Raw genomic sequence first — 287,732 nt, 5'->3', positions numbered from 1 at the left:
GCCCTGGGCTAGATGTGACCATGCCCCCAGGCCTGGGGAAGGACTAGTGTAGAGGATGAGACTCAGAGTAGGGAAAAGGGAGTAACAAAGTGTAAAACAAAGGGGCAATTGCCCTCCCAGCAGCCAGGAGTCTCGTCTCAGTAACATCACACCAGCAGAGCAGAAAAGCTGATTTGAAAAAACAAACCTGACAGAAATCTCATCTCCTCGGGTGAGCTAGTTGAGAGAGCAAATTTTTTGCAATTATATATCAAGGCATCCGTCAAAGGGGACTTGATTAACCATTTCATTGGCTGCATAATTGGAAACCAACTGTTGTATAATTAATAGACTTACTAGGAGGCAGGCAAAGTCCATCAGGAGCCCTACAGGTAACTTCTTAATGGGGAATCAGCTCCCTTTGATTAAGAGCTGCTGCAGCGCCGGCGAGTTGTTGAGAGGCAGGCAGAGCATGCTGAGGAGCATCCACCACTCTGCCACAACCAGCCTCTGGCCACCAGGAGACTGGATCTCCCCCAGGCTATTTTGGGGCAGAACCAGGCTGGCCTCTGTCTCCTGGGGCAGTAAGAGATGCCTGATGGGGAATCTCTCCCCAAAAGAGAAAGAAAAGCTACATCTGGGCACTGGTGTCAGCTCCCAATGAGGGGGAATATCACCAGCATCAGCTGGACACATCTGATTTACCTCCTCTGGCAGCAACATCTCAGGGAAGCAGCTGGACTGGGAAGAACTCATAGATTCTGCCACAAACCTGCTACTGGGAACACTCCCCCCCATCCATCTCCACAGATGCTCTCAGCCCTCATTATACACACAGAGTAAAATACCTGTAGTGACACACAGAAATCAAAACCCCACATGCCTGAAAGGTGCCTGGGCTGGAACCAAATGAGATTGGTCAGAGAAGTGAAGGGAAGCCTATTCCCCCTACCTGCCTCCTCTGCCTCTCCCAACCAGACAGAGGTATATCCTGGAATGCTGAGGTGCCAAATGATTCCCAAACTGCCCATGCACTTATTTACTCTTATCTCAGCCTTATGGAAACAATGCAGTCAAAGGAAACCTGTGCTGAGTGTAGAGACACCCAGGTTTGTCACCTGCTGTAAGGAGCCAGGACCACTGATTACCAAGATGCAAGTACCCAAATGAAAATTAATTATGATTTTCATTCACAGCCAATGACAGCATATTATTGCACTGAACAACAGGAAAAATTATTCTCTCCCATTTTGCATCAAAGAGGGTGCAATCGGGCTGCATATAATTGTGCTTAATGATGAAAACAAACAAAGGGAACAGCTGCGATTTATTAATCCCATTACAAATAATAAAAGAAGTTCCTGAGAGCTGTGAACACACTTGTGATGCTCAGAGAGCAGGCAACAGCAAGACACTCAACAGATGTCAGGCTGCTGTTGGCAGGCAAGAAGAGGACCTGTGCCCCTAAAGAGCAGCTCATTGGTGCCATGGGTTCATCTCACATGGTCCCCTCCATGATCTTGCCCAGGACTTGGAGGATTTATTTAAGGATTGTGGGACTTTTAGCCTGGAGGAAGTGAGCAATGGATGATGGCTCAGGGATGATAGCTGGACCACAGCAAATCTGGATTGCTCCACTTTCACTCTCATGGTAGCCACAGAACTGTGTGCAAGCTGTAAAACCCCAAAAGCCCTTCATGGCCAGCCCACTTCCCAGAGCAATAGGGGCCTCTGGAATGTGTCATCCAAAATCATCCTAAGGGCTGGCATAGAGGTCCCACCAGCACAGTCATCAGTACATGGCCATCAGCTGCATGATGACCACAGCATCTTCACAAAAACCAGGATCTCCTCTTCCCTCCTGTAAAGCACTGAGTTCCATAGGATATTGGCCACCATGATTCCAGAGCTGACCTTAAACCCAGGAGCCAGGTCTGCTGCAACTTGACCATGGATTCTTTAAATTCCCACCTCAAAGAGGCAGTGGGAGAAGCCTCTTTGGATTGCTGCGTGGTACAACAGGCACCCCATTTCCTCTCCTGGCTCTGAGTGGGAAGATGTTCTGGCACTCTGTCACTTGAATTAGCCACCATTCAGATATAGTCATCAACTCCTTTATTGAGACAATAAAATCTGTACTATCCTGCTATGTGTATAGACCTATATTTTACTGTAGTTACATATTTTATTGCTTTAATAAGATGTAGGCTGTGGATTTGAGCAGAGTTTTGAGAAATTAATTTGTACAAATTACAACAGAGGAGTTCTTAACCATCCTTACTGACAACCATAAAACAAGCACTGGAGAGACCACCACATCCTCTAAGATCCCTGGGGAGAGGAGCCAAACACCACGTGTACAGTTCCACAGCACTGGTACCACCATGGTGCAGGGTTGGTGGCAGTGAATAGGGGAAGCACGCTGAGATAATGCTGGGAACTCTGCAGCCTCATGGAGCTCATGTGCCAAATGTGTAGAAAAATAGGTGTTTCCCACATTACTCACTACAGAAAATATGAGGAATGAGCACTGCCCACTCCAGCTCCTGGCTTCATGCCTCCCAAACCTTTCCTTCTCCAGCAGCCCAAGCACAGACATGGAACATGTTACTATTCCACATTTCACGGTTTGTTTTTCTATAGGAAAAAGCAGGGGACTGCAGAAACAAGGACAAAAGGACTCAAGTGGCAGCTCAGGCCTGCCTGTGCCTCACCACATCTTACCTCATCCTTGTACTTGGTGATGTAGGAGTAGATCTCGTGCAGGGCACTCATGCTGTTGAACTGGCTGAGGTGTAACCGTGACTGCTCCGCCAGGTACGCGCTCATGTCCTGGTCACTGATCGCTGGCATTTTAGCTATATCTGCATAATATCTGCAGGGAGGAACACAGGGGTGGCTCAGAAACAGGGACAGGCACGAAGGGACGGGTCCCCACCACCATGGTCACAGAGAACTTGCCTGGAAAGGCAAGTGAAGAGCATCTTTCCTCCAAGCAGGGACATACAATCACCCATTTTAACACTGCTCATTAAGAGGTCTCTGAGCATTCCACAGAGCAGTCTGCACAGTTAAAAATGTGCTCCTGATGAAGCAGCACCCAGCTGAGTCCAATTCTGCTCACCATGCTGGGAAGCCAAGCAATCTTGCTCTAAGGGATTTTCCACCCTCTCCTAAACTACACATTTTTTGTCCTTCCCATCCCATTGGCATGCTACATGCAACAGGACCCTCCACACCTGCAGTAGCACACAAGGTTTTGCTACTGCTCTCCTAAGGTCACCATGTGCCTAAAGCCATCAATGCCCCTTTGCATTCAATTAAATACTTGGGTTGTGAACACATGACAAGGTGACATCCTGCCCCTGCAGCAATACACGTGCTGTGGCAGTGGAAAAACAGAATACCCAACAGGATGTTGATCACAACCTTGAGAGAACAAAGCTGCAGCATTCCCTTACAGCAGGAGTTACTCCAAGCAGACACACCAGTGGGCTGGCTGCTGAGGACTTTTTGGAAGCCAGGGTTGTGTCCATAGGCCTTGTTTTAAAAGCAACCCCACCCCCAGCAAATAAGCTCTTCCAGCATTTCCACCTGGAAATGCAGAGTGCCAGCCTCTCTCAGGTATGCTCTGCTCCTCATGACTCCCCTCTTGGTAAAGTTTCTGGTACAGTGATTAGCACCACTCAGCTGAACGCTGAGATGGAACACTGCTGAAGCACTTGGATAGGAGCAGATGGCAGCAAGACCACTTGAGAAGATGAATATGAGGATCCACTCCATCCCACTGCACTGAACTCATCTAGTGATAAACCACTTGGGTAGTTTTAACAAAGAGGCTCATTCATACCCAGAAAAAGATGCAAGGATGCTGCCAGGAGAGCAGCGGTCTGAGGTGAGGACCTCTGACTAAACCAGGCATCTCCTACACCCCCAGAGAGATCTCACATCCCAGGAGGACATCCCCTAAAGCAGCAGTTTCACACTCTAGGTGTTATCATGACGTATAGGGTGGGAAGAAACCATCCTTTTTCAATACAAGTGTGCATGGCCCACATGGACCAAGACTCCAGTCACACCATCCATTTCCAGAGGACACCTGTGACCCCAGCAGTAGTCCCTTTGGGTTTCCCCAGGTTTCCCTCTTCCTAAGCCTTTCCCTGTGCTATTCCTGCCTCAGATTGGCAGGATGCCCTTCTTTCAGCTGGTGCCTGAGCCACAGCAGCAGACAGACCTGCTGTTGGGACCGGCAGTCCCACTCAGCCACCCCCACACCACCCCCATCCCTCCTCTGCAAAGCTCTGTGACTATAACTGTGCCAAAAGCAGAAGTGCTGATTATGCCACAAATCCCTGCAGCAGAGGAACAGTAGTAGACACAGTCACCCCCTGCACAGGACATCTCTGCCCCCTGCTCATCTGCCTCTGGGACCATACTGGAGGTAAGCAATGGCAGGAACATCTGTCACCACTGAGATCTCCCACCTCCTCCCCGGGGACGCAGAATGTCTAGACCAATGTTTAACTCAGAAATGGTTTGATACCTTTTTTCTTCCAGGCACATACACAGAGCTGAATATTTTTGTCATAGAGATGGCAAGGTCAGAGAAATTCACCTTATGAAGCTTGTGATGTTCCTGTGGGACCCCACTCCAAAGCCCCATCCAGCCCCATGCAAAGAACTTCCCCCTATTACAATGCAGCTCATCTCTCAGCTCAGGCATCATATTTCAGGGGCACCTTTCCTTCTGATCCAAGCCCTGCCTTCCTCAAGGGAAGACACTTTTCTTTGTACTTGCCTGTGAAACAGCAAGCATGCTGATGGTGCAACAAAAATATCTGTGTACAAACAGTACCCAACGATGCTTTAGGCTACAAAGTTCCACCCTTACAAACAAGAGAATATGACATTTACTGTTGTCTGGACATCCTTCATTTAGTTCATTCTGTATTTGGTCAAGATGCTGAAAAAGGGCTCTCAGTTACGAAAAAAGCAGAATCTTTAGCCCAGTACATCATCACCAAGGAAAAGTTGCAACAGCAACCTGAAATCTGGCATTTTTTAAGTTTCACGAAGTTTAATTTCACAAGATGGCAACATTTTAACTGTAGCTCTACTTGGAGGGCTTTGGAGGACATCTCCTAGGTTTCTCTCCCAAAAGGATAAAGCTAAACACAGCATTATGCCTGAGTGCATCAATTTGCAATCAGTCTCATTCAAAACCTGAACCTTTAACACTACATTAATTCAGCAGGACAGAGGGACATCTCAGCTAACAGGGAAGGTGGAAGCTGTTGGAAGGTGTCAGGGGACCTGCTCCCCTCCCTGCTCCTCAGCACAGAGACTGCAGCCTGAGCACTGGGAAATGATAATTTTCAAGCATTTCAGCAAAAACTGCATGTATTGTTGTGATACAAAAAAAGCACTTCTCTAGTCCAAGGCTGAGTTCTCACTGCTCTTCAAAAGCAATCAAGCGAGGTGTTAGTAATTCCCTAGTACAGACCAAGTTTTTACAACAGAAAACATCAGGCAACCTAATAGTGGAGGTTGCTTTTAGCACCCCTTAAGCAAGTCATAAAAGGCTCTTTAAAACAATCATTGCAAACTCATTCCAGGAGACAATCAGGAGAAGGCATCATCCCCAAACAAGAGGACCACCTTGTGTGAGCATTAGGACAGTCCTGCTGCAGCCAGCTACCAAGAGGAGCCCTCCCAAAAACCCACATCCTCACATTAATGAATAAGTCCCCCAGGAGAAGCAAGGAGCTTTGCCAAGTCTACTCACCTTTCTACCCAGCTCTTGTAGTTGGGGATGTCCTTGGCATACAGTAGTTTGTTGGAGGGAGAGTCCTTTCCTAGCTTGTGCTCAGAAGTTGAGCAGGAGTCCATGAATGTCTGAGCCACCACGGATAGGCAGGCATCAGTAATACTGTTCTTGTGAATGTCGAACACAAACTGGGGGTTCTTAATCACATTCACCCAAAAACGTAGAGGTAGACTGAGGGATGAAGGAAACAGGAGTCAGCACCTGAACCACACCCTGCAGGGCAGCTGGCACTTGGATGCACCTCCAGCTGTGGAGAAAGAGCCTCCCATGACCCAGAATTGGGCAGGTTGATTTTCCCAGCATTCCAGGGATGCAAACACCCTGGGTAAAAGGCCATTCCCCCTGCCCACCCCAACAAGGCTGCATTTCTCCATGAAGAAATTCCTCAGCACTGCCACCATCCCCAAAGGCAAAGTAGGGCAGTGCAGATCTGTGGTTCCTCAAAGGATCCACTCTCCCAGGAGAGACCTTGCTGAGCCCGTGGGTCAAACCAGGCACGGTCCCTTTCTCCTACATTAATAATCCATTTGAAGGCACTGTGTGGCATTTCACACATCTCCCGTGGCAGAGGAGGGAGTTAGCTGGACTCCTCAAGGGACTCATTAGCACATTTAACACCAGAGGAAAATTTAGGTGGCCTCAGATGCTGGAAATAAAGCTCTCAGCTGTAGAGACAGCAGGTCTCCTGGCGAGCCATCGACTGGTTGTTTGCTGCTTACTGACACCACATGCCACCCTCCATGGCTCCCCTTCCCAATCCTGCTGGTCCTCTCCTCTCCTAGGAGCACCTCAGAGCCTCCCCCACCAGAAATCCTCCTCACTCTGTCATACTCCAGCACCTACACTCAGTGAATGCTTTTATCTTAAAGAAAACACACTTTGTTCCCCAGGACTTTCCTAATGAGGGTACTGGGTGCATGTACATATTTCATTTGTGAAGGGAATGGCCTGGAGAAATTAGCTCCACATGTTGAATTAGCGCCCAGAGATAAGCACAGGCATTAGTATGCAAGAGCCTGTGTGCCCAGCCCCTGAAGAGTGGGGCTTTTTTCCTTCCTTGCCTTTCACTCCTTCTTTTAATATAGGAAGCTGAGTTATAAATCAGTTCCAAGCACTTCCACGCTCTCACATCTCCATTTAAAAATGTTTCTTTTCCTGCCCTGCTAATTGCAAACAGTTACTGAACTACACAAAAGCGATTTGGCTGCCATTTAACAAATGCCAGACACGGGGAACATACGTACCCGTCTCCAGTCACAGTAAAATCAGAGATGAAATCAGTGAGGCAGCAGAAATGAAAAATGCCAGAGGGGGCTGAGGAGCCAGCACCTGCCTGAGCCCCAGCACAGCACCCAGGAGTGTCACAGGAGCGTCACAGACTGCCCTGCCCCAGCGTTCAGTGATCAGCAGAGCAGGGGCTGGCTCTGCAGGCAAGGGCAGGGAGGATGTGCACACACAGAGCTCTGCTGGCTTTGTTTGGGCACGGCTGAGTGACAGCCAGAGTGTGGAAACACCTTCAGGACAGCAGAGATGAGAATCGGGGCTGGCATCCCTGGAGGAGCCCGGAGGACGACGGAGAGGCCAAGGTGAGATGGGAACACAGCCCTGAGCACTGCAGCCATCAGGGGGAGCGTGGTGCTTGGGATCTGGGGAAGGGCTGAGGGAGCACTGCATTCCTGGGATTTTTTCTGCCAAGGAAGGCATGAAAGGGATTTACCCACACCCGAAATACAGAGATGTGGGCCTCTCTTGTCCTGGATCATTTCCAGGTTCATATTTCTGCTCCCTGCGGGAGGGCTTGGAAGCTGTGATGTTCTTAGCCCACCCCCCAGCCCACTGTCCTTCTTCATTACCAGTTACTCTTCCAGGTGTGCCTGACATCATAATCATTGATCTGATGCTTATCAGCTTGTTCATCCAGGAAATCAAACATGTATTTGATGGCGAGGGGCAGTGCACTCCCACGGTGAGCTGTGCTGAAGATGGTCTCAAACAGGTCATCCACAAACTTCTGCAGGGTGCCCTGGGGAGGAGAAAGAGAAAAGGGCTGCTCAGCAACACCCTGGGCCAGCAGAGAGGTGGGTCTTTAACTAATGGTCAGCCTCTAACCAATTTCACTTCTATTCCTACACCTGAAAGAGCAAGTGTAGGAATAGAAGACAGTACAATCTGTGTAACCCTGCTGGTTCTCAGTGGTTTATACTGGGAAACAGACACTGCAGTGATGAGGTATCTCCTTCACTGTATGATCTGGCATGCTAAAAGTATACAAAGAGAAACACCATACAAAACAAAAAAAAGTGTTCTATGTGCTGAGGGAAGTGGAACATGCTGCAGTGCCAAATGCCTGGGTTAATCACCCTTCCCACACCACCAGTTCTGCAGTTTTACCCCAAACACCAGAGGCACCTACCCCAGGGCATGTCTACTTTGCAGACCAGCAGTTGCTCAAGGATACAGGGAATAGTAAAAACACCAAAAGGGGCAAAGAGCAAACAGGAAAATCTACTCAGGGAATATTCACTGTAGTTTCAACACACAAACCCTTCACCTCCAGCTCAGAAAAGAGACCAGGTGAGGACGTCTTCCTGTGCTAGAGCAGGAGGCTAACAGAAGAACAGTGCTTACCACTTTTGGACAACCCAAATCACTACCCATCCCCAGGCACATTTCCAAAGCCAGGCACCAGCTCTGGCTCTCTGGGCCATACCTTGGTGGCCAGCAGACGGGTCAGGTAGATCTCAGAGACCATCTTGCTGCCGCGGTCGCCCTCCCGCTGGTCCATGTGGTCGTGGTTTTTCACCAGGTGCCAGAGCTTGGTGCCGCTCTCCAGGTCGGGGGTGATCATGGGGGTCCGTGAGCGCAGGCTGTCGGGGCTGCTGGCTGTCCTCAGCATGCTCTCTGCAAGCACAGGGGATGCTCCCACCCTGCCACCTCGGCCTCACCAGCAGCCCCAGCATCCCCCTTGCCTCCACAGGAGCTTTGGGACTCAGCCTCTGCAGCCAGCATGAACTGGGAGCTCTGCTGTGACCATCCTCACAGCCTGCTGGGCCACAGGCAGGCCTGGCTGATGCACAGGGGCGAGGACAACCATGGAGGGAATTCTGCAGAGCCTGTCCTGCTCCCAGCATGCAAGTGCCAGGATCACAGATGCTTCCTGATCACACTATTCCCTTCCAAACCAAGGCTAAAGTACACCTGCCAGTACATTCGTGGGAGTCTTCAACTCTGCTCTTTAAAGTGCTAAGTGCCTCTGTGCTTATTTTAATTAGATTTCAGGGGAATAAAAGGGAAAGGATCCCTCAGCAGCAGCCATCTAACATTTGCCTTTTTCCCCTGAGCCCAACACACTGCAAAGAAAGATGGCTCTGAGGGCACCTGCTCCCTCTCCAACACTAGAATAGGTAGCATTGTGCAGGAGGGCTGGGAGTTTGGAGGACTTTGTTCACATGAGTTACAGTTATAGTCACTTGCCCTGTGGCTTGGTCCACATGCCCAGCCCAGTGTCACCTCCCCAGCCAGCCCAGAGGAGGATGCCCATGTGCACTCACCATATCTGCTGAGGGATTTGGTGAAGGTGGAGGAGTTGGAGATGTTGTAGGCTGAGTTCTGCTTGGGCACCAGGGCTACCGAGGAGCCGTCTGTCACCTGTGAGCAGAAATGGGCTGAGCAGGCTGCCACAGCAGAGAGGCACAGGGGAACAGCCCCAGCACAGGGAGAAACCAGCCCCAGGGGGATGCAGTGACACTGCCACCATCCCAGGGACATCATCTCCAGCAAAGGAGCCTGACATAGCTCTGTGACAGCTGGGGGAAGGGGAAGAACAGGAACACATCAGGAAGCTCAGCATGAAAATGGCAGAGTAAGGTCAGAGTGGGAAACAGCCTCTATGAGCCACGGAAATACCCCATTTAACAGGACCACAAACATGAGGTGCAGGCAGGAAAGTGACTACAGACCTCCTGGAGAGCTGAGCCCAGGCCCTGACCAAGCTGAGGAGGGAGAAAAGATGCTCAAGCTCAAAGCAGCTGGTGACTGCTCCATGCTCTCCATCATGGACAGCCTTACCTGGTAGTGGGCCAGGGTGTTCAGCCTCTTCCAGTCATTGTCAATCTTTGTGGTGACATCCTCATCCTGCAGTATGATGCGGGCCATCCTGCCCTGCCGCCACTCTGCCCCCACGAGGGAGAAGGATTCAAGGATTCGTGGTTAGTGAATAATAGAAGCATAAAGATAAGGCAGGGTAGAGCACAGTCCCAAGGCATCAAATTAAGAGGGCTCCCAGCCCTCTCTGAGCCCCAGGGCTGATGGCTATCAATGTGTTGGACAAATCCAAGTACTCAGGGAAAGACAGCATCAGTTTGACCCTGGTGACTGCTACTTTTGCTACTCTCCACTCCCCTGTCCCACCTTTAAGAACAGGACTATTAACACTGCTCTCAAGTATTGCTGGCCTCCTTGGAAGTGTCTCAAGACACCTCAAGCCTGCAATTCAGGCCCCAGAAGACCAAAGGGGGCTGTCCTCCCCACCCCTTCCACTGGCAGGATCCACACCCTCATGTCAGGCTCCTCACACACAGTCAATGCCACCAGCATGGCAAAGTGAACTGAACAAGCACAAATGTGCTTCTGTAGGATCTGTTGATCCTGTCCTGCACAGATTTATTGGCACTTCTGCCCTTAGTCACATCCCTGTTCCCCACAGGGCAGTGCTTGGGCTCTCTCTTACCCAGGTCCATGTCTCCAGCTTTGGGTCTCTGGGAATAGGGCACGCCCTTGTAGACAGCATCCAGCAGCTTCTCCTTCACCTGAGTGATGGTGTCGCAGTTCAGCACCTTGACAGGGATCTCTGGGGCATTCTCATTCTCAGGGTTCACACAGTTGAGGGTCTACACAGGGTCAGAAAGGGTCGAGTGAGAGGCTGTGACACACTGGCTGCAAAGGCAGGTCCAAGAACACAAGGCTACAGCTGTCTACAGGCCGTGTCTGCTCACCTCCTGAGCTGCTGTGGAGTTGTAGCCTCATGGCACATCCCTGCTCCCCTTTCCCCACCTCTCCCTGCCACCCTCAAACCTCCAATTCCCAAAAGGGAAGCACAGCTTCAGTGAAGGAATCCATGCCCAGTGCACCAAAGCCTGTTGAGAACAAGAAATGCCCATGCACATTCCACTCCCCTCCCAAACCATCCCTGTGGAGACTGAGCTGCAGGTGAAGAACCAGCTGCAGGCTCAGCCAGGGGAAGGGTCTGGCTTGTCATTTAGCTGGACATAGGACATGGCTCAGAAGAAAGAGGAGAAGTATCTCTCCATCTCCTGCAGTAACCTCAAAGCTCTAACTTTGATCCCCACCAAACATGAGCTCCATATAGCACAAGCTCAACACATCTCCCACCCAAACCTGCCATTGCCAGGGGTTTGCTTGGAAAGATATGGAGCAGGATTTAGTTCATGTTTGGCTTCCTTGGGCCCATGGCAAGAGCAAACCTTACCAAGGAAAGGCCCTGCTTCTGACCTTGTCTGAGATGGGCCCCACTCAGACAGGGTGAGAGGCACCCCAGGAATGCTGGAGAGAACAACAGACAAAATTCTGTCTGAAAGTATTTTGTGTGCCTCCAAGATCTTGTTAAATAGGACCTGGCAGTCCTGGTAAGCACCAGTACCACTGAGGCCTCTGCTTGCACTAACCAGCATTTTGTAGTCAATCTGCTGCCTGATGAGCTTGTCCTCACTGAGGGAGTAGCGAGCCTCTCCTGTGATGGCATCAATGGGTCCCTTCTCCATCTGCTGCTTGATGGCACAGTAGAGCATGAAGAGTGGTTCCCCAGCACATTCCTGTGGGACAGGGGGATGGAGGAGAGGAGAGAGAGGAGTTAGAAGGTGCAGGCACCGGCTTTGCCTTTCAAGAACCACCACCATGTCAGAAGTCTCCTGTGGCCCTGCAGCATCAATCCCTACTCGTGGCATTACAAAAAGTCTTTATCCCTTGCTCAAGACTTCAAGGAGCGAGGTCCATGGTAAAATTCATCCTGTGAAGGAACTCACTGTCTCCTTCCAAACCCACTGGAAGTTGTTTTTCTATCAACCTCAGATAACCAGGGCTTCCAGACACTTCTGGGTGAATTCTGCTCATTCTGCAAGCCTAAAGTCAGCTAAAAGTGGTCAGTTCAAGTCTACTGAAGAGTAGATTGAATCTGGGGACCTTGAGTAAGGAATATAGCCTGTCTTTTGAGCTGCTCCAGACCTGAGGACTGGAAAAGACACACTGCAGTGGGACAGCCTGGGGGCTCTTGCCCAGATACCACAATGCAGTTCTGACACCTGCAAGGAGCCAAGTCCCACATGAGAGAAGGTCAAAGGAGGTTTCTCCAAATGACAGCTGGGCACAGCCAGCCAGACCCACTGGAAAGGAAAAGCAAGGGAGCAACCCACAGACAACCCTACTCTGAGTCTCTAGGTGATGGAGGGGACCAGGCAATGAGATTTCCTCCATTTGCCACCTACACATGTCCACTGCCAAGGCCCTGTAGTCAGAGCCAGCTTTAGCTACCAGACAGAGCCACAGCAGCATCTATCTCATACATGTGAGGAAGGGAAAGGGAAACTGGACCAGACACTTCCCCCTAAAACATGCTGGATGCTGGATTCAGAAACACTAAGGGACCTGCCAAAGTTGGAATCACCAACCAGCCTGGGGCCAGGATTTGGCATAGCAGGACTGGGAGTGGACACCCGTTCATAACCCGGAGCCCAAACACGTCCCCTGAGCTGCATCCCAATGAGCCCTTGCAGATACAGGCACTCGTCCCAAGGCAGAAAAAAGGGAACAGAGAGGATGGAGAGAAGTCCCAGCAGATTTTACCCCCCTAGCCCTCATCCCTCCCTCCCGGCCGCCTCACAAATAAATTGTACTTTGGTGCAAAGTGCGGCTGCTCTCCCTGTCACCATATGCTGTTAGCATCTCGTTAGCATCTGCGGTAATTAAAGAGACAGCTGCTAACGAGCAGGAACGGGCATACATCATCCCCAGACCTTCCGACAACATGCCTGTCTTTGAAATTATGTTTCATTTGCAAACTTGGCTTCATTAAGTCAGCTTGGAAAAGTGAGAGACCCAAGTGGGTGCTAGGCTGCACATCACCGGCTGCCTGCAAGGCGAGGTTGGCTGCAGAGTGGTGAGAGCCCAGGGGTCCCAGGGCACCCCAAGCCTACCCCTCTGGCTCTGGTGGAAGGACTTAAATTCCCTTTTTTGGTTCCTTGCAAAAACTCCTTGTAAAATTCCCAAGTCTGTGGAAGTGGTATGGATGGAGGATGGCTTGGAGCAGGACTCCTGCTCCCATCTGCCATGGTTGCTACAGTCTCAGCCCACAGATTTCACCTCTCCAATAAGGCACAGCTGCTGCCCCCACATCTGCAGCTTTGCATCCACCTCCAGGGATTCATGCCAAGAGAGGTGGGCTCAGTCTTTCCTACACTGGCTTCTCTGTCTGTTCCCAGTGTGGATCCTACCCTTAAAATGCAGCACCTCACTCCCAGCCACACTGTCCCCACTGGCTCTTGAACACCAGGGCCAAGGTGCAGCTGTGGGTCACAGCTCACTGGGACAATCCAGATGAGGATGGTTTAGGGATCATCTTTGACAGAGACCAACAAAATGAACAGGAACCAAAGAAACCAGTGCTGGGCAGTTCACCTGAGATGAAATCCATCAGGTGAAATACAGAAGGAGACCACTGAGATGTGGCCAGGTGGTCGCTCAGGTTGATGAAGGCAGCCTGTTCCCCAAATGTGACCGTGCCCACCCTGCCAGCCCTTATGCAGTTTGGTCACTGCTGGGGACCTGACTGAGGGGAGCTCTGGGGGCTCTCCATGTGAGCTGAGCTGGAGGAGGGCAGCTGCAGACACCCTGTGCATGCCCACATTGATATGTTGGGAGCAGGCTGAGACAAGCCAGCTGATTCCCAAACTGTCTCACTGACTAGATCTAGCTCATCAGGCACCTAATATTGTGCATTTTTCAGCTCTTGTCTCGATTTATCCATCTCCCTTTCCCTGAGGTGTCTCATTAAGAGTCTGATAAATGCTACCACAGGGTCCTCCCGAAAGCGCCAGCCCTCGCTGGCTCCCCACGCTGCTGGCCCTGGGCATGAGGGGCTGTCCTGTGCCTGTCCCCATCCCTCAACCTGTGTATCTTGCTCTGCTCAGGGCAGGTTTGCTGAGAGCTGACCCAGTAGCTGGGCAATGGCTGCCTGCCTCATTTACATGCACAATCACTGCAGTTTGGGGCACTTTCCCTGCTGGCACGCTGTCTGTTGTAATACTCTCCATCTACTCCACAGTCCTCTCCTGCTGTTGCTGCCACCTGCCATCCTCACTGTCCAGAGACAGATGAGAACAGCCCCGTGGGTCTCCTCTGGTGGGACCAACCCAGAAGAGGGCATGAGCACATCCTCAAGTCTCTTCCAGTTTAACTCAAGTGACTCAAGGAGTGGAGTTTCAACCACTTCCCAAGGAGATGAATCCCAGTGTAACAAATTTCACAGCCAGCAAGTCCATCCAGGCACTCTGTGTATGCTTCTCCTGTAATGGTACCCCTAGATCAGGTGCTGCTGCTGCTACCACCCAGAGACTGGAGGTGTTTTCCCATGTCTAAATCATGGTGTAGCCAAGGATTTTTTATAAAGAGGCATTGCCCTGGTTCCACCATCCCCACACCTCTCACCTGCTGCTCCTTATCCTCAGACCTGCTCCACAACTGGTAATGAGTCCAGAAGCCTCTCTGAAGGGGGTCAAGGACAGATGCAGGACAATGGTGGTGCATGAGCTAATCCAAAGTGGCTTCTGAACATGGCCCAGTCCAGCCAGGGACAGGTCAAGGATGTCAGGTCACACACAAAAATACAAAGTCCCCAAACTCTGCTGTGGGTGCTCATAGGCTGTGCACTGCACTTTGCTCAGCCAAAGCATAACCCTGTTCACTTCAAGGAGCCTTGGAGGAGTTTATCCACAAGGAGAGCTACTCCTGCCTGTCCCACCAAGTTCACAGAGCCCAAAGAGCCTTCTGCCAGTGCTCTACTCAATCCCACTGGGCACTGCTGATGCCAAAGGGCCCTACTGGACAAAGCCTTGGCACAAAGGGGTAGTGGGAGGTTTGACATCTCCCTATGACCAGCACAGCTCTTCTCCTCTCCCACCCCTGGCAAGCAAGCTCCAGCATGCTAGATAGATTGTTATAGATACAGGCTATTCCTCGACAGAGGCAAACAGCCAAGAGCATGTAAGTGATATTATAAATCACCTCTCGTTGACGATCACTTGAGTTCTGCTGAGACTCCTGCTCACTCTCATCTCTTGGCTGGAAATAGTTCAAACTCTCTTTATCTTAATGAGGGATGAAATCCCACAAAAACAGCAGTGTGCCACCCAGTCTCACTGCACCAACACCAGGCAGCATCCCAAGAAACAGCCCTGGTGCCTGACAAACCAGCAGCAGGATCGCAGGCATCGTTCACCCATCGGAGTCATCCCAAAGCTGCAGCAGGACTGAGCCTGGGGTCCATGCACTGGAGCTGCTGCTGTGTTATCTGCATGGAAAGTGGTGCAGCTGTAGCAGGTGGAAGCACTGGTGCTGATGGAATAAATGTTCTCAATATGGGTAGATGCACCAGTGGTAAAAAACCAGCTTACACTGTGGTGTCCTCTTCTCCTACCTCGATGAAATTGGAAACAGGTGAATAAAAGCTAAAAGGCTTTGCAGCCTCATGCATGTGCAGTTCAGAGCTCTGTCCCTGACTGTCAACAAGCTCCTCAAGGCATCCATCCCCACCAGGGCACCTTTGTCAGGGGAAGCAGCAGTAGAAGTGGAGATGCCTGCAGGAAACAATTCCCCTACCACAGAACCTCAGTGTTGGAGAGATGAAGGAAAAGCAGCAGCATTACATGAAGAGTGCAACTCATCAAATACAACTCAAAGAGGCAGAAACAGCCCTGATCACAGCCATGCCTGCAGAAGGATCAGCTCTCAGGGCTTTTTCCTCCTGAGTTACACAAGCAAAGGCAAGAAGAAAGGAATGGGGACCACTCCAAAACTCAGCTGAGTTGCTTCAGATTTATCTTTCCTCAGGGCACCATTGTTAAAATCTCAAACCCACTATGCATTAAGCAATCCCAATCTGGATTTCATTTCCCAATCTCAGCTATTTCCCAAAAAGGAGACCAGAATCACATCTTAGAAAACATGAATGGAAACAGAGATCTGGGAAGCAATCTCTGCTCTGGGAGGGAGCAGCAATGCTCAGGACCACGTCAGCCTGGGCTTTGGGTAGCATGCTGCCTGGCCCAGTGAGGCAGGAACCACCTCCCTGTCCACATGGGGCTGCCATCCCTTCCCAAACTCACCTTCAGAAACTTGTACAGCAGAAAGGTGAACCAATTTGTCAGCATCTTCTCTGCCACTGACTCCGTTCTGTAGGGAAGGTAGAGAGCAAAGCCATCAGCACAGAATATTAAAGGTCTCTGATCTCACCCATTGCCTCCTCACCCTCAGACTGTAGCTAAATTATTTTTGGCTTGAAAAGACTTCATCTGGGAAGGAGGCTCAAAGCAAGGGGCACAAGCAGGCAGCACAAGCTCTGCCGGAAAGCCTGCCCATCAGCAGCCCCCAGGAGAGAAAAGCAAATTGGTCTCCAGTGTATTTGGAGAACTGCAACAAGCTCAACCTTGTCCCACTGGGAGTCTCACCAGGGGATGGATGAGAAGCTCTCTGCTTCTCCCTGGTACCTTCTACTGCAATGAACTTTGTTTCTTCTATGATGTCCCATTGGAAGCAGGCAGCTCTCTCCACAGGAGGATTGTATGAGGCACCAAAGCCAAGTACAATATCCCCAAACATACCTCAAGCTCCCCAGACAACCCGAAAGAAGGGCTGAGGTTGTAAGGCAAAGACAGATGTAGCTGGAAGCCCTTTCCCCACCTGGGAGCTGCTGTTGCCTTCTGTCCTGCAGTGCACTCAGCACTGCCAGTGTCCTATGCAGGCCACCAGTACTGGTGACATGGGACTCCCCTGCAACCCCTGAGGCAGCCCTTGATCTCTAAAGCATCAAAGTCCAGGAGCCATAGTAGAGCAAGAGGACAATGACCACCACCAATCCAGTGGTACATGGCCTTGGTTAAAGCCACAACCAGATTTAGGTCTGGAAACTTTGACCCAAATATGGTTTGGATCAAACTTATCCTCACTACTAATTCAGCTGAAAACAAGGGGATTAAAGAAGGAGGGAGTAAGAGCAGTGGTTGGAAACTTAACCTGTTTTCCATGTACTTTTGGAACACAGACACTGTGCCAGGCATGGAATTTAACCCTTCCATGCCTGCATGGTGAGTTTAGGGTTGCTGTGTGTCTCCTTGGAGTGGAGTGGTGATGTAGGAGTTTGCATGTTTGCACTCACTTGCTCCAAAAGAAATTTAAAAATGGAGCTGTGCCTCTCAGCTTTTGGATATACAGCTAAAGGAGGCAGGCAAAGCTGCCTTGAGAAAACCTATATATTACCCCTAGTTTCCTACAGCACAGTTCAAATCCAGATGGCAAAGCAGCATAACAGGGAAGGCCCAGGGAGTTGCCTGTGTCTGCTGGGGACCATGCACAAAAGGGAGAGCAGGATCCCTCAGGATGGGTGTGAAATGTGTTAATAGAATGAGGGACCTCGTGGTGCTGGTTCTGCAGCCAGGATGTGCCATACCAGCAGAGAGAGGGACATGGAGGCACGGAGGGAGCTGAGGGTGACACCAGACCCTGTGAACCCTGCAGCCCTACAGGTGCAGCTAACATGCCTGGCTCTTCACCACACCTTAGCTCTCTGCCATAAGATAAAAACTCCTTTAACATGTCCATTATTTTTAACATGGCCTTCACTCCTAAAATCTCCAGCTTAGCCACCCATTAATCATCAGATCAGCCACTTGCAAATGCAGATGGCCCTGAAAGCACAGGCAATACTAATAACCTCAGGGACATTGCTGCATTCCTCTTGCCCCAGGGAAACAAATACAAATGGTTGACTCAAGAAACAAAATCCAGAAGGAACCAAAATGTTAGAGCCACCAGAAGGAGTCCCACTGCCCAATTCCATGCACTGCCATGCCCAGCAGATGGGCCAGGAGCAGTTCCCAAAGACCAGATGGCTGGGGCAGAAAATCCACTTTCCCAGAGTTTATTCAAGCTGACTCAGTGTCATATGGTCCCTTCCAAGGTTTTCTCTTGTGCTAATGGGGTTTAGCCCTTTTTGTCCTCCCTGGAATAGCACAGATCTCCTTAAACCATTTGAGAACAGCATTACTTGAGCCTTCAGGGAAGGGAAGGCTTCATGCCCCCACCAGGCAAGAATAATCCACCACATGGAACAAAAAAAAGGGAGAAGGGACATGGAGAGAAAGCCAAGGGAGAAGTGGACTGCAGCTATTCAGCAGACATCCTCCCTGGCCCTAGAAAGGACCTGACAAGCCCATAATGCTTATCTGAAGTGCCACCACTCAGGCTCTGGAGGATGTTTGTCTTTATCCATGATAGAGCCAGATGCCACAGCAATGAGGGGATTATCCAACAACCAAATAAATAAGTAACAGCTCTCCCCAGTTAGATCAATGCTAATCCAGTTGCCCTGGGCAGTAAGCACACTCTCACACCCAAGGCTAATCAAACAGATAGAGAAGCACAGCTCTCTGCACCATGGCTTCAAGAACAGTCTCTTTGTTAAATATCACTCAGGAAAGCACAAGCAAGGTGCTGGCCAGGGGACTTATCCCTGTCCTTACTGCAAAGGCCTTTGAGCCCTGAGGCTGGGGACTGGCAGTCTTCGGGCACTGGTGCAGGCTGGGCTCTCCCCCTGTGCTGCTGCCATGGCTCAGTCACTGCTGCTGCCAGCCTCCTCATGATGCCTTTTATTTATATTTTATTGATTTACTTCAGGAGCTGGAAATGCATTCTACATATTTCAGTGAAACCTGGTGATCTGGAGGAACGATTGGAAGAGAAGGGCCTAAGAATGCAGTCAGGGGACAGGGATGGGGAACCTCCAAGACGCACCCCACTCCCAGACAGCCATCATCAGCACAACACACCCTCTCTGACACATGCTAATGAGCTGCTTTGAGACATTAAGGGCACCCTTGTAATGTAAATGAAGCAGAGAGAGTAAGAAAGCAACGAGATAGGCAACACAGATGTAACTGGGACCAGTCACATCTGGGTCTTCTCCAGGTGTTTCCCCAGGGCCAAGCCTACAAAACCTGACAGGTTTTGTCCAGTCTGGCCATGACACGAACATCAGTTTATCTTTGAAGGATGCCCTGGGTTTCTAGAGCCTTTCTGGTGACATGCCAGCCCTGTGCCTCTCAGCCATCCCTGCATCTCTGCCAAAGGCAGGTGGCACCAGGCTGCTGGGTGTCAGCATGGGGAGGCACCACATGGCGTGCAAAGGGAGAAGATGGCACCAAGGGCCTCGAGCTGAACCAGTGGAGCTTATTAATAGTTTTTGTTCAGGACTTGGTGTATCTTTCAATATTCATCAGCCCGTGATGAAGGAGAGCTCAGAGCTATCGTTAAATATTGATGGGGCAGGCAGACTCACGGCAGGGCTTGGCAGGCTGCCTCCTGCTTGCACTTCCCCCGGCCCAGAGAGACTCCCAGCTTGCAGAGATCTGAGTGACTTTCCCAGGAAAGCCCCCATGTGACTGGCAAGGCAGGTAAGCCCTGAGGAGACAGCAGGGAAGGGAGGACTCCTGCCTGCTGCCAGCCCATGGAGGCAGCCACACAGCCACCAGGCAAGGTAAGAGCTGCCCCACATGCCAAGTGATGTGGGGGACTACCTGGTCACCTTCCCTTCTCCAGGTGACCTACAGCAACCTGCCACAGTGCCTGGCACCAGCATGCACCCTACCTGCACCAGCCTGGCAAGCACCTTGCTGTCTCCTTCCCAGACAGCATGAGCCCACACAGGCCAAACTGGAGTGAGAACATCCCCCGGGTGCTCCTGAGCTGGCTGGGGCCAGGTAGTCCCACATCCCTCTCATATTTGCACACAGACAAGCAAGGAAATGTTTGACCACAGACTCAGTGCTCTCACTGCCACAGCCAACACCAAAGCCATCACTGGTGGCATCCCCAAAGGACACCAGCTCATGGCACGGTCCCACAGCTCCAGCCTCTCAGGGCGACACTCACCTCCGCAAAAGCAGCTTGGGGTGGTTCTTGCTCTCCAAGTTCTTCTCAATGAGGTCGGACAGGAGCTGTTTCAGCACCCCTGTGGCATACTCCATCTCGCCCTGCAGCGCTGTCATGATGAGCGAGGCCACGTTGCCGCGGTCCCGCATGGAGAAGCTCCGCTGCGCCTCCAGAGTACGGATGAAGGTCAGCAAGAAGTGCTTCTTGTTCAGGAGCTGACCAAAGAGGGTCAAGGACTTCTCCACATTAGCCTGGACCTGCAAGGATAGAGCAAAGCTGAGAGACAGGAATGATAGGGATGATAGTGATGAGAAGGTGGCTGGACTGAACCACACCCTGAATTCACTCTCAATCCCACAAAATGAAATTATGAAAAAGGGTCAAGAAGCAGCTGGGCTAGGTCTATCCCTACTACCAAGCTTCCCCTTTGGTGATCAGTCTCAGTTCCTCCACAAGAGTTATCTAGTTTGTAAAATCCCAGCATCAGGTTAACACAGTCTCAGGGCATCAATGTTTATATATGTCTGTATAGACACACCCTACCACACAAAGACTCTCTCCTACTTGTGTGCAGACACGTAAACACATTTCCCTGCCATAAACAAACACTCCTTCTCTCCCAAGCACACACACAGATTATCATTTTCAATTTCAGCTAACAAGCAGCTCAATTCCCACCCAAGTCACTGCAACATGTGCTTTGGGTATTACACAGAAAGCAAATAAAGCCACAACCCTGAGTTCCACCGACAGCAAACCCGCCTGGTTTGTGGGGATGGATTTCAGATAGGGAAATAATAGCAGAGATCTGTCTCTGTCCCACTGCAGACACACCCTAAAGAGTCCCTGTACTCATGAGACATTTGAAATTGTGTTTCTGGCCATATTTGGCCATGTAGGACCCAGCAGGGATTGGGCTTGGATGCTTTCACACCTGCATTGCCATCAGCAGCCCAGCTCTGGCCAGCCCTGACCACATTTGTTATCAGAAACAAACATTTTTACAAGACTCCATTTTCCCATTAGAAAAGATGGTTTCCTCTGAATAAAAGCCTTCCTGTGATAAAACATCAGTTTTTTTCTTTAATTCCCCCCCTCCCGTCTTCCTGATTGGGAGAATAAGCATTAAATTTCACTTCATGTCGGTATTTGGAGACAAAACAACACTTTTCATTTCAAAACACCAACTCAAAATGAAGAACAGAGTTTTGACACATCAAATCATTTCACTTCAATCAAAACTTTGGATTGGTGCTCTTCAGTTCAGTGAAATTCCTCACAATTGTAACTTCCCTCTCCAAAATACTATTTCCCGCTTCCTGCTTCCCACCAAGTCCTTGTCGATTCCCAGTCCCCGTGTTCAACTTGCTGATCATTAGCAGAAATAAATGAACAATACTGAGTTAAATATTTAATCAGGCTTAAATTCTCATAAAGCAGGCAGCCTGCCCCACAAGCCTGCAGAGGAAGGGAGCTGGTACCGGTGCTCGCTGTGGATTAGCATGTGCGTGAGCAAGCTTCCTTCCGTCACTTGCAATAGCTAATGTTACACTCTGAGTAAAGAGACAAATAAAAGCAAACCTGATTAAATTATATGAAGCTTACACAACTCTAGTTGCTTTATTTAATCTCTTTTGGGGATATTTTTTTTTCCCCTTTGCAAATTTAACCCCCTGCTTCCCAGGCCAGGCTGAACTGGTGTGCTCTCTCAGGCAGGATGTTTTGGGTTAGGAGCTGGAAATGGACAAAGTCCACCCAGCCTGCCACAGTAAATGCAAAATTCCTCCTCTGATACCCTTTTTGATACCCTTTCCACTTTCCCTCTTTAGGGAAATTCTTTAAGAGCAAAAGTAGAGGTGAGAGGAGAGCCAGGCATCTGCACAGACAGGAAGGGCTGTGCCCCAGGGAGACCTACACGCCTGCTTTGGCTCTGAGCATCCTGAAACCTGAGCTGCAAGGGGAAATCCATGGAAACAGGGTCCCCACCACCCTCCAGAGCTGGGATTAGGGGCTGGGGAAACAGAGCAGGCAGAGGGCCAGGGTCCACACCGTAGCCATGCTGGCATACAACACCAGCACGTGCACTTGCAGTTGGTAAGAGCTTGTTGTGTTGTAATTAGTGACCATGCATCTTGCACCAGGGCCAATTACTTCTCCTAAATACATTGTGAAGCCCACGTCGACATTAATTACTGCGCTGGGTCAGCAGTGAGGGGAAGCGAAGGTCACCCCCCTCCTTCCTCTTGTAATCAAGAGTGGCCTCAGCAGCCCAGCACACGAGAGGCAATTGCTATGCAATTGCATGCACTAAATTATACAGAGGTGGGGAGGACAGGAGAAGAGAAGGAGCTGGTTTGGGGAGCAGAGGAAGGATGCCAAGGATGGGTTCTGCATGGGGAAATGGAGCCAAGCAAGCAGGCGATGTCAGACAACCCTGCTAAAAACAAGCGACCAGTCAGGCATCAAACAAACCCAATTGAATAAAGCAAGTGCTGTAGAAAATGACAGCAGCAATGATATTAATATAAATATTGATATTAATGTCAGAGAACGCAGTAACCATTTGGCAGCCCGTCCACATCCGCGCCGGCTGCCACGTGGAGAGATGCACCACGCCGGGCCAGCATCCAACCAAAGCATCTCCCCAGCCCGGGGGCACAGGGGCTCATGCAGGGGACTCTGCAGGGGCACATCCCCAGTGTGAAACACTGCAGAGACAGACAGACAGACCCACACCTCCATCTCTTTCAGCACAGGGTGGTCCTCTATCCCCGGGAAGAGAACCCGCATGGCGTAGGTGCGGTAATCCAGAAAGGGGATGCCAGCCCCATCCAGGTCGTTGGTCAGCTCGTTGATGTCTGTCTGCAGCTCAGCAAAGGCTAGGGAGGGAAAAGCAGAATTAAACAACACATCCTGGAGTCTCAGCACACAGCGTTGGCACTCAGCCCCTCATCACACCCCCAGCACCCCACGGGTGGACCCTCCCCAAGGCATGAATATTCTCAGCATTCCTCTTCCTGGCAGGCTGTGATTGCTGTCCCCATCTCACAGATGGAGAAACTGAGCTGCAGAGTGTGGGGATGACATCTCCGGAATAAATGAAGTGGCAGATTTGGGAACAGAACTGCCAGGTCCCAGGGGGGTCAAATCCCCCCTGCCCAGCACTTGCAGCCTCCCAGGAATGCTGGGGGCAGGGAGGAACAGCAAGGTTTGAACAAAAACAGAGCTTCTTGGGGCAAATGTTAGCCTAAATCACAAGATTGCCCTAATTTCTTTTTGACCTAAATACTACTTGAGAGAAGAGCTTGAACACACCCACCCCAGAACCTCCTGATCCCAGCAGAGGCAGCTGTGACTCCCAGGGGAACATGATCCAGGGGGGTCCTGAACCTTTAATTGCACCTACAGGGAAAAGCTGATGGGAGAAGAGTGCTGGAAATGCACCAGGGAAGGAGGTTGGGGTGGGGGGAGAAAACCCTCAGAAAAATCAAATTAACAGCACTTTAAAGGGAGCTGAAAGCCAGGCAGAGGACTGCAGGCTCGTCAGCCTGATGAGAAAAAACAAACCGTCAGCTTGAAAGGCGTGCTATCTTATCTGTAACTAGTGGGACTAGAAAAGAGAAAAGGCAGGGAAGAGATTGTGCCTTTTAATTAAAAGCAGATCCTTTTATCTGCCAGCTGTGGAAGACAAGACACCATCCCCTCCACCAGCTCCCTCCCCTCTCCCTGTCACCAGTGCCATCCACAGGCATGTGGAGGGATGGGGACTTAGGGGAGCAAAGGTTTGTCTTTCTTTCCCCTTTTTATTATCTTGTTTTCAGTGCCTGCTTCATTCACAGTGTCCGGGCTGCTTGTGGCTGTGGCTGGCAGGGTCGGGGCCTCTGGAGCCAGCTCGGGGGGATAATGGGCAATTAGCTTTTATCAGCAGTATCATACAAGGAATTCTGTCCAATTTCACAGCTTCTGTCTGTCACATAATGAGAGATCCACTGCCCACTCACAGGAAGCCTTCGCTACCCTGCTTGCTCTCTTTTCTCCCACTTGGAGAAACAGAGAAGAAATTCTTAACTGGAAAAATCCCCAAATCCCACCTAAAATGAGTTCACTTCCACTGACAAAGCAGCTCTGCCCATTCCCATTCCCTCTCTGAAAGGCAGTAAGGAAAGGGTATGAGCACACTGAGCCTCGGAGCAGTAAGGAACACCCAAAGAGCCCCATGCTGATGGCAAAGGCATCCCTCACCCTCCTTGCACTCCAGGGCCACCCGGGACTCCAGGTTGTCCATCTGCAGCTGGAGCCGTTTCAGGGTGCGGTCGGCATCCCGGGACTTGCGCTTGTAGGCGATGAGGACGATGATGATGATGAGGAGGAGCAGGCCGCCGCCGCCGCCGATGCCGATGATGGCGGGCAGGGTGAGCAGGCTGTCCGAGTAGATCTGCAGCGTCCCCGGCGAGAACTCGAACCCTCCAGCCTTGATCTGCACCACAGAAGGGCAAAAAATGGAGCTGCTGTCAGGGAATGTGTGCCACAGGGAGCCCTCCCTGCTGTGCCCACCGTGCTGGGAACTGGGGCACGATTCCCAGCCCAGGGCTAACGCAGGCATGGCAGGAGCAGAGCAAGACGCTTCAATGGCACGCAGCACACACGCTGCCAGTGCACGTGGAGCAGGCACCGAGTTTGATGTCTCATTCAGACAACATTACAGTAACAGATGGGATGTAAAGCGAGTTTCCCCACGGATGGGGAGCCTGGGGAGGACTGTGCTGGGTCCCTTTTAACATGGCAGAGTCCTGGAGTGTGATACAACCCCACAAACAAAGGAGCCTGCCTTGCAGCATGTGCCAGCACTGAGGGGGAGAGGTGGGAATCCCCCCTGCCTTGCATCCAGCGCCAGCCAGGGCACAGTAACACCCAGCTGAGTGTGGGGGAGGGTGACAAAGTATTTGCCCTTACCAAACATGTGATTAGGAAGAGGGATGCCTAGGGAGCAGGAAGATGACTCCTGTGGAACGCTCTTGCACATACACCTATTATCTGGTCCTCATTCAAGGACGAGCACACAGCAGGGCTGGTGCTGGCATAAAGACTGACATTCTGAGACACACGAGGCACAGGGAGCAAAGGCACCAGTGTCAGCACTTACTGTGACTTTGTGCTGGCCAGTGAGGTTGGGAGACTCGCAGAGGAGCTGTGTCTCAGACACCGTGAGGGTGCAGGGAGTGTCTCCGATCAGCACCGTGTAGTTGAGGCGGGAGTTCCCAGCAGCTGGTGGGAGCAGGTTCCTGCCCTTTGAGGGGACAAGGAATGAGACTGTCAGTTCTCATGCAATGGGCAATGTTTAAAGAAGCCCAACACAAGGCAAAATCTTTTCTCCAGAAGAGACAAAATGCCACCTCCACAGAGGGACATGTCCCTACCTCTGCCCCCAGGTGCAGACTCTTTACCTTGAGGATGAGGGGAGAGCTGGGCTTCAACTCCAGCATCCCTGTGGGGCTGAGTGGCTCAAAGACAGGGTCTGGGTAGTAGACGAAATTGGTGGTGTTGATGATCAGCAGGGCCTGGACGTTATCCATGACAAAGCCGATCTCATCCGGGCGGTCGCCGAGCTCGGGAGGGCTCCGCACAGGGTTGTCAATGGAGGGAGCGTAGCACACCATGGTGGTGTCATTGTAGACAGTGCAGTTCTGCAGGAGGCACAGAACCAGGTCAGACACACTCCCAACAAGGTGGGCAGGATCAGACCCCACAAGGATCTCCTGAAAGCAGTGGCTCTGGACACAGGGTTCAGATTTGGAATCTCTTGCTCTGTTCTATCAACAGGCATCACATCCCACCCCAGGGCAGAGACAGACTCCTGTCTGCAATGGATGTGCAAGGAATGGCAAGCGGCAGATGGGCTCTTTCTGTCAATATCCTATAGGTGTCCCACAAACCTCCCACCAGTTTTGAATGCTGAGATCTCAACCCTCTCCTGAAAGCACCTGGCTGGAGGCTCTGCAGAGAGATTGGTCCCTCTCTTTGGGGCAGGAGCCTCTGCACCTCAGCCTCTCCAGACCATCACACCTGAAGGGCAAAGGTGCCTTTGCCCTTTCTGCCCTGCATTTCACACAGACAATATCCCTCCTCTTTGTGCTCTGCCCCCAGCCCCAGCCAGCACCACTTACATTCTCCCTTTCAGAGCTGCAGTACTTGGCCCGGATCCTGGGCTCTTTGATGGTGGCCAGGTTGGTGCCAGTCACAGTCAGCAATGTCCCACCACTAGAGACACGGAGACAGTGGGTTATGAAAGGCAGCTTGGCACTGGATCCCCAGTTCTAGGAAGGAAGCAGCCATCATCTCCAGCCAGATGCCCATCTGCCCCAGCCCAGGTGAGCCACCATGCCCCAGGTATCTCTTATCCCACCCATATGTTGCATCGCTGGCAGAACCTGGCATGCATCAATGTAAAATCATTTCAGCTGACCCAAGGGCCAAATAGAGATATAAAACCTGGTGATTAACACTGACTTCCCACCCTGTGTGCAGGCTGAGGGTCTGAAGATGGCTCCCAAGCTAAAGTTAATTAAGCATTCACAACAGGAAAGCTTCCCAAGTACAAGCTCCTCTCTGCCACCCTTTCTCCACCACAGAGGCAGTGGGTGACAGGAGAGGCTGAACTCTGCCAGGTTTTTTCCATGATTTGGTGTTAAAAGCCCAGTGCTCCCAGAAACCTTGGCCATGCCTCTGGGGAGCTTGCTCCTCATCAACAGCCTGGGGAAGGTTTCCCTTGGCACTAGCTCTTAATGGATTCCTTCGTCTCCTCTCCAGCCAATTCAAGCCTTTTAGGAAAATATGTAAACATTTCAAAAAATCCCCCGATGGGAAATATTTTAATTTTATTTGCCGCCACCAAATGTCAAGCTGAAATTAGGCAGATCCAAAGCACTCTCTGCTCTTGCCCCCTGCCAGGCTGAGCATTGTAGGCCAGGAGTTAGCAGGGCCCTGGTGCCAAGCCATTGCTCACACTCCTCTTGCCACATCTCTGGAGTGCAGCCTGGCAGTTATCACAGCACTGAGATGTGCCCATCAGGAGCAGGAAATCCATACGGGAAACAGTCTCCCATTCATCCCACAAGCTCCTTGCAATTCACCTGTTGATGCTCCATTCAGGATCAATCTTCTGGATGGTGGGGTCCTCTGTGTAGTTGTACTTCACCTCTGGGTTGCTCAGCTCTGCTCGGTTGATGCTGATGAGGATGGGGGAGCCACCAGGGGCGTGCCCTGGGGGGGTCCTGCAGCGAATCTCACGGGCACTTCTCCTGGGGCACAAACACACAACCTGTCAGTGCCAGGGCATCCAGGGAGCCCCCTGCCCCAGCCCCTCTCCCCTTCTGAAACAGCTGGGGGGTGAAGAGACAAAGGAGGGAATAAAAACGTCTCCTGGGGCACAAACACACAACCTGTCAGTGCCTGGGCAGGAGAGAGGCCAGGGCAGCCAGGGAGCTCCCTGCCCCAGCCCCTCTCCCCTTCTGAAACAGCTGGGGGGTGAAGAGAGAAAGGAGGGAAAAAAGAAAAAAAACCAAAAACCCAAGAAATGAAACAAAAGGCAGGCGGGAAAGACGGAGGAGCTCCTGAGCGTTCCCATCGTGCGGCGGCTGCAAACAGCAGCGATTAGGGCTGATAACCAGTAATTACCGCAGGAAAATATTTAAAGAGCCGCTCCATTATCATCCCTAATCTAAAAATTATCCACTTCATGCCTCAGGGCTTTGTGCTTTTAGAGAAAAATCTCTGTTCTTAGGGCTCTTCCTGCAGCCTCTGACACACAGAGGTTTCAAGAGGAGACACCTTTGGCCACCCAGGGGGTTTGGCTCCCATGGTCTCTCCTGCCTTCCTAGCCCAGGCCTCTGGCTGCTGCTCTGTCTGGGGGTCCCACTGCCTTTGAAGCTGCCTGTTGCCCCCCCCTCCCCACCACCCTGTGTGCCCCTCACCATGAAAAAGCACAGGGCCGTCCCCCGATGGTCACGGAGACGTTGCTGCCAGCGTTGAGGTGGGTGCCTTCAATGGCAATCCAGGTGCCACCAGAGAGAGGGCCCCGGGCTGGGACAACACGGGAGAAAGTGGGCATCTGTCAAAGGAAAAGGGCATCCCTGGAGTCAGACAGGCTGGAACAGAAATCCTTACCCCCAGGCAGCTTCAACCAGGTGACAGGACCACAGAGGAGAGGACCTGGGAGACACAGCAGTACTAAAGCCTAGCAGTGCCAGCAGGACAGTGGGGAGGCAGAGCAGTGGCAGCCTTGGAGAAATTCAATCATCATGACTCAATGCCTGACTAGAGAACCCTCCCCTCCCCCTCAGGAAAATGATGGTAAATTTTCCAACTCAGCCAGAAAACCACCTAAAACCACCCAGCATCACCTCCCTTTTGAGGTGACAGACCTGTCCCCAGCATTGGGCTTACCACAAAGGTGAAGGTCTTGGGGGATATGGCCCGGTAGCTGGGCGTGCAGTCCCGGATGCACACTTCTACCCGTGCCTCATGCACCTTGCTCTGGCTGGCATCTCCGATTTCACACACAATCCTAAGAGATGAGAGCAAGAAACTCTCAGTGTCCTGGCACCAAGACACTCCCTGTGCAAAGCAAAGGTCTCAGGTGCCAGCAGATCCATGAGAAACCAAGGTGGTGGCCCTCAGAGAAGCTTCCCCAAAGCCTTTGAGCCCTTCCCAGAGCAACCACAACCAGCAGGTATTTCTCTCCCAGTTCAGCTCTATGCCTTGTGCAGCCACAGGCAGCATTTTAACACCATCAGTGCTGTCCCAACCCTCCTGAGGTGACCTGGAGCACGCCCACCCCTCAGCAGCACTTACTGCTCGGCGCTGATGTACTCGCTCTCGATGGGGATGCACGCCACCTTGCCCACTCGCACACCCCAGCGAACATCCTCAAACTTCAGGCCCAGGTTCTCGCCAGTGATGGTCAGACGAGTCCCTCCTTGTCTGGGGCCAGTCTCAGGGAACAGCTAGGAGAGAGCAGGGTCTGTCAGCAGGATGCAGAGCCACAGGGACGCCTCACTGAGGCAGGCTGCAGCCCAGGCAGCTGCAGGATGTGTGTTACAAGCAGCAAGGAGCAGACAGGTGATGAGAAATGCCAGCACATGTGTGAGCTGCCCACAGAGCAGGAAAGACCTCCCCAGTGACAGCTGTATCCACAATATCCCCCCAGGAACAAGCCAGGAGACATGAGAGATGTCCAAGCAGAGGGCTGGGATAGGGACACCCTCCTGCAGGCACAGCCATCTCCTGGGACAAGGACACAGGAGTTGAAGGAGACAGGGTAGAGGGTAGCATCAGCTGAACCAGCAAGGAAGCCCCTGGATGTGCCTGGCTTTTGGCCAGGTTCCAGGTGCCCAGGGATGAGATTCCCATGTCCAAGATGTCCTCAAAGGAGAAAGCATCTCCAACAGGTCCCTGCAGAGGGGAAATGGCAGGCAGGGGGAAATGCTTTTCTCTTCCCCAGCAAACCCTTTGCTGAGGCCAGTTGGGAAGGGAGGGGAGCTCAGTGCAGCACCACGCCTCATTTCCCAGGATGATGCCCAATAAAGCAGACAGGTGTGGCCTGACAGACAGTGGCAGAATGAGGGATGAACAGAGGTGTGGGCCCTGTTCCAAGGTACGTGGGGACTCTGCCTCTAACCAGGCAATTACAGGCAGCTTTACATCAGTGATTGCTGGCCCCGAGGTCAGCGCCCACCTGCAGCACTGACTGGGATGAATGGCAGAGCTGCATGCCCTGAGTGGGCCTGGGGACACAGCTGGGTCCCAGTGACACAAAGACACAGCAGAGGAGAAGGCAGCTGCAGGCAGCAGCAGAGGGAAAGGGGAATGCAGGCTGGGTCAGTCCAGGAAGAAATCCCAGCCTGACCCAGGGGAAGGGATGGTTCTATTGCAGGTGATGGCTGAGAGCAGCCTCTCCTCCCCTCTGGCACTGCCAGGCGCCTTTGCCTGCACTAAGCCCAGCTCCTGGACAGGTTCAAGCCACGACCAAGCACGTGTAAGCTCTTTCCATCCTTGGCAAAGCTGGGCAGCTGTAGCCCTGGGGCCTGAGCCAGATGGATCCTCCTCCTCCTTGGGAAGGGCTCATTCTTGAACATCATCTCCACAGCAAGGAAAAGCAGAGGAGCTGAGGGTGGGAAATTTGCAGCAGTGGATATTGTCCACATCATCAACCCTGATGGACTGCATGGAGCCAGGGGCTGTTTCTGCACAGTCCCACTACAGCCATTGCCTCTGGGGTTAACTTCTGTCCCTGAGCTGGTGACCTTCAGCACACACAAATTCACACAGGAGCACCCAGTGCCCTTCCACACAGGTATCCTGCAGGACGCGTCCCAGGCCAGCAGCAGAGCTAGGATTGGTGCTGAACCCTGGGTCATGCCAAGGCAGTCACAGCTCACTATTTACACAGCAACAAAACCCTCTGGGGCTGTGGGGAACCACTGTTTGCCTAAACCTTGTTCAGCCCCTGCCCAAGTCTGGGATTGGAGCTCGTTCTAGCAGCTGCAGCCAGCAGCAGGTTGGGTCTTCCCCTCCAGAAAGCTCTGGTGGGAAGGCTGGCAGAAGAGGCTGTTTGTTTGGTGTTTCTAAATGAGTGTTAAAAGCTGCTCCTGCGTGTTCCAGCCTCCTCCTCCGCAGCAAAACTGACAAGGGCCACGTGTTTGGGGAGGAAGGAGCCCAGGAACGAAATGACACTGCTGGCCAGCCAGCACAGGGAGGTCACAGCCAAACAAGGTGTGTGGGAGGGGGGAGCTGCCAAGGAGAGCAATAGCTGCTCAACCCCCCTCTTCCCCCTCCACCTCCGGACCCCTGGCCCCAACAAACAATGCTGCTTCTCTCCTAATTGGTTTCATAGGGTCCTTTTACATCAACAAGCAACCAGCTCCAGCGGGTACAAGCAGTTGGCTTGCTCTCAGCTCTGGTGGCCACAGCACAGCCAGGAGGTGCAGAGGCCAAGGGGAACCTCCTTCCCAAGGGAAAGAATGTAACTCTGAGGGTCACAGTGAGCACTAGGCAAGACACCACAGAGGTTTGGAAGGGGCTTGTCCCCACCACTGAACAATGGGCAAATGATTCAAGGGTGAAGGTCATCTCCCAGCCCAGCCCCACCACCGTGAGGACACCTGCACTCTGCTGAGCTGGCCAGGAAGGAGCCTCCACCTCCTCATGAAACCACTGTAGGAGACTCTTCTCCCCCATTGCCCTGTGCTGCCCTCTCTGCACTAGGCTTTTCTCTGGACCACCTGCAAGCATGCCCACAGCCCAGGTGTGGGACTGGGGTAGTGGGAGGCAGCAGGCAGGCTACAGGAGCAGCATCACACCCACAACCACTGCACATCCACACTGCCTGCCACCTCCCAGGGCACTGACACAGAGCAGTGCCAAGGTCAAGCCCACCTGCTAACAGATGTGATCCTGCTACACCTGCAATTACTGTAAAATCTCATAATGATTAAGGGGGGGAGAGCTGTTACCATCAGCTCTGGACCAACTGCTGTGACCAATGCTGGGCACCATCAGCTGCTGGGAAGCTGCTGTGAGTGGTGTGTGCGTGTGTAAATGCCTGCAGCCCTGGTCACCTGAACACAAGAGGATCAGGGCACAGCCTACAGCAAGGCCTACAGCAAGACCTGCCCCACAGCATCCTCCACTCCCATCACCCCTAGGGGTCTGGATTTGGGGAGTTCAGCCTGAGCACAGTGGGAAGCTGACAGGGAGCCCTGCAGCTCTACACACAACTTCCATGTAGGGATGCAGGCTCTGAGGCTCAATCCCACTTTTTCAGGAATAGATCCCTTCTCCTGCCAGCACTCCACCAGCCCCAGGCAACTCTGCAGGCAGTACTGCTTGCAGGCAGGGATGTGCCCAGCAGGGCTGTTCCCCTCTCCACATGGCTGCCACCCAGCACACTGCAGGGCCCATCCGTGTGAGAGGCAGGCAGCACTCTCATTTCCAGCCTCCATCAGATAAGGCACTGAAACCCAAACAGATCAGATCCTGTGCTAAGACTCCAGTAATTAACACCTTCGAGGCCCGGCCAGGCCTGGGTTAGCAGAAGGTATCCAGCTGAAATACCCACCAGTCCCTCCTTGTGAACCTGGATCCCAGCCCAACAGGCATGTGAATATTAATATACACAATCCTAAAAGCAAAGGTCATAAAAGCTGTCAGGGAAATGGGATGGTGATGATGAACTACCGGCCCCAGTGCACATGGCAACACAAGAAGCAACCTAGAGCTTCCCTGGATCCCTCAGTCACGTGCAGGAAGGGTTGGAATTTTGGGAACGAGCCAGAAAGCCCAGTGCACAGGGGTGGTGGAGAGAGGATTTTAGCCTTGGAAATGGAACTGGTGACAAAAACCACTCAATTACTAAACACTGAATTGTGACGGTGTTCACAGAGGTCTTAGGATGAGGGAAGAGATGAGGATCTGACTCCATGTTTCAGAAGGCTTGATTTATTATTTTATGATATATATTATATTAAAACTATACTAAAATAATAGAAGAAAGGATTTCATCAGAAGGCTAGTCAAGAATAGAAAAAAAAAAAGAAAGAATAACAAAGGGTTGTGTCTTGAACAGAGAGTTCGAGCCAGCTGACTGTGATTGGCCATTAATTAGAAACAGCCCTATGAGACCAATCAAAGATCCACCAGTTGCATTCCCAGCAGCAGATAACCATTGTTTACATTTTGTTCCTGAGGCTTCTCAGCTTCTCAGGAGGAAAAATCCTAAGGAAAAGATTTTTCATAAAAGATGTTTGCAACACTGAGTAGATCTGGCTGCCGTGAGCTGCCCGGAGAGCCCCATCCCCATCCCATATCCCGTGAGGGTCCCTCGGCACAGGGCGTCCCACAAACCTTGGTGATTTTGGGGTGGGCACAGGGTGTGGCACATACCTTGGTGATTTTGGGGTCTGCACAGGGTGTGGCACATACCTTGGAGATTTTGGGGTGGGCACAGGGTGTGGCACGTACCTTGGTGATTTTGGGGTGGGCACAGGGTGTGGCACGTACCTGGGTGATTTTGGGGTGGGCACAGGGTGTGGCACATACCTTGGTGATTTTGGGGTGGGCACAAGGGTGTGGCACATACCTTGGTGATTTTGGGGTGGGCACAGGGTGTGGCACATACCTTGGTGATTTTGGGGTGGGCACAGGGTGTGGCACGTACCTGGGTGATTTTGGGGTGGGCACAGGGTGTGGCACGTACCTTGGTGATCTTGGGGTCGGTGCAGCGGCTGCTGCCGCTGCTGGCGTGCATCCAGCTGCTCTCGTAGGCCAGGCAGTGCTGGCGCAGCGAGCAGCGCCGCTCCGACACGCACCAGCCGCACTCGAAGCGCGGGTCGGCCTTGAGGCACAGCCCGCAGCTCTCCCGCAGCGCCGAGCACTTGTACAGGTGGGCTGCAAGGGACGGAGGAGGGCAGGGTCAGCACGGCCCCCCAGCCCATGGGAAAAGGTTTGGGGGGAAAAGGCTGCTGATCTTGGCTGTTCCCATCAGCTCCCAGTTGGACAAACCCCCACAGGAAGGAGCCAGCAACACACTGGACTCAACACCAAAGTGGAGTGCCTCCCAAAGCTCTTGGGGAAAGCCTCTTGTTTAAAAACCCACCAAACATCGTGCAAACTATGGTCCAGAGCCTGGAGGCTGAGGGGGCACTGGGCCAGATCCCATCCCATCCCATCCCTCACTCACTCACCCTGGATGTTCTGGGGGTTGTCAATGACAAAGTTCCCATTCCAGACCACAGACAAGTTGACGGGCAGGTCACTGATGTCATTCCCTTCGTAGAAATACTGCAGGAGGAAACAGAAGGAGGCAGAGCCTGTTAATTATTGAGACAAATGTCCTGGTGGTGAGGGGCATAGAGAGACATACAGTCCCATTACATGGATATCTCCCATCAGCCAGAGGAGAGGGATGGGGTCCTGGCTGAGACTTGCTGGCTAGGGACAAACAGGTCTGACAGCCACTCATCAAAGCACCAGTCACAGCACATGAAACCAGTGGGCTGGACTGACAAAAAAAGATAAAGCAGCAAAAAGAGGGTTTGTAAATAGACCCAAAGCTCATCAACTCAAAGGTCTAAAGCTGCTGCTGCTGGAAGAGGAAGAAACAGATGGTGCCTCTGCAGCACAGATGTACTTCTCCCCACAAGGCTCCCAAGCCCTTCCCCATGTCCTCCCCAGCCCAGGGATGCTCAGTTGGATATGTGGGATTATGGTCATCACTAGTGAAGCTTGGGGAGGACAGGCTGGGCACATCACAGGAGCGGATTCAGTAGAGTCACCCCCAACAGCCAGTGGGAGGATGTCCCTCACAGTCCTCTCCAGCCCCATCACCCCTAACAAAATGACAAAGCTGTGGCCACATGGCTGTGGGTGGGACAGAGCTGAGGACCACTCCAGTGCCACATCGGCCCTCAGAAAGAGGTCAAGAGAGAGCACACCACATCCCCAGATGCCCCAGCTCCACACTGTGCTTGGACATTGGCTGGTCTCCATTTCATGACTGGAACTACTACCCTGAGTTTCCAGGTAGGAAGGTGACACCAGGGAATTCTACCCCTCCAGCTTTAGGGGACCAAAACTCAGGCCCTTGGACCTGCTGCTGTCCAGACAAATCCACCTCCATTTCTCCTTCTGGCCTGGCCAGCACCTCCTCCCCACCCAGACCCCTCTGCCCTGCCTCAACAGCTGAGTCCCAGCCCCAGCAGCACCATCAGTATTCCCTGCAAAGCCCCTGCATGCAGCCAGAGAGGTTTAATCGATACAGAGGCAGGAAGGCATTTGGAACCATCCCTGACAGCTAATGACCTCCTTCGGCAAGAGATTCCCCGCTCCTCGCCTGAGAAAATGACAGGCGTGTCAGGAGAGATTAAATGAATGATTCATGGCTTGCTGGAGTTTGTTAGAGAGCAGTGGATGCACCAGCAGTGGTTCACCCACAGCCCTGCCACCACCTCCAGGCAGTGCCAGTGTCACCTTTCTCAGCCCCAGGCTGTACCAAGAGGAGGTGGCCTCAGCATCTCCCCCAGCTCTGCTGCCCCACACAGTGCCCCACCCTCTGCAGGGGCTCTGTTCCCCTCGACCCCTCCACAAGGGGTGGCCCATGAAGGAGGCCAGCTGGAAAACGGCACTTCAGTCTTCTCACCTGACCATCAAAGCTGTGCTGAGTCTCCCCCAGACAGGCAGCATCACCAGCCAGCATCAGACATGGCACCAAAATGGGGCACAAGCCCAGAGTGAGACCTGGCTACAGCAACACACCCCTCCCTCAGCACTACAGGGTGCCAATGAGAGCCAAGCCTGGTTCTCCATCACAGCTTTTTCTTGGTGATCCCTTGTCCATGAGCCATCCCAGCCAAACGCAGGGTGGAGGACCCCAAAATGCAGCCCTCCCCAGGGAGGAAGGCTGCTGCTGGTCAGCTGCACACAGCAGTTGTCAGCCATAACACAGCCAGCTGCAAACCCAAGAGCTCCACCACCATCTCCTGTCTACAGGCAGAGCCCCATCACCCTCAACAGAACCCCTTGGACATGGCAGCTCTTGTTGTGTTTGCTCAGATAACTTTCACCACATCCCCACCAGGCACCATCCACCACCAGAGCCTCTCAGCAACATCCCTGTTACCAGGCCTCAGAAAATGAAGCCAGAACTTGGCTAGGAGTCCAGATCTGTTCACCTTGCCCTGTCCTACTCCCACCCAAGGATATCCGCAACAGAACCACAACAAGGAGCTGGCCAGACCCACAGCAGTGAGCAGAGCCCATTCCCTGGCAGCAGGAGGGAGCACATGCTGGGGAGGGTGGTGGCAGTGCTGGAGCAGAATTTAGCTGTGACGAGCCACGTGGCAGCGTAAGTGAAATTGGCATTTTCAATTTGTACTCTGACATGTCTCATTTGGGGCCCTGGCATCTCGGGAAGGCATCCAGCCTGCAGCTGTCCAAAACATTTATTTGCATCTCTCTGCCCCGGCTGCTTTTGGAAATTAGTTCTTCTGGGAGGTGGGTTGGAGGAAGAAGAATAGGGGGAGAGGGAGGGAGAACATTAACTCTTCATGCACCAGTCCTGAGACAGCAAGAGGCCAACTGCAGGAGAGATTGTCTCCCTCTGGGAAAGGGCACAGGACTGAGGATGCTGACTTTGCTGTGGCAGGGAGCTGGAGCAGACAGAGGGGAACAGCAGGAGCACAGGACTGTGTGAAGGGAATGGCAGACCAGGAGCTGCTGCCTCAGCTGGTGTTCAAAGCGTGGGATCACTAAGGGAACAAGGATATCAATGAACAATGTGTCCTCTGCATCTGCATGTCTGTCAGAGCCTCTAACCTGCCCTGCAGAGACAGCAGTGGGTCTGTGGCTTGGATGCTGCTCCTGGTCTCTGTGGAACACTGGAGCTGGAGTCAGGACTTGGCTGTGCACAGGCAGGAGCTGCAGCTGCAGGGGCTCCAGGCTTGGCCTCCTGGGACCTGGAGATCCATCAGATCTAATTTCCAAAAGGTCTCATATTTTGAAAGGTGTTTCCAAAGGGCCTCCTCACACCAGCCCTTGCCATACTGTAAGCACAAAGGTGGCCTCTCCACCCACAGCCAGGGAGGCAGCAGCATCCAAGTGAAGCAGCAGCCACCTTCCAGCCCTGAAGGCCCCACAGCTGGTGGGGATCAGGCAGGGGGTGCTTACCAATCTGTCCATCCTATGGGAACCAAAAAGGAGCTCACAGACAGCCAACAGGTTCCATCACGCTGGCTCCTCCTCCTTGTTCAGAGCTAACATGGTGTAAAACACCCATTAAACACTTAACTGTTATTAACCTCCCAGTTAATCAATCCCAGTGGCTGGCAGCAGACTGGGATGAGCAGCAGCAGGGGAGAAGGTCAGGATGGGTGTGAGTGGGGGGATGCACCTACCCAGGCAGCCCTGCTGTCAGACCATCTTCCACTCCACAAAGGTGCCCAGGACACCCAGCTGTGCCCAAAGGATGATTTGGCTTGGAAACTGCTACGAGGACAAGCTATGGGAAAGAGATGTTTGCTCTGGGAGCAAAATGCAACGGGCACAGCCTGAGAGCAAACCAACAGTGCCCAAAAGTGATGTGCTCTGATGCAGCACAGCCCACAGAAGTGGATGGGAGAAAAGATGTCAAGTGAGTCAGCAACTGAGATGAGAACTGCCTGGCCCCTTACCTAACCCAGCCAGTCTCCCTGTCCCTCCCTGAAGAGCTTCCAAGGCAAATGTGGAAGAGAGGACAGAGGATGTTTCAGCCTCATCCACCCGGATACTGATCTTCCCAGCAAGGTCTCCTTCTGCAGAGATGCAGTTCAGGCAAGAGAACTCCTCACTAAGCCTTTCTCAAGGCTCTTTACCCAAAACTTAATTCAGGCATCTTCTCAAATAACAACCACCAACCTCACGTTCTTTTCACATCTCTGATTCTCACATCCACCCTGCCCCCATGCAGGGAATGCCACCAGCCCTGCCAACAACAAGGGCTGTGGCTGACACCTGCTGTGGAAGTCCCACTTTTGATTCTAGGAAGCCCACTGCTCACACACCCACCAGCTAGCAGCAACAGGCACTGAGAGCTCCCAGCTTCCCTTGGGATGAGAGATTCAGCACTGTGAGAAGGCACCTCCAGGGAGCCACACAGGAGACACAGCTGCAGCTAGCAGGAAACACCCCAAATCTGTGGGCAGATTGCACTGAGATGCACTTTGGGATGCTGCTGCAAATGCCATGCCAACTGGACGAGGCACCAGCCCTTGCCATGCCGGGGAGGCAGGGCAGCCCCAGAGCCATCACACCCTTCCCATAGGGCATCCATCCCACTGCAGCCACAGCCTGCCCAACCCATCCCCGGGGAAGGCAGCACAGGGGCTGCTCCTCTGCAGGCAAACCCACACATCCAAATTTCCTGTGCAGCCCCCCTCACTCCCACATGCACCATCCCCCTGGGCTGCATTTCTGGAGGAGAGCTCGGGCTGCAGCTGTGTCCTATTTTTCTGTAGTTGATGACCTCAACTCCTTCCCCGCACTACGGGGACGGCAGTAATGTACATCGCGTCTCGCCAGGGCTCAACTGCAATTCATCATTATTTTATCTGCTGGAATTTAATTGGATCCTATCAAACTCTCCTGATACTCCCTTTTCACTTTAAACACTGCTGCAGGAAAGATAAATGTAGGCACCGCTAGGATGGAGAGCGCGGCTTTGTTGGCGAACGGAGCTGGGGCTGTGGGCTCCAATCCTGCTTCCCTCTCCATGGCTGGTTAATTAGAGATACATATAGTGGAGGTGTGCAGTGCTCAGAACAGGGCATGTGTGTATGATTTATGTTCCTCTATAAATATACCCTGGGCCGAGTAAAACACCGCCATCCGCACAACGGCACAACTTGACAGGAACGCTCAGCCTCTGGTTCTGCATCTCCTTTTTCTCTTTTCGCATGGATCTCCTTCTTTCTACCCCTAACACACACAAGCTCCTTCACGTGGATTCCTCTTGCCTCAAATCCAGCATGGTGTGACAACCTGAGACCCTGGGAATACGCCAGAACAACGCCCAGGTTCTACAGCAACCAAAAAATACCCAGAAAACGTAAATCTGAGAGGTCTTACCTCACTCCCCAGCACCCACACTGGGGTACCACACATGTGCCCACCCTGCCAGCCCAGCTTGCTCTGCACCCACACCACTGTGTCCCAGCAATAATTCTCACTCCAGGGTGAATATCCCAACCTGAGCTGAGCCAGAGGGCAGGAACCTCCACAGCAGAAACTGTGGGCAAGGTGGGCTCTCCATGCCAGGGGCACTGGTGAGAAAGGAACCAAAAGGGAGCCAGGGAGGTGGCACAGCTGCTCCTCACCACGTGGGGCTTTGGTTAAACAGAAAGGGAAATAACTGAGGCATGATGCTTAATTTAAAGTGCTGAGACAACAAGCTCATGAAAAGGAGATCAGGGGTTCTTCCTATTTATATATTTAAAGGGAAACAGCAGCTCTGGGGCTATTTCAGCCTTAAGAGGAACATTTTAGAGAGAAAAGCCAAAGCCTTGACAGTAAGAAACACCTGTAGCCATTTTGCAAAGGCCAAGGCTAAATCAAATCAAGTCCAATGTTACAGGCATTAGTGCAGATTTGGGACTGTGGCACTTTTCAACTGCAAAACTATTCCATTTCTGCAGCAATCAGGAGGATGAACTTTGTTGAGGGATGTCAAATGGGAAAGAATAGGCAGAGGCAAGGATATTTGGAGAATGAGTCTCAGTGGCATCAACCTTATGCATTAAGACAGGTGACCATTTCTCCATTCTCTGCTGCAAAAAGAGACTGGAAAAGTCTGCCTCCAGAAGATTAAAAGCAATCAATTTGCAAAAATTAGTTTATTGGCAAAGATCTTCATTTTCTTAGTTAGGCTTGTCTTTCCTTTTTGCATCTTTACAATGTATGTGGAAAACCATTAGGGTTGCTTTCTTCTGGAAGAGCAGAAAGAGACCAAAGTGAGGAGGCAGAAAATGTTCTTTCAGCTTGGTTTATGGCCTGGGATGCTGGGGAATACCAGAGCTGGTCTCCCTTGAGTTTGCCAAAGATCTATTGGGTGTTTAAAACGATGTTTATAGTCAACACTCAGCCCTTAATGAATGGACTGCTGAATATTTAACCAAGATGTCCTTTCTTCAGAGTGCTAACAAGTCATTGGAGTTTGACAAGCACTAAAACAAAAGACAAAGAGTTTTAAGGGGCTTGACTTATTATGCCTTTCATTCACCAGTGATTCAGGAATGCATCCCTTATTCCACAGAGTATTTAACCTCTTGTTTAGATCCCACTGAACTCCTGGAAACACTGTGGGCTTAAATGCCTTTTGGCATCCATCCTTCACTAGTTGGCTGGGAAGATGTCATCCTTTTCCTATTTCTCCACTTGCCAGTGCTCTCCACACCAAAATCCTAACCCAAAGGATGAAGTGCAATGGAAGAAGCATTGGGCCATGGCTGGGAGAGCCTGAAGCACTATCAAGCAGCCAGATGGACTGCAAAAAGGCATGAAGGAGACAAACACCACACAAGTGTGAATCTGAATCCCCCACACCATAATGCAGCCTGGCTCACTGCCCTCAAACATTAAAGCAGGCGAGCAGACCCTGAAAGCAAAGCAGCTTCTTTCAAGTCAAAACTCTGTTTTTCTCTTTGTGAATATACCCTGCACCCAAAAGCCACATCTCCTGCCCCAGAGTGCAGCCCATGGAGCTGCTGCTACCTGTTCCCCATGCACCTCACAACACCACACACATGCCCTTCTGACAATTTGTCCTGTTTTCACAGCATCCCTGACAATTTCCAGGTCAAACATCCACCACTGTCAGCCCAGGAAAATGTGCTGGTTACAGCTGTCCCATCCCTCTGGAGAAGGGCTGCAGAGGCCATGCAACCCTGGCAGCCACAGCATCCCTTGGGAAACACAGGGAAGGCATTGTGCTTCACCCTCCCCCTGCTTGACAAGTTGAAGCATAGTGGGGAGAAATGAGTCCACACCGTTCGGAGCCTCTCTGCAAGCTCCACCTCTGTTATGTAAAGGCTCCCCTGTGGCTCGGGCACCTCTCCCCAGCACCCCCAGGAGCCATCAGGCTGCTGCTGTCAGCACTGTGCAGCCACAGCGCTTCCCCACAGGGAGCATCCTGCAGCACACGTGTCCCAGACTGCTCTGGAACAAACTCAGCCAAACCCCACACTACAGAGCTGGGCAGGAGGCAGCTCCAGGCAGGGGAGAGCTGGCAGGGGGCTGCACTGGCTGCACAGCATCCCCCAGAGCTGGACCAATGGCTCAGGATGCTCCTCCTGTCCAAAGGCTCTGCAGCCCTGGGATTGCTGGAGGAGGGAGGGAGCCAGTGCTCATCTTCAGTGGTTTCTAAATGTCACTTGTGCCACCAAAGAGAGCAGGGATCAGCACTGGTGTTAGGCTGCAAATGAGCTTTCACAGTAGGAGAGATGAAAAACAAATTTTAAAAGGATTAAACAGGCAAGCAAAGGGAGGGGCTGGCTGCATCTGGATGAGGGCAGGTCGGTGTAGAGCACAGCAGGCAGCTGAGGAGCTGAGCAATGGCAGCTCCCAGTGGGGCTATTAGCACCCAGAGTGGCTTTGTGCATGGGCTAGTGCTCAGTGAGAGGCACACACACAGCTCACCCAGGGCTGCTAAACCCACTTAGGGGATAAGGTGACTGGAGAGGGCAGAGATGCCTGCAGGAGAGAGCTGAAGTGACAGGGGGCAAGGACACAGAGGCAGGGAGCGATGCAGGGAGCATGGGATGGAGGGCAGGCAGGCAGGCAGGGGAAGGAGGCAGCTGCTGGTCAGATCAGGGATGGAGCCAGGGATGGACAGAGGCTGCAGAGGAGGAGGGGAAGCACTTGCAGGGCTGGCAGGCACAGCTGCATGTGGAGGGCTCCACGTGTGCAATGGGACACAGAGGTGTTACCTCTGTCCCGCCTGTAAAATGGGACAGCTTGGTGTCAGGGGAGCTCCAGCATATCCAGGCCCAGCTGGCTCCAGCCCAGGCAACTTTCTTCAGCTTTGCAAACCCAATTTCCTTGGAAGTGCTCCCTAAATCCTGGTGGCTTCAGCACCGATCCTATCTGAAACAACCCCAAGCAGCCTCCCTCACACCCCACAACAACACAAACCCTGTACCTGCCACGAGAGAGCAAAACTGCCCGTGCAACGAGCTGGGGTGGGCCTGGGGCAGCAGGAAGGAGCAGCCCGCAGGCAGGGCCCACAGCAGGGAGAGCTGCTGCCCACTCACCGAGGTGTTCTGGCACTGGATGCTGGTGCTGTTGAAGCGCAGGGCGGTGACGCGCGTGGTGCTGCCCGGGATGTGGAAGATGCACTCGTAGTTGCGCTGCCCCGACTGCGGCTGCGGCAGGTTCTTGGCCGTCAGCGTGATGGGCTTCACCACACCCACGGGGATGTAGATCTGCGTGGAAGGCAGGATCTGAGGGCAGTCCTGCAAGGGGAACAAGAAGCAGATGATGAGATGGGAACACTGTACAGCCTCCCCCAGCACTGCTGTGACCCTCTCCTGGCTGGCAGGCTTGGCAATGCACTGCAAAAACACCACCCTGAGCACATGCTTGAGAAAATCCTCATGTGCAGCAACCCCAAACCAGCATCCTACACCTGCTCTGCCCAAAACTCTGAAGACAGAAAAGAACAGCACAAAGGAACCTGGTGGCAGGGCAGTAGAGTGTTCTCTACAGCTCAGGTTGATTTAGGTGGGAGGTGGGGAGAGGATCCATCTCTGGAACCTGTAACCTGCCGCTGCAACAGCAACACGTGTTTGGGCCAACTGGTAACATCATGGACTTCAATGCCACCATTGCAGCCAGTAGGTTTCAGAGTCAATGCCCACTGGACTGTGCACTGTCAAGCTACCTGCTCAGTCCCCCTGCTTCCCTTACAGCCTCCATCCTCCTTCCCTCATTAGCAGACAGAAAAGCCTTTTCCCTCTTTGACACAGCAATGTGCTCCTGCAGTGTGGCAGAGAACCTGCTCTGCAGCAAATTTTGCTGCTGCTGCTTCTATTTGCACCAGCTCAAAGCAGTGTCACCCCACTCAGCCTGGCTGCAGGCTGCCCAGCACACAGTGACTCCAGCCAGGGGATGCTGCTGAGTCTGAGCTGGGGAGGAAAGCAAGGAAAGCACCTCCCTGCCAGCCTCTGGGGAAGGAGACATTGGGAGGGCAAAGCTCTCCACTTTTAATAGCCACGGGCTCCCAGCTGCTCCAGGGGAGCTGGTGACTCTGGTGTGCAAAGCACAGGGGAGCAGGAGGGAGCAAAAATAAATGAGCTCAGGCAGCAAAACATCTCTGCAGCCCTGGCGGGTAACACTTTGCAACAACAGCCTGACGCAATCCCACACCGACTTTGCTGAGCCGGGCACAGGTCTCACACCTACAGCAGCTACTCCTGGGAGTGCTGCCTTGAAATAACATCAGAGGGAATAACGTGTGAGCTGCCTTAGAAACAGAAATGCAGAGGACACAGCCACTTTGCTCTCACAAAGCTCCCCATGGCCACAGTGTGGCTGCAGGGGCAGCTCTGGCCCCAAGGCCACCAGCAGCCATGTGTGACCAAGGCTGCCCAGCTGCCTCCTGCCATCCTGCAGCCAGCCAGGCTGAGCCTTGCAAAGTGCCAGCCTTTATCTCTGCCAGTATGATTAATTAACTTTCAAACAATGCAGAGAAAAGAAAAAGAAATTGTTTCATTTAGCGAACCTTGACAGAAAAACCCAACCACTTTTACTCTTTGGGTTTTCTGTTCTTCACGAGTCTGTACTCCCCCAAAGCACAGTGTTCAAGGGGAGAAACTATTTATCTCCAAAACACACTAAACAAAATAAAAGCTGAGAGGATCAGTAGTGTTAGCCCAGCCAGAGATGGCAACATGGCTGGGGCAATCTGGGGACACCGGGCACTGCTCTGCCACCTCCCTGCTCTGTATCACAGCTGCCACTCTGCAAAATGGGGCTTCAGTTCATCCCCACTTCCAGAACCAGCTCAGCTCACAGTGGGGACACACCTCATGCCTGTTGCTATTTCCATGGAGTGTCCCCATGATTCCATGGTGGTTTTTCCCCACCAGTTCCCAGCTTGGAAGTGCTGTCAGAGGAAGCAGCCCCTGCCTGCTTGAACTCCCCCACACTGCAGGGGGACCCCACGGGTGGCACGAGCCTTCCCCACAGGGCACACTCATACTTGGCAAATATTAACTCCTGGCTCACTCTCCAACACTCCTATCTCCTCCTTTTTCAGCAATTATTGCTGCAGCCCAGCTGGGGTGGTGGGTAAGTCCCTGGCCCCAGGCTGGCTCACCATGGCTGCGTGCAGGCATGCCCAGGGAGCACAGCAGGCACGGGTGTCCCTCTCCCCACCCAGGCAGGGGGGGCTCATTCTGCTCATTCCCAGTTGGAGCCCAATCCCCCCATGATGTCACAGGCCCCACATCTGCCAGCAGAAGTGTCTCATCCAGCAAAAATGTCAGCCTGTGCCCAAACAGGAAGCACCTGGTGCTGGTGGGCGCCCAGGGTGCCCGGAGGGGTGGGGGTACAAGGACAACTCATTTCCCCTATGAGCGAGTCCAACTGCTGACACAACTCGGTCTGGCACTGCCCAGGGCTTGCATCCCTTGGGAGCACTCTGCACAGCCCACAGAGCTCTGTGTCCTGCCAAGAACAGCCCCTGCCAGCAGAGCCCCAGGCCCCAGGAGGGGGCAGCTATGAAGGTATGAGATAAGCAGAAAGGCAAGGCCCCAGCTCACACAAACTCCCAAACATCACACATCAGATTTTCTCCATTAAAACCATTTTTCTAGCTGGACGAGAACATGACTTGGATGTCCAGGTTTGTCTGTAGAGGTGAGAGCTTTAGGATCACACTGCAAATGCTGCCATTTGGGTTTTCTCTGGCAGCTCCCAGCTCCAGAGGAGCTGTGTATCAGCAGAGAGGGGATGAAGGCAGTCTGGGACTGGGCCTGACCTCAGCTTTGAGGCTCCTTCACAAAGTCCTCAGCCATTCCCAGTGATGGGGAGGGAAGAACAAACACTGAACCTACCTAATTGAACAAACACACCCGTTCCCCACAGCCCAGGAGCCTTTCACCCTCCACAGCAGCTCTGCATCAGCAGGGGCTGTCTCAGAGGAGCAGCTTTATGGGATGAGAAATGAACAGCAGCCTGTGCTGCTTCATCACCTCTTCCCAGCCCTGCATGCCCCCAGCAAAGCCACAGGGAGGGCAATCTCCAGAGTTCAGGCTTTAGAGCTACCACAGCCAGGGGACAGGGACATCCTGCCTGCTGTCACCATTTCCAGGCACATTTATGTGAGTGGTGGCTCCTACCCTTGCCCATTCCAGCCCTGCCACCCCCAGAAATCCAGACAAGCATTCCTGGCATGCCATGGACAGAGTGCCATGGATCACTCTGTTTTCCTACAAAACAACCACTTTCCTACCCAGGAAATTGTGGTGAACCACCCATGGGAAGGAGCAGAGACAGTTACCCTCTGTCCCTGCACTTCCTGACCAGTGCCCACCACACTCCAGCCAACACAGACAGACCAAATCCTGCTTAAAATAACCTTCCTGAGAGAGGATGGGGCTGGATGCCTACCATTAACTCATCTGGTGGTGCCATGGGGCTGGCACTGAGCCCCCCCACCCACCACACCACCCTGCTGGGGACCAGGATGGCCAGGGATGGGGACAGGATGTCTCATCCCAGCCTGGTCACAGAGCCCACAGCTGCAGCTGCTCTGAGGGTGCCTCACCATCCCTGCTGGGAACTGCTGAGGCCACACCAATGTGCAAACAGGCTGAGCCAGGCCGTCCAAACCTCAAAGCAGGCACTGGTCCATTTCCCAGGGTGGCCAAAAGGTCTGCTGGGGGACAGCCTGCTCACACTGGGCAGTGACACAAGCTCCTGAGCAGGCAGCCTGTGGAGAGCTGCACACATCCCAGGGGCACCCCCACTGCGGGGAACAGCCAGAGGCTCTGGGGTTCACCTGGCAGGAGGGGGGCAGATCCCATGGTGGGAATGGGCAGATGAGAACTGCTGTGTTCCAGAGCTCTGGACACCACGTGCTGCATTTGCAGAGGCAATGCCAGGGCTGGCTGGCTGGCTGGAGTGTGACCTCAGGGATACCTGAGACAGGCAGACTGCTCACTGGATTTCTTCACAGCACAAGCCAGGAGAAAACAGCTTTTTCCAGCTTTCTCAGGTTAGTAAATTCCCCTGGAGGCAACAGGACCCTTCCCACTGGGGCCATGTACAGTCAGTGGGAAACCCAGATAAGTTAATTGGAGCCCCCTTCCAGAACAGGGACAGAGTTTCCTTCCCACAACTCTCCCTTCAGGATCCAAATCAGCATTTACTGTAGAGCCAGCAGTGCCTTGCCAGACTCCATACCCAAGCCAAGGAGCCACCACAGGCTGGGGACAGCAGGATGTCCTGCAAACACCCTGCTGATGGCAGCTGTCCCCAGTGGGTGGCACGGATGCTGCACAGGATGAGCCCCCACAAAAGAACATGTTCCTTAGCAGAGCAGCTGAGATGAAGAAGGCATGAGGTGCAGCAAAACAGTTTGTTTTACAGATTTCAACCTTCCCCTCTCCAAAAACAAGTTGTTCTGCAATGACAGTTCGAGCTTGCTCCCTTCACAAACATCAAAGGAAAATGCTTTAGCATCTCTGCCTTTGTTTTTCCTTTCATTCAGCCTAAAGTGCTCCGGGCTTCAGCCGACTTCCCAAGCTGCATCTCCTCAGCCACACAGCCTCTCCCCACCAGCATTTCCCTTTCCTCCCTCATTGCTCTCAGGTAGCCCCAGCACCCCAGGAGAAGCAGTGGGAACGGTTTCTGAAGGAGTTTGCCTTCTTCTAACCCCTTCCCCAGAGGGCAGGGGACCCTGCCAGGACCAGAACAGGCGAGGGGAGCACTTTCACACTCTTACCTCAGAGAGCTTGACACGGCCCTCCAGGAAGGAGCAGTCAGCAGCGTTGTGGGTGCAGATGTGGCGGTACTTGCACCAGTGGCAGGGGAAGGAGCCGTTCACGCAGGACAGGCACCTGCAGAGGGACAGAAATGGGCACTGTTAGGGCAGCATCAAGGCAGAGTGCACAGGGACATCTCTTGGGATGCTTCAGCAGGACAGCATCCCCAGGTGATCTTGTACCTCGGGGTGGAAAGGATCCCTTATCCATGGGGCACTGGGCAAGCACTGGGAGGGAGAATCCTGCACAACCTGAGCCCCCAGGCTTTGCCCATGGCAGGCTGGGGGGATATGATCCTTCAGGCACTGCAGGATTTGTGTCCCAGCTGAAGAGGCCACGTTCCCTCTTCCTCTTGGCAGGCTGACCCTGACCACCCCAGTGCAGCAGGGGCTGAGCTCCAGACTTTGGGAGCTTTATTTGGGTTCACTGAAAGGCAATTTTAGCAAGAGGCAGCAGAACAAGGGCTCTGCACCACGGGGGAACAGGGGAGAAAGGGCCAGATTAATGCATGCTTATTGAGAGGAAAATTATAACTGGCGAAAGGTTGGGTCAGATTAACATTTCAGGACTGTAGGGCCTTTCAGGCACTCACAATAGGTTGTGTGTGACCCCCTCCCTCAGCCCCCTCAGCCCTCCCCAGCCACGCCTGCGCTGTGCCTGTGCCTTCCACCCCTCCTCAGCCTCAGACACTTCCATCTCCCCCCCAGCCTCCTCTCAGGGCTCTTTGTGCACAGGGATCACTCCTGTGCTCCTCTCTCCCAACAGCACCTCAACAACCTCTTAGCAATGAAACCAGCTCAAGATCTGATGGCTCTCCCCAAAGCAGGAGGGGACACACAGAGTCCCACAGCCATTCACAGGCGTGGCACCTCAACCCCCTCCCAGGCATCCCTGTTTGCATCCCACAGCTGGAGGGAGGCTTTTAGGGGTTCACCCCTGTGAGGAGGGAAGGGGCTGAGCCCTCCCTGCCATGCTGTTTTTGGGGGCAGAGCAGACAGGTCCCACATTTAGTACAGGAGCCTGCACAGGGTGGGTCTGCACCAGGCATGTCTGTGCAGCCCAAGCTGTTCTCTCAAAGGAGGAGATGGGAGAGCTGCTGAGGCATAGGCTAAAAGGCAGTAAAAATAATCAGTCTGGCTTTAAAAAAAAAAAAAAAAGGGAAGAAAAAAAAAAGAAGAAAAGAAAAAAGCAGCAGCACTAGTTTTCACCCTAGAAGGCTCATACCTGCTCCTCACTGATCCGAGCATCAAAAGGATCAGGCCCAAAGCAATTATATTTAAACAAAGACAGGCTCTTTCCCTGAACACAGCTCTGGCAGGAGGCAGGCAGCCCTGCCCAGCCCAATCCTCCTCCTGAACAGCTACCTCTCTGCCTCAGCCCCTGGGAAACGACAGGAAAACACAGCATCACCCTGTGAGGCAGCAGAAAGACAATCCTCCTGGAGAAGATATCCTTGGTGGCAGAGCCAGGCACGCCAGATCCCTCACCCTCCAGCAGAATTGTCACTCTGGAGGTGTGGGGACCCGAGGGGGCCACAGGGTGAGGGCAGCCCAGGGTGCAAAGACACACCCAAGGCTTTGCAGGAGCAGGTCCCCCTGCCTGCCCTGGGGTTTCACACACCATTACATATACAGCAAGAGCTTCCCAAATCCGTGCACACACACTAAGGAAATATTTAATTAAGCTGCTTGCAAAGGGGGCTGGAAGTCATTTCCATGTTTCGCTCACATTTTCACTTCCAAATGAACAGCCCTTTTAGCTTTACCCACAAATATGCTAATTGAGATGCTCCTTATGCAAATATATGCAATTTTATTTCAGCTGCAGAGATTCAACTTAAAAGCAGAGCCCCAGCCTCCTATCTCTGGCTGCTTTGATGGAGGGAGGTGCAGAGGGTGGGGGAAATGGGGAACACAAACAAAGGCAAAGGACAGTCCTGCCCTCCTGCTGAGGGCTCAGGCAGGACCAGTGGGCAGATAAATCCAGGATATGGAGGGGCAGGACAGGGAACACACAGATTAATCCTCATGGGAATAGCTCAGCCCCACAGAGGTCACATAAGAGACAAGCACAAGCAGCCACAAGCTAACCATCAAGCTGCAGCACAACCTCCCATCAATCGCCCCCACCATCCTCCAAAGAAGAGATTTTCCAGTCACCAGGTCCTGCAAAAAGACTCTCTAGTCCTTTCTACCACCTCACAAGGCATCTCAAAGCACCTGGGTGAGTTCCTGATGCAGCCCTGCCCTGGGCACCCCAGCCCCAACAGCTGCAGCTCCACTTGCAGTTCTTCAGGGCAAAAGCCAAATCTTGGCTATTTCAAGACCCTCCTCATCTTAGGGTCTCCTTTGCCATTTAATTATTGCAGGTCCCAGCTGGTCTCCCCTTGTGAAAGGATCTCAGGTTATCCCCCATGTACACACTGAGGTGCATGGCTCCCCCTTCCTAATTTGGCCCTCCCAGTTGCTTCTGACTTGACTGAGCCATTCCTAAAGCCCCATCCTCAGGGATGGCTTCCACACTCTCCCTTCTGCCATAAGGACACCAAATGCCACTGTGAGAGCACTCCCCACACACACACACCTTGCTCTGCAGCACTTCTGCTGCATTTAGAGCAGGTCCAGGGCAGAGTGGTGAGTAAGTCAGCACTGGGTGCCAGTAACATGGTGAACCCTGCTCACAGCCCTGCCTCGGCCCTGCTGACCACCACAGCACCCTGCAGGGCTGCCCAAAGGCCCAAAGGAGCTGAGGCAGGGCTCCCTGGCTGTGGGTCAGGCTGGGCAGCAGGGCTGGGCTGCCCAGGTGTCCCTGTGCCATGCTGTGCTCCTGGCACGGGCACAGGCTGCTGGCAGCATGGTGCCATCTGCGCCGTCTCTCTCCTTCCCACGGTCAGGCACTCTTCCCTCATCACTTCTTGCCTAAGAGGCTTTCATCACTCCTGGTAATTAGAGGGAGGCTCTCCTTCATGTGTTGAAGTGTTCCGCCTCCCCAGAGCGTGCCAGCAGAGCGAGGAGCCCAGCGAGGCTCTGGGTGGGGGTGCAGCACTGATGGGGACCCACAGCTTGTTCCCCATCTGCCTCCTCCCCAGCCCTGCCACGCCCCAGGGAGATGAAGCCCAGGAAAGGCAGGGAAAGGCGGCCAGACCCACTGGCAGTGCCCTCCTTGCCCCCTGATGACCTCGTGAGAGAGCATGGCACCAACCTCAGAGCAGCATTTCAGGGTTGCTCTGTGCCAAGGGCCCCATCCCAAAACAAGCCCAGGCTCACTGCTGGCCTGAAAGCCCTCCCAGCCTGGGCAGGCAGCAAAGCAGCTCTGCTCAACTTTGAGTGCCCCAGGGTCAAAGCCAGAGCCTCTCCACAGCCCCCACGCTTGCCCACATCTCACCCCACAGCTGGGCCAAAAACTCCCCTCCACTTCCACAACGATCCCAAACTTGGTAATGCCATGCTAGGGAAAGGGCTGCAGAGAAGCAGAGGTGCAGGCAGGGCAGAAGGACAGCAAAGAGCAGGGTGGGTACAGAGCCAAAAGCATCACTGCAGGATGAGCCCAGACCCAGGGGTAGCTTCAGGGACTGACTCCCCCCTGAGTGTGCAGGCACCTTCAGTAACCATGGAGAGTTCCAGCTGTCTCCACACATGACCCAAAGCAAAGCTGATGGGAAGTGTGCAGAGCCAGCAGTGCTGGATCCACACTCCTCACTCACTCACTCACTCACTCACTCACTCACTCACTCACTCACTCACTCACTCACTCACTCACTCACTCTCCTTGCTGCACTGCCAGCCACAGGCATGCCACCATACCATGTGCCCAGAGGAGCCCAGGGCTCTTCATCACACTGAACAGCAGGGGCACAAAACAAAAGCAGCATCCAGAGGAGTGAGATAAGGCTGAACAGCAAACAGGAGCAGGACAGGAGGTGTGAGCTCTGCAGGCACACACACCAAGGCTATTTCCATGGCACAGCATGTCCCTGAAGGAAGGAAGGACATGGAGTGAAGGGCGGGGAGGAGGAACAGGGGGAAGTTGAATGGCACCAAGAGCAGAGCAGGGGAGGTCCATTAAGAAGGGAAATGATAAACACAGTGTTGATGAAAACAGCATCTGTACAGGCACAGCACAGCCGCCTGCGAGCCCCCTGACTGTTCCTCAGATCTCCTCTTGGCAGGAGGATGCATCCTCAGTGAATACTCAGCTCCAGCACAGCCTGCATCTGGAGCAGCAGCTGTCAGGGCTCAGAGGCTGAACTCAGTGTTTTGGGCTTTATATCCATCTCTCCACCCTAGGGAGAAGGGGAAATCGTGAGGAGCAGTGGAAGCAGGGGCTCAGTGTCCCCCCAGCCCTACACAGACCCACAGGCAGATTCCTCCCTGGTGCCCAAGAAAGGTATGGGGGGCAGTCAGCTCTGGCCCCCCTCCATCCCTGCTCATCTCAATCCATTTCTACCCTTCCTTTCACACCAACCCAATTCTTTTCCACCCCTGCCAGCTTTTGCCAAGGTCCTTACTCACAGGGTGGTCCAGGGCATCCACCATCACACTGGAGGATGCAGAATCATGCCCTGGGTTTTAAGAGAATTCTCTTGAAAGACACTCAGCTGCCTCCCCTTACTGAAGCCTAAGACCAGGCTGTACCAGCCCTCCTCATTCACAACATAATTGATGTAAACCAGGTTATCCTGAGCTGTCTCTGGGGCCTTCCTACAGGATTTTCCACCTGCCCCAGCTCAGGAACACACAGGGATCTGTTACCACCACACCACTCAGCCACAAAAACTCAGATACACTCACTCAACTGCTTGCAGCCATCTGTCCATGCCTCTGAAAAGAAAGCATCTGTAAGCATCTGGGAACAAGCAGCAATGGGCCAACAGAGAAGCAGCCACTCCATGTGTGGGCAGAAAGAAAGGCTGCAGAGAGGAGCCCAAGGATGCCTTGGCCACCAGAACAGCCCAGCCCTGCCTTACCAGCACAACCCTGCTGCTCCCAGCCCTTGGGACATGCATTAAAATCCCATTTACTTAATGGAGGCTTACAGGGAAAGCCTGACCTGTGGGACAGAGACACAGCAGAGTCACATCTCTCCAGCCTGGAGGAGTTAGAGCCATTTGGCATGTCTGCCCTTGCCCTAGCACCAGAGAAATTCAGCACCCTGCAGCTGATGGGACATGGGTGTCACAGCTGTCACTACACTGAGGCACAACCACAAGGCACAACCACATGGCCACCTCCTGGACTGGAGACAAGTTTCCAGGATGCTTGGATTCCCTCTTGGAATCAGACTTGCTGATATGATTTTCCCCCTTTCCCTGTGCCACACCTGGATTTTTGCTTCCACGTTGCAGTGGCAGGACATGCTGGTGATGAGCTGAGCACGTTGGTACTTGAAAAACCAGCAGCTCTGCAAAACCTGCCCACAGAACTGAAGGAAGCACCAAAGGCTTCTTCCCCATCTTCTTCCCCATCCCACTCCACTTGCCAACTCCCTTCCCACAGCCACACACTCCAAAAAGCCAAACCACAACAGGATTTATGAAACAGAGTTTCCAGAGGAGAAATCCAGCAAGGAAACATGGAAACAGCGGGAAGAAATAAATACATCTTGCTATTCCCTGGAATTGCTCACCAGTTCTCTGTGAGGATTCCCTACTCCCCCAGCTCACCAGCAAGCTCTGCCAGAGGCAGGCAGGGAGCCTGGTGTTACATCTTTATCTTAAAAGGGGACTCATTTCCCCACAAACGCTTTGAAGAAGGCGTTTAACTCTGACAAAGACGGCCTCAACATCTGCCTGTGCACGCGCTGGACGCGGTGATTCACTGCAGGATCAAAGGTGCTGAGCGCCTTCAAATGCTGCACTTGATCAGGGTCCCATGGGAAACCCCACAGGAACCCACCCAGCCCTGCCACGGGGGTTTCCAGCTCATCCTCCAGTGCAGGAGGCAGAGCCTGTCCCCAGGAGCTGCACACAAGCTGGGGACAGCCCTGCTCTCTACTCCCCCAGCCACCCACATCCCCCTTTGCAAGGGCCCCATTTCCCTGCATCAAACCCTTGGTTCCCACTCCCCTGTTCAATCTCACAGCTCAGCCAGAAGCATCCCCTGCCCAATGCCCACACCTTTAGGAACAGGATGCCCAAAAGACACCACTGCCTGAAAATACATGCCAGAGCCCCTCAGGAGCCCTGAGTACATACAGCTGGGACCTCCAGAAGCTTCCCAGGTAACTCCTGGAAAGGAATGAAGCCCCAGAGAGGATGTAAATTCCTGATCAGGGCTCCCAGGGACCCTGCACAAAGTATGCCAGCAGCCAGTGATGCTGGTCTGTGATGGGAACAGTTCCATCACACAGGCACAGAGCCCTGCATCAACAGATGGGACAGCTTTGGAGCTCTACCTGGAAGGCACCCCCTCTGCTCAGAACATCACAGCCAACCAACCCCCTCTGTACTCTCCTGTAGAAGTGACCAGATGCACCTTCCCTTCTGCAACCCCTCCCTTGACCAGGCAGGCTCCAGCAGACCTTGAAAATGCACGGGAAGAAGACCTGCCAAGGTGGTGGGAAACAAGAGAGCCAGGATGCTCACACAGCAGCAGGACCAGCCCCACAGCCCACGTTTTGCTGATGCCTTTCCAGATGTCTGCTGAAAATAAGAAGGGTCAGACTCTCCCTGGTGCACATGGAGGAGCTGCATTGGCTGCCCCTGGAGCTACCCCAGCTGAATTCAGCAAAGAGCTGCCTCACTAGCCTCCCATCTCTCCACAACCATCTGAAAAATCTCACTCCAACACTTTGTCCTCACCTGAGAAATGATTTGACATGCAGAACTCTGCCTTCCAACCTAAGCAAAGCCATCCAAATATAAAAAGAAAACAACACACAGTGATCAGAGATCTCCACAGGAAAAACATCAGCCTCGTGGAAAAGCACATTGTTCCTAATACAGAATTTATCAGGCTGACGTATAGATTTTCCTGCACAAAATATGAAACCTGGATCTGAAAGGCTATTAACTCCAGAGAGATCCATTAAAGAAGCCTGTCTGCAAATGGTATTTAAAAGTATTGCATCATCCCAGGAGGTATTGTCATGCTCTTTGGCTACGATTCGACTGCAGGTCACATAGTTAAAACTACCTCCAAACCCTAAAACTCTTGATGTCAAAAAAATAATAATGTTCAGCAGCTTAGAACATGGACTTTTCTATCAGCTTCAACTGGAGCCATAAATATTAATGCATCCATAATTAGCCTTTTTAAATAATGCATCCAAAATTAAACATCAACGCAGTAATAAATCAGTCAGGCTCTTTGTTGTAGGTTTGTTTCGGGGGGGGGTAGGGGTTTTTTCCCTTCCTGTGTCAGGCACATAAAATAAAATGCCAATTCCCTCATCACCTCTTCCCACCGGACCACTGATTGGACCAAATCTGATGCCATTTGTACTTAAAAGTCATCTTTCTTTCATTTACAAAAATAAAAGTCATATCTGCTTTTTGATTTGCAAAATACTGACATGCAGCCAGCCCGAGCCAAAGCTGAGCTAATGTTATTGAAACCACAGGATGTGAAGGGAGACAAAGCTCATCTCAGAGTCAAGGTGAGACAGAAAGTCAAGTTTGCAAAGTCTCTCCTCCCTCACTGCACAGCACTCCCAGGAGGAGCCCTGCTCCCTGTGCAAAGAGCAAGAGGGAAGGGATCCCTGTGAGGGAAGGAATCCCTGTGATGCAGAAACTGTGCAGGGCTCTCCTCTGACACATCCCTCCTGGAGCTCACTGTGGGCGGGTCCCCAGCCAGGGCACCTGCAGCTCACCTGCTCCTCCCTGACCAAAGTGGAAACTCTGAACAGGATTTGGAGGTGTGAACCTCAGCAGAGCCCACAAGCCAGGCTCAACACTTTGCAAAAAGACATCCAAAAGAGATCACTTGGCATTTGCTTGTCTATAATTACTGATTAGCCAGAGCTCCACCATCCATGGCAAGCTTCTGGCAGGGAAATGAAATCTCTTGCATTCTTGAGCTCCAAATTCTTTGCCCAAACACACCCCAGCGTGAGCTCTGAGAGTCCTACAGCACAGCACAGCCATCCCCCACTGCTCAAGAGCACTGTCTGCAGCTCCTCAGCAGGAGCTGTGGTTTGAGACTTTAGACACCTTGCTTAGACAGCACATCAATAATCCACACCTCCTCTATTTTATCAAACGCATATCTCAAGCTGTCTAGAAACCCTTACAGGAGTAGATTTCACAGCAGCCTGACAAGAAAGCAAATTCACAATTACTTCCAGTTAGGAAATTCTTGGGTAAACGCCCCAGGACATGTGGCATGTTCCATCCCATGTTGCTGTAAGTTTCCAGCTCCCTCTCCAGCAGCCTGGGAAGCAGGTACCGTGGCAGGAAAGTACAGGCTTCTCCTCTTGCATTGCCAAGCCACTCCTATTAACTGTTTCCAGGAATAACAAGACACTTGGAGTTTTCAGTCACATGGATTGATTTCTACAGTCTGCAGTGCAGTAAACTCGTTTTTTTCTTCCAAAGTTTTGCCAAACCCAAGCCCTGTTTTTATGTGAGGTTCTGTCCTGACGCTACATGTTCCTACACACCCAAACCAACTGTGGGTGCTCTGGTCACTGTCCCAGTCTGCACAGGCAAAAGGAGGAGGTTTCCCACTGTAAACAACACTGTACTCAACTGCCCTTTCCTCTTGCAACATCAGCACCCACAAAGCTGAAAACTCTCCCAGTCTCACACCATCCCACCAGTCTGTTCCTGGAGCCCTCCCACAAAGTCCAGGCCACTTACGACTGATGGACGCTGCAGTTGTAGAAAACAAAATCCACAGAGGCAAATTTCTTCCCCGTCTCCTTGGATTTCAGGTAGAGCTTCACCACTCGCTTGTCCCCTGCAAGAGACCCAGGCAAAAAAAGACATCAGAAAGGACACAGTGCATGGCCCAGCATCCAGTGCAAGGCTTGTGATGGGCTGGAGGGAGCTGGGCATCACCACTCAGTCCAGTTAATTAACAAAATCCTCCAAGCGTGGCAATAAAAAGAGAGTGTTCATCCACCTCCATTCAGACATTTAAGGGGCCAAGTAGAGCTCTGAGCCCCTAGAGCTAAACACAACCTGCTGGCAGGGACACTGGGGCCTTAGGTTATACTGGGTGTGCTAAAGGAGTGTTTAATAGTTTTGGGGTCAGGAAAATGTCCTAGACCCCATAGCCACATCTACCCAGGAATGGCTCACAGATGGAAATAGGGCCAGGGTGACCAGGAGGGGTCAGCAAGTAAAATCACAAAGCGGATTGGGTTGGAAGGGACCTTAAGGGACCAGCCAAGCCCAGTGCCTTAGGCTGCATCCAAGCAGCTGTGCCCATGGCTTGGAGGAGACTAAGGAACCAGCCTCCCACGAGCAGCAATTCCTTCTCCTCCTATATCCTGAGAATCCAAGTGGGGCTCAGAGTCCAACACTGGGATGACTGTCATGGGAGGATTGTCCTCCTCCACCCCTGCCTGAGGGGTAACACATGGGACATCTGTCTCAGGCTTCCTTGCACGCTGGGGCAGAAGCTCACCGCGGCCCCTGGTGATGGGGATGACATCCTTGGCAGAGGGAGAGCTGCAGTAGATCTTCCCATCCTCAATGCGGCTCTCGGACTCGGTGAAGTCTTCAAAGGAGCAGTTCACTCCTGCTGACAGGTCTGGGACATTCCAGGCCTGCAGGACCAGCTAGGGAGGAGAGGCAAGAGCATCAACACAGAGAACTGGGAGAATGAGCTCCTCTGTGTCTGCTATGTGTAAGTCTAGCCAACAGAAAAGACCAGGGGGTGCAATTCCTCCTCTGCCACCCACACATGGTGAGGAGACCTGCTCTGGGCTTTTGAAAGGGAGCCCCATCCATGCCCCTCCCTGCTCAAGGAAGGAGCACAGGTTTAAATGGGTTAAGAGCTGGAATGACTCACAGCCTCTGTCCTCTGCCCTTGACACACCAGAAGCCACTATGCCTCAGCTCTTTAGAGAGAACAAGAACAGCATTGGGGCTGAAGTATGTTGCACAGAAAGGCAGAAAGGCACCCACTCCAGCAGAGGCGAGGGGAAGAATCCACCTCTTCCTTCACAAAGTCATCCCCAGGGTCAGCAGTTCTCACTTTACAAAACGCTTGCCTTATTTCTAATTTGAATTTTTCACAGCTTCCAGCCATTAGTTCTTGTTATGCTTTTCCTTGATAGATTAAAAAGCCCTTTAGTCCCTGATATTTGCTCCTTGTAAAGGCACTTATACTCTGTAATCAAGTCACCTCTTAATCTTCTTTTTGATAAGCTAAGCAGATTGAGCTGTGGAAGTCTCTCACTGCAAGGCATTTTCTCCAGCCTTCAACTCATTTACATGATGTTTACGGGAGTTTTTCAGTCCCTCCCTTTGAAAGCTGCACTCCAGCCCAAACAGAGTATCTCCATGTCATCCACCCCAGACCTCTGTGCAGCATCCTGCCATCAGCATGGAGATAATTGATAATTACCCCAGGAGTGAGAACACTGCCCAGCTCCTGGCTCCATCCCAGGAGCATCAAGAGTCCACAGCAAGCTCTCAGCCCCAGCACCACTTTCCAGGACACCAGGTGAACCTCCATCCATGGCTAACTTTGGACTGGGCAATACCAAACCCCAATTTCTCTGCTAAACAGCCCCACTCAAACCCAACTGCTCTGAAGGAACTTCACCCACACCACCCCCAGTGCCAGCACCCCAGCAGGTCCCATCTGCAGCCATATTGCATTTATCTCCACATTACCAAAGAATATTTACCCCTGCACAAGTGCTTTCCAAATTCTTTCCATCCAGTGACAATTCCCCTCTGATGAGAACTTTTTGAGATCTGTCACACAGCCAGTTCTTAATCCACTTAACACGTGCTTTATCAATATTGTATAATGCTAATTTTTAATAAGAACGTTGTGTTGTACCAAGTCAAAAGCCTTGTAGGAGCATAAAGACATCACATCCCCACAGTCCCTCTTCTAATTCAAGTCATAAATTCACCAAAGAGCAAAATGGGGTTTGTCAGACACAAACCCACGTTGACTGGCATAAATTATATTCCCATCCTTAAATCATTATCAGGTGTATTCTGAACCTGCTCTTTTTCTTCTTCTAATTCTGAAGTAAAACAAAACAGTCTCTGACTATTTGGTCCTGAGAGAAAAAATGAGCACCTTTTCTGTTCTGGGGCTTTTCTCAACATTCAGTTATTTATTACAAAGTGATATTATTACACATACATCCTCAGGCCACAGAACTCCTTGGCCAACTTCTTTAGGATTCCTGAGTGCCAGATATCTAGACCTTGCAGTTTATTACTAGTATATGCTGTTTCTTTTTCTCTTCACGGTGCTAATGGCCTGAAAAATACTTCAGGGAAGCGCCTCATCCTTTCTGCCTGCACAGAGAGAGAGCAGCAAGTTGAGCATCAAAGTCTCATCCCAAAATATCTACTGCAGGCTGGAGTCAGAGACAGGCTATTGAACTGGAGCTAGATCACTGGCCTATGAACAGCATTTCTGATAGTCATGCTTTATTATGGAGAAATATTTATTGCTCAGTTATGTCATTTCTGAGTAATCATCACCTGCTTTACTATCCCCATCAATATGGAGCCAACGGCCTGCCCTCATCAGTGCCTTGCACTTTGTTCTGCTTTGCCTCAGACCTCTCTTCCCCTTTTTTTCCCATTCACCGTACAGTCATCAGTTATTTTTAATTGCCTGCACAGGGCGAGGAGGTGGCAGGGAGGAGGCTGAGGGAGCAGAGGTGCCTTACCGGGACCTCGGACATGGTGACGGAGATGTTCCTGGGCTGCACGGTGAGCTGCACGCACTGCGGCAGCTCCGAGGCGAAGCGCTGCGGCTCGTCCGCCCGCTCGCACCGGTCCTTGCGGGAGCAGCTGCGGGGAGGAAAGCACTGTGGTCAGGAGGAGAATCCCCCGGGCTCCTGCAGGGCCTTGGGCTGGCAGCACGGCAAGCTCCTGCTACTAAAGTGATTTCAGCTTTTATTATAAGAAAAAGAAAGGCCTAAAGCAAGGGGGCCCGTGGGCCGAGCAGGAGCGTTCCTGTCAAGGGTGCTGCAGCGCCGGAGCTGGGGCTTCTTTTCAGCAGCGATGTCCCAGATGGAGAGGCACACATTCAGCAGGTCAGAAGCCCCTTTTTGTCCTGTTTTTTGTCCCTTTGGACTGGTTTCCTTTTTGATCCTTCATTTGCATGAAGGTTTAAGGTGCTTGATTGGCCCATTACAGTTCTGTCCAGGTTGGCTCGTTACACTTGGGGGGTGCTGCACTTTACTGAGGTGTGTTATGGTATATTGAGTACCATATTTCTTATAACTACACTTTTAAACCCTTTTACAATATAATAACGAGACTAACAGTACATGCTTAACGATCTCTCAACTATTTTACAACAGTTTTTAACCTATTTTTAACACTTTGGCATGGAAATGATGGCCAAGTAGGGACATCGGAGGACTGAGGCCCGTACCAGAGCTCTGCTCTCCCCAGAGACTTCAGGAGTATTTTATATTCAGTTCTTTTATTGGCACAAGAATGCTAAACCCAGGAGCCCATGGGCAGCAGCTTCACCATGCATAGCCTGGGCACCACAGGAGGGGATGACTGATCCCTTGGACCATTCCATCTCTCAGCATTTTGGGGCCAAAGTCCAGGAGGGATGCCCCCAAGGAGACCAGCAGTGGGGATGGACACATTTTGTCAGCTGTAGGTGACCAGCAGAGCTGCAGGGACAATCCTGCTGTACTCACATGTTGTGCAGGACACACCAGCCACAGTGGGGGTCCCGGGAGCCCAGGCACAGCTCACAGCTCTCGTACTGCTCACAGCTCTCCACCGGCACACGCGTCACCTGTGGGGAGCAGGCACGAGTGAAGGGGCTCAGGCTGCTCTGCCCACCTTGACACGGCATAGACAGCCAGCACAGGCTCACCCTGGCCTCTTAGTGGGAAGGCATCACCCACCACCCTCACCATCACCCTCTCCTCTCCCAGGCCGCACATCCCACCCCAGAGAGACTTCTACTCCAAAAAAGTTCCTTTCATTGCTGCCCCTTAACAGTATTTGAGAGGGGGCTGGGCCAACTCAGCTCCACATGGGCTCCCAGGGCCAACCAGGCACCCCATGGCTGCTGCAGCCCTGCTCTGAAAGGGTTACCAGTCCTTTATTAATTGCTCCTCCAGATTTGATTAAAATCCCCTCATTCTCCAAGCCCTTCGAGCTCTGTTACAACTGTTCATTTAATTACTTTCCACCAGCACTCTGATAACACCCAGCGTACCAGGGAAGAGAGTGGGCTTTATTAAGGAGAGGGGAGGAGAAGAGGGAGGACAGGGAGGGGGTGCAGGAAGGGGGCTCCTGCTTGCCAGCCAAAGGAATCTGCAGCACCAAGCAGCTGCCCATGCCTACTGTGCCTGTGCCTCAGTTTCCCCACCACTCCCATGGGGCAGCACTCGCTCATTAATTAAAATCTGCAAACTTCTCTACTGAAGGCTAAACCTGGGGTGCTCTCCCTCCAAACAGCACAGCAGAGCACAGGCCCAGCATGATGTCTGCAGGGCTGGCATTCATTGGCCAACCAGTCCCCCCTGAGTGTGAGGACACCTGTACTGTCCCCATTTGTTTGTCCCTGATATTGCTTTAGGCAGAGGGTGACAGAGGGTACCCCCCCTACACAGACAAGGTCAGGTCCCAGAAATTGTGGTGGTCCCTGGAGGAGATCCCCAGTACAGGTCAGTGCAACTGCCCCCTTGGCATCCACTTCTCCAGCAGAGGGGAAGCTCAGCTGAGCAAGCTCTGGGACAGAAACAGCCAGGGATGGAAATACAGCCCAGGACAGCTCCATGGAAGAGCCCAAATGCAGGTTCTGCCCCACCTAGAAAGCTGCATGTTTCCTGCAGCAGAGCAGAAACCAGAAACAGCCACTGGGAGGAGGGGGAGAAGAACTCTGCTGTCCCCTCAGGACTGTCTAGACAAACCTACATTCCTGCTCCATCTCCTTTCCCCTCCCAAGCCCTCGGGCTGGTGGCCAGGAGACTGAGAGGCTCCCAGCTCTGCTTGCAGTCCCAGTCACACACACACACAGCCCTGGCTGGACAGAGGAGCAGAGCTGCTGGGAGACACAGGCACAGCACAGCCCAGCAGGGCCACCCTGTGTCACCCACCAGACCCAGAGAGTGTCACCACCATGACAGGAACCCACTTCACTCCCTCCAATTCAGCCCAAGGGTGGGTGAACTCACAGCAGCAGCCCTCCCACAGGTCATGGGGACACTAAGACAAACAAACTTCCTATCAGGTACCCATCTGGTGCCAGGATGGCAGCACCAAATCCAGATTTGGTCTGTACCTGCAGTTGGCTCAGCACAAGCACAGCCAGGGACCAAGGGGTGAACACCAGCAGCCTGGGGGTGTACCAGCCTTATGTCCCCTCTGCTCTGTCATGCAAAAGCAGCTGCTCCAGAGGACATAAAGTTGTTTGGAGCAAGAAGCTCCCGCTGACCTGCAAAACCCTTGCTCGGGGGGGACGGCCAAAACAGGGAGGAGGTTTATGGCCAGCCACTCACAGCAAGGAAGGGTCAGGAAGCCCTTGGTCCCCAGGGACCATGGGAATTTCAAGCAGCTGCTGCTAACAATTAAAGCCTCAGGACAGTGTTTCTGCAGGGAGGAGCTGCCCCAGGGTCCCTAGGCAGCTCCAATCCCAGGAAGCAAAGGGCAGCACCCCCCAGAGATCTGCCCAAAGGCTTCCCAGCACTCAGGACTGCAGAGTAGGGCTGCAGGGTGGGCTGCCAAGCCAGGAGAGCAGAGGATGCTGACCCCTCCCCTTACCTGTTTCTCAGTCATGGCATAGATGTGCTGGCGGTCAGGGCTCAGCACCAGGTCCCGCAGGATGGAGCTGCCTTCGTGGGCCACCACGTTCTCATACTGCACAGCTTGGTGCTTCCTCTCGGCTGGCAAATCCACCAGGATCTGTGGGGAGAGCAAGGGGGGATGAGCATGATCCCTCACACACCTCAGCCCCCCCAGGACGGGGGATACAGAATGTGCCCCATTAGGGACACCAGCCCTCCATGCCACACCCATGGGGTGACTCCACAGCCCCTGCAGCACAGCAAAGTATCAGATGCTCTGCAAGCATTCCATCCCTTTCCAGAAAACCAAACTGCAATGCCTCCCTTGCCTTACTACATTTGTCTGGTGCATCTGCACCACATTCATGCTGATGGCATTCATCTCCCTCCGGGGTGGGGGGGGAGGACACATCCCTGAATCTCACATTTCACACCACTATGTGCTGCTGCTCAGCCCCAAAACCCCTCCAAGCTGCAGCATGGAGCAGATGAGTCCCCAGCTTGCAGCAAAGCATCAAACCCCACCTTGCCCCAGTGGTGCTGAGAGCAGCTGAGCTCACACAGCCTGAGCCCTGCCAGGCAGGGACACTGCACACAGGCTCTGCTCCCAGCCACCCATCCATCACAGGAAACACTTGGACTCGTCACCGGGAAAGTCAAGAGGGTCTCAAGGAAGTTGGAGGTCAACAGAGGTTCAGAGAGAGCCTTTGTTCCCTGAGCAGGAGCATGGTGAAGGCTTTAATCTCCTTGTGGCTCACAATTACATTAAAGCCCTTCCTAAGCACGCCGGTTCCTGCTGTCCCGGTGATCAGCTGCAGGCACACACCACACAGGGCTAAACTCAGCTCTGCCACTGGCACACCCTGACTGGCACCTCCACCAGCCAGAAGCACTTTGTGCTCATGCCATTACTTGTGATACCCCCAGATTTGGGCATGGGACAGCCCCAAGGGGGACAGAGGCAGAGAAATGCTCAGGGGATGGGATGGGATGGGATGGGATGGGATGGGATGGGGATGGGGATGGGGATGGGGATGGGGATGGGAGCCACATCAGCCGTACATTCTACAAAAATCCCAGCAGTAGACAGTGAAGCACCATGCCCAGCAAGATGGAGCAAACTCTACCTGTGATTATCTCCATGCTGCTGCTGGCACACACAGAGACCTGGTCCAGCATCCCCATCTGCAGGACTCAGGATCCCCCCCATAGGAGAGGGCAAACTGGCTGCTTGGAAGCACCCCCCCTCCCCAAATGCATCCCACAACCCTGCCCTGATTATCACACCCACTTCCACAGCCCAGCACATCCATGACCAGCCCTTGTGCCCCCATTTCAGCAGCCTGGCCACCTCGCCTGCTCCTGCAGTAAATTGCTGCCAGCATTTGCACAGCTCCCAATCAGGAGGACAGGGGCTGGGAAAGCAGGATCCCGGTGTGCAGCTGATTAGCATGGAAATGTATGCGGCTCACAAACAAACCGGGGCCCGTTTAATTAGAGCGGCGCCTTTGATTCACTGCCAGCCTCCTGCATGCACCAGCCCCGGATTATTTTTAGGCAGTTTTACAAAACAAATGTATTTAATTAAGAAAGAGACCCCTGAGCAACCAGAGAGAGATGAGTCCTGCATAGCAGTGAGCAAAGGGGCTGCCCTCTCCCCAGGGATGTGACAACTGGGCTAGCAGGGCCAGGCTAACTCTTGAGAGCCAAAAACTCCCTGTGCCTCCTTCCACAGGACTGAAGAGCCTTCACCAAAACCCAAAATTGTCCTGGTATTCCCCCTACCTTTTCAGCATCCTTTGCTAGACCCTGCACAGACTCTGCTCCCCATCAGCCTCACACTTGGTACCACTGCATGCTGGGGAACCCAGGGGTGCTAAAGCGTTTCTGGCAGGGGTATCTTTCTGCCCAGGTGCAGGACCATGTTTGTTCCTACCCCAAACAGACCAGAAGAGGCCAAGCCCCAGACATCCACAGCACAGGGCCATGTGGCAGCCCTGCCCAGCAGTGTCCCTTGCTCTGTGGTACCCAGCATCACCCCCAGAGCACAACCCTGCCTCCCCACATCTCCTCACAAGTTGCTCCCCTACCAGCAATCTGTTTCTCCCTACAAAGTCCTTCCCAAGCCAGCTCTCTGGAGGAGAGTTACCCCTTCCACTCCCCAGCAAGGCACCATGTCCCCACCCCACCATGGCAAGGTGACAAACACACCTTTCCAATCCTTTTATGGGCTGCAGTTGTGGCACACAATAATCGATACAGTTTCCCCCTGGTTCTAAAATAGATCTATGGCTGCATGTGGCGCTGGCAGTAATTTTTAACTAGCGGGGTAATTTCCCCATTACATTATTGCACTGTGCAGTGCTGGGAAAGAGAGAGAGATGTATTAAAAAAACAACAGACATGAAGCACTTCCAGTTAATTTGAGGCTCCAGGAAGAACCTAAAAATACTCTCGGTAGTCAAACGGGGCTGGAACCCAGCCTGACACACGTCAGGATGTTCTGGTGGGGCCATGCACACACAAGAGCCCTTCTCTCTAGCACCTCTCCCCCTATTAAGGATAACCTGTAGGTGTGCTTGGGAATCAGGAAAATGAAATTTGGAAGAGTTGGTAATCAAGATGTTTTCTGGTTGGCCAAAGTGCAGGGCACAGAGGGAGACTGTGACTTAGCTCATGGTAGGAAAATGCATCCTAACACTCCTCTCCAGCAGGAGGAGACCATAGAATCACAGAAAGGTTTGGGTGGAAGGAAGCTATAGTTCATCTAGCTCTAACACCTCTGTTCAACTCCCTGGTTCCATTACACCATATTGCTCAAAGCCCCATCCAACCTGGCTTGAACACTCCTGGGGATGGGGCACCCACAACTTCCATGAGCAACCTGTGTGAGCAGACAGACCCCAGACTCCCCCACTCCAAGCAGGACCCAACTGCCCAGAGCACCCACTCTGAGCAAAGGTGGAAACGCAGCATCAGGGCCCTTCCAGCAGGGTTAGCCCAACATGAACCTACCCATCATGGCCAGCAGGACAAGGATGGGCTCTTTGGACTACAAGCATGGTAGAGCAGCACAAGGAATGCACAAGGAATACAGAAGGAAAGCACAAAGAGCCTCCCATCTCTCACAGACACTGGAAGGGGCCCCTTTCCTCCCCTTCCCTGCATCCAGGGTAGCTGGGAGCAGGGAAAGGGGGAGAGGATGCAGTTAAATCAGAGCAGACCCCCTCAGAAACACTCTCCTTCCTGCCCACCCTGGCTGCCTTCCCACCCAGGGGAAAAGACATTTACCATAAATAAATAAATAAATAAACATATTAACCTTTCTCCTCATCCTGACGCTGATATAATTACCCAATACTAATAATTACTCACACTAATTTCTTGCTCAGGATTCCTGCCCTCACTCCTGCCTGCCTCAGGCTGGCTTCAGGCAGCAGCTCAGTGGTGATGCCTCCTCCCAGGAGCTGCAGGAGCCCCAAGGGGCAGCCAGCTCCCAGGGCTGTACTGAGGCACAGCAGCAGGAGCGAGGGTCTTGAGGGGCTGCTGCCTTTTTTAGCACATAGGGAGGGCCAGAGGCATGAAATTATAAACTGCCTGCTTGGGTGAATCATCTCAAAGCAAGCCCAGGGGCTGCTCTGCCAGAAACCCATGGGCACAGCCTCCCCACTCAAACAATGAGCCCATCCCCATGGGGCCAGCACCCAGAATAAATTCACTCTAAGAGGGGTTTAAGAGCTGCACCACCAGAAGTTGAGAATCCTGTCAAAGGAAGGATGAGGGAAAGGATGGGGGGCAATACCCCAACCCCTGGAGACCCTGGTGTAATGAGTGACTGCACACTGCACACCCCAGCTGGGCAAATCCTCTCCCAAGAGACCCAGAGATGGTTCCTGGGGTTGACTTTGTCTTGGCTGGAGAAAGGAGCTGTCATCCCATACAAGGCTTTGGGGGAGACAAGCCTGTTACCTTGCTAAGAAACAGCTCCTTCCATGGCAGCACACTTCTCCCCTAGGCGAGGTGCCCTTCAGGCTTGCCCAGGTGAGGAGGCACTTCCCCAGTGCCACAACCACTGCTGATCAGCCAGCTGCCAGGAGAAACATCTCCCAACATCCTCACAGCACCGGGCAGAGAGGAGCCAGCTTTGGGAAGACAGGCAACGAGAGGAACGTGGGGCAGCAACCATGACCTGGCACCCACCCAGCCCTGGCAGCAGGTCCAGAGGAGGACAGGGCTTTACAGCTCAGTCTGGGCCAGGGACACCAGGTGGAGAGGGAGGAAGCACAGCTGGAGAGGGAAGGCAGCTGCAGACATGCCAAGGCTGCTTTTGGATTTAACACATGCCAGCAGAGCTCTGTGCGGGGTCTGGGAGGTGTTTGGGTGGGCCACTGGCTCCTCACAGCACCAAACCCACATTTTTGGGGGCCCACAGAGAAGGTCCCCAAGAGACCCAACCTCACAGGGGACACCCCTAAGCCCAGCAGCAGGAGGAGGGGGCTCTGCACTGCCCCACAGCCAGTGTTCTCACACACCCTCCCAGCCCAGCCTCACATCTGCCCACCCCCAGGCTCTCCAGGCTCCATCCTGGGTCCCCAGCGTTCCCCCAGCCCCCTCCCCGGGCAGGAGAAGTGCTCAGTCAGGCTTTGTACTCTTATCAGCGCGGGGCTGTGATTAATTCGCAGCGGCTGGCAGCAGCTACAAGAGGAGGGCGCTTCTGCCCGCCTGCCACACTTCAAAGGCAGGGACTTATCAGCCTGAAACACACTCGGCAGCCTTTTCACGGGGACCCTTTCCCGTTCCACGGGGCTCGCACGGCACTGACAGGCAAGGCAAAGAAAGGCTTATTTATGGGAGTGCATTTCAAAGCCTCCCCTCTTCCCTCTCAACACACGCTGAGGGATGCACAGAGTTCCCCAGCCCCAGCGATCTCCACTGGGGACAGAGATTAAACAGGCAGGGATGAGACATGGCTGTGAGGAGAGGATGCTGGAAAGAGGGCCCTGCCCTACCTGTGCCCGTGTCCTGGTCACCTCCTGGCCTGTCACCTCACCAGTGAGCAGCTCTGCAGCACATGGCTGAGTTGGGAGGAGGAAGATGCTTTGTCATGGGTGGAGGGCAGAGTGCAGCCCCAGGAGTGAAACCTTCCCCTCCCAAGGCCACTGGGGCTCACAGCTCAGGCACCAAGGAAGCCCCAGACTTCCACACCCAAATCAGCAGGTGCCCATGTCCCCTCCCTGAGAGCAGGGCCCTGTGAACACCCCCAGCATTCTGCTTTGATTTTGGCACCATCCCCCCAAAAGGCAATAGGATAGGCCAAATATAACCAGGAGAGGAGTGGGTCCTGCAGAGCTGCCCCTGCAAGCCATGGGGCCACCTCCCAGAGGGAACAGAGGGCCTATGCAGCCTGGCCACACAGGGCAGAGGTGACAGCTGCTGCACAGTGTCACACAACACCACGCTGACAAGCCTGCAGCAGGAAAAGGCACATCTCATGTCCAGCCAGGGGGGCTCCTGGGGAAAGGGATGGCCTTGGGGGGGTCAGCCAACAAAGCCCCTCTTAGCACATGGCCTGGGTTCACCCCAAGGCAGTGAGAATGTGGGGACAGGCACACCAGCTGCCCCTCCACATGCCTTTCCCCAGGACAAGCAGCTGCCACACACACGCCCTTCTCCCGTTTCCAAAGGAAGGGAAAGGGTTTAAATTAAATTTCTGGATCAGCTGCTCCAAGGAGACACATTCTCTTTTTCCTTTCACCCAGAAAGGTGCAGCAAAAGGCAGGGACAGGAGCAGCTGCAGGGCCATGGCATCATCTATCCCATGGACACAGCCCTGGGACATGAGTAGGCTGGGGAAGGGGACCTATTTCAGGTCACCAAACTTTGATGTCCAGGGTAGTGAGGATTTGCCTCTGGCTTTGCTCAGACAACCAGGAAATGGCCATTAGGAGTGCCCCAACCTTGCTTTACCAGGGCTGACCCTTACAGTGCCCTGTAAGGCAGGGCTGTGGGGATGCATCTCACAGGGCTTGTCCCAGGGCTGATGACAGGATGGGCCCCACAGAAACATCCCAGCTATGCAGGGCAGGCTGGCAGCCGACACCCCGGCTCCCCCAGCCAGCCCCTTCCCTGCCATCCCAGCAGCTGCCTGCACAGGAATGCACCAGGATCAGACACACACCTCCTGCCAGACAGACAGGCAGCTGCTGGGATCTGGCAGAGCTGGGCTCTGTCCTCTCCACCTCCCCTGCAGGAGAAGGTTTCACTGATGGCTCACACAGGGCTGGGACGCTCCAGCCTCATCACTAACCTGCCTGATTCCATTCACTGAACCCACTCACTTGATGAAGAGGAGTACAAGCCAGGCTTTTGTCCTGGGCCCAACATCACCCTGAGTTGGAGAATGTTGGGACTTCAATCATATTGGTACAATAAAGCAAAAAACAAGGAGATACTTAATCTAAATCCATTCTCAAATGCTCAGCAACAAATCCAGCACCTCACCAGCACTGGCAGATGTGGCACAGGTTCACCAGCTGGTTTCAAAGCTCGTGTTACAGCCAGTGTGTCATCCCCAGGCAGGATCCTGAGCTCTGCCACGTGGGCTGGGGACAGACACACTCACTGCACCAGAATTGGGAACTGGTGAAGCTCTGGGGTTTGCCATAGGAAAGAGAAGAGAGAAGGAGGCAGGGCAGCAGCCCTGCCCAGCAGGCCCCCAAACACAGCAACACCTTCCCCAGAACTTCTCAACCGCCTTTTCCTTTCATTTAAACTCATTTCCATCTTTCCCTCTTGTTCAGCCACCCACACAAGTGGTGCTCCACCATGCTAAGTGGGCTCAGCAGAGCCAGCTACACCAGCAGCAGCCCACACAGCAGTGACCAGCCCCATGTACACCATCTGCAAACCCTCCCAAAACCTCTCCTGACCAGCTCTGCCAGCACTGCTCCATCAGCAGCATGTGAAGTGCAGCCCAACACACTGTCCCAGCAATTTTGACAGAATGAAGACAATGTCAAAAAAATCCTTCCCATCTCTCTGTACCAAAACTGAACTGCTGGAAAGAGGGAGCAAGTGCCAGGATAATGCACAGGAGAAGCACCTCTGGCAGAGCCAAACCCAGGTGGGGAGGGACTGATGGATGGTGAAGTCACAATGAAGTGGCAGGAGGAATTACAATGGGTGATGGGTTGGGGCAGTTGCCCACTTTCATCCCAAATAAAGCCCTGGGTCCCGTCCGCATCCCTGCCACCCCACAGCAGCTCCAGCAGCCTTGAGCCATTGATTTCTCAGCTTTGCCCTTCAAAGCCCTCTTGGCTCAGAGCCCAGTGCATATTGTCTAGTCACTCAGGAGCAAAATATCTCTATTATTATTGCAATTATTTCCCAATCAGCATGGCTCAGGGCTGAGGCAGTCAGAGGGGGCCCCCAACAAGCGAATCAATGGGCAGGCACTGCCCTGGGGCTCCCAGGGACCAGGCAGGAGGCACTGGCAGCTGTTGAGTGGCACAAGGGAAGGGGGATGGGGACCCCAGGGACCCCTCCATGTGATGCTGTGACCTGGCAGGGTGGCAATCTTTGTTGACCCTCGGCCAAGCAACAGTGATGCAACTTCACCTCTGCACAGAGCTGCAGCACCACCAGCCCTGCAGGATCTGCATGCTGGGCTCTGCCTCGAGGCTAAAGAGAACTGACAGCAATTCCAGGGTGTCCCTGGGGAAGCACAGCAGCTGCCAGGACATCAGTTCCCTGGGGAGGGAGCCTCAGAGGGTCCCAAAACTGTGCCTCCAGCAACACAGTGCATGTGCCCATTCCAGCAAAAATATCCTGTGAAACCCCAGCAGCACATCCCACTGAAGAAATGTCCCTTGCAAGGGAGAGGAGCACAGGCAGGTAAGACAATCCTGATTTTTCTCAAGCCCTGGGAAGAAAGAAGGGAGCTCTGGAGGGAGGAAAGCCCAGTAACAGATGGAGAAGAAATTTTAGCCTTGCAAAATGGAAGGTGAGGGCAGGAAGAGCACAAAGCAAAATGCAACAGGGATCTCCTCTCTGCGTCCCACTGTTCTTCTCCATGCAAAAATAAAGCCCTGGGTGACAGCAGTGAAGGGCAGAGCACATCACAGAAACACTGGATTATTTTTCCTCCTGTTCATTAATTACTGTAGGCATCCCAGGAGTCCCAGCAGGCCCCAGGCATGAGAGGCATGAATGAAGCCATGGCAATGTGTCACCTCCAGCTCCCACAGGACTCAGGCTGCATGTGACCAGCCTGGGGCTGGCTAATACCTAAACCTCACAGAGAAGGCCCTGGGGAGAAAGCTCTCACCTGAAGGGCTCAATACTGAGTTTTCAAAACAAAAACCATCTCTTCCACTGCCAAGGCACTGGCTCCTCCAGAGATCACATGGGGACCAGTCCAAACCCTGGGCTACTGGTGCTCCTTGACACACAGCCCATCGCAGGGAGCAGAGCAGACCCAGAGCCACCAGCCCCAGGCTTTCCATAGCTTAGAATTTCCTATTTATTCTGCAAATCCAAATTATTTACCTCTTAATGATGCTGCTCAGCTCAACAGGGCAGCATAAACCCCCTTTCCTGAGCCTCCCTCAGTTTCTGACCACATATGCAACCAGCCCAAGACAACCTCACCATGAATGCCAAAGGCTTGTCCCACCACCCTGACCATCCTGACCACTTGGGACATGGAGCAATGATCAGGCAAAGTCTCTGCCAGTGGCCAGAGGCTCAAAGCCTTGCTGCCTGACAGCAGGAATGTGGACCACCCCATTTCCAGGGAAAAAAGGCAGGGAGGGGGTAACAGGCCTTCACCAGGGACATGTCAGGGAGGAAGCACCAGCTCCCAGGGCTGCAGCACAGCTGGAGATCAGCTGGATCCCTCCTCCCCTCTCGGCTCCAGGAAAATAGCTGTTTCCTTCCTGGTCCCTGAACAGCACAGCAGCAGAGAGGAGCTGCCTGAGCGCTAGGCAGGGCTTTGGCCTTGCAAACAGAGGGGCCAGGGGCAGGAAAAGCCCACAGAGTGGGGGCTGCAGAGGGGCATAGCCCAAGGGGGGATCTGTTTCAGGGTACTCCCCTGGTCAGCTGCCCTCCCAGCAGCCCCACACACAGATCCAGCCCCAGTCAAGCCCTGTTTCAGTGAGGCTGGATGGCTCATGTCTGGATTTACCCTTCCATCAGACTGCAGCACCTTCTGCACGCCCACCTCAGCCTCCCACTCATTCAGCTCCAACCACATAAGTGCACCAGCCACTATTTCCACGGCATGAGAGCCAAAAGCCATTTCCTGCAGCAAGGGCACTATAATAGGAACAAAATCCACTGCACATTCACCTCCACACAGGGAGAAGGACAACACCGATGGCACAGCGGGTTCGGCTTCACCCATTTAACACCAGCTTTGATCCCTTCCTGCCCATCAGTCCTCTTTTTACTGCAGCTCTGGGCTGTCCTGGTGTTTTATCTCCATGGACAAATCACACCAGGCTGCCCGGGAGGAGCTGATAAGCAATAAACAATCAGGGTCTAAATATCGCAGGGCACAGTGACATTAAATATTAAGAGGCAGCACAGGCAGTAGCACTGGGCATGCAGAGTCTCTCAGAGATTCAATGACAAAATCATGCATTACCTGATGGATTCCATGAGAATGAAACCCATGCCATCAGGAGAAGACAAAGTTACAGCCACACTTTTTTTTTTTTTTTTTTTTTTTTCTGGTCAACAGCTCCACTATCAACATGCTATGATCAAAACTCCAGGTCCTGCCTTTCCTCATAGAACAGCCCCTGCTCCAAACACAAACACTTTCAAGATTAGAGAAGAAATCCTCCAACATTCCATGGCCAGTGATCCTGGTGATAACAGCCAGCTAAGCCTGGTTTCACACTGAGCACACCAGAGTGCCTGCAAATATTTTGCTTGAAATAGATTTAGACCCTCTCACTCACTCCAGCTTGAGCTCTCGATGCTAAATTCTGTGATCTTCCTTTTTGCTCACATTTTAAAATTTCATTCCCATACTCTAAACTTCTGGCCCTCCTACACCATTTCCAATGGCTACACTAGACCCTTCTATACATTTCCAAAAAGCCAAGGGAAAGCTATGGAAGTTATGGGGCCATGGCTCCCCAGCATACAGAACCCAGAGCAAAGAAAACCACTTGTCTGCAGTGAGCTCCCTGTTCAAAACCAGGATGGAAATGCGACCCTTCAGTCTGTGCATCAGAGCAATTTCGAAGGAGAGATTGAGAAGATTTAAATATAGAGATTGCTTTCCCCAAGGATGCTGCTGAAGATATTTAAGAGCTCAGGTTTCACACAGCGTGGATTTCCTCTGGAACCACTGCAGAACTCCCTGCCCTGCTCCTGCAGGCAGCAATCCCTTCTGCAGGCTCCCAGGGAGCACAGGGTGCTGCTGGCCAACACAGAGCCCATCACTGACCACGGGGTGGGGTGGCCACATCTTACCCAGGGTGGCAAAATGGGGTGCAGAGGGGCTGGAGCCCACCCTGAGCTTTCCAGGTGTGATAGTACTCAGCCACAATGTGACCTCAGCTCTTGCAGGTCCATGCAATGGGAGATGAAGAGCCTGGCTGTCTCCTTAACAAGTTCCTCCTGGGAATGCAGGGCTGCTCCCTGAAAGCTTGGATTTTGCTAAGACCAGACCAAACCACATGCCACATTGAAAACTAAGTTCTCAGAAGATCTTCAAGGAACACCTACGACCCTCTCCACCATTCCCAGTGCTTACAGATGATGTCAAGTGGAGCTGCTTCCCACCAGCACTTGCCAGCACCTTGGCCATGGAGCATTCCCACACAGGAATGCAGCTGACACTTGGCAGCCTGGAGAGAGCTGGGCCAGGGTCAAGAATAGCTGGACCTTACCAGCCTAGTGCTGGAGGGAACAGAGATGGGGACAGGCAGAAGGATAAACAGCCTTATCCCAAGATGCAACCCTGGCAGACACCCATCACATGCCTGAATATCTGTAAAGGGAGGCCAAGGGGTGGGAAATGATGTTAATTAAAGTTTTAATTACTGTAACCAAACGAGTAGTATAATTACTTTATTCTCACAGAGACTTCAAACTGATTAAGGACCACGTGCACAATCTTCGGGTTGATGCGGTTTTTAATTAAATGTGCCGTGGAAGATGGTGAGGGGTGGGCAGGACCATGGCTCAGCCCTTCCTGCACCTCCAGGGACCTCCTGTGAGCAGGGAGCCCAGGCTGGCAGAGGCACAGGGGTCAGAAGCAGCCAGTGCCAAAGGCAGCTGCTCTGGCAGAGACTGAAGCCGCAGGGTGCACGCTGGTGTCTTGCAGGAATAGCTCCTACACATCAGCCCTCAGCTTCACATTCCCCCAAAACATCTACCTTTACAAACACTTCCAAAACAGCCCCACTTGGGCACTGAAAATATTAATAAACTGGTGCTGCCAACTGGAGGGAATGATTAAAAAACAATTTTGCAAAGGTATCCTTTTCAAATAATAATAATACTAAAAGACAAAGCAGTAGAAATTAAATTCCCAGTCCCCTACCTCAAATAAATAGTATCAGAATTTGAAATGAGACATAATTACCCCGGCAAGGTTAAAGCCGCTAATGCACACGGAATACAGAATCACCATCCATCATAATCATATCTCATATCGCAGCCATTATTTATAATTAGGAGGCACAGTTTAAAAAACACATAAAGACGCCCATGCAATGCAGTAATTCTTCTGTTATTGCTCCTGGAGGGCCAATCCTGCTCCGATTTGTGGAGTCCAGGATCAAGCAAAAGTAATTCCCTAAAAGTCATTCCCAAAAAATCTACTCTCATGGAAGGGGAACGCACTTCAGCCCTCCTCACAAGCCATGCTGGCAGCAGTAGGGCACATCCAGGTTCCTCCCAGCCATTTCAAACCCAAGTGAGCTCACAAAGCACCCAGACATGAATTTACAATTTTTTTTCCCCAAATGTCAGTGCAGGAAGAGTGGAGCTGAGCAGACAGCTCAGCCACAGCCTGGCTCAGCAAGGCAGGGACAGGCATGCCTGGTGAGCTCTGCCTGGGCTTTCTCCTCAGCTGGGCGGTTGGGGGTTTTTTACCTATTTTCAAAACCACAGAACGAGTTACAGCGAGAGCTGGGAAAGCCAAAAGCCAACCCCAGAGCTGCTGAAAGCTGCCCTCCTTTGAAGCGTGGGCTTTGCAGTCTGCCCCCGTGCCCCAGCGAAATATTAACAAGCTTCCGGTGAGGCAGGAGGAAATTACGCTTAATATATTCTGGGGAAGTCCGCAGACAGCAGAGCCTGAGCAGCAGAGCCTGGCTCCAGAGGGACCTGCCTCCAAATCCCCTCTCCTGCCAGCAAGGAGGAGCAGGCAGCCGGCAGCCCTGCAGGGACCTGCAGCAGCTCCTTCACACACAGGCGCTGAGCAAAGCCTGACACAGAAAAGCACAAAGCCCTGGCTCAGAAAAGCACAAACCCCAGGGCCATGGTGGGGTATGCAGCTGGTTCTGAGCCCCAGGAGTCTGGGAGAAGTGGATTTACACCCTTTGATGACAAAATAGAAAGCAGCAGTGCTTGGAGATGGTGTCCTGAGGACATAAAGCCATGATGGCAGAGGTGACAGCAAAAGCACAGGTATAAGACCCCAGGAATGAAAGATGCATGAGCATATGTGTGTAAACCTAAGGTACAGTGTGTTTGTGGATGGAAAAGCAAGCTGGGATAAGGACAGGGAAGAGCTGAGGCACAAATCTCAGCCTCAAGCAGCCCCAAGAAGGAGCTCAACCCTCAGCAAGCCAAAGCCAGCTCGCCCCACCAGTCTCATGACTCTTACTCACAGCAGAGCTGCACTTTCTCAGAAGTTTCATTAAGCTGTAAAATAAGAAAAAAATAAAAAGGAACAAAAAAAAAAAAGCGCCAGCTTGCAGATTCACGTACAAACACATATCCCCCCAGAACCCAGGAAACACTCTTCAAATTAAAGTTGCCATAAAGAGAGCAAAACCTCAGCAAAGTTCAGCCTCTTTAGGTCCCTTTACTGGGGGTGCTGTGCTCCTGCAGCACAAGAGGATAATAGGCACAAGGAGTAGTTGGAAGGACAGCACCACCAAAAAGAGGGGCTCTGTGCAGAGCAGCACTGCCACCATGAAATGGGGGGAATAAGCCTTTTTGGGGTTCAGACACTGTGCCCACCTGGCCATCAGCTCTGGGGCAGGTTGTCTTCTTGCATGGTGAGTACCAGCCTATGCACCTCATGGTGAGTGAGGATTAAGCTGTAAGGCTGCACACAGGGGACCTAGGGCATCTCTTGGGCCTGCCCTGAGCATTTTCCAGCTCCTCCTCTATTTCAGACATTCAGTGTAGCACCCAGCACACCAAGGACCTGCAGGCTTGCAGGAATCAGCATGTTTGGGAATGCCAGAGAGGGGATACTCCCCACAAGACTATGGAGGAGGAATACTGCAAAGTCAAAGGGGAGTGGGTCATCCCCCTGCAGTCAGTGCTTCCCCAAGCCCTGAAATGGTCACCCAGCAGATCACCAGGCCTTGTCTGACATCCTTCAGCCATTTCAGCCCCAACAGCACACACCAGAAGGACTTTTAACATCAGCAGAGGCTGAGTTTACCGCAAGCAAAAGAAACAGAGAGAGGAGGAGGTGCTTTGCAGGCTTGGGCAGAGGATCACTATTTGCCCGTCCAAGTGCTGAAAACTAATCCCCCTTTCCCCCTTTTTATCCCATTGAAAACTTGACAGAACCTCCTAGCGCTTTGCAGTTGAAATTGGCAGGTCTTAAATTAATTGACTGCAATTTTACACAACAACATGTTTAGCTGTGAGCTGGCCCGCAGCCCGCTTGGCTCGCCACCGCTCCCCAGACACTTTTCAAGCAACCTCCAAAACTTCATAACACATCGAAGGCAAGAGGAGCAGGCTGCCAACGTGACCCTCTCCCTGCCAAAAGCCAGCCCTGCCTCCCCTCGCCCCCACCCCGACCCCACTCGGTTCCTCCGGTGTTTTCCCCCACTCTCGTTAATGGCTTGTTAAATTATTCTTGTCATCTCCGAGGGTTTTTGCTCCTCCAAATGCTGAGGAGCACGGGGCGGGCTGGGTTACAGGCCCGCTGCTTTGCCATGGAAACGGCAGCCATGGGACCGATGCACGCAACAGGAGTGAGAAAAGTCAGGGTGGTTTTTTTTTATTTCAATCCACCCTGACGCATTCCTGTTCTCCTTCTGCTGAACACCCCAAAGGACAAAACCCAAAGTAAAAGATGGTGATGCCGTGGCAGGTTTGTGATGTCCTCATCCAGGACTGAGTACTTGGGGTAATGCAAAAATGCACAACCCCAGTGTCCAGGAACAAGAAGAGCCTGCAACCCAGCCCAAAAAGCACCATGCTCCTCTCAGGAGAGTGTCTGGGGGGGCACCATGCCTCATGTGCAGCCTGCCTGCAACCAAGCCCCCAGAACTGAGGGCTGGTCCTGCCTCTCCAAGCCTTTCTGCTTGGTCCCATGAGACTGCTGCTGCTGCTGCCTCGGCCAAGCAGGCAGTGATGAGTCAGCCCCAGCTCCCAGCCCCAGAGTGATCCCATCCCCAGTGCTGGGCACCTTTCCAGGGCATGGCCACAGCAGGGAAGGCGCTCTCTGACCGCGCTGCTGGGCCCAGAGCTGCAGGAGGAGAGGGGAGGATTGCCCCGGCTCTGCCTTGGGTCGAGCAGCTGATGCTCTGCGAAAGCCAAACTGGGGGTGGGTTGTTTGTGTGATTTCATTGCTTGAACAAACAGAAACATCCTGTATGTGATTAAGAGCCTTTATGAAAAACACACCAGCGCTGAACCCCACAGCTGGGACCAAAGGTATGGCTGTGGCTGGAAGGCAGCACGCAGCGGGGTTCGGCTTCTCCGGGGTGAGCGGAGCTCCCTGGCAGCTTCACACAGCCACAGCACCCCAGGGATGCTCCAGAGCATGCACAGAACCAGACATTCCCCCCAGTAGGAAATCACCTCCCCCATAACATTTTTGCCAGGCCAACTCCCCGAGCTCTAGGGAGCAAGAGGCACAGCAGGGTTACCGACAGCCCACAAGCCGCAGGCGATGGCTGCTCCGGGAGAGGCAGCCAAGGCTCTAACATCGCTCTGAAGCTTTCATTCTTTCCCTTATCACCTTCTGCCCCAGGATATCAAAGTACTCCACACATTGCTCCTCCTTTTGGCTGCAGGCATCGCCACCACCCACGGCTGGCACAGAGCAGAACTGGGAAATGCAGGCAGGAGAAGGGAACTGACCACAATCCATCACCACCTCCTTTCCCCCCGCCCCGCCCCAAAAAAGGGAGAACTCCAGCTCCTGCCAAAAAGCAGGACTTGCCTGGACTTGTGCAGCCATCACCTCCACAGCCCCTGCCCTCCACTCCAACAGAGCTGCCTCGAGGGAGCCACGCCAGGAAAACATATGCTTTTGTTTAAGGAGCACAGGCTGAGCAGGAAAAAAAAGGCACTTAAACGTTACACACTCACACACACACACAAAAAAAAAAAAAAAAAAAAAAAAAAAAAAAAAAAAAAAAGAAAAGAAAAGAAAATTGAAGTTTTGTAGTTGTTTCTCTTTGGCAAGGTTCAAAATAGGGTAAGGCTTTTGTTTTGCTGGGAAGCTTTAAAAAAAAAAAAGTGTATTTTATGCAAACCATTCTTGAAACATTCTTGACATTTACTACCAGAAACTTTTCCTCCAATTAATTGCCTCTATACAACTATCATTTTCCTGATGAAAAACAACACCAGAAACTCGCAAGTTATTTAAAAAACGTTCACTCTCTCTCTGTTTCTCCCTGGTCTTGAGCATAAACAGAATTTGGGAGGTTAGAAGGGTCAAAAACAACGATTTTGACTCAACAATCTTGACCCGTGTGAGCTGCCACTCATGGCAGGGACACTGAGGGCAAGGCCTGGAGCTCAGTATATCCTGCAAAAATACCTCTGCTCCTCAGGTATGAGGTGTCACCTCTGGCTCAACTCAGAAATGCACAGTGGGCCAAGTCTCAGCTTAAAAATCATGTACTTGGAGATGTGGGCTGGGTTTCTAGCCAAGGCTTTCACAGTGGTGAGGGTGCTCACACAAGTGCCGAGCAGAGGTGAGTGGGATTCCTCCATCCCAGGAGGGAGGCATCAACAGCCACCCAGGCAAATAAGATCTTGGGGAGTGAAATAGAGATTACCAGAGCTGTTTGGATGCTCTTTCCAAGATAAAGCCTTGTCTCCTTTCAGCATCCCAGGTGAGCAGGCAGTGGGGAAGGACAACCTCAACTGCCTGAGATCTGGAAGGATGAGGCTGCAGAAGGGAAGGCAAGTCATGATGCTGGACTCCATGAAGGGTGGGACACAGATGGGCTCCATCTCTGGGATAAGTGGCCAAAGAGCAGGGGTGCATGCTCAAGGCACGCCAAGCAGCACACCCAGCAGGGAACACAGGTGCTGGGTGCCAACCCAGGCTGTGCCAGCCCTGCCACAGCCTCCAGCCAGAAATGCTGATGCTGCCATACAACTGAGTTACCACCATTTAAGCAGCACACCTGTGGATGGGCAGCAGCATCACATGGCATGCCCATAGCCACCAAGGTGAACCACATTCTGAAGCTTGAGCAAGCACATTTACCCCTCCCCATTCCCTGCTCCTCCACCTCCATGCCAAAGGCAGCAATTTTTTGCCCTCTTTTTAAAATAAGAAGCCACTGGAGGAAGAAGCCACAGCTCGCACATCCTGCATCAAAGCTGACTCATCCCCCTGGGAGAGCCCAGCAATCTCATTCCCAGGTTATGTGCTCCAGCCACAGGCTCACACTTTCCCACCAGCAGATTCAAGGAGGGAAGGAGAGGCAGGAAGGAAACCCCCAGCTGAGACAGGGAGTGTTTGTCTCACCTACTGGAAACACATCTTTAATTTGGAGCCTTGAGTGTAAAAACAAGATCCCTTGAGGCTCATAAACATACGAGGAAGAGAAGGAGACCAACAAAGAGCAATCCTGGAGAATTGAGTTTGGGAAGTTCCCATCCCTCACACAGGGTGGGGATCAGCTGGCAGCACCATGCATGCAAGGTGCAGTTTTCAGGGGTTTGGGTCTTTTTAAAGGACTTTGCTTAGTTTTTAAAATAAACCATCACAAGCATCATCCTCCCCCAGGAAATCAGGGCTGGTGGCATTGAGCCCAACCTGACCCAGTGTTTCCATCCAGGGGGCAGAGGCTGCTCCTCTCCCTCTGCCAAGGAAGCTGCCAGTACTCGATGCCTCCAAGGTCCCACATCCCAGCATCCTCACCAGGGATGCTGAGCATTCCTGCGTGGCTGTCACCAAGACACCCACTTTCCTTAACTAATTACAGATGCAGTCACCCTGGCCAAGACACAAACCTATTTCTGGAAACTTTCAAAGAAAAATAAATACATATGTAGAAAGAGAGAGACACACATGCGTGCACACATCAAACTGCATCATATTTTCCTGCATTAATTTTTTTCAGTTGCATTCTGCTCAACAACTACCAATTAATTTTTGACCACTGTTAACAGAAAGCAAAAAGTCAGGGGAACCAGAGAACATCCAGACACTGACCCAGCCTCCAAGATCAGCAGGACTGCAAACTGCTCTGCAGACCTCAAGCTTGCCCACAAGCACCTCTGCTGAGCCCAAAATCCATCCTCAGAAGGATTTGGCTGTGCTTCATAAAAATTTAGTTTTAACTCCTGCTTGGGAGGAGCATCAGCAGTGACATGAGTTTGGTGGAGCTCAGGTTTTGATTGGGGTTGCTGCTGGGAGGATGCAAGAGGGACAGGCAGGACTGGAGGTGGGAAAAGCCCTGCTGTATACATATGAATACTGTGTCCTTCAAGGTGGGAAACACGACATGGGCTTCTCCAAAGAACTGACATGGGTGTGTGTCCAGCTCCCTCCTCCCTGAGTCCACTGAAGAACACCACACCAAAATCTCATGTACATTTTCACATTGTCCCTTCATCTGTCGCTAGTCCAGCTCCCACTCCTACAGCTCCATCATGCCCAGCAAGGACAAAAAGTTGTCCCTAAAAAGGCAAGGAAAGCCCTTACCTTGGGAACTGCCTGCCCATGGAGCAGCATTACCATCATTAAGCCTCCAGCTACAGCAGCACCAGGTTTGCTCTGTGGATGCTGGCACATAATTAAGATCTACCGGGCTCTGTCAATCAAGAGGAGAAAGAAACAGCAGGGAACTCTCTCCTGGGACACAGCAGAAGCCCACACATTGCAGGTGCCAGGATGCCCAAGGGATGCTGGTGGGATAGCACAAATCCAGTCCACCCCTGGAGCAAGCAGCCGGTGTCTCCACCCTCCAAACTGCCTCTTCTCACCTGCTTTTATGAACTGTAAACCCCCTAAAGCCAAGCCTCTGCTCTCCCAGTGCAGCATAATTCCTAATTCTTGTTCTCAAGGGAACAGCCTCTTAACAGCCCATGGGATACTGCAACCCAGGGTGGCCCTGGAGGGAAGAGCCAGCCCTGCATGGAAGATGGGGTGCCACAGGGTTTGAGGCTTCAATCTGGCCCACTAAGGAGATGGGGAGCAAGGGGGCAAAAATCTTTCCAGGGCTCCAGACACAGAGAGGAAAAGTCCAAGGAAAGCAGAGGCTGCAGAGGACAAGTCCCCTCCTGCTCCAAAACATTCTCATCAACCCTTTCCTCCAGGCCAAACCACAGAGCTTGAACCCACCAGCTCCAGCTCCCACTGCAGCAGCACCAGGCAGCAGCATGGGAAAGCTGCGCCACAAGAGCACACCCAGCCTGGAGAGCAGCGGGACAACCCCCCTCTTTTACCCTGCAGCACCAACCTTTCCCAGCCCATTCCCAAGGAGGGAGTGCTCAGCAGGGTGGAGCAGCATCCCCACCACTCCAGAGCCACGCACATCCACGCTAGCGCACAAATTGCTTCATTAAATGTCATCGCATTAAGTCAGTTTCATGAATTTAACATTGTCCCCGGACTATTGTTTGCCTGAAAATTAAATTATGGCAACATTTGTTGTTTCAACAAGTCTGTCTGTCAGGGACAGGGCTGGAGGAGGAGATGCAGGCACAGGCAGGGGATTCAACTTCAGCAGCCGGGCTCCTGTGGACATGTGTCTGCAGTGAAGATGGACAGCACAGCCTCAGCTTCCTTCATGGGGGTGGGAGAAGGGAAGAATCAAGCCCACATGTTGTTTCAACAACAGCCAACCATGCCAGATGTGGAGACATGAGCCAAGCTGCCTGGAAAGGGAAACTATTTCTGTTTTGGTGGAAATAAAGGCTCTGATCAGCCCCAGCAGCCACTGGCCAGCACAGAAAAGCATCACCCCATGTCTCTCAAGGCACCGTGGACCCTGGCTACCTCCACACAAGGAGCTCAGGTTGGCAGTCCAGGGCTTTTTGATCTTTCCAGATTACAAAGCTTTGCCGCATACAGGAACACTCTGAGAGATTTCTCATTTATTCTTCCTTTTCCCTAGAGCAGCTCCTCTCTGCAGTATCAGAAACAAAGGTGACAACCTTTCGCTTTGTAAAGAAAACCACCAAATGAAGCGGACTATAAATAGCACCCAAAACTGACCTGCATCCCCAGCCAAGGGGAATGAAATGAAGACAAGTGAACGAACAGCCTCAAGGTCAGAGAGACTTTTTTATTTCCCCTTCATTCAAGGACTGGTAATTTTTATCCATGCAGGAGAGCAATCCAAAATACATCATTAGGGTTGTAGCTAATAAAAACCGCAACGGCTTTTTTCAGCCTGGTGTTGTTTCCTTTGCCCATACAGGGATTATGGTGGGAGAGAGGTGATTTCCCAGCACCTGCCCTACCTGCAGAACCCCTCCTTGCATCCCAGGGCTGAGCACCCCAGCCATGCCAGATCTGTCCCAGCACAAAGCTACAAATGATGCTGCCCTCAAGAGCACAAAGCATGGACAAATTAAAGCACTATCACATTATCCTGCCTTTCTCTGCCAGACTGTAGGGATGCTCCCCACTACTTCAGCCCATTCTCTGTCTGCAGAGAGCTGGCTTGTCACACAGCACTGCCTCTCTTCCCTCTCTCCAGCTGCTAAATGGCATTAAAAGAACTAAGCATCCATTAAATAAAACTTTCCCACTTGCTTCCCATGTAGACAATTGCTCTCGCTGCCACGGGGAGGTTTCGTGCTGGCAGCTGGTCCATGGGTACACAAAGAGCAGGGAGGTGCCAGGATCAGCTCTGGTAGCACAGGTCATCCAGGGAAAGAACCAGAGAGAAACAGGGATGTTGTCCCAGGGGTCTGCACCCTCACCACCACACAGCACCCACCCCAGCTCCTCTATTCCTATTTCACCTCACAATGCCAACCCCATGGGGCACCTTTCTGCTGCCTTCCCCATCAGCACCAGCCTGCCATTAGCATCCTTTCTCCTGTTCCACTTCAGGAAAGCCTGTAATTAATTAACCAGGGCAGGGGACAAGAGACCAAACAGCAGCTCTTCCAAGCAGCCTGGGACTGACACCATCCCCACCTGGGCTTGGAGACAAACGACCACCCATGTATCAAAGTCTCAGAGATGGATTACAGGATCCAGCAGCCACTAAGGGGCAGCTGGAGTCCACATCCTGCATCCCCAAGTGCCATACCACACCTCCACCTTGCTCTCCGTCTATGATGGATTTTCCTCCCAGCCCAGAAGGGAAAAGCAGGGAGCTCAGCTCACGGGGATGTCTGACCTTCCCCACGGTCATGTCTCTACCTGAGGCAGGGCTGAAACACCAGAGACCCAGACAACACCGGAGCTGCCTGAGTTCCTGCAAAGCACACATCCTCCCTCCTCCAGCAGGCCAGGGGCTGAGGGCAAATTCCTCAGGCACCATTAAATCTGGGTTAATGGGCCTGCACAAAGGGGAAGCAGGACACCAGCACTGCCCCTTCACACCAGGCATACCGACAGTCCCTGCCTCCCAAACTGCTGCCTTCCAGATGAGCCAAGCCATCCTCCCTTGCTGCCTTTGGTGGGAGGTAGGGGCCATTCTCCCACCTGAAAAGCCAAAATTAGTCAGTGTTTATGAAAGTTAGCCAGTGAATAGGCACAATGGCTCCAACAGGAGGGATCCAACTGAGCTGGGCCCTCCCAGCTCATTTCCATTTTAATGGGGTGGCTTTTCCCCCTGCCCCTCCCTTTGGGGCCACCACAGAGGTCCCCAGCAGGAGGCACAGTCCAAAGCAAGAGTCGTGCTCCCGCTCTTCCCTGCGGAATAGAGGTCACAGACAGGGGCCACAGCCCTGCGTTCAGCAGCAGAGAGGTGCAGAAGAAAATGCTCAGCAGCTTCACGCTTCAGCAACCAGCTAGGAGGGAGAACCCACTGCTCACTGCTGGCATTGCATGCCCCCAGCCAGCCAACACACCCCTTTTCCTAATAACAGCGCCCAATGAGTGTGATTTATGGGGGCTCAGCATCCCCATCAATGACCCCAAAGATCGCTTTTGTGCCTTGTTCTCCCAGCACTGCAAAGCCATGGCCACCAATGCCTTTCACAGCCCTGCAACAACATGGGCAGGAGCAGCGAGGCACACAGTCACAAACCCCTCAGGCTCTTGCTTTTTCCTTTCCCAGCCTTATTTCCACAATACTTCCAGGGTGGCAGCCCCTGCCAGGGCACAGGATGGTCTGCAGGGACCAGCTGTGAAGGCAATGCTGCCACATTTGGCTGGCACTGATCTGCCAGCTCCTGAGCATACCCTGCAGGGCAGCACCGCCTTGTCCCAAGGGGCTGCCAAGCAGCGTTTTGCCCCCAAACCCCTTCACAGAGCAATTACAGAAGCCAGGTTTACACCTGGTAGCCCTTTGGAAGACACAGGATCTTTGGGATCCACCTCCATCCCCGAGCATCCTCTGGCTTTCACAACGCGCTGCTGCCCAAAAGTCACCTTGCCTGACAGGGGTGAAGTGCAGCAGGCACCGTGCTGCCGTGGGGGCTGATGGATGGGGGCGAGGCTCAGGAGTGGGGGCGAGGCTCAGGATGGGCTGATGGATGGGGGCGAGGCTCAGGAGCGTGCTGATGGATGGGGGTGAGGCACATGAGGCACACGGCTGCCTGCGGGCGCCCGGCGCCAGGCCCGGGCGAGACGTGCACCGTCAGCGCTTTCAGCAGCGAAGGTTGGAGCAGCGCTGGCTGCTGCTGCTGCTGCCTCCTGGCTGGCCAGCAGCCAGAATCCCGGGCCTCACTCACCTGCTGGCTTTGCACTGAGAGCAGAGCAGATGGGGAGAAAGGAGAGAGAGCTGTGGCTTGTGAGTCAAAAAGCCTGGGGGTACAGAGGGTAAGGGAGCAGGCTTTGAGGGCAGTGAGTCCCCTGGCATCTCCTTTCCCAAGGCTGTATGAGGATGCTGGAGCCTCCATTGGAGTGCCAGGAGCCTAGCAGTGTTCATCCCCATCCATCCTGCACGAGGCAGGAGCAGGAGCCCCAGCGGCATTCCCCTCCAGGAGTCACCCCAGGACGAAGCTGGCAGCTGCCTGGAGCCACGGCCTCGCCGCCCCAGCAGATCCCAGAGGCCAGCGGTTCACGATGAATTTCTAATTGTTTCCTCCAACAATGAGACATCCTGTTCAGAGCCAGGCGGCTCAACAAAGCCCAGCGCCGGCAAGCGGGGCCCCTTCCTGCAGAGCAGCAGTGGGGCGATGCCGAGCGCTCCCTGCCATGAGCAAGGGGACAACGGGAACGCTCCGCCACCCCCTCCCCACCACCCCATCCACTTAACACGCCTGCTCTCCAGCCTCCACCTTGATTAAAACAGCTTAACGACTCCAGCGAGAGCTCTCGAGGGGGCGGGGAGCCGCCAAGAGGTATTTGATGGATTCACTTTGGCAACCGTCGGCTACCTTGTCATGCCAATAAAATTATTGCCATTGATTGGGGAGAGGCGTGGGCGCATGCTCCGAGGAGCACGGCTCCCTCACGGGGCCCAGCACCGGGCCCACGGGGGCTGTAAGCGTGTGGGGAGGGGGCTCCAGAGCATGGGGTGGGGATGGAGCAGGAGAGGACACAGGGAAGAGGCAGGAGGAACAAAAGGCCCTTGTGCCAGGCGGCGAGCTGGGAAGAGGCAGCAGCACGGGCAGGAGAGCATTTCCAGGGGCTGCGCAGGGGTCGATGCCTGGGGGAATCCTCAAGGGTCACCGGCTGACACTGCCAGGGCCAGGGCAGGGTTCATGCCCCAAATGTGTCCTGTGTCCCCCCACACACACCCCAAAAGCAAAGCCAGCCAAGGCACAGGCAGTCAGTGGGGTCACGAGGCGGGCCAAGCCTTGCCGCGCACGCCGGGAGCCGGATTTCACGCGCGAGACACAAAGGGCCCCTTTTCAGCCAGAGCTGCTTCCCCTGAGCACCGAGGAGAGGGTGATGCCAAAGCATCTGTGGGGACAGGGACAGGGATGGGCAGGGAGACTGACAGCTTCTTCCCCCAGCTCACGTGGGCCATGATCAGGTCATGCACCACACCCAGGACATCAACACATGGGGGCTTTTGTGATAGAAGGGAGCCAGCAGGCAACAGGTAAATCCCAAAAAGGCCCTGGTCAGCAACTCCCTCTCCCCATAGCACCTATTTTCTGTCCAGACACACCAAGGGTTGTGAACACACTGCAACATCCTTAATCCAAAGCTTTTCGAGAATTCAAGGGGATGTTTCCATAGGCTGCAAAATCTGCTTCCCCAAAGCACCATCATCTCCCTGCCCACAGGACAGGGAGCTGCAGGGGAGACCCTCAACCCTCTCCAGGTCACGAGAGGAGCACCATGTCCTGCTGTTAGGGATGGGGATAACCCACTTAGTGTGAAGAGTTTCTCATTAGTAGTATTATTAGCATTATTATTATCAAAGAAGTGAAATCAAAGCAGCCAGACACAGGCCCAGTTCAGCTGTGCTTTCTGTGGGAGAGAATAAACAAGCTGTGGCAAGCACAAGCCCCAGGGGGGAGCAGATTCCCAAAGGAGACACGATGCATTCATGCCCAAGGCCAGCCAGTTCCAGGACAGAACAGGGAGCTACAGGGATTGTAGTGGTGACAGGGGAGAGAGATAATCCTCAAAAATGAGAGCTCAGCTGGCAGAGAGGGATGTGCAATCCTGGCTACCCTGGCTGGGATGCACTGGCTGCACTGCCCTGTAACCACACCTGCCTTAGGGATCTCCAGTGCCTGGATCCCCCCAGGTGCTGGGTATCTCCTGTAGGGCTGTGGCAGGAGGCATAGCTCACAGCCTCCCTGTTCTGCAACAGCTGTGGGCAGGGAGCCACCGGTGCTCTGAGAGAGGAGCTCAGCTCATCCCCCCAAAAATAACCAGAGAGCACCCAAAACTGGGTCAACCCACATGGGCTACACTGAGCTCAGCAGAGCCCCAAGGCAGCGCCGTGTTTGCATAACGAGGAGCAGATGGCAGTGAAGGAGGGCAGCCGGGTCTGCACTGCACCTCCCAGAATGTCCCACTGCTCCAGCTCCCAGCACAGGGCAGTCACTGGGAGGGGGTTGCACCATCCTCAGCACACCCCCTTCAGTACCACCCTTCTTCCCTCCCTCCATACAACACTTCAAGCACACCCAAAATCAAGTCTTTGGCATCCCCAGCTCAAGAGCTGACACGGGTGCAGTGTCAAACATGCCTTTCCAGCACATGACTGAGCACTCCCACTGCAATCACACACACAGCTTCCTATCTACCCAAAAAATACAAAAGACAACCTGGGAAAATTATAACTGCCCAATAAAAACATTGCCAATTGAGGACAGGCGGTTTCCAGGAAAAACCCAAGCATTAGGACACGAGCTTCATTTCCCTTTCAAAAACATCCCCCGATATTCCTGCTGCTGCATGCTCACAGCTCACGTCCCCTGTCACTTCCCCATCCACAGCACTCCCAGACTGTAGAGTGCAAGGCCAGGTCCCTGCCAGGTCAGGAGTACAGAGGAAGTGGTTCAGTGCCAGCTGCAGCAGTGCTGGAACCCATCCCTGCATTGTTCACCTGGGCATGGCTGGAATTCCCCGAGTGCCCCAGTCCCATGACTGCTGGCACGGAGCACAGCGAGCACACGGGACCAAGGGCTTTCCAAGCCTGGCCTCTCCACATAACTTGGGATCAGCCAAAGATAACTGCCTGCCTGGTACTGCTGCAGGACAAGCTGAGACTGGACTGCCACAGGTTCTGCTGCTGCAACTCACTCAGCATCCCAGGGGATGTGACCTTCATCCCCTCGGTGCCTCCACATCCCAGTCCACAGAGAGAGCTTTGCAAATCTGACATTGCCTGCAAGCTCCTTCCAGCCCCCCCAAAGCTGGGTCTCTCTGCAGCTGGTGGCAGCAGGTGCTGCCCAGCACCCAGCCCTCCCGACAGCAACTGTTGGTGGCAGGGCTGGGGACAGGCTGCAGGGCAGGCACGGGCTCGCGTGGCTTTTTGGGGGGACAAAGGGAGGCTCTGTCTGCACGCAACAGTCTGGACAAATGCTGGGCATGGGAGCTGCCATCCAAGGAAAAGCCAGACACAGCAGTGACTCTGGCCTGACCTTACCCCGGCCCAGATGGCGGGATCCGTGCCCCTCAGCAGAGCAGCATCCATTACAGGGGGTGGGGAGGGAGGCCCCCAGCTGTCAGCGCAGCCCTTCCTCTCCCACAGGAGATGCCAGAGCTTCTGCAAAGGGCAGGGGGGACAGCAGGCTGCAGCAAGCCTAGGGTGGGTGTTTGCCAAGGGGACAGTGGGAAGCACCAAGGGTTTAAAAGCAGAGGGATTGCAGCCACTGCTGAAGGTTGCACCCTCCCACACACATCCTCCCCTCTGCCTGCAGGAGCCACCTTGGCTACGCTCTGCTGAACCCCTGCCAGGTATCGCATCCGCTGGCCGGGGACACGCTGGTGCCACTCAAAGACAGGTCAGCAGCCCCTGCTCAGCCTCCTGCCCTGCCTCCAGCCCTGGCAGCCAGGCAGCAGGATCAGGTAGCTGCTGAGGCAGCGCTTCGCCAGGCAGCCCCTGCCGCAGGAAGGAGGGCTGGGCTGCCCACCTCAAGGTCACTGTAGGGACAAGGAGAGCACCTCGTGGTGCAGGACTTGGAGCCTGCAAAGTGCTCCCAGGCTGCCATCAGAGAGCTCTGCAAAAACAGGGGATCTGGGGGCTCCAGGCAGGATAAGCCTATAAACCTACCCAGCATTCCAGCACTGAGACAGGACCAAGAGCCATCTCTTGAGTCTCATCAGCTCCACGTCCTCATGCCCTGCAGGGCCAGAGTGCCCCACCAGCTCTTTGGGGCACCAAGTTCAAAACTAGGAAAAACAAAGCTTGAGAAAGCCCTGAAGGGAGGGAGGACACTCAAAATACACCAAAATATAAATACATGACCTGCAGTTACGGCTGCAGCATGCAGCCCACACACCAACCAGGTACCCACACTAGTTGACCCCTTCCAAATGGCTCTGAAGGTGCAAAGACCAGGGAAAAACTGAAAAAAAGCAGTTAGAAGAAAATCCAAATTGCCATCTAAAAACCAACCACCAACTCCTCTAGGTAACTGAGGAACTAGAGGTGTAACACTGTCCCTGTGGCTTTTTGAACCCTCCTCCCACATGCTCCTCCCTTCCCATCTCCATCTAAAAGCTCCCATCTGGAGCCCAGAGCAGGAGAAGCCTGCAGCAACCTGACACCAGTCCCTCTGGACCCCTCATTGATCCGGAAGGGAGGACGGGCTGCCTCTATCCCGACAGCCTTGCTGCCGCTGTGCGCCCTCCAAGGACTGCAGAAAGACAAGCAGAACATGTGGGGCTAGAGAGGACCCCTCCACCATGCCCCCCACCCCAACATGTGCTGCCCATGCCCCAAAAACGCTGCTAATAGTCAGAGGCACAGGCAGGTCTGTCAGGGGAACAGGGGCAGAGTGAGTAGGATATATGGGGGCTACACAACAGCATCCTCCTCCAGATTCCTGCCAGGGAAACCACCCTGCCTCCTGCAGGGCACCCTGGCTGCACAGGCCAGGAGATGTAGCAAAAATGCAGAATGCTGTGCCCAAAACAGAGTGCTGAAGCACCTTACAAGTTACAGAGAGATGATCCAAACCCCCCAGCCATGCTCTGGTCCGTAGCAGGGACCCTAGCAGGACCTCCACATGGCCTCTCCGTGGCTGAGGATGTGTTAATGGAAGCTATGTTTACACAGGGCATGTACAGCTGTAATTACAGGCATGATGTTATGATAACAGGAAATCCGTGCCCTGTGGAGATGCAGGCAGAGAAAGGCACGCATGGAGCTCTTTGCTAATTGCCACGAGCAGCCTTTTGTGCCCAGGCAGGGGGCAGGAAGTGAAGGCTCCCCCTCGCCAGCCTGGAGCCATCACACCCACCCTGCCCAGGTCAATGACAAGGCCAGATGGACAGAGGATCCAGATGGACAGAGCCTGCCCCATGGCAGCTCCAGGGCAAGCCCAACTGCCCTCGAGACGTGACAGGATGGGCTCTGAACAACCACCAGCGAGGACTCACCTTGCTTATGTCATAACCCTTCCAAAAGGGCAGAGGTTTTGTAAATTCAGTTGGCAGAGAGAAGCAAGGGGAAATTTCCCCTCATGGGCCCTTTGCACATTACCCCAAATATATCAGGTCACTCTATTATGGAGGCCCAGCCCAACCAGTACCCACGAAGGGCAAGGGCTCATCCCTCCCCATGAGCACCACTGAGGGCTTTCCTACCTTTTTGATCCTCCCGCTCCGTGTGCCCGCAAAGACAACAGTCTGTCCTCTGTAGTCATAGGCAGCCACTGAGGTCATGCCATCTTCCTTATCCACAAACAGAGGGGTCCCCTCGATGGTGACAGTCCCGCCCAGGGGCTGGTTAAAGTCCTGGCCACAGAAGTTGTCGTCGATCTGCAGCGGCTGTTGGAAGAAAGCAGAGGAGAGATGAGATTTTTGCCAATGCCTCAACACGTTGGACCTCACAGATGGCAATCAGCCATCTCCTACCTTCACCCCACAGCTACAGCACCACCTTTGGCATCCTCCTACAGCAGCCATCCCACCTCACTAGCCAAGGGAAGCCATGGGTTGGCATTTCCCTAACATTCCCTACACACTGATGTAAGCCATTGGGACAGATGCATGGCATGCAGGCCCTCTGTACATTTGAACAGGCCCTGCAGACCAAGACCAAGGCTCTCTGTCCCCTGCATCCTACAGAGCAGCACTTACAAACACAGCAGGAGCCAGTGGAGCATCCCTGCTCCCCCCTCCATCCCCATCTCAGACACGTGGGATGCCAGCACAAGCTCCCCAGCACACACACATTCCTCTCCTCCTCAGCCCAGCACTAGCTTCAAAAAAAAAAAAAAAAAAAAAATCAGCTTGGCAGCGAGGCAGGAGGGGCTGAATGCTGCACCCCAGCCTTCCCCCAAAGAAAAAACACTTCCCAGACATGGCCATGCCAAGGCAAACAAGTCAGGGCTCCTGGAAGAGCTTCACTTCACATAGCAAAACCTCCAGCAAACACCCTACCCACCTGCCAGCCCTGTTCCTCCTCCCGCAGGAACGTCTTTGGGAAATCCCCACATTTTTTCCATGCTGCCTTGCCCCAGACAAGGGCCTGGCTCAGCCAGCTGCCTCCTCAGTTCAGATCAAACCCACAGATCTGGGAGAAGTTTTTGCAAGCTTTCCCTCTGCCTGGGGAAAGGCAGAAGCAGGGCTGCACTGGCCTCTGTCCACTCTCAGGGTTGTGAGAGCATGGACTTCTTTCAAGGACAGTGTGAGGATGGGCAAGGCAAAGACAAAGGGATGCCCCCTGTGAAAGCTGAGATGCAGGCAGGGGAGTGGGACCAGCACCAGATCCACAGCATTCACCCCTACCTCAAGCATCCTCACCTGACCTGCTGAGCAGAACAACAGACCCTGGCCACAGCTGCCTGGCCTGGGGGGCACATGGGCCTCCCAGTGTTCCCACATGATTCAACAGCCTCACGTGGTCACACAGCACCAGCAAAATCCCCGCTCTGTCCCAGGCAGTGAAGGGTTTTGCCCAATCCCCAGGGGTGGCAGCAAGCCTGGATGCAGGAGGGTAACGTGGCAAGGCAGGCACGGCTGACAGAGACAGCCTGCTCCGGTCACGGGATTCTTCCGCTTCACAAGGCTCCTTATATAATTTTGAATTTAAAGGGGAGAGAGGTTTTTTGGCAAGCAGCAGGCTCCAAATGCATGCCAGTCCCCAAGGGGTTTTAAATCCATACCGCATGTGCACAGAGCATATGGGAAAATGCCGAGCTCCCAAGCTCCACGTACGCAAGGGCAGTGCAGAGCTCTGCAATTCCCACTCATCTCTGCCTGGGAAGCCAGGACCAGCCCAGACTGGCTCCCACCAACAGGCACCCATGTGGAGGGGAGAAAACACAGCACTTTTCCATGCCCCAGCACAATACACTCGCAGCTTCAATGGCATCAGGCTCCCACAGCCATGGCAGGGCTGCTCGCCCTCCTCACCGTGCCACCATTCCAGCTCCAGGGCCAGTGGTCTCAGTCCCTACTGCAGCAGGAATTCAGTGCTGTGTCAGCCTTCCAAAAGGGAAGGAGCAGTCACACTCAGCCCATCAGACACTCTGGGGATGCCCCCTCAGTTATTCTAACTTCTGGTTTTGGGTGTTAATGTACAAAGATCAGCTCCCTTCCCCGCCTGACTGTTGCTCATGCTTCCCTGAACTAGGGGAACTCCTACAGCCAATCATGACAGACATGGGGATCCCCAAAACAGGAACATGGGCACTGCACGTCTCTGCAACCACAAAAATAAGAGGGAAGGGAAATCACAAGCTCTCCACTCATCCTCTGAATGCCAGCCTTGCCCTCTCCTATCCACTGGCCAACACACACACTAAGCATCCTCCTCTGCATTACGAGAATAGGAATTTTAAAACAGCAGATCCTAGAAAATTATCTTCCTAATCACAGAGTGAGATGCGATCAGTGCTCCAGCTGACACAAAGCTCCCATCCAAATACCTGGGATTCCTCAGCTGCTTTGCTGGGGAAAAGATTCTGTCCCCCGCAGCCCAAATAAACCCCAGCACCTCCCACCCAGCCATCTGCAGCAGCAGAAGGGTTCAGGGCAATGCCACAAAGGTATTCAAGCCCTGGCACCCCTGGGTGCAGGTTCTGCTCTCTCTGAGCTCGATCTGCAGCTTCCCCAACCCCGCGGCTGCTGAATATGCAAGAGGAGAGATGTTGATGGTGTTTACTGCTCTCTGCTTTGTCTCAACATACTCTCTGGGAAATGACAAATACAGCTGCGCTCTGGGACCGAGGAACTCCCGCCGCCGCCATGCCGACACCACCTCGATAAATAATTACGCCGACAATTAGCTCATTAACAGCAAACTGCCTCGTTAGGGAAGCGCGGGCGGCGCAGAGGTCGGGCCAAGGGCGGCAGTGCCGGGGTTGTGGAACCCACCGACAGAGCCCAGCCCTGGCAGATGCGGGCTGCGGGCAGAGCCCAGGCACAGGGACGGAGGGCAGGATGGACAGAGGGACAGCTGTGCCCCAGCCGGTGCTGGGAGGGACAGACAGACACCACGGCACGTGGGGGACAGTGACCTTGCAGTGCATGAGCCTGCGGATGCTGGGATCTGCAGGAGGCATCGGGATCTGCCCGCTCTCACATTTGCATGGATTTTTGCAGGGACGCCAACCTTTAGTCTATTGCATGGGGGGTTGCAGTGTTTCCTTTGGGGGTTTGGGGTTTTTTAAAAATTATTTTTATCTTTTGTTTCTATTTCCATGCTTTCCTTTGGCACCCCTCTCAGTTGCCCCTGGCTCAGACACCCCGGGGCAGCCATCTGCACAGCACAGCAGTCTTCTCTCTCCCAGCACTATTTTTTCCTCCCCAAAACAGGGTCAGGAAATTCGGATTTCCTGGGGAAAGGGACCTGAAGGAGGGGGAAGGCAGGCCCACAGCGAGCAGGAGCGGGTGTCTCCTGATATGCCTTGTCTCATTGCCTCTCTTCAAGCCCACTTACGAAAGCAATGAGGGAGCAGACAGCACGACAAGGCTCGCATCACTCAGCATTATTAATTAGCCAGTAATTCGCCAGTTAACACCATTATAGGCTCACCCCCTTCCCCCTGTGCACCTCCAGGGGCTGTGATGGAGGATGTGGAGGGATGCACAGAGCCAGGGAGGAGGTTACAGGAGGCTGGTACAAAGTGCCAGGCTGGGATGCCAGGCTTTTTGTGCATTAATCGCTGCTCAGGAATAATCCGAGTGTGGTACAGTTTGTTACCACCTGCATTTCTCTGGCTGCCCCGGAAAGGATTTGGCTTATCCTGGCCCACTTTCAGCCAGTTTGTCACCAGCCATTGTCCTGTGCCAGCAAGCTGGGCAGCAAGCCTTACTGAGGAGTCAAAACTCATTTTCTCCCTGGGATAGCCCAGGGAAAGCTGATGCCACATCCCGCTGGCTCCAGGCACTGGCTCTGCCCACACTGCCAGCCCAGGAGCCAAGGGCTCCAGGAACTCTAAATAACTCCCTGCTGCAACATCTGCACTCCAGCTGCAGCCCAGTGCCCTTTCCCAGCCCTGCTACACCAGGCCTTGCTCCCCCCAGTTTGGGGACAGGAGCACTGGGCAGATGCGCTGAGCACATCTGGCCCCAGGCACAAAGACCCCCCAGCCCTGTGCTGCACAGGGGAAGGAAAGAGCCAGGCTACACAACACCAAACCCCTCTCAGTGAAACACTGGGAGCAGCAAAGCCTCTGGAGAGGTTCAGGGGCAGTTTAGGCAGTGGGGCTGGCACAGGGAAATGGCCTGGGTGCTTCCACAAGGTGCCTCTGCTGCATTTGGAAGTCCATGCTCAGGTCTTGGGTCTCACACCAGTGTGAGGAGTCTTCCTACAGAGCCAGTTCCTTCCCCTTCTCACTTCCAGATCACAGCATCCCAGAAAAAGGGAGAGAGAAATGGGAAGCAGGAATTCACTCCACTCACCAGCACAAAAGAGGAATCACTAACATCTCCTCAGCTATCTGCCTGGTTGCCTCTCCTCCCAGCTCCAGCACCAGCTCTGGAGAATTCAGCACTGGTGATGAGTATCCATTGGCCCTGCACTGCTTGAGGTCTGAGAGTGCAGTGCTGACAAAACCTCCTCCAGCATGGGCCAGCCTCAGCCCCTTATTGCCACGAAGGAGCACGGCAAGAGAGCTCCTTGCCCATTTCCATATGGATGGGGTGTAAATCCCAAGCAGCTACTGACTTGAGCAATTACATTTTGCCTCCTTATAAATTAAAAAAAACAGCATATCCTTTATTTTCTGGCCAGTCCTCACCTCCAAGACTGCCATGACCCACCCTAGAGGTGGCTTTATTTTATTAGGGGCACGGAAATTCCTGCCAGAGGGAGGCTACATACTTCCAGTGGTCTAGTTTGGCCTGTGCACAACACAGCAAGGAGGTGAGGGCTTGACTTATGATCCAGTCACATCCTGCCCCACTCTGCCTGGCAGCTGGAGAAGGACTGGGACAGAAAACACCACCTGGAGGAGGGTGTCACTCCCCAGCCCAACTCACACAAAAGCAGGAGCCTCCCCATCACAGCACACATCGTTCCACCCCACAAGAGCCATATCTGCAGGACCCAGAGAGTACCGGAGATCCACTTACTCCCAGGCAGCAATCCTGGGACCATCGGAGTTTAAAACATCCCTGGAGTGCAGGGGGGCAGAGCAGGCTCCCCAAACCAGGGGATGTGGGGCACTGGAGAGGTGAGCTGGGAGCACGGGAGGCAGCGCTGAGCAGTGAGCACAGAGCAGCTCCACGGCAGAGCCAGCAGCTGCACGGCCCAACAGGCAGCCGTGTAACGATTTCATCATTTTCCAGCAAAATTGAATTAGTTCAAAGCCAAAATCTGATTTGTGAGCCCAGCGCTCTTGACAGCAAACCCTTTACTTTGTCAGGCAGCTGTTAGCTGTCTCCTTCAGAGTGCAGTGAGGACGGTGGGAGAGAGGGCAGGGCTACTCTCAGGGACGCCCCTGCCCACCTGCCTGCACCCAGAGCTCTGCTTGAGCACGCCTGGGGGCTTGCTGATGGGTGCTGAACACCAACAAGCCGCACCTGGGGCAGGTGGGTGATAGCAGGTGGGTCAGGACCCCCACCAGACCCTCCCAAACACTCACACCAGCAGCCCGAGCCTGCCTCAGCCCCGTATCTGACCCTGCTTGGGGACTATCCAACCTGTGACCTCTCCATCACCTGGAGATGTAGCCTACAGCAACTACGAGTTGTTTGTAACATTCCCCAGAAAAGAATGCAGTAACAGTAACAGTTCAATGAGAAAACAAACCCAAGAGCCAAGCTGGGAGGTCTCCTGCCCACCAGGACTCAGAGGTCCCACACGGAGCAGCTGAGACACCCAGGTGGGAGCCAGGCAGGAAAACACCTCTCTGGGGACAGAGGGAAGTGTTCTATCAGTTGGGAATCACTGTTCCAGGACAGCAGCACTCACCTCCTGCACCTATGCATGACAGTTTGCACTGGTCACTCCCAAAAGCCACCCCACTGACAGTGCCTTGTGCTCTCCCAGCACCCCATGGAGAGGATGTGGTCCCTCCATGCTGAACATCTGACCAACTTCTGCTGGGACCACCAGCCTCCCCAGCTCCCTCCATCAGGTCTGTGCTCCCTGTCCTGCACTTCCTGCTGCTTCCAACACCTTCTGCTTGGCCACTGCCAAGCCCCAGGTGACAGAACACCCACAAATGCTCTCTGCAAGGGACTCCACAGCAGAGCTGCAGCAGATGCCCTGAGGCCTGAGCCTACCACCCTTCCAGCCCCAACTCACTGGCACTGCCCATATCCACAGGGAAAACACAGCTCAGGTGAAATCACCGGGGAAGGTCCAGCTAGAGAACACCACCAGAAACCAGAAACAGTCTGGCTTGAGTAAAGACAGGTGGGAACTCACCGAGTTGATGCAGCCCAGCTCCTTATTCAAGAGCCAAGGCAGGGAGAGTTTCCCTTCCCCTCTGTAGCATGACTGGATACGCTCCTTGATCTTATCCTTGATCTTCTTCAACGTGAAGAGGCAGAGCACAGACTCCTTGGGAGGCTTAACCCTATTTTTCTGGCCCTGGGAGAAGATGGTGAAGAGGATATCCTCCTGCTCTGAGATGCCCAGGTACTTGGCCAAAGCCTTGCCAGGCTTGGTCAGGTAGGCGTCCTGGATCAGCCGGTACTCAATGCCGTCCTGCACGCAGCCAATGGGGAATTCCACATAGGAGTAGAACTTGGGGTCATCCACACAGAGGCGGACGATCTTGGAGGTGAAAAACTGCTCCCCAGTGGAGTCGGGAGAGGTCAGCTGGGTGTCCAGCTGCAGGGTCAGGTAGTAAACAAACTGCTCGCTGCTGAAGCTGTAGATGTAGTAGATGTCAAAGGTGGGGAACTTGGAGAGTGTATCCGAGGGGATTTTGAGCTGCGAGGAGACAAACTCATCCTGGTAGACGAAGCCAAACATCTCCGCGTTCTCCTCGTTGGCCATCAGCTTGCGGCTGGACAGGGTGGGGAAGTACTCCGACTTCCCGTCAATGGGCGTCCCAATGAAGAGCTTGTTCTGCCCGTTGAGCACCTCGATGATGACGCCGGACATGGTGCCCGACTCGTTGACGCTGGAGAGGTAGTGCTCCTTGCGGTGGTGGGGCTCGCCCAGCTTGAAGAGGTCGTCCAGCCGCAGGAACTGGCAAATCCCCTGGGAGGCACTGCCGCAGGCGATCAGCCGATTCCCCGAGTAGTCCACCAGCAGCAGTTTGTTGACGTTGTTGGTCGTGACCAGCCCGTGCGGGCAGGACTGGACGCTGGGCGGAGGGTAACACTTCTCATTGTCCTCCACGGGCCCCGTCACGTGGGTCCTCAGGAGCGTGAGGTTATTGGAGAGCTTGTAGATCCGATTGACAGCCCCCACGTAGACCTCCCCAGTTTTGTTATGGACCACCAAGTGTGTCAAGCTCCAGTCTGTAACCGGGAAAGTCCTAAAGGGAGATTTGGGGCTGCCTGCCGCCAGCGGTAGCCAGGTGCTCCCCAAGAGCAGCAAGGTCCAAATGTGGATGGACAAGTGGTGCTTGAGCCAAAGGAGCCACATTGCAGCAGCCTCACATCCAGCCAAGGCCATGCCCAAACCCAGCCACAAAATAAATAGAAACAAACCCAAACTAAAGGGATGGGGGAGGGAGGAGGAGCTAATGGGAAACACTCTCCTCTGCTTCCTCTGCGCTCCGCATTCAGGGCATCGTGGGCGTGGCCAGTCCAGTCAACCCTAGAGGGAGAAAGACAAGAAAAGTGGGGTTAGGAGGCTTTCCTGCAGTCTCAAGCATGTTCCACCCCACCCAGGAGACTCTGCTGCTTCACATTTTTCTAGCAGGCAGAAGAGACCCTGACCTGCTGCCCCAATCCCACTCTGTGGCAGTGCTGGGAATGGATGCAAAACCCCAGCTAGCAGCAAGCACAGCCCAAGCCCCTACACAGAGGGGGATCTCAAAAGCACCTTTTAAAGGAGTTGAGAGAGCCCAGAGCCCTGGCATGTTGCCCACTATCCTGCCACCTGCCTGCCAGGAGGGGCATGGGCAGGAGGGGTTGGAGGGAGCACAGGGGCATGGCAAGGACAAGCCTGTCCTTCTGGCATTTCTATGCATTAAAAACACACGTCCAGACATGAGACAGTTGGTTTGAGAGGCTCCAGAGGGACAAGGGGCACACACAGGGGGGATGGAATGCTCTGCCTGCTGCTGTGCCACAGCTGGGGCTCACCAACAGGGAGCAGCCAAGCAGTGGGGAGCCGCCAAACACCCCACACCGGGGTGACCTCTGCATCCCAGCAGCAGGGAGGAGATGGCCACAGGAAACCAGTGCACAGTTCTGCTCTCTGTGTCAGTTCAGCAGCCCCTCCATGATACCCCATCCCTGTCTTCTCCATCCACCCTCCCCACACAGGCACAAGCACCCCTAGACTAACCTGGGGTTGTGTAAACCCCCCTGCAGCACACAGCCCATCCCACCATCACAATCCCTCCCAATCCATCCCAATCCATCCACCTCAGGTGGCACCAAGGTCCATGGCTGGGGCACCAGCTCAGTTTCCCAGCCAGTGCAGATAAGCCACTCCAGAAGGGAGTGGAGGAGAAGGAGAGCCTCTCCCTCTCTCCTTATCACCCATCTCTGACTCAGCCCAGGACAACCTCCCAGAGGATCCCCAGCAGGGAGTGGCACAGGTAGGAAATATGGCCCGCGGTGACTGGCAGCTCTGCAGATCCCAGCCAGGGCAGGGCAGGGCAGGGTGTCAGAGGGCAGCCAGCTGCCATATCAGCAGGGCTGAATGCTGCCCCACCCTCAGCATCCTGCCCTTGGCAGGGCTGTGGGACTCACCAGCCAGGCCTCATGCAAGCCTTGGGGGGCTGCATCATCACCGAGCCCTACGGCTACCCAAACATTCCAAAGAGCATCTTCACTTCTGCTGCTCCCCTCTCAAGCCACAGAGCCAGAGAAACTTTTTTTCCCCTTCTCCAACTCCTAGCATACACAAGACTGCCCTCTCCTTTTTCAGGGCAAGCCCAGCCCTGGCCACCCCTGCAGCCCTGCCAGCTCTCCTGAGCCCCAGATACGTTGGGCAAAGCTTCTGCACCACTTCCACACCCTCTCTGCAGATCTGCCTCTGCCCACAATGCTCCTCACCCTGCTGTCTTCCACTTCCCAACACACCCACCTCCAAGGCAACAGTCTCAAGGGACATTGGGACAACGGCACATGAGCAGCACTGAGACCAAATCCAGATGCCACAAAGCTCCATGGGTGTGGAGACAACCAAAGCACCACCCTGGAAATCATCCCCATGGTCCTAATCACCCATTCCTACCACCTTTTCCAACACTGGAAACCTCCCAGTAAAGAATAGGTAACAAAACTGTCAGGGCAAGGGCACTCCCAGAAGACACACACACTGCTCGGAATCTTCCTTTTTCTGAGCTTGCTGGTAAGACAATAAAGAGAAGCACCCCATATCAGAGCTCATTAGCCCCAAACCACATTGATGTGGGACCGAGTGGCACCGTGAGCACAAACCCACTGGTTAGCCCAGAAAGCCACAGCCCAGCAGCTGCAGGCATTGGGGTTTCCTGAAGGAAACCAGAGAGTGGTTTCCCACCCACTGGCACAGCTGTCACCAAGGCACTGCTCCCATGAGGCTGAGCCCCTCAGGAACAGCACAGTGGCTGCCTGGCAAGGAGACCAGCACCAAATTCATGTGTCAGTGACATGCCAAGGAGAGAAGGAACAGGGAAGATGGGGAAGGTGACAGTGGGAGATCGGTGCAGCGTGGGGATGCCAACCAGAGCATCTCCTGCCAGGATGAGAGAGCACGACGGGGAACTTGCTTTCTTGGTGCATTTCTATGATTCACTGCTTCTATTTCAGGAAGTGGGTGAGAGAACTAGAGGTCGAGCTGCTGCCACAAACCAGGGCTAGAAAGCCCAACAGGAGATTCCCAAATTAACGTAGGGAGCTGCAAATCAGAAGTTGGAACGAGAGCAAAGTGAGGCAGAGCTGGGACAAGCTGAGAGATGACACTCTGCAGAGCTCCTCAGAGATTTCTGCTCCTAAATATACTGCAGCAGCAACATCTCGTCCTAGTGACCTGACACCAGTGGTGGTTTTGTCCAGTAAAAACCATCAGTAACAATTAATAAAAATAAAACAGCACAAATAGTTGGTTTGTCTGCTTTTTTTGTGATTCAGTGATATGGGTTCCTGAACTTTGAACTAAAGCAGGGCTCAAGCTCACCGTGGTGCAGGCAGCCCTGCACTGCTCCCTGCCCGTGGAGCAGCAGCCAAAGGGCATTTCCCTGCTGTCACACAGCCTCCAAGGGCCACAGAGAGGTCACAGGGCAGCTAAGGCAGGGCAGCTCCTCCCCGGGCACCCTCCTTAAACCACAGGGCACCCAAACCCCTGGGGCTGCATTCAACTAGCACCTCGCCCTGGGGTCACCCAGTCCAGGGCCACCAGATGACTGTCACCACCAGGAAGCAAGACTTGCACCACAAACACATCCAGAGCAGTCCAAAGGCATGGAAAACCCTGGGCAGATACCCTGGCGCCAAGCCCTGCCCTGAAACAGGCAGCAATAAAATAATTCACCCCAGCCCTGCTGCATGCATGCCAGCTGGGAGAGCAGGACCACAAATGCAGCTGGCAGTGCTGCTGGGCAGCAAGTGATGCAGCACAGACTGAGCATCCCCAGGGCTCCCCCCACAGAGGGGCCACACCACAGGCCAGACAGCACCACAGGCTTGTGTTTTGATTTCCATGTGCACACACAAACACATAATATATGTATATACACACACATGTATTTATAGAAGGAAAGCAGCCTTCAGAAACAAAGCCAGCACAACAGCCAAATCCTCCCCAGTCCCCTTCATCCCCCCTGGAAAGGACATTTGCTCACAGTTTCACCTCAAAGTGGCCACAGTGAGATGGGTGCAGCCACTGCAAAACTCAGATGGGGGTCACCCACCTCAGCAGGGCCAGCACCCACAGATCCCAGCCTCTCCCAATGAGCCTTTCAGCAGCCCCAGGGATGCCAGTGCCCTCCTTCCTGGCTGCTGGAGAGCTGGCAAGGGGCAGCAGCACTCATCCCCCCAGGCTGAGAGCTCCCTGCTCCTACAATGTGCCCAAAAACCTGTGCTTGGGACGGGAGATCACACTTTGGGAAAACAATCACCACTTTTGATAGCACAAAGCAGGAGTACTGGGATGGAAAAACTAACCTTAAAAGGCAAAGACTGGACAGAGAGTTAAGGACCACCTCTCCACTCATCCAGGCAGCAAGTCCAAGAGTCAGCACCAGCCTGCAGAGCAGCAGCCCTCGGGGGAGCACCCACAGACAGGGTTTAAACATGCAGACAAGCACAGAGGTGCAGATCTGGCACTCACAGACCCGCCTGCCATCCCTGCTTTTCCATCAACACGACCCCAGCAAGTTCTCTCCCAGCAAAACACCCCAAGAGCTTTATAGCCTTGCACTTTAGCAAGGGAGGTTGGAGGAGAGAAGGTGTGGGATTGAAAACCCCCACATAACCCACCCACAAAAGGGGAAATGGTATCTAAAGGGCCTTTACCTGTAATCCCTCCAAGCCACTGGCTGCTCTCAGCAATGAGAAACAGCCAAGAAGGGACCAGCTACAAACTGCCAGTAATTAGCAAAGGGGAGAGAGGGGAGATTATCCAGGGGAGAAAAAAGCCTTCAGGCCACAGGAGAGGCAGTCTCACCCCAGAGTTGCTGTATTTTAAGTTCACCTGGCTGGGAAAAGCCTTGCAATGAGGAAAGCCTGGTGGTGGTACAAATTGGAGCTGCACTACACATGCAGTTGCTGCAACAGGGCTAAACTTTAACTCCTTCTTTCACTGCATGCAGTCATTGAAACTATTTGGTTAGAGTCCCTCCCTAGCCAGTGAGTTAAATCATTAAAAACCTTATCCCGGGCTCAAACCACACCCTGATGAAATCAATAGCAGGCTCTGAGGCTGCCCCAATCTCCATTAATATCACCCAATCAAGAATATCTTCAGTTTCTTCCCAGGTTCCTGCCATCCCTCCCAGGCAGGGGCTGAGGACTCCATCCTGCCATCCACCCCAGCTTCCACTCCTGCCCTGCAAGGATCTTCTGGGCAAAGAATTCAGCCTCTTTTGTTCTGAGAAACATGACAAGGAGAAGCAGCCATCCACTGCCCAAAGGCTCATGAAGCTTGACCCTCAGCAAAAAGGAGCATAAAAGAACAAGCAGTGAGGAAATTAAATAGCATTTCTCAAGTGCACAATTCCCCTTCTCTGGTCCTCTGCAAGAAGTCATGTCACGCCAAGAACAGCTTGAACTCCAGAGCAGCTCTGGAGCCACTACGTGCACTCACCACTGCAGGCTGCTCTGCAGAGAGCCCTTCCAAAAAGGGCTCACAAGCATTTCCGAGCTGGAAACCCAGGCTTCCACAACCACAGCGTCCCAAGGCAAGGAGGCACATGAGGACAGCCTCAGCAGCCCTTCCAGGAAAGCAGGCATGGACAGAGACCTTACACATTTCCCAAATCCATACACCAGGAGTGAGAGCTGGTGGCTGTCCTTTGCCTTATTCCCACAACTCACCTGGGTATCACAGTCCATGCAGGGCCCTGCAAGGGCTGCTGAGGGGTTTTCTGTTTGCAGCCCACGTGCTGGATCTGAGCTTCTCAGGAGAAAGTGCCCCCCACCCTCCCTTGTGCTCCCTGCAGCTGAGAGACGAGCACACAGACCTGGACCAGTGCACAGCCCGTGGGCATCATCCACACAGGACACAGCCTGCTGCTTCCCATCCTCCTTCAGGAAGTCTGTCCATCAGTTCCTCCAACCCCTCTGTGCCTCTCATCATCCCCAGACCCCAACCCAAGGCACCAGCACACCAGCCATGGGACTGTGGTTTCCTACTATCAACACCCAGGTCAGTTCAAGGCTTCAAAGACCAGCCTGATGTAAATTTTGTCACCTCAATCAGGACCAATTAATAACATCTTGCCCACATCTTAAGAGCAATGTAGTACAGACCAAATTCCCTGAAGGCCACCTCCCCGTTTGGCTTTGGCCCACACACTCTCAGACTCTGATTCTCACAACCCATCAGCCCACTGCCCCACATAAATGTCCCAAAAACCAGCCCTGCTGGCAGAGGTCACCTTGGTCCAGCTGGACCTGCAGAGACCCAGAAGGTCACTCACAAGCAAGGTCTCTAAACAGCAGGGAAGTCCAACAAGAGATCCTCTGGCCATCAGCATCCTTCCCCTGTCTGATCTCATTCCCTGGGGAATAACACATCACTCATCATGTCTCACTCCCCAGCCTGCTGCTCCACATCCCTCACTGGGCCAGGGCAGCCACAAACACAAGTCATGATCTTACCCTCCCCAGATCAATGCCCCTCTTCCAACCCAGCTCTCCAAGCTGCATTTTCACCTCTCTGTCACAAGCGCTTTCCCCAAATCCCAGAGGGAATCTGGAGAGATCCCTCTTTGCAATGGAGCACTGCCACCCGAGCATTCCTGGTTGCTGGATCCCCTCTACTCCAGCAAAGTGAGCTCATTCTGGGGTTGGTTTAATCCCAGCTAAGCTGAAACTCCCATGGTTCTGCCTGGCCCCTTGCTGACACCAGCACTTGTGCTGTCCTGTGGCAAGCCAGGCACGACTGCCATCACATTAGTTCTGATTAAAACAACCACAAAACTTCTCCAAATGAGTTTTCCCAAGCCACGTGTTCTTCTCCTTCCCCTACCATCCTTCCATCCTTCCCCCTCTGCTGTTTCAGTTATGCTGCCCCAAGAACCACAGCTGGAAACAGTTCAGGTCCTGGCTCTGCTTCCCCTGCAGAGTTTCCAGCTCAGCATAGCCCTATGTTGTATTTTCCCAAGGTGAAGTGAGACATCCAGAGAGAGAGCAGAGCCTCATCTGGCAATGGGACAGGCAGAGAAAGGAAAACCCCAAAAGTCCCCCCACAGCAACACCACCACAGGGAAATTGTTCTGAGAGTCCAGAAGAAGCCTCATTCACAGCACCACGGGCAAAGAGCATCTGATATTAACAGGGAGGTGCCACAGCAGTGGCTGTACCTGCACTCTGCTTTCCTATGGGCAGTGCCAGCACACCCCACCCCAATTTCCGACAGCAAGGGGGTCTCACCCACCAGACCTGGCAGAGCACACTCCAAAGCGTGGGTGCAGCCATGAGCTGCTGGCTGGGAGGGAGAGCAGAGCAAGGCTTCTCCTCCTCCTGCAGACCCCAGCTGCAGCCCCAGGCCACGTTAGACACGGGCACCACCTTGCTCTATGGCCTGATGCCATGCATGAGGAGCTGAGATTCCAACAGGCATCAGCATCATGGACCGGCTCCTTCCGTGCAGAGCCGAGAGGAGGCGGCTGCTCGCCTGTGCTGGGAGGGCTGCCCGAGCACCTCTGCCAAAAACCTACTTTGTGCTAATGAAAGTGGCTGGATGGCAGCTCCAGCAAGCGCCACCACCCCCACAGAAGGCCAGGGAGCCATACAAGGCACAGCCAGTGGGCCAAGAGGTCCTGCTGTGCTGGGAGCTGACACCTCCCCGGCACTGTGGCATCCCTCCCTCGCAGCCCTCTCCGTGCAGAGCGGGACCTCTCCCGCATGTGCCAGCGCCCCAGGGCACCTCGGCTGATCAGGAACAGCAGCAGCAGCCCTGGAGGCCGGGGCCGCTGGCAGCGTCATGGGGCTCGGCAGCGGCTCTCCTTCGGAAACGGCGCTGCTTCCCTGCCTTCCTCCTCCCCCATTTCTTCCCGATGACATCAGCCTGAAAAACAGGTTCTTGACTTCAGCAGGGCTCATCGGGCCGATTCTGGTCCCGGCAGAGAGGGAGAGCCCCCCCTTGACTCCAGAGAGGAAGCAGCCATGCAGGAGCCGGACACGGAGATAAGCAGCAGCGGGCAGGCAGGGACCCTGCCAGCATGCCAACACTTGTAGGAATAAAAACCATGGAGAAGGAGATGAGGGTGGAGGGAATGCAACACTGGGGAACAGATATAAATGTTTTACAGAGGCCATGGCAGCTGGAAGCTGGGGCTCACACCCCGGCTCTGACACTGCTCTGCCGCAGGGCAGCCAGATCTACCCAGTGCAAAAGTCAAATCCCAGGGCAGGGCAGACTCCCATCGAGCTCCAGCTCGCAGAGCCCAACAGCAAGCCCTCGGGCTGGCCAAAATCACAATGCAGGACTTAACACCATCCAGCAAAGCCTTCCGAGGGCCACAAAGCTGGACACGGACCAGCAGGGAACACACGATCCTGCGAAACATCCTGCCCACCAGCCAAGCTCCAAGATTATTTTTAAACTCCTCCTAAAATATTTTTGGGTTTTCCTCTTCCCCTGTTGAAACTAACAGTCCGCACAGGAAGAGCGAAGCAGCCGCCCGTACACAAAGCCCGGCCGCATGCACAAAGCAAACAACTTGGTGCCATTACAATCACCTGCGATGTTATCGGCAGCTCTGACGGGGTCGGCGCTGGCAGGAGGAAATGTGGTTTTCACATCGTGCCACTTGAAACGAGTGCGACCATCCTTCCTCCCCCCTGCCCTCCGGCAGTCATGCCAACACCCTGGTAAAGAGGGGGAACAGCCCGTGCATGTGGGGCTACACACACAGGAAATTTCTCCCCCTAACACAGGAATTTATGTCTTCTCTTGCCAGGAATTTACTTCTGTGAGAGAGACTGAATATTTTGACAAACAGTTGTTTAACTAAACGCATAAAGTAAAGGATTCACAGGGCTCCTACAATGACACCAAGACTTGCCTGGATGGGGAGGTGAATCTGCAAAGGAACATGCCCCCGACATCGAAGCATCCAAGCTTCCCAATAATTTTGGGAAACCATCCCTGCTCCCAACCCTTCACATGCCAGACTGCATCTCTGCTCCTCCAAACTCCCAAGAAAACATGAAGAGTCACTCAACATTTATCAGTTCAAAACACATGTGCAATTAGCAGGATTTTTTTTTCCTCCCTCCAGTATAATTATACATGTTTTAATGCAATTACCACCCCTGTATTTTGTACATTAAACAGTAGGCAACCCAAGGAAGAGAGACGCTTTTATTTTTCTTGGCTTTGCCTTCCTGAAAATAACACTATGTTGCAAAATAACTCCGGAAGACAGGCTTATCTTCACCAGAAAAAGAGGGAGAGAAGAAAACAAAAAAAAACGGGAAGAGGGAAGGAGAAATCTCACAAACAAAAAGCGGGGATTGCAGTGTCCCTCCACGCTACCCTCACCCTCCAGTCCCCACACAAACCTGTACCTGGAAACCGCCCCTGATTCCACAGACAGGACTCAGAAGCAGCCTCAGCCCTTCGCCATCGCCAACAGAAAGGAAAACTGGACCAAGAGAAGGACAGAAAGGAAAACTGAACCAAGAGAATGGTCCTGGTTACTCAAGCTGGGGTCATTAGCCGGATTAAAGCGCCAAGCTCCGGCCAGCAGCACGGAGAGCAAAGTGCAGCTAAACTGCCCAAATTGGATTAGCAGCGCTCCCGGGCCTCTGTGCCAACTTGGCTGGCAGATTGAGGGATGCTCAGGATGAGGAGGTGGGCAGCCAGCCCCAGGGCTGATCTGCAGGCTGCCGGTGGGGAGAGGAGGGATGAGGAGGAGATGGTCCCTGCGCAGCAGGTCCCCAGAGCCACACAGCCAGTCTCTGGCACCCCTGGCATGTTCTCACCTTGGGCACTTTCTCCCGCAAAATCCCTCACAATCTCAGCTCAAGGAGCAAAGAGGATATGGCACCCTGGCTTGCACCAGGCCCTGAGCTGAACCCAGCAATAAAATTCTCCTCTGTGCTTCAGGCAGCTCACGAGGGTCTCTGGCCCCAGGCACAGACCAGCACAGCTGGGCACAGGCCAGGGCTGCATTTGGCTCTCATTACACCGAGACACCATGGGGACAGAGCAATCACCCAAAATAGTCCATCTTGCACCATGCAAGGCAACTTCAGAGGAGAAAGGAGCAAAAGTGTTTTTGGAATGTGAGCCTGATGACCTGGATGTGGAGTTTTCTTCCAGACTCGAACATCTTGACACACCAGCAACAAAGAGGAGGCATTCCAAGCCTTGGCTAAAGGGAAAATAAACTTTGAGATGTTTTTCATTCAGGTTTTTAAATGGTGGCTTCCACCTGGAACAACGGCTGGAGGCAGCAACAGAGGGCTCAGGGAAGCAAGGCAAACAAGGACACCTTCCTGTGTCTGGCTATGCTCTGACAAACCCATGGGAAGGTGTGGGCTTGGACACAGCACATGGCAAGTGCAGGGCAGAAGAGCCAGGACTGCCCATGCCTGGCACTGAAACCACCAAAACTTAATTATTATCTGCAGCTTTTCTCCTCCATGAGGCACAAAGTGTTTGCTCAAACGTGACCTCCAAGCATAGCAGGCAGACCATGTTGGGGTATCTACACCCCAGGCTGCACCCTGGGTGAGGCTAAGAGGGCATGGATGAGGCTGTGGGTCAGGGATGGTGTCAGAGCACACATATTCTCACCAAGTACCATTTATCTGTAGTGGGATGTTCCCCAGAGCACAGCATGGAACACTTCCCAGGTACAGCCAGAGAAGAAGCTGGTTGTCTCCAGTCTAAAGCCAAACCAGCCACCTCACCAGTGGATGGTGGCAAACCCTTGCTCCTCCTCATTTTGCATGAAGCCATGGCACTCAGCACCTTGCAGGGAAAAGGGGCCCCAACCCAAACTCAGGAAAGTTAAGGAGTCATGGTACATGCTGAACTAAGCTCCACATCACTCCTAATTCCCAGCCTTTGGGCCTTCCTCTACACACACAGTACATCACCAAGGCATTCACTGGTCAAACCCTGGCTAGGAACCCTCTAATCACTAGTTTTTTCCACATAGCACACAAACTTGAAGGAGACATTAATGGACCAGAGACGACAACAATCTAAGTTCTCAATACGTGCATTCCACCAGTTCAGATCAATGAAAAATTCAAGCTTGCAGGCAGTGAGGATGGCACTATGGGCATTGGGGCAACCCATGCCCACCCTCCTGTCGCTGCACAGAGACATGGCACCAACTCTGCTGTCCTGGCTCTTCCAAGGCTCCCCTTCCATTGACCAGAGGTGCCAAAAACCATCACTGACTCCTCACTGGGGACACCAATGACCAAGGCACCAGAACACCCTAACAGAAAGGCAATTACAACAAAGCCCAGCGGGACTCAGCAGCAGCCCGGCAGGGTGACGCTCCCCCGGTTCGAGGAGCCGCTGTGCCAGCCCGGTCTGTGCTGCTCGGGAGCTGCCGGCTCAGGGCTGGCTCCGGCTCCCTCGCGGCGCTGAGCGCTGCAGCCAGCAACAAAGGCCCTGACCCACACTCAGCACACAGAATAAACACACCCGAGCTCCCCTCATTAACTCCGATCCCAGGGCCAGATCCTTCGCTTTGTTCGGCAGAAGTGAAACGCAGCGAAGGCGCGGCAATCACCGGCCCGGCGTGACACGGGCACGCAGGGAGCAGGGCCGGGAGCAGGGCCGGGAGCAGGGCCGGGAGCAGGGCCGGGAGCAGGGCCGGGGCAGCCCCGGCCCCGCCGTGGAGGAGGGGAGGCGGCGCTGCCAGCTCGCAGCAGCAGCGCCGCTTTATTGCCCTTCCCATCCCGGCTGCGCTAAGCCCGCTGAAGCACGCTCACCGCCCGGGAGCCGCCGGCACGGCCCCGGCCCCGTCTGCAGCGCAGTTCCGAGCAGTTTGTTTATCTCTGCCTCGCTCGGGGAAAGGGCTTTGTGTGACGGAGCACAAGCGCTCTGCTCCGCGGCTCCGTGCGCCAAGGCAGATGCCTGCGCTCTGCTCCAAATCTGATGCTTCTATTAAAAAAAAAAAAAAATAAGCCAAGAGGGGAAAAACTCTCCCCGGCGCTGCTATCACCGTGCTAAACAAAAGCAATGTCGCCAAAACTTTAATCTTCAGGGTAGCAGCTGCAGAAAGCCCAGGCACCCAGTGGAGCAGGAGCCAGGCAGCCCCCGGCGCTGCCTCCCCGCAGCCCCCCGAGAGCAGCGAGCGCATCCAGGCTTGTCTCTCTAGGAGAGCCACGGGCGGATGGGGAGCACCAGATCACACGCATGATCGGGGATTTTGAATCCAAACTTCCTTACCAGCCTTCCTCACAGCCCCGTGTCGCCACACCGCTGCCGGCACCGGCATCCACTGGCACCAGCAGATCGCTCGGCGGCGAGCGGGAAGAAGAAAAAAACCTTCCCTCCTTGCAGCCACTTAAGAAATTATCCATGCATCCTCCCAGAGGCATCTGCCCCACTGCTTTTCCTTGGCTTCTCCACCTTTCCGCCCTGTTCGGTCACCAGTGTCTTAAGAGAGAGACATCGAGTCACTCATTTTACCCACTGAGTATATACAAAAGACCCTGGGATTGTTCAGGAAGCAATTAGCCGCTGTTCAGAGGAAAATGGTGTTTTCAAATGGATAACCTTTGATGTAGTCAATAGCCTCAGCTCCTCTCTTTTTTTTCCCCTTTCTTTTTAATTCTTGCAGCCGCACACGAAAGAAAATAAAAAATAAAAAATTTAAAAAATAAATCCAGCAAAAGGCTGATAATTCCCCCCGACACAGCTCTCGCTCAGCAAAAAAGGATTTTCTCGCAAGCTGGAGGAAAAGCAGCTTCGGGAGGCGGCTCATCTGCCCAACTTTTCTCCCCTCCGTGTCCCGGAGCATACGAGAAGGATCATGAATATTCATCCCCCCCCGTTAGCAGGTTCTGCTTTTGTTTTGTCCTCCCCAAGCAGAAGCCAGGGGGGAGCTAACAAGTGAGGTTAATGCCTGTCTTTTCTCTCCCATCCGCCTCCTCTTTAACCAGTGACCTTCATGTTAAGCCCTGTTTACACACCAGCCCCCCTCCCCTGGCTCCCCCTACCCCGGCGCTCGGCCAGAGGCAGAAGGAAGAATTTTCCCCCAAGGAAGACGAGGGAGGAGAAGGCGATTGCGGGATTCCGGGATTTATTTCAGCATGCCATAGAGATTTTGCAAATCCCTCCCCGATCGCACGCCGGAGCTGCCGCGTGTGTTCGCCGGGCTAAGGGAAGGGGCTAAGGGACCCCGCAGCCGGCTTTATCCGCCGCCTTCCCCGTTCACACCGGCGGCGGGAGGCGCGCACCGGCGCAGCCCCGCACAGGTACCGCAGCCTCCCACGCCTCGCTCGGAGCTGCCCGGCGCTGCGCTGCCAAACTACAGCGCGATCACAATAGTACCGATCACAGCGAGGGCACGGCAGCCATCTCACCCCATCCCATCCCATCCCGCAGGGCGCCCACGGCACCTCCCCGCCGGTTGGGGAGCGGGGAGCGCGGAGGGAACGGCGGCGCTGTGGGCTCCAGGACGAGCCCAGCCCGGATGCCGCGCACCGCGCCCCGGCGGGATGCGGGATGCGAAGCGGCGAGAATACGTGAATGGATACGGGATAGCACAATGCGGGGAGGGCAGCGGGGACACGGGGCAGTGCGGACACAGCGGTGACAGCGAGGATGCGGGGCAGCACGATGCGGGGATGGCAGCGGGGACGCAGGGCAGGGCAGATCCGTGATCCAAGGCGGCCAGCACTGAAGGGCTGAGCCCGGCTCACGTTCCCAGCGGTGCCGGACCCGGCGGGGCTGGGGCAGCGAACGCCACCGAGAGCCGGGGCGGGAGGGTGCAGCGGGGAGGGAGGGAGGGAGGGGAGGAGGGAGGCGGCCGAGCCCCGCCGCTACACCGGCTAGGGAGGCACCGCTGGCACCGGCTCCCCGCGGGAGCGCCCCAGCCCGAGCAGCTCCGCGATGGGAGGCGGCCCCCAGCCCGTCCAGCCCGTACCTGCCCGCTCCTCGGCACACACCGCCCCGAGACCCGCGCGGGGCGTGCGGCGGATAAAGAAAGAGGCTCGGTCCCGGCTCGGTTCTGTCCCCCCGCGGGAGGCGGCTCCCGGAGCCGCGGGGCGCAATGCGGGCTGGTCCCGGCGGCAGCAGCGCGGCGCCGGCCCTGCCCGGCCCAGCCCAGCCCTGCCCGGCCGCCGCGGCCCCTCCGCGCCCCCCGACGGGGCCGCCGTGCCCTGCCCGGGCCAGCCCCGCGCCGTCGCCGCGGTGCCAATAAAGCCAAATATTTTAGGGGAGCCGTAAAGCCAAATCCGCGTTATTTTTAGCGAACCGACCGATCGCGCTCATCGCGCCGCGCCCGAAAGTTGCAGCCGGGTTACTCACGGCTCCGGTCCCCGCTCGCCTCCGCCGTGCCAGCCATAATTGCATTCCACACCAAGCCGCCCGCCGGGCCGCCGCCGCCTTCTCCGCCGCCGCTGCCTCCTTCTCCTCCGTCCCCTCCTCCTCCTCCTCCTCCGCGCCCGCCTCCCCCCGCCGCCGCCGCCGCCGCCGCCGCCGCCGCCCGGGGCTCCGCGCCCGCCTCGCTCTCGCCGCCGCCGCTGCCCCGCATGAATGGGACGGGGCGCGGGGCCCCGACGGAACGCCGCCCGCCGCGCGCGCCCCCGCCGCGCGCACGCGCGCACGCCCCGCACCGGCGGCGCGAGGGAAGAGCCCGGGGAGGCGGGGGCGCGCCCGGGGCCGCCTGCAGGGGGCGCCAGAGGCGGGGAGGGGGCGGGGCCTGGCGGGGTGGGCGGGGAGATGTGGGTGGGGCCGCCACGCCCCTCCCGCCCTTAAAGGGGCGATGCCGCGGGAGGGGCCCCGCTGAAAGCAGTCACGGAGAGCGGGGCGAAGATGGGACCGCACCCACCCGAGTGTCCGCCCCCGCCGCTCTCCGGCCCCCCGCGGCAGGACCTCGGTCCCCGGGATCGTCCATTCGGCGTCTTACCACTGGCATAGCACCCAGCCCGCCTAAAATTAAAATTACAAAAGGGGAGAAAAATAATAAGAACATTACAATGTATTAATTGCAGGTCTGGAGTGGTTGGTTGTATTTTTTTAAGCACGCTCAGTATTATCCACTCTTGTAACCTTCCCCTACTTTTCCCTCTCACCATGCCAGCCACAGAGTCCCTTCCCAGAGACAGCAGTGCCACCGTGGCACCCTGCTCTGCCCTGCACTCTGTTTGTTGAGGCCCTAATGAAATGTTCCATCATCTTTCCAAAGAAGGGACCTTTATAAAAATCAGCAGGAATAAACAGAGTGTTTGTCATCGGGACCTCCACAGATGTCAGAAGAGACCTTTGAGGTGGAAATGACACGAGGGGATCTTTGCAGAGCTCCCCAGTAGCAGATGGAGCTGTAAATGGTTCTGGTTCCCTGGGACCCCACCATTTGCTGCAGCACAGGGGCAGTCGGTGCAAGCTGGCTTGTTCAGACAGGTTTCCCTGGCTGCAACCAGCCAGACCTTTAGCCCCACCAGCTCTCAGCACAGGGACACTTTGTCCTTTTGACACTTTGTCCTTTACAGGCCGTGGGAGTCTGGGAGCCGCCCCATCTGAAGGAAGGTGTGTGCTCACCTTGTGCAGGCACACGTGTGGATGTCCTCTGCAAGATCCCAGCAGGTGTGTGTTTACAAACCCACAGGAGCTCCTTGCCCTCTCTGACGGGAGGAACAGAATTCCAAAGCTGTGGAGAGCAGCACAGGGCGCTTTGGGAGGGGACATGAGAGCACAAGGCACAGGTGAGTCTCATGTACCAGAACAGAGAAGAAAATGGACCTTCAGAGGTTCAAGTGAGAGTAGGGAAGGAAAATAGAGGAGAAAAAGCGTGACTTAGTTGAGTTAAACAGCAGAGCTGCGCTCCCCTCAGCACCCCCAGCACCTCAATGCTCACACCTCGCTCAGAGCCCACCTGAGAGCCCAGATGATGTCCCTGCAACTTGGACAACAAGGTTTTCTTCTCATTTATCTCCCCATCCCGCCCTTGCCAGCATCCAGGAGGCCAGAGGAGCTGAGAAGAGCCCCATTCCCCCAGGGCACAGCATCGGGCGCTGCCATTCTCCCACCTCTTGTTTGTGCAGGGACACACGTGGGGCCCAGGCTTAAAAGCTTTCCAGACAGAGGAGACATCATCAAGCTCTGCCGGCAGGGAAGTGGCTGGGATTTGGATCACTTCCCCCAGACTGAAAGAAACACTTCTCTCTTTTTTTCTTCCCCCTCTTCCTCCATGAGACTAAATTTAGTGAATACCTTTCACATTAAAAACTTGTCAGGTATTCACATCCAAAGAGGCTGCTGCTCCTGTCTCTCGGGGGAGTTACCGAGACAGCAAAACCTCTTAAACGAATGAAAAAGAAGGGAGAGATATTCAGGCAATCTCCCACTACTGCTTGGAAATCCGCTCTCTCCTAGGGCCGCTGCCGGGGCACCTTGGTCCCACGGCTGCCATCTCATCCACAGAGGGATGAGAGGGATGAGAGGGATGAGTTCTCCCTGCATGGAGCAGGATGCAGCAGCCCTGCCCTCGGGCCGGCGCTGCCATTTCCCCTGGCACGGGAAACTGGAGCCATTTATTTCGGCTGCAAGATGTATTTGTCCACATACAGCCAGTGACAAGGGGAACCAAGGTGGTGGAGAAAAGAGAGAGAAAGAGTGGTGAGAAAAGAACGGGCACCTGGCTCAGAGTGCTCCTGCCTGATGCACCGAGGGCCCAGCCCTGAGAGAAGGGAGGAAAGGAAAATAGAAAATAAAACAGAAAGGGAATCCCAGAACCAGCCATGCCCGTGGCCAGCAGGGTCAGGAGGGAGCTGGCAGGGGACACTGGGCTTTGTGGCTTTGTGTCGGGTGGGAAACAGCCTGGGGCTGCAGCGACCCGCGGAGCTGCTCGGTGGCTCAAAGGACAGCGCGCCCGGGGCAGCGGGACACGCTTGTCACTCACACGGCATCCCCGCGTCTGGGCACCGCACCCGCAGACAGAGCCTCGTTATCTCACCAGCCTGACTTTTATCCTGCCTCCCAGGGGGGCTGCTGTGCTCATCCACAGCCCCCCTGCTCATCCTCATCCTCACCCTGCGGGCTGACAGGAACCGGCGGGAGCGGCACCGAAAAGCGCTCCCGGCTCCCAGGGACGGCTGGGGCTGACAGGGATGGCTGGGGCTGAGGGGGGCTCACAGGGATGGCTGGGGATGAGAGGGACTCACAGGGATGGCTGGGGCTGAGGGGGGCTCACAGGGATGGCTGGGGCTGAGGGGGGCTCACAGGGATGGCTGGGGATGAGAGGGATGGATGGGGGCTGAGGGGGGCTCACAGGGATGGCTGGGGCTCAGAGGGATGGATGGGGGCTGACGATGGCTGAGAAGGAGGGCTGGGGCTGAGGATGACTCCGGAGGCAGCTGGACTCAAACCCAGCAATGAGGGGTGAGGGATGAGGGATGAAAGCTGAGGGGCTCACCCCACTCCTGTTCTCTGTGCAAAACTCGCTTCTTACCCAGCTTCGACCAGAATTACATCAAGGCACACTCCTGGGGCAGTTTGTGTGTGTTAGCAGAGAGACTGAAAGGCATCTTGTTCTCTAACAGCAGCCTGAGAACTGCTTTGTCAAAACCAGAAGCTAACTGGGAGAGGATTAAGGCACTGGAGAGAGCCCAAAGGGATGGGGAAGATTTTCTACTCTGCTCTCCCAGTCTGTGGTGAGGGACCAAAAATAATCAGAAAAATTCACAGTTTTTCTTCTGTTTGCAGTTTTTGATTGCTAAAAGATTCTGCTAAAAGGCAGAGTTCTGCACAGTGCAGGAGTCAAGGCCATGTCACTTCCCTTGGTTATCACCCACAGGTGGAAAAATTTTCAGGAAATGAACCCCCATGAACCTGCAACCCCATTTAAACCCCCTGTACTGAACACACAGGGATGAAAGAAGCCCAGTGGCCTCAGCCCAAAGGTTTTTAGGCTGTGAAATCTGACTGGCCCAGAGAACAGTCTGGAATCCAAATGTGGGCTTTGGGGACATTCCCAGCCAGACTCTGCAGCTCTGCTGTGCCCAGATGGGCATGGGCACCAGGAGGGATCCACTGTGCCCAGATGGCAGCAATGGGGTTTTTCCCTCCTCCCACCCTCACAGAGTCTTTGCTAATCCAGCCTCGGGAGCAGAAAGGATGAGCAGCCAGGCTGGGGAGCAGCACTGGCTCGGACCAGAGGCTTTGTCAAAGTTTTCCAGGAGGCACCAGCAGCTCTTTAAGCTGCTTGACAGCCAGGATAACAAACTGTGTCTGCGGACCTCTGGGGATCCGGGGTGGAATTAAGATGGATAATGAATAGAGCCATTTTTCAGGGGATTGCAGCTGCATGAAGGGCAGTGGGCAGAAGGTGCTGGGGAGGCACAGGGACACAGGGTGGCACAGGGGCTGTCACCAGGGTGGCAGCATTCCTTTACTCCTGGCTCTGCTGGAAAGGAAGGCACTTTGCTGTCTGCCAGAGCAGCTTTCACCCTCTGCCTGCTGCTACAGCCCCCTCTGGATCAGTGCCCACAAAGAGGCAAGCAGCCCCTCCATTCAGCCCACCATGCTCATGTTCCTGGGGATTTGCTGAGCTGGCAGCACCACTGCTCATTTCAGCAAGAAGATCTTCTTGGAGAGGATCAGGAGAAAGACAAGCCTGGGAACATCCTCATTTTCTCAGCCTGTCGCTGGCAGTGAAGCACTCCTTGATTCGGGAAGAGCTTTGGTGGGATGGGTGCTGGGAGGGTGTGGGAGAGGCTCTGGGGGCCCCTGCCAGGCCTGTGACAGGAGATTGCTCTGGACATGGGAGCCAGGGAAGGACACACAGCCGCAATGGGGGGAGACAGACAGACAGACGGACAGACAGTGGGATGGCTCTGCTCTTCCCAAAGCTGATCCCCCAGCCCATCCCAATGATCCACCAGCCCACAAATCATGCCTGCACCAGCCCATCCCCGGGGGCCAGGGAGGTCCTGCAGAGATCCCCTCTGGCCATACCTGCTCCAGCTGAGCGCCTTCATCCCTGAGCCCTGTGACTCATGACGGTGCTTAATTAGCAGGATGCCTGATGCAGACACCTGTCAACTCCTCGGAGACAACCAGCCTTTCACGTTGGCTGCCCCGGGGCTGTTCGGCAGGAAGAGCTCGCTCTCCTATTGATATTCCTTCATCTCAGCCTATTTTCCAAGCCGTCAAGCTGCCATCCCAACCCTCCCAGGCCTGGGGAAAGCAGCCTGGTGTCCGTCAGCTCCCAGGCTTTGATCCCACCTCAGCAGCCCCTCAGGAGTGCTGGAGCCACTTTGTGCTTCCCCGGGCAGCCCAACATCCCTGCACCAAGCACAGGTTTTGAGTCAGGGCAATGTTGAAGATGGGGGAAAAGTCACTGCCCCATTCCCCAGGCCCACAAAGTCCCCAAGATGCACAGCCACTGACTCCTCCCTGCGCTGGCACAGCCTGCTGTGCTGCTGTTCATTCCCTCTGCTCCATCCCCTCCCTGCCAGGGCCAGCTGAGGGTCTTTTCCATGGAGCACATTCACCTCCTTCCTCACTCTCAGGATCCTGTGTCACTGCCCACTTCCCAAAGGTTTTCTGGTCCTCCACCCGTGCAGGGAGCAGAGATTCTGAGCTCAGCATGTGTGGGCACAAGGGAGGGCTGCAGAACATCCCCCCTGCATTTCATCCACGAGCAGAAGGCAGAAAATGGCACTATCAAAACCAAGGAATGCATCAGTCAGACAAAACTTCAGGCTGTAACTCCCTCCACTCCTGGGTGCCAGGCTCCATCTCTAGGATGGCTGTTTTGCCATCAAGTCATGGAAAGAACAACACCAAATCCTCTGGTGGCTCAAAAATTCACCTCTGTCACATGGAACAAGTGGGTGGCCATGAGACATCAAGGAGTCCCTTCCCTTTCTCGAGTACCCATGTAAAATTAAAATGGACAAGGAAGAAGCTGCTGTAAATAATGCATTCATGGTGCACTACACAGCTTCGGGAGCACATATTCATTGTCTAGTCTTATTTAAAGAAACCCAGCCCTTCCTGAGTCATTAAAAATGTATCCTGGTTTCAGCTTCATCCCATATACACTCACCACTGTGAAGCAGGTGTTTCAGTGGCTATTTTGATGCCTTCCCTCTCTCAGCTGGGCCTGGGCAGCCCCATGCTGTCACAAGCGAGGCCTCAGGGTCACATGAAAAATTCACACACTTGGCATCAGGCGTTTTCCATCCCCGTGCTCTTGCTCCTCCCTCACACCTGGGCCCACAGACCCTCTCTGTGTCACTGCCTCCCAGACCCCAGCAGCATCCTCTGGGCTGATAAAGGATAAGACAAGAACTGCCAAGCCCTGGTCTGGCCATTGCATCCATCCCACTGCCTTTTCCCACCTCCCTCTTGCCATCTTAGCTCTCCATCACACATTCCCCTTGCTCATGCCCTGCAGTACCTGCCCCTGCCCCTGGCAGGACAGACAGACATCCTGGGTGCTCTCACTGGCCCGAAGGCAGAGCCACCCAGCCACACTCAGCCCATCTCCCTGTGGGAGGGAACTTGGGGACACAATCGCAGCACAGTCAGGGGCAGAGGCTTTATTCACAGCTTGCAGCATCCTCCCTGTCTGGGAAGTGCTGGAAGCAATCCCCAGGGTGTATCCCTGTATCCCCAGGGTGGGACAAGCTGGCAGCATGGCTCAGGCACCCCCTGTGTGCACACAGCCAGATCCTCTGCATCTCCCCCGCCCTGGAGAGCTCCTCCAGAGACTCTGCAGGAAAACCTGGGAGATAGCAAGTGCCTTTGACATCAGCAATTAAGGAACATTAATTATAATAATAATAATTATCACAAAATAGCATTTTTATGGCACAATATTATGCTGAGAGATTTACAACATACCGAATCATGAAATTCGTAATTAAAGTTATTTTAGTTTCTAATTTTGCTTTAATTCTATTCTGATAAAAGATAGGATAAATATACCTTAAAAAGATCTGCAGAAACCATTACTTAAGAAAATTTCTCTATACAGGGATGTTATATTGCAGCACAGAGATCCCTTGAGGAGCATCAGGAACGTTGGTGAGGGAGAAATGCTCAGGCCTGTGAAATACCAAGCACCACAAGCCTCACCCCAGGGCAGCAGGACACTGTGGGTCTGTATCCATTGTGCTCCTTCTGTTCCTGGGGTGGCAGGAACTGGAGAGCCTGGTACCCCCAAGGCAGCCAGAGGAAGAGCTGAGCTGGGTTTGTTCTGGAAACACTGCCAGAGGAATCCTGGCATCACTGCTGAGAGCACAATGGTGCTGGGATGGAGCAGGGATGTTCCACTCCGGCTCTGACTTCAGGCTGTGCACCTGTAACAGTGCTGGGAGAGAGGGCACAAAAACAGGACTCAAATCCCAGAATTCCATGGAAAAATTATTATTGACTAAAGTGGTTTTTACTGAATTGAAACCCAGCCTGCAATTGTTCTGATGAAAGTTCATCCCCACAGTAAGAAAAGGGCCAAGGGGGGGAAGAGAAAGAGGGAAATTCTTTTAGACATGGTCAAAGGTCTATGTGTTGGAAGAAAGATGACAAGTGTAAAAAGATTTTTCAGTTCCCATTTGTGAACAAACCCCGTAACATTAACCAAGTCAAAATCAGGATACAAAACCTGATGTCACCACAGCAGCCCACTCTGACTGCCCCCTACCCTGCAGCACAGGAATCCTGAGTAATAATTGTGCCATCCCAGTTCAAGATGCATCTTAGAATCACAGGTTCTCCAGCCAAAGAAACAAGTCCAGACTCTGCTTTGCTGATCCCACACTGTTGTAACCCTGCTGGACCTGCCCCACCAGCTGCACTCATGTGGGTCCAGCATCCCCACCTTGTGTCTCCCTGCATTAGGGGACCTGGGGTCACCACCAGCTGGTCCCAGACCCACTCGTCTGGGAGCTGCACCCACTTTCCCTGCCAACACCAAATGGCACAACAGGAGGGGAGGGAAATGGGTGAGCTGATGGGCTGGGGAGACCATTTACCTCCAACACCATCCCCACGTACCAGGCAGCCCTGGCTGTGCCCTGGAAAAAGCCATCATGGGGTACAGGGACCACAGGCAGCCCTCAGGAGCCAGCACAGAGCAGCTGGCACACCTCTGTCCCACAGTGGTTATTCTCATTTGCCTGAAAGCCAGACGATGTGCCAGCCCCACCTGCTGCCTCTGAGGAGCCCCCTCCTCCCGAGCCCAGCTGTGTGTGATGCTGGGGAGCTCCTCCCAGGGATGGAGCAGCCCCAGGGCAGGCGAGGGCAGCCCCTGCCCAGAGCACCAGCACGGCTGATTGCCTCCAAGCCCCGCTCCCCCAGGAGCCCCCCTGGGACTTCAGTCCTCCATAATTAATTTGAGTGCCTCTGTGCTGCCCACTGGGCCTCCCCAGCACAGATTACTCCCCGCACTGTGAACGCAGAACATTAAGAATGAGTCCGGAGGATGAGAGGTCCTGGCTCCCTGACAGCCCCTGACTGATGGCTGCTTTGGGAGGCAGCTGGGGCTGCACCAGCTCTCACAAGAGCAGCAGCTCTGCCAGAGGGTGATCCCAGCACCCACATCTCCACACGGCTGGGAGGGAGGCAGGAACTCCCCAAAAGCTGAGCAGGAACGGTGGGGTGAGCGCTTGAGGGAAGGGTGAAGGCTTTAACTAGAAGAGATGCCTGTGCTGCCAGTAAGGTCTTTAATTGATTCTGGGAGAGTGATTTCTAAATTACATCCTGACGTGTACACTGCAATCGATAAATGCATTAAGGAAGGAGCCTGCCTGCCCTGGGTTGGGCTGCTCCACGCCATTCCCACGTTTCCTGCTCCCTGCTGCAGCACCTGGGGATGTGCCCCCACAGCATCCCTGTCCAAGCAGGCTCCCCCACACCTGGGAAGGGTGCAGGCATCCCAAAACACTGACTTTTCCAAGGATTAGTGCCATTCTGTCTCTGCCATAGAGACAGAATGCTGTACCAGGATGGGGCTTCCACTACAGCCTTGAGCTCCTGCTCTTACCCTTCTCTCCATCTCCTGGGTACTCCTGACAAACTAATTCAATCTGGAAAACCAAGAGTGAGGCAGAGTGGTCCTTTCCATAAGGATGTGTCAAAAATCCTGAAGAGCTTGGCTGCCTGCCTATTTTCAGATGACAGGTTTAGGAAAGGGTTTACCATCTTTAGGAAGGGTTTAGTGATTTGAAGAAGCTGCCTGGAAGTTCCTGCTCTGCCTGCACAAACCCCTGGCACATCCCTGCTGCCTGAAGAGAGAGATGGAAGCTAGGAAAACAAAAGCAAATACAAACACTTCAGCCTATTCATTAAAAAAGTTTACAAAATGATGAGTGAAAGACAGCTAATGATGCATCGTAGAGTTAGTGCCAGGGAAAACATTCCAAATTAAAGTCCTCAAATATGAAAAGAATCAACATTTAATAAGACAGTTAATGTATGTTATTTAAATGTCACTTCATTTTTAAAAGTGTATATTTTTTAGGTTTAATAACCATGTAATTGAGGCATCCTTTCTATAGTTAAGCCTTGGCAAATATGTTTTTCATAATTAGCCAGTATTTATTTAACATGCAATAACCATCCCATTAAATTTAATGACTTCAATTAATAGGTACAAAGGGGCCTTTTTTAATGTCAATACGTATTCCTAAAGCCACTTTCCCGACGCAGTGTCATGAGGAAGCTCAGCCACCTGGGGGTGACCAGGGAGGGCAGGTCCCTGAGCCCAGCCAGGCTCTGCTGGTGCCTCATGGCAGGAATGGGACGCCCAGGTGGGGAGGGGGAGCTGCCATCCCAGCCAGGGCTCGGGGGTCACCTAGAGGGGGATGCCAGCAGAAACCCTGTGGGACCCAGCCCATCCCTGCTGGCACTGCTCAGCCCACAGCCCTGCTGCTGGCAGTGAGGCTGCAGGGCAATATCCCGGGGCAGGGAGGCTGCAGAGGCTCAGCCTGACACGGTCAGAGCTCAGCCTTGCAGCCCACATTAGAGAACAGCCCAGGGTAAATTAACTCCCTTAACGAACCATCCAGTACAGAGTTATTAACTGGCTCCTAATAAACCCCAGCACAACGCTGTGCCTGCTGCAATCCCACTGGGCTGTAGAGCCCCACTCCATTGGAAAGGAAACCCCATTCTGCAGACACAAACCTCCTCTAGAGCCCATGCACCTCCCTGGCCCTTGGCTGGGGCTTTGCTGTCCCTTCCCAAGATCCCTGCAACCCCATGAGCTCTCCCACCTCCCTCAACCCTGGCAGGACCCCCAAATGCCTCTCCCCATCCTTTGGGCCCTGCTCTCCCCATGAGCCTCAGCCCACATGCCAGGGACTTGGATTTCTCTGAGGGCAGAAGCACCTGAGGAATAGAGGAGAGGAAGCAAACTCAGGAACACAGAGGGAACCCCTTGGAAAGCAAAATCACTGTTTGTGGGGAGCAGCACACCTGAAACAATCACCTCTGTGCCCTGTCAAAGGTGCTGGAGTACAGAGCCACAGCAGCCAGGCCCAGGGCAGCCAGCAAGTGAGGTGCTCCCCCAGGGACCCCAAAATGCCAGTGGCCAAGGCCAGCAGCCAGCATGGCCCCCGGCTTGCCCTGGGTGCAGCTGAGGGAACCCTTGTGCTCCCCTGCACCCCGGTGGCCACCTCACCTGGGGAAGCGATGCCAGCTGCAGGCACCAGCTCAGGTCACATCCTCCTGACCTGCAAACCAGTGAGATGATGTTGGAAGTGCTCACAGCAGCCAGGGCACTCTGAGGAGGTGGTTTCAAGCTCCACTTTTCTTTTCCAGTTGTTTTGGGCCAGGAGAAGGCTTAAGAGACACTAAGTCCTTGAAGGCAAAAGATTATAGATTGGGTTATACCTCTGGCTGTGCTGACCTAGGCTCAGCGTGACTTGAATCACCCTAGGACAGAGATCCAGCTCTAGAAGAGCCAACATCTCCAAAAATACCCATCACATAGCCCTGGGGCTTTTCTTGTACCCGAAAATATTCCTCCCTCTCCCAGCCTTTTCCATCAGGACACGACAGGGGCCGTGGGGCAGCCACCAGCTCACTGCCTCAGTGTCCCTGGCACCTCCTTCCCCAGCTACAACCCTCTGAGGCCATTTGCAAGGAATGGTCAGAACACAGCGAGGCTGGAGCAGATTGGGGAAGCATATGTCTCCACACATATCCCAGGGCACGGAGAGAGATGCCAGCAGCACTTCCAGCCTCCGCCGGGCATCGCTCCGGCTGCCGGCACCCGCCCCAGCGCAGCGAGGCACAGGATCAGCCGTGATCAGTGAATCCCAATTAATGGTGGTATCGGTATTTAAGGGACCCCATTGTGACAGTGCTGCCGGGAGCTGGCTGCAGCCATCTGCTCCCCCGGCCTGGGGACCCTGGTGCCTGTGGGGGACAGACCAGCGATGTCTGACTGCCACCCTCTCCTCCCTGCAGCTCGGCTGGGATGGTTTGCACAGGCGATGGGGTTATTTAGAGCCTCAAACCACACACAGCCCCCCATCGCGCTGCTGCCAACCTGCGAACAGCTGCCTGCACCGATGTGGCCGTAAATTACCGCGGAGCCATTGGGGACCCGCACCGAGGGCAGGCGGCAGCCCCGCACCGGAGCCCGGAGCAGGCGCTGAATCCTCGCTAGCACCGATGGGCTTGCGGGGCTTGCGGGGTGGTGCTCCTGCAGCGGGGCGCTCTCCCTCTTTGTACCCCTCCTTCCCCAGTGTCCTCCTCTCTGCCAACTCCTCGTACCCCTGTCCCACCTCCTCCCCTCTTCTATCCCGAGTTATCCTCGTTTCCTCCGGAGCTGCTCCGTGGCACCGCTCCCATCCCCAAAGCCGGGGCGGGGCTGGTCCCTGCCTGCCACACCCGGCACCCTGCAATGGACACCGGGGCTTGTGCATGCTGTACCACGGCCTCGGGGACCGCAGGGGTAAGGTAAAGCCGTGACAAAGCACAAGGGCACCCCCGGGGCCCAGCCCCACGCTGAGCAGCTCGCTGGGCATGGGCAGAGTGCAGCCCAGCCAGGACAGCCCGGCAATGCTGAGAAGGGACGTGTCATCCCCAGTGTGACATCCCTGAAGCAAGCAAATGCCGCTTCTCACACAGCAGATGGCAAATCCTGCAGCAGGGAGGGGAAGAGGGGTGCCCATTAGCACCCCCAGCTATCGCCTTAACTCTGCATCTCCCTTCTCAGGGCTGGGAGCCAGCACCAGGCTCCCAGGCTCTCCCCTCCACCACTCCCTTCCTGCCAGCTCCAGACATCCCCAAGGACACCCCACACAACCAGGCACCAACTTCTGACTCGTGTCCCCAGCCCTCTGCACCCCGGTCCATCAGCCATTGCTCCAAGAGGAACCACGAAACTGCAGCAAAAAAGGACCCTGATTTTAAAGAAAATAACAATTCTAGAATAAATAAATAAATAACAAGCCCAAGCACAAGTCTGCTTTTAAATTCAAATGTGCAATATGGCCCAGAGCCTCAGAGCCAGAAGGAAACTACAGATTTGGGCAAGGAAACAGAGAATATTTCACTTCAGCTTAGTCCAAGCCATCATGATTTACCCAGCAGTGAGAGAGGCGGGGAGAATGCTGCTCCCTGAGGGCTCTGCAGCTTCACCATTCACCCCCGTGCTCTCCACCCCCAGGCTGCTGCCCCTGGACTTAAAAGGTTTCTCCAGACTCTCACATCCCGTCTCAGCTCCCGATCATGTCCCACCTATTCCACTCCTGGGTCATGCTGTGCCAGGATGGGGAGTTCTCCCTGGGGCTCCCGTTGGAACATCCAGATCCATGGACATCATGGTCCTGCCCTGCTGGGACCCAGGACCCACCAAACAGGCCCCAACACCCAGCCCTGTGTGCAGGGCTTCTCTGGAGTCACAGACACACCAGTGACCGCAGTGGTGGCTGTCCAGCTCAGGTTGGGCACTTCTGGGGCAGCAACACCAGGACCTTTTCTTCTCTACACCTCCCTGACAGGAGGATGTAGCCAGGTGGGGATCAGTCTCCTCTCCCAGGTAACAAGTGACAGGACGAGAGGAAACAGCCTCAAGTTTTGCCAGGGGAGGTTTAGATTGGATATGAGGGACCATTTTTTCACTGAAAGGGCTGTCAAGCAGTGGAATAAGCTGCCCAGGGAGTCTCTCTCTCTCGGACAAGGAAACAGGGAATATTTCACTTCGGCTCAGTCCAAGCTGTCATGGGCATCACCCAGACAATGTCGGGAGCCCGTTCCATCCCTTCAGCACACTCGGAATCCGCTGCTTGTCCCACACCAGGCCGGGACCCTCCCCGAGATGCGCCCAGTGCACCGGGGACCCGCCCGGCCCCGGCCCCAGCCCCGCCGGCGGCCCCGGCCCGATGAAGCGGCGGCGGCAGCGCGGGCCGACAGTGCCACCTGCTGCTGCTGCTGCCGGCACCGGGGCACCGAGAGAGGCACCGAGCGGGGCACGGAGCCAGGCACCGAGCGGGGCACCGAGAGAGGCACCGAGCCGGGCACGGAACCAGGCACCGAGCGAGGCACCGAGCCGGGCACGGAACCAGGCACCGAGCGGGGCGCGCACGGACCCGGCCCCGCGGGCGCGCTCCGCATCCCCGGGCAGCGCCGGGCGCTGGGGACCCCGCGGGATGTCCCGCATGGAGGAGGCGACAGGAGGTGACAGCGAGCCCGGAGCAGGGGGAGAAGGTCACCACGAATCCCCCAGAGCTGTTTTCCCAGCGCCAGCAGATGCCCGGAGCTCAGCACCGTGAACCCCACAAGGCGGGGAAGGCGCAAGGGGCACGGTTGTGCCCAGGGCCGTGTCTGGACGGAGGAGCTGCAGGAGTCCAGCTCCAAAGCCCCGGCACCCCGGTGTGGATGCGTTATCCAGGCCAGAGCATTCCCACAGCCACAGCCCGGGGATGACCCTTCAGGGGGTCAGGGCAGCTGCTCCCACTCCTGCTAACACCGAGGATTCTCCTGGAGCTGGGAACGGGAGCTCCCCTGAAAACAGCACAGCTCCCCCCTAAAACCATGCGGACAAAACGATGGGGCATCACCCCTGAGCAAAAAGAGCAAAGTGGGGGTGCAGGGTGGGCTCCTGAGGGGTGTGAGGGCGCATCAGAGGTGTCAGACACAGCCTGTCACCGTGTCACCATGTCACCCATCCCACACGCGGCCGCCAGGGCATTCTGACGCAGAAATCCGGGGATATAAAGGCTGCAAAGTGCTGTGACATCCCCACGCCCCCGTGGCACACGCACATCATCCGCAGCAAACACGGGGAGAAAGGTGGGGCCCCAGCACGGGGTGTGAGGAAATCTGCTTCACAAATTACCGTTAGTACCAAATGTCCCTTCTTATCAAGACTGGACGGGTATTCAATTTTCTCTTCAAACGCCTGCCTTCTGAAATGGTAATAGAATTTCAAATCTAGGGGAAAAGGGAGGAGAAAAACTGAATATGCAAGGATTAACAATGAGAGAGACAAAGAAAGAAATAATACCAAAAAAATATAGTCAGAGCCTTTGCAGGAATTAATTAAATACAAATATAAAGAGAAAATTAAGTCTCATGCTTAGGAGGGGGGAGAAAAGGGATATTTTCCGAGTTTAATTAACCTTTTTTTGCCAAGAACAATGAAGAGGAAGGGGGAAGGGAGGGAGAGGAGAGCAGAAACTCCTAATTGTTTTGCCTTGCAGGAGATAATTACAGGAGCCAGCCAGGTCAGGGTCTGCCCACATGGGTTTGGGGTGCATGGGTCTGGCCACGCACGTCCTGGGATTGTGTGCACATAAGAGCTCATTTGTTGGCTCTGACTGGGACATGGATTGGGAGGAGCAAAGGCAGAGCTGGGGAGAGCTGTGGTCCCCCAGATGCCAGGCAGCTCAGGGAGGGGACATCTCCTCCCAGCAGGGCCATGGGGAAGGGGACAGGGTTGAGCATCACTGCTGGTGGCCATGGTGGCTGCCAGGGCTGTGAGACAACATCCATCCCCACACTCCTAGATATCTTGTTTGCAGGTTTGATATCTGTGGTGCTCAGAGGCATCAGTCACAGGGTGACAGCTGGGGGGTCTGATGGGGTTTAGAAGCAGCTGTTGCAAAATTAATGATCTTTGTCACCACTGGCCCCTCCTGGGGAAAGTGGAGGATCTAGGCAGGGGTAGCAGGATGAAAAGTGACAGGACAAGGAAAGGAAAAGTGATGCTGGTGTTTGCATGAGCACCTGCCTCCAGGTCCTTGCTCCAGTGCCTCTGTCCTCTACTGCTGGCCACATGGGAACTGTTTGGCCACAGCCTGGACTCCTAAAGATGGGAAGTGACAGATTTGGAGAGCAGGACCTCTGCAAACATTACCAGCAGGTCAACACTGCACGCAGTGCAGGAGCAGCATTGCCTCTGGGCACTGCCAGACACCCAGGCTTACACCTGCCAGCAGCACAGTGACACTCACGGCCACTCACACAACCCCAGGGACCAGGAGCCATGGAAATGGGTTGTGGCCTCTCCAACAGGGGGTGAAGGACAGCACCATCCTCCTCCTCTGGGTCCCCGTGCTGGGGCTGCTTCAGGAGCTGCTCCTGGAGGAAAGCACAGAGCTCTGGGGCCAGGGAGGCACTGCCATGAGCAGGTTACACGATGCTTTCCACTGCTTCCTTTTGATGCCTTGGTGCCACAGGGTCAGGAGCAGGACCTGTCTCACTCTAACACCAGCTGGCTGAGGCAGAAACTCCCCAAGGATTGTGACATGTAACATCTTTGTGCCTCTGCCCATGGAGGTGTCCTCTGGCCCAGCATCACAAATTCCCCCAGAGCAGTGCAAAGCCCCCTGCTCAGCTCCAGCCCCACCTCACCAGGGTCGCTCCATCACCATCACACAGGTGCTCGGGTGGGTGATGTGAAGCCAGGGGGGCTCTGCTCCTGGGGGAGGCTGCAGAAGAACCAGCCCTGCTGGATCTCCAGCAAGGACCAGCTGCACTGAATTTTCAGCTGGATGTCAGAGGGAAAAATTCATCACTCCCAGGCAAGCAGCTCCTGAAAGGCAGAAGCTGAGGACATGGACCTCTGCAGAGGTCTGGCCTTGCCAGCAGAGCATCACCCAGGACAGCTACAGATTATCAGGGAAGGAGGACAGGGTGATTAGTAAGTTAAAATCAACACCAGCAAGTGTTTATTTAACAAACACAACTCCTTATCTGTCCAGGAATAGATTGCAAAATTATTCAAGAGTCTTCAGTGTAAATTATTCTCAGTATAAAAATTGTTTAAATTGCAAGCTGGGAATATTACTGTGAAGTGTACAAGGTATGTGGTAAATTATGTAACCTATTTATGTAATTTATAAATTGAGTTACATAAATTAGCTACACCAGGTACAGCATGAATGTCAAATTGTATTGTGACTCAATTGTCACAATAATGGCTCAGCATCAGATTAGCTCGAGGATTAATCCAGACAGTACAAAGTCTGGATGTTACAAATAAATAAATATAAATATCAAACTGTACACTAACAGCTCAAACTAGAAAGTCATTAGCATTAATAAAGTGCAACCACTCAATTACTTGTCAGGGGAAGTAAAATGAGGCAGAGTCAGCAGGATCCGTTTGCTTTTCAGATTGCACAGCTGTGCCCACAGTCAGTGCCCTGCAAAGTGCTTTAGGGAAGGCAGAAAGTACCTAAGGCTTCTCCATGTCCCTTTCTCACTCCTGGGGTAGGGAGTATCTCTGCTAACAGTAAGGGGCTACAAAACCACTGATGACTTTGCAATAAGAAGTTTGGACTAAGAGCACCATTACACTACTTGATACACTGTGCACAGGTCCATAGAAAAGTACATTAATTTATTGTACAACTCTGAGACTCACCTGCCATACCCACTCACCCAAATTTTCAGGGCTTGGAGAATCCTTAGAAAACCTGAACCAAGACCATTAGTTAAGTTCCCACATTAAGAGTTAAAACACATTTTCAACCACTCCTTTTCCCTGAGCACTTCCACTTCACTCCCATAAACTACTCAATCCTCAGGGCTCAACACAGGAGGGAAAACCCTGGGCCAGGCACAGCCTCCTTGGACATACAGACACCAGGAGAGGGAAGGTGCTTCTCCTGCAGTCAGCAGGTAGAGATTTGATATAACTTTAAAAATCTGGAAAGGACTTCTGGGAGAATATGTAAGGATATACAGCAACAAGAAGAAATATTGCAGACTGGTTTATAAATTACTTAACCCTAAAATCTAAGGCTGGATGGAAGGGATCTAATTCTTGCGGAGCAGATGGAGCAAGGAGAGCACAGAGAGCCAGGAGCTCTCCCCAGGGTAGGCCCATGGGCAGGAGCAGGGCTGAGCCACCTTTGATGCTTTTTGCTCCATGGTCCACATTCTCAAAGGCTAGTGAAAGGATAGTGAAAGGCTTCCAAGTTTCAGAAGTCTGCACCTTGTACTCCCCATTAAAATCCAATTTCCTTTCAAGTTGAGAATGGCAGAATTCTGCCCTCCTGAGAACAGCTGTGGCTCTGCTGCCATCTGCGTGCTCAGGAGTGCTGCAAGGTCTGCAGCAGTGTTGGAGCTCCCAGCCTCAGGGCTGCCTGCAGAGAGATCTGGAGCACAATTCTCTTGGGTACAATAAATAAAACCTCCCTGTAATGGGTGTGTTTGGTATTTCCAGAGAGCTGAGTTTGGACCTCCAACCCCACAAGGTAAGCACTGGTTGGCATTGACCAAGTTCACAGCCAGAAGAATGATACAGATCACCTTAAATTTATGGCATGCACGTGGGTCTCATTTTTCTGTGCAGTTCCTTGCAGTGTTGAATGAAGTTCTTTCACTCAGCAGAAGAACCAGACCTTGAAACATGAGCCCATCAGTCACCAAGAAGCAAATGTATCTCTTTCTCCTGCTGCTACACTTGGATACTGTCACCTCAACACTGGATTCCTATAACCGGGAGGGACCTAATCACATTCATTGCCTCAAAGTAGCCTCCAATAAAGCTCCTGGAGCTTTGGATCAGCAGTGAGCAATACAGGACCACCTGCAGCCCCAGAGGAGCACATCTGCTTTGTTTTCTGAGAAGCTGAGGAGCCAGACCCTGCTGGCGGAGGGTCCTTTCACACAGATAATCAGCTTTAGACTCTGAAGCATGAACTCTCCTCCTTATCTGTTGGGCCACAGACTGAATGGCAACCCTTTCCTTCAGACAGCAAAGCTCCTTTTTCCTAGCACAGGCACACGTGGCCAATGAGGGGCTGGGTGGAACCAGCAGCTGGCACTGAGGTTTCACAGCTGAATATTAAATACATTACTGTGGATATTCTGTTTTGTAATCCACCCTCCAGTTTGGGAGTGGTGAACTTCAGGATACCAGAAGGCACTATATGAAAATAACTAGAATGGAGTCTTCAAACAAATGGATGAGTATTTTCTCTTTTTGTAACCTCTTTAAGTTAAAGACCCCACAGCACTGCACAAGCACCTGATTTAAGTCTGGAAGAAGCCCAGCACACAAATAATTCCACTGTTTGGACAGCCCTGTGTGCTTTGTCACTGTACACCCCACTGAGATGCAGAGACAGAACTACACTTGGGAGCAGGCACCCAGTCTATGTGGCCACCACAGATCCCCAGTGTGACCCATTTAATCCAGTAAATTCCAACCCAAGCAAGTTGCCAATAGCTGCCAAGAGTACTCTGGAAGATAAAGAGTAGAGGGGAACAAGTCCCAACACAGAATTTACTTATTTTCCTTTGCAAAAGAAAAATAAGTAAGGATTAAAGGGACTACAAAGGCTGTTTCAGTGAGACAGTCCACAAAGAACAATTTCCCAGCCTTTTGTAATCTTTTATTTTGGCTGGTATGATTTAAGCTAAGTCCTGAACTGCCATTTCCCCTCTGTCTCATTAAGAGCTGCAAAGCTCCACTGCAGTCACTGGCCAGGCTTCTTCAGCAGTTCAAATGCTACTACAGGAAAAGTAAAGATTTAATTTTTAAAAAGCCATGTTCACACATGGCTTTATCAAATGGCAAGAGTTCAAATCTCTCCCTTGGTTCAGCCACTTGGAGGAGGACTGCAGGCAGCACTGGCAGAGTTCCTGTTTACTTGTTTTATGATGGTTGTAACGAGGAAGCCATTAAATTAATAGCCGTGCTTTATTTTTAATGTTATGTTTAGCTAATCCTGACTTACAGTGGCACTCCCCACTCGCAGAAAATAAAAATCAAACTCACTATGATGGTGGACTCTCCTACCACCAAGAAAATGGGAACAGTGGGATGTTCAAGAGGTCACAGAAGGGAAAAAGTAACATCCTTTTCATTCCTCCTGAGGGAGTGGCGCTCATGCCCTCCACTGGTGGCCATTAGAGAGATTAACTCAGACTGTTCAAGGGCTAAATATCACAAAAGCTCTGTCCCACTGGCAAGGAGGAGATGCCCACCCAGAGACTCCAGCAGAGCTGCTCATGTACAGATGCACATGCAGAAGGCACAGATGGAGGTTTTGGGTGACTCCAAATTGTTTTCTGGTCTTAAACACTGAAGGTAACTTGTTTTTTTAATTCTGTAGAGCAGGCAGTAGGAAGTGCATAGGACTGAACTGCATGCACCAGTTTGCCAAAAATGTTAGCACTAGATGGGAATGAAGACAATTTACCCTGCAGCTGTCACCCCAATATCAACTCAGCATTCAGAAAGGATTTTGAAACTAAACTCTCAGGGATCCATAAGGAGGTGAATAGATTCTAACTCCTCAAAAAGATCCAAGTAAGCCTAAGGGCTTTGTTTCAATTAATGTCAGCTAGCAAACCTGCTCCAAAGATACCAGAAATTATTTTTAAACAGACTTTCTGAAAACAAAGGAAGATGCAAAGTAGGAATCAAATTGAGATTCCAAGTCCCTGCTGCCTCTTCTCCTGCACTCCCTGGGACAGCAGGCCTGCCATGCAATAGCTCCCATACAGAACAACACAGGGCAGCAGGAACCAGACAAGTGCTATCAACATCTCGTAGCAAATGGCACAAACGAAATGGCTGGATAAAGCACAAGCTATTCCAATGAGGGCAACCAGGGAGAGCATCTAATTTAGGCCATCCACAAGGGGAAATCAGCTACAGGAGCAGTTTGTTACATAGCCCTGAGGGAACAATTGATTTCAACTTGGGAAGAAAAGTTTGTGTGCTGCTCTCCCTAGGAAGATGACAGAGGAAAGTTCCCTGCCATGCTCTGACCTCTATAAAAAGTCTGAAAGAGCACACGTGTCATTAAATCCAAGACACACTTTTGACTGGGAGCTCTCCTGAGACCACTGTCTGCTCCATTTGCTTCCTCTGGCTTTGCCCCAGGCTGCAAAACCACCATTCTGCCAGCACAATTACACAATGGAGTGGGAGATGGAGGGGCAGCATGACTGGCCTGAACAGCCTCAGCTCAAAGGTGATACAGCCCAATCACTCCAGGCCACACCAACCTTCACTCCCCCAAGGAATCAAGAACAGGGAAAGTGAGGAGAATCCAACACACACCAAGAGCAGAGTGATAGGGCTGGCAAGGCAGGTAAGTCAGCTCAGGAATATCACATCCAGCTTTGGACAAGGATAAAACCCACATGAATGGGAGCAGGTGTGGGGTTACATGTCACAGGACCCTGAACAGCCCTTCAGGCTCCCAGGGGTTCCAAAAAAGGGATGATAACAGCCCACTGGGGGGGCACAAGAGAAGAAAAAGGTGGTCTGGAGACACATACAAGACTGGCAATGAAGCACCTGAGGGAGTCAGACACAAACAATTTATCAACAAGTTACAGACAAACACTTTTAACCAGTTTGGAAATAAAAAATAACAAGAACTTGAAAGACAAATTGAAAAATTCTGCTTGGAAAAGGAGCACACAGCATGAGATCACAGGACTCAGCAGACTATAAAATAGGAAATGAGACTTACTCTTCTCCCCCTACAGCTACACAAAACCCTCCTACATAGATTACAGACAGACTTGGCAATTGCCTTCCTCCTCCTACCTCCCCTGTTATGGACAAGGCAGAGAAGGTAGCTGCCTAAATGCAGAGAGGATATTAGATAAAGCATCTTGCAAAGCCAAGTGTGAAATATTAACAGCAGGAGGCAACGGGCTGAGTTTTTATGCAAGATCACAAATTTGGTGCTTGGAGTGCCGGTGATGTTCTCGCACACTGGAATCTCAAAGTGCTGCTTGTTGAATGTTTCATTTACAGAGCTACTGAGGCCCACTGGAAATTTTTTATCAGTTCTGTTATTTCCTGTATCTTCTCTTACTTCTCTGGTTTTGTTCCTTTCCCTTCCTGCAATGCTAAGAAATTATGCATGAATAAAAAGGTTGTTCTTTCCATTCATCTGGCAAGTTTTAAAACAATTCATACTCTTAAAGCAGGCACTCTGCAAGCTGTATTTTCACATGAAATTACCCCAATTGTGTGCACTGCATCCAAATCACCGGATGCATTTGTACACAAAATTACCCAGCTTGCAGAGAACTGCAATAAGCAGGCAAGCAAAATGGACATGCACTGCTCAGCTGAAGGGAGCACTGTGCTGCACTGACCACAGGAAGGTTTGGTTTTAGTTGGTGAAACAGGTATTCCTGGCCACAAAAGAGCTGCTTTTTATCCAGCACATGCAGCACAGACAGCAGCATGATGGCCGCCTCTACCCCACCTCAAAGTTGCCTTTGGAGGAAACTGCCTCTAATTCAGCTTCCACAATGGATTCAGACCTTGTTTATCCTGCTGTCCCTGTCCTCCATTAGTGCCAGCTGTGGTGGTAGCGGTGTGGAAAGGACATCCATTCAACACTGGACACCAGGCTCCAGGAATAATGATCTCTGCCACTCTGGAGCATAACTGACACCTGCTGTCACCATCTTGCACAGAAACAAAATTGCTCTGAAAATCCCACAAGGAGTCAAGGAGAAACAAGGAGAGGGAGCCTAGGAGAAGGTGCAGGGCTTCTTCCTTCTTTTCAAGGGCCTTGGTACTACAGGAGCAGCAAAGATGAGGGGGAAGAGAAAGCTTCACTCAAGAAGCTCTGTTACCTGCACATTTTTTACTTGGATAGAAGCTGAGACTCGGCAACTGAACTTCATCCTCAGCAGTTTTCTATTGACATCCCTGGTGATTGTATTTTCCCCCAGGCTCAGGTGTCTGAGCTGGTGATTAGGGCAACAGCAGCAACAAAATTGCCTCTGGGCACTAGGAAACACCAAAGGAACAGGACTGCCTGAAAGGCAGATGGGGCCACAGTCCCCATGGACATGATCACCAACAAGTTTGTAGACATTTAGCACAGAGTAAGCTAAAATCAAACCCAACACAGCAGGACAGAGGAGTTTTTCACTTCAAGGCTATGCCACAAATGAATGTCTGTCCTCAGAAACTTTTGGAGACAGAGTTAGGCAAGCCAGTATTGAAGTGCAGTGACAGGTAAGAGGTGCATTTTCAGCTAACAATCAAGCAGTCCTTCATCTGGAGGTACTGGATGGCCTTTGAGTGCCACTTTGTCCTTGTTGGGCTGCACACAGCAGCAGTGCACCTGGCCAACATTAGCTGTAGCTGTTCCATTTATGATTTTATGGCTGATTCCCCCCTACCCCCATCGAGTTCACTGTCTGAATGATCACATCTGTTTATGTTCCACAGACACCTGTGTATCTTGAGATGACAGCAACTCCCTGAATGCTGTAATCAGTTATTTCTCAACAGAGGAATTGCCAATTTGGTAAATAAAGCTCATTATAAAAGAACATGAAAATGCATTACAGTTGCCTAACAGAGAAAATTGCCCAGTGCCGCCAAATAATCAGCCCTGGCATCACAGTCCCCCCCAATTTAGGGCAACTGAAATAATAACATGCAAATTACTCATGCAAGGCAATGCTGGGTAGGGGCAAGAGGAAAATGAGGAAGAGACAAAATAGATACTTTTCTCTTCAGACCAACAATAATTTCAAACCTAGTCAGGGACAGACCTTAGTGCTCTAAATCTCTGCCTGCAGAGTCAGAAGTTCTGTGGCTATCCCAAGCAGATCCAAAAACTGGCATGGCAGCAGCAGCAAAAGCCCACCCAGTCCTGCTCCAACAGATCTGAGGGCACTAATTGTCCTACTTTGTTTTGGAAAACTTGCTCTTCTTCCCTGAGGGACAGCAGGTTTGACCTACACAAAGATGCAGAGCTGGAATTTTTGCAAGATCTGAGACTAACGGAGATAAGCCATGCGTAAGCAAACATCACTTCTGAGGATGAAAAGTGTTGTGGCATCAGCTCTCAATAAGAAGGAAAGGCATTTTGTTGCTTTAATGGAGATGTAAAGCACTAAGTTGCTGTCTAAGAAAAAAGAGACGAAGCAGAATATAACACACAAAACAATTCTCAGCCCCCCTCATCCATTTTCATAAACACTGCATTAAACTCTGACACGACCTCCAAAAATCCATGTTCACATTCTTCAAAAACTGTCAGACACAGTCAGGGAGGACAGAGGAAGCTAATGCTGCCAGACAGAGAAGCTGTATCCAGAGAAAAGGAAATCAGGTTACCAAACCAGACCTGCTCCCCTGGATTGCTGACAGGCCTTTTGCAATTCTGCCACACCTACCTCCAGGAGAATAAGAGTCCAGAGGCATCCAGCATCCTCCATTCTTCATGCAGCGAGGAGAGGGCTCAACACAGAGCACAAGGATGAAAGGGACAGTGGTTTATGGCAGACACAGCAGGAACTGCACACAAGAGCTTGTGAAAAGAAAGAAAATTTGGGCTCTGCAGCCAGCAGGCAAAGGTTTTTCCAGTATGATTCCACACCACCAGTTCCCTTCAGCCAGAACTTTGTAACCAAGGACTTTCAAATAAGGCAGTCATCCTGGGACCAAAAGGAACAAGTTTTGTGATTTATAAACTGTGACTTGAAATACTGCTATTCCTCACACTCATTTGGAGTTTTTGTTGGCATTGGCAATAGGCAGAAAACAGCAGTTGACAAACTCATGGGACTGAAATATCTCACAGCACACAGTGACTGTTAAACACTTTATTGTTTAGGAGGGAACCCTGGAAGGGAAGGAATGTGCCTGCTGGTGTAACCAATGGGAGCATGCTAGGAACAGTTAATCCTAACAAGCTACTCAGGGTTACTTCCAAATACTTGGGACCTCTTTCTCCAGAGCAAACAGACGCAACAGCTCCTGAAACTCACATGTAGGTTGGTGAAACTGAAGTTAGAGCTGGATGAACCAGGCTTGTGTTGGAGCAAGACCCTAAGCTACAAGCTATGCTGGAAGCACCTGGGGCCAACACAATTCTTTACATTGCAAAACAATGAAAAGAAACTATAGCATCCCCTGCTCCTGGGACCCTTCTCCCACCCCCAGGAACATCCACTGAGACTAATACATGCAGGCATTAGAAGAGGAATCATGTTGTATTGTCTTGGTGATGGAGGGCAGAAGGCACTGGTTTTTGTCAGTGTCTGTCCAGAAGGATGCTGGAGCTTCCAAGGGTGTCCATGGTCCCTGTCCTCTGCTCTTTGGCAGATGATGTTTATCCAGAATTAACTAACAGCTCCTGGAGAAAAAAGGAGACAAAAGGAAAAGGCAGTAAGTTAGTTATGCAGCTCTTGACATGGGAATGTTAACATCAGAAATGAAAGAGTAGCACTGGCAGGGTGAAAATCCCTCAGAAAAATCTTCAGGTTTCACCTACTGTAAAACACAAGATATTCAAGGGGAGAGGAGTGTGGAAGCAAGAAAGCAGCTCATGATAGCAAACATGAGGCTGTGATCAAGAGCACATGGTCAGTTGCAACAATCAGGATTGTAAATCCACTGGCCTACAGTGGGACAGAACAGCTGTGACTTCAGGTAAGCCTTGGAGCAGTGAGTAAGTGCAACCCCACACTAAGTCCTGCCTCAGCACAGGAGGACACAGGAGCACTTTGATTAGCTGCCATCAAACACACACACACACATATGCTCCCCATTCTCTCATCCTGGAACAGGATCAATATAAGACCACCAGAGAAGCGAGAAGAAGAAAAATGGGGACCCAGAGACCACCCTAACTCCTGACATATCTGACAGCCTTTATCCTATTAAGACCCAAGCCGTCCCAAAATTCAAAGCAAAATCACATCTGCTTTGTCCCCACAGAAACCTTCTAAGCAGTACCTTCTCAGATCCTGCAGGTATCTGCATATGAGCTGTGAACTTCTGAAGGTTATTGTAAGACAGAAAGCTTCAAATTAGGAAGTTTTTAGGATGGAGATTGCAAAGTCTGCTGTAGTCTCTTCCTATTTTTATCTTATGGCATCAATCAAGTCAAAGAAATCAACAATGCCACCAGCAGTGGATGGGAACACACATGACACCAGCTGTAGCACCTCTCCCTCTGAGGATCTGAGAAATCAGCGCTGGATCCCAATGTGGGCAATCAGCTCTCCTGCAACAGCAATGGCAGGGTTGTGTCAGTGCTCAGGAACAGCAGGATCACAGAGGGTAAGCCCACCAACAGGCTACTTCTTTCTCATGCTCTGGATATGTGCAGGTCCCTTTTTTTGGGAGAGCAGACAGTGCTGATCCATGTTAAGAGGACCCAGCTAAAGCCAACTAGAGAAAGATAAAGATAGAGAAAGACCTCACTGCATACAGTCTCATTGCCCGTTTTTATTAGGGCTGTATTTGAGCTCAGTTCTACTCTCCAGATATTTGCCTTTCTGAGGAGAGGAGCTGAGCTTTCTTCAGTGTAAATCAGAATGGAAAACATCACAAAATAATGATGCTAGCATGCTTGGCACTGTCTGTCAGAAGGTGGTGAGGATGTCATTTGGGCTGCTTCTGCACAGCAGGCTGATATTGGCTGACACATGGCCAATGTAGACTGAAAATGCTGGCCTTGAATTTCTAAAGACAGCCCCATCTCTGACAACAATGAACTGGAAAAGCTTCAAAGAACTCAAGAATAAAGAGAAAATTGTACACCAAATTATTTAGACAAAGGTTATGCAGAAATCTGACAAATGAACCATCAATAATACTCTACTGACTCTAATTTCCCAGGTAATTTTTCTCATCATTAGTGACTTAAAAGTTATGCACAGAGCAATATATTTTAAAAACTCCAATAGCACTCACTGAAATTGCAATGAATGAAGCAGTAACAACTCAAGATCAATTTTGCAATGAAGTAATTTGCTGTATTCACATTGTAACACTTCAGTAAAGTGTCCAGGAATGCTACATTTTATGAAAAAAGAAAACAAACCAAAATCACTTCTGTGCCTATTCTGTGGTTAACCCTTCTGGAAGACAGTAAAACCTCTCTTTTAAAACACTTTTTGAAGAATATCAGAGTTACACAATTTCATGTTCAAAATCATAACTACATATTTCAGCCTCATCTAGTTGCAGGTGCTTCTACCCATGGCAGGGGGCTAGAAATAGATGATCTTTAAGGTCCCTTCCAGACTAAATCATTATATGATTCTATGATATTTTAACTTATTTCAGGAGAAAATGAAAACAGCCAGTTCTTAACCCCAATGAATGCTTTCCATCCTAACCTACCCACATACCAGGTATGCATTGAGCTGGAGGCTCACAAACATTCCTTGTGCAAAAACATCAGGTTCCATCTCACTCTGGATGACTAAACCTCAAAATCCTTTGCACAGTGAGCCTGGACCCAGAACTGATGGGCTGAGGGACACCCTAACTCTGAGACTAAACCCACTCTTTGCCCACATAGCTTTGAAACCATGCCAGTGCAGACTTGGCACCCTTTCATTTTCTTCCAACCTGGAATCCTCTCTGCAAGATGCTACCAACTTCCTACAGCACTTACCTCGAGCAGAAGGAGCCAGGAAAGGGAAGGAGAAGCTTTACCTCTTCTCCATGCCCTTATCATTGCATATGCACCAGACACGGTGAACAGGCAACAAGCCCAGGCTTTGCAATCACTCTTCTCACCAGACAGGATACTCCCAGTTAATGGAGTTGAGGCTCAGACTGAAAAGTTTTGGTGCCTCCTCAAAAAATGACTGCCCCACAGCTGGCATTAGCTGGTCTCTGCTGCAGTCTTAGCAGAACAAGAAGTCAGAGATGTACAGCCTTGGAGAGTGCATCACACCCTCAGTCTGATGAGGGAACAGTGCCCTTCTTGCATAGGGAGGGCAGGTTATTTTTAATGTCACTGCCAAGGCAATCCAGGTAGAGACCAGGTTCCAGTCTTGATGAGCTCCAGCCCAGCCCCTCTACATATGAGAACAGAGTCCATGCAAAGGCAAATTCCTCATCAGCACAAACAGGGATGGCAATCTGTTCAGTCCTGACAGCAAGTCCAGCTGGAGGGCACACAGCACTTGTTTTCTTCCATGCCTCCCACAGCAAATGGGACCTTTGAGCCACTAACTCATGTTCTCCCATCACTGTGGCACCCTGCTCAGGAGCTAACTGCAGTCAAAATGGGCTGCTTAGCTGACACAGCCTGCCACCTTGCAGCCCCTGTGGGAAAGCCAGCAGCTCTCCAGTTCTGGTTCCAGTAGAGTGAGGAGAAAGGGCTGAGCTCTGCAAGTAGATCTGCTCCACAAATCACCCCTGCTGAGAAAGGAGTCCAGTCAATGCCCAACACAGTCCTTGTCCTCTAACAGAGCTGAGGCCCTGGGACCCAGCACTGGGGCGAGCAAGCTTCAGCAAGATTTTCTAATGCACCTGTTCCTCTGTCCTGTTCTTTGTTCCCAGTGCAGAAGCTCGGGGCTGCCTGGTGGATCTGCAGCATCCTCTCCACCTCCCCCAGGGCTGGCCAGCTCTGTGCCTCGGCTCTGGGCCTTGCTGGAGGCTCTCAGCCAACAAAGGAATCTCCCTCCTTGAAAAGCCAGACCCTGAAGAACCTCCTCCTTCACTGTTTGCCAGAGACACTGTTTGCCAAGCCTCAGCTGTGTTAAGGCATATTTATTTAACCAGTGTTAGTCTCACAGGGTAAACCCTGCAAGTTCCCTCCACCACGTGCCCTGCCTTTGTTTTAACATCCCTTAAAGCAGTTGCACCACAGCACTCACACATATGGGCACTGTGCAGCTATGAAGAAATCAGAAAGCAGATCCCCATGATAAATGACTTGGTACATTTGGAGTGTCAGTGACAAAGTAGAAATTAATCTCCATAGTTCCTAGTTGCCTGCTGTGTGCAGGCAGCTCTCAACATTACAATACCTGTTGGCACACAGCAGACCTCAGCAACGTGACCACATGACTTTTTCATCTCAGTTAGTGTGGAAAGAGGCACAAACAAAATACAAAAATCCTGACCTGCCCTGAGATGGGTGTTCAAGGCCTTTACACTGGATGAGGAATTTGTTGCAGGGCTATTAGCACCCCAAAGCACTGCAAGGGACATTTGAGTCACTTTGGTTTGATGTATGCTGTAGGTATTTTTTGGTTATGTGCAATTTGTTCTGTTACACTCAGAGTATTGGCTATTTTGTGGAGCAGCTGTGCTGACTAATGGATCACAGCACTTCTGTGCCATATAGTTATTGCACAGAAAAGCCTCTCTGTCTCTCTCATCCTTCAGGAGTCCAACAGTTGCTGTCCTTGGGACTGGAATAAGGAGGGCCAGGAGCATGCCTGGCAGCAACAAAAAACATTAATTCAAAAAGCTATGAAGAGAGTTTTGTTTTCCCTCTTCTCTGTACTGGTGTTAATAGTTTTGCAAAGCAGGCAAGTTCACCCAATGACTTCTTGGCTACGTCCCCAGATGGTGTCTTCAAAGTTGGCTTGACAGCAGAAAAGACGCTTTTCAGAAAACTCACCAGATGCTTTGTCAGAACACCCCAGAAAGTGCTTTCACATGGAAGTCTCCTGGTCTACACACCCCACCAACACAGTGCTAGGAACAGAAAGAGTCTTTCTGGTTTCCTCCTCCCTCTCCTTTGGCTCACAAGAGCCACTGCTTGCTTTGCTCTGCCTCGACACCTCCCCATTGCTCTGCATCACCCGAATGCAAAGTTATTTACCAGCAGCACAACTAATCTCCAGCTGTTCTGAGACTCACCTGTTTGTTCATGCATTATAACATTGATTTCCTCCAGACAGTTGTTCTGATCATTGTTCTAACTTGCAGAGAGCTCCCGTCATTAGCCTTGCTTAACAGGAAATATTTTGCCACTGACTGAGCAGCTCTGCAGTCAGCAGACTGCACAAAAAAATCATCCTGGTTGGGGGGCTGCATCTCCCTGCTGAGCTGGTAACCCCAGACATCACAGTAGGAAACAAGCTCAGTGCTTTTGATTTTGGACATGTGCTAGAAAAGAGTGGGGCCAGGAGGAGCAAACACAGCTCTGCAAAGGGCTGCTGCTGAAAGGATGAGTGTTAATTAATCCACATACAAACCCAGGGCAGTTTTTGCTCAATCGATGTTAATTGCATTTAATCTCATTCTTGCCATTAAGAAAAGCCACCGGGCCAGGCTGATGTCGCTAACGCCTGACACGAAGATTCCACCCACGTTTGGGAGGCAAGGCAGCAGGAGAAAAGTAATGGAAAGAAAGGAATAACCCTTCCTCAACCCCTTCTGCATCACTGCACAATTTCATCAGGTCTGCTCCATTATTTAAACAATTTTTGTTTTCCAGTAACATTACAGAGGAGCTCAAAGGATGAAAATCAGACACAGAGTGTTTCACTACTAGTTATTCTTGCTCTCCCAGGTACCAGCTTAGAGCTCTGCTAGCCTGCACAGCTTCGGCTATTGTGCTTCTGTAAAGGATTGAGATACAGAAAATTGCTTATGTGAAGTGGTGTTTGCTTTTTAGTCCTGGGCTGATCCCAACAGACCTGCCAGTGCCCCTCAATGTGACCTACAACTGCTGACTGCCACCTTCCATCAGCTCTGCTGAAATCTTTCTCCTCACCTTGCTACTGAGCACAACCCCAGCAGGCACCAAAGCACGCTGAAGCCTGTCTAACATAACACAAACTAGTATTTGCTATTAAACAACCTCTGACCAAATTTGCCTTATAAAACAGAACATTTTTGAAGCCTGAACTTCCCAGGTAAACCAACAGTGCACCCACCAGTGATCTGGCTCTGATCTGGGGACTGTGTCTCTATCTGCCCAGCTACCTGCTTGGGAAATGGGAACAATCCTCTTGCCTCTGCAGGAATCAAGCCTGGGGACAGAGGAGCAGCTCTTGTAGCACAGGAAGCCCAAGGTGGCAGATTTCATGACTTCTGGCTTATTGCTTCTGTGAGAGCCTTGCGTTTTTCCAAATCAGTATCAAGAACAATAATAATCAAAGCCAGGCTCTGTCTGTGCCTTTCCCCCGTGGCAGCACACAATGCTTGCCCAGAGCCAATGCTGCAGTTTATCATGGATTTTCTTTATCCCTCAACAAGTGTTAATCCCAATGCCTCTCGCTGCATGAAGTGGACATATCACAAGTGCCATGAAGGACTGGCTGAGTTTTAAGTGCTCTGAAATGGCTCCACTAGACTTGGTCAAGATTGCTTTAAAATCATTTCCCATTAGGACTGTGACCCTCTCTCTTTGCAGCCAGTGTAATGACTGTATCTCAGAGGAAGGTAATTACATCCCACTATCTGCACACATCAGAAACTGCACGCTCCAAACACTCCTGTGCCTTTCTGGACTGAGTGGTAGAAGGCAACGCAGGAGGCAAAGGAGATAACACTGGATGCCCCTCCAGTGCCCATCCTGCAACTAGAGTCACCCCAAATGTTTTGCAAGCTTGTAGATTAGCCCCTGGGAGGGATAAAGGGATCCAGAAGGTACAGAGTGTTTCTAAAGCAGAACAATGACAACTTGTACAAATCCAGCTCTGGTTTTGTGAGGATTAAAATGAACTTCACCCAACTGTGAATATCCGCTTCCAGAGCCAAAAGGAATGGAAAACCACTTACTGATGCAACAGCATTTCATTATTTCAAACCCTAAGCCCAACACTTCCAAAAATTAAGGAGAGGCAACAGTAGCATTATTTGCTGGGGGACATTGGCTGCAGGGGTTTAACTGCTGAACTGCCAAGCCATGCTCTGGGCACAATATAATGAAACAATAGACACAAATATTGGCAACTTCTCCATAACTGTCTATCCTTCTCTTGCTACCAGCCTCCAGAATAATCGGTGGGAAAATAAAAGGAAAAAATAACCCCAGAAGCCAAGAGACTTTGGATTAAGTTGTATAAATGACCTGTTACCTCCTTACACGAGGAAGAAAGAAATGCAATAAATACCTGCAAAGCCATCTCAGTATCCTGGATTAAATGGATTACAGAAATGGAAAGTACATGATGCAAGATGTTATAAAACAAGATGCCAGGGAAGTACAGGAATTTGAATCAGGCTGGCAAATGATCCCTGCAGACTATTGAGGAAAATTAATAGAGAGAAGGGGTAGAGAAAGGACATGGTAAGAAGACTGACTGATGAACACTGTTGTTAGGATGTGTAAATTCAGGATGTCAGACTTCCTCTTAAATCTACTTCAGTCCTGGAACAAAAATAGCAAATCCTACAGTGCTAAAAAGCACTGGAAGTAGAAAAGTCAGATATGGCAAGCCTCATTTCAGGATAGGTTTCCCCTGTGCATCCCTCAAGATTGAAGTTTGTGACTTTAATTATTCCTGGAACATTGTGTATATAGGGATTCAATGCAGGGATTACTAGCAGCATCCTTGTTATAAGTGCCACTTCTCAAACAAATTACACTTCACTGGATGTCAGTAACATACACAAGAAAACAAATTAGATAAAGGCAGAAGGACAGCAATATACAGGTCTGGTGCAAGGAAGTTTCACAAGGTCACCCAGGAAAATAAAGGCACTTAGAATTTAAACTCCCAAAACATTTCTAATTCCCCAGTGTATTAAAGCTCCATGTGACCCAGACACAAAACCTTCAATACACCAGTGACTCCACACAACCTGAGACCAAGCCTAGCTGAGGTGTGCTTTATTTGTGAAGAAATGCCATCAGGGAGCAGGTGAAGGGAGAGAGAGACAGGAGATGGAGGGAGCAGCCCCAGGTGTCCTCCCAAATCCTAGGGAACATCCCATCCCATGCACTGGCTGTTCACAGCCCCACACAGACAGATGGGAGAAGCCAGGGAAAGAGGATGTAATTTTGTTTGGAGGCAAATATAGCAGCTCCTTGGCTGCAGGGCTTCTTCACAAGCTGATTCCAGATTTACATACTGCATTTTGTCTTTCCAGAACTCATCCCAGGATGTATTACTAACCTGCACTAGTTCTAATGAGCATGTCTTTAACTCCTGAAATTTTCATGAAGATGGAAGCACAGGAAAGTCCAGTCCTTGGGTAGAGTGCAAAGAAGAGCTGAAAACACTTCACCTCAGGTATGGCACTGTCTGTGCCTCTGAGACGGGCTCTCAATGGTTGTTTTTAAATTCTCAGACTGGGGAGTTCACCAGGGGCTTGCCAGTGTTATTAAACCCTGAAGTTTCTCTGTGCACTCCAGGAGGGTGAGCACTGCCTAGAGTGCACAAGCCAGTCCTAGGCTCTACTGTCAGTCACCTCCCAACTTCTTCCAGCAGCTGAAATAAATCCCCATCTCAGTTTCCCTTTCTGTACCTAAAACTAATGCCACTTACCAACCACACAGAGGTATGATAATTATTCACCAAGAGAAGATGCTGAAGAAATGCAAAAATTCAGTTCTCAAGGGATCCATTCCTCTGTACAATTTGCATTTATGCTTCAGAGGAAATCTGGTGCTTTATCTTGTTTCCTTCTGTCTTGCTTTAGCAGGCTCCTGCTCTGGATAAAGAGAATTCCTCTTTGGGTCAGGGCATCATGTCTGCATTTAAAGCATGGCTCAATCCTGCATAGTCTGCCTTCATACACCAAGAACAGAGGCAGGCAGAGACTTCTCCAGATATCCTTTTTCTATGACTAATTCTATTTTTGTTCGGTGATACAGAGAAATTCCACACAGAAGTATTATGAGCTTGACTGGCTTTATTTGTTTAACACTTCACATTTTCATTAAGCTGTTGCTACTCGGCAGCCAGTAATTTTATTTGTGTGATAGCTGTATTCATCTCACCCACATGGGTGTAGATGTCGCTCTCCTTTTCTTCTGGCTGAAGAGGCAAAAATCAGCAATGATAGTCAAGAGAAAACTGGGAATTCTCAGGTCTGTTTGCAGATAGATGTGAGATTTGACTCCTACCTGTTTTTGTGAAACACCTACCAAACACTAGGGGCATCTACAGGTAAAATTAAATAGAGGAAAATAATTATTTTGCAAAACTATCCTCCTCTACCCAGGTACAAACCAGAAACTGAAATTATTTCAGCAGAATCAGCCCGTTTGACTCAGCACTGAACTCTCCTGCACCAGAAGCTTATTGCTGACTGAGCATTTACAGTATTTGAGTATCAGATTGTAAAGAATTAATTATATGTCTAACTCTTGCCAATTTTCAAGTATCTTGAAATATCTGGTCCCAGGAGCTGCAAGATCTGATTAGATCTCAAGGAAGAAAAGTCTGGTTGGCTGGCCCTCACCAAGCCCCAATTAGACAATCTTCTACCAAGTTCAGGCAACCAGACAGAATTAACAGCCCTTCTGAAATGTTAATGACTTGAACCGAGACAGTCAAATCACTGAGCCACACCTCTTGGCCAGAGATTTCAGAAGTCAAGAAACACTAAACATTTCACTGTGCCACTCCCCTTTGACAAGATCAAGGAGTGGGAATTGTTGGGCAGGGAATGTGCAGCCCAGGCTGGAGAGCACTGGGTGTTCCTGCCGGGCATGACCCACGGATGGGGATGGAGAGGCTGTAACACATCAGGAGATGCTTGGCTGGGAGATTAGATGGAGATGCCCAACCACAGAAGGGGAAGCTGCAAGCTCAGCTGCCCTGAGCATGGCACTGTCACAGTCAGTCCCTGGGCAAAAGGGATCTGCTCTGAGTAGCTGGCACCCAGCTCCACCAGTGCAATGAAGAGACCAGGAGATAAAACGCCCTACAACTGAACCGTGGGTCTGAGCTAATGAAGGGAACATGGTGAACTCTGGGAGATGCATCTTGATTTCTCAGTGTCACTTCCTGTGTAAATTCCAAGTCTTTCTTTCAAGATTAAAAACCTTTACCTAGTGAAAAACAAGCTCAGCATTTCTCTAGCTCCATCCTGTCCCTATCCCTCTTCAGAGGACACCTCGGTAGAATACCAGATGCTGGAATAAGCCACAAAAGCCTTCTAAACAATTATCTCCTATTGCCTCCTCTGCAAATTTATAGTCCTGCATCAGTGTCAAGACACAGACCTGCTTCCATTTGTCTAAAACACATTCTTTACAGAGGACCTGAAGGTGGAATGTTTAACGTTAGCATTTGAAAATGTATTCAGAGACTGGAAAAGAAAGTGACAGTTTTTAAGTGTGTTGTTCAATTGTCTTGTGGATGCTGCTCAAGTGGAGGGAGAGCTTTGTATTTTTTTTATAATATGACAAATTATGCCAGTCCCATCTTGTAATTTTCCTCACTGTACAGCATGTCTGTTCATGATAGATACCAGTGCAGCTGCTTAAGTGTCCGTTTATCTGCTTGGAAAGCATTGTCTGTTTGGAACCAACTCATCCTAAAACAGCAGCCCCAGAGGGTGAGAGAGGAAAAAAAGGGGAGTGGGGTGGGGGAGGAAGAGACAAGGGAGTCGTGGACTGGGAACACATTCATGCTTCTCCTGTAAAGGTTCTGGAAAAAAGCAAGCATCATATTCAGTTTAAGCTACATCCTCTCTGCCCCCCTCCTAGACCATTCTTTTCTACTGTCACTCAACACCTCTTTACACTCTGCCCACAAAGACCTCACCACTAACATACATTTAATTCACACTTGCAACCAGTGGAAACAAAGCAAGCCCTCAGCTGCCTTCTGCAAATCTGTGCCAGCACAGAGGAGCCTTCAGGTCACAACCTGTACAGTTTGCAGTTTAAGGGAACATTTTAAATAAAAACAAAAAAGTAAAGGAAGGAGAGAGAAAAAAAAACAAGAAAGAAAGAGGACAAATAAACCAAAGAGTACTTATACTTTGTGTTTAAAGAGACTTTAAACAGGAACTTGCCAATTTTCTGTAACCAAGATTATAAGAGAATAAACTCAAATACTTCGTACTTCTGCAAAGCCCTCTAAGCTGAATTTCACTCTCTGCAAAATGGCCAATATAGAAAAAAGCTCATAAATCCCTCTGACGTAAGTAACTTCACATTACTCTTGGGGAAACAGAGGCAGAGACAGATTCATTAATCCAAGTAAATGAATCCATGAAGCACTCTGAATTTCTGAATCTCCATAATATCCCACACTAGAAACAGCACCCAGGGCCCAGCAATTTCCATGCCATGTTGCCTGGCACAAGCAAAGCAAGAGTTAAACAGAGGAGAATGATTTTAGAAATGACAAGTACAGTTTTTAAACACACCTGCCCTAGCCATGTAGCAAAACCATCTTTTGTTACTTTAAACTACCACTCATTGTTTCACTCACTGCATCATTAATGCCAAAGACCAAGGTCACATATGTAAGATGCTGCCTCAGAAACCTGCTGAGTAGCAGAGAGCTGCACAACCTGTCTGAACAGGTGGGTACAAATTCCTGTGGCTCAGCACTGTCAGGGTTAGCCCGCTGGTAATACTCCAGGCTAGCAAGGTTAGGGCTGCCTTAATCTGCCATCATTATTCTGCAGCCTGGGCATATCCTGAGAGGATCTTGCTACAGGCTGGTACTCTGTCTCTGACTTACCAAGAACAGTTTCCATGTGTGCAAGGGGAAAGTGGGTCTTACAAAGCTGTTTACAAAGAACTTTATAAGACATTTGTGTTAAAGAATTGTTAAAACCAGTACTGAATTGAAGACTTGATTTTTTTAAGACAAGGAGGTGTTCCTTAAAAATGGTCTTTTTCTTTTCTTTTTTTTTTCTTTTTTTTTTTTTTTTTTGGTGGAGTAGGGTTGTTTAGTTTTGAAAATAATAAAACTCCACATGTAAGAAGGTGTCAGATGAACTCAAATTGTGTCAGGTAGTTGTCATTACTGTGACTTAGAACTGGAACTTGCATTCAGGACACTCAATATTTATTGTCTCCCTAAATTTAAGTTGACAGAAAGATTGTCTGCTCCTGCAGGTAGAAATTTAATTTCTCCATCTCTTTTCCACAGTCAGTCTCATTCTCACACGTAAATTCTCCTGAGTGGACCTGCTAACAGCTACCAATGATGATGCTGACCGAAGACCTCCAAGCAAAAGGCTCTGAACTATGCAAACCAATCCTGGTGCCACTAATGTCTGCCTGGGAAGGCAACAGTGTGCCTGCACACACCCCCCCAGCTCAGCCAGCACGGGAAAGGACGAGCTGGTCACTTGATTTGCAGACAGCTTTTCCATTACTTACTGCAGCGTTCAAACAGCCAACCTGCTCCCCCCTTTGTCTGCTCTGTGGTGGCCATTTCTCCAGAGCTGCCCATCATTTCCTTATCAAGCAGTAAAAACCTAGGATCGCTGGAGACTCAGCTCAGCCTTGCTGAGATTTCATTCTCTCAGCGGGCTGTAAATGCCCCTATAATGTTGGCTTTTTTAATCTTGTGTTATTATTACCCGCGGCTGCCATTCAGTCTGCAGAGAATAAAGCGCCCAGGCTTTCAGGACCCACACAATGGCTCTGTGCACTCGCCAGTGGTTGGACAAACAATAACTCTGTGTTTCAGCTTTATTGGAAACCCTTGTGCTGTGGGAGCCTGGCTGCATGTGTCCCTCGGCTCGGGCCACGCGGAGGTGCGAGTGGGAGCCGCTGAATTCCCTGGAGATTGCAGGAGCGCGTGCCTTGGCACCGGAGCCAGTGTGAGAGTGCACAGGCAGCTGCATGTTGCTGTGAGCCCATGGGAGACAGACACAGACCTGCAGAGCCAGTTGGTCTCCTGCAGATCAGCCAGGGAGTCCGAAGCTCTAACAGGGCCCCTCTGTGAATAATTACGCTCATCTCCGTGTAAACGGCGTTGCCAGCTCATAGAGAGGTGTGATGATATATGACATAACTGTGAAAATGTCAAAACACCACTACCCTAAACCACGTTCTTACAAGAAATCTTGGCTTCCACTTGAAATTTAAGATCCTGCTGCTTGCAAGAAAGGCTTGAAAGCTAGAACAACTGAAAAACCACAAATTAGAATGCAAAGAAAATGTGAAGAATGCAGGGCTCTTCTAATTCAGGGAGACTGATTGTTTTGGTCAGCTCATTATTGCTTGCAGGGGACACTGCAGATGCGTGAACTCCTAGAGAGCTGCAAATATCCCTTCACTCAAGAAAACAAGCCCTGCTGCAGACTCCTCACATATTGAAAACCTAAGAGGAAATTCAGAAAATCCCACAAAACCACAAGGTTTACTTGTGAAACTACTTAGAAATATACTAGGGTTATTTCATTTGTCTTCTAGTTTTAAGCAATTGAGTCACATTCTCACACCACTTCTGTCTAGGCAGGAGGGTTAGTTTATTGTATTTTATTTATTCCTCCCTTTTTCTTTTTTTTTTTAGTAAAAACACAAAACTAAATTCTCATGTACTTATAAAACTTCAGGTACAACTCCACAAAACTAGGGCAATAGAAAACATGCCAAATATTTCAAGGCTTGGCAACAGTGAGCCTGCCTGTCTCTCCGTGGCAGGAGGAATGTCTGTCTGTCTCAGCCAATGTTTCTGAGTAGGAATGTCTCATCCTGATAGCCCATGTACATATAAAACACCTTTGCTGTCAGCTCTCCAGGAAGAGACCTTGACATTTTGCAGAATACCACATCCCAACCCCCATCTCCCCTGAATAGTAGCAGAAGGCAGAAAAAAACCTGGTAGATCTGAAAATGTAAGAATCAGGTGCTGCCTACAGCAAGGATTAAAGTTAAAATGGAAAGGTAATGGTGAAATAAGCACAGCCAAGTCACTTAAATTGATGCACCAAGGAATCAACTTCCAGGTTTCCCAAACCCATGGCCACAGCTGGGTTTGGGAAACCCACTCCCACTCCCTCTCCTGTGGGCCAAGAGAAGAATTTGAAGGGGAGGAAACCAAGGCTTTGCCGTCTTAAACAGCATAAATAAAAGGTGAACAGTTTCAGGAAATATTCTATTATTGTTGTGGTATTATGTGCTTGATGTACCTGATGAAAGAAACTGCAGCCCTCATTCTGAGCTCTCACCTCACAGTAACTGGGCTGGCACAGGCGGGTGAGCTCTGCTCTCTGCGGATGCAGGAGCAGGATTGCAATGCTCTCTTCCTGAAAAGAGTAATGAGGTGCCCAGAGAGCCTGCCGAGGTGTCAGAGAAACTGATGCTGATGGACCCTGTGCAGGCCAAAGACAGATTAAGAATAACACAATACCAGCATAACAGCACCTTATCAACAGCCCTGCGAGTGCTAAGAAGCGAATCTGAGCGAAGGCTGTGACACCTGTCTGCATCACAGCCCTGCTATTACTGCCTTCCGACTTCCCGCACAATCCAAGTGTCCAAACGGCTTTGAAGCAAGAAGCAGCAAGACAGGAGGGTGAATCTGAACTCTGATCAGCTGTCTGAAGAAACACTATGAATACCTTACATTTCAGTAACACTTTTCATCCATAATGAAGCTGAGGCATCCATTCAACCTCCACACTCCAAACCACAGAAGTAATATCTGCCCAGGTAGAGATGGGCAAATAAACACAAGTTAAATGACTGCTCAAGGTCGTCCAAGGACTACGAGACACACACGTCTAGCAAGTAGATTACTCTTCCCTTTTGAAAGGCACACAGGCACACACACAGGGGATTGAAACTGCTTAGCCAGGTGTGGAGCCTGCTGTGATCAACGCAGCTTCACTGAGCAGCAACTCTTCCTGATGCTGTTTCACTGGTGCTAAAATGTAAAAAAGCAAACCTTCATAACAGAATTCTTTCAAACAGATGCAAATAGGTGTGGGGATTTTGCATCTGGGCTAAGTTGCTACAATCTACACATCTTATTTGTTTGCTAGTTATTAAATTACCCACAAGCCATCAACAATTCAAGTCTCTCTCTGAGAGGCAGAGATTAACTAGGAATTGCTATGCAGAAATGCTGCTCATCTCTCTCTCTCTAGTGAGATCAGCCTCATGATGAGTTGCGGACATTTGGGAACAAAGGTGAGCTTTTCTGCAAGAAATGAGAGGCACAAAGATGGGAAAATGATGCTACAGGGAGATGAGGATTTATTTGCAAGGTAAGAATCTATCAGGAATGGTTTCACACACACACTGCCAGCCACGGACTGTGACCAAACACACTCATGTGTCTGGAGCACAGGAAGCTGCACTTCTGCCCAAGCACTAATGCAAATGACATTTTCTGTGGAAGACCATGAGGCCAGTATGTAAATACTAATTTAACAATCTGGTTGACAAAGCCTCAGCTGATCTATAAATAGCTGGTTTATTAGCAGGTGATGCTGAAGGCAGTTATCCTGGCTCCCTTTCCCACAATTCCCTGTGCCATCTTGTTTTTATTGACCCCAAAGACACAAGGACTCTTAACTGTATGCAGCTCAATCCTCCACCACTACCTGCAGAGCAGCTATGAACACTTGACAACACAATACATATTTATCAATGCCCTTACACAACAAGGATCCTGCAGCACCACGCACAAAATGGCTCCCAGTGCTCAATTAAAGACAGCAAATGGTTTAGAAAAATAGAAGAATCGTGCAGCCTTGCTTTTAAGCAGGAGGAGCTGGTCACTCAGGTGCCAACAGGCATTTAGGGAATGATTGACACCGAGCCAGAGCCAGGCATTGTCCATTCACATTTACACTAAGCACTGGCAAACTGAGAATCGAGGATAGCAACACCTTTAGTAACTCTAGACCACCAAAGAAGCATTTAACCATCTCAAAATAAGATGTCAAAATCCTGATCTTTTTATGCAGTTTGATTTAATCAGGAATAATTATTTTATAGTACATAATAAAACTCTTTACCACTTCCTCAAGCTGCACATGCAGGAATCCCTTCTTTCACAGAGGCACAAGACAGCTATTTAACAGCAGACAGCAACACCACCAGAGTTTAGGGCCAGCAGGAAAGAATTCTGCATCCTGGTAAAATTGCTGTGGCATTTGGAGCAACACACCAGAACTGCCCTAACTGCAGCATGGTCGGCATCCATGGAAACCACACGAATTATGATGTTTTAGGCTATTCACATGGATTTGTAGATATTCTCCAGAAGTGTTCTAAGGCTTCAGCCTTTCTCTTGCTGCAAAGAACAGTGACAACATATTGACGAGTTGGGCTCGTAAATAGGGAGATTGAATTAGAGGAACAGAATAGACTTTGTTACCCCTTCCTCCCACTTGCTTCAAATTTCTCAAGAAACCTTCCAAGCACAAGAAGCTGCTGTGTCTCTCACGGCCATATGATAAGCAGAAATAAAAAATTAAAAACCACACAATCAACACTTATTTTTCCATAAGGTCCATCGTATTCTTACAGCTTGTACAGGGCAGGCTGCAGAGTTTATCCTGACAGGGAACTGACTGTGCCAGGCCCTGCAGCAGCCCTGGCAAGGGCAGAGGCTCAGGCTGCAGCCAGAGCAATGAGCCCTGGAACATTCCCTGCCCCTCTGCCGCACCCTCACTTCTCCACACCGCACACTCAGGGAGGTGACAGGGGATTCCATTTGCTCTGCCACAGCTCAGCAGATCCCTTCCAAACCATCACAGTGATCTCTACCAAAAGCTGGATGGGTCCCACAGAGCAGGCTTTGGATAAAGGACTGTTCCCTCATTTGTTGTAACAACAAAACTTTACAATTTGCTTTTTTAAAAAATTTTATTAAGCACAAGGGTTAAACTTACTTCATATGACTGCAAGACTGTGATGGTCTTACAGTTTGTTTTTAAGACCTCCAAGGACTCTGAAAAAGAAACTTTTCTAATGCATTTCACAACTAAATTGCCTTTTGTGAGTGAACATACTTCTCTTTTCCAGTATTTATAGAAATGAGATGGAGAAGCTTGACTTAGCTGAATAGAAAGCTAAAATAAAAGTGCTCTCAGAAATTCTGTGGAATTTAGCAAGAGAAGTGACACATCACAAATAAAGAAATCAGTAGTTTTCATTAATCAATTAGGAAAAAAACAGTATAATAATAGATCTGCAATGATCTTGAATAGATCATTTAATAAAACTGTCATAAATCTAATGGCAACAAGACACAAGCACCGAAGAAGAACTGAAACATTTTACATAGTTCAGTAAATGTAAGATGCTGCAACAGAGTGTCAAAACAGCCTTCCCAAGAGAAATCCATACAGTTGCTGTTTCCTTTGATGAAAACCTGCAGTGCCAAACAACTCAAAAGAAGCTTGTTCTGCCCCCCAAATCTCTGCATTTCCTGTAGCTCTGGCAAAGTTCCTGCTTCCTTTGGCTGTTGCCTCCTTTCTGATCAGCATATCCATTGCCCAGATCCTTGATTCCACACCCCAGCCAGTTGTATTCCAGGAGCAGTTAGCAGCCAGCACCCAAAAGGAACTTTAACTAAGTTTGGCTCTGTCTGAAGCAAATTTTGAGCAACGGGAGCACAGATGAAATCCAACTTATCCAGAGTAATTCATTCTTCACACTTGTTTAAGCACGGTCACTCACCGAGGACAGCCTGGCAGCCTGCTCTGTGGGCTTGGATTCCACTGCACTGCCAGGAGCTGTGCTGAGACAGGTCCACATCACACGTCAGTGAAGATGGACTGCACCCTTCAGCTCTGGGATGGAAAAATCAAACTGCTAGATAGGTTCTCTCCCCTGCCGGATACACGGATTTTTAGCAACGGGAAAAGCCAATTAAAGTTTATAAAGACACATTCTCTGCTGATTTTTCCTTGCTGCCCACTGCTGGTATAATGGATAATGTTCTGCCTGTGGGTGTATTTTCTAAGATCTGTCAGTTCTGACAGGATTTTGGCACCTGGATAACTCAAGATCTATACTGAGGGTCCAGGAATGCACTATTTCTCAGTAGCTGATGGGTACATTTTTCAGCAAGGCTTCCCTAATTAAAGGGCTGGAAAGAGATGGGATCAGATTGATAGGCTTTGCAGTCAGATGTTTTATGCTTAGTTTGATGAATTATAAATCACCTTTTGCAACTTTCAGAACATGTGAGAAGAACACATAAGAGAAACTACAACAATATGTCCAGAATATCACAATGTAATTACCTACTTTCAAATTTTACCTCTGTCCCTATGGCAAGGCCATTAAAGACATACTCAAGAAAAGCAATGCTCAATGAAAATAAATATAAATATCAAAATAAAAAAGAAAAGGGAAGCTATGAAATGAGACACTGTTGGTCTGGAGGTACTCCCACGTGGAAGGGCTTTGCCCCAGGTGGGACAGAAGATGCATCCCTCCCCTTTGAGCATCACCCTGGGCTGGGAACACTACCCTGGAACTGAGTGCTCAGCTCAATCAGCCATGTCCTCTGCCAGACCAGCAGGAAGCTTTCCCTTGTCCTCAGCCATCACAGCCTTGTGTCAGGGCTACAGAAACCACTGTCAAATTAAATGCTTTGACTTTACTCCCTGTAAAACTGCATGAAGACAATGTATTCTGTGCTGGCTTCGCTGTCTCTGTCAGAGCCCCTTCCCTGCATACAGTGAAATGCAACTCCAGAGAGGCCACTGGCAGGACCTTTCAGAATAACCAGTTTGTTCTGGTTTTAATGGGGTTTTAATATCTTTAAATATTGAAGTTCATTTTTTGCAGGGTACCTGTGTGTATGGAGAACATCAACAAAAAAGCCCAAACCCCAAAATAGGATGTGAGAGCTTGGTATCCCAGCGTGGAAGTTCAAAAGTGTCTTGCTGTCAGTGGTGTTCAGAACAGTGCAGACTTTAAAGCTATAGAGAAGAAAGTCACAGAGTAACCATTTGGAACAGGGAGAAAACTGCTGGCAATTTAAACCATGAAACCAAAGAAATACAATGCAAAGCTATCAGGATGTGAAAAGCACTTCCAGGCACTGAGAGGTTAAAACAATTATTTGAACAGCTGGGAAAATTAAAATGGTAAAATAATAGCTACCCTTCAAAATTCTACAGATGCAAAGAGACTCTTCAATGAATAACTGATAAAGGGGAAAACACATTTTAAAAGAGAAACTGTTCCACGCATGAAGGTCATACAAGTAACAGCTCCTCTTAAGAACCCGGATTTCCAGACTTGGCAAGAGATGAAGAGCTGGGGTTAACACAGCAGCCTTTTACCTTGTGGGACCCAGGGTAAAATCCTGAATACTTAAGTTACACATGAAAGTGACTTTGGGCATATTCTTTCTACTGTTTTTTTGGAAACTGTTCTCCACTGTAGCAAAAGCAAGGTCACAGGAGCATGCTGGAATTATTGTAGCAGTTTGTTTCCTTTCCCAAGGAATTCTTCCAGCCCCAATGACATCAGCAAATGGTGCAATCAGAGCAGCCAGCTCAGGTTGTTTGACTGCTGTTATCTAGGGCTCCCCCATATACATAACCTTGCCCTGGCAAGAATGCAGTGATGGGTGATTTTTCAGGAAAAAAGGCAGTCTGTTAGAAGTAGCTCTGCTATTCAAGAAAGGTCTAACTGGAAGAATAAGGCCAGTCAGGACTGCAGCGTGTAAGCCACAGAGTACACAATGCTGCTCATCAGGGCTGGGTACACAGAGAGACACATCCAGGGGACCCACAACTGCAGCAGAGCCATCCCCAGGCCAGGGAGGAGCTGAACGAATGCAGCCAGGGGAGGTTTATCTGCCACTTGGCTCCAGCTATCCCTGTAGGCAATCGATCCTCTCTCTCTCTCTAGAAGCTATTTTAAAACAAGAAACCAAAAATCTCCAGCAAGTAGAGAAAAAGTGACAACTGAATATGCAGCAATGTAGAGAAGGAATCAGCTGTAGAGTGCCAGCTCCTGTTTCCATTCCTCACCCACTGCAAATGCACAACCTCTTCCACATAAACACTGTCCAAACTGTTAAAAGGACAGCAACTGAACACACCTCATCAGAGTCCAAAAACATGGATCCTTTGGCAAAAAAAGGAAGAATCAGAACAGAAGAATCATCCACCCCAGCAGTCAACTTTTCTATCATTCATTCTCACATATCATTTCACCAGTCTGCAACTGGAAAGTCTTAACTCTTACTATTTTTCTTTCTTTCTAAAGAAAGAAATTAGACAACATAAAAACTGAGATCCTCTTGCAAGATTTTGTTCTCCAATCGAAAGCATTTGGTTTTTCCAGGATGATTTTGGCATTTCTGAAGGACTAAGATACAGCCTCCTCAGCCTTCTCTCTTCAGAGTTGAGCCTACTTCACTCTACCCTCAGCACTGTCAACATACTTCAGTTGACAATCATCTGGTATTGAGTCCTGATGCTGTCAGGTATCTCCTCTGATGGGGTAAGCTTCTCACTAGGCAAGGATACTAAAAGAAAACACAAAGAGGATGGGCCTGCAGCCTCCCCCACACAACTTGCTGCAATCACCTTGGAACCCTTAGCTACCTACACCAGGTTAGATCACTTTCAGGACCAGAAGTGTCCAACATGCTGCAGAAGGGAGTAGTTGTGCCTATGCCAAACCAAAGTAGCCTGTGCCACAGAAAGTAACACAGCTGACAGAAGGTTTTCAATAAAGGTCTTGATCTTCCTAAGGTCCTTAAGGACCCTGTGACACGTTTTTACAAGAGTCAGGGCCCTGGTATTCTGCCAAGCTACATACATTTTGTCTAAACTGAAATTATGATTACAGCTTCAATTCAATATGCTCTCCTTCACTTCTGATCCTAATCTGCTGGCAGGAGCTGTTGGACCAGTAAGCACCTGCCTTTTTTTTGCCCTTTAGGTGACTTCGTCACTGTGCTGCCTGAACAGATGCCAGCAGCTAGAGCTGCACAGCACAATCGTTTAGGAAATTCACCAGCTGGGTACAAAATCTGCCTTAGCAGAGCTCCTACTCCTACTGGAAACCTACAGATCCATCTCTGGTACCTTGTCATGGCACTGGCTGTGGTAAGACATAGAACTGGAATATCTCAGCTTGTCCCCTCACTGTACCAGCATGACAACCAGCCATCAGTCTTTAGTCAAACAGCACCCTGCAAAGCTGGTCTATAGCTGGGTAAGGTACTCTGGGGTGCTTCAGGGTTCAAAAGAGGGCATAAACCTGACAGAATGAAAAGAATTTGAAATAGAAAAAGAAGGTATGAGGCTTGCAAAGCACCCATCCCTTTCTACCCTCCTTCCATGGGGTCTTTGATCCTTACCCATCTTCCCTGCAAAGTCCCCCATGCCAAGCAGCTTTCATGTTCAGTGAGGAGTGCAGGAGGAGCAGCGAGAGGCAGAGGGTTACACTATGTCCTTATGAGCTTCCAGCACTCAGAACCTGAAGATTTCTTTTGCTCCTCTGATCAGCCATGTTCAGATGCATATTTAAAAATAAGACAGACACTGAACTCTGCCTTGCCCCTTGAGGGAATTGCAGCCTCCTCCTTCCAAACTGCCAGTTCAGTGCTGCAGGGAATAGGCAGCCTGGTGTCAGCTCCAATATAGGTTTTGAAATGAAAGGAATGCAAACCAAGGGGACAGAAGAGAGGAGAGGAGGGAGGGAGAAGGTGCAGAGAAACTGGGAGGAAGCAGGTGAAAAAATGAAGACAGGGAAAAGAAAAAATCTGAGCCCAGACGAGAAATGGGTGAGCAAGAGAGATGGAAGGAGGAGGAGGAAGAAGAGGAGGGAGCAAACCCAGGCAACAGCATATCTGTAGCTCGCTTGTTCAGACTACAAGAAAAAACCTACTCATGGCCAAGAACTGCTTGAGCTAAGTGGTGAGGAGGAGACCAGTGAGCCACACAACATATACGTAAAATACTCACAGTCTGAGTTTTAATCACAGAACATCACAGAAGAGTTTTAGAACAATTTACCTTGCTTCTAGCTCAAACGTTTGCTATGAACTGTCCTGACCTCATGGGGACCAACCCCAGTGCCAGTGTGGCAACCATCTGGAATTCAGCACACCACAAAAAAAATCAAACAAACCAAAAATACAACAGAGAAAATAACTTGGCAGCACTATAGAACACTTGATCCTGGGGCCAGTGAGACAAAATGGGGACTCCTGAACCTTCCACATCCTTCTCAAGAGGGCTGGCAATTATTTTTAAGTTTAACAGAAGGATTCCAAGCAGCAACCTCAGGGAAACAGGCTTAAAAAGATATAGTCAGTCTATTGAAAAAAAACCAAAACCCAAACAGATAATCAAGGGCTCACCTAGATGCAAATTTGCAAATAAGAAATGCCAAGTCAGGAATCAGGAGGGCAAGTTCCTACAGCTCTACAATGTGCACTTCCAGAAACTCACTGGAACTTCAGTGGTACTTGAGAAATTCGTGCTAAGATCAAGAAACAGTTCCAACTGTTGATTCTGAAGCAATTATCTGGAAGAACACAAACTTGCCCGAGGTAAAACACACAGTATGGTGTGAACTTACCATCCTGCTGTCAGGATGGACCAGGTACCATGGTACACACCAATCAAAACTGATGAAGCCAAAGAAAACACCAACAGAGAGAGCAAAGCAAGAGCCAAGGATCACAAGGAAGAGCAGGCAGGACCCAGATGAACAGTTACAGCCTAGAGGAGCAGTTCAGAGCCCCTGAAGAAATTCTCTTGCATACCTTGCTGGTGGGTCCAAACATCAGTTGGAACCAAACCTGCTGGGAAGATCAACAGCTGCAGATTAACACATAATCCTTATAACCTTTTATCCTCATGACTGTACCAGACATCTGTGCTTCAGAAGACTCTTCTCAAGGGAAGATGCCTACTTCAGCCTTCAAGCACCACAACATTCCTGCTTTATGTTGTCCCTTAAGAAAAGCTTTCCATAGCAGCAATGAAACCTTTTTGCACTGAACATCTGGAAGCAAAGTCAAAGCACAACCTGGCAGTTTTCTTGGCTGAACAGGGATGCCATTGAAGCTGAGCAGGAAAAATGTCTGTATTGACAAAGGTTTGAGACAGTGGTTCAAGAGTTGAAGGGAGTCAGAATTGCAATCTGCAGGATTTTCAATAGGAATATTTTAAACATTATCCTCCTGCTACAGCTGGCATCCAGAAATTATCTCTCTTGCTTCCCTCCTTTAAACATTTTTTCCTGTAAGACTTATCAAAGCCACCACCTTCACAGCAGGAACAGTCAGGACTTATCAGGTGTCCCAAGATGCTGAGATTAGCTAGCTCTCTTCTCCATGTGGGACTCTCAGATCCCACAACTTAGTGAGGCAAGGATTCAGACCTGGGATTCAAGTTTTCATGTGGGAATTTCTGGTTTATAGCAGATCTAGTTCCAGACACAGCCACTGCGAACCATGGGACAGAATATGAATCCTCTTCTGTATATTCCTTCTGTGTGATCTCCCTCTTCATTTCTTCACCTCCCCCTTTTCTCTACAGTATTGCAGCACTTCATTGATTCAACACAATCGACAAGAGAGCACGCAGGCAGAGGCAGCTCTCAGATTGGAACAGCTGGTTTTCTTGATGGCATCATGTCCCAAAGAGAGGTAAGGAATCACAAGAAAAGAGACTGCTTATTCTCAACAGCAAACAACTCCAGACTGGAGAAGAAAGCACAACCCTGCTGACTGAGAAAAAGGCAGCAGTGGGATTTAGAATATATTTCACACTCTTTGATGGATCATGCTTGAAGATTTTGTGGGGAAGCAGAGCTCAGAGGAAACCATGCTTCAAAGCCTATCAGTGGACTCAAGGGGCCTATGAAAACTTTATAAATAAGAACCCCTGCTATCCTGTCCAAAGCCCACCTGCAGACCTGCTGACACAACCAATTCCTCAATGCCCACGCTCCCCAACTACCAAACCTTGCTTCCATCAGGCTTTGGAACAAGCTCCTGCCAGCCATGCCAAAGTGGGCTTAATAATAGATGGACAAGGATGACCAGTGGGGACTGAAAAAAACCCAGCCCAAAGTCACTGAGCCTGTGACCAACCTCTGAACAAGCTGTGACAGCACAGCCATGCCACAGCCAACAGCCACACTGAGCACCCATCACTGAGCTGGCAGACAGGCTGTTCCATTCACACACAGATGTCTGTCTCATGAGTCCTTGGACACAGGACTACGACACTGCAAAGTTTCCTCTTCCCTCATCTCAGCTGCTGTCCTGCCTCAACACACAGCAGCAAAAACAAGCTACTGAGGAGCTGACAACTGCCTGCTCATCATCAGCACAAAGTGCTGAGGCCAGCAAGGATCTGCAGTTGCTCTGATCCCCAGAGCTCAGATTTTCCAAGCATGAAACATTTGCCTGAGCAACACAAAAAGAGGTGCAGGAAGCAAGACCAGAGGCTACCTTAAATCCACAAGCATTTTTCTTTTTCCAGGCTGCTTACACTTAATTCTCTATCTTTTATCTCGTCCTAAAATAAAAGAACAGGCCTTAGAGGATCAAGCTATAAACTTTTGAAAGCTTTCTGTAGCCTTCTCTTGTAACACGGAGTTTGTTCCCATTTCTCAAAAGGCAAAAAGGAAATCAATACCTAGAGAAGGCATTTTCCAAAGGACAAATCTTCTCAGTTGCTGCAGTGCCACCCTTGTTGAGTCTCTCCAATGAAGGTGATCACAATGGTAAGCAGCAGTCAGCCCCTCAAACATTGAGGCAAGCCAGAGCCTTCAAGTGGAAATAGGTTGTTCATGAGCAGCCACTTGGATTCCTCCAGATCCATGTCTCAAAGTTAAATTTCTCTGTGACCAAACTCACGTCTAATAAAGAGTGAGTCAATATCCTTGCCCCTGCACAAGCACCACTGGGGTCCCTTCCCTCCACCTAATTGCCTGTTTTCACAAGGTATACAGGAACTTATTACTTCAGAGCCTTTGTGCTTCTGAGGAACACCACTGCAACTCACCAGCAGCGTTAGAGCAAGCAGAGAGTGGGACAGGAACAAGGCTCATGCATGTACAGCATGGTAACACGAGTCCCACCTCCCTAAGCAGGGTAAAGCTCCAGACATGGCTTGGGGGGAGCCCCACATTCAGGGGAATCCTGGCACACTGAACCCAGGACAGAGTCCCTTGTGTCACCTGAGCAGGCTCTGCCCTGCTCTCCAGGGTCTGCTCTGTATATGGCAAAGCTCCAGACCTACCAACATCTGCTCAGTTTTTATACAAAGCAAGTCAGGGCTCTGCAAGGCAGTACAACATCTTTGTTGACATTTCAGTCCCTCAGAGAGAAGCTCTCCTTTGGCTTTGTGTCAGCCACCTTTGGCTGTGTCAGAATACAGTGCATAGCCTGCTCTCTCAAGCAAAGCAGTTTGCCTGTGCAAAGGTTCCCAGCTAACAGACAGGAGGCAGCAGCTGGAGAAAGGAGACCTGGGATCACTGCACACAATCTCACCTTTTATTATTTAGCCACATTTACTGAACACAGCCTGGCTCTAATCCATCAGTGCAAGAAGCCTGCAAATACACTCACCTGACTGGAGAGAGACTTTCCTGCATTTTATGGGGTTTTATTGTAGCAGATGTCAAGGCTCAGCAAAACAAGAAGGCACTAAGAAGGGTCTCACACAGCCTGGGCTCATTCCCAACCAGCACTCATCTGATACTGGATTAAGGAAGGAACTTGAGAGCATTCTGTTGTCTCAAGTTCACAACACAGCTTTGTGTGCACACGAGCCACCCATCAGCAGCTGCAAGAACAAAGTATGAGTTTCACTCTTAATTGTGAAATTAAAATGCTTGCTGGTTTTGAACCAAGTGGCAGCCCATGTGCCTCAAGACATTTGATAAAGACTGGAAAGAGGGAAATGCATTAGAACATTACACCCAGCCTACCTTCAGCAATGAACCTGCTTCTGCCCCAGAGGTCAATCTAGAGTCCAGACAAGCTTTAGAAATTTAAGTTGGCTTTTGTAGAAAAATACAGTGATCACTGGTGCCATAAAAGCTCTCCACAAAAATTTCTCTAGTGCACTCCAACTCTATCACAGTGCCTTCATCCTGTCAGCTCAAGGTACACACAGCTGGGAACACTCCTACCTGGATCACAGCATCCAATACATTTTTCAGTGGCTGTCTACTTTTACAAGATTTGAGAAGAAGCCTTAGAATACTCCTAAATGCACTTAGGCTTGGTACCAAAAGATAAAATACAACCTTGATGTGCCACAGGAAGTCAAACGGTACTGAGAACACCCCAGGGGCCCAGGAATATTACAGAGCTTGTTAAATGATGGTAATCCTAGGCTGCATTTAGCACTACTGAAGACACAAGTTTTCAATAGTTCCTGCTGATATGGCCTGATGGAAACTCCTGTGTTCAAAGTCACCATCTGGTACACACCTGAATCCATGGAGAGACAGTGCCAGAGAGCCCAGAGGATCATTAGAAGTCCCCATGTAACTTCCCAGCACACCATGTTTAGCTGCAGGCGGTGCCTCTAAAGAAAGATACACTTCCACCCTTCTTCCACCCATGAAAAGGAATCAGCAGAAGTTCTCAAACGTGGAATTAAGATGGCATTGAGATGGGACAAACAAAAAAATTGTAATTCAGTCACCTTTTCAAATCCTTTGGAGAGATCAACAAGTCTCTATATAGTATCTATAACCTGAAACCCTCCTATTTTGTCAAATAACTTATTTTCTAAAGCTATCAAGTAGGTAACTGAAACACAGTGTACTGCTTGCCCTACTGCCTCACACAGAAGATAAAAATCTCAGTTCTTTGATATTTAGAAACTTGAGGATTTTTTTAAATCTCATGCTAATATACTATTCTAAATTGCAAAGTTTACAGTTTTACCAGCAAAAAACCTCTAACTTAGTTAGAGTTTTACTCTTACTTAAAGAGTATTTTTTAAAAAGAAGCTGAGCAGGGATCCATCACACACCTGGGCACTGCTTGTCTGAGCCCTTACAGGCAGCCAGAGAGAACCCACAACTCAGTTCAGTCCTGTATCACTCTCCTATTTCCACAACAGTCAGAAGAGTGCTACAGAGAAAAAAAACACTTCAAGAACAGAAAGGACATGCTTTTAATATAATATCAAAAGAAGAAAGGTATGTCTAGACAAAGACTGCTTAAGTAGCTGTGTCAGGGCACTGCATGGTACTAAAAACAGAACAAACTCAGAACAACTGCAAGTCATGAGAAGGAAACATCCTTCAGAAAATAAGACAAATGTAAAAGTTTCCCAGCAGTTTGGTCTGAATGCAAGAAGAAAAAAGATTGCAGCTTCTGTCATCCCCCTAAATTTTAAGCTTGCTTCTTGTCCAGTTATCTGATTTCTTGAGGATATATATTGTGAACAAAACTTCAAACAAGCAGAAAGAACATTTGAAGATGCAGAATTCTCCACAAGTAACTGCAATGGGAAGGTGCCATCTCACACCAGGAGGACACTGCCACCTGATAAAGGCCTGCATGGCCCAGACATGTGGGTGCTCCCTTCAGCTTTTAAGACAGTGTCCACACTTGACAAGTCATTAGAACATTTCAAACCATACTCATCAGCAAACTCAAAGAGGAATCCAGGAAACAAGCAAATGAATAAAAACATCCTCCATTTTCATATGAAACACTTGGATCAGGTTGAGGTTGAAGTACACACTCCACAGAGAGGAAACTGGAATAATCAATGTGCACGATTCAAGCAGTTCAGGAGCTTAAGAAAAAGAGTAAATTATAATCTTCTTTCACCAATGTTAAATTCATCCTGAGGAGGGAACTAGGAACCTGCTGGGACACAAAAATGCAGTGATTGTTGAGAGCTCCCAGTCCCGCAATAAAAGAACAGCGCAATATTGCTTTATTAACAGCCTGAACCAAGGAACCCTGAGCTTTCTGTTCCCAGCCCAGAGAAGTAACCCAAGAGATAAGCTCCTCAGAAATACAAGCCAAGTCCTTGTGGGCAGCAAACGTGGACTGATAAACCTAAGGGGAGAGAATGCAGAGGCAGATGGGCAGAGGTAATCAGAAATGACAGAAAGATGAGCAGGCAGAGGGCAAGCAGAGTGCTTGAAGGACAGAGGCAGAAGAGCTGAAATTTTACAGCACACAGGTATTTTAAAAGTTAAATCAACAGCTTTCCAATACCATTATTTAAAAAACCATTCCCCCTAATATATGCAGGAAGCCAGCTGCTTGCAAAATGACCTTTAAACCCTATGCACCATGCCTTATTAGACTAATTCAGAGCTGGAGATTGGCTGATCCTGAAATCCATTTATACAGGACAAACAGGCATTCAGCAGGGACAAGGAGCGAACACATTGTCAAAATAATTCTGTCTGCATTTCTGCATGCACACTCGGGCTCAACACAGCAGAGCAGCACTTCTCCAGCTTCAGAAACAAGGTACATCAGACATTGCAGCACCATCCTAACTCAAGGCTTCTCTTCTTGCTTCCCTTGTGTTACAAAGGTAACAATTTAATTATACCAAATGTTGTCTTTCTGGATACTTTCTGTGACTGCAGAGGTCTTTAAAAGCCTTTCACCAATTCCTAAAAGTCCCCAGTAAAGGCCTCTAATCAAAAAGGATGTTATAACCAGAAGAATGTTTCTTGCCAGAGATGGAAGCATCAGCAGCACAGCTAACTCTTACACTGTATTCAGATCACTGTGACACACTATCTTCAACATGCCCTGGTCCTGTATTTGAAGCTCTGGTGTCCAGAAAGGTTTTTTCAATTGGCTTGCAAAGGTTTAGCTAGGACTGAAAGCTTTAAATAGTTTTGGAAGCATCACAAGTTTGTCAGGAAATATCTCCAGACAAGGAGGCCTGTTGGGCAGACAGTGTCACAGAGGGGTGAAAATCACAAACAATTACTGCAGGCAGGATGCAGAAAGAAACTTTCCCTCCAAGTTTGGATTTTGTAACAGATGAATGCTCTAACAGCTTTGGATGAGGAGGCTCTGTGGAGAGAACAAACACTAGCAAGCAGCATCAGGGCAACTTCTGCAAATCCCCTCCTGCAGTATGCCACAGCTCTGAAGAGACAAGGAATGGTTTCCCACTAACAGGAGGGCTCATCTGTCATTCTCTAACTTCCAGAGAGGGCTACTCAGAGCAGGCTTGCTTGCCTGGGAGCAACTCCTCCAGTTGAATGGGACCACTGCCACCACAATAACCCCTGCACATTGCCCACACAGACACATTCAGCTGAGCAATGAAGGCTTTAAATCCTACTAGTCCTCAAAGAATACAGCCCCAAAACCTGTGACAAAAATACCTGATGGATGGTGTGTGGAGACTGCAAACTGCACACAGCAGGAAACCATCCTGTGTAGGCTATGACCAACAAAGAGCACAACAAATCTTTGGTTTCCCCAGTTTGTCATGAAGGCTTTGGCATCACTGATAAAACTTCCCAAGTTATAGCCAAGTTGTCAGAGAATGGATCTAAAATTAGTATGGAAGTTATGGAAGTCAGGGCTACTTTGGAACTTCCTGGGAGTCTGAAAGCACTTGACCACTGACCTTGTGCTTCTAACCAGCCTCTGCTATCGACAGCAATTTCTGTGGATCTGTTTCAATCTAACTTCAGCAGCAAAACACATAGTTTAAAAATTGGAAATAAACTTCTTTCTGTCCAAGACTGCTTGGTCATCAGTCTCCTGGAATTAATCTGAGTAAGAATTTCCACTTCCCACTTGCCAACAGTGCTACAAATCTTTTGAGAAAGAATCTGGCATTAAAACAGCCAGATGTATCACAACAGTCTCTCACCCCCAAGCAACTATTTTCCATACTAGATAAGCCTGACTGAATACAGGCTATGGCTCTCAGGAAAATGCTGCCTAATACACCCTGCAGAGAACACAGAACAAAAAAAAAAAACCATTTGATCCATATAGTCCCACTAATTTAAGCCTAAAGAGAAATAATTTTTGAAAAGAATGAGAGAGAATACAAAGAGTAAAATTTTGATACCAAAGTCTAATGAGACTTTTCAGATACACCCACTCAAAGACCTCATTAGAGCATCAGGTCAGTGAAGATGTCTCATTCCTGATCAGCTAACTCTTATAGTATTTTATTGTAAAAAAATTTTAGACTATTTTTAAATACTTTAAGGCAAACCAGGTTTTAAAACAAGAACTGTAGCAAGACCACATTTTAGAAGTAACAAAATGCCAAATAATTCAACTTCAGAAATTGTAGAAGTCATACTGACTTCTTTCCCTCTTTTACAGAAGTTGCTTTCAAAATCATCTGTAAAACATACATAGATTAACTTTACCTGTAAATATATCTGAAATCAGAACCATCAAGCAAGAAATTAGACTCAAAAGCAATTATGCCTCACTGTAACAATGTCAAAACCTCCAAACAAACGACAACAAAAAATATGCACAGGGACTGGGTGATGAACTGTTAGAAAACAGACCTTTTATGAGAAGAGAAATGCAGTCAGAAGTCCTCCCTCCAGATCAGGTAATGGATACAAGAACCTCATATGTGAAGATTATATAGCATATGGACTAAGTATCACTGAAAGAGGAGCCCTGAAGCACAGCCAAGTGAATTTTAAATTTATTTCTGCTCATTTTCTTCAAAAATTATGAACCTGAGGAGGTCTGGGCTTTATAGGGACTAAAAAGAGCAGACAGAGAGAAGAATTTGTTCATGTGGTTAATAAGTGCTCACAACACACCAGGCTGTGGGGAACATCAGAGCTTCATGAAGTGCTGAGATACAGAGTAAATAAAGAACTTATGATGCCTCCAGTTTCATAAATACCAGGTACAGACAGCAGACATTTCCATTTCAAGCAGGCCAGCATTTACTCTGGAACATGCCTCATATATTAAGATGGTGGTTTATGTCCTTTCAGGCAGCTCTATATTTTCAGTTTATCCACAGTGAACTCTTGAGGATAAGAAGCATTATGTACAGACCCAAGACTCGCCAGAACCTACAACTGCTGCCTTGAAAATCAAAACAATAACTTCATAATTAGAAGCAAAGTATGGATCCTCTTCACCTTTGCAAATACCAGGTCAGGGTATGCCTGGGTACAGTTAATCCACTGCTCCTCTGTGCTCATGACTAAACAAACAGCAGCTGCCTGCAGCTTGCAGCTCTCCCCCAACTCCCTGGTGGGGGCCATTTATTGAGTCAAACTCCTCCAATAGTGTTATCACCACAGCATTTGCACAAATACAGGTTGAAAGAAAGAAAGATTAAAAAAAAAAAAGAGAGAAATTCCTTTCTAGAGAAGGCAAGACAAACCCTTTACAGATATGTTTGCTTTGAGCAAGGACTGACTGACAAAGGGAGGCAGGACAGCTGTGTACCTGGCTGAGGATGGCTGGGCACAGCATCCTCCAGACAGGAAACACACAGATTCACCTGAAACTACAAACCTGAATTCCAGAAAGCTCAAACAACCCTAAAGCCTTTCAAGTTAGATATACTGTATTTCAAGCAGCATACCATGTGATAGATCATCTCAATGAGGCTTCAACAGCCAAGATCCACCTCTGCAGAATCCCAGAGGGAGGAGAAATCCTGGCATTTCTACAGTACAGACACAGACATTGCTATACCTGGTTCAAACTTTCTTTCTCCAGCCACACACACTGACTGCTCCTCTCTATCTTGATAAGTACACAATCTGTCTATAAAGTACCCCAAAATCCACCAGAATGGAAACAACACTTTAGCAAAAGCCTGATGATCCAGAACGCTCAGATACCTGCAGTGCAGCCCATGGCATCCAACTCTGTTTCTCTTTAGATCCAAGTCACAGAAATTAAAGCTCCCAGCAGGCCACGCTTCAGCAGGATCAAGAGTGCTTGAGCAAAACTGCTCCAACAGGATGGGAACTGCAGAAAGATTGCTGAGAGGATGCTGCAGGTATAAGTCCCTGAAACTTCCAGCAGAAGTGTGTGTAATGCTTTGAGTGCCAGAAGGGAACTGGGCTTTCACAGGGATCACTTGGAAACGTAAACACAATAAATTGACCATATTCCTTTTTATTATAGTCAAGAAGGGCAAAGCAGAATACAGACAACTCAAGGTTATGTTAAAAGTCTCCCTTCACTGGAATTCAGTCAATCAGTATTTAGCAAGGGCTTGTTTGCACACAGCAGAGTGACTCACAGTAAATGTGTGTGCATTTTCCCTGCACTTTCATTACAAACCCTGAACGTTCATATACAGAGAAACTCACCAGTTTATTGCATTGTAATTTCCTTACACAGACAAGCCCTAAAGCCTTGACAGAAGTAGGTCTACCTTTGTCTGTTATGAATAGCAGATTTGTGAGAAGCTGGACACAGAACAGGGAGGAACAGAGCAGGATTATGAATGGCTCCTAGCTCAATGTATACAGCTCCTATTGACAAGGGAAAACACATGTCTGAGTACATGGCTCCTGATAGCTTGGTTTGGCCAGGAGCTAGTGCACAAAAATTTCACCTTGGTCCTTCTGTGAAAGACAAGCACCTAGAGACAGAAAGGAAACCCCTGAAAAGAAGGAATACATGCTCTTCTCTAACACACATTTTTCTGCACACAGTTGCAGGAAGCAGGTTCTGTTAGAAATCTCAACTCACATTAATATTTGGTCACTGGAGGCCTCATTTTTCAAGTGGCAGCTGGCTGGAGATTCCCTGGTACAACCACCAATTACTTAACAAAGTAACCAACTAAAATTTGTCTTCAATTCACATTTGCCTATTGGTGTGAACAGAATGCAAGGGCAGCAGAATGGGTCACAAACCCTCTGAAAAGCTTGCATGTGAGTGCATATTTGTACAGGGGAGGGAAGCAATTCACTAATAGGTCTCAGACTTTTTAAAACAAAATCATTTGTTTTCTGCTTCCACCTGGACCCAATCTAAGAAATTACGCAGATTTCCACAGCCCACTCTTTTTCCTTCCACACCCCCTTCTCAGTGGCACGAGATAAAACCTTGGGGAAACAGCAGCAGCAATTTTCAATTCTCATTATCTAACGACAGCATTAGTTCTTGGTGAAACTTGCGGTCAATAAACTACAGGCAATTTTGAGAGACACAATGGGAACTGCCCCTCCTACAGCTGTCCCATTATCCCAGCTTTTATTAGATTTAAAGCCAGCAATTTTTATGCTGTAGCTCAAGTTCTGCACAGCCATGGAAACAGACCACCAGAAAAGATAAAACACTCCTAAATTAAACAGGAGCTGTCACAGTAACATCCTCTGAAGTCAGAGAAGTTCCACATAAGCAAAGCAGGGGATGCAGGAAGGAGCCCAGAGCCTAAAGAGGCTGATGAGTCAACGCTCGGCGCAGCGATGCTGCACTGAGTCAACGGTGACGCGCCCAAAACTCAACATTCAGGGTGCTATCAATGGAAAAGCTCACGAGCAGGTCAGGCAGGGCAAGTTGAAAGCATACTGGCTACAAAGGCAGACAACCAGAGCAGGATCCTCCTCCCATAACCATGAGCATCCCAGAACAGGCACCAGCTTTGTAGTCTATGCTCTGGATGTACCTCCCAAGAGGCAGAGGGAAAAACTCATCTCTGGCTGGCAATTCAGCCTGCCTGTTCCTGATGACTTTTTAGAATCAGATGCATCACACTCTACACATGCCTGTTTCTCTCTGTTGACTACAAGAGATGGCCCAATAGCCAGAAAATATACAAAAGAGATAACAATAGCTATATCTCTACCATGCACCACAATAAAGTAACCTCTTCTAGGAAGAGGAACTGTACAGAAAACAAATAGAAAATCCACTTTAAAACTCATTGAATGATTACCTAACATATTTGTTCATGGGGCAGAAATAACTGAGGGTGTATCTCAGCTCCTGGTTCAGAAATGTGCACAACAGGGAAAGGGAAATGGGTGTCCAAAGGAATGGTCTCAAACAAACATAGTAAAGGGGAAGAGGCAAAGAATCATTCTCATCCACTGTAAGCTGTAATTTTCAGTCTAGAAATCTAGAGCTGGCTTTCTCTGAGTCTAATGTGTACCATGCTCTGCAGACATTTTTACCAGCCATCAAAAGGAACTTGCAGAGAAGCAGATGCTTCATTAAAGAATATTCAGCAAGCCTTATAAAACCCTTAGTAAAAAGCAAATGAACAAATCACCACCATGCAAGTGAGATGAAGTCACACATCTAACTTTGATTACATTTCCTCCTGAACTGGAAAACAAATTGTGTTTTTAAAAAAAAAAAGGTAAAAAATACGGAAGAAATTAAGTGATTCTGGCCTTTCTTTCCCACATTTCTCCAACCTGAATTTCCTGAAAGAGGAATGCGTGAGACAAAGCCATTTGGTATAAGATGCTAATTTAAACTTAAAGAAAAATAACAGCTTAGAAAGGGGAAGGGAGGAGGGAGTTTTAATCCTACATGATAAAACAACAGCTTGTGATTGCTACATGAATCTCAGGAGTCAGAAGAGTCAGTAAGAGCAGTGAGGCAAATTGTCAGGGAATTGAGCTGTCCTGGGACAAAAGGAAACTACAGAAGACATATTGCCCTGCAAAAGTTGTATTTGAATTTGTACTTGCAGAACCCTCTAGTGCCTACCTCTAGCTGAAAGGTGATAGTTACCTATTCCTTACTCTCTTCAAGCCCCTTCTTAAAACATAGCAAGATCTTCTGCCACATTGTCATCATCCACAACAAATTAATGTCCTATGCACTTCTGCTTCCAGGTAGTTTCTAATAATAGTGGGGAAAAAAATTCTGAAGTTCACTGAAGACTCTGGGAACGAAGACAACCAGCTTTTGGTTTATAAAGAAAACCCACCAAAACCTTCACCAAATCCAAAAAATATGAAAGTTATTAGGATCTTTCACTGCCCTCTGCTGTTACCAGTCATTTAGCTCCCAATTTACTCTTTAATAATGTTGGGCAGGGGCTCAGGGCTGGCAGCATCCCAGCCCCTTTCTCAGGCGGGTTGGAGCCGCAGCTTGCAAATATGCTGAAGTTTAATGCAATCTGTCTTCTTTGGTAATCACATTCTGCCTGCACTGCATGCAATAAAGATGTATTGGTAAATGCATTTGCTAAAGATATACTCCACTGAAAAGGCTACAAGCCTGATTTAGGGGAGGCAAGGAGGATAACAGAGGCTGGCAATAGATGCAGCAGTGCTCTGCACACAGCAACCAGGGGCACGGATTGTGCAGCAGCAGCACAGGCACCACTTTACTTTAAAGCTGGGGAAGAAAAAGAAACCACATGTTTTGGGAGCTGGGGACTTTAGAGATATCAGAGAAAAGCCCTTTCCCTGGCAGCTTTAACCTTGCTGATTTGCAGACATACAAAGACCTTCTTTGTAAACAGGAAGGAAAAAAATTCCACTAGGACTAGCAACAACATTTGGTCTAATATATCCTGACAATTTTCCCATCTCCTTCTGTCGGGCTTCTTCTGGGAGCCGGCTGGCAGCTTGTTTCATGTTATACTTAAATCAGGCATACAGCTTCCCCTCACAATGCTAATGCAGAGAAAGACTGCTTCCATGAAATACCCACCTCTCCCCCACCTTTCGCTTTAGTAATCCCATGAGAAAAGTCTCAATTTTCTATTACCATCCTTTTCCCTACATCCACTTTAGTATATGCTCAGCACCTTTTAGAGAATTTTCTACTGTCAAAAAAACCCCAAAAAACAAACCAGAAAAGTCTGCCCTTGAGGGACACCTGACCCACTGAATTCTCTCAAGGCCCAGGACCATACCCTAGTTGTAATGTCCAAATACTTCATTTTCTTTTCCCCTTCATTTGTTTCAATAGCCAGAAATTCTTCCAAGGTACTGAGCAGCCACTGTCCTAAGGCATCAACAGAACCCTCTGGGACTCTGCATCTCAGAAGGAAGAGCCATAAGATGGCTCTTACACAAGATGAAGAGTTTTTAGGAGTATGGAATTTTCTTAACAGACAGCAGCTTTGCCCACAGTACAGAACCTTTTCCCATGCAGTAATGAAAAGAAGGAAGATCTACAATTGCAAAGTCCCATAACAGGAGATGTTTATCCTGAGTTTATCCTCCCATCTGTAAGAGCCTGTTGAAAACATTGCAGACATTGTCAAAGTGGATTTACTTAGTATTTGCAGTATACAACATCCAAGAAGGTAAAACTAGGGAAAATCATTGACTGGCTTTGAAACCTTGGAGCACTGGTTCTACTGTTTTGGTGGCAGCTTGGACTCGCTGACAGGAATGAAGTTGGGACACACTGTCTGACTGGGAAATGTGGAATGAATGTGGGAAAACAGATCCCAAGGAAGATTTGTCTCCTGTGAAGATTGCAGTTTGACTAACAGATACCACAGCTCTCAAAAACACTTCTCAGAGGAAAGCACCACGCAAAACAAGACAGCAAAGCCAGCCAGTACAACAGAGAAGCTTTTGTTACCTTCTGAGCTGCACTAACACAGCGCTGATATTCCTTCGCCAGCTCCGAGCATTTGAGCACTTCACTTTTGTTTTCCTGGTAGCACTTCAGAATTTCAGACTGCAGGTTTGCACAGATAGGATCAGCATTCCTCCTCCTGCAGGGAAAACAAGCATAGAATGATGTGTGAAGAGGAGTTTTCAACCACTTACTACCACTTTGCCTGCAACACACATACTAATTTTATGCTGGAGTCATGTAGTCCTAATAGAGAAACTGGTGGGAGCACCAATCACCAAAGTGGGTCAAATGACCAACAGGGTGTTTCAATTGAAAAATCCAGGGTACTTAGCAAAAAGAAGGAACATGATCTTTCTTAGCTGGTGTAGAAGCTGTTTCACCCTTATATAAAACATCATCTCTACTCTGCATTCAGGGGGAAAAAAATCCCCAAGTCCAAGAGTTTCAATGATTTTCTCAACTCACACTGGAAATCTTTGGCAGAACTTAAGAAATCCTGGCTGGGCCTGCACTAGATCTGTAACAGCCTGACAAGAAACTGAACAGACTTGTTGAATGAGCCACCTCAATCTATTGAATTCTCATCTATTTAAACACTACAAGAAATCCAGCATGGCTGGAAGCACTGCAATTCTCCTAGTGACTGGAAAAAACCCCAGAATAATAGCAAGACCAGATATCTGCTTCTTTGTAGTTCTGCAGAAATTAGTATTCATACTCAGTAAATGGCATTGACAGCTACCCAGGAACAATTAAGGATGATGTTCTTTTACTCTAATGTGCATGTGTACATATGGCACATCATCAGCAACAGTACCAATAAAGGGGAAGGTCGTTGTAAAACAATCCCAGCAACAATGGCCCAAACACAGTAATGACAGTGACATCAGCTGCACAGACAGGCAGACACAAATTGCAGGCACTCACAGCACCATGGCCATGGTATGTTTTACCAGAGAGTAAGAGAACATATGCTTAGGTGTAGCAATCCTCAGATGTCGTCTCCTAAACCATAAATCCATTTAATTCCTTGCATTTCCTGCTCCAATATGCTTAGAGATCTGTGCCCAAATATCAAACACACCTCTTCCTTCCCAAGCACTTGATGCTACAGGCAGATATTAATGCCTTGCTATGATGTATTCATTTCCACAGGAACAACAGGCACTCACTCAGCACAAAAGCTTCCTAGTGAGGCAGAGAGAAGGAAAACATGACCTGTCCCTGGGCATGTCACAGTCTCTCAGGTGGAACAGACTTCAAAGAAAACAAGTAATCTTAAACCAAAATCTAAATGCTTTTGGAGAGCTCAGACATGAGTTTCCAAATCATGCACATCTGTGTAAGGTGCTCAGGAAAGAAGTGGAAGCACCAAAAGAAGAACAATTTTATTTTTCCGTATCAGCAACCTGGGCACACTCTTGCAATAATTTGGTTGAGTTGTACTCTAATTGATACTTCTTCAGCCCTCAGTCATACTGCCAACATACATGGAGAGAGTAGGAATTTATCAGAATGACAGCCACACTACAACACTGAGATTTGGATCAGAAACCAGCAAGGATACTATACAGACTTCTTTTTCTACCTCTTCACTAATCTCACAGCTTTTAGAAGAAACTTATTCCATGCACAGTCCCTAAGGGTTAGTGTTCATTTTTAATTTCTATGTTATATAGCAAATCACCTTTAAAGCCTCAAAAATCCATATTCTAAAAAAAAATCTTCAAATTTTGGGATAGAAAAGAACCCAGAGAGAGCTTCAGAAACTCATAATGTTGGCATTTTGCTTTGTCACTAACTTTAATATCACTCTAATCAAATCAGTGAGACTGTGGAAATGATACCAAACAATACCAGGTCAGGAAATACCACCAAATCCCTCAATTCATTGAAAAAGTTAAGACTTTTAAAATTAGTTTTTTTTAAACTCAGCGATGTTAAACTGAAGGGCATTTTGTAATTTTAGTACAGAAACCTGGAAGAGCTAAAAGGTACAGCACACCACAAACCAGTTTGTATTAATCTGAACTGAGCATGGTACAAACATCATAGAAATATTTAGAGGTTATCATTGTCAGCAGGGAGAGCTACAGGAATTGTTTTGCTTTAGATCACTGTCCTTCCTATGGTATCAGCCTTCACTGCCTAGAATAATTATGAAGTTAGGACCCCCCTGTGGGCTCAGACAGTGCTGCAAAGTCTGTGGCCCTCTTCCTTAACAGACCCTTGGTGCTCAGCCCACAGGGATATTTAAAAGCCACACAGTGGTGAGCAAGAAGCCACCAATAAAGAGTATTGTTGCCTAAAGCCTACCAGAGGCAGGGGATCAATCAGCACAGACCAGTATGCACTGCCTAGCAGGTATTTAAACCAGCATTCCTGCACACCACCTCCCACAACACGGGGAGGATTTATTTGGTACCGTGTACCCAAAATAACAAGATTATTCTCCTTTATTTCTTCAAAACAAAACCTCAAGCTGTGGTTATGCATCAATGGCACCAGCTTCTCAAAAGAGATTTAGAGACGCTAATCAACAAATTGCAAAGTTGGTTTAGGTAATTATCAATACCAGTTACTGTGGAATGTGGGAGTACACAAGTTATCCACATCCAGCAGATTAGTTCTGGTACCCATCTGGACTGGAAAGAGGTACCTGAAGTGCTCTGGTGAGCAGCTGCCTGAGATCCTTCCTCCCTGCACAGCAGCCACAATGCCTGCCCAGCCTGAATCAGGGGGTGCCACTCTCCTGCTCACATTAACACTCACATTAACACTCAGCTTCAGGTTGCAGCATTGGCACACTGGGGGAACTGCAGCCCTGTGCACAAACAGCTGCACCTTACAGGTGTCTGACTTTCCTCGTGCATATCTGAGACAAAAAGGAATTAAAGCAGCAGCATCCAACTACAGACACATCTGCAGAGTGCAATGACATTGTGGGTTAGTTCCAAAGGAGGTGGACTTTTATCAACTATCTCCCTTCACCCTCAGCCTAGCTCAAGGCTGTTGGCATCAACTAGGAAAATTCATCTTCTGGCCACCCGATCACACTGCTCCCGATGTGCCACTGAGGGTTTTTACTGTTATTTCTCATATAAAAAAAAAAAAAGGAAAATAGTGGAAAAGGGATGAGGTTTGTATATACACAACTATGAGAAGCCTTGTATGCTTTGACCTTTCTCCTGAAGTGGGTCAAACTTTTAAGCATATGTCACCACCAAATGAGGTAGACAGTTGGCCTCTGTCTAAAATAAAATATGCTGCAACTGCTCCAACTATTATCAGAACAGGTGTAAGAGGCTCATTTACAGCAGTAAGGAAAAAGGCAGGAGAGAAAGGCTGGGCTGGGAAGTGACAGCACAATATCTGCAGATGGAAGTATGGAAGACAAGCTCTTACAATACTTTGGAAATAAATACATGCAGGACATACAGACAGGAAAGATTAAATCAATAAAACACACTCTCATCTGTCTAAAGGAGGAGGAAAGGAGAAAGGATGACAGGTTGCAAAAAGTAAAAGATGGATTTAGAAATAAAATTCATTAACAGTGCCTCCCTATCACAGAAAGGATTTGCCTGGTCAGTATGCAATGGGCAGGAAGGCCACATACACATGAAATCTGTGATTTCAGAACTTCCTCTCCCCCTCCCATGGAGAGATTTAAATCAGGTCTTTGTCTAGAAAAGAAGGGAGAGGTTTTCTTAAAATGAAACAAAGGGCATCCTTCTCTCCACTATCCCTTGAGGTAAGGCAGAATGAGCACGATCTTGCTGCATTTTGACACCGAGAGTTACCAAATCCTTTCTATCACTGCGAATTCCCCTTACTTTATTTAATAAATGAAATCTCATCAACTTATCCTTCTTCTATTATCACTGCTGACATCAATCTGATAATATTGGCTTGGCGTGGAATCGTGCTATTATATGTCCTCTTGATATTTAATTTAAGAGAAACGTCTGCAGTGGGGTGAATATGTGAAGCAAGCTTTTTATTACTGGCAGCAGTAAGGACGCTGGGAGTGAATTAGACATTCATCTTAGTCAGGGCCAATCTAGTGGCTCAGAAGAGGTTTTCTTCTTAACCCTCTCCTAACTGTTCAATAGCAGCAGGTAACAGCTGCTTCAGTCAATAACTGCATTCATTTGTCTTGGCAAATTCATTTCTGCATGGATATAAACCCCGTGAAGAAGTACAAAGTGTCTGGGAGGTTAAAGTAAGGTACTTTGAGAATTTCTATCATAAGCACAGCACTAGAAGGAGAAGTGCCAGTCTCAATGTCCATCAATTAATCAAGAAGCAACAGTTTCCAAAGACAAACACCCAAACTCACTGCAAAAAGCAATTAAGGCCATATCATCAGGATACAGACCCAGAGACAGAAGGTTTCAAACCTTCTGTGGCTACTATCAGGTGCTGCTGACAGGTTCCCTTTTTAAAAGAATTATAGACTCTATACTATATATATAGTATTGGAAAGCAAGGGAAAGCTGGGAAAGCTCTATGTATTTGCTGGTCCTTCCACCCAGCTCAAGATCAGACTACCCAAGCAGAGATGCAACTTCAGTTCTTTAGGAATTGGCAGCTCTTTAGCCTAGTGCAAAATCAGTAACTCCACAGTGAGTAACACAGCATCACTTGGCTTTACTGGGAAGAACAGCAATTCCAGATGGAGTTAAGAGCAAGATCTTATTTTTACATTTTACTCTGGGAAACCATTCAAGCTGAACAAAAAACTCAAGACAGAAGCTGACGGTTTCTAAACTCAGACACTTTGATACCTCTGGTCAGATACTGATAAACAAAGACACACAAGGTCTCTCACAAGCCAACTTAAAAGTAGCTGGCTCCAGCACACAGCTGCAAGCAGCAACATAAATGGGCCAGTAATCTGGAATTTCATGTGGGCCACAAAATCCAGGGACTGGATTAGCTGCTTTCTGCTGCATTATTTGACTAAGACCAGTGTCTGAACCAACTTGAGCAAACCCCATTAGTCACCACAGTCACTGGAGCAGAGACAGCCCCAGACAACAGCAATGAGATGCATGGGCAGCACTGCCAGTAAATCCTAGGGCACACAGCAGCAGTTTCTGCATGTTGGGAAGGAATCAGACACGTTGTATTGCTGCTTAGTATGTTTATATATCCAGGGTCCATTACACACGTTTCAGACCAAGCTCAGTGATGCTTTGGTCACATAAATGTGGTGTGCTGCCAGGCTGCACTGTACATATATAAAACCCAATAGGTGGTTAACTGACCTGTAAAACTGCTTCCTCCCTTGGGTAGCAGTTGGCTCTGATGGCTTCTCTAACATGTCAGAAAAAATTACTCCAGACAGATGCAGTACACAGCACATAGCAAGGTTTCATTCTCACTCATTATTGCATCCTTGACATTTACAGCAGAAAATTAAACACAATTGAAGCATTTCATTCACATATAACAAACTCATCAGCACAGAACAAACAGCCAGGCAAGCTAACTTTCAGCACAGGATGCTGCACTATCACAAAGCACTGTGCCCTCACTACAAGCTATGGGATTCCCTGATCCTGCACATCAGCTTGATAATGTGGTTTGAATGGAAGAGGTAAGAGCTGTGTTACAGCTGTGTGGCAAGGGAAATAAGAGATGGAAGAAGCTTAATAGATTATCCAAATGTCTACTAAAAAATCAGTAATGTTTAAGCTACATAACCTAGCACAGTATAAACAAACTGCATGTCTCATGAGGCTAAACTAATATGATCAGGAAAGAAGTATTTCTGATCAGCCTCAAGTACTCAAAACACTGCTCATCAGGCTTTGCCACTGATTCAGGTAGAATAGAAAGCTTGCAGAAGTGACACACAGTTTAGAGCAAGAGGGGACAGACTAAAAGAAAAGGTGAAGCCTCATGACAATTTTCAGAAGAACAGGGGTGCTACCCCCAAATTTCAGCTGAAGCTGCTGTATTCCTGTCTAAACCCTTCTCACATGCCTTGCCACAGTCAGCAGCACACTCCTGCACACCTGTGGTTATTTCCCCTCTCTCCTTCTCCTCTTGACAGCTGCATTTTAATAACAGGTCACCCCACTCTTTTTCCATACATTGTTCATGAAGTGCCAAATGAATTAATATTTTAAAGTACTGTGTGTTTCTGGGTGACTCTGTGATCCTACAAAATTTGTCACTCAAATACTTCCCAATCTCAATTCCTGTTTTGACAGCTTGTTTGAAACAGCCACCCAGTTCCCCACTGGAGTTCATGCACTCACTGCACCCTTGTTCTTCCCAGGACAGACACCTCCTTTCCTTCCAATCAGAGATAGGCAGAAGCTGTTCTGAAATCTTCTTCTGTGTAAGTAATTAGATTCTATAACTGAGAACAAAAGTTACCACAGAAGTCCAAGTCTCAAGTGTCAGCCACCTGCTGTGTCACTGTACTGCATTCAGTAGAAACAGCCTGCCCCAACCACATTTCATTCACCAAAAATAAAACAAAACAAAAAACCCAAACTCTAGAACATAAATACTGATGTTGAAAGTGACTAAAATCTAGCAGTTTTCTGTAACAACCTCTAATTTTGGAAATCAACAACAACTTCTTCATTTCCATCATGAAATTGATGCAGAGAGATTGTGTGACCCATGCAATGCTGGTTCCAGCTCTCCACCTGACTTACTCCAGTGTGTCACAAACTCCCCAGTCCTCCTACATGGTTTATCCCCACACACAAGTGGTCATTTCCCATTTGATCAATGGGTCATCCTCAAAGACTTTCACTTATACTTCATGGTCTTCTGCCCAGTGCAGTTTCAACCAAATTTAATTGGCCTCCTTAGACCCCATAAGCTGCAGGCACTGGGGTTGTGGTAGTGGGTTGTGGGTCTCTGAGGGAGAAGAAGGGTAGAAATAAGCAAAAAACTGAACTAAAACGTATAAAAAAATATTATCCTTATTCTACTGAACCTGCAAATGCAATAACTAATCACCCCTATTAACATTTTGCATGGCAGATGGCAAGTGGTTTAGAATAATGAGAGACTTTTGCCCACAAGTGGATAATTCCAATGTACATTTGGATGTAAATTCTTTACTGATCATGATGGTAGAATACTGAGCTATGAGAAACTGCCAGTTTGGAAGATGAAAGGAAAACTACTGCCTCTTCCTTCGCTTGCCAAGAGATACAGAAGTTAACAGAACTGGATCTCCTGCCCACAAAGCCATGGACCATTTTTTCCCAAAGATGCCAAGCTACTAAAAGTTGACTAGCAAAGATGAAGAGCCTAAAGTTAGCAGCAAAACAGTCTCTGGAAGCCAAGCAGGAATGAGTCAGAATCTTGTTGCTGGAAGGAGTTCTCTGAATCAGAAAGGAAGCTGGCTCAGCTCCCACAAGGCAGAAAAGCAATATAGCAAGCAATAACTGAATCTGAAAACACACAGCCCAACAAGTGACCCGAATAGGGATTTTCTTTCTTCAGATAAAAAACATCATCTAAAAACTGTTTAAGATCTCAGGTCAGGAAGGGAAGGCTTGCAGTCTGTAGAAGATATGCAGCACAAGCCTTAAGAATATATGGGTTGTGACAGTGCTATAATGTCTGGGAATTAGTTGGGAAACTGTTGGTCTATTAAATACCTTCCTCAAAAGTCTTCTAAAGAAGGTAACTGAAGAAGTGATATGCTGATTTCATATAACCACAAGACATGAGGGGCAGCAGGTTCAGTAAATGTCTCCTGTGTGAGATGATCTTATAATAATGTCACACTGCAAAGGAAATGTTCTTTTTTTAGAAGAAAACCCTGACTACCCATTTGAACAGCAATCACTTTTCCAAAATGCCACTGGGTACTGCACTAGGATCCTACAGTTTACTTCATGCTACACAAAGGGATGGACAAAAATATGAGTCCATTAGTATATTGTGCACTGACAGAGTGGCACATCCTGCTAAAGATACCAAAATAAATTTAGAGAGGAGATTGAAGCTGCCATTGTTAAAGTTCAGGTGGGATCTGAAGCTAAACATTCACCTTATTAAAAAAATTCCCTTGCTTCTGTCCACATTCTCTGAACTTCAAAACCACAGTGCCCCCTTTTACCCAGCTGTGCAATTCTGAACACTGACTCAGCAAAGATCCCCATTAAGCAGCTACTCATCCCTCAGAGAACATCAATAATGGTGCTTTCAAAGCAAGCACATACAAAAAGTCTTACAAGTCAGTTTTTGGGGGGAGGTTGGGATTTTTTTGCTTGATTGTTTTTAAGTGAATATTTTAACTCAAGAAATCCTCAGAAAAGAGGAAAAAAAACTTTATAAAAAACAATTTAGATACCGTGATTCTAAGTCTGGAGAACAGCACATGAAGCATCTCAGGTGCCTCCTGATGCTGCTCCAGTGTGCTGCTGGTGGCCCTCACAGTCAGCACAACACTGACCAGCTCTCTCCAGGGAAACAATATTCATCCATCCCTGAACAAGTGCTCCTGCCTTCCAAATGCCAGCTTTTTGGGTCAAATTAGTTTGAATTGCAGTTGGCATGGTAAGTATATGTCCCAGACATGCAACTGCCAGGACTAACAAGAAGAATACAAAAATCACATAAATAAATAATAAATTAAAGTTATTGAAGCCCAATTTGATGGCACAGATGGTTTTTTTCTTCTATAAGGGAGAAATGGACTTTAATCAGTTCAGCATTAAACATCACCAACTTCCTCTGTGCAGATGCATCACCAAGATGCAAGGTGTCCACAGCAGTCCTGCCACAGTCCTTATTTCCTCAGAAGACAAAAATATAAAAGCTCTGACCTATATAACAAACTATTTCCTGAAATTTCCCCAGCTGGGACTTGCCTTTGGTGTCTTCTACCATCCCTTCAAGATTTCAGGAACAGAGTGACTCAACAGCAAGGACACAGAGTGTATAATCCAGAGTCAGGAATACAATTACTGTTCAAAATAGCAACATTGCCCTTGAAATCAGTTGCAACTGAATTAATGACCAGATTGTTAGAGTGCTACCTCAACTTTGCCTCAGGCTGCTAATTAGCAAACAAGTCATTAATTCACTGGTAACAAGTGGTTTCTCAGGCATTATTGCTTCTGACATCTTTAATTCACCACTCTTTATGGAAAGCTTCCCCAGACAACTTTAACCTCAGTCCTTTACAGATCAGCCCCACACCATTACCACCAGCACACTACACCACACACACACTGAAGACAGGCAGAAAAACACAGCAGGAATAGGCTAAGCTGAGTCATTAATTACTATTCATTACACCTTTCCCAACTCAAGCCAAGGGGAGGGGAAGGCCAAAGGCACAAAAAGTTCTGGATTTTGGTGTGGATCTGCCATAATTTGTAAATACATAAAAAGATACTATGAAACCTGGAGAAATCTTGCTTTCACCATGGTACACATTGGAATATGCAATTCCCAATGTGAGGGCAGAGATCTGCTTTTACTTCCACTGTGTCCTCCACAATAAAGAGCTGTGAACTGAAATATTTCATGTCCTCTGGTGCACAAAGTATGACTGAGGTTTGTTTTAACAGCTGCACAAATATCCATGCTTTTGAAAACAATTTGGATTTGGCCTGCCAACAAACCCTGATCTAAGGGCTTTATAAAGGCAACATTACTACAGAAAACAAGTGCTTTTCTTGTAAAAATCGATAGCAACAGAAACATCCCTAACAGACTACATGGAGTTTTTGGCACCTCTTCCTTTGCTATTTGAGTCCTTGCTATTCAGATCTTATTTTATAAATGCCCAAGTATCCACCCATGTAGCAGTGAAGAAATGCTCCTGCAGTTTTGAAGAGACACCAGTTTTTCAGACCTAACAGAACTGCAACCTCAGTTCCTTGGACTCATTCCTCATCATGCATGACAGGAATGTGAATGTGAATATTAGATTGAATGTTACTCATTTTACTAACTGGGCAAAACAAAAATATTATTTAGAAGCAGCATCTTAGTAATCCTCAAGAACTGAACTTCAGAAAGAACATTCAACAGCTTGGATAAAGCACACAATCTAATAAATTCTCAAGATTTAAAATTTGGTTCAAAAAAAGAATAATCTGGCCCAACTGGAAAATTTATGCAAATCCACCACACATATTCAACTTCTGTTTCCACATACCATATTCCTAAAGCTGTAGGGGAATATATGTTGCTAGGAAATCAATGCACTGGTACAAGCAGTTCGTTAGCAATAGGCCTCCCAGAATTCATAAGGAAAATGTTTACATCCTAAGGTAATGAGTGAAAAGCTGTGTGAAGCAGAACTGAAAGTGACCAGAAACTTTTTCTTCTAGTAAAATGTACACCAGGTAAAATGACACAAAGTCAAAATTCAGCCATATACTTTTGCCCTCTTCTGAAATAAATTTGAGGAAACTCATGCATTATAATCTCTTAGAGAATATTTTAATTTCCTACTAAGAGCAACTTCATAAAAGTGAGAAACAGAAAAGCTTTGACTAATAACCGATCTCTTTATTTGAAGATTATGAAACAGACTTAGTGTAGACAGAAGAAGGAACAGCTAGCACAAACCAAGCACCAAGGGAAGAACAGGACTGGATGACAGGATGAAGTCAAATAATTTTGGTGAAGGTATCATCATTGCAGGGCACAAAAGGACTATGCTGAGGTAAGGCTATGGATAAGCTTTCAGCAATAATCAATCTCTTACTCCTGAAAACTCTTAAATCCCTGTTGGAGAGGTTCTTAATTTCAACACTAAATTAATCATTTATCTAATCTAATGATAGGAGAAATCCCAGAGCAATTTTGTTTGAAAACTATGATGCCTTTACCCTTCTCCTTTGGCTTCACAACTGTCCATATAATAACGGTTTCAGATCTTGTCTCCTGGGCACAGTCCTCTGCTGAAATACCCAAGGCCTCATAGTAGACTTCAAGATTAACAAACTCAATATAAACTCACATAACTACTTTATAAACTTTCCATATCTACATAAAGAAACAAAAATAGGTAGTTTCACTAGGTTCCAGCTAATCTTGCCATTCTGAGGGGCCATCAGCCTCATAAAATCTTGTGTAATTCAATAAAACCTTTATTTCCATGAGTATTGAAAGCAAGCCATACATTCCCTGTTGCCAGCAGACAATCCATCTATAATCTTTCTTCCCCCACTCTCACTGAGTCAGTGTGGTTTTCTACTCCACATTCAGCCAGGAGGATACTTACTGCTTGCTGGTTTCTCTAATGTAATCACTTTAAATACTCATGTCCATTAAGTTTAAAGATCTTAGGACCATTAAATGAAACTCTCACATAGTAGGTCCTACATGGAGTAAATCTCTTTGGCAGTTTCTCCATTGGAAAGCTGCCTTGGATTCACAGCTGATCTCCACCAGGATAAGATTAACTGAGATTCTTTATGCACTCCTTCATAACAGCACAAAGCATATGCAGTCCTCTCAGCACAACATGCAAAGCAACAGAGTCATCAGCAAGCAGCTTCAGAAACAGTTTTGAAAGCTACAGGGAGATTTCAGAGGGAAACTCAGCTTCAGAACAATTTTATCTTTTAACAGCTTCCTAATCCCCTCACCCAACTCCTGCAGCTTTACCTGTTAGAGTCACACCCCCACCCAGGCCAATTCTTGCATCTAAAAGTAACAACTACAAAAAATAAATAATTTTTTAAGAAGTGATAAGACAACCTTCACAAAAGAAAATAAATCACAAAAAAAAACCCTCAAAAAAACCAACAAAACCAAACCCCAAACCAGCATATTGAGGATAAATCTAGAGTGCTGCACTAAGCCATAACCTCTTTACTGATGTTTTTTTCCTTCCCCTTAACAGATTCAGGGACTGTAATAACATTTAATCCTCAGAAGCTAATCTAAATGTAACACTCAAAAGAAGACAAAGACAACGCAACAGAAAGAAAATTTGGCCACTGCCTTTTGGGAGTGCTGCTTTATCCCTGGAGCGAGTGCATTAATACAGCTTGGAATGAAATGCCATTTTATTCTCTGTAGCAGGGAGGGGATTAGCAAGTTGTCTTCTCTAAACCCAGTCTGAGTCATGGCTCTATGAACACTGAGAAAAGGATGTGGAATGAAGGGAAGGGTGGGGAGCACTGGCTTTTTATTTACACGCTGCTTCCTTTGTGGGTGGTTACTGATGTGCATAGTTTGCTAAACAGGGAAAGAAGGCAGGGGAAGTTCTAGGTCCCCTGACTTTAATTCTGTTAGTTAACAAAAGAGAAAAATAACAATGCGCCAATTATAACAACATAGTTGAGACAATATGTCCATGGCAACTGTCCAATTCACCACAGCAGAGAAGCAACAAGAGCAAGTTGCTTAAGGTGCTGAAAGCTGTGCTCAGCGGTATCTTGTTGCTAAGATCTTTTTGCTGGGAGGAAATAAAACAGGTTAGACAGAGCCCAGAAGAAAGGAGAAGGAGACACTCTGATAGGAGGTATGTGGAGATGAGAGCAGGCTGGCTTCAGGTAAAGAGATGAGGAACAAAGTCCATTGCACAAGTCAGGCCATGCAGGCATCAAGCCTTGAAGTGGAAACCAAGAGCTAATGACTGTGTCAGTGATTTAATATGAAGCTCAGCACTAAGTACTTCACTTCTGCTTTTATACAAAGGGAGACAGGAAGGTTTACTTGCCTACCTCTCAGGCATGCTGTGAAGGGTCACTGGTGGAAAGGTGTACAATATTCCTAAATCCTGCAATGCTTGACAACCACTAAGGAGTGGAAACAGTCCATGGAATGCTTGACCACTTGTGCAGAGCTGTAAGTGTTGATAAAAGAATTACAAAAGTCATTAAATGCCAAGAAAACACTGGGGTTTTGTTTCAGATATTTCTTCTCTTTGCTTTGACACAGATTCTGGAAAACAGAGTACTCACTGTGGAAAGAGCCCCAGCCCTATTTCCCTTTTCCTCCATCAGCTCTGCTGATACACCATGGCAGAGAACAAATACAGACTGGTCTCACAGGGCACAAGTGCCAGGGGCAGGTCTTCACAGTGTAACAGGGATAATAGAAGCTCAGGAAGAGACACTGTGGTGAAGGATGTGGACTCTCTGCAGTTGGAGAAAGTGCAACTCCTGGCTTCCTTTCCTTAAGGAGATATCATAGTCCAGCACTGGAAAGGGGCAGACCTGTACTTCATTCATACTTTGGCTGAAATTCCACTTCACATAGTTTTGCAGGAGTGTCAGTTTATTCCTGTGAACCAAAGAACTAGATCTGCATAAATCAGTCTAACCTATCTTAGCACCAACTGTGCTAGTATGTCTAATATGAAAGTGCAAAAGAGGATAAGCAAACTACTCATTCCAGTGAAGTCACAGGATCTTGTAGGCTCTTACAATAAACAGGCTGTAGAATGACTTGAATGTAGGATGCCTGACAAGAGAACCTCACAACTCACAGACTTCAAGTCCTACCAGTTGATCATGGATGCCAGTGTAGGAAGGAACCTTCCCCTGACCCTGTCCCAGCCTATCATGACCCAGGTGTGAGGCACAAGAACATTTCAGGAGTGTTTGCACAGTGTGCTGTACACAAAGCAGCAATCTGAAAAGGGTCACTGCATGCTGATGGAAGTGACACACTGCAGGCTGATGGGGGAAAGCAATGCTTCTTCCTGCATGTACAACTATCAAAGGGCATTATCAGTCCCAGACCATGAACTCCAAAGCTCAGCTCAGTGCAATCCTGGCTACTGCTGGCAATTTCTATTGTGAAGAACTAGAATGCAAGATATTCAACTTCACCCTCAGCTTCACTCGTGTCACTCATCTTGTCCCTTTTCAAGATACCTCCAGACACGTTATTTTTTCACACAAAATTCCATTAGGGCAGGTGCCTCTTTTTGCTGCAAAGAAGACAGCCCAAGGAATCTCTCCCTTTATAATGGCTCAAGTTCATAGTGCCATCAAATTCAAGAGCACTGTACAATAAGGCCAGAAGCCAGGGACTGTTAGATGATAAAGGCTCAAAGAAAAGGGGAAGACACCCTTAAGAGACCACAAGCACACTCTCTGAATCTTGAAAGAAAGAATTCATTAGCATTTGTGTTGGTCTCTGCCACTAACCTTTGCAAGAAATGGTTGCATTCCTGAATTTCCTACATTACCAGTCTTTGTTTCCACAAGAAACAGAACAGACCAAAGGAAACTGAAACATCAGGAACCAACCTTCAGACTACTTATAAAAAATAAGGTAGTTACAGGCTGTACTAGTAAGTGAAGAACACAATCCCAGGTCCCAATTACTTCCTTTACCAAGTCACAAGGATAAATCACCACTACACAAGTTCACAACAACTGATCACACATTTGCAGAAGCAAATCCAAGAAAATATTCCATTGATCAAAGATTATAAGAAAGTTATGTCCTATGAATTTTTTAAATTTTATTTTAAAAGAGAATTTGAAATTCTGCTATGGAAAACAGGATGGAAATGCAAATGATGTGTTAGCTGCCTTGTTTTGGCTTCTTTAGCAACTTATTGCTTGACTGTCCAAACAAAAATGTGAAATTACAACAGGTTATGTGACGCTTTGGCAGTTAAACATAATTTTAAATAAAGACAGCACAATATACTGCACACCCCACTAATATATTCATCACTACTATATTATCTATTTATGCAATTAAGTATTGTAGAGTCTGGATTGGACCCAACCGGACTACATATGCTGCTACTCCAGTTTATTGCATGTTGGCCAACTGTTTACCCAACTGAGATTCGAGTGCTGCTCTTGACAGCGTAATTGCTTTAGCCTCATTAATATTTAAGAATTATAGAAAATATTTTTTCTTGGGCAGCTGTTAGTGCATGTGGAACAATAAGTTATATAACACTACTGACAAATACAAATATAATTTAAACACTATATATGCTCACAGTAAAAAGGCAACATTAAAGGTCCACTTATTGTACTAAGGCAAATAAAAATGACCAGAAAAATCATTGCACCCATTCTAAGAAAACATTCATGAAAATTACAACTCTAATTTGAAACTAACAGGGATGAGATTTAGACTGTTTATCTTGTTTTCCCATGGACAATTAAAACTTTAGAAGTGGTGCCATTCTTCCTACCCCCATGCACCAGCCCAGTGCTACAGTGTGTGGGTTAAGTACAATGGGTCAAAGTTGGAACAGATTAAACATGTTCCATTGCTATTTTGAAAACCCTAGTAAATATTCCTATTTATTATTAATTTTCTCTTCTCCCTCATGCTTCCTTGCAAGATCTATCAACTTTATACTAAACCCTGCAAGCTTAGCACAGAAAGAGAAGATGTCAGCTTGCACCTCTTCAGCCCCCTCAGTACCTGACAGGAGGCAACTTCACACTGTGTTTACAGGAACATCCAGAAGCCACACACAAAATGTTATGAAATGCAACTGGAACTGCTGAAAAGAACAAAAATGGTTCCTCACTTTATCCGTTCCTCTGCCTTGGCGGCTGCCTCCTGATACTGCTCAGATGTCATCTTGTAGATCTCTGCATTCTGAAACAAAGAATAGAATGCTCAGCTCTAAAAATTAAAGGCATATCAGATCTTATCTTGTCACAAAGTCATCTTCTATAATTAATAACAATTTCCAACAACAAACAGAATATTCAGTTCAAAGAATGCCAGAAATACTTACGAGTCGATTTTATTTTCAACAAAATGTATCAAGGCCATAACACATCCCTCATTCCAAGGCTCACTTTTGTCAAAGGAAAAAGGGGGAAAAGGTCACTACCAACCAACCATGAGCTTTGGTTATTCCATGCGACCACTAAAACAAGGTGTTTCCAGCACAGAGCTATTTTGAGTTTGGTCATGTTTTGTTCTCTACTTTCATTAGTTGCTGTGAAGGATCTTGTAAGTCACTGACATGCAAGTATCAAAACTGGCTGCTAGCACTGGAAAACCCATTCTACATTTCGGTGCTTCTACTTATGTTACTTATTCTTTAAAAGAAAATTATGCAGCCTGTTTCCCTTCTAACAACATAGGGAGGTGTATCAGGTCTCAGCTAAGGCGCTGCCAAACACAGGCTTGAGTGTCTTGCTGCAGGGCTTAAGAGGTTTGCAGCATTAAATTCTCCTGAACTTGCACAGAAAGAGTTTTAGATCACAGCTGCTCAGTCACTGAATGTGGAGGATGAATTCCTCCTCTGGGCTGCACTGAGGAGCCTCCCAGGCACAATCAGCAGGAGGGAAGGGCTGCACTCCCCCAGTGAGTGCACTACAGGTCTGTGTCACTAAGCTGCTGATAAAGCTGCTTTAGGCAAAGCCTCTGGACTCCACTGGCAACTGCCTGGCACAAAGCTCATCTGCAAGGCTCTTACTCTGAAAAGGCACAAGCAGAAAATATGCAATAATCAATCAAAAAAAGTGACAAAATGGTATTGAAAGCGAGGACAGCTATTCACTTAGGGCCGGTTCGAGCTGCTATCTCGTCTCTCCCCAAATTTGGTCATTTTATATAGAATACTATTCTTGCCCTTCTTCATTTATTTTCCCATAAATGCAGCTGGTCCTGCACATGATGAGCCAACATACGCTGTTCAATGGTTGGAAAAAGGAAAGGACAGATATAACTCAAGTTCTATTAGTGGTTCTGCCACTTGTGCAATCTTGGGCAAGTCACCATTTTCCATCTGCAAGTGAGGGATAACAGCTGCCTGTATCTCTGAAGTTGTGTGAAGCTCAGCTAATTGAAAGGTTTATAAAGGTTTTCAGAACCTGGGCTTCAAGATGCTATATTTAAGCGTTTTATCTTTAGTGCCTGAATTTATGTTACATACCAAAAGAAACACAGAACAGATTTTGCTTTTCAAATTTTGACCTAGGAGACAGATTTAAACTGAGGAATCATGAAGGACTAACCACTTCAAAATGCATTTTACCAACAAATTATCATTAATGTTTTTGTTTACTTACTTATTACAGAGTGGTCAAACTTCAATGCTATTAAATCCATTTTTCTCCTTCCTATATTGAAAAGTTCAGCTTTTAATGGTGCCTTTTTCTCTGGCCTGTAAACAGACCTCATGACTTACAGCTCCCTGCTGTTACTTATTCACACATGAAACCACAAGACCTGTGCTTCATTAATTAAATTTGCCATTAAAAATTAAATAATGTGAATAAGTAGATGTAAGCGTTATCTCCATTGGGCTTCAAAGGTCTCACAATTTCTCCAATTACTACCCGAGCAATTTTCATATTTCATACTGTCTGATTTCTCAAAGGGACTGGATCTGAGAGATCAGAATGAGAGAAAGTGGGAAAAAGAGAAAGCAAGGTAGCAAATTTAAACATTTTTCAGGCAATAGGAAGTAGTCCCATCAGACACTATTAGCCTGCAGCACTCTGCAGTGAAACAGCAGCAGGAGAGGAAAACAGGAACAAATCTGTTGTACGTGAGCCCCAGCATGAGGTCGAGTTTAACCCACCTGAAGGAAGTGACAATAGCCAACAGAATCATTTGCTGGATGTGCTGTTGATTAAAGTGGTTGTGGCACAACCTTACCTACTTTATTAAAGTTCAACTGCCCAGCACTTGGGTCAGGCTCATCTTCAACAACATCAGCGACAGACATGGACAAAAATAGCTGGGAAAGGAACCCAGGCTTTAGTTCTGAATTCTGAAGGTGCTAAAAGCAGGCAAGCGAGAGCCTGAACAGAGGCAAGGATCTCAGTGAGGGGAAGGAGGAAAAGCTTGGTCTCAAAGCAACCACCAGGCACCATGCAAAGATTGAGGAGGGGCACAGAACACCTTCAACATGCAGATAAAGCTGCTGAGTTTTAAAAATGAAAAGAAAACATCCTTCCCTATGATCCAACTGGGCCTCTTGCTTTTGGTCGAGACCTCTCCCCTCCAAAAACTCTAAAACCCAATAAAACAATATTTCTAATGCTATGAGTCAGTACCTTCAAACACTTCCCCAAGTAATAAAAACAGGGGGCTGCAATTTAAATCTGAGTTTGTTCAACAAGGAGATTCTAAAAATACATTTTCCTTGGCCTTTAGACCCTTTCCAACCTTGGGAAAGCCACATTCCCTTTTGTCCTAAGCATTAAATGAGAAACAAATGGGCTAAATGGGCAAGAGAAGGGCCTTTCAGCATGGGCACAGACACAGCAGGTTCTGTGATCTGGGGCTTCTACTAATAGAGAATAATTTTCCAAGTATTCTCATCTATACTACTTCAAACAGAAGATCTGCTTCATTTTCAGCAGTTTACCCACTACACTATGGCAGGAGAGAATGTTCCAGTGGCCTAGAACTTTGGAGGGCTTTATAATATAGTTGCAAACGAGGAGCTAAGCCAGGAACCACCTGAGCACTTCCTCCAGCTTCAGCAGGGTCGCCTCCACACAAGGGCTATTCAGCAGGATCAAGGTGTGGTATTTGCACTTGAAACAAAGTCTGAGCTGCCTGTAGTCTTAGTGAAGTCCTTTATCTTCATAAAACGATATTCAGTGGTACAGTAAAAGAGAGAACATTCCACACGAAATTACAAGACATGAACGCTGCTTTTAATTTACTTTCACATTATTTGATGCTTGAGATAAAATGGCAGCTCACAAAGAAAAAGTTGAACATGAGACCTCAACTATTATTAAATAAAGCTCCTGGCAGTCTTAGTTGCAGAAATAAGTTTAAAAACATGACCAAAGGACACCATAAGGGCTCAAATAACAAAAGACAGAGAAAGAATGAATGAACCACCTAAAATGTTTCACTTCTCTCAATAAAGCTGAGCCTTAGGGGAGTCAACTTCAGAACATCAGAGCTTTGTCATATGGGAGAGAGCTCTCCAGAGAAGACAAACAAACTAAGCAAAGAAATGTTAGTTTAAAAGATTTTTCCCTGCTATTAAATGATGGTTCGTAGCAAATAATAAAAACACCAAGAAGTTGTAAAAATACATAACCAGAGCCTAAAGTGCAACAGAACCACTTTCCTTTACTCTGCTCTTTTTCTACAACAGATTTGCTGCTATACCCTTGCTCTCCACTCATCAAAACACCCTTGTGCTAAAAATTCCCTTCCAAAGGGAATCAATTTTAAAACTTAGAGCTAAAATTGGAGTAATTTTAATTCAGCATTCCTCCTTGGCTGCAAACATGCAGAGAAACTCCAACACTCACTACTACACCTCACTACACTGCCCAGGCCCTTTGCAGAACATATAGCAAAGAAAGTAAGAAGACATAATAACAGAAGACTGAGTTCTCAGGGTTATTTCTGGAGGCAAAGTAATTGAAACATAAAGAGAAAACCCTGCCAGCTCATTCTCACACTGACATTAAACCACATTCCTTACAACTTCAGTGAAACATGTGCTACTTGCAGTAACATGTAAAACAGAAAACTGATCAAAACAAGCAAGAGGAAATCAAAATTAATCAGATTTCACGTGAAATTATTTGTGAGCATCAAGCAGCAGCATTAAAAACCTGACACTGAGACAAAGATTTCTCCATCCGTTTCAGTTCAGGTCAATAGATTAGAAGGTGTCTTGATTTAAAACCAACAAACCCAACCACCATCACCACAGATATCCTGAGATATTCTGACACCTCAGAGTATAGAAGCTTGTCAGTGGTCACAGTGTTTAGAGATACAAAGAGGATTAACAGCTGTTGAAATGCTGCCAGCCTAGATGAATGCCGGTGATAGCTGTGATGAAAGGGAGCAGGGCAGTGGAGGCCCTGACAAATGCTGCAGACGACAGCCGGAGATTGGATGGTGCAATCTGCCTCGCACCTGACAGACGTGCTGCTTCCATCCCTTCTCCTGACATCCACGCTCACCAAATGCCCTTTGCAAGCCCCTCTCAAACCCAAAAGAGCACAAGAGGCAGTGCTGTGAGTGGGGCATTACACGGTGTGTGCCACAAGGGCATCGCAAATTTCTGAGAGAAACAGGTAAGGAAAGCAAAGATTACTTCTTGCATATCAAATGTCAGCTGGAAGACATTCAAATTCCTGCTTCCAGCTGCTTCTGAAGCCAGAAATAAGACCTCACACCATCCTGAGGAGCAGTACAACTGTGGCCTGCCTGCATGCTCTTGGGGACAGGCAGCACACACGTGCCCCTGGATGCAGTTGCTGCCATGGAAGCTGCAGAGAAACACGGGCCAGTGCCAGCTCTGGGAGCCAGCTCTGCTGCCAGCAGTGCCTCAGGGCAGCAAAGGTGCACCCAGGGTGCCCACACCTCAGCAGGTCACTGCTTCACATGCGCTGCAGATCAGGCTGTTCATTCTCACCACTCAGAAGTCTCACGCAAACGGCTCCTAACAGATTTGAAAAATTACCCCATGTACCTGCATCCCTCCCTCAGGTACAGAGGCAGATGAGGCAAACCAATCTGTTCACTGGATGACCCTGTGGATGTGTTAAAATCAACTCACACAATCAATCACTGCTATCAGCTTTGGTCCAAAACAGGGAGTTTGGGAATTTCAGAATATGCTAAAAGAAACAATCTCTTCACCTCCTGAGCTCACTCCTCTGGAGTTTCTGCTCAGCCCATTTGCTGGTATGAGCAAGCAGTTAGATCATTCACATTTCCTCCTTCCCATCAAATGCACATAAAAATAAAAGCCAATTAACAAGGAAAAGAAACATGCCTATAGAGCATATAACTAGAGCATAGAAGTTAAGGGTTAAACTGCTTTTTTGAAAATTCATATGCTTTTTTTCTTAAAAGGTAACAGAGAAAAGATGCAAGGAACTACAAACAGCTTGCTGATATGAAAAAAAAAAGAGACTTTTTTCAGCCAAAGCCAACTTCTAAACACAGCTCTGTTGTTTGCTGTTCATGTGTGGGTTCATCCATTCCTCCCGCTGAGACCAATAATGAAATGAGAGCATTGAATTTGTTCCATTCTATTCTTTCCTTCGGCAATAAGCTGTGAGATCATAAATTTTGGATTAAGATTCAGAGAAAGCATAAAGAGAGTAGTGTCCACAGTAAGAACACAGACAAGTTAAACTAGTCAGGAGCAGAAGTACATTCCTCTTTGAACAGATCCTCTCATGTCTGCAATATTATCCCGAGTTGAAAGCAAAATATTAATTCTGTAGCATATCTAGAAAGCTTCTCACAGATAAAATCCCACAGAACACTTTGTATCTCCACAAAGCTTGAGGGAGGCAGAGCTGGGGAGAAGGAACATGGCTGGGTTTACCTTGTGGATAACACAGGATAACTAGGTACAAAAAGGTTAAGTTACAGTCCCTAAAGCACATGGTGACTTAAATAAAAATATGCATCCCAGGACTTCCCAGAACCAGGGTCCCACACCGAGATACTCCATCCGAGTGAAAATGGCTTTACAAACCCAGGCTGTGATCCCATACCAGAGTCAGGCTGTCTATGAAGGTACCCTGGGAAGAGTCTAATTAAAAACAGGTACCCCACAGCAAAATGGTTTTAGGGACTTCCAAAAGCTTCAAGTGCCTCACTGGAAGCAGGCAGAAAAGCCTTACGTTATCTTCAAGTCAGAAAAGAAATTATTACTACAGAAGCAATTAAAAGGGGAAGAAGGAGAAAAGAGAAAAACTGTGTTTATATGAGGTTGCTTTAAAGCACACCCTTCTGAAAGACTACAAACAAAGCACTGCCAATTCTTTAAACAAACTCTGGAAAGTAAAAGGGGCTTCAAAGAGAAAGGCCATAAAATTCCAGCAGGTAACTCAGGCTTTCTGGAAAGGACAGCAACAGCATTGTGAAAGGCCCAGATTAATGCCAGTACTGCTGCAGGGGAGTATCACCCTGCTCTCCTCCCAGCTGGAAGTTTAGCTAAGGTGAGGAATTCACAGTAAATGCCCAAATCAATTACACCTGACAAGTGCAGGTAAACAGGCTTCCCAGGCATCGATTAAACATCAAGAGTTTTCAGCATCTGCTTCAGAGGAGTCCTGCACGTGCCTGACCTGCAGGGATAACGTGGTGCCCACGGCACGGAGGGCACAGCACCCCTGGCAAACCCCGGCACCTGTGCTGGGCAGCTCCACCACACAAGCAGGATGAGCTCCGAGATCACAGGATGCTGCCTCAAACAACTGAGCATTGTCCATGAGAGAGTGACAGGAATGCAGAGAAATCGATGCCAAGGGAAACAGAAAAAAGAAAGAAATTGCCAGAATATCAAGAGTGCTAAGAAATAGAGGCGGAAGTTTCACTCAAAGGCTGACCAGCACTTTCAAGGGGGAATAAAGAGGGGAAAAAAATCTCCATCAAACAAAACTGGCAGCCATCAAATACTTGTCATACAATAAAAAAGATACGAAGCACATTCCCCTGTCAGGCCTGTCACAGGAGCTTATTTTGGGAAGGAAGAAAGGAAGGAAGGAACATTTTAGCTAAGATTTAATGCCATCATGCCAAAGCTGGTATTTGACAGAGCCTCCAACAAAACTCCCACCACCTCGGACAGTCATGCTGCAGCTATAACTTCCATCTCTCTGCTGAGAATATCCCAAAGTCCCATTTATAAACTGCAGCAGCTGGCCCAGTTAACAGTTCCTGTCCCAGCTGAAAAAAATAGCTGAGTTAAATTCATGACCCCATCCTTTTACACAACAGGTAGCTAAGGAATGCAGTACACTGGGTTCCCAGAGAAAGGCAGAATAGAGGAACACAAGGAAAGAGGATGCACAAGAGAACTGGAGAATACTGAAGAAAATGCATCACATCCATACACTTGCATGGGTAAAGGAACTGCAGGGAAGAGTCACTATAAGAAACAAACAAAAAAACGCTGAAAAACAGAAGTAAGCCAAAGCCTGGAAGTTCCACCCCCTCCCAGGGTTTTTCCTCTACTCCCAACTACAAATTATTCTCCACGTGCAGTTCCCAGTAAATCAAGCTTTGCTAAATAACCCCGACATGTGCGGGGCTGAGAACCAGCCAACAAGCAATGATGAGATGTCCCTGGAATGATTAAGGGAAAGGCAGACATCTCTCAGGTTACAAGGAAGCCTGTTGTACTCTCCCCTTGGTGCATATGCAATGCTGCAAGCGCTGTTCTGAAACCTCTGATATTCAAAGGCTCATTTGGTTGACAAGGAGCCTGTGGATTCGTGGACAGATTGTCACACAAACTGTCAGGTTTTTAGAGAGACTATCAGACCTCTCTTTGCCTACGTTATGGAGCACATCAAAGACACAGAAGATGAACCAGACACAGACTGCACAGATCTGACAGAATGGTGGGTGTACATATTCAGAATACTGTACTGCTGGGGGGTGGGGGGAGAGGCTTAATGTGAATAATCAGGGGCTGAAAGTTCCAGAAATGTGACAGTTTTTGGCAGCAATTCCCATCTTTGCATTTATTTATCGAAGGGAGAAAATCTGCCATACTAGAGGCAAACTTGAGAGAGGAAGAAAAATTGTATCAGCAGCAATTTATTTTGCCACTGTACTTTTTCTTTATTACTATTACTCCCAGAGCATTTTCTGAAGATATTTGTATTTTCAGTCAAGGTTCTCTCACTGTGCTTGCAGGCTCTCTTCCCATTTTATCCTGTAGGAGAGGCTGGTTTAATGATTACAGCCAAAAAGACTGCTAGGACTTCACAGGTCACTGTACACGGTTAATGACACAGACAAATCCACACTTTCAGAAGTGCCTGCTGGCTCATGGCTCTGTCTGGAGATGCTCAGGAGCTCATTATTCAAAACTTCAAGCTCAACTTATGGGTAATCAGCACATCTGAAGAAATACACTAATACCCAGATAACCAAAAAGTGAAGAGAAAAAAGCTATTATATAAAATACTAACCTAAAGCATTAAGGTCTCACTTTTAAAATGGGGACAATGTTCACTTATCTTCCAGCGAGCTAGAAACCTCAGTTAATGAATACCTGGAAAAAGTCCCCAGCTCCACAGTTCAAAAATAGTATTACAAAGGATGACTTTATGTCATTCTCCCTTATTAGAGATAGTTGGACAAACATTATAAAGCAACAATGTGTTTTACAGGTGGCAAAAAAGTTATTAAACTATTTCTACAAATAAATATTGATTACTATTTAGAAATAAAAATAAAATATAAAACAAAACATTGATAACAAGAAAAAGAAAATGGATTAACACAGAGTCCTTTGGCCTGCCTTTACAATATCACTGTCACATAACCTCCAGTTTGCCCTGCGAGGCATCAGTGATTCCAGAGAAAGGAATACTAGTATCTTTTTATATATATTTTACCATTCAAAAGATTGAAATTCAGCACACAGGAAACAGAAAATAAATGAGATGTTTATCCTAAGATAAAAATAAAACACAAGGAGGACAAAGGATAAAGGATGGCAGAAGGGATAAGAAAGGAATCAGAAAATATTTGTAAGCAATTTCCATCTTTTGACAGTCTCATTCTCTCTGCTTTTAGCAATCTTCTCTTTCACCTGTTTTTTAGTGCAGCTGTTTTGCCTCCTCTAAAGGGGCATTGAAGAGACACCTGTGCAGCTGGCAAAGAGGGAAGGCTCCAAAGAGGAGCCCAGAAGGACCACAGAGCTCCAACCAATGGAGAGAGGCACTTTCACAGCAGGGCTATTAAGCTGTAAACATTAGCATGAAAATCCAACACCCACAGAGAGCAGGAGCAGCCACACAACTCCTTCATTCCCATCTCTGGCAGGGACCACTCTGGACACAGCCCTGGGGCAGGATGTCACCCCTGGCCTCACACAGCTTTTGGGCACCACCAGCTCAGTTATGGAACTTTCATTACAGAATCCAGGCACAGGAAAGGCAACAAGGCAGGTCTCACTTTTAGCCTATTAAACAATAATAGGAATAGTTACTTATTAACATTAAACCTGAAAAATCTCACAATGTCTTGCTGCCAAGGCTTCTCAGGAACATAAATGGAAGAATGTCACATGCACAGTGTACCACACATTCATAGGTGCAAGCTAATCTACTCAGAATTTAATCTCTTAACACAGTCTGACAGTAAGGATTATTGCATACAAGCAACAACAGACCTTGAACTTGGCATTAAATGAAAAGGAAATATAGGTAGGCTTAAAGTTCCAGAAGAAACATTTTGGTATAAACATCCTAATTATCAGGGGCTTGTGCTGTAGCTGATAAACTTTGTAAGAAAAAGAGGCTGGGGAAACAGTGATTTTTATAACTGGGTATTTTTTTCAGGCTCATGAAAAAAAAACATATCAGTATTTCACCTGTATCTGGACAAGACCAAGTAAAAAATTCAAGATCTTCAACTAGAGACAGCTTGAGCTCAAGACAACAGGAACACAAAGAAGGGACAGAACTATGCTTTTGCTGGGGAACAACAGGAGGGAATAAAAGCAAACACCACAAACACTTCAGACCTGGAGGTAAATCCTCTCTCCACAGAAAAAAATGAACACACAAACTTAAAACCCAGCACTGTTCTGTTTTTCAGCCAGCAAGGACAAATGCTGTGTTCCTCCCTAGGATGCTCTCACAGGAATCAACAGTTAGGGCACTATTATGGGAGATTTTTTTTGTTCTTCCTGCAAGAAACCCTTGTCTCTAGCTGCAGGAAGCGTTACCTCAGTGCCACATGAATGAGTGATTAACCATCAGGCATAATGGCTTTTTGCTGCTGCATCTCAACAAATGACCTAAAGGTGAGAGGTCTCATCCACTACATTTAATTCCCTAAACAGCCAAAGGAAATTCTGTGGTATACATAACTATTATGAAAAATGAGGTTAAAAAAATGCATATCCATGCACAGACAGACACACAATACAGCATTTTTACACGCCCATATGAGTCGTCTTCTCTGATCAAGAACCACAGTCCAGCCAGTTCAAAGCTCGCTGCATGTCAGGGCAAATTAAGATGATTTCTGTGTACTGCCCAGTACATCATGAGACATCTCTGGGGAAAAAAAAAATCCACAACCCAGGCACTCCTCAATTGACCCAGGCGTGCAAGCTCAAAGCAACCTTGCAGCTTGAAATTATGAAAGAAAAAATTTGGCTTCTGTTCAGAAGAATGGGGAGGCAGAAGAAAGGAGAAGGAATTAAGCTGGTTTTCCTATTAAAAGACCCGAAACGCAGTAATTGGGAAGGAAAAGAAAAGCTAGCTCTTCTCACAAAATAACCTAGTTATTACAAGTCTCCTCAAACCAGAGGCTTAGAGCTTTATCTCAGCTCCCACATTTTCTTCTCCCATCCTTGCTCCTCTGTGGCCTCTTGGAGATGGGCACAGATTCAGCAGCCTCTCAGCATCTCCTGGCTCTGTGGCCATTCCTCACTGCTGCTGTCCTCTGTGCAGGGCAACATCTTTTACCTGCTGGCCACTCCACTGCTGAACACCTACCAGGGCAATCTCCTTTCCACATTTGTGAGGTACAACTCCTACACAGTTCTACTGCATATGAGATGTATGTTTACTATTTTAACTAAAACAAAACAAAACTAGCCATTATTTTGTATTTATTTACAATGAGGCTAAAATGCAAATGGGTGAGCCAGGAAATCTTCATTTAAGCCAAGGTGTTTAATGGCAAACTGTGGCTGGGATCATGCTTGGGGCAGCAGAATTTATGGGCAAACCACTAATTAACCCCAAAACCAAACAAACAAAAATCCACCCCTCATCTTCAAGAAACCAGGAGATTCTGTGACAGGCAAAGCAAGTTTTCAGTGGCTGAAGACCTCACTGTGAGCCTGATGGTATACATCTATTTAAAAACATTGAACATGTTATTTACAAGCTACTTCTGAGTCACCCTGGTCTCTGGGGAACGTGCATTATATGTTCAAGAAATTGGAGTAGCTCTTTTATTTATGTTTCTTTAAAATGACTGGCAGATGGGGAAAAAACCTTCAGAGAAGTGGCCCCAGGCTGTCATGAAACATGTATTTAACACACCCACAGTAAACTACTAAACACTTCAGAAGGTACAGCCGCTGTAAATATGGAGTAGTTCCTTTCTAAAGTCTGATCTTTGGACTACTTAATTCAGCACAAATTTGAGATCTTCCAGGGAGACAATTTATAGAGTAATTATTAGCCATATTTTCCATTAACATGATGACAGCATATTCTGTAAGGGCAGAGCCATAATTTTAAGGACCTTTTCAAAACGAATGCCACTGTTGGCTTTATTTTTAAGTCACAATAGTAATGCCTTTTTCCTGCCACATGTGGAAGGACCAGTGTGAGCTGAAATAGAAATGTCAGATTCCCCAAAGTCAGGCTCTTATGCAAGTGAATTCCACACACAGGGAAGTTTTGTCTACCTGAACCAATTTCCAAGACTAAGTCTAAATCCGGAATATCCCAAGAGAAGCACAAGCTTCAATCATCGAAATCCCAGCAGACACACTGAATCCAGCCTAAGGTCTGGAACACATTTAATCAATTCACTCTGCTAACTCTCTACAGCTTCATAAAATAGCCAATAGTGCAATAACAGGGCCAGAAATTAATTGTACACTGGTTGGTGAATTACACGGAAATAAGAGGCAGCACTGGTATTTATTGCAGCAGGGTGATGTAGTTGCTGTTGAGGTACAACTGCACCTCAGTAAAAACAGCTGAGAGACAGGGGGAGGGGATGTGCAAGTGCTGCTTTCTATTAGAAAAGCAGCACTGCTTTTATTGGTAACAGTGTTATCTATATAAATATACATACACATATTTATAAATACCAATTCTGCTTATAGACAAGCATGTAAACAGCACAAAGAGGGAGGAATCAGAAATTTAAACTATTAGGCAATGAGAAAATGAATGAAATTAAGGGAAAATTGGGTTGAATAAAAAATGCCAAGGTAGGATATCAGAAATATTAGATAATGGGGAAAGCTCTCAGAAGTAAGACAAAAGAATCTGTTGTTTTGCTCTTTTTGGACTAGACTTGACAAATGCTCCAGTGTTGAGTTCTAACAAAGAGACAAGATCACATTCCAGGTCTTTTTGTTCTGCCTTTAACAAGTCTTCATAATGATACACTGATGAGACCAGATACCAGATTGTTATCTAAATTCAGCTGCTAAATTCAGTGTTAAGACACTAAGTTCAAACCACACATTGCCACATTTATTTCACAAGTCGAGCCTGAGGATGGATTCCTCCAAGATGAAGCAGCCCATAAGCATCATTCTCTCCCTCTGCAGAGATACTCTAAATGCCAGGGAAACAAAATCACCGTAAGGCTCTGACAGTTCACCCTTCAGCACACAGACTGCAAAGGCATCTCTGCACTAATCCTGCAGGCTGAAGAGGAAGCAAACACTTAGCTGCTGTTTGCATAGAGGCTGCTTGTAATTTGATGTAATGTACTGCACAGCAGTCAACACATATTGAAGGGAGAACATACACACTGCAGAGAAGGCAGAGAGGCTGTGCTGACATCTAACACGTTTTAGTTACCCTATTATAGATGTTCTTTGAGTTCATCAAATTACCAATCAATTTATCTGATCTCTAAAAGCTGTGTACTGAGGTATATTAACTACTAAACATCACAAGCTTTCAGCAAAAAAGCCATTAAATGGGTGAATTGAGCACAAGGTACTGGAAATCAGTTTGTGTGTTGGCCACCAGCAACAAGGAAAGAACCTGTCCCTGCAGACAGGGAGACTACAAGGAGCATTAGCCTCCTCTAAAGATGCTCTTCAGCCTTAATGGATGCCTGCAGACAGCAGAAATCAGGGATGCTGCCCTCCCTGTCATGCTCTTACCCCAGCATGACATTTAATGTCTGAGAACAACTGAAAAGGAGAAGAGGATGGAAGGTTGGAACTGGTTCAGATGATGATTTCAGATTCAGTTTGCTCCCATTCAGAAATTTAATTCACACACAAGACAGGATCTTCCATTCTCCAAACATCAAAGGCTGTGCCCTGGTAGACTGATAAGAGCCACTGGCACCTGAGAGCAGCAGCCACACACAGGCAACCTGAGCAACTGGAGGTATCTGAATGATTAGGATGGATCTTGTCAACCTATTTCAGAAAATGACACTGGGGATTATTCTTGGGCTCAGAAGATTAAATCAACAGTTTGATGAACTGGGTGCTTTGCTGTACTGCTCTACTGGCTTGAAAGGCAAACTGCTTTTTTGCATCATAGATGTTGAAAGTTCAAAGAAAGCATTGGTGGGTTTGTGAGAGGAAGGGTTTGCAGGAAGGGCTGGGGATGAACAGAGAACTGAACAAATTGGATAAGAAATGAAAATGAAATTCTAAAGAATATTTTAAGGTTCAATTATGGAGATGGGGACAAGAAATTCTTCTGAAAGGGAGTCACATTTTTTGAGACCAGAAGTTCATTTCACACTAGCTGTTCTTCCTCCAGGTACCCACAGCACTGGCTAGAGCAAGAGTGTGACTAGAGGCAAACAAAGCAGCCCTTACACACATGGCAATAGCTCACACACAGCCCCAAGACATTACAGGAGAAAGCAAATGGTGTCAGTGACACCTGCCAGGACATATCAACTCATTTATCAAAGGGCACTGAATCTTTAACTCCCAACTGAGAGGGCAGAGGGTTTGGTTGGAGATAACACCTGAACACAAGCTTGTTTTTTCAAAGGTAGGCAAGTGATCCCTAGATCTCATGGATACAGACAAGCCTGGCATCCCAACTCAAGGAATGGAATTCTCATCCCCTTCAAGAGAAACCCCTCCCCATCTTTACCAGGTGACATCAATTTGTGCAGCCCCACAGAGTTTGTTTAAAATTGATGATGAAGATAACGAATGTATTGTTCTGGAAGGCTTTTTTGTTCAGGCTTCTATCACTTTTTTTCTGCAGAAATTTATATTGAGACAAGTCACCAGCCATAAACCAAAAATGACAGTGGACTTGCATGTAGGGGTGACCTTGGGACACTAAACTGGGAGACAGCTCCAAGAAGAAGTACCAAGGCCAATAGGAATAACAAACAAAAATAACTTTGCCTCCCATTCTTTACATATCCTAAATGCTTTACAAACATGAATTAAATGGGAAGTACAAGGGCAAAAAGAGATTAATTTAAACAAACCAAACAAGATGAATGCCACACACAAAATTACAAGATTTGTGAAGTCAAGCAGAGAAAAAGGTGCAGCCAACCTTATTAATAAAAAAGGTATGTATTCAATGCATTCCTTTCCCACTTGCACAAATACTCTACAGCTTATGAATACCTCTTGTGCTACTTACTGCTCTGAAAAACTACAAGCAGAAAAACGTTGCATATTAATGCAGCCAGTGCTCACAGCAGTCCACAGCCGCCTAACAAGAGATAACATGGGAGCTGGAGCTTAGGAAAACCCAAACAAAGAGGAGGCATCATCTACAGCAAGGAGTTTCACTTTATCTTCCAAGATTACCTTCAGCCTTTCTCTGCTGTTTTACACCACTCCAAAGTGCTGCCCATGTTTTTGTTGTAGTGTAGCACTGCCCTTAGCTTTTGTCCGGTTAAACTCAGCAAGAGGCCAAACAGCAAAAGGAGTAAAGCAAATATTTACTTGGGAGAAAGTATACAACTAATATGCTAAGTGAAATCTCCTGGCATCTGAAGGGTTCCAGGAGAGACTGCACTTCTTTCTTACAATATTTTTTTAAGGACCTTTCTACAACTTGGAGAAAGCATACACAGAATCCCTAATAAAAATCCCAGTTCTGAGCAGTACATATGGTACCTATTTACAACAACCTGCCTCCATCTCCCTCCCTGCTTCTCAGTAACAAATAAATGCATGAAAAACCATCATATTGAGCTTCTCAAGTTGAGTGTGTCTCAGGTTCTCCCTACAGATTATTAGTCTAACTCTCATTCTTTCTACCCAGAGGAACACTACAGTACAAAACCTCATTCAAAACAGTTGAGAGAAGACACACATTTTATGAAATAATTCAAATTACATGGGTGAGGTGTGAAATTACTGGAACAAGTCAGAGTTAGAAGTTTAACCACTTATAATAAATTAGCCAGGTCTCATTACTGGATTACTGATTGGAGATGAAACAGTCACATTGGAAACACCGGTGTGGAATGGAATGTCTGTATCACCAGCTCCAACCCTGCAATCACACCCAGTCATACAAGAAACAGTCATTTCAAAGGAGCTTTTCCCTCTCATTTTCCTCACTACCAAAATATTTCAGGCACCCCAAAACATAAACATACATGTGACCCAAGAGACAGAAACACACAACTACAACACACTATCAGAGTTAAAGTGAGGAAGATGAAGGGCTTTACCGGTGTAATGATGCCCTGCAAGGAATTTGTTCAATAAAATTTGATTAAAATAATCTCTAAGAAGCATGCACCACACTGCAGGCAGAACAAAGCCCACCACCCCTTCCCACACACACAGCCCCTGACAAACTGACAAGGAATGGTGCAGTGGGAAGAATATGCCCAGCAACTAATCCCAGCATTGCCTTAATCCCACTACACCCACTGTATATATTCAAGTCTGCACTCAAAACAGAGGAATGCTGCCAGTAGCAGCAGTGTGTGGCATTTGCTCAACACAAGTCAGAAGTGCAAATCAAGTGTCAGGCACTACAAAGAAACAGAGAACCAAACAGTGATTCTGACACAGCTGCCACACATGCTCAGGGTCCCCCTGCATCCCCAGCACTGTGCACACAGTCCTGGTTCACAGCCCTCTGAGGAGAAGTTCCAAAAATGACTGGCCAGGATGGTCAAAGCATTTGGGGCAAATACCCCATAACCTTGCTTTGATCACAAAAGGGGTCAGGTTGGTAGGGACCACAGTGGGGCACATGGTCCCACACCTCCCTGTTCAAGCAGGGTCATCCCAGAGCACATGGCACAAGATTGTGTCCAGATGCTCCCTGGCTGTCTCCAGCGAAGGAGACTCCACAGTCTCTTTTCCCATCAGTTCAGTTCTTACAGCTATCCCTGGACATTCAGTCACAGGCAGGAGCAGCACACTGAACTAGAAGGATCCTCACTGTGACACAGAACTGCTGCACTCATTGTCTCATTTCTCCTGGTGCTTTAGTAGAAGATGCAGGGAAAACCCCAAGAGCTGAAATACTGCAATCATTTTTTCATACATGCCTTTTCCCGTGAAAATTTTAATAAGACTGTCTGGAGAAAGTGAGTTTCTCAAGATCTGTTTGAAATAAGGTACACCTATAGTTCACCTCATGCAAAACTAAAGGCAAAGCCTTTTTAGCATTTTTATAGCTTTACTGTTTCACAACACTTTGCCCTCCCATTATAAGCTATTCCATCATATAGATGGAATAACTGAGATAGATGGACTAAATAATTGTTTCCAACTCCCAAAAGAGAAACGGCTATTAGAAAATGAGCAGGTTTTTCCTTCCAATTCTGTGCTCTGTCCAGTAGATTACAGTACTCTTTCAAAGATTACCAAATAAAAGGATAATGTATTCACACAATCTGCTGCATTCAAGAGAACTACTGAGTTCAATTCTGGTCAATACATCTCAAAGACAGAGCTGCTAGGGGGAAAGAGCCAAAAGACAAACAAGTAGAATGAGAAACCTGGAAAAAATCATTCACACAAGCAGAGGCTGAAAAGGTAAGGACTGCACAGTTTAATGGAAAGGTAAAAGAGGGAAAAGAAGTTGGCAGATAATGAATAATGAGGAGGATTTCTTTTATCTCTTTCACATAAAGGATATTAAATGCAAAAAATATTTGAAACTGATAACAGAATTTATAGAGTATATAAGTTAACCTGTGGCCCACACTGCCACATGATGTTGGAGGAACAGAGCTAAACAGGACTACAGGAAAAATGCCTGAGATGCACAGAAGAACAATGGCACTAAATCAACTTTCAATGAATAAAAATACTGAATGAAAATAAACTCTTGTGCAGCAGGGCAAGTGTCTGCCTCCAACTGACAACATTTAGCAAGACTCTTCTCAAAGCTGCTCTCCAAAAGTTTTTTTTGTCACTTTGTTTTGGTCATGTTTTTTTTTTTTCTTCTTCCTTCAAAGCCTTTACAAACTGACCACTGTCAGAGGAAACAGGATAGTCTCTGTGTTTGATTCACTGAGCAGCTCTTCTATTGTAAGGAGTACGCAACACAATTACTCCTAGCATCCTACTGGGAAGGTACTGAGATTTTAACATCAATAGTTCAAAATATCCTTCAAAAACAAATCTTTAAGTCTCCTACTGCTGAATCCTGTTATCATGCAGAAGTGGGGACAAAACCAACCTGGGCACAGCAGGGGAGGAGAGAGGGGAATTCCTGATAGCCTGATCCTTAGAAGGAGAAATTTCAGCTTGCTAACTCCACACTGAGCCATATTCATTCACTCCCAGCCAAACACTTCTGAACTACCAGTGACCACACTTCAAGTGACTATTTCCTTTTAAAACAGCAGAGAAAGCAAATTTCTATTTCAGAGCTCTCTCCCACCATCCCCTTACTGAGAGCTTTTTTCTAATATTGACATACACATACACAGATATATAAAAATATATCTAAGCCTGTGTTGGAAAGCTTTAGCACAGCGGAAGGAAAAAATATATAAATAAATGTCAAGGTCTGCGTGTATTCAACAAATAAAAGCAGAATTATATAAAAGCAACAGCTAATAAAAAAGATTGTTCTGTGCTGCATTTTCCATCTTTCCAACCATTATAGGAATAAAATTATCCTCAGAGAAGATCAAAAACCTTTTTCAAAACTAATACAATTAAGCTTTATTACACTGTTTCAAGTACATTTCTCTCCTTTCCCTTCTAGCCCCCACCACCTCCCACTCCAATCCAGACTAACGGTTGGAGGCATTCTTCTATTTTATTACCAGCAAAATGCTAGTCTTTAAGGGTCAGAAACTATCCAGTGTTTCAAGAGAGGAAAGAAAACATATTCTTTTTATCTATTTGCTTTTGTACACATAACAACTAGAAGATAGTTTCTCTGTAGCTCTGTAGCTTGAATAGGACTATGGGCAGCTCACCCTACTCCCCCAAGAAGATCCCACACTAAAATACCCATCACGATGTTTACAAAGGTGTCCCTGTAGCAAGAGACGTGGACTTGAAAACACAAACGACAACAAAAGATTTCAAAAAGAGGACAATGAAGCCTGGACACAGACTTCTCCCCACTCCACTGTCCATAAAGGACAGGCTCACAGGTTTCCCCTGTAATTTCCGCTTCACAAAACCAGATCTGGAGAGAAGAACATAATAGAAGCAAACAGCATGGGATCAAGAAATTGCAAAAATTCCCTTTGCGTACGAACATATGGACAACTGTGATAATTAGAACGATAGCTGCTAGATTGTTTGCAATTTCACTGAACAATCCCCATTATCTAGAAATAGAATTTAAAATACAAATGCAACACTGAGTGGTAGTTTTAATAGTTTATTTTTAATGAATTGTACGGATTAAAGTGTTGCAAAATTGTATCGCGTGAATTTGCTCACAGGCATGTTTTACCACCGATGGCTCAAAAAATGCAGCATGGACAGTCATACAGTAGGAGGGAATGAAAAGAGGAATAGATATGCCAACAGCTCCCCACCGTTTCTATAATCTACAATTTTCCCATGTTCCATACGCACCATCCTGCTACATATTGGTAGTAAAACTGATTGATTTCCACGTCTCTTTACAACCCACTCTTTTCATTGTTTGCACTTCTTTTTAGTCACATAACACAACTACAAGTCGAATGTATGCAACTCCCTGTCAGGAGGTCTAATTGCTTCAAATTGGAGAAGATTATTCTCCACATTTATTAAAAAATAAAGACTACTTATAACATTATTTCATTTTGCCAGGAAGTGAAGAACACATTAGTTCATAAGGAACAGCATGGCTGCTCCTATTTTTATGGCATCAATTTTTAAAAACTCATCATGGTAAACAATTAAACAGAGAAGCAAATCCCACATTTAGGGGAGAGATTCAAATCCCTAAATGGATTTTCAAAGGTCATTTCAGGCTTAAAAGATGCTTGACAGTGTCTCTTTAAATCATGTTTATTTCAAAGGCTTATCCAGCAAGAAGCAGGCAGTGTACTGCAGCACCACTCTTTGAACTGTTTGGCTCCCTAGAGAAAAATTGTTAATACAACTTTAAATCATATTTACAGCAAAATTTATGTTGCAGTGGTTGATATTTTTTTTTATTAAGGAAAGGATTTTTAACAAAAGGAATAAAAACCAGGACACTTGTTTGTTTTTTTTCAATTTAGCTTTCACCTAAATCCCATAGTAAAAAAGATAATAGAGTTTGAACTACCAGAAATCCTTTTTAAAAATCATCCAGTTAAAAAAACCTTTATCTTTCAAACACAAATTGCTCAAAAGATTTGTACAGCTTTTTCACCACTTACATAAGGGTTGGGGGGCAGATAGGATACTGTCAGCTGACAGTTCCAGGTTGCGGCACAACATATCTTGGTTCTGTATCTTTTGGATCCACACAGATCTGTGTCTTACCCTTGCAGGGGCCAGAAATGAAGACAACTCAGCCTTACCTTCCTCTCAATGCGGGCCAGCTGCTCTTGGTAGAAGGCCTCTTGTCGCCTCAGGTTTGCCTCCCAGCCTTGCAGCTCCACAGCCTGGCAGGGACAACAAAACAGCAGCAGGAGAAGAAGAAATTAATAATAAACAATGTAGCGCAAGGAAAGCACATGAGATCCAGACTAAAAGGGACTAAACAAAAAAAAAAAATCACTGCTCAGGACTCATGCATAGGATCCCCCGTCAGTGGAAGTACATACCTAAAGAATTGCAGCTCATTTTTGGTTAACCCCCAGCATTGAAATGATCTTATTAGCATCTTACTCAAACTCCAACCCTTGGTTTCACACTTCTTATTAAATGAAAACATGTAATAATAGAAAGGTGACATTTTCCCATTCCCTTTTTCAGAACTCTATCTTATCCATGTCTGTTTTTCCATGAATCATGACAGTCATTACTCAAACGTTGTTCCCCTTACCTTAAAAAAAACCAACCAAATCCCCTCAAATCCTCCTCTTTATAAACCCTTGCTCCTTGGAGTGTCCAAAAGCTTCTAAGGATTAAATACTTCTCTATAACAGACATACACAGGACTATCCAGATAATTAAGTACCCTCTCCACATGCTCTCTGTGCATTCCCCATCAGTACCCTCAGAGTTCCTCTGGCTGGTGCTGCAAGAGGGAAGATGGCTGTCAAAGAATTTCTCTTCTATCTTGCAAATTATAAGCATGGCACTATCAAAACAGTAAATCTGGTACTCATCAGCTAAACAGTGCTCAATTAAAAAAGTCTGTGTGGGCACAGCAACAGCTGTAGCCTTGTAGCTCCTTACAGCCAGCACCACTTAATTACATTCCCACCCCTAAACTGAACTAGTATTAAGAAAACATGACACTGATGGAACTGAATCCAACTTTTCAAGTTTAAAAATAACAAGCTGCAACAGCAAGAAAAGATGGCAGTTTTTCCATATCCCCCATCCCACCTCAAAAATCTCTGGGGCCATGGAAGTTAGCAGCAGGCAGAAGACCTTTCAAAACCAGAATGATTAGCCTGCTTAACATGGACACAAACCCTGCCAGGCCATAGCATCCCAGCAACATTCTCTTAACTTCTAATGATGGCACAACCACAGAAAATGCTGGTCCAACATGATTAAGCAGCTGGGACAGAAATATCCCCGTGGGCTCAGACCTGTCATTTTATGGCCAAAAGCCATTGCTAACAAGAAAAATTACATCTGAAAGCAAGTTGCTGTGCATGTCCTTCTTTCTGCTCCCCTGCTGATGGAAATACAGTGGTATAATAGGGCTTAGAAGAGATTTTAATCTAGGCAGCGAGGGTGGTTGATAAGCAAGAAAAAAAGGATTATATGAAATAGGAAGATTCTAGGGGTGTGGTGGTGATGTGGGTTTCTTTGTTTGTTTTTAAAGAAATATTTTGGTTTCCATGTTTTCTATCCCAGAAAACAGGGCCAGGATAAGGCACAAGCAGTAGAGACTCATAACTAAATCTTCTCTGTCTCAAAGGCACTTGATTAAAAGCAAAATCTCTGGCTGTGCTTTAACCTATGGCTGCTAAACTACTTCCCACCTGCTGGAACAGGATGGGGAGAGGGATGAGAATGAGCTGCCCCACACATGCAGCCTGACAAAAGAGATATCACAGCAACAACAGGGGCACCAATGGGCACTCTGTAAGTGCCAGAACTATAACCATTTTCTGGTAGGAGAACCACAGCTGCTCCTTTGAGCCAATCTTCTACACAGAACAGAACTAAGCAATTTCAAATAAAATGAAACAGATGTAAGGTGGGGTGGTCTGGTGGATGACCAAAAGAACCCAATTCTCCTGCAGGTTTTCTGCCTAACACTTATAAAATCAGACTACTCCCCAAGCGACTTGTATTTCCTTAAGAGGAAAATAAGTAAGGAAGAGAAAGAAGAGTAAGACAGTACTGACCCCTCTGCATGATTCAGATGGAAGCTGTACCATATGATGGATGGAAAAAAGAAACAAAAGAGAGTCAAACAATAACTTCTTATAAACTAAGGAAAGTTACTGTTTAATCTAGATAATTATGTATTTGTGCTAGTCTCCAGGGATGGTGGATATTCTGGAAGTACAAAATCAATAATGTAACAATACTAGTCTCAAGAGGCTTTATTCTGTTTCTGGCAATACATGGATCCCAAACCCACACAGTCACTCAACTTTCCAACCTGTGACTTTGCCTGACATCATGCACAAGAAATCCAGCACATTTATATTTACAACTTCTCTGGAAGGGAACACAACCCAAACACCTGATCTCTTAAGGAGGGTGCTGAGATGCAGACATGTTAGAGGCGTGCTGCTCTGCACAATGACAACCCTGGGCTGCCAAGCTGACCTCACTGGAGCTGGCAGTGAATAATGCCTCCACAGCCATGCACACAGGCATTCTGTTAGTCACTTCCCCAGGGTCTTGCAAAACTGAGGTCAAAGAACCAAAACTGAATCTCCTAACTGCAGACTGTAACCTCAGAGTACTCCCTCAAAGTAATTTCTCCCATATTATCCCCCATTGTCCCACTTATCACCCATAATGCATGATGAACTAGAGGTTACAGAGAAACCTTGTACTTGCAACACAAACATATTTTCAATGTCTTGCTTGTTTTCAAGATCTGCTGCTGTTTCGGTGCATTGAAGTATGCAGAGAAACACTCTTTTTGTGACAGATCTGCTTCAAAGTTGCTTTCTGTTTCCCTCTATCCCCAGCTGTTATTACTAAAAACTTTAGTGCACTTTATGATGATGTTTGAAGTACAAACGGTATAGTAGAGCATGTGTCATCTGAAATATTCACTGTTCCAAACTGGGTTAGGCAACTAGGGACATTTTGAATGAATATAGGATATTTATTAAGAGTTCCCCTAGTCCTGCTGCTTATTCCCTACCTGAAGTTAGAAGCCTGTGATGTCCCAGACAGAAGTGGCTGCTATGATTACAATTTCACAAGGGATTGAGATTGCAAGTGCTAAACAAAGCATCACTAGACTTTTTGAAAAAAGGCCTTTAGAATTAAAAGGAAGGAGAAGGAAAAACATGCATGATAACACACTGATTTGGAAATCAGATATCAGAAAGCTGCATTTCACTTCCAAGCTGCACAGTTATGCTGGAACTTGAACATACTGTGCAAGAGGTGACCAAAGGCCAGAGATGACATCTAGGATGTGTAGAACACAGGTAGTGTGATGTCCAAGAAGTATGAACACAGAACCAAAATAGCGACCAGCAAGAAAGGGCATACTCAGCTGTAAAACAAAGGAATGCACCCAAAACTTAGAAAAGGGGATATATTTATATGCATGCCATTGCCCTCTGTACAAAAGCTAGATATAAGATGTATTCAAGAAATGCTCAAGAATCCCCTGTGATGGTGTCAGAATTTACAAGGATTATATTCTTACAAAAGGACAGCAAAGGCATACTACTAACATGCTGCTACAGCTTCCATGGGCATGGATCCATGGACTGGTTGGGTGCTCTTTCAAATTTTTCCTCTGCTTTATCTTCACATTTTTTCTGCAGCCCAAGGTTTTTCAGGTTATCTCAGTGCTGCCTTGAACACTGACAAAGAGCCAGGGCAGAGTTATGTGATTCTCTGCCTCTTTCTCTCCCTTTATCAAGTAACCCATTTAGAAACAAACAGTGCAAGCACATTTCTAAAGCTATACATTATATACTGGCACAACTAAAGGATTCGAGCACTGGCCTGCTAGCTGACAGACAGGCCAAAAGAAATATTTTACAAGCTCCTAATTGAGGTAATGAAATATTATTGGTTCATTCTCTATGAACAAAACCAGACACTCTTAGCCATGTCCTGAGCTGACACCAACATGCCACACATCAGACTGTGCAACTATATAGCTAGAGCTTCACTCTAGCTATATAACCATTCCCAGATTAGCTTTGGCTTTGTTGCGCCCCAAAGTATTACCACATTTTTATTATTTTTAATCACAGTCCCGCCTCATCACCTTGTTAAAAATGAAAACTAGGGTGGAAATCTGTTTGGAAAAAAAAAAAAAAGCTTATTGGCAGGGTCAGATGATGGTAAGGAATGTGGCACCTGGGAATAAAATCCAGTGTTAGAACAGCCCACAGCTGACAGCTACCACCGGGCTGTCTCTCTCCTCATTAGTGTTTGGGTTCTGGGATTTGGGAAGACTCTCCTGGAGGACAGAAAACCCAAAAACTCTCTCTCTACAAAGGGCAACTCAAGCTAGAAGGAAAGGTCCAAACCTCAGCCTATGAATACTTCCTAAAAGCAAGTCACAGCACTTGGCAAGATTACTGCAAAAATATTTATCTTCTTGGCAAAGCACTTCCACCACTCACAGACAAACTAGCAAGATGATGCCTAGATAATCAGTCAGAAGCAACACAGGGAAATAAGCTACAAGGATAAAGCAAAGGATCTCAAGTCTATCAAATGCCTAGTTTCTACATCATCCTGTCTTTGCTGAGAAGAACTATCAGCTTCCCCCAAAGGTACAGTTACATCTCTGCAGCAGCACAGCAGAGATGTTTTGGCTGGGCACCTCAGCTTGCCACACTTCACAACTGCAAATTCTAATACCTCATGCTTTCCCAAGTCTCTTCCAGTCCTGGTAGCAGTCCAGGTGGCAGGGGAGAAAAACAAATGCTATTAAGGACTCCAAGATGAGAAGAAGGAATTGACAGAAATTCACCGAGGAACAGAGCTAACTCCAAAATTAGCTAGCTGGCATGTTCCTGGCCAAGTCTAAAGGGAATGGCAGAGCTGAAAGGGCAACACTGAAATAGTAAGAGGCAATTTGTGTACTTCATACCCAAGACTGAATAGCAGAACTTTACAGGGAGGCTTGTACCAAACAAGTAGCCATGGGGGAGCCTTGACTTAACCTCCACTGGCATCAGCAGAAATATCACCATTACTGTGGAGCTGTCTGCAATCACTATTCCAGACACAGGGCCTACAAAATCACTGGCTTTTTGTCCTACCTTTCATTCTATTGAAGGCAGGTGACCAGGCTCTATTTTAGAAACCAGATGCAACTCATGGCCTTAAAAAGCAATACAGGTATAACCTTCATTTCCTCCTGTTTCTGCTACTCTCTTAGCCAACAATACACATCACCAGATCAAGTTTGGTTTCAGCAGCTGTAAGCTACACAAAAGGAACCAGTGAAAATCTTTATGGAGGAAATAATATGCAATTTTCTAGCTGAACACCTTTTAAAATGTAATGACAGAAAATAAAATCCTGCATCTGTGCTCAGCAATAACAATCTGTACATGCACAGTAACAACATGACACTTGGAATGAGCAAGATCCAGACAAAAAAGAGAGCTTACCCAGGCATCCAAATCCTCAGGCTTGGAATAAAGACAGCACAAGATAGAAAGGAAGGGAAAGAGAAGAAAAAGAGAAATCAGTGATTTTTGGAGGCTGCCTGCTGCTGTGCACTATAGCTTTTAAGATGACAAGTTTAGAAAAGTTCCTTTAAAATGACAAGCATCGTAAGCAATGCAGTGCTGTCCCCTGTTGGGAACTGTGCTGTTAAAGCAAAACAAAAGCCCTAAACCAAAACCAGAGCAAAGCCCCCACAGCCTGCTGCAGGACCCCCATTCAGGGTGGGAGCTAAGCAAAGGAAGCTGAGAAACAGCCAGTTCCAGAGAGCCATGCAGGGTGCTGCATGTGCTGGAGATGCTGATACACAACGTGTACCAGTGAATGTGCCAGTGCTAGGCAGACTCAAAAGGAGGTGGTCAGCAACTATGCTGCTTCCAATTACATGCCAAGAACAAGTAATCTTTTAAAGGACACTTTTGAATGCACAAGCTGACCTACATAGCAAGTCATCTTCTGCCATGGACAATTTCAGAGTGACTCCTAACAGAAAGCCAGTTGTCTGATCAGGTTCCCAACCAGATTCCCCTTCATAAGCAACTGAAAACCTCTTGAGTGCAGAGTCCAAACCTCTGTCAAAGCCAAGCTGCCTCCACCTGCTCCTTTTCTTTTGCCCACAAGCCTATTTAAGTGTGCAGACAAGCAGATAAAACAGACTGCAGTATTGCCTCTTCTTTACTTGTTACTACTTTTTACTTACACAGAAAGCCAGCAGCAGCAAAGCAAGTACAAGATGATAAACATTTCATGCCCATAACCACCTCCTTTTGAAGCCAAGGCATTTATGAGGCAGGCACAGCTCTCATTTGCTGTCAAGGGCTGCAAGCCTTCCCTGCCTCTCAGGGCTACCTTCAATCAGCAGCACATTGGCTAAGCAGGAACTTCAGAATGGCTGGCCCTTTTTCATTATGATTATTTATTTGAGGGGAGTTGACAGGGCACACGGAACTTTCCTCTTGGTCATAGTTCACTGCCAGAGGGAGCAGACAGTGAAGGGTAATGTTTTTATGGGATCTGTCATCATTTTAATGGCACACAGAGACTGCTTCATGTAACTGAGGGATGATGTGTTATGAGATATGTGTGTCGTCCATCCTCATCCTTTGCACCAGCTTAGAGGGTTGGAACTGAAACATCTACATTTCAACTGAGGGAAGCCAATTCCCCCTTTCTGCAGATAGGTTTGATATAGCAGCCACAAGTCCTTGGCCAAACAAACCAATGCACAACAGGTGTTTACTGGTAATCACTGACCAATCTTGACAAAAGCCTGCTTTGAATAACATTTTTCTTCCTGATGATTTTTACAGCCAGGATAGATGAGTTTAATTTCATTTTTACATTTTAGCAATTACAGGTCTGTCCATCCTCAGCAGATGGACAGGAGGAACACAGCACTCTTCATGGTGCCTGCTATTATTTCAGCAGGTAGGCATGCACACCACTAACTCTTTACTGGATGTACATCTGTCATCCCTGGGTGCCTGAGCCATGAAACGACACATTGCTGGTGGACAAACACTCACATGACAAAATAAACAAAAGGTACTAACTCAGTGGCACTGGACAGGGGCTGAGAAATGAGAGCAAGGAGAAGGAACAGCCCTCTCACCAATATGTGCCCCATAAGATACAATGCACACAGCAGAATCAGTGTTTTAGATAATATAACGCTGTTACTAATCACAGAGCATCTCTTCTGCAGTGCTGCCAATATTCTAATTCTGTCAACCTTCAGGAGAGGGAAAAATTATTACTCCAAGAATAGGAATAGATACACTCCACTGAATGGAAACAGGAAAATTAGAATGTGTAGTAGTACATACTGCTGCATTGGAAAAAAACCCCCAAAACCTGACTAAATAAAATACACTAATAAAATAATATAAAAAGGAAAGCTCAAGAGGGCTACTGGTTTAAGTTTTGCTAACTTCTAAGCCCTGTGCCAAGATGCCTTTGCAGACCTGTATTTACCAGTCTTGGTAACAACAGACACAGCCTATCTATTAATCTAACTGAACTTTAAGCAATCCATTTAAGAAATGAGCAATATCTGGTTTCCTTGCTCCCTAAGTGAGCTTCACTTCCAGCTCCCAAATGGCAGCTTACAAGTTTTACAATTCCAGCCCTGGGATACAAGTCATCTTTCAACATTCTTGGTCAATACTCCTGAACTCTTCTGTTGGAAAGGTTTTTTTTCTCTTGCAGGTAACCCACTGGACAGCAACCACAGGAACCAGAATAAATACTGGACTTAGTATTTATTCTTAGTTTGAGGTCAAAAGCCAGCCAAGATATTCCTCCTAACTGTATCAGAAACAAAAGGTTACCGGAACAGGATCTTGGGCCAAAGCAGCAGCCTCTGTCCTAGGGATTCATACAGACATTTGGATATGGGAACTACATGAGTAATACATCTGTGCTTCTGCAAATTCCACACTTGAGCATTGATTATTCATTCCCATGTTTGTATCAACAGTCCAACTTCCAAAGGCATCAAGAAAACAGTGCCAAAATTGTATTTCACTCCTAAGGGCAATTTCCAGCTACTTTTCCCAGACTCACTGCACTACATCAGCCTTACACATCATGCACACCACTCAAGTCTGTCACACTCTGGGGAAATGTAAAAATGGCAGTGAGCCATCAAAACACAGCTCTGTGACTGGCAGGGAGGGAGGAAGGATCAGCACAGGTCAGTGGCCTTTGGAAGGACAATGCCTTTGTTACCTGACTGGAACCAGCTTCCCCCTGAAGTCCATTTCATTGCCACAGTCAAGAACTGTCACAGAACAGATTGCACTGCAGTGTGACCAATGACTCAGGAATCCAGACTACCAGCTTGGTAGAGATCTCCTACTTAAGAACTCAACAGAGAGTATTTTTAGGGGCACTGCCAGCTTCAGGAGCGGAAGATAGAGTGGGAGATGCAAGAAATGAGAGGCAGCAGGTGCCCAAAACCCAAGGCAGCTGTTGGCAACAACTTTTACATTCATGTCAGTATCTGAAGAACTCTGCAGCACATATTCCAACATCTTGATGACCAGACTTCATCACTGAATGAGCAAACAGTCACTTCTTCCTAAAGCAGTAATCCAGCTCTAAATTTATCATGGTCCAGAATGATAGGAATTCAAGTATTTAAAGAATATATCTAGACATTCAGTATCCACTCCAGACTCTTCAACTCTTCCAGTTTAGTGAAAAATTGAAGCAGTATCAATATTAAATGCAATGAGAGTCTGAGATGTAACCAACTGACAATGGAGAGGGAGAAGGAAGAGTCACTGAGCAGCAATCAATTATGAGGAAAGGCTGTAATGAAATTGCTCAACTCTAATGCATACAGACCATACACAATTCTATAAACACGAAGATGGGAAGAGCCAAAAAAACCTTGGCCCTTTTATGATTAAGGACAACTGCATCCTAATGCTTATGGCACAGATACAAATAGCTTTGCAATGGTGATGTTTCATGGTTTTCATTTAAAACAAAATTAAGATAAACCTATTTTATAAAATCCAAAGAAAACCGTCTGCTTTCATTGCTTGCTTTAATACTCCAGCCCATTTCCACATTCTCCTTTTCCCATCACCACTTCTATATATGCACACATACAGTTTTCATTTTGCAGGCTGCCAACAGACAAGGCATTCAATGGTTTTAGAAATCTTACAGAGCATAGGTTCTCTAGAGATGTATGCTCAAGATGCTTATTTTTGATAGTAGTTGAGTCAACAACTTGCTCTAAATTTTTACCTTCTTGCTTAAATTCCTACTCTGCCTATTAGACTTAAGAATCTCCAAGTCCCTGACCAATTTAGGACAAGAAAAACAAACCAGCAACCAAAAACTTCAAGAAAGGGCATCATGAAACTTTGTATTAAATATGACTTTTGATCCCAGCATATATTTCAGGCTGAGTCAATGAGGTATTTCTCGTAAAACTAGAAACAAAGGCCACTCAACTCTTCTTGGATTATTTCTAGCTCATAATCATTAATGGAGACTCCCATTACACTAGCCTAAGGGTGGCATATGGCTTTCTAGGGATAGGACAGACGGGGGAAAATAACAGTTATGCATGCCTACCTCCCAGTCTCACTGCTGTGCCTGCATAGGGGACAGAGCTCTCTCCTGCCAGATTCCTAAATACCAAACATATTAGCTTTGGAGTCAAACATAGTACCTCACATACCACCACTGTTTTGAAAAAAAAACCAAGATGGCATTCATAATCAACCCATGTGTCTCCAAGCAGTAAAATTTACGAACCCTGTGTGCTCAGATGGAATTTCCTTACCATATTTGCTCTCAGACACCACACACAATTTTTACCTGCCCCTGAAAAAAACAGATATTTGTAGGCACAGCCAATAGATACAGGCCAGCACGGTAAAATGAATACAAATTTCCTGCTACCAGATTAGAAACTTTTTTTTAAATTCCAAAGTTATTATTGCAAATACTATACAGTTTCAAAGAAATGCAGTTGACTTTGGGGCTGCTTTTTAATACAGAGAGACTGTCATAATTACATACTTTGTTAAGAAAATTCTGGAAAGCCTTCAACAATGGTCATGCATCCTCTGTCTATGAATTCTTCAGCAGGTGGAGAATCAGGTGCACTTTCAAACAACACAGCTCGTTTTTACTCCTTTGACAGCCTTGTGAATGTTCCTCTTTTCCCTGCTCCTTCATCCCAGATATACACAAAGCACACTTTACACACCCTTACAAGGTCAGTATCATTCTGGGGGCAGATTCCAAGCTACCAACTTGCCAAGGTGCATGTGGGAAAGACATACAGTAATTGACACTTAGTATAAATCATGTGGATGCCAAAGCCTTGGAAGGACCATTTAAAGTACAGGGGACTCAAAATAAATGGTCTGGGGTAGTCCATATATATAATCACACTTATAGTAAGGTGTTACCTATGAAGTAAAAACACATGGAAAGAATAATCAGAGACTATCCAGGAAATTAAAAGCACATAAGTGAGGAACTTGATCTCAACCTCCTTTATTTCTCCAATCACTTAAGACACACAGGCAGTCAGCACTAAATTTCCCTACAACCAATTCTGCAAAGGTACCTCCATCTTCCCCTGCAGCATTCCCCCACATCCTAAGCCACAGTCAGTGTTATGAAAAGGCTGCCAATTAAGTTGTGGTTTTGAGCTACAGACAAAATGTCCACTAGAGACTCTGATCCTTGCTTCCAAAGCACTTGCAACCCACTGTGTGTTTTAGGAAGAGAATACACTGGCTCTCAAATACACACACACTGGCTCCTCGCAAGGCTGTGATAAGAGAAAATGCTGCAAGGTTGCATATTTTAATGAAGTTCCAAGTACATCATAATGAAATCATCTGCAAAAAGAAGAGTGTAGGTTCAGCAACAACAAGGATTTCAGGCTATTGTCAAACTGCATTCCTTATTTTAACATTGCAATCTCCAGGGCATGATTTTATCCAGATCAACTCACAAATCTATGTCACTGCCAGCAAAATTTTGATTTCCATTTGATAGGACAATTTGCAAAGAGGAGTTTTCCCATTGTGCAAGCGCTTAATGTTTCTAAAAACTACAAGAATTCAAAACTAATTCAATGACCACTTACTGGGCAATGCAACACACTCTTGCTTAAGGCAGATGGCTTGGAAAATTGAGGAGGAGAGCATTTTCTCTTTCTTTGAAAGAGCAGTACCTGGAAGCCTATCAACAAGGATCATGAAACAGGTGTTGCCATTATCAAGAAGAAGGTGGCAGAGACCAGGTGCAGCAGGAAGAGTTAAGCAGTCTGAGAAATTTTCCTTAAGAAAAGAAAATATTTTGCTGTCAGCAAAGCTCCTAAGTCTCAAGAATTATGGCACATGCTAAGGAACCGGAAAAATATTTATTTCTGGACCTTTTAATCAAAAGCAAGAAGCTTGAAATTTAGCTTTTAAATAGGGTATTCTCTAATTATAGCAGTCATATGACCTGAGAGAGCCAAGATTCATGGTCTAAGAGTTTGCAAATTTAAAGAGTCAATACAACATAGCATCACAGAACCCTAAAGACAGATTGCTATATTTATTGTAGTATTTACTAGTTACAAACATATCTCCACTCTGTTTGCTCTGTAATTATAGTTGGGACACATACAATCATTTATTTTCTGTAGACTCCTTTTGTATGTTACACCTCCAAAGTCAATGAAAGTAATTTTAAGAACCTGTTGATTGATTGATTTATTGATCAAATAAGTTGGCCAGTGCAATAGACTGGAAATAACCAGACAGGCAAGTGATCTGATAAATATTCCTGGAGTCCAGTCACTATAGGCACTGAAAGTCAGTAGAAAAGAAACTCTCAAAGGCCAGTTCAGGCTTCTTTTAGAATCTATGCTAACATTTGGGCCTAAAGCTTTATTCCTTATGTAGGCCTGCATGGTCAAGTGCACTCTCCAGCCAAATGTTTGAGATAACTCTGCAGAATCCAGTGTTAGCTGTCAAATTCAGCAGAAGCAATTGGTAGAAGCAGGTCCTATTACCAGAAACAATGTGAGAATAAAGGGGGTGGAGGTCTTATACATAGCTTTAATCAGGAAGCAGACATTTCTCTCTGACCAAGGGTATAAAAGAAACTCAGGCAGAGAATCATCACTCTCAGTTTCCAGTGCTGGCAGTTGTTTTTTGGTGATTCTGTGGTCAGACTTCACCAAACCTTTCACTGAGCTCCAACTGCAAGAAGCAGCTCATGCCCCTGGCCAGCACTGAAAACCACAAACTCATCTATCAAGTACTGACTGAAATGGCCTATTTTTTTCCTTTAAAATTTTTAATTGCAATTTAATGAGGTTTTCAAAGAAACATGTTGGCAGCTTATCATAAAACTAAGCTGAACACATCTTGTACTCCTTTTACTCTGTCCGCTCAGTTATGTGAAGAGCTGTCATCCAACTCAAGCAAGAGGCAAATTAGGCTTGAACTCCATTGCACAGGAGTGGTTTCCTATGAGGAAGAGGAAAGGCACAGTAACAAAGCAGGAGGCAAAGAAAAACCTTTCACTGCCACTATTATTTGTACAATATTTTAGATAATCTTTTGGCACTGTGGTTTTGGGGAGTTTACATTTATCCCCAGGACAAAGGAATTAAATGTCCATGTCAATAGCTTCTTCCACAAGCATAAAATTCTAGCAGGAAAAACACACATTCAAGTTCAGCCAAAATAAATTAGCCAGATCAAATTCACAATCTCTCATAACCTCTCAACATTTCTGAAAATAAATGCCATTCTTAACAAAACAACCTTTAAAATAAAAACCTTAAAATGTCTATTTATCTCAGAATATTATCCTTCCTGCCTGTCATATATTATATATTACATACATATAAAATCAAAAGAAAAATCCACTCAAAGAAACCAACACTCTAATGTTCCCTTTTCCAATTCATGTTTGTTATACACCCACAGAGATCTTAGAACACTTTAAAGGATCAAGCTCTTCTTCTCATTAGTACCACCATCACGTTGCTCTGAACTGTGGACATATAACCTTTTGCACCTTTTCACTCTATTGAATCAATCTCCCCTGGCAACTTCTGGTGTGGCACTGTGCTCCTCCTGCCTCCGGCTCCTCTTCCCTCACTAATTCTGTGTTCAGAACTGTGAAGCACAAAATTAGACATTTCAAATTAAGCAAGGAGAGAGAATGAGAGAACCTTATTAAATCAACATTAGCATCAAAGTGTCTTTAAAAGAGAAACTCAATTGCAAAATATTACTTGTCTCTGTAAAGCTCTTTACATTGACAGAAATGAGACAGGCAGCAGATGAAGTGACCTTCCTCCATCCCCACCTTCCTCCTCACAGAGCTGGTCACAGAGCTCAAGCTGTAAATGCAGGATCCTTTTCAGACCACAGCCCCCAAGGAAGAAAAGCCTACCTGGAGCTCAAAGCACTGGAATTGCCAAGTAAAAAGGACAAGGTCTACTAACATGGTATTGGGGAAGAAACATGCGCATATCAAATAGGGTACCAACACACAAAGGCAGACTCCCTTCTCCTTCCAAGCTTTCCACAAGTTTTTCTCTCAAGTCACATTACAAGTTACAGACAAATCTTCCTTTCTTACAACAAGACAAAGAGCCATTGCAGGTTTTAGTTTCCACTCTCAGTCCCCAAAAATCAAATACTTACGTGACAGTAATAATCAGCATATTCTGTTCCAAAACACCTCAACTTTCTGAATACAAATCTCTAGTTGCTGACCTGATACTTTAAACTCTTTTTCAATATTAATCACTGGAGTATCATACCATTCCCCTGTGAGGGATAATTAGACACATTGTTAAAGACAGAAATCACCTCTAATACTGCATAGTCTTTAAACATGACTTTTCCTTGGCATTTCTTGATGAAGAGTTGATATTTGCACCTTGTGTCAACAGAAGGAGTGTACACAGCTCACAGCACTGGGCAGCAGGCTACGGACTTGTCTGTCGGGTGCCACCTCAAACAGGGAGTGGCTTGGCAGTGTCTTGTAGGGAGGGTTTGCCATGTGTGCTGCTGCAGTCCTACAGAAACAAATCCTACTGAAACAATTCAAGAACAAAAAAATATATATTTCAAAAGTCCCTCAATTAATTAAAATCAATGTTCAGAGTTCCCATTTAGCTAGGGAATATTATCCTAAGGACAAGCAACATGAAATTAAAGCTTAGCTTCTGATAACAAAACAAAGCTTTCAAAGCATTTTTTGGGAAAACAGACACTACCCAAACAGAAATGGAGGCTGAAGCTTTTGATTTCTCTAGTCCTACAATGCAATGGAAACTTCTGTATCAGCCAGACACTACTGAAAACTCTGCATTTTGCCAACAGGTTTCTAAGTGCAGACTTCCTACCAATAAATGGCAGTTTGGGAAGCCAGAGGCACCGGCAGTTCTGCCACCTCTTCAGAGCAGTCATGAAAATGATCACTTCGTCCTGTGACAACCATGCTCACATGCCATCAGCTAAGCACTGCACAAAGCAGTTACTGCACCAGGGTAAAGACAAATTACACCAGAGAAGCAGCAAGGAGAAGGAGAATTAAAAAAAAACACCCAAAAGAATTAGTGACCAAAAGCTAACTTGGTTGTTAAAGCACTAATAGACATCCCTGTTCCATAAAACAAAATGTTTCATTTTCACCTCAAAGGGCAACAGTAGCCATACAAGACCGCTTGGAGCCTTTCAAAATAAAGGATCAGTGGAAAACAAGTGATTTACCATTCAATTATACAAACTGAAAAATGGGAAAAACAGAAAAGCCAGAATGATATACTGAATCTACTGTTCTAGACCAGCTCTTGATGCTGACCCAGGTTGGTAAAAAAGTCTTTACCAAAATATACTTAACTGCCTGCTAGAGGCATTCCAGAAAAGGACCACAGCAAGCGAAAACTGAAAATATTTTTTCTGTTCTCTGCTGCACCTAATTCTCCTCTAGCCTTTCATGGGCAGTCTGACACAACTACAAGAACACTCCTGCTGTCTGCAAGTCACATCCCTTGCATTTGAAGAGTTATCACACAGTGCCTTTAATTCAGGAGGACAGTAACTACAGTCACCAACTAAAGTAATTAGTTGACATTAATATGCCCAATACTTTCAGATCTTTAATACCTCCTATTCTGAAAAATTTTCAGGAAAAACTCATCTTATAAAAACCACATAAAATGTAGAACTAAAAGAAGAACAATCAGGGAAGATAACTTATACAACTTCCACCATCTAATTCTGTTTGTTACAAATTGTTTGTCATTTTGATAACTCAGCATATACCAGCCCCACAAGCAAACAAAGAGATAACTAGGTATTTAAAGTCACTAATAACTGAAAGCTTGGAAGAGCTTTAAATGGAATCTTTAAAAAACAAAAAGCATAAAAAATCACCAGAGGGTTCTGAGGGGCTTTATTTTTATTTACTAAAGACATACCATGCTATTCACCTTCAAAGATCTCGGTGAAAATCAACACATGACAAGATTTTTTGAGATAACTACTATTCCAATAAAACTAAAGCACAAGCAAGGTGCAAAAATTTGTCCTGATTCATGCAGAAAATACTAGACAGGATCAGAACTGATAAGAGAGACCCAGACCACAGAAGAAACCAAGATTTTCATCACCCATGTATTCAAACAGATTACCAAAAGGAAAACAGCCATGGTGCACTGATGCTTGCCTGTAAATATCCTTCCAACAGGGCACAATCAGAAAATTATCTCAAAAGATCCAAGTATAATGGAATGAATGGTTACACTCATTTGAGATGAAGGGAAAGAGCTGGGGCAGCAAAAAAGCAATCCCTATTTCGTTCTGAAGTCTCTAAGGGATTCAGGAAGCAGCAGGAATGGTGGAAAGCCATCCACCAAACCAGGTAACTCATATTGCTTGCAGTGATTAACTCACTCTGGGTGTCAGCCTGCCACCTTTCACCGTCAGTGTGGAAAATCCAGTGCAAGCACTGAGAGGATTCTGAACAAGGGAACAGAAACACCGGAAAAGAAGATGCAAGACAGACACAAAGCAAAGCTAAGAGTCACAGCACCCTTTCTTTTCAGTAATAACCAGTGGCTGCTGATCCCTCTTTTGAGACATCAGTAAAATGGACCCGTCTCATCAGCGCTCACTTTTTCAAGCAGCAAATCCAGAATTAATATTCACGGGTTCTGAGACTGACATAATTGCAATTTAAAAAGGGCAATTAATCATCAGCCACACTGGTGGCTGACTTGCCAGGCTGGGATCTTTTCTCTCCACACCTGCCAACAAACTCACAGGAGGCAAAAGCATCACGTGTGCACAAAGCCAGGAAGTGCCCTTCTCCCTCTTACTCCAATCCCAGGCTTATGGGGTTTGTTACTATTTTTTCTCCCATGCCTGCCCCATTGGGATAAGTCTCTCACCCTTTCCTGCAACAGTCCCCTTACAATGACCAACCAATCTCCCTTGCCATGTGGATAAGGAAAGCTTTCCCACATTGCATCTCACTCATGTCAGCCAAGAGTGAGGCAATGGAACTCCAACATCTACATCATGAAGTTCTCTTCCCTGTTTTGCTCTGTATCTTTGCATTAACTAAATATATATTTTTTAAGAGTGACATCTCAATCCCAGTTTTACTTGGAAAGTGAATTACAAAGGTGAAAGCACAACTCCAGAGTATCAGATAACACAGGCAGATGATGGAAACATCAAACCTGGCAAGTGGATTTTATCAGATGAGTCAGAAAAGCCACTAAGTCAGTGTTTACTTCTGTACTCCTGTGGGAAGGTTTTCAGGCAAGTTGTACACAAAACCAAAAACCCAACAACCGTTCTGGGTATCAGTTCTGACACTTCAAATTCTTTCTGTATGAGCACCCATTGTCTGATACGAATAGTATTTCAACCAACAGCATTTAGAGAAGAGACTTTTGGAAATTGTCAATTGTGTTGAGGTTCCCAGAAATAAAGATCCAAGACTAAATTACTATAGGGTGAGTATATAATCTCTTTAGGAAGTACAGTTCTTTCTGAGAGGAAGAAAGCCAAACTGACCACCAGATTATGCCAGTCTTCTTATCTGGGAAGTACATAAACCACTATAGTTGTGAGTACCACAGAAAACAAGTACGAGATTGATGGTAAGATTTAGAGCTCAGCAAGCTGCAAGGTCTTCTAGTGACATACTTAACACTATGTCCTTGGGCCAAAGAAAATACATAACATAGTTCTAGGCCAAAGGAATCTTGCTCAAACAGGTGCCACTGCTGCCAGCCAGCTGCAGCAGAGACTGAGAATGCATGTTGTAACACAAGCTCTACAGTCCTCCCTTCCTTACTCCTGACAGTCAGCAACCAAAAATTGCCTTCACCGTAACAATACAAAGGAAAAAAATTCAGTGCTTTTGTATGTGAAAAATGTAATTTTAATCCTAAGAATGCAGTCGGTATAGAATTTGGAGCACAATTACACACTGCACGTCTTGGCCAGAGTTCCAATCAAAGGGAGTTGGCAGAACATCTCTGCCAGCAGATAACACCAACAAATGGCCTCATTTCCATCTATTATAGGATAATACACAGGTTGTGCTTCCTCATACCATCCTCATTTCTATCAGGTCCCTCTCAAGATTTGCTCTCTCTTTGACACAGGCTCCAGGTGTTCTTCATCCACAAACCTCAGCGCATCATTGCAAGTTAAATGAGGTGTCTCCAACCCAGTCCTCTCAGCTTTGTGAAACTAGAGAAGTACAATTATGAGCCCCCTCTGGCTTTTTCTGCCTTCGTTTTGCAAGGGTTTAGAAATCTTTCATAGATCACTTTATTCCCAAACAGACCTTTACCTTTCAATGACAAGTATCATATTGCCCACATAACCTCTACTCAGATCAGGCTGACCTTGTCTCCCTCTTTAACAAAATCACTCCTCAACAAACAAGTGTGTGGAATTAAGAAATAGCAGGTATTTCACTCAAGCACGCATCTTCTCCCAGTTCAGAAGTAAATGTCCTGAATCTCTGTTTCCTCACAATGACTGGCTGAATCAATAATTTTTACTGGGCTCTTCTGCACTCTGAGAGGGTGTTTACCAAAAAGAGTCAGTAACAAAGCAGGGAGGGGGAGGAAAAAAAAAAGATAAATACAAAGAATCTTCCTTAAACACAAACAGGGTTTGTGGGCTGCTGCCCAGGATCACTTATGCTTCATTTCTTGCACATCTTCAAAAGAAAACAAACACTTAAAGCTTCCAAATTTCCCCAATCCCTGTAAACTTAATGTCTCCAATCAGCACTTGCTCACATCTTTATCTTCAAGCCAGTATTATGAAGTTTTGATAAGCTTTTTCCTTCCCAACGTCTCTCACTCCACACAGATAAAAACCACTAATAGAAGACTGAGACCAAAATCCTTGCCTCTTCTATTGCCTACATTTAGCAATCAGCAACTGTCTGAGTATTGTGAGACCCAAAGCACTGCCATGTATTACACACTTATCTCTGCAAAACCACCCTGCACAAGTGACAACTTCCAGGCAGGGGGGTGGGGGAGCTGTGCAGCTTTGTGATAATTAAAGCATAGACGAGTGTCACTGCTGTAGATAATTATGCATTAGCAGTGAAATTACTTAATGGAATTAAATAAACTAAGCCAAATGCTTTGTTTTAAAGTGAATTTAGGGTCTGCAAAAGGTGTCCAACTGACAGCCCAGTAGAGCAAGAATGACAGTCTTCCATGATTCACAGAAACCACACAACCCCAGCACAGCCTGGCAGGCTTCCACCTCCACCCAGGTAAAAGGAGAGCAGAGCAGAAGCCAAGGAAAATTTCAACCTTCTCAGTCAGGCTCTGATCTATCTGATGAGCACCCACACAGGGATCAGGTAGTCACTAAGCAGAGAGGAACAACTGACTGGGGTAATTTCCCTAGAAAATAAACCAGCTCTGACAAAATGGGTTAGTTCAAACCACAGCCCAACCCCACAAGCACCTATGATGAAAATAAAAATTAATCAGCGTCAGTACAGACAAGACTCCAACCAACAACAGAAACAACAGGATAAGTAGGTACATGGCCCACAATGAAACCACCTCCTCCCACCAAAACCATGAGGCCTTTGCCCAACCTCCCCTCTTGCCTCACCAACTGCCCACCTACACACAATTCCCATCACTGGGCTCATCTAGATGGCTCCAACAGCATCCTCCTGCTTGTTAGAACAAGGATTCTCAAGGTCAGTCAGAATTTATAAGGCAGCCATTTCATCTTTTGTGCTTCTCTGGCTACATTCCTTCCTAAAAGATGCTGAACAGTGGAGATTCTGCTGGGCCTGAAAGCCCTGCCAACACCAGGGCCAATTAGGAGTTTCAGGATGATGCATATTAAAGTTATTATGGGAGGCAGTTATGCAGGCAGAATAAATCTTAACTGAACCTTTAAGTGGTTTTTATGACTTGTTTCTCCTTCTTGAAAACAGATGAAAAGATACAAATCTCCTGCCTAAGAATCTGCAGGAATTCCAGTCAACCACCAGCTTCTCTCAAAAGAGGATTCTGTGCTAAAAGTAATAATTCATTTCAGCCAAGGCCAGCTAGATCATCTTTATGTTTTTAAGCTCCAAATTACTTAAATCAGTCAGAAACCATATCAGTGAAGACTGAGCTGAAATACTACCTTTACACAAGTACTGCAGATACATTTCAAACTTCTGCTGAGAGAAACTCCATTTTTCTTCACTATTGGCCTTCTCAATCTACACAGTCTAACTGCAGGCAGTCAGAGCCAAAGAGACACAGATGTAACAGGAAATTTTTACAGAGCAGGTTTTGGAGAGTGTCTCATTAGAAGGCCAGGGTGTAGGTCAAATTAGGAAATCCTAAAGAGGATCTGAGGAATGGAGGCAGCAAGAGCAACCATAAGATGTCAGCATCTGCCACTCTGTTCCACAACTTCCAAAACCAAACTTGCTCTCAACAGCTGTTATCCACCCCTCCAAGAAGCAATGCTAGAAACCAACTGGAGAACAAAGAGCAATCAGAGGTGGCTGAGAACACACCATACCATTTGTGTGAAAACCTGCTCTGTCTTCACAACAGCCTTGTCCTCCCCTCTGCAGCCTGAACATGCAGCAATGTCACAAGTTCTACATCTGTGCATTAAGCAGGAAAGAGAACCCCAGGCATGGTCAGAAAATAAAAGACAGAAGCAGTTTGTAAATTATGTCAGTACACAGTGGCCTTACAACTCCAAATGATGACAGACAAGGGGCAATGTTTTTAAATTGAAAGTGTGCAGGTTTAGAGTAGATGTTAAGGAGAAATTCATTGCTCAAAGGGTGATGAAGCACTGCAACAGGTTGTGCAAGAGAAGCTGTGGACACTCCATCCTTGCTAACATTCGAGGCCAGGTTGGATGGAGTCCTAAGTCACCTGATCTAGAGAATGAAATCCCTGTCCATGGCAGGACAGCTGGAACTAGAAAATCCTTAGGGTCCTTTCCAGTCCAAACCATTTTGTGATTGTACAATTTCTGTAGGAAGCAACGAACTCCAGAAACTTAGTGTAAACTCATCCAGAAAAATATTATGGTAACTCCTGGAGAACTCCTAGAGTCAGAAGGAAAACAAATAAGCAAAAACTTCGAGACATTTCATTGGTATGCAAGCAATTTGAGGGCTCAGCAGTTCCTGCTCCACCCCTGGAAAGGAGACTTCATGGTGTCCCTTCAGTGCCACCTTCAGGAAATGCTCACTGCTGCTTTCCAAATGCTCTCGACCCTGCTGGAAAATTGTATGAACTCAGCGAAGGCATCATCACTGGCAGGCAACTGAGGCACACATTAAACACATTTTAGTTCCAAAATAAGGGTATTACAACGAGAATCACACCCCAAAGAACTGCAAAGCTGAGCACAGATGTGCTTGTTATTGCAAGATCAATACACAGAGCAGCTGCTGGACTGAGCAGTGGGTTTGACCCCAAATATGAAGCGTAATTCATCTCTCGTTCAGATTCTGCATGAGGCAGGTGATAGATTTTCCCAAATCCTACATTCAAAGGGATATTGATGAGGATATGCTGTTTGTGGATTGTTTATCAGACTCCCTTTGCACCACCACATCCTAAAGGCTCACTTGAAAAGCCAAAAAACAATCTCCCTCAAAAATAATTATAAAAACCAAGCTATCAAAACTGCTTTGGTAATGGAAGCAGAAAGTTTGATAAGAATTCAGTGTCAGTAATGAAGTGAAAAATATAATGCATCGGTCAAAAAAGACTTTCTAATATCATTTATTTATTTACACACACGCCTGCACAAGATGCACCTTAAGCTTCTGGACAGTGTATTGACTGAGCAGTAGATGACATGAATTTTCAAGGAGGAAACTTAGCTCCCAATCACTGCATCATAGCTCTTAGAACAGGCAGATAACTCGATGACCTGCACAGTGCGCCCTAACCAAGCTCAACAGCAACATCTGCTGGGCAACAAGCAACTAGAGGAAATTAGTCCGATCACATGAACGTTTGTTACTCCTTATAAACGTATGAACTTTTGCTACAGTTTCAGAATGCCCACTATGATACATTTCTTGTACAAAAAGCAGATGTACCTTTTAAACGGGTAAAAGGTAAAATTTTTCCTAAACTTGCATGTGGTCAGAAAAACCTATCATCTACCATTACCTGCTCACCAAGATACTTCATACTAAAACACTGAAATTAAGTGGAATTAAAATTCCTCTGTGCTGGAGAAAATCTCTTCTGTCTGGCTGGTTCAATCACACCTGAAAACACCCATGGAACGCCTCGAGCTGCTTTCCTTCCTAAGGGAGCAGCCTGCACTTGCAAGGCCTGAGGCAGGGAAGTATTTATCAACCACATTAGTCCCATCCACACAGAGGAGAATGGCAGCTAAGACCATTAGTGCCTCTCTCCCTGCAGGTACCTTACCACACTCCTTATTAAGCTCAGGAAAAAAGCCTGCTATGGCAGGATGACATTGGAGCATCAGCACAGGTAATGGTCCCCACTTAATGTGGGCACAAATTGACACTCTACCCAGATTAATTACAATGAAAACTCTTATTTTTACACTAGATGCATGAAATTTGATGGACTACTTCTAAACTAGTGTGAAAAAAAAAAAAAAAAAAAGAAAATGCAAGTGGTTGGCAACAGCTTCAAGGTTGCATTCAGATATTCAGCACAATTTGGAACAAGGGCAGTGACCTGAGATGTGGCTTCTCAACAGCCATCAGATGGGAAAGGGTGTTGATGCATCCCACTTCTGTTCCCAGGAAAGGAACAGCATCAAAATCTTACTTGACCATGGAACCACCTCTTTTTGCAGATCACTGTTTAACAGGAAATCACAGGCAAGCAGCTTTTTAACAGAACTTTATGATAACCTTCAGTAACACAAAGCTTTGAAAAATTACACTGCAAAATGCTGAGTCTTGAACAGGAAACAGCACAGCAGCTGGGGAGACAACTTTTTACATGATAGAAAACTATAGGCTGGACTGATGTTCATTATCTTTTAAATTATAGCTGGCTTTGCAGTTTAAAGCTTTCGTGCTTTTTCTAGTTTTGTACTTGAAATTCTTTTATGCTAAAAAATTAGGAAAAAGGGTTTAAGACACATGCAAGCTAAATTTCAGCTGGTATAGAGATTGTTGCTATTGTTGTTGCTTTGGAAGGAGTTTTTCTGATTTGGGTTTTTTTCAGGGTGCTGCTTTGTGTGGTTTGTTGTTTTTGAGGGTTTGGTTGTTTTGGTTTGGCATTTTTTAACATATCTTTATTTCCAATATCCCTTTTTCCACATTTCGCTGTTAAACTAGGAGAGAATACCATATGAAAATACAAAAATGAGTGATTACTCAAGTCTTCAGCTGGTAAGGGAGCAGCTTTTGTAAGGAACCTTTTGTGCATTGGAAGTTCGGAAGCCGGGAGTGGGGGGCAGCCAGAGTCTCAGCTTGACAGTGCCAATTACAGCTACAGCAAGATGAACCAAGGAACAAATCCATTCTGCTCAGAGGATGGAGAGAAAAGAAGACACATGAACCTGTATCTTTGAAAAAATAAAGGGGCTTGAAATCATCTACCAGACAGTGAACCACTTTTTCCACAGCAAAAGCATTAGGCTGAAGATGCAGTGAATGTAAATGGCAAGCTCTCAGTCCTAATTGGAAGAGCACTGGTTATTTAACAAATGTATCCTTAGTCTAATGTTCTATTCAAGTAAATATTAAACTTTTTTTAAGCTCTTTTCTTTTGTACAGTAATTATACATAGCACTGCTTAGTCTGTTTGATCAATTTTTACTCGATTCCTACTGTATCATCCTTCAAGTTTGCCCATTATCACAAAGTCTTCAAGGCTAAAAAAGCTCTAAACCCCCTATGTACTGCACAGACAGGAAAAAAGAAATGCAGCTAACTCTAATTCCTTCCCTTCCTCATAAGCTTGCAGGTGTTCTATTTTCATTGTCTAAAAATCAAAGTCATCAGCTCATTTCCTTTCCCTCAGTACAGTCCCTTTTAAGAAGCTACTTTCCGTCATGTTTTACTCAGCACTCATAAATAATACAGATAATTGCAGATGGCCATAACAAACAAGCAGAGAAAGTATACAGATACAGCAGAAAAAAAACAATAAAAATTCTGACGTGCTCCAAAAGCAGAAAGAATTCCTGGCAAATAGAAGCAGCTGCATCCAGGTCATTTTTTTTCATTGATGTACAGCAATCAGAGAGCCAAAAATAATAAAGGGACAGACTTTAGACAAAGCTACATAAAGGTGCTGGCAACTCAGTTCCTTCTGCAGCAACACATTTTCTACTTCATCCTCATGTGCAAAACACAGTTATTTCTTCCCTAAAAAATATGCATTAGAAAGGAGGAATACTAGTCATAGAAGATAAGTTTAAACCTGCTGAAACTCCAAAATAGATAAGCAGTGTTCAATTAGGAGGATATTATGCTGACTATAATAAGGAACTCTGAGAGAACCCAGCCAGCCATCCAAGAGTTAACATCACGCTTTTCTCATCAAAACCTCTTCCAAGAGGTTAAGCACACAATAGACTATCTAAAGCACAGCTAGAAAGGCTGCTTGAAATTCCACACATGTGCCTCAGCAATGTATTTCTATTAATGTCCAGTGTGTGTCAGCGTGAAGATAAGGTACCAACATCATGTCCAACCAGGCAGCCAGAGAATGGGACGCCGTGTAAAACATTGTCTGGTGCTCAGGATCCCGGAGAACAGCGGCGTTTGCAATCTCACCCGCTGCACACGTGCCTGATAACACCAACAACGAGGGGAGGCAGCAGGAGCAAAACATCCTGCAGCTTTGGGAAAGTAAAAGGATGGAGAGAGAAAGAAGGAAGCAAGCAAGAATTAAAATAAACATCAGCAAACTAGAGCAGGTTTGAGGATGTCTGACCATAGCAGAGGGAATAAACAAACCAGAAAAAACCTCAGTGAAATTTGGTATTTGTATCAGCTCACTTTAATTGTTCTTTAAGGTGAGAAATAAAAAGTTACATAAGTGTTTATTGTGATTACTCACACCATACCATTTAGACTCAGTTTGATCTACTAGCATCATCCTACAAAGCCATTTGTACTGGGACTTGTGGAAGACACTGTATTTGAGGAAACATGATCTGGACCAGCACACACCTGGTCTGCTGGGCCTGGCTCTGGCAGCTGGAGAAGCCCATGTGTTACCATGAGCAGCTGGTGCATTCCCACTGGAATACCATGCCAGTTGTGCTGTGCACGGACAGGTGCTATCACACAGACACATTCCAGCCCATCAGGAATCTTCCCATCAGCTGAAGAGTTTGCCAATTTAATCTGTAACTTAACCTACGCTTGAGAAAGGTAAATTGTATGTGGATGAAGGGGTGGAATGCAGTCATTCCTACTGGGACACCACAGTGCATGGAATAGGTGGTGATCCATGGAACAGTTAAGATACAGAATGGCCTTTGGGTGTCTTGTGCTGCTTATGCCCCCCTCAAAGAGCTGTAAATTAGAGCAGAATTCTCTACTACACAGTACTCTGACAGCAGAATAAGAAGACTCAGCACTAGTTTTGCCGGACCAGTCACAGAAAAATAACAACATATTATTATCCTATTTCTATAAAAATTTAATCTTTTGTAGTTATACATAAGGGAAAATGAAGGCTAATCTTATATTTTACTTTAAAAAGTAAAGCCTTCTTAGGCTTTACAGTAATCCTAAGCCAGAACAAATGAATCTTGAAGAAGTTTCTGTGGAGTTATAAAAGTTATAAAAACTTGGTAGACAAAAAAAAAAAAAGTGTGAAATATGGGCATGGAAAATTGAAGGCAAGACAAGGGAGCTAGACAGCACCCCAGACAACTTCAATTTGTTGCAGCTGTTGGATTTTAAAAAAGGCCAACCTTGTGATAAGGTCTCTTAGCTCAAGAAACTACAAAAATGAGAAGCTCAAACGACCATCAGCTGCTGAAATCTGCAAAAACTCTCCAAACACAAATTAACCTTCAGTCAGGAGATAAAAGACTAGCTGCAGAAATTGAAAGTTATTAAAAAATGCTATAAATGTCTGACAAATCAGAGCAGCAGTAGCAGGGAAATAAGCAGTGCATAGGCAGAATCTTACCCTTAGCCAGGTAACACCTTCTCCTCTCAAGAGAAGAGGAGGTTCTCTTTTGCGTTGGCTGTGTTTTCAATTTCTGCCTTTATTGTAGTGCACACTCTCCAAAATTGCTTTAGTTAAATTTAGACCTCACTGATGCTCTAGAGAACAGAAGTTATTAGCTTGCTGGAGGTAGAAGACATGTAGATAGAGCCTCACCATGCCAAGCTTAAATTTAATGCAAACCTTCCCAAAGTCCATCATTTAACACTTCAATATTATTTTCTATGGGAATCCCTTAAATGTTTAATGTTTTAATGGCTTCACTAAGTAATTCTTTCACTGAAGAAATATACTTTTATAGTAGAGGGTAGCAGACAAAGAGGAGCCCAATTGTAGGGAAAAGGAGGGATGTTCTGGCCTGAGACTATAGAATAACAGACCACTAATTTTAAAGTCTCCACATGCTAATATATTTTCTTCAGGAGAAAGTCTGGAAGAGTGTCTCAGAGCAAGACTGAGAGGGATACAAGGCACAAGGACTGAAGCTATTTAAATCCTCCTGTCAATAGTTTGCAACATTTGGTAATAAATCATTAAGTCTCAAACCTAAAAATACATCTTTCCATTTGTATCAACATATTTAAAAGGCAGCTTTATTTAATTAGTGAAAGAATTAGCTGTCAATTAGTGAGAGCATTCAAAAATAACTGCAAGTTCCAGCCCAAGACACCGCTACTCTTGCTAACCTGGTTAGGACCCTGCCTGGTTCTGCAGGCACTGAGGGCAGGTCTGGGTGTTGGACATACAGCCTGAGAATGCTCTGCAAAGAGCCAAACCACAGCAAAACATGTTCACAAGGAGGTGCTGCCCCCACAACTGGTGTCACCCATGCTGTAGGCTGGAATGAAGATTCTAATAACTTAATGCACAACTTATTCTCTAAAGAAAACATAAAAAGCAATCTAAAAAAAATAATCTTTCATAAACACATATAGATATCTGTTGCTAACAACTGCAACATCAATGAAAATCAAACTGAGTGGGCTTTTTCCTCATTTTCCACTATTATTTAAAACAAGCCTCCATACTTTCAGATTTCCATCAATGTTTTCTGCCTCACCCATAAAAAACTTCAATCAAGAACTATTTACAGAATATAAAAAGCCAAGAATCAGCAAACCTCATGCATTAGCCATGTCACCTCCCAGAACCAACCTATTTTCTACACACAGGTTTACAACTTTACAAAGGGAAGGGTTCAGCTCAGTGTGCTGTGTTTTAGCTGTAGAGCCAACAGGACCAAATAAACTGTCCCTGAGGTGAGCAGTTTCCAAACCATACTGCAAAGCTCACAGAGACAATACCTTTCATTACATCAACTCAGATAAACAGGGACAAAAAAAAAGGCAAGTTTTGACAATAGAGACCTGACCTTGAAAGCAGCAGAGTCACTTCACTGATGGCTCCACACTGTCACAGTTCCAACAAACACCATGCTACTGCTGGGCCTCATCCGGTCACTAGAGCTTGTCACAATGGCAGGAGATTACACACAACAAAGCCCCAGTTAATCTAGGAATGCTTACCTATGGCTAATCAGCCAGGATAAAGCTGATCCCCAGCTTATCACAAAGTAAATGAAAGCCTTCACATACTAAATCATGTTCAGCACAGCTTCTAAAGCAATCTTCAGTACCAGCTCAGCTGCATCTATTGCTGACACTAATCAACAACAGTGGGCAATTCACAGCAAAAAGCCCACGAGATTCACTTAAAGCTTTATCAATTATCAGGAATATAAAGGAAACTTTCCACAAATGGGCTGACTTGATCATTCTTCCATCCCTACAAAGTGAAAAAGAAAGTATTTGATCACTCCCTCACACCAGAATTCTCTTGCATTGTACCAATCTATGAACTGGCTATTTATGCTGTTTACAGCAATTTTAAGCAGTTTTACTTCCACAATCTTTGAAATGGAGAAGAAAACATACCAGTTAAAATGTCAGCAGCCCAATATACACTAAATCAAGGGTGGAAGTATCCAAAGTATGCCACAGCAAAGCCCAAGGGTTCATAATGTCACATTCACAAGGTGACACCATTATCAAAACCCACTGCTTGATCAAAGGCATTCCCAATCATGCATTCTTCCTTCATCCCATTTTTCCTGAATCAAGAAGAGAAGATGAGAGGCTCTGAAAAACAAAGAGATTATATCTGGCAAGAAATCATCTGAAAGAATTCAACAGCCTATGACCAATTATAATGAGCCACTGGAACAACCTGAAACAAACTCATATTCTTGTATTTCCCTTCACGCCCATTTGAGCCATGCTAGCCACAACAGTCCAATGCTGAAACCACCAGAAAGTAAAGGTTCCCATCCAGCAAGCAAGTGAGCAGGCATGATCAGAAACACTGGGAATAGCCAGTCATCCATCATGGACTGCAGGATAAACTTTGCAGCAATTATGAATTCTCTGCCCAGTCTGTTCTCGCACAGCAGCCAGTGCCCGTCAGTCTTGCCTGAAAGAGCTGGTCATAGTGCAAGGTCTGTCCTACCATCACCCCATTTCTGAACTCCTTCCTTCAAAGTGAGAGGGAAAATGACAACTTTTGGTCAATAACTCTGACAAAGCCATTATTCTTGGGGTATTTAATGGGGAGATAAGAACTTCAGGGCTTTGCACAAATCATATTAGTTCAATGCTCAAATCCGGGTAATGCTTCTTTTCAAAGTATTAATTTCATTTATTCTATTTGCTCTCCCCCTGTCCTGATAACACAAGTGCACATGGCCTCTAAATGAGATCCTCCTATTTTATAAGTTATAATCCTCCCTTTCTAGAGCAGTAATGAGATGTCTTTGCTTAATCACGTTTATTCCCCCCCAGCTTCTGCTTTTATCCATCCCCATTCCACATTGATTTGTCTTAAAGGTCTCAGTGAAAACCATCAGGCACACAGTCACTGGCTCCAAGAGGCTCCTGATGCATATGCTGCACTTGCTGCTCAACCTTCAGAGATTACAAAAGCAAAAAGGAGGAAAAGGAGCAGCTTTGTTTGCAAAGTTTCCTTTATTGGAAGGAAGGAGGGGGAAGAAAGAAACCCGAAAGAATTGAGAAGTTAAGAGAAGACATTTTGATTAATTGGGAACGCAAAAAGAAAGATTGCTCGCATCGGGGAATGGTGAGACTATTCACAACATAGTCAAGCAATTAAATAACTTGACTGACAACTTTGCAAGTTCCTCATGCTAGAAATAGAAAAGGATTTAAAGATAGCTGTGTTAATTCTTGGGTATTTCACATGAGACTTAAGGCATGGCACCAGCATTAGTTAAACACCCTAGGCCTTGCTCTGAAACACTGTACACATAATCCTTGTTGTGCTGTAAGTACCCACAGCATTAAATTATTCAAAGAGTCCACTCAGCACCATGATCCTGCAGTGCTGCACAAACAAATAAAACATTTTATCTCTAATACAAATTGGGGAGAGTTCTTCTACGGCAGCTTAGCAGACTACTTCCATTTGAGCCAGTCCCCAGGGTTAATGAAAAAGCCATATTCACTCAAAGAGGAAAGTGAATGCTGCACTATTACTTACAGAGCTGTTTTACTTCTGAAACTAAAGCTGTAAGGAGTTTTACACAAAACCTAAGGTATCTAGAAGCTAAGTACCTTCTTCAAAGTCATTAAAAAAAAAAGAAAGGTCACGACAAAAATGTAGAAAAGGACCCAGGTACTTAACTCTAAATCCCTCTTGAAACCAGAACACTTCAAGGAGAAAAAAATCAGCTAAACAAAATATACAAACCACAATAAAATAACAATAAGTTTTAATCTGTACCCTGCCCCATAAACAATCAAGTAACTGGCCCCAGAAGCTGACAGCAAGTTCCATATCAAAGGTTAATTCTAGTCCACCCTCTCTTTGTGTGCACCATACAATAACACAGAAGTGCTTATAGCAATATTTCCAATAATAAAAGTCAGTGAGTGAAAGCCATAGAGAACAGATTAAATGACATGCAACGTTCAGCACAACCACAATGAAATCACTTCAAAATACAGCTATGGTACTTGGATTTATACAAGTGGTATGGTTACAGGGGAATGTTCCAGCACTGCTGCAGACAACAGTACAAAAAAGAGCTACTAATCACTGAACTATTGATATGTTAAGAGCACAGGGCAGCTCAAGATCTTAATGCAAATACTAGAAAAATGAATAAAACTTTCTAATTATATATGGCATGGTTTTCAATTCTTACCAAATTAAGTGCTGCTTAAGAAGCAAATTATTAATTTGTTATTGCTTTCATGGGACTTGCCCCATTTTTAATCTCATTTCCCTAATAGGTCACAACAGCAACAAAAACAACCCTGGAAGTTTCTCCCTTATAAATGTAAGAGATAGCTTCCATTGCTATCTGTACCTGGAATACCCCTAGATACCTTGAGTTCCACTACTCTCTTCTACCTGAAAGAGAAGATTGACACAAGACATGGATGAGCAGCTTATACCCAGTATGTTCCCCGTTTGCTGGGGCTAAAAAGCAGAAGAGCAAGAAACACTCAAGCCCTGTTCATAATAAAGGAGAGTAACAGAAGACAAGGGACAGACATGGTCTGAGTAGGATTGAGTCAATACAATACAACAAGGTAACCATGCCCAAAGGGAAACAGTAGCTGAGATAAAGCAAATCTGATAGGGATCCCAATAATTTAAGTCTGGCCACAATATCTCCTTTTTAGGAAGGTATCTAGAAGCTGACAACAGCTCTGTCCTCATCTTTGCAAAGACAGACTAGACTATCCCATTTCTTATGGATCCTAAATTTATGACTAATCTAGAGATAGTTAAAGAGCAACGAAATTTAAAAGTTCCTCATTCTTTCACCACATTCTGGGCCAACACACCATGGTCACTATTTACCACAAGGGGACCCTACTCAGATTTTTACAGAGCATCAAGTACATAATATCTGGGTATGCAACACTACAGGATTGAAAGCTAATTCAGATAATAAAACAGCTTTTGTATGTGAGCAGCCAGATTCCAACTCATTTTAGAGGTGTCCTCTTTGCATTTCACAAATATTGCAGGACTCTGCTAGCCACATTTTTTCAGGATTACACTCCACCTCATTGCAGGAGGGCAGAGTTCTACTTTAAGCAAATTCACATCTTTAGATTGGACAACAAATCCACCAACTTCTTTCCTTTGCTCTTACAGAAGTCAGTTAATTGCATTCATAAAGAGAATATTCTCTCTCTAGTGAAAAGAGTGTTAATACTGCAGATGTCCTTTGCAGAGGAGTAACAGTCCCCTGCCTCAGACATCACTGCTCTGAAGCTGAGCAATCATCCAGCACCCCGTGGCCAGGATCCAATCTGCCAAGAGGAAATTTTCCTGCCACACAGCAGCCATTCACAAGCTGTATCTATCCAGGAGAGCAATCTCAGCCACCTACCAACCCAATCCTTCACAAATTTTATCATGGAGACAAAGTACAGTTGGGTCCAAAACCACAAACAGACTAATTCACAGAAAAGAATTTCCTTAAAGATTGTTAACCATCAAAGTGAAAATACAACCTCTTGCCTTCAAAGCCTCTACCTCTTAGAACATCAGAATTTGCAATGGTATAGGTGGGAAATACTGTTTTATACCTGCTCTGCTCTCATGCTCTCCATCAGCAGCTGCTAGGGATCACTGTCAGAGATGGATTGCAGCTACAAAGACCTTTTCCTTGAACCACTGACACCATTCTTACATAAATTTTATTTATTTGGTCCCCAAAAACATCTTTGTATAATAACCTCTAAATGCTTCACATTTTCCCTGGGTAAACCAGGGCTGTTAGCATCCAACATACAGAAAAAAACCCCAAACCTCATTGGATTCTTTGCTTAAATCAAGCACACACTGGTTAAGCTACAGATCAGAAGGATGAAAGAACCACAAAAAAAGACTATCCATACTCCAGTGTGTCCTTTCCCTAAACCATCCTTTCAGCATGCCCCAGGCAAGGAGAATTCTCTTGGTCTAGTTCTCCCAATAAAGTTTTAACAGCACAGTCTAAATGAATGGGCAGTTTGATCTCAGTGGGGCAAGCATGGCCCCACCCGGCTGTCACACCCTGACACCACTGCAGGTCAGGAAAAAGGGGCAGCTCCAGTAAGACTCTGCACTGGTTACAGACAGTACACCATAGGAATGGCAGTGTGCAAAAGAAAACAATATAAAATAATGTCATTTAATATTAAGCACCAATGACAATCCCAGTGTACTGCAGTGATTGATAAAAGCCTTTTGCTCCACTCAGCCTCATCCCACCGTACTTCTGCCTCCAGCACTGCTCTTCTCAGCACTGGTATGACAGCAACCTAATGGGTCATCATAACACCAAGGTGCCTGACTAATAGTAAAAGCTGCAGCAAGAAGCCCCCAAAAGTAAGTCTGCCTGCTGGGCAAGAACAAATTGGTTTGGGAGTCAGTGGTGTGTCAAAAAAAGGTTTATGCTTCCTGGTCCCTAAAAATCAATCCTAAACCTTCTTCAAAAGGTTACAATATTTGACAGTTTTATAACAGTTCTTCTGTTACCAGATTTATAAAAGACTCAAACAAATGAAGACATTATTACTTTTTATTAATTTGTGTGCATGCACTATTATACTCTAGAAAAAAACAGAGTAAAGTCTCAGGATATATCAGGTCAGCAGAATTTGATCCTGTTTATATTGGAACATTTATTTCATACACTTGAGAGCTCAAGAGAGTTCTCTGTAGCTAGACAAGGACCACATACACACACAGACCATATTCCCTGCCACTGGTAAAGCTGTCCCCAGCACAGCCATTGCTCATGCCTTGGCAGCATGGAGTGACATGGAGCTTGCAGCTGCACTGTGAGCCAAAAGTTAAGTGATGAGTGAGATGAGGAATGTTTCAGCCCAAACACAAGTTTCTAAACTCATCACACAAATGACATTAAATGAATGCCCTCAAGCAGAGCCATTTTAGCAGGTTGGAAACATAGCAGGGGGTTTGTTACTCACCAGCTGGGCTGCTCTCTGCCTCTCCTCAATAATGCCAGACCTCTCCTTGGCCTCACAGGCTGCTTCCCTTTCTCTCTTGACCAGCCGGACCAACTCCTCTTGGACCAGTGACTGCTCTGCCAAGTACCTGTGTGAGCACCAAGGCAGAGGGAAGGTCAGCAGCAACAGGGTCATGGCTTGTCATGGAGTATCCCTGCTTAGAGCCAAAACACAAATCCAGAATTTGACACAGAATCTGCTCACAATCCCATCATCAGCAGGAATTCAAAAGCCCACCAAACTTTAAATATGACCTGCAGTTCCAGTGAGGTACAGCTCTGGCAACAACAGCAGGCATAGCACCACATAAGCTCATACTTGAGCTATATTTAGCTCTATTAAGTACTTAATGATCACCTGAAAACAGTGAAAATAGGAAGCAGTTAGCCATACAAATAGACACTGCTCTGGAAAAGATCAAGGGACATACAACAACAAAAGGAGTCAGCCAGGCTGACAATGCTGCTCTTTGGCTCTTACACAGGAAAGAAAAATCACAAAATGCATGCAGCAACAGCACTAAGAGAAGCAGCCCTGAACTGAAAAAGGCTTCAAAGGGGATTCTCAGGTATTAAAACATAATCATAAAACAGAATCATAGAATTGTTAAGGTTGGAAAAGATCAAGTCCAACCATTAACCCAATGCCACCATGTTCACCACTTAACCATGTCCCCAAATGCCACATCCACTCATCCAAGGCCTTCTGAATACTTCCAGGAATGGTGATTCCACCACTTCCCTGGGCAGCCTGTTCCAATGCCTGACCACCTTCTCAGTGAAGAAATTTTCCCCCATACCCAACCTAAACCTCCCCTGGGCACAACTTGAGGCTGCTTCCTCTCTTGTCCTGTCACTTGTTACACCTGGGAGAAGAGACTGACCCCACCTGGCTACAATCTCCTTTCAGGTGCTGTAGAGCCATAAGCTCCCCCTGAGCCTCCTTTTCTCCAGGCTAAACACCCCAGCCAGTCCCAAGGAGGTTTGTGCTCCAGCCCCTTCCCAGCTCCCTTGCCCTTCTCTGGACACACTCCAGCCCCTCAATGTCTTTGTGTAGTGAGGGGCCCAAAACTGATCCCAGGATTTGAGCTGTGGCCTCAGCAGTGCCCAGTACAGGGGGACAATCACTGCCCTGGTCCTGCTGGCCACACTGTCACTGATACTGCCAGGATGCCACTGGCCTTCTTGGCCACCTGGGCACACCTGGGCTCGTGTTCAGCTGCTGTCAAACACACACTCATTATGCTGAGGTAAAACACAGACATATGCATACATAGATATATTCCCAAATGAGCTAAATTATTGTCTTTTTCAAGAGCTTCACCTCACCTCCTGTAGAGTTCCTGCTCTGCAGAAGAGTCACTTTCCTTTGGTGCCTGAATTCCTAGAAAGGAAAAGAAAAACCTGTGACAACTAATAGTACTACAAATGTAGTCCTTCATCACATCATAGATTATTTTAGGAAAATTTCATATTATTCATCAAGAGAAAAAAGAAAGTCAAGAAAATTTAAGTTTGATGGATAGAGTTTGAATTTATGAAATAGACACACCAACAGCATCATTTTCAAACAGGCACACTGAATAAACCATGCTACAGAAAACTATGTGAGGATAGTAACTCCTCAAACCCTTATATATAATGAAATATGAGCATGGTTGTAGACCTACTTTCCATTTCCTTCCTCTAGTTCCAGCAAGTCTTCCTCTTGACCTCCTTCTCTCCTTGTAATTAAAAGGGATTCCACAAGTGAAGATGAAATTATTTGATGGAGTTCAGGCCACCCATAAAGCTACATCTACATTCAGGAAAGACATAGGCTGACAGCAAACAAATCCCTAAAAGCAAAGGCCTAGTTCCCCAACTTCATTTTAGTGTGGATGCCTCAAACAAACCCACACTGCTGATATACATCAACAAAACCTATTTGGGAACCAACAGAAATCAAACAGTTTTCTGACATGTAAATAAAGACAAGTTCAGAAACCAAGTTATCATCATCCACTTAGCCAGCTGTGCTTGGACAGGTTATCTTTCCCTGGGAGCTTCTTTCCACAGAATAAAAAGCAGCACTTCCCTCACCCATGCACAATATACACCATGTGCATGTACAGCAGCTTGCCAGAAATGAAAAGCAAAATATCTCTGCCTTGTTTATTGCACGTTTTTCTGAAATGCTATAAATGATCCCAGAGTGACAGAGGGTAAGCAAAGAGCTCCTCTCACAAGGGGATAGCACTGTAAACTACCCTGTGACATGGAGTGGCAGCAGCACCCCTGCGTACCTGTAGGTCTGGGTTTCCCTTCTGCAGCCAGGGAGGAGGGAGCTGTGCCATTGGATGCACGGGGAGACCGCTGGATCTCCCTTCTGCTTGGAGAGGATCCTTTCATCCGGTTCACTACATCTTCAGTGAGCTGAAACACGGAACCAGCCACGTCAGTTTCTGCTGTGTATTTCACTGTGAACCTCCCCATTTGTTAGTTTTTATGATAGTATTGTCAGTTACCTCACTGCAATGTCCCTCCAGTCCAGGCAGTCAGCACTCGCATGTTGACTTTACATTTTTAAAACCCAAACCCTATCACTTAATGACAAAACCTTCAATCTGCTGCCTGACCCTAAAAGCTTCATTAGACAATCTTCCACAAACACCAAAGGTGGAGAGCACCCCTAAACAAGTCAACCCTTTGTACAGGGAGAAACCTACCAGAAGTGGAAGGAAATGAATTAAGCAGGTTTTAAGTCCATCTTTTCCTCTTCTTGCTCCATGCCTGCTAACCCAGCTCAGCATGGCAGACATGCTGCAACCCATATGACAGAGAGCAGCCTCCCACCCTCACAAGGCTGAAAACACTTTTACAATCTCAACTTCATTTTCACTACCTGACTTGGGTTCAAACCCATGAAAAAGAAAGAAAAGTTAACTTGAAGTTTTCTGACAATTCAGTCCAAAAGGCTTCTCACAGCACTGTTAAAATTGACCCCTTTCTCCTGCCAAGGTCAGAGGGTCTGGCTGCAGAACAAAACAAAATGAGGCTGCTCCCCACCTAGACTTGCCACAGTAGAAGACATATTTTCAGTTATATCACTACTACCCAACTTAACAGCATTTTTAATACCATCATTTTACATTGTTATCATGCCCAATTCCTGATTTTAAAGACACAAATCCTTGTCTATATCCTTTTAAGAGAAATTAGGCAAAGACAATTTTATCTCCATCAAAACACAACAAGGAGATAGGCACAATGTCATCTAACTTTTGTCAAATAATTAGTCAAAATGGGATGAAAAATAAGTATCCACAGCAACACACACTCTGTGTGAGCCAAAATGTTAAGTGGCAGATTTAATTCTGTCAGATTTTAGGGGGAAATCAAGAAGAATTTTAGGAGGAAATAAAGAACTAGAAGCAAGAGCAATGAAAATTATGGTAGTAATAAAAAACCCCAAAACTAACATGTAAAAAAACAAAGAAAAACTTTAACGGGGGAAATCCTTAACGGTAGCACCACCACTGTCCAGGGCTTGTTTCCACAACACACACTTGTCAATTTCCGAGCCAAGGTCGAGCAGCAGTTTCCCAGGGTCCCTGCCAGGAACAGCTCCCTGTTTCCAGCGCTCATCGTCCCTGCTTACTCTGCCCAGGCTCCTGGCACCGTGAGCAAGGGCGGAGCTGTGCCCTCCTGAGCGCCCTCCGAGCCTGGCAGCGCCGTTAGCATCAAACCGCTTGCAGAGCACAGGGCAGGGGCGCAACGAGGTCACTGAGCAGCGAGGAGAGACAGAGGGCTGGGAGCAGAGCTTGGGAGTGAAAATAAAGAGCTGGTGCTGGTGTGCCCCGCTGGATAACAGCCATGCCCAGGCCCCCAGCCCTCCTCTTCACCACTCACCCCATCGTTTCTCCAGCCCCCTCCTCCTCCAGCCTCCCAGGCGTCCCTCCCCTCCTCCTTGCTTGTCCCACCCGTCCCTCCCAGCCTCGCTCCCCTGAGCTCCCGGCCAGAGCCGTCCCCAGCCCCGCTCCCTGCGCCCCGGCCCCCAACAGCCGGCGCCACGGCAGCCCGGGCCGCCTCACCTTGATGCCCTGCAGCACCCGGACTCGGTCTTGCTCGTCCAGCCCGAAGGACACCTTCCTGCGGGCCGGGCTGCTCTCGCAGCTGCCCATGCCGTCGGGGGTCGCCTTATCCTCGCCGCTCCTCTCTCCCGTACCGGCTGCCGGCAGCGCCTCTGCCCTGCCAGCGCCTGCCAATATGTCCGCTCCCCATTGGCGGCGCCCGCAGAGCGGCCAATAGCGCGGCGCGGTGCTGGCTGCCGGGCGCGGTGCACGCTGGGGGATGTAGTCTGTGCGGGGAGCGGGCGGGCGGCCCGGCACCGGGGTAGCGCAGGGCACCGGAATAGCGGAGAGTCGCGCTCCTGTCCGGTGAGCCCGCCCTCCACACCGCCCCGGCAGCGAACGCGGCATCAAAACTGCCCCTACAACTTCCACTGCTACACGTTAAGTCACGGGGCTTTCCCAAGCTGAGGGAGGATGAGCTCCCGTCAGACACAGCAGCTGCGCTGGGAGCAGAATTCAGCTCCGCTCCTTCCAGCGGCGCTGCCGCCACCTGCCCTGACACACACGGGGGGTTCTGCACAACTCAGGCCATGGCTGATACAGCCCCTGATCCAACAGCCTAAAGCGAAGGAATGAGATAATGCAACACACAGGCTTTTGAAGGAAGAAATAACAGCTTTGGAGAATCTTTCTCAAACAAGCTTTCTGCATTCCCAGAAATAAGGGCCAGTTGGTATCAATTTGTTACTTATCTACTTGGCCCACTGCTGCTCAGCAGTGCATGGGAGCAGTTTTAACTGTTTAATGCTGATTCCTCACGGCAGTTAATGTGGCAACGAGAACTTTGCCTCTTAGTGGGACTTGGGCCAGCATTAAGGGACTATCTGGGACTCTGCACCCCCAGATCCCTCCTGGATATTCAGATCTCTTCTAGAGCACATTCCTGGAAGCAGGGAGTATTTGGTTAATTGTGCAGCACCTTGTGTGCTGAACAGTCAGCCCATTGCCTGAGCTCTCAAGACAAGGGCACTGCACTGTGCACCCTGAGCTGTCTGCACCAGCCAGGCAGAGCACAGGGTGCCTGAAGCTCCCTCCCAGAGCACTCACCTGCCTCCTGCTCATTTCTCATCTGCCACCTGCTCACTTCACTTGATGGCACCTGATTTTTGGGCTGAAAAGAGCCCATGAACAGATATTCCTTACTCACCTTTTCTGTCCTCCCCAAGGGTTTCACAGGCTCACACCATTGCTTTTCCAGGCTGGTGAGTTCTCAACCATGAGATTACTCCTCCAGAAGTGTTTCCATAACTGTGATCATTCCTGTCATCCTTCCCTAGGCCTTTCCAGGTGCACACTCCCAGCCAGGTGGCAGACATCACCTGCAAAGATCCAGGAAGGACAGCTGGCCAAGGCAAACAAAACCACATCACACCTGTGCCCATGCATTTCTGCAATTCTTTTTTTAAATCTTCAAGTCATTTTTCCTCCCTAATGTCTCATTTGAGAAATAAAGCATGACTATTTATGCCAAACTTAATTTTATTTATTTTACAAACAAAAATATACATTTATTCTGTATTTTCTCTCTTTTTACCACCCCCCCACACAACACATTTTGCTCAAGAACCACTTTAAGATGGCCCAAAGATTTATATACATAAATACATAACAGGAGGAAGGTCAGTCCATGACCTAGTGCAGAAGCTCCTCAGCAGCAGAACATGGGACAGAAATACTGGAGTCCTGCCAGGAAAGGACAGGATGGATGTTGACAACCTGCACAGGTGATCCTTCAGCACTGAATTCAGATGGTAAAAAAGGCAAATTCATAACAGGCTCTTCACATCACCAAGGAGGGCAGGTAATTCCTTTCACTCAGGGTGTTGGAAATCAACAAATACTCCTTAGGATGGAAAAGCAGTTGCTCCTTTAGTTCTCAACTGCTTTGAAATCTTCATCTCTCTTGACTCTGTCCAAGGCCCAGGGAAGCTTTGGTGGCTCTCCCACCCTTTCTAACCAACAGCAGCTCAGATCAGAGTTGTAAGCAGCACCAGGAGCAGCAGCACAGCAATTCAGGCAGCTCATCATCCATCCCTTTTACAGCAAGCAGTCCAGTGTGGCTCAGGCTGACTGACAGCAGTGACACAGCAGCATGGAACACTTCTCTAACATGACAAGGGCTGACTTGGCCAGCTCCTCATCCAGCCCTTGCAGTCATTGCATGAAATGGAAATGTGACAGGCTATGACCTACAAGAAACTACTCACCTCTAGCACATAGACAGATGGAAGCCTTTTTTCCCCCAGAAGTAAATAAAATAAAAATAAAAAAGAGGGGTGAGGGGATGGGTGGGTTGGGGCATTGTTTGTTTTCAAGGTGCCAGTGCTAGTTAGAGGCCTGCAGGGCAAAGTACCCAGGCAGACAGAGAAGCTGCATTGCTCATTAGCAAAATAAGATAAGCAAAGGCCTGCATAGTTTTGGCAACCAATATGAACTTCATGTTCTTACCCACATTTTCTTTCCCTGTGGTGGGAACACCCGGTAGCAAACACCATCCTCCACCTAATGATCCAAACCAACCCCTCCACACTGCACCTTGCTAACTTTTACCTTACTCTTCAGGAACAGCAGTAAGTTGGGGCAAGAGATTCACACAGTCCCCAAACATTGCAAATTCCCTCTTTCTACCATCTCTAGTGGAAAGCTGCTTACAGCAGATCTCCACCTACCTGGAGGACTCAGGTAGGAAATCATCCCCAAATTTAGAGGAATACATATCTTCACCCTTGGAAAGCACAGGATATCCCAGAAACCAGACTGATGCAGCCTTTATAGGAACAGTTGCTGGATTGGAACACCTCGTTTTGAACCAGCATGCCAGACAGCTCAGACAACAGGAGTCCCTTTTCCAGCAGGGAAGAGGTTAATAAGAAGTTCCAGGAAGTCTTTAAAAGGACTGCTCCCCACGTGCACATCAGCATTTTCAACATATTGAGCCATAAAACTTACACAGACCAGCAGCAGTCTGGGGCTCTGAACTGCAATGTAAGGGAAGGACACTGCCAGAGATACACACCCACCTCCCACTGCAGCTCACCACACACCAGCCAGCTTGGTTCTAGCACACCTAAGGTGTTTGAGTTTCCAGTCACTAAATTCTGACAGCTCAGACTCATCATAGGCTTCTGCTCTGCCTCAAGCACCTGAATATCTCTGGAGCCTTCATCTGCAGAGTCACCTTCCTCCTCCAGCACTCTCCGAGCCCCTGCCAAAGCCATGAAGCAGGGTGCAGATGGAAAACACACCTACCTCACAGGTTTTACTCCTGAAACTCAGCCCTGATTCAGTGCTGTTACTTAGATTTTCCTGTGAGCTCAAATGCACAGCACTACAGCCCCCAGAGACTGCTTCACAGCTCCTTCAGCTCAGCTAGACAGCAGCACTGTTTGTCCTTCTGTCTCCCGACTGTTCAGTCACTTCACATCCATGCTGTGGGCTACCAGCCTTCCCCAAATGTTCTCTGGGCAAGAGAACACTTCATTCCACTTCATAGCTCTTTTTCCCCATACACTGAGAACATTCCTTTTAACCACTAACAACTCCAACTCCCAATTTTCAACAGTGTTAGCTGAAACCAAGGGTGAGTCCCAGTGACCAGCTTCCCTCATCAGACACTATCACCACCTGTGCTGTTGCATTCTGGCAAGATGCAGGCAGCCATGCTGCTTAGCCCAGGAAGATTATCTTTGGTTTCAACCACCAAAATCTTTCTAATTATGTACAATACAGCAGTCAAACCATCCCTAAACACCACTGCTCTAAGTAAGAAACAAGTGCTTTCGGCCACTGAAAAGAAAGGTGCCAGCCAGGACTATCTTCTGGGTCATATTCACATCTGGAACATGGAGGATCAGGAAAGTTCAGTGTTTAAAGGTTTATGAACAAAACCACTCTACAATGTTCTCATGTAGCAACAGAAAGTGTTCTTCCCAAAAGGGTTTGGGGTGCCAACTTAGTTCCACAATAGGTGTTGGAAATCCTAAGGACAAGAGGAAAGCCACAGCAGGTAGCCAAGGGCAGATTTCCAGTGAACATCCTAAGAGCTGTGGTATCAGGAAGTTTGGAAGGAAAGAAGTGAGGCCTCATGTGATTGAGGTGCCCTGCCTCAGGCATTGATGGATTTCCAGCGGTCACTGTCTATGCTGTTGATGCTGCCCACATGGTATGGCATAGAGGCCACATCATCCAGATAGGCTGTGGTGTCAATCTGAGTGCTTGAGTAGAACCCAGCATCCATCCCTTCCTTCTTAGCAACAGCATAAGGGTGGGGTAGGTGCACATCCACATCCTCAGGTTCATCCACCTGACACTTGTAGGAGAAAAGGATCTTCGGTTCAGACCTGGAGAGATGAAAGATTTAAGATGCATGTTTTACCAATGGGGTATCACAGCTACCTATCCTTAACTGAAACTCATCAGTGTTAAGAAGTTGTGCATTTAGACGTCAAACACTCTTTAAATGAGCTTTTGCTGACACAAAAATGAGTCAGAACAGGAGTACACTTCAAGTTCTACCTGTGCACCTCATGAAAACCAAAATACAAACACTTTTAGATCAGCAGTTTTCATCTTTAACTCCAGAAAATGTATCCTTCTAATTCCAAAGGGATGCAGAGGTATATTTTTATATTTTAAAAGCACTTTATCTTCTTATTTTGAAGCCTGCTGTTTCTCGCTAATGACCAACAAACACTAAAGCCCACACTAAACCACTCGTTTTCCCACCAAGGTGCAGTTCCTGTGAGTGGCCACACGGCGGCGACCCCGGCCTGAGAATCGACCTTCCCAGGGCTCTTCACCAGCGAGCTCTGGGCCCATGGCAGAGCCCTCGGCTGAAGAGTCACCGAACTCCCTCATCCTTTCCACAAATTTACCCCAAAACCCACCCAGAAGGCCATTTAAGCCCCCAGGACTCAATTCCTCATTAAGCATCCAGCTATCAACTTCAGCAGAAAAATTTTGTATATGATGCTGATGCTGAAGAAGTGATCCTCTGAAACCTGTGAGGAATCCAGCATCAGCTCTGCACACAAAGGGAGCCCTACACAGAAGTGAGGAGCCACGGGTCACAGAAATTCTTCAAGGGCAGAAATTAAGACTGGTTCTCTAACTGGTGTTGTAGTTGTAGATGGAGAGAACCTGAGCACAAAACACTTAAATGACAATATATACCACTCTAAACTCCTGTTCCTGGCTACTCACCCAAAGAAGCCTTTCAGGAATGCCACATAGATGAGAGGTGCAAAGAAGCTGAAGTAAAGGAACGTGGTAGCATCAACACAGCTGTCAAGAACAAAAGGGAACATGAAGGGATTTAGTACTCCATTACAATACAGCTGAATAACACCCCTCACACCCTCCCAAAGAATCCAATTTCCCTCCAAAGTGTTCAGAGATCAAGGAAAATCGTGCTAAACAAATTTAAACTGGTGCAAAGTTACAGTCATTGTCATCAACATGTGTCACTGCTTCTAGACACTCAGGGGAACTGTGCCAAAACCCAAGGTCTGACCAAGAGCAGAGTCTCAGTACTCCCAATTTTGACTCACAGATGTGACACTGATCCCTGCAGAATGAGACTCCAGGTATAAGGGTGTCTCCATATTTCTAACAAACAGAAAATTTCCTCTCTTATTACCTACTAATGGCCAGTCATCAGTGGATTCACACTACTACTCTCACTCACCACATCAAGACAACTACAGCACACACAGCTCCACAACCTCTCCACTGGGGAGTTTCCTGATTACTTAGAGGCACAAACCAGAACCACCAGAAGGTTTATTCCTTCTCAGGAATACAGCATAGGTTTGTTTTCTAGGGAGGGGCAGTGTTAAAGGACACTCAAATACAACACAAGACCCAGGGCCGCAGACCTCCTCCCGCAGTGTACATACCACAGTCCTTCTATGATATCCACACAGAGGAGAGCACTGCCCAGGCCCTGCACCAGGTTCAGCAGTGCCAGAATGCCAGCATAGATATAAAAACTCTTCCTGGCTGTGGGAAAGACATGGATACACATGAAGCTCAACCTCAAACACCAGACCCATGGAAATCTGTTTGATGGAGATGCCAAATCCAACAGAAGCTTCTCACCACCTTGCCTCTAAGAACTGCTGAAGAATTAAGATTTATTTTTTATTTTACCACCATGCTGGCAGGACTGATGGTGGTAAAATGGACTAAACCAGATGGGTTTTGAGAGCAATGTTACAGCAATACATGCAAAGATTTCATTTGCAAGCATCTGGAACCGTGTCAGTCACATAACTGACTGCAAGGAAAACTGAACAAAACCAACCCAGCTGAACCAGAAGCTGTGCCCTTCCAATGTACAGCACTAAGAAAACTGCCCAGGAGACCTCAACAGGAGCAGCAGGGTATGCTGGACAGCAGGCAGATCACAGGACCTGTGACATGTGACATCCATATCCCCTCCCTCAGGATACCCACACAGCAATGCCAACACTAGTTAGAGAAGACTTAATAACAATAATAAGCTTAATAAGAGCTTACAAACACCTTAATAACAGCTTCTCTTTATTCAGGAGCTGCAGATATTCTGCAACAACAGCAAAAACCAAACAAACAGAAGCATTTACTTACAAAAGTAAAAGCCCAGATAAAAATTGTTGAGCATCTCCCACTCAGCCTTCCCTTCCCAGGGGATGACTAGCACACACACTTTAACATCATGTGTGCATTTCAAAGGAAGCTGTTATTAAGAAGCCATTTCTTAAGGCTCTCAGAAGATTATACATTACATTATACCTGTATCATTATCTGAGCAGTAGGTCTTGTTTTCCTAATGTAATTGTTTAGCTACTAAAGTAGCAGTATAACTGCTCTTACTCTGCTCTCCAAAACACACTAATTTTTCTAGGGATAAGTCCTTTGCCTTGTTATCTAAACTCTGAGATGTGGAATGCATCTGCAGCACAAACACACATAGGAACCTTCTACTCCCATCTATGCTTTATCCTGATGCTATGGAAAACACTACAGTTACCTACAGGGCAAAGAAATCCGGTCTTTCAGAGGAGTTTTTGGCAGAATCACCACCAAGGAATAGACCTGTTGAGACAAAGAACCAACAGTTCCATGGCTGCTTGGCAACTCAACTCAACCATCTTTGCAGGGATGGTGTGTGGTGTTATGCACTCCCTACATGTCTCAGGGCAGAGGCACAAACCCTTAACATTAAACACACTACAGAATGAAAGCCCCACAACTCCCCCCATCAGCACAAAACAGCTGAGAAACACAGGAGGGAGGAACATCTGAGCTCAGCTGGAATACAGCTTCAGCACTCCCACTGCACCTTAACTGCTTCAGCTTCCCCACCACATGAGAAGCATCACTATTGTGCTGCAGGAGGGGGACTGGGGCATTATTGTGCTCAGATCATCCTCCTTGCTCCAATTAGAAAATACAAAGAAGCTATCAGAGTGCATAACATATTCTCAGAACTTACCAGGAAGAAGAAACAGGAGCTGGCAAGCCAAAAGTGTCTCCCACCATGGCCATAGATATTGAAGTCTTCTGCTGAGAGGTGGGCATCAGGGTACAGGATTTCCAGGGTGCCCTAGGAGAGAAGTGGCACCAATATGACTCTGTTACAAGCAGTATCCTCACTTAAATGCATATTTGGACAAGGGACACCATGTTTAAAGAAGTTTAGAAAGCAGCTGGCTTGCCCCCCACCCCCAACCCAACCAAGCCCTGCCCTACTTAGACCAAGTTACACTCACACAGAAGAGGAAGAAACTAAAGACAAGAAGTGAGGAGAGAAAGAGTGACAGGAATCTACATCTGAAGGAAACTGGCACCAGTGACATTACAGAAGAGAGACTGAGGTGGACAGAGGATGCAAGCACTTTCCTGTCTAAAATAGACCAAGAGCTTCATTTCCATCTTTAAAGTAGACCTTTCTGCTGAAACATCCAGAATATAATTAGCTTGGGAAAGGACACTGTCTTGTTTAGGAGCTACTCATACAGACAGTGGGGAGCAAAGTGCTTGTAAGCACTACTGAACCCAGATATAGCTCCAACACTTGATATTTTATGAGGCTCCTCCAGCTTTATCATGTGGTAGTGATCAGCTCACTGCCTCTGCAGCCAAGAGCCTGGTCCCAGAACAAAGCAGTGTGTGTTATTCTGGCACTGCCCTGAGTACAGAGACATGGGCTGACCACTGACATGCTGAGGAGGAGAATGAACCCAGACACAGATTGCATTGTTCAGGGACATGAAGACATGCCTAATAAACTGAGCCAGCAAGCCAGCTGCTCATCTGAAGAGAAGCAGGAGCTCTCAGCTCTCAGAGACTCAGCAGACAATGGCACTGCAGTGCCCTTACTTAGCAAGCACATGGTTTTCATGGCCCTTGAGGCCAGATCCAGAACTTGTGTTCAGGTGTGGAAAACCTCACTCTTGTTCCCAGATTTACTAAACAATGCAATCCACCCAAACCTCATTTCTTCACCTTACCTGACCTGTTTATGCAGCAAAGAAGACAAGCAGATACTATCTGCTTACACTGCCACAAACATTCAGTTTTCCTCCAAAACCTCATTTAAAGAGCAAAGCTGCCACTTTCAGAGAGGAGTCAGACACTTAATTGCTTAACTTCAAGCAAAGTTCCTTCTTTTGCAAATTCTGCTTCAGTGTACTCACCTGGGTGACAGAATATGCCAGAGACAGCACAGTGGTGATTGCCAGCACACGTTTCACACTCGACTTGCTCTCCAGGTGACCTGCAATTATGGGGAATGGAAGTGACTCAGGATGTAATCCCAGCACTGGTTAAAAACAGTTCCTTCCAGAAGCAATAAAGGAAAACACTTTTATTTCCAGAAGCCTTCAAGGAAAGGTTAAAGCTCACTAAACCCTGTTTGGAGAGTTGAGCCTTTCACAGGCAAAAATCCTATTTATGAAACAACAAATTTTAACTTGCTTTCCTCCTGTCCACAGTAAGAGAAAACAACTAAGTCCTTCTGCAGAAAAGAAAAAAAAAAAAAAAGTAATTTCTCCAGCATCAAGTACACTGATATATTATAAAGCTGCTCCTCAGGAAGAAGAGTTTATGGGAGGCTGGGGTAGAAAAATCTGTACTGGAATATACTGAAGTAGGCAATTTCCAGAAACTCCTTCCAATCTAAATTATTCTACGAGCCCTCAAAAGATGAAAAATGCAGTGCTCACATGTCCCACTGACATGTACAACAGTGACACCCACCCTTTCCTCTACCTCTGATCCACAGGGAGAGGCATTTTCACTTATATAACTGAAAAACTGAAGATAAAGCATTTGAATGCAACCAGGATTGATCAAACCAATTAAGGATGGAATGAAGGGGATTGAAGGGCCCCCAACAGGACTATCTTAAATAAAATGAGCTTGAAACAAAGATCAGACTGTTGATCTTGGCATAAAAATCTTACTTAAGCTGTACACTCTATTGTATGGGTGCAGGACAAACCAAGCACATATAAACCCTTATATCACACAAACCATAGGTCTGTAAGTGTAATGAGGCCTTCAGCCACTTCTAACTAAATCTCCACAATTTACCCTTTGTATTTATTCTATGACCTCTTCACTTATAACATCAGCATCACCACAAACTTACAAAAGCAACCTCTGTGAAAGGAAAGGCATCAGGAAATAATCAAAGCACTCCTGACACATACCAAAGGCAAGGCCTAGGATCACCACGCTCAGTTCAATCGCCAGAAGGAAGAACCTTGTGATCTCCCACAGGATCTGAGAGATAACAGAGACCAGATAAACATGATTAGATATTTGAAGGAACCAGTTTGAAGTTAATAAAGCAAAACTCCAGGGGATGGCAGCCTCTGAAGGCCTGGTCATTTCCACAAACCCTTCTCATGCTTTGTAGGGGTACTGATCACATGCTGGTTCCAAGCCCTGTTCCTGCCTGTGGAACAGAACAGTTGTGAGGGAAGGAGCAAATAGCAGCTCTGCAGAGAGGAAGGGGCCATGGTTTGCCTCAGTTGAGGATTTGTCACTTGTTTCAGATGTGTTCTTGCTGCTGTGCTCCTGAAGAGCACAAGCCCATGATGACCTCAAAAGTAAAATACTAAACAAGGCCAGTTCTCAAAGCAGTAGATCTGCCTGAACAAACTCTGTATTCTGCCCTCTTCCAAAGCCACTGGTCCTTACATCCAAAGCATATTCAAGTAAAAAGCACCCCCTGTTCCAGCTGTCAGTTGCAACCTCATGTTTTATTTGGTCAAACAACACCCATAAAAAGCAGGTAAGGCAATTTTTCAGGGAGTCATGCAATAAATCAGTGCCAAACCTAGAACAAGCACCCAGATTCTGGCTTATTAACCCTTTACTCTGAACACTGATCCCAGAGAATAATGCCCAAAGACCTACACTCTGTAGGTGACTCCTCTTTCTCTAACAGCTCAAGCACTGCAAAGCTTTTTGTTTTAAGTAATATTTTGCTACAAGTCAAATTAATGCAAAGGAACAGCACATACAAAGATATTTCCTCGTTGCTAAAGGTTCACCCTGTGCTCAGAGTGGTTGCAAGGACATTCAGGTGTCAGCTTCAAAGGGTAAGTTGGTTTTATTTGCATTCAATACAAAAACTTTAACATTTTCAAAGAGCCACTGGAATACTGCAAGAGTAACAAAGGCCAGGTCTTGCCTATCCATTAAAGGTATCTGAATGTTCACCTCTTGCAAAAGGGACCCATTTAATCCCTGTAACAGGAAACTTTTGCTGCTACTATTTGTGTGTCTATTTTAGGAAATCCATTGTTTTACCGTCCTGGATGTTGTGATGATTTAGATCCAGCTATCAAAACAGGATTCCACAGTACACATACTTACTGCAAAAAAAGCACATTCTTCTTGTACACATGTAAGAGGGAAGCCAGAGCAGATTGCTGTGATCAGAAGTTTACAAAGCACAGCCTCTAAAGTCAGTGTTGCACCTACCTTGTCAGCAACCATGGCAGCATCAGAGGCACTCACAGTCATGGAGACAACAGCTCGGGCAATGCCAACTAAAGCCACCACAAACACCTGCAAAAAAAAGAGCAAAAATGAGCTCATGTCAAAAGGCACATATGCAGTAGTGATTAGAAACCCTTTTGGAACACCACTTTCAGGTCAGCTTTCCAGGCTGATAACGTGTACTAAGAATTTCCTGTAGCAGACTAGAGTTAATTTCCTGCAAAAGATTCCTCAGACCCATTAGATAGGAGCAGTGCCTTGGAATTTGGGAAGGAACAATTGTCTCAGATTAAGCTCTGAAGAGTTCTTCACCCAATCTTTACAACAGTATCTTTAGTCTTCCCTTCATTCCACTGGGGCAGGGGAGGAGAAAAAGAAACAGAAAAAACATTACAAAACCTCTGAATTACAAAACCAAATGGTTGGTATGTCTGACTAAACCAATCACATCAGATAACAGAAACCACTAAATACCAACTATACAACTGTGGCAAAACTAAACCTGCAGCTCTCTCACTCCATACTGACAATGCTCAGGAATGCAGAGGAAAAGTCACCTGCAGCCACCAGCTTTAAAACATCTTGCCCTGCTGCAGAGTGCAACACAGAGATCCCCAACTCACTTCACATACCATTGAAGCATGACAGCTCAGTGAGGCTCAGTTTCCCTGCGCTGTCACAGCCACACTATGCAATTAAGAGCTCAGTTGGATGTATCTACACTCCACTGTGCAGACTTACACTCTAAGAAAGTGGAGTTTTCCAGATAAAATTCTCTAAATGTCACTTTGATCCTAATGGTGGAGGTAGGAGACAGCCAAACCTATCAGAGAACCAAGAGTCCAAGCTGATTCTAAGGTGGTTGCAGAATGGAAATGACCAATAAATGATCCACAGATGAATTTCTCTTTCTTAGAGGAAGAAGAGACAGCAATGGCAAGAAAGAAGATTACAATAATCCCTCCTGGGGTGGAAAACTCCATGACAAAACAAAGACAAAAAAGATGGGTGCCTGCAGATATATAATGGTGTTGTAGAGCTGCAACAGCTCACTGGAGAGGAACACACATCTTTTTGTTTCCTCTCTAAGCAGGTAGAGACTCTTCCCAATCTGTTACCTCCACATTAATCACCAACTCCACAGAAAGCATTCCTCTAGAACATGACAAACAGACAATTTAAAGGAAGACCTCACAGAACACACTTCCATCCTCATTTCCCAATAACATACTCAAGAAATGAGTATGAAACTGAGTTAAAGCATTTTCCTCTAACACTGTGAACTGGATTTGGCTGGGATAGAGGAAATTTCCTTCACAGCAGCTGGTATGAGGCTGTGTTTAGGATTCTTATGCTCAAAACTGTGTTGATAACACAAATGTTTTCATTACTGCTGCACTGCACTTACACAGAATGCAAGACATTTTTGCCTCTCATCCCACTAAAGCAATGAGTTGGCTGGAGGCGCACAAGTTAAGAGGGGACAGCTGACCCAAGGAATATCCCATGTGGCATCATGCTCAGCACATAAAGACAGGAAGAAGGAGGAAGGAAAAGACTTTCAGAGTAATGGTGTTTGTCTTCCCCAGTAACCATTACATGTGATGGAACCCTGCTTTCCTGGAAACAGCAAAACACCTGCCTGCCCATGGAAAGTGATAAGTGAATGCCTTGCTTTGCTTTCTCTGTGTGCACAGCTTTTGCTTTGGCTTATTAAACTGTCTTTATCTCTACCCACAAGTTTTCTCACTTTTATTCTTCTGATTCTCTCCTCTGTTCCAGTGAGGGGGAGTGAGAGAGCATCTGTGTGGGGCTGAGCTGCCATCCAGAGCATGAACTCAGTTCACTTTCCTCCCTTTGGTTTATCAAGAGTTTTGTTTTTCAAAGCCTTTGGCACAAACCTCTACAGACCATGTGCATTACTGGAAACATGTAGGAAGGTTTAAATCCAGACTGGAAAGGGATGATAATATTTTTAAAAGGTTGAAACATTTGTGCATATACCTGGTTATTCAAAACTGTGCAGAAGCCCAAAACCCCAACTCCTGGCTTGAAAGGGCCAACAAAGATTCAGGTAAGGCTACTAGGGCAAGCCAGGATATCAAAAAGCTTCTGAATGGAATTTTTAAACAAATTTAGGCAGGTCCTTAGCTGCATTTATGATGTCCTGCAAGCAGTATCAAAGGGCACCATAGGACTGGTGAGAGGAGAACAGCAAGATCTTTGATGTTTGTGAACTGTAACTGTACTGAATATTCTGTTTCCACCTAAGGAATGATAAAGAATATCAAGTCAGGGCCACTTTGACATGATGTGAAAGAAACTAAGAGGGTTGGGTTTCTACATTCCCAGACTAACCAGAACTCTGTCACATAACCATTTCCCCTAGCAGATGACCAAGCTTTTCAACAATTTGACACAAATTATTCTCCTTTCACTACCTCATTGGAAAGCTGGGTTTGTGTCCCATGCTACTTACTGCAAGGAGCAAAGCAAGCATAAGATACTACATTTCAAGACATCAAAAGCCAGAAAAGAAGGAAAAAGGAAAAAATGGAATCAGCACAGGAGAACAAAACCCAGCAGATCTGGCCCCAGAACCTATTAAAAGCTGAATTCCAACAGGGAAAAAAATGTCTACTTTTTGTAGTACACCTTCAACTGAAAGCAGGGAAAGCAGATTTTATCCCTGCTGGTCTAGGCTCTCTCCACTAGTTCAGTGATATTGTTCAGGAGTGATAATAAAAATAACAGTTCAAAGGCCCAGAGTGGTACTCACTAGTATGTAGAATGTAGTGAAGATTGGGCTGGAAGTCACCCGGATTTTGGCCCTGGCAGAGGGCAGCTTCCAGAGGAGAAACATAAAGAAAAGCACATTGGGAACCAGGAGCAGAAGATCCCAGTAGCGGACTCTGCAAAAAGTAAATAAAACAGGTTTTATCCCTGATCTTCAGGCTCTAGAAAGGAAAGCACCAGCCCTGATCCCTTCTCAAGCAAACTGAGAAACAAACAAAGCTCTTTCCCTTGGTCAAGGGTCAGACCATTTCCTCCAGCTCACCTGGACTTCCCAATGTCTTCATAGAGCAGCAGCAGGCACTTGTGTGGCACTGTGATGTTGGTGTCGTTGGTCACGTGCGTTGTCATTGGGGACAGAGTTGTCACATTATCCAGCGCTGTCACCAGCGCAGTCGAATGTGTGATGTTGTCAGACACAGAGAATGTCATCACAGACATCATGGACTGGAACATCCTGTCCTCCTTCTGGTCCAGATCAAACAGAGCAAGACAACCACAGCAGAGGAAAAAAAGGCAATATTAAATCAGTTGTGAGTCACAGCTAAAAAACACATCCTTGACATTAAGCCCCTGCACAACAGCTTCCTGCCTGCTACAGCCAATTATCACCATGTCAAAGACTGCATGACACAATGAAATGCCACCTGCCCTAAGTCTGGACACAGCCATTAGGGTGGTCAGTACAAAGCCACACTTTGATATCAGAGTAACAAGCACCTTCAAATGGCGCTGTGTGCGATTAAATTTTGTCATTCTTGGAGCTTCAGCAGATTCCTAGAAGAAATCAAGACTCAACAGCAATACATGGCATCATCAGATAGAGACAAAACCCCTACTTTACCAGGATATTTATTCTTGGTCCCAAGATCAAGAAGTGATAGTAATTTGACTTCATACTGCAAAGAAAAGATAAAAGTCCCTCCTAAAACCCCATTGCTGTTACCAGCTCTGAAGTCTGAGAGCAGGGGGAGCCTCACATAGGCCCACCTAAAGGGACTGTACAGTCTTTACCTTTCAAACCCAACCCTGGCAAAAACCAACACGCAGCTTTCTTTTTCTAACCCTCTGCAAGACACCAGAACAACTCTATTTTTGAGCAACTCTCTTCCCACCCTAAAGCAGAACCCTGACTGTTAAGGTACTTCAGTAGCTACAAGCTGAATACAAACACAGGGTCCAATCACCCAAAGAGAGATCACAGACAACCCACAGATGCAGAAATGATAAATCTCTGACAGCCAACATCTTAAAGATGCACATTGCCAGGGACAGCACTCGAGCAGTCTGTGTGTTATAGCTAATCCAGGATTTATTTAAAAAAATTCTCCCTGTTTGACTCCAGCCCTGACTTGCGTGGTGCAAACTGACAGCCCCATGACAGGGCTCAGAAGGTATTTTCCCTTAGAGGTTGTGAGTGAGTCACCAGCTGGAAAGCAACAGCACAGCCCTGTGTCATCTGCTGAGCTTTCAGAGTTCAGTAGCACCTTCTTCAGAGACTTGCTTGAGACTGTCAGTCATAGGCTCTTCTTTCTCTTTCTTCAGAGGCTGACACTCTTCCCAGGTTCTCTAAGGGGCAAGGGAATCATCCCATCCTCAGCCAACAAACCTTCCCTTTGATTCACCCCTGCTGACAGATATTCCCTGAGCTGGGATTGTCTTTTGTGACTGCTGCATGCAGTGCTGCATGAGAGGCATCACAGTAAATAAACACACAGATCTGGAAGGAGCAGCTTTGTGCCAAGATGGCAAAGTCTTGGCCAAAAAATTCTAAGTAGAGGCTCCAGCAAACGACCTTCCCATTCCAAACTCTTCTCTGGAAATGTCCTCTCTTCCCTCCAGCTACTCATTTCTCTGAACTGCCAAGAGAAGAATTTTCCCTGAATAATTTTGCTCCATTCTTTTCCTCTGTAACACCACTACATGTCAGTAGAGCTGAGGTCAAGAACAGTCACATTTGCCAGCACAGAAAAAATTCTACATGATTTTTTAAAAAGCTGGGGAAAAGTTAAGAAGAAGCTCACAGACCATGGGCAGAATGGGCAGAATAACATTATTAACTGTGAACCATCACAACCTCCTAGTAGCTCTTCTGAGACAAATAATTCCATCTGCCTGCCACACTGAAAAGAGCTCAAGTATAAAGCTGTGAGAGATTTACATTAGCAAAGCAATTTCTTATGAAAAGAGCAAGCAGGCTCCATTGTTTTTCACCAGAAGCCACCACTATCACACAACAGCAGCTGCTGATAAGGAGAGGAGTTGGCCACATGGAACAGAAGTCATGAGGTTTCAAAGGGCAAAGCAGAATCAAGCTCACCTCTCAGCCAGGCTGCTCACTACAGCCTGGTACTTGTATTCTTCCTCCCCACATAAAGTGTACACAAAGCAGAGCAACAGAACAGCCAAGGTGGTAAGAGAGGGCAGCCAAGGCCACCAGCCAGCACTGTGCTTTTCTAAAAGCTAAGGTCTACAGCACAGATGTTGAGAACTGGAACACTCCTGTCCAAATCAACAGCAAAAAATCCCACAGCAGCAAGACCAAGAATTGAGGGAAAGGATCCAACTAGGGATCAGCAATGCTGCTCCTTTCAGCACACTGTCCTTGCCCTGTCTGGTCCTAAATAAATCCAGTCAGCTGAGCATATCCAAGAGTTCACTCACCACACCCTGCCTCCACAGGACTGCCTGCTTCAGCCAGCCCAGCCCATCAGGGGTAAAATCACCCCAGAGCCACGGGGAAAGAAACCAGGGCTGCTATCATGGTCTCCCTTTTTCATCCAGCAGGCAGCTCTGTACACCAGAACACAAAATAACATGTTCTCCTACACTCCAGATGAAGTCAGGCTGATTTGGTGAAGGCCAATTCCTCAGTCCAGACCCTGCATTCAGACTAAGAACATGGGCATGATTCCTGGGCTGCAGTGACAGAGCACTGGGCAGGGCTCTGCTGCACCTTCAGGGAAATGTTATTGGTCCTTGAATCATGGCACTGTAACAGTATCAGAGCTCAATGAAATTCAGACTTCACATCATTGGCAATTGTGTCTGTTCCTTCCAAGCCCACCTACAGAAAGATGAATTACAAACTGCACAAGTTGCACCTGTAACACCTGTAATAAAAAAATCAAAACTTTTCTGTCTTTCTGCAAGCAGCATCAGAAAGTCTCTTAAGTACAGATCGTGATATGTTTAAGACTGCTTCTTATGATACTGTATTTGTGCAATAAAAACTGCACTGACCAGATCCCTGCTCAAATAATATAACTGCTACTTCAGTAACTTAAACGCTTAAAAATACCCCAGAACACTAGAAGCAAAAAAACAACAACCAAAAAAAAAAAAAAAAAAAAAAACCCAAAAAAAACAACAAAAAAAACCAGCCCCACCACCAAAAAAATAGCTTTTTTTTTTCTTTCGGTTCTCTCTCTTCCTTTTTAAGAAATAACCTCAACCCTCCCTTCTGGTCACAACAGTTGCATTTTTCATTTCACTCTGAGAATTTAAGACGGGGATTTTCCCTCAGTAATTGAGGCGCTCCCTTCCACCTTCTCTCTCACATCTCGTTCTGAACTAAGCTTAAAAAGAAAGGAACTGCAACGAGGGGGTGGGGGGGGGGGGGGAAGAGAAATACAGAAAGCAGAAGTATAAACACTAAGCCTAAACCCTCAGAGACAGAGAACCATGGCCCAGAGGTGGATTTCAGAAATACGTATCCCGGGGTTTTTTCTGTTTTGGTTTTGATTCCTGTGGAAGGCGGGGGCACAACACGCAAGGAAAGTAGCAGAGCGCGGTCACTCGGTTCCAGCTGCCGAGGAGGCGCCGCCGGTCCCACAGGCACAGCCGAGCCCCGCTGCAGTTCCAGCCCAGCCTGCAGCTGCCCAGGGCTGCCCCGCAGCTCCGGCCATGGGGCTCTAGGAGGCCCTCGGAGGCCCGCGGCCCCGCCGCCCCGCTCTGAGGCGCCGCAGTGTCGCTCTCTCCCTCCTTCTCCACTGCCCCCCTCCCGCGGCCCCGCTCCGCCCGTCCCCACCGGGCCTCGTTCGTACCCAGCCCCGCTCCCGCCGCCGTCGCTGCTCTGCTCAGTCCCGGGGTCCCGGCCCCGCCATCCCAGCCGCGGCCCCGCCGCTCCCCTCAGCCGGGGAGCGTCGCTGAAAAGAGGCCAGAGCGCAGCGCCGCGCAGCCAGGCGGAAACGGGGCCGCCACAGCCGGGGCTTATCGGCCGAGCCCAGGGGCGCTATTGAGAGACGGTCCCCGAGAGGTCCGCGGCTGGGCCAATCAGAGAGCGGGTGCTGTCAAAGGGCCCGACAGAAATAGCGGAGCCAGCCAATAGGAAGGGCCGGGAGGCGGGACTAAGGGGGCGGGTCCGCCACGCTTTAAAGGCGCCCCGTCCCTCACACACCTGTGGGTCGCCAGCCGGGTGGGAGCGGTGGCTGGCGGGCAGGGTGGTGACCCCGGGGCTGGGCTGGGCTGGGCTGGGCTGGGCTGGGCTGGGCTGGGCTGGGCTGGGCTGGGCGGGTCGGGTCCGGTCCGGTCCGGTCCGGTCCGGTCCGGCGGTCTTGGTTCGTCCCGTCCCGGGCAGTCTCTGTCCTTTCCAGCCCGATCCCACCCCAGAACCAGCGCTCTGCCGTCCAGCGCTCTGCACCCACCGTGACGCTGCTCCGGGCGGCCAGTGCGGTACAACTCCTCTGTACGGCCTCAGGATGCGAGGCAGGGCAGTTAATAATTGAGGGAGATCCGATAATAATTCCTGCAGGGGAGAATGATTAACAACCTGGGAGTTTGGCTTGTGAGGAGAGTTCAAAGCTGACTGAAGAAACTCAGGGTAGCTTGGACAGCAGCTGCTAAGGGGAAATGCAATCAATAATTAGCAGGATTTCAAGGTGCGAATACCAGACGGACAAAAGAGACGGTCGGTATCGTAAACAAGGAAGCAACTGTGACAAATGAGCAAAGATTTATTTAGGAAATTAAAGGAAATAACCAGCTAAGCACCAGCACGTTATTCTCAGCAGTAAGAGCTGAGTGACAGAGAAGTTTCAAGGAGAATGGCTTTTATCTGAGTCACTGCAAGGACTGCAGGACACATTGTGGCACGGGTTTCTACCTGTGGCTCACCTGTGGCTGCAGGGTTTGCTTCTGTAGGAATGAAAGGCTTTTGCCATGCTGAAGTTTGCTCTACAGAGCCTACACCTCTTTAGAAGATCCCTACCTTGGTCAAGTTTGCAGGTTCTGCTCTAGCAAACCATACACAGAGGGTTCCAGGCCCTGCTCACACACAGATAGTGCTTCATCCTCTTCTTAGGTCAAATTTTCCAGCTAGCTTTCCTCAGCCAGCCTCATGAAGAAGTTATACCTGGAGACTTGCCTGCCTCAGCCCTATTCTTCTGATTTTCCACTGGGTTGAAACAGGTTTTCATGCTGGTGTCATGCCTTTGGAATGACATCTGGAGAAGCCAGTCCTTAGCTTGTCTCATCTCACACTGTCACTCAGGTTAATGATATGTTGCAATATTTTGACACGTTCCATTTATGGATCCAACATGACACAAGATCTCTGAGTTACAGAAGGGACACTTCTGTTTAGAGAGAGGTGGAGTGTTTCTGCCTAAGAAGTGCCTTGGTAACAGACAAGTAAAATCCATATCTTCTCACTTGTATCCTCAGGCACTAACTAGTTGAATGTGTTACCTCCCACATAACTGTGTCAGAAGGAGAGATTTTGCTTTCCAATCCACCTGCTTTTGCCATCTGATTCAGCTTGAGGCTAGAGCCCAGTATTTGGGACACCAGATCCAAAAGCTGTTTCATGGTCAGGAGACTGCTGGGTGCCATTGCAAGGACTGTGACACTTTATCTCCTGCCTTCCTCACTGCTTGTGTGAAACAGGAGTTCCTTTGAATTAACCAGCCCTGCCACATGGTGTGGGCAAACATAACCCCCCTCTTCCCACCTCCAAGGACTGCTCCATGTCCTTACCTGCACACATCTTTCCACTTCAGCTGAGCACTGCTGCTCTGTGCCTCATCTCCAGCCAGCACCTAAACATGGCAGGGCTCACTCCCTCTGTCCTTGCTGTGTCTCTTGGTGTTGCTGGGCTGAGGCAGGACAAGAGGTGATGTTCAGCAGCCTTGATACAACCTTGGGGGCCCCATGGAAAGCTGGCACTTGTTGCTGTACCTGCTGCAGCCTGCTGTGCTGTGGCAATCTCACCAGCCTTGCAGGTGCCAGAGGTGGAAGATGCAGACATGGTGCCCTTCATGTAGTCACCAAATTTAACCATTCTTATCTCTCTCAAATACTCTTTCAGTTTTTATTAAATCAGTCTACTGAACAGCATATTACCTCTGATCTGAAACTGCTTTGCTGTTCAGGTGCTGAGCAGCTGCAGGGACAGATGTGGCTGTCTTGTTTCAGTTTTTCTACCAGCCTGCTGATTTCTAGTGCTGGGCATAAATTTGCACTACAGGATACGACCTGGACTGCACTCCTGTATCTCTGCCCTTTTTTTTCAAGGGGAATTCACTCCCTAGGGCTCTTCCTGTGCTGCAGGAAGCCACAATTCTGCAAAATCCTAGTGGTATGGTTGGATATTCAGGAGTTTGGTGCTCAGGTGAGGTCAGCCCAGCGAGCAGTCTGGGCCCCATCTGCATCTCAGCCCTCTCACGTCCCCATGTGAGTCCATGTCTCTAGTGTAGCAGAAGGAGTTCCATGCATGGCTGATTTTAGGGGTGGTTTCAGCTGCCCAAGCTCAGCTCTTGTCAAAGAGACAAAGCACCCCAGCTCAAGCATAGGACCACTTGTAGGTGGCACCCAAAGTTAGCAGTGAAAAAAACATGGACAAGTGTGTGATCTTCCAGGAAGGACAAACAGAAAATCTGTCTGTCCATCCAGCTGTCTGGTGCCTGGAGAGACAGTGGCACCCTGTGGTGACACAGGCTTATCACAGTGTGTCATCTGGGCCTTGTCAGACAGGTCCTGCACTGAACAGGCTTCCCAGTGAGGTGGTGGATTCACCATCCCTGGAAGTGTTCCCAAACCATGGAGATGTGGTGCTTAGAGATATGTTTTAGTGGTGGGCTTGGCAGGGCTGGATTAACAGCTGGACTCCACAACCCTGAGGATCTTTTCCAACCTTCATGGCTCTGTGATTCTGTGACCTCTAAGATCACCAAGCCCATGGTGGTCTCTAGGAACCCACAAGTGGGAGCATCTTGGGGGTGTCCCTGTGTCTGTTTCACTCTGAGCACCAGCCAGCTCTCTGCCACGTGCCACCGAGAATAGGCTGAGCCACTCTCCTATTTATATCGTGATACTCCTGCTTTGCTATATTAGTACCAGCCTGAATCATCCAGCTGGGCTCCTAAAGATCCATTTCAGATTGTCAGCTGCCTCTTCAGGCACTTTTGCTTCTGACGTCTCCTGTTTCAGGGTCATTGTCTCACACCCCAGTTCAGCCAAGAGCAGAAATAGCCTTATACTAAACAGTGGTCAGAAACCCTTCAGAGAATGCAGACCTCCAAAATCCAAACCACAGACCCTGTGGCCTGGAAGGAAGCATTCCATCTCTTTGCCAAACATCAGCCCCATTGCTTGTTTGTCTCTCTAAATTCTTCTTCCAATCTCTATGGGACAGGTGCTCTTCTTTGGTTCCTCTCACAAATGGCATTTGCTCACTGCACTGAACAGCTGGAGAGACAGATGTGTCTGTTCTCCAGAATAGCTCTGATCAGCCCCCTGTTACTTGCAGTACATACAGGCTTGCATTAAAAAAAAAAACAAAACAAAACAAAAAAAAACCCCTCCCAAACAACAACAACAACAAGAACCAACCAATCAACCAAAAAAAAACCCCCACCAAAAACTTAGAAAAACCCCTAAAACAAACAACCTCCCCCCAAAAAGAAGCCCATAAAATGCCAGAACCTCCTTCCCATCTCTTGTAGTTTCAGCGAGAATCAGAACAAAGACCATTGAACTGGGTCGGGGCAAACCCGGTCAAGCAAGGCTTGATTTTAGCTCCCAAAGAGGCCACCGCGAGCACGGGAACTCACAGCGGGATCTCTCCCGTGCCTCGGGTTCCCGAGAGGAGGAGACTCCTCAAGCCCAGAGGGAAATGTTTGCTAAAGTTTGTTACAGTTTGCTCCTGCCACTCACCAGCCTCCCGAGCCCCCGTGGCCGGGGGATGGCCTGGGGTCCCGCCCCCTCATGCATATTCATAAGGAGGCGGGGCCCTGTATCCATTATTCATAAGGTTTCGCGCGCTTTCGTGACCACGTGGTCTGGTTTTGGCGCGGAATTCCCGGGGCAGGAAGCGGCGGTGATGGCGGTGAGTGGCCGTGCCGGGCCGTGCCGGGCAGGGGGAGCCGATCATTTGGGGTCCCACCCTCATGGGTGCGGGTCCTGGGTTCTCCCCGCCGCCGGGCACTCGGCGCTGCGGGGTCCAGAGGGGATTTTGGGGTGGGGGGGACACCGGGGGCGCGCCCGGCCGTGCTCCCGGAACGCCGGGGGAATTTTCCCGCGTTCCCGGCGCTGGGAGCAGAGAGCCGGGCCGGGGCACGATCGGACCCTTTCCCTCCGCTCCGGCTGCGCTGCCAGGGTAGATACCCCCGTATCTCCCAACCTATCCCCCCCACCCCATATGTTTCCATTGTCTTTTGCAAGGAGGGTTAATTATTATAACTCACGGGTGATCCATATACCCCCCTACTGACGGGCACAGGCCCCTGCAGGCACTAGCCCCCTCTCCCCTGCCCTCACTGCCCTCCTGTCCCCGCAGGACTCCTCCGAGTCGCAGGCAGCGGTGACCAGCCCCGTGCGGAGCTCCCGCCGCGGCGATGCCTTCACGTCCAGCCCCGGTCGGGACCTGCCTCCCTTCGAGGATGAGTCCGAAGGGCTCCTGGGGACCGAGGGGCTCCCCGAAGAGGAGGAAGAAGGGGAAGAGCTCATTGGGGAAGGGATGGAAAGGTAAGAAAATCGTTCTGGGGCGCTGTGTCTGGCGATGGGGTGCTGGGGATGTCAGGCAGCCAGAGACATGGAGGGAGCTCTCAGGCATTATGTGATCCCTCTGCTGTGCTGGCAGCTTTGCTTCAGCCCTGGGGTGACAGGGCTGAAGAGCTGCTGGGCAATGGGGAAAAAAAGGTCAGAGCATGGTGTCATTTGAGTCCTGGGAGAACTGAGCAAAGTGCCATCATGATCCCACAGGATCTGCCTGGATGTGTGATGTGCATTCAGCCCAGCTCTGCTTCTCTAGGCATGAATTTTGATGTTGTTTTACTCAGCAAGGTCTGCTGGCAAACTGAACTTTACAACACAAAGGCTTGAATGCTGGCATTCCCAATCATGCTTTTGGGGCTCTTTGCATTCCTAACTGTGGTGCTTGGAGCCCTTTTACTGCAGGGCATCTTCCCCTGGGAAGTGCCTTCAACACCGTTCTGTCTGTGCAGAACTGTCCTGACACCTGCCCAGCAGTAGCTGCAGAAGGGCTGCAGAGTTGCTTTCCTGGCCTGACTCCCTGCTCTGTGTGTGTGTGTAGGGACTACCGGCCCATCCCAGAGCTGGATGTGTACGAGGCAGAGGGCCTGGCCCTGGATGATGAAGATGTGGAGGAGCTGACTGCCAGCCAGAGGGAAGCTGCCGAGCGAGTGATGAGGCAGCGGGACCGCGAGCTGGAGCAGGGCATGGGCCGCATGAGGAGGGGGCTGCTCTACGGTAGGTGCAGTGAGCTGTGCCACCCTGGGGATTGATGAAAACCTCACCCTTGGGGGGAGCTGGGCTCTCTACTCTCAGGTCAGTAGGGAGGTCTCTAGAGCTCCAGTTTGCCTGGGCTCTTAATGAAATCACTGACTGTGGGCTTGGCTGGATTCCCCAATGCAGGTTCCCTTTCCTTTGGGTTTCCTGGGAGCTCATTTGGTGTCTTGGTCACTGCTGAAACAAATTAAGGATCCTGGACCTGTATCAAAGGGTTGGGATTCTGCCAAGCTGTGCTGTCAAGTTTCTCGGTGTTGGTGCTCCTGTACAGACTTTTGTGGGCTGGGTGGTATCACAGACATCTTTTGTGAAAATCCTTTTCTTTAGGATTTTTTCCCTTCTGAGAAGCTGAGGCCTCAGAAACAAAATGTAAACAATGATTATCTGCTGCTGTGGAATGCATCAGGTTTGTCTGTGATTGGGCCATCTTGAATGTTTACAATTAATGGCCAACCACAGACCAGATAGCTTGGACTCTCTGTCTGAGCCACAGATCTTTGTTATTCATTCTTTTCTATTCTTAGCTAGTCTTCTGAGGAAACCTTTACTTCTATTTCTTTTTAGTATAGTTATAATGTAATCTATATATATCATAAAATAATAAATCAAGCCTTCTCAACATGGAGTCAGCATTCTCATCTCTCCCCTCATCCAAGAACCCCGGTGAACACTGTCACAGGGTGGAAGGGCCTTTGCTGCACTTTCAAGCTCATTCCTTGGGTAGGGCATTAATAGACTTGAATGTGTGCTGTTGCATACAAATCTTCAAATTAACACCCTTAAAGTCTTGGCTGCATTGTGGAAGATGTAGGAGCAAGTCTAGAACTGGATTTAAGGTGGACCTGGGATGTCTCTTGGTTTGTATCCCAGGCTGTGACCTCTGTACTTGCACAGCCTCTGCAATCCCACTGTGACTAATCCATGGCGTGGGAATGGGAGTCCCAGATGCTGAGCAGTTTTTCCTTCCACGCCCAGACAGTGACGATGAGGATGAAGACCGTCCTGCCCGGAAGAGGCGGCTGGCGGAGCGGGCTGCCGAAGGCTTGGAGGAGGAGGATGAGGACATGATTGAGAGCATTGAGAACCTGGAGGACATGAAAGGGCACTCTGTGAGGGAGTGGGTTTCCATGGCCGCGCCCCGGCTTGAGATCTATCACCGCTTCAAGAACTTCCTGAAGACCCACGTGGATGACCATGGGCACAATGTCTTCAAGGAGAGGATCAGTGACATGTGCAAAGGTAGGGCTGGGTCACTGGAGGCTCTCTCACTCTTCATGTGGGTCATGGTTCTTTGTGGTGATCCAGTACAGAGGTGGGTATTTGCTGCCTGCCCTCTTTGTTCCAGACATTGAATCAGCACTTTAAGAACGACTGATGCTGATGGAGATAAATGAATAATGGAAACATGTCTAGTGTCTTCTTTGATTCTGGCTGACTAATTAGAAGGCCCCTGGTGTCTGCTCCTCATTAATATTCATTTAGTAGAAATGCTAGCAGAAGAATATGTGGGGCAGCAGACAGTGGTCTGCAAGTTTGTGATCTGAAAGAGACAACAATTGCTTGCTGTCTGCACCAGTTACTTTCTCACACTGGAAACTGCATTATCCAGCAAGGGGACACAAATAGACCTTGTGACTTTGGAAACTGTGTCAGTGTTGTAGCCTTGTATTCTGACTAGGCACTGCCAGAAGAAACGGTCATTAAGGCTGTCATTGATGAGTTTTAAAAGCAGAAATTGTCACATCTAGGAACAGCTCATGTAGCTGTGCTTGTTGTATTTATTCTTTATAGCTAGCAGAAGCTTCAGCAGTGGAACAGGATCAATTTTGTAAAGCTAGGAAATAAAAGGCATTTGTCTCATCCATTTCCACGAACATAAGACACAGGAGGATTTTTGCCAACCATTCAGCACACATAATGTCTCTCCTATTAACTTCTGTTTCCTGGAGGTCTCTGAGAAAATTGTATATTGGGCTGAGGCTTTTGAATTTCAGGAACAGTGAGCCTGGGGAGTATCTGTGCAGAACTGGAGAGGAACAATCACAAGCTTGGTACTGATAAAGAATTTGTTAGAGAAATAAATTTAAAAGAGTTTTCCACCCATTTTCAAATTGTTAATCTCTAAACTTTGGGGAAGGTGCAGAGTTCTATTAGCTGCAGCCTGCAAGATACAGGCTTGTATGTTCTGGCTATCCTTTGCAAACTCCTTGAGGAATGAACAGGCTGAAATTACAATTCACCCCATCTTTTTCTGAAGAGAACAGAGAGAGTCTGGTGGTGAACTACGAGGATCTGGCAGCCCAGGAGCATGTCCTTGCCTACTTTCTGCCTGAGGCCCCAGCAGAGATGCTGAAGATCTTTGATGAAGCAGCCAAGGAAGTGGTGCTGGCCATGTACCCCAAGTACGACCGCATTGCTCAGGAGATCCATGTCCGAATCTCCCACCTCCCTCTGGTGGAAGAGCTGCGGTCACTCAGGTGAGAGCAGAGCTACCAGCAGTGGCTCTGGGGCTTGCTTTAGGCTTTGGGGTGTTCAGGACTCACCTGTGAGCTAAACCTCTGGGTAAGTCTAACAGGATAACTGAGCTTAGCACAGGGAGAAATCATACTAAGGATGAGCTTTCAGCTCCCTGAGGTAAACTTGTGCCTTGCAGCAGGAATATTTCTGGAGGGTTTTTTGCCTTCTGGTGCCTGCAGGCATCCAGCATATCTCTGTCTTTCCCCAGGCAGCTGCACTTGAATCAGTTGATCCGGACCAGTGGAGTGGTGACAAGCTGCACAGGGGTCCTGCCTCAGCTCAGCATGGTCAAATACAACTGCAGCAAGTGCAACTTCATCCTAGGACCCTTTTTCCAGTCACAGAACCAGGAGGTGAAACCTGGTTCCTGTCCGGAGTGTCAGTCTCTTGGCCCCTTTGACATCAACATGGAAGAGGTAAGAGACTGTGTGCTTGCCTGGGTGAGAGTGGCTGCTCATCCTGCTGCACTGCCTGTTCCTCACAGCCCTGCTTTGACTCCCGCCCTTTGAACAGCTTGCTGTGGCTAGAAAGGTCTTCTATATCCAGGGAGCTGTGAAGATAGGTCTGTTTGAGCTCTTGACCTGCTCTTGATTCAGTTTATCAGCCAAAAGTAATTTATTGCCACACTGTAGGTGTTTGGATTGAATCTTTTGCCACAATCATCTCTGTGGTACACAGTTACTTATTCCTGTTTTAGAAATGCAGACACACGCTGTCCAGATCTCCTTCCCAGTTAGGTCAGTCTGTCCTGATCTGTCAGCTAAATAAGCCAGAGAGCAAAATCATTGATGTGGAACTTCTGACTTTCATTCTTTGCTTTGATACCTTTAACCATCACAAGTGGAGCATTCTTCTCTCACGAACTAGTCTGGTATTTGGATGGGCAAACACTGTGGAGGCTAAACCACAGTGGTGGGATGCAGCAAAGTGCTTTTCTGTCCCCATTATTGCCTATCACACCCTGGAATTGCTCCTCACAGCCCACATCCTCCCATGTCTATAATTCTCTAACTGAAATCTTGGAGTGGCCCTTCTCTTGAGGTGCCTGTGGAGGCCATGCTGGTGCCTGCTGGACCAGCTGGGTTGAAGAGCCATGCTGGTGCCTGCTGGACCAGCTGGGTAACTCTCTGATTTTGTTGCTGCAGACAGTGTATCAGAACTACCAGCGCATCAAGATCCAGGAGAGCCCAGGGAAGGTGGCGGCGGGCAGGCTGCCCCGCTCCAAGGATGCCATTCTCCTGGCTGACCTGGTGGACAGCTGCAAGCCAGGAGATGAGATTGTGAGTACATTGCTCAACTCTCAGGAGAGAACAGGGTATTTTTAAAATCTGACAGTGACATTGTGGGAATATCTGTGGGGATGAGGGTGCTGTCCTCAGATGCATTTGAGCCTTACCTTAGAATGGAGAAGGGGCTGTTTTGTACTGTGCAGGCACTGACAGAGCATTTCCTGCTTCCCAGGAGCTGACAGGGATCTACCACAACAACTATGATGGCTCCCTGAACACTGCCAATGGGTTCCCAGTGTTTGCAACTGTGATCCTGGCCAACCACATTGCCAAGAAGGACAACAAGCTGGCTGTTGGGGAGCTGACTGATGAAGATGTGAAAGTGATTGTGGGTCTGTCCAAGGATGAGCAAATTGGGGAGAAGGTGGGTCAGCCTCAGACATCCCTTCTTTTCATGTGGCTAGTTTGCCATCACCTGGCAGCTGGATCAGAATGTGATGAAATGGGTCAGCTGGCCAAACAGTGGTTAAAGGAACCCAGAAATCCCAGTTCTGTCTGAATGGTCTTCTGTAGCTCTCAGACAGCTGTTGGTGAGAGTCAGTTATGGGAGGGAAGTAAATAAGGAATTCCCTTGTACCTTTGGAGGTAAAAAATTTCTGCTTCTCCCTTTCCTTCTCTGATCCTTCTACATCCCAACAGGGCTAGAAGACAGGTGAGACACACTCAGACAGTGCTTACATCTGATCAGTTTTGTCTCTCTGTGTGTTTTAAAAGCCAAGTGGCAGAAGTGTTCTGTGAGGCCAGTGACTGCATCTCCAGTCCCCTAAAGGGGATATTATTGCTTAGCTTAAGTTGTGGTAGAGATTTTAAGATTTTAGCTTTGCTTCCTCTATGTTAAGACCTGAATCCAGTACTTGAAAGAACAAACTCCTGGACTGGTGTATGTTCAACCTCACTTGGGTCAGATTTAACTTCTGTAATGAGGGACTTTGCTCCATTGCCTTGGCTGTGCTGTAGTTACAGTGACTGCTGTTGCAGTGGATGCAGCAGCTTCAGTTGCACCAGGAGTGTTTTAACATGAGTAGTCTCCAGCATCAGGTTATTTTCAGAATACCCTTGAGAAAATAAGCCAGTTGTTTGTAATATTGGACTATGACAACAATTCATGTGTGGCACAGCCCATTCAAGTACTGTCACATGCAGGGAGTCAGCTTCTGATCAAGGTCCCCAGCTTTACAAGAGCTGATAACAGGCACTGTGATGTTCCTTGTGTAGAACAGGGTTGTGGAGGCAGTGGCAGCAGCTTCCAGCACCAGACTAAATAATCTGCCATGCCCCAAAAGCACCATTTTTGTGAAGCTCCTTTAGGTAACAGTGGGTGGGTCATCACCTTTGAAAAAGGCCTCACACTGGATAATAAAACACTCTTTGGAGACCGCAATATCTGAAGAGTAACTTTAGATATGGCACTTTGCTGATGTTCATGCAAGATTCTCTTCAGAATGGAAACTGGTATTCCCTGGACAACTCCTCTGATTTCCCTTTCAGATTTTTGCCAGCATTGCCCCATCTATTTATGGACATGAAGATATCAAGAGGGGCTTGGCTTTAGCTCTCTTTGGTGGAGAGCCCAAAAACCCAGGTGAGTGGCTCTTCTATCACACTGAAAACTGATGTGACAGTAGAAATGCTATGACTGGAAACAGCTCCTGTTGCAAACCCAGGCAAGTTTTTATCCCTCCTCTAGGAGGTCATTTTTAATGCTCCTTCAGAGGTTTGACCTTCTGGCACCCTGATTTGTTATCATCTCCTTAGAAGGATGTGTCAGCCAGGTTAGAAAGTCTGTTTTACAAAGATAACTGACTTGCTTTCCCCCTCAACTTTCCTGTAAGCTGGTTGCTGTGCCTGCTGGTTGTCCTCTCTTCAGCTTTGAAGAGAGCTTTGTCCTCTCTTCACCTCTGTGCTCAGGGCAGGGTTACTGCCAAGCCATGCACTCTGCTGCCACAGGGTTTTCCCATTGCTTTTGTAGGTGGCAAACACAAAGTTCGTGGTGACATCAACGTGCTTCTGTGTGGAGACCCTGGTACAGCAAAATCACAGTTTCTTAAATATATAGAGAAGGTGTCAAGCAGAGCAATTTTCACCACTGGCCAGGGTGCTTCTGCTGTGGGCCTCACAGCCTACGTGCAGAGGCACCCAGTCAGCAAGGAGTGGACTTTGGAGGCAGGAGCCCTCGTGCTGGCTGACAGAGGTGTCTGCCTGATTGATGAATTTGACAAGGTGAGCCCAGCTTCATCTCTCTGTGAAAGATTAGCTGTGAAATGACCAGCTGTGCCTCTGTCCTCTGAGGACACACTGTAACTCATGGTGGCATCTCCCAGATGACCCAAGTACCTGCAGTTGGTCCATAGTGCAGTTTGCTGCCTTTTCAGAACTTCTGGAGCTGATTGTCCTTGGTGTATTTGGCAGTGGGGTAAAGACTTAGTTTCACTCTAAATCATTCCTGCTTTCTTGTAGATGAATGATCAAGATAGGACCAGCATCCACGAAGCCATGGAACAGCAAAGCATTTCCATCTCCAAAGCAGGCATTGTCACATCCTTGCAAGCTCGCTGCACCATTGTGGCTGCTGCCAATCCCATAGGTAAGTGCTGAGAGACTACAGGACCATCTCAGCATAATTCCACAGCCATGAGAGCTGTGGCACAGCTTCCTTCCCTCTGCCTAGTTCATTCAAGTCTGGAGCAGAGATCAAGCAAGCAGGAAAGTCTTCAGTAACATACTGGAGGTCTGTCCTTCCTGCAGAGCTCCAGCCTTGGGGCCTGTTTGACCTGGATTAATTATTATTTTTATTATTATTGACCTGTGGCCCAGGTGGGCGATACGACCCGTCGCTGACGTTCTCAGAGAACGTGGACCTGACGGAGCCCATCATCTCCCGGTTTGATATCCTGTGTGTGGTGAGGGACACGGTGGACCCAGTGCAGGTAGGGGCTGAGCCAGGAACCCTGAGTGTGTGCTGGGCCTCAGTGCTGCTGTTGGCATGCTCAGCTGCAGCTGCTTATTGGGGATTTCATGTCCACTGGCTGTGCTCAGTGTCTGTCGGTGCTCTGCTCTCTTGCAGGATGAAATGCTTGCCCGGTTCGTTGTTGGCAGCCATGTCAAGCACCACCCAGGCAGCAAGGAGGCAGTGAATGGGGACACTAATGAGGTCATCCTTCCCAACACCTATGGGGTTGAGCCCATTCCTCAAGAGATCCTGAGGAAATATATAGTGTATGCCAAAGAGAAGGTCCACCCCAAACTCAACCAGATGGACCAGGACAAGGTGGCCAGGATGTACAGTGACCTCAGGAAGGAGTCTATGGTGAGAATACTGAGGAAAGGAGGGAAGAACTGTATGTATCTAGACTGCAGATCAGCCTGAGACTATTCCAGCACATGTTGACACATTCTTGCCATTCCCATCACAGAAGTCTGTGCTGCTGTTCTGTGAGAGACAGGCAGATCCTGCAGTGTCTGCTGAACAGATGATTCTTCCTCTAAGTGCAGAGTCTCGCCTGTTGATGATGTGTGGACTGATGGACAGGACACATGTACAGTGCCTGCCATGGCAAAGTCCTTTTGTGATCACCCAGTCTGGCAGGCCCACAGGAGATGTTTGCATTCTCTCAGATCCTCATGCTCCTGATACATTACAGGGAGCCATTATCTGTAGAAATGCCCTTCTCTTTTGTCAGTGGGATGTCTCAGGCTCATTTCAGGCTCTCCAGGTGAGAGGAATTTGTTGAGGTGTGAGGGAGATTTTTTTGGAGCTTGGGAAAACTATACCTGTTTTGGTTGGCCTTTTGATTCTTTAACTCCTAAAATTTACTAGAGGAAACTAGATTGCTAATCTTGGAAAAGCCCTAAACAGTGTCACAGAGCAACCCCACAGCATCCCCTTGCACTGTGCTGAATTCAGATGAGCAGGGAAGCTGTGCCAGCAGGTGGCAGAGCCTCCTTATCCTGAGTCACCCTCAGAGGTGCAGAGAGCTCGGAGCAGTGTGTGCAGTGTGGAAGGAGCTGGGCACAAGGCCCCTGTCTTGCCCCTTCAGTGCCGTGTTTCTCGTCCCCCAGGCCACGGGCAGCATCCCCATCACGGTGCGGCACATCGAGTCCATGATCCGCATGGCCGAGGCGCACGCCCGCATGCACCTGCGCGATTACGTGGTGGAGGATGATGTCAACATGGCCATCAGGGTGATGCTGGAGAGCTTCATCGACACGCAGAAGTTCAGCGTCATGCGCAGCATGCGCAAGGTTGGTGTCACCTTATCGCAGGGGCTCCATGCTGGTGTCTCCTCATCACAAAGGTTTCACACCTTCTTGGGGTTTCTCATGGGCAGCTGCTCAGAGCACTGACTCTTTCTTCTCACAGTAGCCAACAGACTCCAGTTCCCTTCTCAACACCACCCCACTCTTTTATAGCACTCTTCTTCTCATTGCTTACAGCTGTGGCCTGGTAAAGTCAGGCCTGTTCCTAATCTTTGATAACTGCAAGTCCTTAGGGGTAAGATTACTTCCTACACTGTCTTTATTTTCTTATATTTTATCCCCCTACACAAGTTGGGCACCACCTGAGCTGGGGGCTGGAGCTGCACCCAGGGCCCAAAGCTGCAGCTGCAGCTCCTTGTACTGCCCTGGCTGTGGGAAGAGACTTCGTGCTCTGCAGGGCTCTGTCCTGTGGAGAGAGGCACTGAGCCTGTGTAAGTACTGTGGGTCTGAAGTGTCAAGGAAGTTCCCTGTCTGACCATCCAGGGGCCCCTCTGGCAGTCACACTAACACCACCTGGGACCAAGGCCACTTCACAACTACAGACATCACACTCACAGACAAGGTTTCCTTACCAGCTTGACCCCAGGTTTTCCCGTAGCAAAGTCTCAAACATCTGGATACTTAAAATAATTCAATCATTGTGCAATAACAGCTCAAGCTGGGTGCCTTTGAGGAGGGACCCCAAACAAGGCACTGTTCTGTGACTGCCCCTCATTAGTGTGTGCTGAGGCAATGGCTTTGTTGGGTCTGAGAAGGAAGTGTACCTTGAGCTTCTGACTCAAAAGCACTGCCATGTCTATTCTTTTTTGACACCTTCCCTGCTATTTTGGCACAGGGCACCTGCTGCTGCTGCCAGGTGATCAAGCCAAGCAAGCAGTTTGTTTCTTCACGTTTTTATTGGGCTCTCAGGGTACAGTTAACCACAGGACAGCACTCACTGTGGGTTAGTGTGCAGTCTGCCCTGCTCTCTGTGTAGCAGGGCCTGGCTCTGAACAGCTCTTGGCTGGCTGCACGCTGGCATTTATCCACTGTTGAGTGTCTGCCCTCTGTCTGGATGACTCGTGGCCTCTCTCTTTGGCCTCCAACAGGCAGCCAAGTATGAGCGTCTGCTGGGGAGGCACAGGGCAGTCTGGGTCAAGGGAAACTGCTCTGTGCCTTGCCCAGGGCCAGCCCTCCCATGGCTGTGTCCCTGTGGGCAGCACAGCTCCACTGCAGTGCACTGCTAGCCCCCAAGAGGCACCAGCTCCCCTACAGAGATTCCAGATGGGAATAAAAGCGGCCAACAGGGGAGTTGTGGCTGTCACAGGGCTGGCACTGCATGTGCAGGTGGCAATTGGCACACAGTCACTTGAGATACACTGAGGTGACAGCAGTGTCACTGTGTGCTCTGTGGCAGGAGGGGGCTGGCACACTGCAGTGTGTCACTGCTCTGATCCTCATGGCTCATCTCACCCTCCCTCCCAGACTTTCTCCCGCTACCTCTCGTTCAAGCGAGACAACAACGAGCTGCTGCTGTTCATCCTGAAGCAGCTGATTGCAGAGCAGGTGATGTACCAGAGGAACCGCTACGGAGCCCAGCAGGACACCATCGAGGTCCCCGAGAAGGACCTGGTGGACAAGGTATGGGCTTAGAGCCAGCTGCCTCTGGGACTGCTTCGTGCTCTCTGCAGCCCCAGAACCAGAGGCATTCTGAGGCTTCTGACTTCCCTTCCTGCATTGTGATACTATAAAAAAGACTGGTGTTAATCAATATAACCCAGATTCAGGATTGTCTCCTCTGCATCTGCTCCTCTTGTTTGGAAGTTCTGTATTCTTCCCTCTCTGTTCTCATTCACCCCCATAAAGCTTTGGGATTAGAATGGTAAATCCTTTTGCAGGTGAATGAGAACTTAAGTTCCCTGGTATCTGCATTTGAAGAAGCAAAAAGCAGATGTGTATGAACTTTTCAATCCCTCCTGAGGCTAGCTTGCCTTCTTAATGCATCTTCATGCTTGTCCAAAGGTTGTACTTCTGACTTGGCCATTCTGTGCAAAATACTGACCTTGCTTGGCACTAGAGCAGTGTGGTTTAGTGCTTTTCTGCTCTTTGCATCAGATGTGCACAGTAAATGCTTCCAAAGCCACACCTTAGTGTTGCCAGGGTGACCACTCCCAGTCAGATGTCTCCCTTGCAAAACTCTCCTGCTGGATGAGGTTTTGGGGACTTTTGGATAGGAGTTACATTCTGTCTCTGCTGGAAGTAAAAGGACGAGCTGAGAGCAGGCAGATGCTGAGCCAGCATCCTCTCTTGGCTCAGCTCAGCACTGCCAATGTTCCTTCCTCCTGACCTGCAGTCTGCCCTGCTACTGCAGCTCTGGTTCCTGCTGAGCAGAGCAGAGATTGCTGACTGTCAAATTTTATGCAGCCTCTGCTGTGGAAAACCACATGGTTCTTACTTTGATTAAATAAACATTTACCTCCCCTCTTCCTCCTCCCAGGCTCGGCAGATCAACATCCACAACCTGTCAGCCTTCTATGACAGTGAAGTGTTCAGGATGAATCGGTTCAGCCGGGATGTGAAGAGGAAGCTGATTGTCCAGCAGTTCTGAGCTGGAGCAGAGCCTGCCACATGCTCCTGTGAGATGAGACCTCCATCTTCCAGCCCTCCAGGATGCTGCAGAGATCCTGAGCCACCGGGACTAGGCTGTGCATCCTCTTGCTTGCTTCGTGCCTTATGGATTAAGGGAGTGCTGAGCTGCTGAAGACCTTGTAAATAGAACAGAATTAAGTAGTTAAATGCCCTGTCAAATCTGTTTAGCAACTTTGTTCACTATTTTGCCTTGTAGCTAAGCACAGCAGGGAGAGAATTGCTGGCCCTCTACATGACATGTTTTCTGTTTGTTTGTCACTAGTTGTTATGGGCTCCTCTGCAGGAGGGACCAAGTGGGAGCATTTGGAAAGCTTTGGATTGCAAGCACCCTCAGGGATTCTCTGTTCCCATCTCTGCTGACTGTACAGCCTGATGGGTGATAATTGAAACTGCTTTCAACTCTCCATGAACCAGCAGCCAGCCCCTGCTCCAGGCCTTTGTGCCTGGCACTTGACATTTCACCAGGTGCCCACATGGGTTGACCCTGTGCTTGGTTTCTGCAGGGGAGGAAGGGGGAGACAGGGAAAGATAAGAACTGAAACAAAACAGCTCTTTCTGATCTTAATGATGATCTGTTTGGGCACTGGAAACTCCTTCAGTACCTGCTGGGGAATCTCCAGCCAGAATCCAGAGTGGAGAGGCTTCCCTTGCCTTAGTGGATGTTACCTCTGTGTAGCTGTCAGCAGGTGTGAATTTACAGCTCAATCCATGTGCTGCCTTTGACACCTAAACTGAACACCCTCTCTCACAACCATTTGTTGAGGGTGAAGTTCCCATGGTGCTGGTTTTGGGCATGGCAGTGGAGGAGGCCTGAGCTGGATGTGTTCAGGGAGGACAAGATGGGCTCAGTGTTCACATGCAATTTTCTTTGTGTGTGTGTTTTAAATAAATTTGTTTTCAATACTTCTGCATTTCCTCTTTTGATAACTCCTGCCACCCAGAGTGGAAGTAAGAGCTTAAGTGAGCAACCTGGATGCTGTGTGAACTGCTCTGCAGTTTGTGGGGTTAGGTTTGGGTACAATCACATCTCATGTTTGCTCTTCAGGTTAGTAGGAAGGGCCAGTGCTGGCTGTCAGCTGTAGCTGACACATCTGTGGACTGATAGCAGGACACACTTGCCCTGGACCATGCTGTGAATGCTGCCTTGCTCACCAAGGACCTGCTGCAGTGGTTCCTTCCCTGTTTATCTTTGTATCCCATTGTGACTGTCCCATCACAGTATTTCCCACCTCCCTTCCTTCACACACTTGGGCCAGACAGCCTTGATTTGCCTTGGCTGCCACTTGGATTCCAGTCTGGGAGAAGCAGTAACCCCTCTGCAGGACCCAGCTGAGCTCTGCAGTGAATGTGCTTTTCCCTGGCTGGAGCTGTGGGACCTTGTGGCATCTGCAGCCTGAGCTGAGGAGGATTTGTGAGCTGGCTGCTGCAGCTGTGTGTGTGCTGGCCAAGCAGAGGTGTCCCTGGCTGCCAGCACTGGCACCGTGGGGTTTGTCACAGTGATGTGTGTGTGTGTGTGTGTCCTCCCAGCCTGGAGCCAGCCCTGCCTGAGCCCTGCTGGGGGCTGAGCGCATGACTCAGCCTGAAACTGCCTCTGTGGGTCTGCCAGCTCCCTCCTGTGTATTTGTTTAACTGTTTTGGCTGGTTTTCCCCCTTCCCACTGCTCTCTGTCTACCAGGGCTTTCTGCAGGCAGCCCTTAGAGACACTTGCTGGTATTCCTTCCCTGCCTGAGCAAGCCTTTGCCCCTGAACGTGGGCCTGGATCAGCTCTGGGTTGGGCATGCTCAAGCTGCCGTGTGCCTGCACCTGCCTGGTGAGCTCCAGCGTGGTTCCTCAGGGACACAGCTGTTAGCACCCTACCTTGAGCTGGACGTGAGGCATCATCACACTCTCCCAGCATCCGAAACTCTGCATCCAAAACTCATCCCAAGAGACGTGCCTGCAGCCAAGGAAATCTTGGAATTGGAGCCCGCCTGAATTTTCTGGTTCTGCACACACTGCAATGCTGTCCAACATTCACCCTTTCTTCCTCTAGAATCACATTTCCAGTGGTTCCAAGTGTGGTTTCCTGCTGTGTGAGGATTGTGCGAGGACTCTGTGCCAAAATCCTCTCTGCAGCTTTTGGAATCACTGATTAATTGAATGCTTTTTGTAGAAAGGGGGAGAGCCAGTGGGACACAAACACAGAACGTAAAAGCCTTTGGGATAGGGATGGAAAATGGCATTTTCCATTCCAGGAGAGCAGGCAGAGCTTTGGGAAGAGGCAGAGGTGTTCTTCCTGGCCAGGAGGGTTTTTTGCTTTTGCTGTGCACTCATTCCTTGACTTTTTCTGGCAGCTCATTCCTTGTTGGAATTCCTGAACATTCCTGGTTGGAACATCCCTGGGGGGTGTGCAAAAAGGAGTTTTTGCACCCTAACCCTGGGGGAACACCCCATGGGTGGTGTGCAAAAAGGAATTTTTTAAGTCTTAAGGCTCATATCAAAAGACATGTGCTCCAGATCTTAGGTCTCCCTGCTGAGGCCCAGGAAGAATTAAGATCTGGACTCTGACACCCTAAACAGTGAAAGATTCCCTTCCCTCTGAAGGTTTACAGCCCATTCTGTCAGCCACACTGCAGTATCCATGTCTCTCTCCTGCTGCTTTCATAAACAGTAATGAGGGAATGATGCTGCTGTCTAATAATCAAATCATCATTACTCTGTACTTGGAGGGAAAACCAGCCTTTGTAACAATGAGCAATGCCATTGCAATATAGAGTGTCTGAGCTAGAGACAAGCATGGCTGAGAAATAAGCTGCAGCATCAGACTCAAATTCAGCCTGCATGTTCTTCAGGACCTTTAGACCTGGAGATGAAAAGTCCTCCAGCTCTGGGGACAGTGGCTGTTGATCTTGCTTCCCTCCTGCCTTTTGGTTTTTGCTGCCTCCTTTCACCAAGTCCACTGAATTCAGTGAGAAAACACTCAGAAAGCTGAGTAAGTCTTCCTTTTGATTTGCCCCATCTGGCCATCTCCTTTGCTGTCTGTGTATTTTGGGGTAAATGATGGGCAAAATGGGAGTTCAGACGTGCTGTAAGTACCCCTGTAAGCAGTCTTTTCCATTTGAGTTCCCATAGCATATATTGTGAGTCTGTGAGAATTATACCAGCAAGATTTTTACAGTCATTTGGTGGGAGTCTGTGTCCTTCCAGAGTACTTTTCAGCAGTTGCTTAAAACACGGGGAGCAGGTACCACTGTCCCTTATTGCTTTTTGCAATTATTTTACCTCATGAGGTGGGATAGCTGCCCATGTTCTGGGACCACCGGCTTGCTGGCTGAATAGCACAGGCATAGCTAAAGGATTTAGATTTTCTTTGCAAATCTGGCATCTCATTTCATGCCAGTCTGTCAGCTGAAAATTGTCAAAAGATTTTTGTGAGTTTTCTAATTTTTGGATTAATGCTGGCGGATTTTCAGGGTTTAGTGTCTCATTTTGGGTTGAGAAATCAGTCCCAAACACTGGGGGGGGACTCTGGAGCTCTTTGGGAACAGTTCTCTTTCGGAATTCTTTTGTGTTGGGATCAAAGGGTTGGCATTTACAGGGGCAAAATACTTCTCTGTCTGTGCTGTATTTATTAAAGCAGCTGTCATATCCCATCCTCCCCCTCCTCGCCACACGCTTTGTGTGCACGGATGTGGCTGTGCGGGCGAATCGTGATACAAAGTAGTCCCATTCGGTGCCGCGAGTGTGGAAGGCGAAAACGCGGTTGGCTGTTGGAGGAGATGCGGGCGCGATCCGGTGCTGCTCGGGTCGGCTGCGGGATGCGGTGGCGGAGGCAGGGAAGCAGGGGCGGGGGTGCAGGACGTGGCAGCGGCGGCACATCGGGCATCGGTTGTGCAGGGCTGCGCGCTGCGGAGGGATCTCTCAGTGATGCGGCCGTGCTCGGCTTCTCAAGGTCCGGCAGAGGCAGAGACGCGGAAGGATACATGCAGGCCCTGCAGAGTCAGCCCGCTGTGCTGCCGTTGGTAGACCCGGTGGAGGCGGAAGCGGCGTGCCCGGGCATGGAGATGCCGGCTGTGGCCGGGCAGCGGCATGCAGCGCCTCGGAACCGGGACCGGGCTGCACCAAAGCTGCGGCGAAAGCAGTGGCGGGAGCGGGGGGGAGCGGCGGGGCGGCGGCGGGACCGTTGAGATAGAACTGCGCATGCGTGCGGCTGATCCCGGAAGCAGCGCTGTGGTTGGATGAGGGGGCGCGGAGTGATATCGCTGTTGGTGCGTGGGTTGTAGCAACTGCGCATGCGTGGCTCACATCACGTGGTCAGCGCGGGCGGCCGCGTGGCGGGCGGCTGCGGAAACGCGAGACGAGGCTGCGGCTGCGGGAGGGAACGGCGGGCCGGCCGCGCATGCAGGGGGCGGAGGAGCCGCGCCGTCCGGCAGCTCGGGAGCGGGATGCTGCGGGGGGAGGCACGGCTCGGCCCGGGGCCGGCCGCGGTGGCGGGCGGCGGCGGCAGGAGCGGGAAAGCGGCCACGGGCGGCGGCGGGGCGGGCTCGTCAGCGGGAGATAAACCCGGGAGGCAGGAGGGGCGGCGGGGGGGGCGGCGGCCGGAGCGCGGCGTGCAGCCGCTGGGAGCCCGTAACCTGGGCTGGGGTGGCTGCCGGCCCCGCGGGCAGGGGCAGGCGCGGGACTGGCTGCAGCCGCCGGTGTGAGACGCCGCGGCGCCGGCACGGGGGGGCCTGGGGGACCGGGGCCGGGACCGGAGGATCGCGCCGAAACGGCGGCAGGGAGGGGCTTAACCATGGGCGTGTGCCCTGCCGCAGCAGCATTGGCTGTCTGAGGTCACCGTGTCATCCCTGCCAGCCCAGGTGTCACACCAAGGAGGAGAGAGCTCACCCTGTGCTCACACAGCCCTGCCAAGGGACTGGCTGCCAAAACAGAGCCATGCCATGCATGCCAGTGTCTGCATGGCAGAGAAAGGACATGAAAAGCCACTGAGGACAGACTGCCATCTCCTCCCAGAGCTCTGCCGTGCAGGCCAGGCCATGGGCAGCCACTTTGGGAAGGCTGCATTTGCTGCCTGTAAGCTGCTCCGTGTCTTACAGGAGTTTAAATGCCCCAGGTTTGGGTTGGTTCTGAGCAGAGGGCAGTGAGGATAAAGGGAGAAGGCTGTGCTGCAGGACAGCTGGATCCAGGCAGAGCCAATTTGGGGAGCAGCATTGTCTAACAGTATTTCATTTTCCAGTTCTGTGTTTCATTTCATTTTGCACTTCTGCTAGAACTGCATGTCAACAGGTTTCAAATATCCTCCTCAGTCCCAGCAGCCTGCTTGAAAGTGCTGTGTCTTTATCAGACCATTGATGGTCCTTCTGCAATGTGAGTCTCACTGGCTGCATCCAAACCTTGTGCTTGAAGAGCATTCCTAATTAAAGCAGTTTGGGCCTTTGGGGAAGAAGAGGCTGCAAAGCATTTCCTAAAGCATTTTCTACTCCAATTTCATTGTGAGGAAATACACTTGAAGGATGATGCCGGGATAAAGATTGAGACAAATATGAGTTTGGTGGGTCAGTTTTACTTTGAGAGATTGAGAAACACAGGAAGCCCAAGTGATGATCCCAGAGGGTTTAGCACAGAGGTTTCATCCTCCCAGAAATACAAGGGCCTTAAAACCACTGTTAATTTGCTGACATCTTTTTATTTTAGAAATGCCTTAGAGCTGTTTTCTTCAATCATTTTGGAATGTGATCTGAAACAAAGCCATCCAGGCTGAACCGGAGGGATAAACTGAGACAAACACCCCGTCCCCTCTGCAGGGAGAGGAGCTGAGCCAGCATTTCTAGAAATAAATCATCACCCCTAGCTTGGAGTCTGGGAGGATGTGCAGTGTTCCCCTGCTCCCAAACAGCCCAGGACAGCTGTGACTCCCCCAGCACTCACTGGGCTACCCACAAAGCCTGTGCCATGCTGCCTGTGGGGCCAGTGCCTGTCCCTGCCCTTTCCACCATCCTGGACTCTGGCTCGTGCCCCACACCCCCAGAGCCCAAATTTGCAGCTTGTCCCACACAAAGAGCCAGGGCAGTGAAGGAAAGGGGGTGCATCCTGCCAAACCTGCCCACACAGACATGTGACAAGCAGGCAGGAAGGGTGCAGAGCAGGAAGGGTGCAGGCAGCAGTGCTCTCAGGGGCTGCACACCTGGTTCCAGCTGTGGGGATGGCAAGAGACCCCATTTTGGGGGCTGTAGCCCCAAATCCCCAGCATGGGAGATGCTCACAGGCCAGCAGGCAGCCCAGAATAGCTCAGTGTGCCCTCGATTTGGGGTTACCCGTTCAGCAGCCATGGTGCTGGGCACGCTGTGGGCCCAGCCCTCATCCTGCTCCCAAGGACACAGCTCCACTGCCCTGACCTGGGGATCACCCAGAGCCCCGGTGCCAGAGGCCACAGAGACTGTCCCTGGGGACAGCAGCTGCAAGTGCTTGCACACTGTGCCCAGCTCTGTGGGACCCCACCTGCCTTGGTGGGGAAGGTCTGGCCTTGAGATAGCAAAACCAGAAACAACAAGGGATGAAACAAAGCTTGTCAAGCAAACTGGTGTGTTTGTGTCAATTAATGTCGGGTGCAGGAGGGGGAATAGGCTTTGTGTCATACTGGAGAAATAGAAAATACTTCCTAAACCTTTGCAACCTTGTGAAGCCTCTGCTATGCCTGTAGTGACCTGCAGTTAAAGAGGTGGCCAAACATGTCACTGCAAACCATGAGAGATACACAGGAGTGGGGCAGGACTCCTGATTTTCCCAGCTCTTTGCCCTGCTGTTGGACTGCACCATTAGTTTTACTCTACAGCTTTCTCCTGCCTCCTGTGCTCTGGTCCCACCTCACTTGGCACATGAAGTGAGCAGTGGCAACAAGAGAGATGCCGTTGCTGGAGTCGGTTGTTTGTCATTTTGCTCACTCTGCCTCCCATCTCAGCACAAAGGCAGTGTGCCCTCCCACCATTGTGCTGCCAGCACCCAGCAGTGCAATGAATTTCTGCAGCTGCGCCCTCACTCCTGCTGGCATCAGCTGCTCACTGGAGTGTTAATGCCAGTCTGAAGGCATGTTCCTCCTCTCACGGCCACTGAGCTTTTCAGCTTCCCTGGAGCAAGCTTTGACTGTTGACAGCATCAGGTGTCTGGTCTGGACAGGGGTGCAGATGGGTGAAAACATGCTGCTCTGAGCAGGGGCTGCCTTGCCACGAGCCATGTTCCTGCTGAAGGTAGGCAGGGTTTTGCTGCAGGGCTCTGGAGCTCAGCAAGCCAAGCCCCACTCATGGAATGAGGAGTTGCTCCCCTGACAACCTTGAGCCGAGCCAAGCTTGTGCACTTGGCTTCTTGCTGCTGTGATTCAAACTGCACAGTGCCCCTGGCAGCCAGGGGCAGAGGCAAGAGTCTGGGGGAGGTGAGGTCTGTTCACAGCAGGCTGTGCCTGGGCTCACATGGAGGATAATACAGGTGCTCCCTGTGAAGGAGAGGGCTTTATGGAGACAAGTGGTGTCCCTTCTTGTGGTCATCTTCCCCTTAGGACTGTGGTTGTTGGCAAAGGCTTGAAAGAGCATCTGGATTTGAAAAGGGCATGATGGGCCAGACCCTGATGCAGTTGAGTTTGAACATGCTGTGTGCAAACTCCTGAGAGAGCAGCAGGGCTCTCTGCATCTCATAATAAACAGTTTGACTTGAGCTGAGCACAGAGCAAACACACAAACAGTGCACCTGCTGGGGCTGTATGAGCAAGTGCTGCAGATACCAGTAATCAATCAGCATGTGTGAGCTGGGAAAAAGGGAGAGACAGAGCTTGCAGGAAAGGGCTTTCCATTCATACTAGCAGAGTTTAGCTTATGCCTTTACTGTGATCATAAAGCAACACACTACATCTGCAAGTCATGGGCTCATCCAGTGTGCAGTGGTTGTTTCTGAGTTTGCCTGTCAAGTGGCAGATGCCCCATGTACAGGTGAAGTCTACATTCAGTAATGTGTGGTTTTCCCCAAATTAATGCCAAAACCTCTTGGAAAAATTAGCATATCCAGCATTTCTGGACCCACAGTGTTTCACTTTCTCCCATGCCAGACCTTGGCTGGAAGCTTCTCTGTCCATCTCCACTGTGTTTACTAAAGAGCTATCTGGAAACTGGGTGACAAGAGCTTTCCCAGTGCTACAGTGCTGAGGATGCAGCAGTTGTGTTGGTTCGTGGCATCTTCCCATCCTAGTGCAGTGTAGGGGCCTGAGTAAATATATGTATTGTAAATATATGTATGGCAGTGAAAGATCTCTGTATTGTATTAGTGACCCTGCCCTGATTCTAGTTATTGTAAATGGGCTGCAGCTGTGATGTCCTTGATTGGGCAGCAGCTGTAGCCCGTGGAGGTAACTGAGATAAAAGGGGGCGGGGTGGTCAGGGAGAGCCTTGGAGAGGAGCCCTGACTGAGAAGCAACAACACCACTGCTGTGAAGATCTGCTGTGAGAAAACCACCCAGAAGGTATGAGACTCTGGAAGTATGATATACAACAATATGAATACAACAGTGCAGTCCAGCCAGGAGGGCTGGACATCCCAGTCTAGTTCAGCCAGGAGGGCTGTTTCAGGTGCTTACAGCTCTGCCCTTGTTGACCTCAACTCACCTGAATTTCAACATGTGAAGACAGTATGGGAATATGTTTACAGCAGATGTGTATCCACAGATACAGGTGAGTCACTGCAAACAGCTACATCTCCTGCTGTGCTGCAGCAAGGATGCACTCTGAACTTCCTAGTATTTTTCCATCTCCTAAAATATTTTTCTACTTAACAAAGCAGAGCCAAAATTGGATCAGGCTTCTGCTGTATTTTGCATCTATTATGCAGTTCTTGCTGCCATCACTGATTTAATGTCTCCATTATCATGGAGCACTGGTCTGCCAAGGATTCCAGCCATCCAGCATGCCCTTCGGCCTTACTAAACATTTGTGAGCAGCCTTAAGGGGCTGCTGAGCTCTGCATTTTTACAGCAAAAGCACCTTGGAAAGGCTTGTGCTCCCTTCTGCTCATTTTGCCAGTCACTTCTCTCTAAAGGAGTGGTAAAGCTGTTAGAGGAACCCAGAGGAAGTGCCAAGTTTCTTCTCTGGGTGATCTAGTGCTCAGGGCGATCTGACAGTAACTGTCCTGTGTAAGAGATGCTGAAGAGCTTCAGTCCCATTGAATCCCACAGAAACACATATGTAGGAGTACCAGTAGAGCCTATGAGTCAGTGACTTGCTCTCCTCAGAGGCAAGAGTTACCAGCCCTCTTCAGGTACAGGCTGATCCCTCCACTCTGAAAATACATACCCACATTTCAGCTTAGTCAGCTATTATAATAGTTTTTCTGAAGATGAAATTAGCCTTTGCAGTTTAGTAAGAAAAGTTATAAGCCACCTCTGGGTTCTACCCAGTGAAGATACTTTGCCCATTAAAAGATAGGAACTCCCCCTCACCTTCTTAGGTCACTGTTCAAGGAGAGAGGTTTATATCTGGGCTCTGAGGGTACTAATAAGCCTGACCAGGCTCTCCTGGGCCTCTATCTACACCTATGGCCTGGTGCTCTATTTAAGCTCAGCCTGGGGCTTTTGTGAGCTTTGAGAGGGGAAATATTGGTGTATGTCTCCCTGTGCCTGCTCAAAGCACCTATTGCTTTGGGCTGTGATCCATAGACTGCCTTCCTGATCTTGGTCATCTTCTACTACTGTGGAACTGCCAAGTGATTCCTGGATGATGGCTGCCATTACAGACCTTGACTCTGACCTAGGGACTGACTGCTTTGGTGTTGGTTTGGCTTCATCTCATCCTTCTCTGAGGATCTGGACTTGTGGTTGAATCTGGGTCTCATCTCTGAGCTGCTCATCTGTTGTGGGTACTGTTGGGGCTGTCCTGCTGGCTGCTGTGTTCAGCTCCCTGCTGTGTGCTCCTCAAACCTGGTACAATGAGAGTTTGACAGTAAATTCTTCAGGCTCTGGTCATATCTCTAAAGCTCCTCAAACCTGGTACAATGAGGCTTTGACAGTAACTTCTTCAGGCTCTGGTCATATCTCTAAAACAGGCAGAGCTAAGACTAAACCTCTTGTGCCTTGTCATCAACCTCTTGGCTTTACTGGGCTTTATCTTGCTTGTCCTTCTGCCCCAGCTAAAAGCTTTAGAAGATCTGAGGCTTGCTGCCCTCATGACATCTTCATTTCTGCAGATTTTTCATCCCTTCCAGAAAGTAATTTGTTTACTCTCTGAGTTGATAAGCTCAACATAGAGATAAAGGGGTTCTCTAAGCTGCACAGAGGTCCAGATTAGATGATGTGAAAGGCCCCAAAGAGATGTACTCCTTTCTCCTTCCTGACTTGTGTAAATGGAGGGCTGTGCCAGCTGTGACAGAGCAGTGTGACCTGGCTGCCATTCCCCTCAAGTGAGGAGCCCTGTCCCCTGGGCTGTGAGGAAACCTGGGTGAGATTTCAGCTGGAGAGCTGTCTGCCTCCTTGCCCCATGTGACTCTGTTAAAGGTTATTCTGGCCCCTTAATCAAATTCAGTAGAGCTCTGCTTTGCTCTGCCCTCCAAGAATCCGCTGAGGTTTGCTGTCAGAGTGGCTATTAATGCAGCAATCAGCTCCACTTCAGTGAGGAGAGAAACACGAA

At 48.5% G+C, this 287,732-nt stretch overlaps 4 protein-coding genes across 6 annotated transcripts in view; 1 reads left to right on the top strand and 3 right to left on the bottom strand.

Moving 5' to 3' along the window:
* Positions 1-110,464, bottom strand: part of PLXNA1 (plexin A1) — a 111,668-nt gene extending 1,204 nt beyond the window's left edge. Inside the window, exons 1-31 of the mRNA XM_063164785.1 lie at positions 110,346-110,464; positions 95,487-96,833; positions 89,249-89,431; positions 61,472-61,612; positions 59,395-59,495; positions 58,402-58,525; positions 56,160-56,313; positions 55,388-55,487; positions 46,551-46,665; positions 41,854-42,054; positions 33,760-33,856; positions 33,273-33,463; positions 28,871-29,022; positions 28,463-28,583; positions 27,991-28,127; positions 27,151-27,318; positions 26,185-26,278; positions 25,465-25,704; positions 25,164-25,307; positions 24,263-24,497; positions 22,757-22,899; positions 20,021-20,277; positions 16,201-16,267; positions 11,491-11,637; positions 10,536-10,695; positions 9,875-9,978; positions 9,358-9,454; positions 8,517-8,707; positions 7,660-7,829; positions 5,765-5,977; positions 2,704-2,854 (exon numbers count right to left, since the gene is read on the bottom strand). Coding sequence (XP_063020855.1) covers positions 2,704-2,854; positions 5,765-5,977; positions 7,660-7,829; positions 8,517-8,707; positions 9,358-9,454; positions 9,875-9,978; positions 10,536-10,695; positions 11,491-11,637; positions 16,201-16,267; positions 20,021-20,277; positions 22,757-22,899; positions 24,263-24,497; positions 25,164-25,307; positions 25,465-25,704; positions 26,185-26,278; positions 27,151-27,318; positions 27,991-28,127; positions 28,463-28,583; positions 28,871-29,022; positions 33,273-33,463; positions 33,760-33,856; positions 41,854-42,054; positions 46,551-46,665; positions 55,388-55,487; positions 56,160-56,313; positions 58,402-58,525; positions 59,395-59,495; positions 61,472-61,612; positions 89,249-89,431; positions 95,487-96,689 — 5,601 coding nt within the window. The 5' untranslated portion in view covers positions 96,690-96,833; positions 110,346-110,464. The remainder of the gene's footprint in view (positions 1-2,703; positions 2,855-5,764; positions 5,978-7,659; positions 7,830-8,516; positions 8,708-9,357; positions 9,455-9,874; positions 9,979-10,535; positions 10,696-11,490; positions 11,638-16,200; positions 16,268-20,020; positions 20,278-22,756; positions 22,900-24,262; positions 24,498-25,163; positions 25,308-25,464; positions 25,705-26,184; positions 26,279-27,150; positions 27,319-27,990; positions 28,128-28,462; positions 28,584-28,870; positions 29,023-33,272; positions 33,464-33,759; positions 33,857-41,853; positions 42,055-46,550; positions 46,666-55,387; positions 55,488-56,159; positions 56,314-58,401; positions 58,526-59,394; positions 59,496-61,471; positions 61,613-89,248; positions 89,432-95,486; positions 96,834-110,345) is intronic.
* A 23,578-nt stretch (positions 110,465-134,042) lies between these two features.
* CHCHD6 (coiled-coil-helix-coiled-coil-helix domain containing 6) lies at positions 134,043-243,003 on the bottom strand. Of its 3 annotated transcripts, none has more exons than XM_063164782.1 (9): positions 242,828-242,998; positions 241,040-241,169; positions 240,084-240,138; positions 238,717-238,843; positions 211,425-211,445; positions 206,043-206,126; positions 185,992-186,062; positions 170,520-170,655; positions 134,043-134,590 (listed from the first exon to the last, which is right to left on the bottom strand). In XM_063164782.1, exons 1-9 carry the CDS (start codon positions 242,915-242,917, stop codon positions 134,567-134,569), a joined length of 738 nt encoding a protein of 245 aa, XP_063020852.1. In that variant the 5' UTR covers positions 242,918-242,998; the 3' UTR covers positions 134,043-134,566. The 3 variants fall into 3 exon arrangements, with proteins under 3 accessions (XP_063020852.1, XP_063020853.1, XP_063020854.1); XM_063164784.1 differs by lacking the exon at positions 134,043-134,590 and adding an exon at positions 183,200-183,321 and having other exon boundaries at positions 242,828-243,003; XM_063164783.1 differs by lacking the exon at positions 211,425-211,445 and having other exon boundaries at positions 242,828-242,997.
* A 1,324-nt stretch (positions 243,004-244,327) lies between these two features.
* On the bottom strand, positions 244,328-260,810 carry TPRA1 (transmembrane protein adipocyte associated 1). Its single transcript, XM_063164780.1, has 11 exons — positions 260,704-260,810; positions 256,923-257,125; positions 256,644-256,776; positions 253,847-253,933; positions 252,565-252,637; positions 251,548-251,627; positions 250,344-250,454; positions 249,883-249,943; positions 248,764-248,866; positions 248,069-248,149; positions 244,328-247,206 (listed from the first exon to the last, which is right to left on the bottom strand). Exons 2-11 carry the CDS (start codon positions 257,111-257,113, stop codon positions 246,972-246,974), a joined length of 1,155 nt encoding a protein of 384 aa, XP_063020850.1. The 5' UTR covers positions 257,114-257,125; positions 260,704-260,810; the 3' UTR covers positions 244,328-246,971.
* A 4,167-nt stretch (positions 260,811-264,977) lies between these two features.
* On the top strand, positions 264,978-277,998 carry MCM2 (minichromosome maintenance complex component 2). Its single transcript, XM_063164330.1, has 16 exons — positions 264,978-264,983; positions 265,434-265,621; positions 266,190-266,365; positions 267,380-267,643; positions 268,662-268,881; positions 269,130-269,337; positions 270,067-270,201; positions 270,383-270,574; positions 271,699-271,792; positions 272,180-272,430; positions 272,668-272,794; positions 273,025-273,137; positions 273,275-273,517; positions 274,270-274,452; positions 275,932-276,087; positions 276,944-277,998. The coding sequence occupies exons 1-16, from the start codon at positions 264,978-264,980 to the stop codon at positions 277,052-277,054; spliced, it is 2,667 nt and encodes an 888-aa protein (XP_063020400.1). The 3' UTR covers positions 277,055-277,998.
* The last annotated feature ends 9,734 nt before the right edge of the window (positions 277,999-287,732 follow it).

The sequence above is a fragment of the Melospiza melodia genome, chromosome 10 (genome assembly GCF_035770615.1).
Source record: "Melospiza melodia melodia isolate bMelMel2 chromosome 10, bMelMel2.pri, whole genome shotgun sequence".
In the NCBI taxonomy this organism is placed as follows: domain Eukaryota; kingdom Metazoa; phylum Chordata; class Aves; order Passeriformes; family Passerellidae; genus Melospiza; species Melospiza melodia.
Note: the sequence above shows the minus strand (reverse complement) of the source record. Positions and strands in the feature narration are given on the sequence as shown.

What these genes read in the sequence shown, in the direction of transcription:
- TPRA1 (XM_063164780.1), bottom strand. Translation starts at nt 257,113, where the DNA reads ATGTTCCAGTCCATGATGTCTGTGATGACATTCTCTGTGTCTGACAAC. An exon ending in TCACTACATTCTACATACTA is followed by an intron (nt 253,934 to 256,643) that starts GTGAGTACCACT and finishes TTTTTTTTGCAG; the next exon opens with GTGTTTGTGGTGGCTTTAGT. An exon ending in TTCCTGAAAGGCTTCTTTGG is followed by an intron (nt 247,207 to 248,068) that starts GTGAGTAGCCAG and finishes TCATCTCTCCAG; the next exon opens with GTCTGAACCGAAGATCCTTT.
- MCM2 (XM_063164330.1), top strand. An exon ending in ATTGGGGAAGGGATGGAAAG is followed by an intron (nt 265,622 to 266,189) that starts GTAAGAAAATCG and finishes GTGTGTGTGTAG; the next exon opens with GGACTACCGGCCCATCCCAG. An exon ending in AGAAGGACCTGGTGGACAAG is followed by an intron (nt 276,088 to 276,943) that starts GTATGGGCTTAG and finishes TCCTCCTCCCAG; the next exon opens with GCTCGGCAGATCAACATCCA.
- CHCHD6 (XM_063164782.1), bottom strand. Translation starts at nt 242,917, where the DNA reads ATGGGCAGCTGCGAGAGCAGCCCGGCCCGCAGGAAGGTGTCCTTCGGG. An exon ending in GGGTGCTGCAGGGCATCAAG is followed by an intron (nt 241,170 to 242,827) that starts GTGAGGCGGCCC and finishes TCCGTGTTTCAG; the next exon opens with CTCACTGAAGATGTAGTGAA. An exon ending in GTGTTAGTGCAGCTCAGAAG is followed by an intron (nt 134,591 to 170,519) that starts GTAACAAAAGCT and finishes TTTTTTCTCCAG; the next exon opens with GAGCTGTTAGTTAATTCTGG.